The sequence below is a fragment of the Pipistrellus hanaki genome (genome assembly GCF_964339955.1).
Source record: "Pipistrellus hanaki genome assembly, chromosome: 17".
NCBI classification, from domain to species: Eukaryota; Metazoa; Chordata; class Mammalia; order Chiroptera; family Vespertilionidae; genus Pipistrellus; species Pipistrellus hanaki.
Window position 1 is genome coordinate 16,780,023 of NC_140519.1, and position 288,358 is coordinate 17,068,380.

Here is a 288,358-nt window from a genome sequence, read left to right on the forward strand (position 1 = left end):
TTTCTGTCCTGCATGCCAACACCAGATCTGCAGTGTTGGTAGTAGCTGGCAGAGGCGGAAGTGGCACTGACACTCCAAGGGCGTGGATGCTCTGGCTTAATGGCTGCTAATGTGTAGACACTTTGTCTTCCCTAGGCACATTTTGTGCAAAGAAAGCACATACCGTATTTTCCGGCGTATAAGACGACTTTTGAAACGAAAAAAAGCCTGCTCAGATTGGCCAGAGTCAGAGAGGCGGTCTATTAAAGAACTGGTGTTGCCTCGGAAGTGGGGGGTAGTCTTATACAGCGAATATAGGCCTAAACCTATGTTTTAACTGTAAAATTAGGGGGGTCGTCTTATACGCCGGAAAATATGGTATGCTCTGCATTTTCTATTTTAAAATCAAACCTCTCATTTTACAATTGAGGAAGCTGTTTTCAACAGGTTATGTGAATTTTCCAAGCTCACACAGATAGTGAAAATTAGTTTGCCATGAAGGTAGGTATGACTTCATGGTCATTGTTCTATTACTCCTAATGAAATGGGGTCTCCCTAATGGCCTTTCTTCCCTAATCTGGTATGTATGTGAGGGAAAGAGGGGGAGAGAGAATGTGCATGAGCATGTGTGTTGAGAAAGTGGGGAGGGGCTGGCCTTTGCCTCTGCTAATCTCTTCCTCTTCCATGTCTGTATGGAATGGGCAGGTGGGATCAGCTCCTCCAAGATCCAATTGAGGCCAGTTGCCAGCCAATCTCTAAGGGCCCTTTACACATAGTTGGTACACGGTAGTTATCGAATTGAACTAAAATGTAGTTTTCTCCAGGAGAGTAACCTTTGGCCTAGCCACATTTTACAGGAAAGGAACAGGAAGAGGGCACTATGATGTGCCTTTGGATGACACCATTACCTGGGACTCTTGATGAAACGGTGGGGCTGTGGACTGCATTGGGCCTCCTCTAAATGCACATACTGAAGTCCTAATCTCCAATGTGACTGTATCTAAGGTTAAATGAGGCCATCAGGGTGGGCCCTACCCTACATGACAGGTGCGAGAGAGGAGGTGCACGAGCAGAGAAAAGGCCATGCGCGGACACAGGGAGAAGGTGGCCCATCTGCAAGCCAAGGAGAGAGGCCTCTGGAGAAACCAGCCCTGCCGACAGGTCTTGCTTCCAGCCTCCAGAACGGTGAGAAAATACGTTTCTATTGTTTAAGGCAGCCAGTCTGTGGTGCTCTCTCATGGCAGCCCTAACAATACAGAGGGCTTCCTCAGTTAGCCGAGGACTGAACAGGCAGCGCCCACAGTCCTTTGCTTTTCCCCCTTTTACTACCAGAGATTTCTGATTTCTGGACATGAATCGGTGGCGGCTCTTCCTGAAGGGGAAAGGGCCTCAGGAAATCTGGAGCAGCAGGAAGAGCATGGACTCTATCATTCAGAAAACTCGGTTTTGGAGGGTTGTTAGGTCTCCACCAAAGTCCATGGTCCCCAAAGAACCTGACAGCAATGAGAAATCTACGCTGGGATCTCTGATCTGAGAATGTTCTGTAACACACGGACTTTCGGTCAGTTTTACTGCTATGGCTACTATTCAAACATGTAAATTGAGATCAGGACTCAGGGGTGTACCTCAAGAACTTGGTCAAGTTCATTTCTCTGAAACAGGTAAAGTTTAAACACCTTTTATTTCAAGAAATAATGCTTCTAGACTTTCCTGAAGCCAGAATTGTTCTATAAAAGTATTACAGAATATTACACATATTACACAAGATTTAAAAAAGAAAACACGGTATGCTTCTTAATAACTTGAAGCCTTTTTACAAAGCATATCATTCATGACCATAAATATGTTTCCTGTCATTCAGCCGGTGGCACACACATCTGATAAAGAGCTAGTGAATTTTAACATATGTACAGAGTCTACAATAAGGACTTAAAGTTATCGAAGATTCAGCTATACCATTGTAAATTATCTTTAAAAAGAGTTTACCTTAAACACTTAAGTAAAACACATAGGTAAATTATGTTTTCTTTATCTGAAAGGAAAATTACTGTTAAGCTATTACTGGGAAGTTGATTAGTAGATTACTGATAACTTTCAATGAGGTAATCCTTTTGCTGGTATTTAAAAACCTAATACACAACAAGAATGTTTTCAAGAACACATTTTGAACTTTGCCTTTAAAAATCAGAACTTGGTGAAGGTCTTAATCATACAGGTGTTTACATTATGAAACATTCATGAGTGTGTTTTATTGGAAAAATTCCTTATATAAATTCAAAACAAAATATATTTTCTCCACCCTTAAGCTTATTAGGCAGGCCAAGAAAACAAAACAAAAGTGGGGTGGGGAGAGAATCTTCAGTCCTTTTATCCTGTTGAAAATGAAAATAAAAATTTAGCTATCTTAAGTATATGATGAACACTTTGAGGCTAGGCACAGAGAGCAAGTGACCTTTGTTTTGCTTATTTATTTTTGCTGCTAACATCATTAGCCATGCTTTTTTGCTAATCAATTTTAGCAAGTCAAGGGAAACCACATGCAATATTTTCTGGCAAAAGCGTATGTTAAACAATATGGGATCCACACTGTGTGTAATCCTTGGTGGTGGTGGTGGGGGGTGTCTGTTTTAATTTGTCACACTGAGAGCAAGCAGTGAGACTGACAAGCCAGTTAAAACAACAACTAGCCAAACAGACATGGCATTTAGATCTCAAAGTGCAAAATCATTGACCTAAGTAAGAGTGATGGCCTTGAAAAATTCCAGTGGTTAAAAATGAATCTGAACCACATGATGCAGGCAGTGGGAAGTGTGCTGAAAGTTTCACCGAGGACATCCAGTTTCAGAAATGCAGGAAGGCACAATTCTAGCCATCTTGGTTGGATAGCATTTGTAGATGCATGTCTCTACAACTTTCAAAAGTTAATACTGTTTGAGAATCCACTAAACCAACAAACTTCACAAATTACCTTTCCTTCTCACCTTGGCACACAGTGCATGACAGCACCTTGTGAGTCCGCTCGCATGCGCACTGGCGTCTATGGCTGGTAGGTACCCTAGGGTAGCTTGGAAGGTTGGTTGTCTTGATTGCCTTGATTAGTTTACTGATAAAAAGTTAATACTGTGTTTAGGGTAAGGTAACAATTTTGTCTAATCAGTCTCCCTTCTGTGACTTTTCTCCACCTCGTTAGACATGCTCACCATGCCGCTGGCGTTACTAGGCTGCTCCAAGGTAGACACTTGGATCGTCTGAGGAGTGGACTCTGGGTCAGAATGCACAGGAAGATACAGCTGACCTTTGGGAACATCTCCTGGACCACCCTCCTGGGGAAGGCCTTTCTGGTGCCTGCTGATGGGCTCCAGCTCTGGCATGTCACCACCACTGAGGTCAAGTTCAAGACGACTCATCTCTTCATGCTCCATCCATTGGTCAGTTATGATTTTTCCAGTGTTCAAAATTCAAACGACTAACTTCTGGAATGTCGTTATTCCATTCAAGTCTACTCTCCGGACTGAATGTTGGTCGGTTTAAATGCAGGGTTTGAAGGTCAGCTGGCAACGTCAAAGGAGAGGCTTCCTCAACTATAGGGCCTGGGTCTTTATCTGACTCAGCAGAGGCCATCTCCGCCGGCACAGAGGGCTTGGCAGACATGGCCAGGAACCCATCACTTCGAGCAGTTGTAGTCTTACTTGTTCTGTTTGGCTCGTGGTGACTGTTCAGCAGTGCAAATACTCTATCTATGTCCTCCAAGTCATTAGTCCGGTCAGCCAGACTAAGTCTGTAGTTCTGTCTGTCCTCATAGTTGCTTTCCTTTATGCTGAATAAGTCCTCCAGGCCTTGCCCGCCAATGTCTGCAGTGGGACTGGGAAGGTTAACCTTCCCATCCATCCCATAACTGGCCTCTGTGGGGAGAGATGAAGATAGGTCATTAGTGGAGAAAAGATACCTACTTCTATTTTAATTTTTTTTAATTTTTTTTATTTTATTGATTTTTTTACAGAGAGGAGGAGAAAGGGATAGAGAGCTAGAAACATCAATGAGAGAGAAACATCGACCAGCTGCCTCCTGCACACCCCCCACCGGGGATGTGCCCGCAACCAATGTACATGCCCTTGACCGGAATTGAACCTGGGACCTTTCAGTCCGCAGACCGACGCTCTACCACTGAGCCAAACCGGTTTCGGCAAGATACCTACTTTTAGACAAGCAACTGACATTGTTTTTACAGAGCAAATCAATTTGAAGTATAACACTAAAAAGCATTTCACCCTAGTAATTTATTATCAGGGAGTTGCCTTAGGTTGCAAAATTGGGAAGAAGATCAAACAAGTGATAACTGCTCTGACCAGGCAAAGTTAGAGGCCCGTGTTTTACCCCTGGCTCTACTCAAGCCAACTGTGTAACCACGAAATCCTGTAAGTCTCTGGGTTCTGGTTCCCTCATCTGTCAAACAGGGGAAAGCTTGTGTGATAAAACCTTTACTTCTTCTGGGGTTGCTGGGTAAATGGTGGGTTTTAAAAGTATTAGGCAGAGCTTAGGAAGATACTTTTATTTTCTATACCCTGGTACTTTAAAATCCAAATTGAATAAAATCCAAATTGAATGCAACTAAACTCTCCAAATCAAATACTTAAATCTCTTCGTGTGTGTGTTTTTTGTTTTTTTTTTGCCCTGAAAATCCTATCATAAATCAGCCTCTTAGTGGTTTTCACAGTATGCAGAGAATGTGCCCATTTTGTCTCTCAGATCTTTCTGCAACACTAAAATGACCACAGTCGTGAGAAAACGCCATCTTTTCTCCAGTTGTGCCCAAGTACTGTTCTAAAGAGGTGGCCTCGATTAATGCAGCAGCTAGCAATACAGATCGGCAGGAAAAAGAAGCAAAACCCCAAATCTCAGTTTAGTGAGAAGACAGAAAATTATATAACCTTCATATCACCTGTAAGTAAAACAAACGTTAATACCAAATCTCAGCAGAGCTGGATGACACATTTTGGGCACAAACCCTAGAAAACAGTATGGATGTGAGGATGGAGCCAATAATTGATCTGAAACCATTACTGGAAAGAATGCCAACCTGAGGTATGAAATATGGTAGCGTCCTGGTACATCAGAGGTGACCCAAGGAAGGGACTTCAGTGTGCATGCATCAAGGTGGCTGGGTGAGAGGCATTGCTTTTGGGAGAAAAGGATACAGAGGAAGGGAGATACACCCTTTGGAAACCAGATCATGAAAAGGAAACAAAAGAAGGGAAATTTCAGGCCTTAAAATTGGAGGACATGCAATCATTCCCACTCCCATCCCCAGATAATAATAATAATAATAATAATAATAAAAGTATACATGAGTACACGGCCATAAAAAGATCCTTTTACATTAGGAATTGTAAATATTTCAAACCCATGAAATTAGTAAAAGCAGCCTACATTTACACAGAATTATAACAGGAGTAAGGAATCCATCCTTTTACGAAAATGCCCATAAAGTGAAGAAATCTGCAACATCACACTGCCAAGCATATGATGCAATCAAGCATCTGAGCACGTGAAAGCCACCTTCAATCAGAAATCAGTATGAGCCAAGGCTGCTATGTCCAGATGAGCTCTCCCAAAGTATCAGGCTCTAGAAAAAGTTTTTAAAAAATGTAAGCATTCACAGGATACTGTGCATGACAGCTCTTCTCGAATAGTCTTCTAGCAGATGAGTTTCATTCAACCAAAAAAGTCATTGGGGAAACCTCAGCAAGAGGATTGGTGGTGAGCATTTAATATAAGGGGCAGGCAAAAGTAGGTTTAGAGTTGTTCATATGGAAAATACAATAAATAAGAATAAACTGCAGACGGGTGCAGCCTCTGTGGAAAACAGTACGGAGTTTCCTCAAAAAATTAAAAATGGAACTCCCATTTGAACCCAGTGAATCCACTTCTAGGAATATATCCTAAGAGCTCAGAAACACCAATCAGAAAGGATATATGCTCACCTATATTCATAGCAGCACAATTTACAATTTGGGAAGAGCCTAAGTGCCCATCAGCTGGTGAGTGGATTAAACTTGTACATCTATACAACTGAACACTACCCAGCTGTAGGTTGCTGGGTGAGAGGCAAGAAAGAAATATTACCATTTGCAACAGCATGGATGGACCTGGAGAGCATTATGCTAAGCAAAATAAGCCAGTCAGAGAAAGACATATCACACGATCTTACTCATGTGGAATCTAACGAACAACATACACCGATGAACAAAAATAAATCTAGAGGCACAAGCACCAAACCGACTGTCAAACCTCAGAGGGAAGGCAGGGCAAGATGGGAAGAGATCAACCAATTAACTTGTATGCGTATATGCATAACCCACGGACACAGACAATAGGTTGGTGGGGGGCAGGGGTGGGCTAATGGGGGACAAAGGGGACATGTGGCCCTAACTGGTTTGGCTCAATGGATAGAGTTTCGGCCTGTGGAGTAAAGGGTCACAGGTCTGATTCCAGTCAAGGTCATGTACCTTGGTTTCGGGCACATCCCCAGTAGTGAATGTGCAGGAGGCAGCTGATCGATGTTTCTAACTCTCTCTCCCTTCCTCTCTGTAAAAAAATAAGAATATATTTAAAAAAATAAAATAAAACAAGGGAAGGGGCAGACAAGACAGCTGCAACTTCCATTATAAAAGAAAAAGGGGACATATGTAATACTTTTCAACAATAAAGATTTAAAATAAAATCAAAACTCTGCTTTGAGTACTTACAACTGTAAAGCTACTTTTGCCCCACCCTGTGTTTATCAGGTCGGGGGGTAAAGCAAAGGTAGGAGTGAGAAAAAATATTTTATATGACAAAGTGCAACTAGAAATGAGAAAAATAGAAAAGTGGAAACAGACTGAGCTAATTCAGGGTATAGTAACAGTTGGGGGTCAAAAGAACACTGTTAAAAACTGACCAAAGATAGAAAACTTGGATGCTAGTCAGCAAATTTGGGGTCCAGCTTCTTAATTCATTTCAAGTTTTGGGATTATAAAATAAAAGGTTTAGATTAAGCCCAGCTGGTGTGGCTCAGTGGGTTGAGCGAACCATAGAGGTCCCTGGTTCAATTCCTAATCAGGGCACATGCCCAGGTTGCCGGCTCAATCGCCAGTAGGGGGCATGCAGGAGGCAGCTAATAGATGTGTCTCATTCATGTTTCTATCCTTTTCCCTTCCTCTCTGAAATTAATAACAAAAGGTTTATATAGAAAAAAAAAACTGACCAAAGAAAAAAAGATAATAAAAGATTAAATATGAAATAGGGACTAGGGACAATGATTAGGTATAAGTTCAACCAACAGGACCAAAAGACTAACTCTATTAAGTTCCTAAGGGGGTTAAAAGGGCAACCAGCTTTATAAAGAAGCTATCTATAGAAGACAAAATGAAAAAATGCAGAGAAACATAATAGCAGATACTCAATCCAAGACAGGTCAAGTGGACTAAAAAATCAGAAAATACAAATAATCCGATAGAGGTTTTCATGATGAAGGAAATCCCTATTTACAATAGCAACCAAGAAGGTAAAGTGCTTATGAATAAACTTAAGAACCAGGCAAAAAAAAACTTCAGAAACCTCCTGAAAGCCCAGAAGTACAGGATCAAGTAGATACCCTTTGTTCTTGAATGGAGACTCCGTATCATGACGTCATGAACATTATCTTGGAGCTTGGATGGGGAGCTTAGCTGGGCCCTGCTCCTGAGGGGGTGGCCATGGGGTGTGAAGACAGACTTACCCACCAGCTGGCATGGCTTGTCCAGCAGAGCTCCTGCTACATTTCCGTGCCTACCTGTCCCTCCTGGCACACTTATGTGCAGGGTGCAAAGTGCCCATGGCCGCCAGACCCTGGCCCACATCCTAACAGCTCGGACCCCGAGTACCCCCATCACCTTGGGAGGCTGACCTCGCTTCCAGCCCCTAAACCCCAGACCCTGACCCACCTCTTGGTCAAGCACCTCACACAGAAAAGCCCAGCAGTGCCAGCAAAGCGGCTTAAAGTCAATGAAGCCCGGAGATGGGAGCGTGAGGCCCACCAGGGAAGCTTCGCCATGGCAACGTGGGGCAGGGCAGTGATCGGAGGCTTGGGGTGTGTGTGTGTGTGTGTGTGTGTGTGTGTGTGTGTGGCAGACAATGGGTTTGTGCGCGGGCATCTGGCTGTCAATGAGTGATGATGGAGACGGTGGTGGTAATGATGCATGATTTCTCTTTTTGTGCTGCTTATAAAATATGGTAGCATGCTCTGAAATGAGAAGGGCACCATTCCCTTTCATATACTCCTCTTCATTTAAGTGTTGTACATCCCATAGTACACCTTACTAATGCCCATCGCTGATAGGGTTTGGTACATGCCCGACTCTGGTCTCAGCTTCTTACCAGCAAGGCTGGGGTTTGAGCCCAGTCTGGCTCCAGCAGATAGGTACATGGAAGTTGCATCTGTCTTGTCTGCCCCTTCCTTTGTTTTATTTTTTTTACAGAGAGGAAGGGAGAGAGTTAGAAACATCGATCAGCTGCCTCTTGCACATCCCCTACCGGGGATGTGCCCGCAACCAAGGTACATGCCCTTGATTGGATCGGACCTATGACCCTTCAGTCCACAGGTCGAAACTATCCATTGAGCCAATGTGCTCTAACCACAGGGTGATACAGCCTTTAACGCACAGCTGTCATCCACATCCATCTGCCAGGCCTGGGCAGTTGCTATAGGGCAGTGGTCGGCAAACTCATTAGTCAATAGAGCCAAATATCAACAGTACAACGACTGAAATTTCTTTTGAGAGCCAAATTTCTTAAACTATATAGGTAGGTACATTGTTATTAATTTAATTAGGGTATGTGGTATTTTGTGAAAGAGTCACACTCAAGGGGTCTAAGAGCCGCATGTGGCTCGTGAGCCGCGGTTTGCCGACCACTGCTATAGAGGAAGATGAGTCAAAGAAGCAAAAGAGGACAGGAGCATGGTTGTCGAGGGGGGAGCATGCTGTGGCCTGCTGGCCTGCACAGAGGGCCAGGGAGCAGCCCTGTGGCCTTAGGCTGCCAGACCCGACCATCTGCCCCACAACCACACGCCAGGTGTGCCTGCCGGAGCCACGCCACGGCGCCAGGAGCTCATGTTGGGACACCAGAGGGCAGCAGCAGCAGCTCTCACAGGCGACGGGGGGGGGGGGGGGGGGGGGGAACATATTTTGCAACATAGAAATTGCTGTTTTCAACTCAAGTAAAAAAATATTTCCTGAAATATTTTGTTTTCAACTCAAGTAAAAAATTATTTTGGGGCCACTTGCTGAACTGTGTCCTTACTCTGAGCTTGTTCTACCAACAAAATGACCAGTGTAAGTAAAAGCCTTTCAGCTACTCCTGCCTCACACACATAGACCGCAGCAAAAAACACTAAAGATGAATAGGAAACAGACTTGCTTTTAAATAAGTCCAAGGATTTGTTTTTTAAAATCCGTACAACGGAAGGTAGTTTAAAAACTCTTATGAAGTCCATCCTGTACGAGAGAAATTTTCTAAAGTACACTTGAATTTTCAATTTTTAAATTCTTCAGGGCTGCTTGTCATATTTCTCAAAGGCTTTTGTAATGATATTTCATGCTTAACAATGCATCCTAATTAGTTTTCTTTTTTCTTTTTTAAAAATATATTTTATTGCTTTTTTACAGAGAGGAAGGGAGAGAGACTCTAGAGAGCTAGAAACGCCGATGAGAGAGAAACATCGACCAGCTGCCTCTTGCTCACCCCCTACCGGGGATGTGCCCACAACCAACGTACATGCCCTTGACGGGAATCAAACCTGGGACCTTTCGGTCTGCAGACCGACGCTCTATCCACTGAGCCAAACCGGTTTCGGCCTAATTAGTTTTCTTAAAGAACCAAGGCTTATGGAACAAATATCTATCCTCCTCAAACTATTCCAAAAATCCAAGAGGAAGGAACACTTCCAACCTCTTTTTGAGGCCAGCATTATCCTAATTCCAAAACCAGATAAAGACACTACAAAGAAAGAGAACCACAGGCAAATATCCCTGATGAACATAGATGCTAAAATCCTCAACGAAAATATTAGCAAATCGGACCCAGCAATATATTAAAGCCATCATACACTATGACCAAGTGGGATTTGAGGGGTTCAAGGCTGATACAATATTCACAAGTCAATAAATGTGACACATCTCAACAAATTGAAAGACAAAAATCACATGATCCTAGAGCTGAGGGAAGGTAATCCTGGTGTCTGAGACTTCTGGTTTTTCTCCTTTAAACCTCCACATCTCGGCCCACAGTCCTTCATGTGTGAAGCCTGAGGGCCGAGGCGACCTTAAAATCCCCACACCCGCCTCCCATCAGCATTAAACAGATGAAAAGGAGAATTGCACAAGCCCAGTTTGTAAGGCTTGTTCATTTTATAAACTATAAAACGATTATGTGGGTCAGCATACAGCTTTCATTTGCAACCCTTAGTCAGCCAGAGGGGAGAGTTGTCTCAGTCAGTCCTGGGTCTCTTCCCATATCCTGGGCTGGGTCTAGCGAGGTGAACTGGGACAAGAATGACCAAATCTATCACCACATGATGCTTTTTCAAGGAATATTACAAATGTTGGTTTTTTATTTCTTTGAAATGGATTTACTTTTTCCTTTCTACTGCTGTTACATTTATTTCACTTTTTTAAAGAAGTATATATTGAAATAAATTTTTTGTGGAATTAAAAAAAAATCACATGATCATATCAATAGACACACAAAAAAAGCATTAGACAAAATCTAACACCTTTTTTTGATAAAAACACTCAGCAAGGTGGGCGTAAAAAAATTAGACCTTAACAGGATAAAGACCACATACGACAAACCTGTAGCCAGCATCATACTCAATGGGAAAAAACTAAAATCATTTCCCCTAAGAACAGCAACAAGACAGGGAAGTCCGCTTTCACTAATCTTATTCAACATGGTACTGGGAGTCCTAGCCACATCAGACAAGAAGAAAACATAAAAGGCACCCAAATTGGAAAGGAGGAAGCAAACTCATTTGCAGATGACATGATATTGTACATAGAAAACCCTATAGACTCCACCAAATAAAACACACAAAGAAACTATTAGATTTGATAAATGAAATTGGAAATGTAACAAGATACAAAATTAAAACCCAGAAATCAATGGCATTTTTATACAACAATAATGAATTCTCAGAGAAACTAGACAATCTCATTTAACAGTACAACAACAACAAAATTAAGATACTTAGGAATAAACTTAATGAAGGAGGTAAAAGATTTGTACTCAGAAAACTATAGGACTATGAAAAAAGAGAGGAAGATATAAATAAGTGGAAGAATAAACTGTATTCGTGGATTGAAGAGTTAACAATTAAGATGCCCATACTATCCAAAGCAATGTATAGATTCAATGCAATCCCTATTAAATCACCAGGAGTATATTTCACAGATTTAGAACAAATACTCCAAAAATTATATGGAACCAAAAAAGACCCTGAATAGCCAAAGCAATCTTGAGAAAGAACAACAAAATTGGAGGGATCACAATACCAGGTATTAAGGTATACTATAATCAAAACCACCTGGTACTGGCACAAGACCAGGCATATAGACCAATGGAACAGAACAGAGAACCCAGAAATTGACCCAAGCCATTATGCTCAATTAATAGTTGACAAAGGAGGCAAGAGCATACAATGTAGTCAAGACAGTCTCTTCAATAAATTGTGGTGGGAAAATTGGACAAATACATGCAAAAAATGAAACTAGACCACCACCTTACACACACACACAAGAATAAATTAAATATAAGTTGTGAAACCATAAAAATCCTAGAAGAAACCATAGGCAGCAAAATCTATCTCTCATAGCAATATGTTTGCAGATACTTCTAGAGCAAAAAATACTAAGGAGAAAATAAACAAATGGGACTACATAAAAATGAAAGCCTTCTGCACAGCAAAAGAAACCATTTTTAAAAAATGAAAAGTAAGCCCACTGTGAGGAAGAACATATTTGGCAATGATACATCTGATAAAGGGTTACATTCAAAATATATAAGGAACTCATACAACTAAACAAAAGGAAGATAATCCAATAAAATAATTAAAAAAAGAGCAAATGACCTAAATGGAAATTTCTCCAAAGGGTACTTCTCACCAAGAGACATAAAAACATGCTCAAAGTCACTGGACATCGGAGAGATGCAATTTCAAATGACAATGAGGAATCACCTCACACTTGTCAGAATGGCTACCATCAACGAATCAACAAATGACAAGTGCTGGCGAGGATGCGCAGGAAAGGGAACCCCAGTACACTGCTGGTGGGAATGCAGACTGGTGCAGCCATTATAGAAACCAGTATGGAGTTTCCTCAAAAAATTAAATATGGAACTGCCATTTGACTCAGTGATCCCACTTCTAGGAACATATCCTAAGAAATCAGAAACACCAATCAGAAAGAATGTTTGCACCCCTATGTTCATAGCAGCACTATTTACAATAGCTAAGATCTGGAAACAGCCCAAGTGCCCATCAGTAGATGAGTGGATAAAAAAGCTGTGGTACATCTACCATGGAATATTATGCAGCAGCGATAAAGAAAGATCTCTTACCTTTTGAGACAGCATGGAAGGACCTGGAGAGTATCATGCTAAGCAAAATAAGCCAGTCAGAGAAAGACAAGGATCACATGATCTCACTCATAGGTGAAATCAAATGAACAAAACAAACTGATGGACAAAATAGATCCAGAGACACAGAAGCATGGAACAGACTGTGGAATCTTAGAGGGGAGGTGGGGGTGAGTGGGTGGTGTGAAAGATGAACCAAAGACCTTGTATGCATAAGTATAGACACAGACAATAGGGTGGTGAAGACCTGGGGTTGGGGTGGGCTGGGCTAAAAGGGATCAGTGAGGCGGGCGGAGGAGACATATGTAGTACAACAATAAAGATTTTTTTTTTTTTTTTTTTAAAGAGCCAAGGCTTCTGAGCCCCTGAGCAGTGCCTTGGCTGGAGAGCGGCGTGCTGGTATACCCATCTGGAGACTCCACACACTCACACGGTGGCTGCTTCTGCATTTGCGCCCCTTCAATCCCCACAGGATACAGTGAGCGGGGGAAGCCACCTCCAACTCAGCATTTGGGTGTCCAGCGAGTGCCCAGGTGTGACAGGCGAATGCCCTCAGTAGCCCTGTCCCATGATTTCCTGCCTGCAGCAAGGCAGCCATGGAAAGCTGGCTTGCCTCACCAGTGACGGAATGGGGGCTTATCTTATGAAAACGCAGGCACTCTGCGTTAGACAGTATCCTTAGATCTGGCCTTTGGTAAGGGATTGAGGAGAGAAACAAGCAACAGGTCTTCACCCTGCACACACGCTTTCAGTGGCACAAAACCAGAGAGGGGGATCCGTTGACTAAGGCTTTCAAAGCCGTGCCCACCAACCTCCGAAATGATGGAGTTGGCCTCGTTTAGGGATGAGGGAAGGGAGAGCCCCAGCTGGAGAGCAGGTCAGCACTTTCATCTCCAGGGAAGATGCGATGGAGAAGAACGCTGACCCAGCTCTGACCAGCCTGTGTCCTAATAACCTGTCCTATCCTTTGCCTCTCCCACACCGAAAACCCCTTGGCTGTGAAATCTGGGTGCACAGCAAAAATAACCATAAAGACAATATCCAGTATTGGGGCCATTGAACAGGTCCCACTTCGGGGGGGTCATTACGAGCCCCCGGAAGCAGTGCAGGCGTAGGGGGTATTACCTCGTCAGCCCGTATCCCGGGTGAGACCAGCTTAAGAGGGGGTTCTTCTGCTCGGTCCTACGTGGGCTACGGGTGATGCGGGGCGGGGCGGGAGCAGATGGAGGACAGAAGAGACGACAGAGAGGAGGGGAGAAAAAGAAGAGATACAGAAACGTTATCCAGCAGCCTCAGAAGCCCAGCTTTCCCTGTTTCCTCTGCTCACATCTTCCCACCACTGTTCCTCCCGGTTCTCTTCTGGTCCCACCTGAGCAGCCCTTTAAGAGGAGGGGCGGGATGTGGACAGGGAGCCCTGAAACACCGACGTTCTTTAGTTTCTGAGACGGTGTCAGTACGGATGGCAGCAATGAAGTCCACGTGCCTCTGACAGAAGTTTCCCTCCCCAGAGGATTCACTAATGAGGGTGCTGACACATGGGTGCCTCACTTGCCCCAAAACAGACCATCCTGCCCCACCCGGCATTTTCTGACAAACCCGCCTGAGGTCTGTGCTTGGAGTGGAAAACGGGCACGGGCTGACATGCCAGGTGACCAAGGAGCATGGCCACCAGGCAGCTGGGCCCCTCGTCTGGAGCATGAGGAGGCAGGAGGGCTGGTGGGGCTGGAGGGGGACAGGATCACTGGGCCGAGGCCTGTTAGGGAGTTGGCGTGTTGAGCAGCATTGCCTGCGAGCTACGTGGACACCTCCCTGCATGCCTTACTCCTGGCTCCCTGTCCCCAACCCCAGCAACTGCTCTTCAACCACCAGTGCCCTCAGAGCCTTGTGAGTCACATCCCTGCTGCTTTTCACCAGCAACCTCATCAGGAACTGCTAACAAGGAACCCCTCCCGCTGCAGCTGTAGAATGCTCTTCAAATCCATCATTCTTGCCAAAACCGGTTTGGCTCAGTGGATAGAGCGTCGGCCTGAAGAGTCCCAGGTTCGGTTCCGGTCAAGGGCATGTAACTTGGTTGTGTAACTTGGTTGCAAGCACATCCCTAGAGGGGGGTGTGCGGGAGGCAGGTGATCGGTGTTTCTCTCTCAACGATGTTTCTGGCTCTCTCCCCCTCTCCCTTCCTCTCTGTAAAAAAATCAATTAAAAAATATATATATATAAAATCCATCACTCTTTTTGTGCTCTTGACATTGTACTTCATAAAGGTCTCTAACCAGTTTCCATGAAGCCTCTCCAGGGAATCCAGGTGTCAGCACCACGGGGAACCTCATGCTCCCTCCCTCTCCCCAGGCCCCCGCTTCATGCCCTCCCACGCCGACAAGCATCACTCAACAAGCACAGGAGCACCGGAGTGTGCTCTGGGACATCGCGTGGTGACAGAGAGCTGATGTCAAAATGAAAGGACAGATCTGGAACCTATGGCCCGAGGCGGTGGCCAGCACCGTTAGGAAAAGCATGCACCCCAGAGAGGTGCTGTGCGATGAGGCGAGAAATGGAAATTAGTCGGAATGGCTGGGCCATGCAGTTATTGGGGAAGAAGCTGCCGGGGAGAATAAAAAAGGGCGGATACCTGTGCAGGTCATAGCTTCCTCCATCTTTATTCCCTGATGGGGGGAGATATAAGAGGAATGTAGGTTAGTGTGAGGCCTCATAACACCGTTCCCTACACAGATTTCCCAGCACACCTACGTCCTGGAGAGAAACAGAACGTGTTAAACGCAGACGGTGCCGAGGTCCAACAGAGCTTCTCTACTGGGTTCCAAACGAGGATCAGAAGCTATAACAGAGGTTTAAGGTAAATCACATGGGGGCTCTCACATGGAACACGGGTGGGGTGGAGAGAGGAGGAGAGGCTTCTAAAAACAGTAAGAAAGTGCTTCCAGAAGTCTGTGCGGGTCTCGGTGAACGTTACAGTGGGGTTATTTTTAGACAAAACACTTGGCGAACAGGGCCAATAATTCCCCTCCACCCCCCCACTCCCCCACCCCCCGAGGGACCGTCTAGAAGGCGGAGAGGACGATGTGAGGTTGAGGGCATAACTGGGCCCGCCGGGCCGTCACTCCGCCACGGCCCGCGTGGTCAGGTTTCACTAAGGGAGCTGTCCGTCATCACCAATCAGCGAGCGGCGCTCTTTGGGGGAGACATTTCTGGGTGTTGTGTTTCCAGTGCCTCTAAGAATCGCTTTAGTTCCCAGGCCTTTGTGGGCTTTTTTTTTTTTTTGTAAGATTTGAAGAAAAGGTTCTCAGATAAGCAGGGGATCTGGGAAGATTGGAGCGGACTGGGGTCAGGGACCAAAGACCTGGTTTACGGGTCGGGACTGGACTCTCGGGGCTGCCAGTCCTTTCCCGGAGGCGCTGGTGGAGGGGTGTGTGGATGGACAGTGGGCACAGGGCCCCTCTTGTGGGGTCTGTAATTTCTTATGGGGCCCTCCGGGCTCGAGAGCCTTCAGGACCAACGATGGTGGGGATGGCAGGTGGGGATGTTGGCCCTTTTAGGATCCCCCCTACCCTCTGCCTTTCAAGGCAATGACTCGGAGCTGCTCGGGCCCCACGGAGACACGGGCTGTGAAGAACACAGCAAACTCAGCCTCACAACAGAGGTTCCTGCACATGGCTCCCTGCAGCCCATGTCCAGCTCTTCACCCACCCTTTTGGGGCTGGTAATGCTGTGCCGTCACCATGGCCAGCTTCCGGTCCCCTCCTCCGTCCTTCTGTGGACAGCTGGTATTTACATTTCTAGGAGGATCCTGAGAAAATAAGTATTCTTCTTCATGGCGGGACGGACAGTGCAACCCCACGGGCCAGAGGAGAAATAAATTTAGCTCTGCAGACAGGGGAGGGAACATCTGCTCGATCCCACACAGGCCCCTCTTATCCTTTTAGATCCCTAGACCACATGTGTCAAACACAAGGCCCGCGGGCCAAATCCAGCCCGCCAGGCCTTGCAATGTGGCCCGCACCGCGCTGTCATCACTGCACTCCGCTGTCAGTTTATGACTGTTCAGTAAACCATTCGGCCCGCGATTTAGGCTGGATTTTAGATTTTGGCCCCTTCTCTGATTGAGTTCGACACCCCTACCCTAGACAATGAATGGCTCCAACTGCTCTCACTTCAGGTGGAAAATCCCAGTGAGAGAAATCAACGCACCACAACATGGGCGTGGGTCCAACTGGGGGGAGCTTCAAATTGTGATAAGCACAAACAGGGTACGATGTGCTTCCGTCCAATCTCTCTCTCTCTCTCTCTCTCTCTCTCTCTCTCTCTCTCTCTCTCAAAAAAAAAAAAAAAAAAAAAAAAAAAAAAAAAAAAAAAAAGGATCTCCTGGTTTACCTAGCGTATGTCTTATGACTGTGGACAGCAAAAACAAATCACTCCCCCCTGCTTTCATCCCCTCCTCCAGAGGATGCTTCTCTCCGGAACCGAGGTTTACCAGCAGAAGTCCCGTGGGAGGGACTGGGACACAAGGCTCACCCAACCTCCTGGTGCATTCGTTCGGTTTCTCACCCAGGCACCCAGCGCTACGTTTAGAGAAGAAACTGTGTTTGGAAACTGTCTTGAGTCGATTCCCCTGCAAGTGTATGTGTCTGTGCATCTACACCAAGGCAGGAGACTTGGAAACACAAAGGACTTTTCCAGTGACAGAAAAACAAACAAATGGTGCTTCCTTACCCGCGTCCAGGCCCTTCGGTCTCGGGTTGCACTGCTTGTAGCCCTGGCAGCTCCGGAGCTCCATGAGCTGGACGTGCAGCTGGTTCAAAACGCCTCGCTCCACCGTATGCACCGCGTTGGTGAGCTGCGGGCGGAGAGGCCGGCGGCCCGGTTAGGCTCCCGTTCTGCTTGTTCCGTTTGCATTCCCCTCCGCGGGAGGAAAACACACGGGCTTACCTGATAAGGATCTGTGTTCATGTCAAAATACTCCAGGAAGCCGGTGGCGAACTCGCAGAAGAGAAAATTATGCGTCTCGTTAACGGTGCGCAAACACCAGTAGGTGTTGTTGTTAGAACTCGTGCAAGCACAGAAGGAGCCCACTGTGGGGGGAAAAGAAAGCGGAATGAAGGAATGAAAAACACACAAAACAACAACAACGGAGGCAGGCTAGACATCCAATGCTGCCTCGTCATGATGCTTTAAGATTCACATTTTCTTTCTTAAAAGTCCTCGCAATAATAACTATAACCCTCTTCCCCTTTTTTGTACGGATTTGCTGTGAGATGTGAGTTGATTTGACCTTGGACCAGGTGCCTTGCTTCTTTGTTTACTTGTTTGTTTATTAAGCTAATATGTGTGGAGCATCTCCTTTGTGCTGGGGTCCAGCCTCTCACAGGCACGGCCTGGTCTCTTATCCTGAGAAACGTACAGTCTAGTCGGGGACACATATGTTAAGCCAAAAGCAGAAAATCTTAGAAAAAAAACACACACCACACCAACCAATGGGCTGAGTTCCATGGAGAAAACCAATGGGCTGACAGCATAGAAAAGGGGCTTATGTCTCCGAGGCACAGAGGCGGTCTCCGTGAGAAGTGAGGTTACAGGGGAACTGGGAGGGTGAGTCGATCTGCGATAGGCACAGGGCTTCGGGTCAGTGCTGGGTCTACGCCTTTAGGGACCAGTGTGTGCAAGGGCCCTGAGGTGGGAGGGGCTGCAGGTGCTTGAGGAGAAAAGCCAAGGGGCTGATGTAAGTGAGCGTGGAAGGAGATGGGTCCGAGCAAAGCAGAAATGTGGACACAGGGCTTTGTGATAGGGTAAGGGTTTTGCTCTTTATCCTAAGAAAAACCGAATATCACTAAGCGATGACTCTAAATCCTCTGGGCAGAGCAGATTGACAATAGCCAGAGAAGAGTCTGGGAGACACACGGGTTTTGCAGAGGCTGAGGTCAGACATGGTGGGATGGTCACAGCTCAGGTGGGAGCGGATGGAGAGGTCTGAGTCACCTCCTGTGGGAGTTACAAGCAAACTGCAGCTTCACGTTTCTCAATGCTTCCTCTCTGAAGGGGCTTGCCAGCCCTGACAACAAATGTGTCACTTCCTCCGGATCCCGCTCCTGCTGGTCCCTCTGCCTGGGGTATTGCCCCCTCCCACCCAGAATCCCCTTTCACACCGGCTGCTTCTTTGAATCTTTTAGGTCTCAGCTTAAACGTCACCTCTTCAGAAAGGCCCCTCAGGCCCACCCTCTCGAAACCCCACCCTCTCGAAACAGTCCCTTTTAATAACTTTGCTAACCCTCTCCTTATAGCATCACCACACTAGTTAATTACTTCACTTTCTTTTTATGGCACCTCCCCCCACTCCCCGCCCCCACTAAAATGTAAGTGTCATGAGGGCAGAGGATGAGGTATGTCTTGTTCATTGTTGTGTCCACAGGGCTCAGCCCAGGGCCTGGCGGAGAAGAGACCCCAGCCATCTGATTGACCCTCAGAGATCCCCGCACCTCGCTTTAGGAAAGCACATTAAAAGTTAAATGCTGCCGGGACCGGTTTGGCTCAATGGATAGAGCATCGGCCTGCGGACTGAAAGGTCCCAGGTTCGATTCCGGTCAAGGGCATGTACCTTGGTTGTGGGCACATCCCCAGTGTGGGGTGTGCAGGAGGCAGCTGGTCGATGTTTCTCTCTCATCGACGTTTCTAACTCTGTCCCTCTCAATTCCTCTCTGTGTAAAATCAATAAAATATATTAAAAAAAAAAAAAGTTAAATGCTACACCTTGAAGTGTTTGCTCAGCCTTCATGTGACTGCAGACTTCAATGCAAACATGGACACTAAGATAAGAAGCATCAAGGCATAAAAATAAAGCTGCACAGATAAACCCTAGACCTGCTCTCCTCTCCTCTCCCTCCCCTCCTTCCCGAGAATAGCCTGGGGCTCCTGCACACCTCCAAATCCCAGTTTGAGAAACACTGACCCAGGGGTGTTTCAACTGCTCCTCGGGGTGACAGGCCTTCAGCCAGATAACATGCCACAGAAGTTAGGGCCTTATTTCTCTGTGACCCAAGCCCACCATAGCAATATAAGCATTAACTGGAAATACACAAGTGTGGCCCTGGCTGGTTTGGCTCAGTGGATGGAGCATTGGCCCATGGATGGAAGGGTCATGGATTCCCAGTCAAGGGCACATATCTCAGCTGCAGTCCATCCCTGCCCCAGTCTGGGCAAGTGCGAGAGGCAATCAGTTGATATGTCTTTCACATTGATCTCTCTCTCTCTCCTCCAAGATCAATGGAAAAAATATTCTTGGGTGAGGTTTAAAATAAACAAGTGCGCAAGTGTATTCCATATCCTCAGTGATCCTGTAAAACCAGCTATTTTGTGGTGTCCCTAATATTCTGCAAGCACAGTGCCAGGTACTGAGGGGGGCTGACTCAGTAGGATATGGACCCTGCCTTTGAGGAGCTTTACTTCCTGTGTCATACATAGAGTATGAACTTGAACTAGAGCAGAAGCAACGTATGTTTGGGATAAATTTGGCTTCGTTATTTAGCAGTCTTTCTGGGAGGCTGGGTACTGTGGGAAACATCAGGAGAAAAACCCAGAGAGAGCTCAGCATTTTCAAACAAAATATGAAAACAAATTTCTAAAAAAATAAAAAGCAATTTTTGGCAAAATGATTCTAGTTGCCAGGATGGGAAATAATAGGAGGTTCCTCTCTCGGATGATTCCAGAGTCCGGCTGCATCTGCTGAAAGCCTCGTGTACGTGCCTGCAGTAGAGTCTCTGTGTCTCTGTGGTGGCCGTAGAGGCAGTGAGAAAGAGCGGGGACTCACGGTTCCAGAAGGGGGCCGTCTGCCAGTGGTTGTTGTCGTGAGTGAAGCAGGTCAGGCCGGGAAGGCTGCACTCCTCCCCCTTCCTCTGGCGCTTCTTCTCCTTCCTCTCTTTCCTCCTCCTCCGGGTCTCCTTGAAAAGCTGCAGCTTGCTGTCCACTTCCTGAGCGGCCTCCCTATTCCCATAGAAGGCATATTGTCTTTTATTTTTTTAACATTCCATTAAAAGACTACTAGATTTAATAAATGAATTCAGCAATGTAGCAGAATTATAAAATTAACACCCAGTGATCAATGAGATCAAAGAAGAAATTAAAAACTTCCTGGAGACTGCTGAAACCGGTTTGGCTCAGTGGATAGAGCATCGGTCTGTGGACTGAAAGGTCCCAGGTTCGATTCCGGTCAAGGGCATGTACCTTGGTTGCGGGCACATCCCCGGCAGGGGTTGCAGGAGGCAGCTGGTGGATGTTTCTCTCTCATTAACATTTCTAGCTCTCTATCCCTCTTCCTTCATCTCTGTGGAAAATCAATAAAATATTAAAAAAAAAACAAAAAACAAAAACATCCTGGAAGACTAATGACAATAAAAATACAACAATGCAAATGCTATGGGACACAATGAAAGCAGTACTGAGAGGGAAGTTTATAGCTCTTCAGGCCTACCTCAAAAAACAAGAAAAAAATGGTAATAAATCATCTAACTCAATAACTCAAAGAATTAGAAAGAGAGCAACAAGAAAAGTCCACAGTGAGCAGAAGGAAGGACATAATAAAGATCAGAGCAGAAATAAATTACATAGAGGCAAAAAACAAAAAACCAAAACAAAACAATACAAAAGATCAACAAAACCAAGAGCTGGTTCTTCGAAAGGATAAATAAGATTTATGAACCTCTATCCAGGCTCACCAAGAAGCAAAGAGAGAGGACCCAAATAAACAAAATGAAAGAGGTGAAATAACAACAGACTCCACAAAAATACAAAGGATTATTAAAAAATACTATGAACAACTCTATTCTAACAAACTACAAAGCTGGAGGAAATGGACATATTCCTAGAAAAATACAACCTTTCAAAACCCACTCAGGAAGATTCTAAAAATCTCAATAGGCTGTTAACTATGGAAGAAATTGATGCAGTCATCAAAAAGCTTCCAGCAAACAAAAGCAAGGGGCCAGATGACTTCACAGGGGAGTTTTACCAAACATTCAAGGAAGAACTAAAACCTATCCTCCTCAGACTATTCCAGAAAATTCAAGAGGAAGGAACACTTCCAAGCTCCTTCTATGAAACCAGCATCACCCTAATACTAAAACAAGATAAAGATAACAATGAAAGAGAATTACAGGCCAATATCCCTCATGAACACAAATGCCAAAATCCTCAACAAAATTCTAGCAAATTGAATTCAGCAGTACATCAGAAAGATCATACACCATGACCAAGTAGGATTTATCCTGGGGATGCAAGGATGGTACAATATTCGCAAATCAATAAATGTGATACATCACATAAACAAATTGAGAGATAAAAACCACATAGTCATGCAGAAAAGCATTTGGCAAAATCCAACACCCTTTCTCGATAAAAACTCTCAGCAAGGTAGGAATAGAAGGATCATACCTGAACATAATAAAAGCCATATATGACAAACCCACAGCCAACATCATACTCAATGAGCAAAAACTAAAACCATTTCCCCTAAGAACAAGAACAAGACAGGGATTACCACTCTCACCACTCCTGTTCAAAATAGGGCTGGAAGTACTAGCCATTGCGATCAGGCAAGAAAAAGAAATAAAAGGCATCCAAATTGGAAAAGAAGAAGTAAAACTGTCCTTATTTGCAGATGACATGATACTGTACATAAAAAATCCCTAAAGACTCCATAAAAAATTACTAGACTTAATAAATGAATTCAGCAATGTAGCAGGATACAAAATTAACACCAAGAAATCTATGGCCTTTCTATTCACCAATAATGAACTTACAGAATGAGAGACTAAAAAAGCAATCCCATTTACCATCGCACCAAAAAATTTAAGATACCTAGGAATAAACTTAACTAATGAAGTAAAAAACCTATACGTGGAAAACTACATGACACTGAAAAAAAGAGACAGAGGAAGACATAAACAGATGGAAGAACATACCATGTTCATGGACTGGTAGAATCATCATCATCAAAATATCCATACTATCCAAAGCAATTTATAAATTCAATACACTTCCCATTAAAATACCAATGACATATTTCACAGACCTAGAATGAACTTTCCAAAAATTTATCTGGAATAAAAAAAGACCCCGAATAGCTGCAGCAATCCTGAAAAAGAAGAACAAAGTAGGTGGGATCTCAAAACCAGATATCAAGCTGTATTACAAAGCCACTGTTCTTAAAACAATCTGGTACTGGCACAAGAACAGACATATAGATCAATGGAATAGAATAGAGAATCCAGAAATTGACCCAAATCACTATGCTCAATTAATATTTGACAAAGGAGGCACAAACATGCAATGGAACAAAGACAGTCTCTTCAACAAATGGTGATGGGAAAATTGGACAGTTACATGCAAAAAAAAAAAAAAAAAAAAAAAATGAAGCTAGATCACCAAATTACACCATAACACAAACTCAAAATGGATAAAGCACTTAAATATAAGATGGGAAACCATGAAAATACTAGAGGAATCCATAGGCAGCAAAATCTCAGACATATGCCGAAAGAACTTCTTCACTGATACTACTCCTAGGGCAATGGAAGCTAAAGAGAAAATAAACAAATGGGACTACATCAAAATAAAAAAGCTTTTGCACAGCAAAGAAAACCATCAATAAAACAACAAGAGAGCCCACTGCATGGGAGAAGATATTTGCAAATGATATCAACAATAAGGTTTAATCTCCAACATATACAGAGAACTCATACAACTTAACAAAAAGAAGATAAACAATCCAATCAAAAAATGGGTAACTGATTTAAATAGACACTTTTTGAAAGAAAACAGAAGAAGGCCAAGAGACATATGTAAATCTGCTCAAAATCACTATCATCAAAGAGATACAAATCAAAACAATAATGTGGTACCATCTCACACCTGTCAGAATGGCTATCATCAACAAATCAACAAATGACAAGTGTTGGCGAGGATGCGGAGAAAAAGGAACTCTTTTGCACTGCTGGTGGGAATGCAGACTGGTGCAGCCACTGTGGAGAACAGTAGGGAGTTTCCTAAAAAGACTGAAAATGGAACTCCCATTTGACCCAGTGATCTCACTTATAGGAATATATCCCAATAAACTAGAAACATGAATCAGAAAGGATATATGCACCCCTATGTTCATAGCAGCACAATGCACCATAGCTAAGATTTGGAAACAGCCTAAGTGCCCATCAGCAGATGACTGGATTAAAAAACTGGTACATCTACACAATAGAATACTATGCTGTGGTAAAAAAGGAGTTCCTACCATTTGCAACAACATGGATGGAGATGGAAAGCATTATGCTAAGCGAAATAAGCCAGGCAGAGAAAGATAAATATCATATGATCTCACTCATTTGTGGAATATAATAGATTGATGAGCAAGAACTGATCCAGAGACTGAGAAACAGCGATCCAAACATCATACCTCAGGGAAGGTAGGGGAGGGTGGGGGTAAGGCAGAGAGATAAACTAAGGGACTTGTATGCATGCATATGAGCCAAATCAATGGACACAGACAACAAGGGAGTGGGGCATACATGCGGAGGGGGGTTATGAGGGGATAAGAACACATATGTAAAAAATAATCATTAAAAAAATAAGATAAAAATAAAAAATTAAATCTAATCCATACTAGTGGTCACCATAATCTTAAGAGAAATGGTTTCATGTGACAAAAATTTTTCAATGAAATTCTGTAGCCTGATAATTATTTTGGAAGGAAACAAAGACGTTTCTTTCAAAAGTTGTTAAGGATTGTAATTGAAAGTCAATATATTTGGCCTCTTGAACTAAAGTAAGTAATTTGTGTTTTTGCTTCCCTGACAAAGTTTATATAAAGTTACAAAAAGAAATTGACAGCCAGTTTGAAATTGAATTGCCATGACCTAGAGCAAAGAATATCCTTACATGATATTATTCTACAATGTCATTATAATTTTAGATACAATATTTTACAACAGCAAATTGTTCAACCATCCCAAATAAACTTACAAACTAATTCTTTGAATGTTTGGTAGCAATTTAAAAAAGGATATGAAAGGATTTAATCTCTTTCAGAAGGAATGAAGGCACTGGGAAGGCAATGGAGCATTCTATCGATATATTGGCCCTTCTTGCTTTTTGTGCCAAGAGGGACCCTCTTCTCACAATCCAATTGTCCACAGCTGTTGCCTGAGCTTTCTGTTCATGTTGAGCTTGAAGCCTCATGGTGGCTGGTACCATGGATCTGTCTCTCACCCAGTCATGTGAGCTGGGTCCTCCCTGGAGAAGAAACCTGAGTTCCCTAAGTTATGTGATCAGTGCTGGGGCCCCACCAGCAGGCGAGGTGATCCCAAGGCAGGTGCTAGGTGTGGAGGCCATGGGGGCATAGGCTACCAAGGAGACAGAACTGAACCTCACATCACCCTGCTTGGCTCTGGAGGATGACTGGTTAGCCAGAGACTGGTAAGATTCCTCAGGGAAGGAACAACCTAAGACAGGCACAGTCCCAGAGGGGGCCATCAGGAGAGAACTTGGGGGTCAACAGAGGCAGGACACAAACCCTCACCCCCCCCTACCTTGCAGGGGCCTGAACCCTCCTTCAGAGGGAGGTATCCTGCCCTCATGGCTGCTTTGCTTCCCACACCCAGCTCAGATTGGGCCACAGGAGACAAGACTTGGCCCAGCTCAGATTGGGACCCAGGGAACAGAGACTTGGCTGACAGCAGCTGCCCTATATCTAAATCCAGCCTAACACCAGGGATGCTCAGGGCCTATTCAAAAATGCAAATAATCCTTTCCACTAATATTTACAGGGTAAACTAAGATTGTTGGTAGAATATTAAATTTGACAGTAAAATAGTAATCAAATTTTCAGATTAATTTAAATAGGCTAATTGAAATAAGTGAATATTCAAGAAAATTTAATTGTACTGGACAAAAAGCTGTTCTTAAAGTAGTAACTAAAATTTCTATTGGTAGTTCATCTCATGGTAAATTTCCTGAATATGCAATGAATCTAAAGCAATAATTTTTGTGCAAAAAAATAAATAAAATTTAAAGTTATCAAGACTGTATTATAAAATTTACAAAAGCCTCCATTAATCAAAAAAAGGGGGGATAGTAGGGTAATATTATGTAAGAATATCCTATAAGTAAATTACATCTAGAAAATTTTTACTTTACAAAATTAATTTTCATTTGTAACTCTAAAAGGAAGACACTCATGAAAAACACACATAGTGTCTAAATAAGACAAAAAATCATTTGGGCAAAAATAAAAAGGATCCCAAATAAATTATATAGAAAATATCCCTTTATTAACTTTTGGTCAAGAATATGTTTGCATATTTTCAGAAAACAACTTCAAGACCAGGTGGATTCCTGCAATAGAGAGGAATTGACAGGTCTGCTCCAACCACAGACAAGAGGAGAAACAGTGCAGAGATGGAAGACGCTGACAAAGCCTTGCCACGCTAGCAGTCAGCAGCTGTGCATCGCTGCTGGTTGCCTAGGACCAAACCAGAGAGGGTCAGACCTGCATTGCCACCATGTGCCCACCATCCAGATATCATGGCTGACATGTACACATAAGGAACTGTTTGACATTGAAACGGGGACTCAGAACTGTTGGACACTGAAATTGGGACTCAAACATTTTTTGTTATTATGTTTATATAGTCAGCAGAGGCAAGATTTTTTAAAGGAAAGAAATAGGGAAAAAATAGATACAGAGGCAAAGAAGCAATGAAGAGGCTGTCAAACTACAGCGGGAAAACAGGGGAGGTTGGTGGTCAGGGGTTGGGGGGTTGTAAGAGATCAACCGAAGGACTTGTACGCATGCATATAAGCATAACCAATCGATACAAGACACTGGGGGGTGGGGGGGAGGCAGGTGAGGGCATGTACTGGGGGGTAGGGGAGGCCAATGGGAAAAAAAAGGAAACATATGTACCACTATTTCTAATACTTCAAAGAATAAAAAAAAAATTAACACTCAGAAATCTATGGCATTTTTATAGAAATATGGCATTTTTATATACCAATAATGAACTCTCAGAAAGAGAAACTAAAAAAAAAAATCCATTTACCAGTGCAACAAAAACATTAAGATACTCAGGGATAAACTTAACCAAAAAGGTAAGAGACTTGCACTCAGAAAACTATAGGACATTATATATAAAGGAAGATATAAACAAGTGGTAGATTATACTGTGTTCATGGATTGGTAGAATTAACATCATTAAAATGTCCATATTACCCAAAACAATCTATAGATTCAACACAGTCCCTATTAAAATACCAACAGCATATTTCACAGACCCAGAACAAACTCTCCAAAAATTTAGATAGAATCAAAAAAGACTCTGAATAGCTGCAGCAATCTTGAGAGTTGGAGGGATCACAATACTAGATGTCATTATATTATAAAGCCACTGTACTCAAAACAGCCTGGTGCTGGCACAAGAACAGACATATAGATAAGTGGAACAGAACAGAGAACCCAGAAATTGACCCAAGCCATTATGCTCAATTAATATTTGACAAAGGAGGCAAGAGCATACAATGGAGTCAAGACAATCTCTTCAATAAATGGTGTTGGGAAAATTAGATACATGCAAAAAAATGAAATTAGAACACCAAGTTATAGCATACACAAAAAATAAACTCAAAATAGATAAAAGACGTAAATGTAAAATGTGAAAGCATAAAAATCCTAGAAGAAACCATTGGCAGCAAAATCTCAGGTATCGCTGGTAGCAACAGTTTTACCAACACATCTCCTAGGGCAAAGAAAACTAAGAGGAAAATAAACAAATGGGACTATATCAAAATAAAAAGCTTCTGCACAGCAAAAGAAACCATCAACAAAACAAGAAGACCCACTGCATGGGAGAACTTATTTGCCAATGATACATCCGATAAGGGGTTAATCTCCAAAATTTATAGAGTACTCAACAAAACTTAACAAAAGGAAGATAATCCAATTAAAAATGGGCAAAGGACCCAAATAGAAACTTTTCCAAAATGGACATATAGAAGGCCAAGAGGTATATAAACAAAATGCTCCAAGTCACCAATCACGGGAGATGCAAATGAAAACAATGAGGTATCACCTCAGACCTATCAGAGTGACTATAATCAACAAGTCAACAAAGGTCAAGTGGTGGTGAGGCTATGGAGAAAAGTGAACCCTAGTGCTGTAGTCAGCAAACTGTGGCTCTCGAGCCACAAGTGGCTCTTTGGCTCCTTGAATGTGGCTCTTCCACAAAATACCACAGCCTAGGCAAGTCTATTTTGAGGAAGTGGCATTAGAAGAAGTTTAACTTTAAAAAAATTGGCTCTCAAAAGACATTTCAATTGTTGTACTGTTGATATTTGGCTCTGTTGACTAATGAGTTTGCCGGCCACTGCCCTAGTGGGGATGCAGACTGGGGTAGTCTCTGTGGAAAACAGTACCGAGTTTCCTCAAAAAATGAAAAATGGAACTCCCATTTGAACCCAGTGAATCCACTTCTAGGAATATATCCTAAGAAATCAGAAACACCAATCAGAAAGGACATATGCACCCCTATAGTCATAGCAGCACAATTTACCATAGCTAAGATTTAGAAACAGCCTAAGTGCCCATCAGCAGATGAGTGGATTAACAAACTGTTACATCTGCACAATGGAATACTGTGCAACTATAAAAAAGAACTCTTTTACCATTTGCAACAGCATGGATGGACCTGGAGAGCATTATGCTAAGCGAAATAAGCCAGTCAGGGAAAAATAAGTATCACATGATCTCACATGTGGAATCTAATGAACAACATAAACCAATGAACAAAAACAGATCGAGAGACACCGAAGCATAGAACAGACTCTCAAACCTTAGAGGGAAGGCAGGGGAGGGAAAGTGGGTGCAAAGAGACCAACCAATGAGCTTCTATGCATTTGTGCATAACCCATGGACACAGACAATAGGGTGGTGGAGGCTTGGGGTGGAGTCTGGGGAGGGCGGGGAGAGGTCAGTGAGTGGGGGAAAGGGGACATATGTAACACTTTCAACAATAAAGATTTAAAAAAAGGAAAACTTGTTAAGGAAAAATAAATAAAGCTCATAATTAAAAAAAAAAAAAGGGGGGGGGGGAGAGACATTTTCAATGGCCAGAAAGCAACTTGTTAGTTAAAAATAGGATTGTTGCTACAAACCTTGCACAAGTATTGAGGCACACGATAATAGACATGCAATAACAGTCCACCTTTGTTTTCCACAGAGGCCCTCCAATCAGCAATAGGACCGTTCACTGTGACACTCTCTCCGAATTCTCCCTCAACAACGTCAACACTTTCTTCCTTGTGGAGCAGCAGTCTGCTAGCTCCCTCTCTGGACAAAAGGCTTCACTTCCCCTGGGCTCAGTAGCCGGCAGCCAGGCAGTCAACAGCTGCACTTAGATGGCTTGCATTAGACCAGTGGTTCTCAATCGTCCTAATGCCGCAACCCTTTAATACAGTTATTGTAATGTAAATATCTGTGTTTTCCCGTGGTCTTAGGCTCTACAGCGGCAGTTCTCAACCCACAGGTTGAGAGCCGCTAACAGGGTTGCCTTATTACATTACGATTCATAATAGCAAAATTACAGTTATGAAGTAGCAACAAAAATAATTTACTTGTGGTTGGGGGTCACCACAACATGAGGAACTGTATTAAAGGGTCGAGGCATTAGGAAGGTTGAGAACCCCCACATTAGAAGGTTTCTAAAATCCTTTGACCAATCTGACAATATAGGCTTGGGTAGAATTGTTTTTTTATTATCTTGGTTTTTCCAGAAGGGCTCAAATTTTGTTGAAACTCATATACTAAACCCCCCTCCCTGGCAAATTTTACTTATTATTGAAAAAAAAAAAATGTGTATTTCTTCCAACTTTCGGAATTCCCCAAGATAGCTGGCTGCTCGATAGCACACACTGAAATCCAGATACAGGCCAGCATCAGCAAGAACCCACACAGAATCAGACCAGAACTCCGCTCGGCTGCCCCCAGAGGGAGCCATGGCAAGGTGTGGGCCTGCTTTCACCTTCTGGAGCTACATGCCTTCCCAGCTGCATCTACTTTTATTCGGAGCAGGCTCACAGGAGTCGCTGAAGCCTTGCAAATGAGGGAAACAGAGTCACTTACTTGAATGGGTGGAGATGGCTCTTCAGTTTCTCTTGCTTTTTCACACCTTTTTCTTTATTGTAGTAGCTACAGGCAAGAAGATGAAAAAGTGAGTCTTCATCGGCATGCATTTGTTACACAGCTTATTTTATAAAAAGCAAGCAAATAGCCGGGACCTGTTTGGCTCAATGGATAGAGCGTCGGCTTGGAGACTGAAGGGTCCCGGGTTCGATTCCGGTCAAGGGCATGTACCTTGGTTGCGGGCATATCCCCAGTGGGGGGTGTGCAAGAGGCAGCTGATTGATGACTCTCTCTCATCGATGTTTCTAACTTTCTATCTCTCTCCCTTCCTCTCTGTATAAAATCAATAAAATATATTAAAAAAAAAAAAAAGCAAGCAAATAGAAGGCAGTTACTTTGTTGTAACTATCTCAGCTTAGTGGGACTTTAAAATGTGTCTCTCCCCGCCACCTCCCCACTTAACTGTCTATTTAGGTTTATAACATTTAATTCGACTGAGATATTTTAGGTCACTATAAATACGTGATAATTCATTTTATTAGGCTTTCTGTTGGTATAAGAGAGGAACAGGCCAAATGCTAAGCAGGCTGTGCAAAAAAAAAATGAGTTTGCAAAGGAGACCAGGGGGAGGGCCCAGGCTCACCTCTGTTTACTGCAGACACACTCCTCGGGCTTCCTCCTCTTCAAGTGGCCCCTCACTTCTCTCAGGTTCTTAATTTTATCTTGCAAAGCTTCGATCTGGGAAACAGGCAATTCAACAATTACATCTGCAGGATTGTCTGTGCCAGCTACCTTCCTTCTCACCTTATTGCTGTGTTCCATGATCATAGCCATTCATCCGAGATGATAGTTAATTTGGGGAAAAACTGAGCATAGAATCTACTTCCCTCTATATTCCAGTGGATGTCTCTTATCACAAACACGGACAGATGCCTCTTTTAAACCCAATTATTTTATCATAGAAATTTCAAAAGGTCATTCAATTGGTTCCCATTCTCTCCTCACATTCTTGTTTTTTTGGTCAGGAGTATCACTGTCTCACTGGAGAATGAGAAACACCTTGCTGTTCTATTTTCCACATAATTATAAACAGACTAGAGGCACGGTGCATAAAAATCATGCACGGGGACTGGGGGGAGTCCCTCAGCCTGGCCTGCACCCTCTCTAGTTCAGGACCCCTTGGACATCCCTCTCACAATCCAGGACCACTGGCTCCTAACCGCTCACTTGCCTGCCTGCCTGCCTGTCTGATTACCCCTAACCACCCTCCCCTACTGGCCTGATCACTCCTAACCACTCTCCCCTGCCAGCCTGATTGCCCTGACTGCCCTCCCCTGCTGACCTGATCACCCCTAACTGCCCTCCCCTGCTGACCTGATCTCCCCTAACTGCCCTCACCTGCTGACCTGATCACCCCTAACTGCTTTCCCCTGCTGACCTGATCACTTCAACTGCCCTCCCCTGCTGACCTGATTGCCCCTAACCACCCTCCCCTGCTGTTCTGATCACCCCTAACTGCCTCTGCCTTGGCCCCTGCCATCGTGGCTTTGTCTGGAAGAAGAACCAGAAGACTGGAAGATGTCCATCAACTCCGTCTAATTAGCATATTACCCTTTTATTAGTATAGATGATGCGTACACACACAGTATGTGCCCCCGGTAGGGCTTCCAATCTCACAGCTCACCTCTTTGTCAATGTATGCCTTGTGGTCCTTCCACGCTCTGGCTGACTGATAGAGTTCTCTCTCACAATGGATGGTATCATTTGGAAGAATAAAGCACCTGCCAAAACAAACAAGAAGCATTAGAAACAGGTTTATATTCGAATACCAAGAAAAGCATTAGAAATAGCCAAGGGAACTTAGCTGTCCTCTAATCCCTTCATTGGGAAACCAGCTATAGTTTGCAGCAGGGTAAGTGGGCGTGGCTCCGGCTACTGGTGTGGGCAGAAGATGCTGAGCAATCACCACTCAGACCACCTTCCAAGGCAGCTCTCCATGTTCCGTCCCCATGAAAAGATACACAGCCTTTGAAAGCCCCATCGAATATTGTAGGCAAAGAGAGGCTTCCACAGCTATCATGGAAATGACTCGCTTGTCCAAATGCAGTGAGCAGGAGCTTTTTCATCGCATTCACGTCCTTACGAAGAGCCTGCCTGAAGTGCCCCATTAGTCTGAAGCAAAGCAGCAGCCCCAGGGAGAGGGAACTGGTGGGATATGAGGTCGACACATAACGTAAGAGAAACAAATGCTGGTCTCAATCTCTAAGCATATATTGATAACTACAGCCACAGGCACCTGGGGACCAGTCCCAGAGATAAACATCTCGGCAGGGCTCGCTCAGCATCTTCTGCACACCTCCCACTGGGGCTGTACCCACAGCCAAGGCACATGCCCTTGACTGGAATCGAACCCGGGACCTTTCAGTCCGCAGGCCGATGCTCTTCTTAAAGGGACCAAATGGTGGTAGTCGGCGGGGATGACTTTGAATTCAACCCTTTGACCACACCAAGCCCCTCCCTACTTGTGGGTCACTCGGACGGTGGAGGGCAGGGCCACGGCATTGCCGCTGGTGGCCAGCATGGCGTCCCCGTTGCCGCCGTTGGCAGCTTGGCGGCCTCCTGGCCCCTGGTGGCCTTCGTCATGACGCTTGGCAATGCTTCTTGGCTGCAACACGTGCAGCTCCTCTTCCTCCAGGTTTATGTCGTACACTTCGCCCTCAAATTCCACCGACAAGGACCGTGTCTGCCGGGTGTGCACAAACCTGGGCTTGTACTCTGGAAATAAAGGAAGACACATTAGTACCGTGTCCAGATGTACATGAGGGGATAAGAAAAAATGACCACGTGGCTCGATGAGCATTTTGGAAAGGGGCACGCAGTACACAGAGGGGCACCATGGTGGTGTGATGGCCACCATGCTTCTCTGGCCTCGGGCCCTTCCTCCCCAGGGAGGGGGTGGGTCTGAGTGATAGCTAAGGCTCTTCCCACTTAAGGGCAGGCTGTGAACGTCTACAATGAGTTTTCAACATGAACTGCTAAGGCCGTGTGAATAAAACTACAGCCCCCATTCTGGTATTAATGATGGTAACTCATTTTTTTGAGCTTTTTGCTATGTATTACTCATCTGGTACTCATCTCTAATCTTAAAAGACAAGCATTATGATAAGTCTTTCCATTAAAAAATATCAGATGATCCAAACAGGCTGATGAATTTGGTGTCCTTATTTTATGGGTGAGAGAACAGGAGCTTTGAATGTTATGCACATTTTGGGAGGTGACACAGCCAATAGGTTCAGAGTCTAAGTAATTCAGATTCTAAAAACCAAAGAGTCTTCCTACTCCATTGAGATGTTTTTGCAGAATGGCAAATGCTCTAAACTCTGGCTAGTTGCACAAATAATAGAGGATTACTCTGCCTTTTTTTTTTTTTTTTTTTTTATATTTTATTGATTTTTCACAGAGTGGAAGAGAGAGGGATAGAGAGCCAGAAACATCGATGAGAGAGAATCATCGATCAGCTGCCTCTTGCATACCCCCTACTGGGGATGTGCCCGCAACCAAGGTACATGCCCTTGCCCGGAATCGAACCCGGGACCTTTCAGTCCCCAGGCCGACGCTCTATCCACTGAGCCAAACCGGTCCCGGCATGCCTTTTTTTTTTTTTTTTTTTTTTTTTTTTTTTTTTTTTTTTTTAAAGCAATTAAGGCAGAAAAATTAAAGTGGGCACATGCTTCCATCAGCCAACTGACTCTTCATTCCTGTCAAATGGAGGGCCAGCCCGACCTCTGGTCACGACAGAACCCTGTGGAGGCTCAGTGTGCTAGGTAAGAGCTTTAATGTTCAAACATTGGTCCCTGCTTACCAGGTGCACCTTGTCTCTGTGGAGCTTGCTCATATGACCTACCCCCAACCCCCCCGCCTTCCTAGAACAGGGAAGAGGGGAGCCTATTGGCTGCGGAATCAGGATCATCTCTCCCTCTGCAGAATCCTGCTCTCAGGGCAGTTTCCAGATGAAGAAACACCCCCTGCTTTCCAATAGTAAGATCCCACACAGCTTGAAAGAAGCCCCAGACTTCTTTAGCTTGTGCTCAGGATTGAAAAACCAATGCGCTTTATGGACAGTGCTTGGAGCCACATCCAACTTCCTGGGAGAGAAAAAGCCACCTCTACTTCTCAGCCGAACATGATAATCAGTTTCAGTGAAGGGAGCGCCTCAGGGGTCCTTACGCCTTGTGGGTTTTACATCTGATATCTTCACATACATTTTTAAGTCTAGCATTTTCTCTCAGGGAGGAAAGAAAATCTCCCAGATTAAAGGTTCTTAGACTTCCATTTTTGTTGGAAGTTATGAGCATCCCGAAAAATGTGCATGTACACATACAAATATATATATTTCTCTCTCTCTCTCTCTTTTTTAAATATGGAACGCTTCACGAATTTGCATGTCATTCTTGTGCAGGGGCCATGCTAATCTTCTCTGTATCGTTCCAATTTTAGTATATGAGCTGCTGAAGCGAGCACCACATAGAATATATTTAAAATTTTGGATGGTAGGGGGGTTCTGGTCCCCTGAAGTCCACCGGTGGAACCCAGGATATAAAATCCTGTTTTAAGGGCTTCCACTGTCCTACTGATTTGATTTCCTAATTTCGGACACAGAATTGAATTTCTACATATCTTGGTTATTTCCAAATCAGTATAGAAAGGACAGACCACAGAAACGAGTTACTGCTCATATTACGCCACTAGATGGCACTAGACTCCCATTCTTTTATGGAAGGTAGGCGACTGAGTTTTCCTATCTATTATATATATTAGTAAAGACCACCTCATAGCTGCCTGCTAAGACTTTTTATAAAGAAAATACTAGGCAATGATTTTCACACTTATTTCAACTAGTTTGACTCTGCCAGCCAAAAAGAATTTTTTAAAAATTGTACTAAAACAGATATGCCTTCAAAAATAGTATTTATGCTTTTCCTACTAAAGGCACAAACCCTGAAATTTTGGATTCATTTTTTTTCTTTGTCTTTTTCTTTTTTCCTTTTTTCTTTTTCTTTTTAAGCGATTAAGGCAGCAAACATCAGGACATTGGCATCAACCTAAAGTAAAACTTACCTGGACTCCACACACACCCTGGGCCCCTTGATAGTTTGCGTGTTGCGCCTGCTGCTTTTACTGGATACATTTGCGTTCTCTGCTTGAGTGTTTACAATGCAAAAACTCAAGTTATCTTAGCTTTCGTTATTTTAACCAGGGCGATGGGTGGCTTTGGGCCCTAACACTATGCATGGTTTATTTCGTAACTGTAGCCAGAGCGGGCCTTTCCTCTCTGGCGGGTAGCGGCTGGGAGGTGGCCCGAGGGCCGGGCCTGGGGCTTACTTGCGGCGGCGCCCTGGCTCCTCAGGAACTGCCGCTGGCTCTTCCTCTGGCTCCGGGCGCGGTAGGCCGCCTCCCCGCAGTGGCACTCCTGCTCCTTGTCCTGGAAGCCGCGCGGGTAGAGGTTGCGGGTGCTCTGCCTGGCGGCCAGCAGGTCCCCGGGGCCCTTGCACTTGTGGATGCGCAGCTTGCCCGCCGTGTCCTCGATGCACTGCCACTTCTGCAAAAACCAGCCACAGGTGCTCTGGGTTAGGCAGCCGCCTGGGGGCGCAGCAGTGGGCAACCCCCTGGGCGTGGGGGAAGGCGAGCTGCTAAGCGGCCCTGCGTTGCCCCCAGGCCTCGCTCATGGGAGCAAATGCAGCGACCACCAACCCCCTGGAAATGAGAACTGCCTCGGGGACACCAGAGCCAAGCGCGGACACACGCATCCTGCCCATCCAGACTAGACGGGGTCCTGAATGAAGCGCGGGAAGGCCCTTCCCCCAGCGAGCCCAGGGCACAGCTGCCAGGGCTGTCTTCCCCAGGCCCCCCTGTCCTCCTCCGGGAAAACCAACGTGGCTGCCTTGTTCTCTGCCCCTGAAGTCCTAGCGGGAGCCAGCCCGGGGCCAGCCAACTTGCAGGCAGCGCAGGCCTGTGGGGTTCCCCTGCGCCCGCCTTTCTCATCCTCTTATTTTGCCCACACGCCCCACACCTGGCAGCCGAGCTGCTCTTAAAGGGACACCGGCCGACTACCCAAGAGGCGGGTGCGGGCGGAGAGCAGGAGCTGGGTTTTCTAGTTTGAATTTTGGTTGGAGCAAGACTGGTGCATAGGAAATATAGTCAATAACATTGTAACAACGACCAGTATGCCCGGCGCCCGGTGGGTAGCAGCAATACTGGGGTATGTGATTGTGGAATCACTATGCTGTACACCTGAAACAAATACAACATGATGTTGGATGTAAACTTTAGAAAACTTAAGAAAATCTACCCAACAGCGAGAGAGAGAGAGAGAGAGAGAGAGAGAGAGAGAGAGAGAGAGAGAGAGAGAGAGAGAGAGGAGGAAGGAAGGAAGGAAGGAAGGAAGGAAGGAAGGAAGGAAGGAAGGAAGGAAGGAAGGAAGGAAGGAAGGAAGAAAGACAAGACTGTTGCAGATATTGCTGGCTTAGTAATTTTGGAGAAATACGACACAGCATTGGGTCTCAGTGTTCCCTCCCCTTCCAGACCCCCCCCCCCCCCCCAGCTCCCCATTTCTTGAGAATCACTCTGGCTGAAACAATAGTGCTTCCCCTGAGAGTCATTTCATAGGACCCTCCATATCCCAAAGACCTAATTTCCATCCTCTTACTTTTTACTCCCTCCCCCCCACCCCCTTCTCCCTCGCTAAAATGGTGACTGGGGAAGCAGAAAGAATACCGACTTTAATTTTAAGCTGACCATGGTTGTTACAAAACACTATCTGGTAGTGTTATCAAGCTCCTTGTCTTTTTCCTCTTCCATATATGAGTATCACATGTGCGTAATTGTACCGAGATTTTTCTTTAAATGGACAGAGTTCATGTGGCCAAAGCCAGGATGATTGTAAAATTATGTGTTTGTGTGCCAGCTAGATATTTTCACACATATATGAAAACAAACACAACTTTATTAAATAAAGGATGATCTTTCATGCACCACGTACAATAATCTCAGGTAGCCCCTTATACCTGTACCATACTTAGGGTAACTTTGCGATTTCAGAGTGTCCTAAGGCAAGGTAAAGTTTGGTTAAGGGCACCACATGGCTTGGCCAACAGACAAATGACACTCACTCGTGTCCAAAACGGTATGAACCATTCACAAACCAGTCACGGTTTGTTTTCTCTTACTGGAGTCATCTGCCTTCAATAAGCGTCGAACTACCTCAGCTGCCTTTGAGTTTCTACGGTCTTGTTCTCACATCCCAGATCCGGAGGGACTGGCTCCGTGATTTTGCCTGAGCCCCCACGCACTCCACGGTGCTATGGAGTATGTCTGCTTCAAACCACATCCTTCAGGTCACATCAGGCCACCACCTTCTCTGTGGCTTGGACAGAAAGTCTGGGACAATCAACGTCTCATTCTGAGAGGCAGGAGCTCAAGAGACAAGGAACTCACCTCCTATTTACAAAGCCATGAAAAGGCTACGTTGGCAAGAATAGTCTACAGATGAGCCAAATAGAGATGATTTAGCTGAAAACCAACAGGCAAAACCCCCAAAATGTGAAGTCAGTTTGACTAGGCCAGTGGTCGGCAAACTCATTAGTCAACAGAGCCTAATATCAACAGTACAACGATTGAAATTTCTTTTGAGAGCCGAATTTTTTAAACTTAAACTTCTTCTAACGCCACTTCTTCAAAACAGACTCGTCCGGGCCATGGTATTTTGTGGAAGAGCCACACTCAAGGGGCCAAAGAGGGACATGTGGCTCTCGAGCTGCAGTTTGCTGACCACAGGACTAGGTACCCTGAGTTATGTCAGGTCAATGGGTCTCACACTTGGCTGTACAGTGGGATGTTCAAAAGCTTCCCTGGTGATTTTAATGTATCCTCGGCCTTTGGATTCACAGCATCTGGTTACTGGACCCAGCAAGCACAGGGCACAGCTGCCAGAGCTGTTGAGAACTGCTGCTGTAAAGCCTAAGACTAATGGAAAACACAGATATTTACATTACGATTCATTAACAGTAGCAAAATTACAGTTATGAAGTAGCAACGAAAATAATTTTATGGTTGGGGTCACCACAACATGAGGAACTGTATGCAAGGGCCGCGGCATTAGGAAGGTTGAGAACCACTGCTCTGGGTGGAGGTAGCTCGGTTGCATGAGGGTTTGAGAGGGGTGCACGTATTCTTGGGTGTGGGTGTGTGAAATGTGTCTGGAAATGCAGCAGGTGAGAGAGTGGCGCCAGTTGAACAGGTGAACACTGCCAGCTCATCTTCTCTGGCAAAGCTAAGAGCAACCTGTTCTCCTACTCTCTCTCCACAGGCAGCTGATGAGTGGCAGAGCTCTCCCTCCGCTCTTAGCTGGAAACAGCGTGTGCCCTCCCACAGTCCTGCCGTCTCAGGTGGAGATCAGTGATGTACGGGCCTGGCCCTGCAGCGCTCCCAGATACGCCCAGTTAGCTCGAGGAGGCACCAGGAAACATTCTCGGGAACGCAGATACAACCCCACGAAGAAGTAACTGGGCCCTGGCTGGGGTGGCTCCGCTGGATGGATGCCGTCCCCTGCACCGAGGGAGTGCTGGTTTGATTCCTGGTCAGGGCATGTGCCTGGGTTTCAGCCTCCATCCTTGGAAGGGGGTTTGGGGAAGCAGCTGATCTCTGTTTCGCTCTCACATTGATGCTTTACTCTCTCTTTTTCTCTCTCTGTTTTTCTCCCTCTCTCTTTAAAAGTCAATGAAAAAAAAAAATCTTTAAAATAATTATATGCCATGTAGAATTCTTGCTGGTGAAAAATGTCATAAAAATAAATGCTAACTTTTTAGAGCTCCATACAGTTTGGGAATCTATGGTGCTTGGTGCCTGTCTATATCTGTCTTGAATCCAAGTGGTTTAAGATGTATCCATCCACCTGGGTAATCTCTACCTCAGTTTAAAAACTGACAGTGGACTGCTTAATGTGTATAAAAGCCAAAGAAGTGGTCGGGGACTCACAATCCAAGGCAAGCAGAAGCTTACAAAGTGCTCTACTTTCTATCAGACAGAAAAATGTGACTAGCTTGATTTTTAAATATATATATTTTTATTGATTTCAGAGAGGAAGTGAGAGGGAGAGACAAATAGAAACATCAACGATGAGAGAGAATTATTGAGTGGCTTCCTCTTGTATGCCCCACACTAGGGATTGAACCCACAACCCGGGCATGGGTCCCAACCGGGAATCAAACCGTGACCTCCTGGTTCATAGGTTGACACTCATCAACTGAGCCAAGCTGTCAGGGCGTGGCTAATGTGATTCTTGAAAAATGATGGCCTTATATTTCTTGTGGTTCCAGTTTATATCAACTTTAGCACAAATACTAATTTCAAAACATGCAACTATGGTGAAAACCTTCCTTTTAAATAACCACAATACATCAAACAAACAAACGAACAAACAAAACCTCGGCATTTTTTTTGGCTTGGAAGAGCTGAGAGCACAAGTAGATGCCTGTAGAACACAAAAGCGTAGGCAGAATCTTCATGACTTAGCCTATTTGGAATACAACCTGCATTTTCCATTAGCCAAGTTCCTGCTAACTTCCTATGGGACAGAGACGAAAGGAACAGCTGTTTCCTTCCTGAAGAGCTGAATTTAAACGCACCTGAGGTCTGGCTCTGTCCTTGGCATTGATAAGGTATATGCAAAATCAAATATACATCATATATGTATAAACATGCACACCCACATACACCCATACACTGCCTACATACATATACCTACCCACATTTTTTTTTTTTTTTTTTTTTAAATATTGGGGTTCCGGCTATGTTTTCTTTCTTACTTTCTTTAAAAAAAAACACATTTTTATATATTTTATTGATTTTTTACAGAGAGGAAGAGAGAGGGATAGAGAGTTAGAAACATCGATGAGAGAGAAACATTGACCAGCTGCCTCCTGCTCACCCCCTACTAAGGATGTGCCTACAACCAAGGTACATGCCCTTGACCGGAATCGAATCCGGAACCTTTCAGTCCGCAGGCCGATGCTCTATCCACTGAGCCAAACCGGTTTCGGCGCTACCCACATTCTTGTATAAAACAAGAGCCTTGGACAAAGATGCCCGTTATTTTCCATACCATGTACCCTTTGAACAAATCTTAGACCTCATTAGGTAATTAGCTAAAGCAAGCATGTCAAACTCGTGGCCCGAGGGCTGTATGCCTCATTTATTTGACTCATGTTAGCCTTTGAGTTTGACATGCTTGAGCTAAAGGCTTTGAAAAATCTTCTTAGTGGCAAGCTAACTAGGAATTGTAATGAAATGTAATTGCCACCCATTTGTCACAGTCATTTTAGTGTTCAATATCATGACAATTTTTATGGCTGAGCAATAAAACCTTGAAATAGCTGCAGCTAAAGCGGTCATCTTACTTAGTGCGGTTATTGAGGGCAGTGAAGAAAGATTTTTTTTAGAAAGAATTGCTCTGGAACTCATGCCGCATGCCATTCAAATGGTGAAGATAATGAGCCGATTTTGCATGGCAGAAGTTTCAGCAATCAGATGGAGGCAGAAACTCAAGTGAGGCTAATGGGACTGAGAGATGGCCCCAGAAAAGGCCCTTGCAGAAATGTAGATGTCACATGGCCTCACTTTTATCTACGCCCTAGAAGTTTATCAGTAAATCAGTTCATTACCAAATCCTCTCCTCTCCAGCTTCCCTGGCCACTCACTCCTTCTGCAAATCCTTTTCCTGCTCCTGGGACCACACTGCCCCAACTCTCCGCCTGCCTCTCCAACTTGGCCACTTAGTGTGCATTCAAATGTCTACAAACCTATTGTGGGTAAGGGGCTAGATTAAACTATTTAAATAATTTCTTAAATTATTATTACTTTATTTTAGCCTTTCAAACTACACTCAACTTTGGATTGAATAGCTCCAATTAGACCTGAGGAAGAAGAGAAGGCTGGTTATAAGGATTCCTGTGTGCAGCTGCTTGGTGGAATCAAACCTAATGAGAAATGCCTTTCAAATAATTCAATTTAGTACCACCAGCAGCATTAAGCGTCTGCCCCCTGGTGGTCTGTGCGCATCATAGAGACCGGTTGTTCCACCATTGGGCTGAAACTGGCTCTCCGACATCTCCTGAGGGGTTCTAGGTTGCAAAAGGGTGCAGGCCAAGCTGAGGGACCCCACTGGTGTAAGATCAGGGCCAGGGAGGGATATGGGAGGTTGGCCAGCCAGGGATTGACTACAAGAGGGCTCCAGGGCGTGTTCAGCTATCTCACTCAGTCCCAATCGGTGGGACTCCAGCAGCAAGCTAAACTACAGGTCAGAGCATCTGTCCCCTGGTGGTCAGTGCATGTCATAGCAAGCAGTTGAGCCTAAACATATCATTAGCATATCCTTTGATTGGTTGAATGGCTATCTGGATGACTGGACACTTAGCATATTAGGCTTTATTACATAGGATTGGCCCTTAAAAAATGGTTATCCAGGCCCTGGCTGGGTAGCTCAGTTGGTTAGAGCAGTGTTTCCCAACCTTCTCTCATGATGAGAATCACCTGGTGGAGTTGTTAAAACACAGATTCCTGAATCCCAACTAAGAAGTGCTAAACTAGGATTTTTGAGAACATATAGGTAAAATTGCATACCTAACTTAGTGCTCTGTATATAACATCTGTCTTAGAGCACTAGTTAAGTATACAATTTTACCTATATGTTCCCAAAAATCCTAGTTTAGCACTTCTTAGTTGGGATTCAGGAATCTGTGTTTTAACAACTCCACCAGGTGATTCTCATCATGAGAGAAGGTTGGGAAACACTGGGTTAGAGCATCATCCCAATATGATAAGGTTGTGGATTCAATCCCCAGTCAGGGCGCATATAGGATCAACCAATGAATGCATAAATAAGTGGGACAAAAAATGTCGCTCTATCCCTTCCTATATCTCTAAGAAATCAATGGAAATGGTTACCCAACCCCTGGATCAGCTAGTGTTTCCTGGGTGTAAACTGTGTATAACAGTGATTATCATTGAGTGGGGAGACGGAGCTTTACACCACATGGATCTCAGTTGGAACTGATTCTTGGCACCTTTCGAGCTACTTCCCCATCTGAGTTTCAGTCTCTTCATATTGAGTGGACATAATATCTATTTTATAGAATACTTTCCGCTGTGCATGTAAAATATTAGGCGATGGCTGAACTCTGGTCATTTTTCTTTCCTGAGTGACCCCTAGGTAATCATTTTGAATTGCATGTATTCCTCAGCTTGCTTAAGACTGATCCAAATTCTTATTTATACCACCTTGTGCCCTTTTTCATGAGTAAGAAATAAAAATTTGGCTACCGTATACGTTTTTCTGAGGCACACTGCAACGAGAGCTGAATATTACACACACACACACACACACACACACACACACACATTATTTCTCCATTGTTATAAGGCCTATTATGTGAATTTGGCCATAGGCAGGTAAAATCATGTTTTCTGAAATGTCACAACCACACAGCAATTTTCTGATGACCTGATTATCCTTCAGGCCAGGACAGACAGCATGGAAAGCAGCTTCCTGCACATGGACATGCGTTTTAGAATTTTTATCTCAACACTGGGGAATATAAGACCATGTAAAGCTTTTTGTTCAAACTGACACTTAGCCCAGGCCACTATCAAATTTTTTCCCCACAACATGAAATAGAGTTACTCGCGATTTTCCTCCTGTTTCCTCTGAGATGGGGTGACAGGGCTAGGGCAAGGAAAAGTGGAAAGGAAGGAGTCGCAGGAGAGAGAGAATGAGTTTCCTCCTCTAAGTCTTAATCTGGATAAACGTTTGTAAAAGCCGGTGTGGGACTGTTGGGAGAAGTATGGTCCTTGCAGTCCAGGGAAAAGTAAAATCGGTGAATTGATCTTGGCCCATAATCGATTGCCAGCATTGGCTGAGCGCTTGCTGCGTTGCCAGCTACTGTTCCAGATGCTCCGTATATTTAACAGATCTAACCTTTGTAGCAGTGCTCTGAGACAGGTGCTGTTATTATGCCCATTTTACAGATAAAGAAACCGAGGCAAAGTTAGATTACGTAGCTTGCTTGTGTCACATACCAAGAAAGTAGTAAAGCAACAGGCAGACTGTCAAATTACAGTGGGGAGGGGAGGAAGATCTGGGGGAGATAATAGATCAACCGAAGGACTTGTGTACATGCATATAAGTACAACCAATGGACATAAAACTCTGGAGAGGGAGGGTATGTATGAAAGGGAGGGAGGGGGGCAAAAAAAAATCAATAAAATATATTAAAAAAAAAAAAAGTAGTGAACCTAAAATGCAATTCTAAGGCACCTTGACCAGGACACCAATCACAAGGGAGAAAGGCTGGGGACAGAGTGTGAGGTGTCAGGTGGGCCTCAGTCAAGGGCCTGACATTTGGAATGTAGAGGCAATCATTTACATGCAGATGAGAAAGTTATAGTTAAGGGATGGTGGGGTCGGGGTTGGGGTCGCGGGGGAACCTGACCAATTGCTAGGGAGACCTGTAGATAAGATACTGCAACATAAGTCACATAGGGTGGGGCTGCAGGACAGAGTTTAGTGTGTGTCCTTACATCTGTCTCTGACTTGTTGGGGACATCAAGTTGGGGACTAAATATGGTTTGATGTTTAACCCTGAAGTTTATATTCTGAAAAATGCACAGAAGCCAAAACATCTAAGCAGATGCAGGACTGTTCGGTGCAGGGGGAGGAGGGGAGGAGGCAGGGATGGAGGCTGAGCTGTCCACACGGGACTGGGCTGGGTAGAGACAAGAGTGCAGCCAGAGGATAGCACTGGGGCTCATCCTCCGGAATCAGGAGAACCCAGGAAATGTCGGAAGCCTCGCTGTGATTTTAACCAGCACTCAGGGAGTTCCTGGCAACGGGCTGTCCATTTCTGGCAAACGAACAATGCTAGCCAGATCGTGTTGGTAAATGCCTCTTTATCTTTGCTCTGCAGCTGATCACAGAAGGTCTGAGGGCTGAGTTCTGGATGAGAACAGAAATCCTGGAACTAAACCAGTTTGCACTCAACAAGCTACCTCCTTATTTCCTTTGCTTGATGCTGGGATCCTCTTAGGATCTTACAAACCTTTGATTCTATATTGATACAAAGGTATAAAGGCGAAATACATTGCAAAGATGCTAGCACTCAACAAACCCATAAGGGGACATGACATTTGCTGTATAAAGACAAACCATTTTTCCTCTTAAGTGGCAGAGCACGTGTAAGATGTACTCCAGAATTGGGTGTGTAGGGAATTTCTTTTTCTGTAACCCCTATTTAAGAGTCAATATCTATACCTAGGGGGGGAAAAAAAAAGGAAAATTATGCTGACCCCACATGAATGATTCTCAACTTTAGCTGCTCAAACCACCACCCCAATGCCCGGTCCCACCCCCAGAGGCTCTGATTTAATTTGTCTGGAGCAGGACTTGGGAGGCAGCATCTGCAAGGTGCCTGTGACTCTAACGTGTGGTCATGGCTGAGACCACTGTCTCCGATGCTGGGCGTGGGTCCTACACCCATGCCTGCAGCCAGGCAAATGCCACTTCGAATGTCCAAGGGGACATCTCCTCTCTTACATTTCTGCATGGTGTGGGGAAGAAATGATCAGACATGCAATGAACAGGTACAAGTCCTGACTTTGGGTTTATAGCTTAAGTCTTCTGGCTCTAGATTTCTTTCTTAACTAAGTGATATCATCCAACTGGCAGATTTCCATTCCCCTGCCACCTCTGGCATTCTCTTATTCAGGGCCTGTGGTTCAGAACCCTATTGAAAAATACTGATGCTTTGACTCTCCTCTGAACAATATAATCTGATTGGTCTAGGGTGAGGCTGTGCATCAATATTTTCAAAAGCTCCCCAGGTGACTTTGATGTGCAGCCAGAATTGAGTAGCATGGGTCCATGTTCTCTGTGGAACCAAAGTCTTTTCAGACAGATGAGATTTGCACATGAGAGAGAAAGAGAGAGAGAGAGAGAGAGAGAGAGAGAGAGAGAGAGAGAGAGAGAGAGGATGTATGTAGTATCTTTGTACATAAGGTGCTAGGGGTGTAATTCCAGCTGAGAGAATGGTGGGAATTCATTATTAATTCAGGAACACAGAAGTAAAACACACACACACACACACACACACACACACACACACACACACACGCCCACGCTGTCTTATCTAATCCCTGCTGATTGTTCTGTTCACATAGTGGAGAAGGGATGCCAGAAGAGATGCCAAATGTCTGGGATTCCAGCCCATTTCCATTCCCCGCTGGCTTCCTAGGAATGAAGACAACAGGTAAGACGGCCTGGCACCATACCACACCCGGCATTCACACACTGCTTTACGGTCCTCCCAGCCTGTGCCTGTATGGTATCACTTTATCCTCATAAGACTGAGATTATGATATTGTGAGATTATGATATCACTTTATCCTCATAAAATTGAGATTGATTTTCTTCATTTTAGAGATAGAAATCCTGAGACTCAGGAGAAATTAAGTGGCTGGTCCAAGAACGCACCACTAAAAAGTAGTGGATGCCAATATTCTAATCCAAACCTGTGACTTGAATTCATCTTTTAAAAATGTACTTGACTTCCTGCATCTACATTGGTCCTACTGCCACCCAATCCTTAGGAGACCAGGCCTTGAGGGGTGGTAAAGGGCATGGGCTGGTCATGCTGATTTTTCCTCTGTACCTCATGGAGGGTCAATGTCGAGAGAAGAGAGTCCAAGCTAGTTAAGTTCTAGCCAACTGTCGCCTTGACCTGAACAATCTGATCTCATTTTTCTGAATCTTTTTCTCCTTTTTTTTTTTTTTTTTTTTAAAGTCAGTGATGTTGTAACTAAAAAGATAATCTTCAAAGTAGCCAGATAGAGTAAAAAAGGCCAAGATACCTTGATTCCATAGAACAACTGAGCTATGTCAGGTTTGCCCTGCAGGTTCAACAGAGCCTTGAGGAGGCTCAACTTTTTTGAAATTCTCAGACTCTTAAAGAAATTACCTTCAGGGGCAAAGTCGAATTCCTGAGCCCATGACTTCGGGCTCTTTACCAGAGATCACCGCTGAAGGCCTATATTTATGTGATAGAATCAAAACCCAAACTGCTTAACACAGAAATACAGCGGCAGAGGAACATTCCAGGGAGCCAGAGAGTGAAGCATTTCACGGGGACAAAACAAGTGAAGAAAACTATGCGAAAGCAAAGTGAAGTTTTTAATATAGCCGTGAGCACACGTGTGATGAGTGTGGGGCCAAAGGAACATGATACATTTTATGCTCCCTTCGCCCTTTAGAACATATGTTCAGATTTCAGCACAAACTCCAGAGAGAGGTTTACAAAATTATGTACTGAAAGGTAGGCAGTACAAAATGGTAATAATAATGCCGGTCGCTCAGAGGCCCAAAATAGTGACAAGATCACCCATCTGCCTGAGAGAGATTTCACAGCAAACATTTCCAGCTTCCGAACAGAAGTAAATTAGCCTGTGGAGGCTGGTGCGTGGACATCATGCTAGCGCTACAAAACAATTCTGAGGTTTCAGTCGCAGTAGTACTTAGAGCTTCCAGAAGAAGGATTAGAAGAGCTCAAATTAAAATATAATGAATAGGTCTAAGCTTCTCCACTAAACTCTTGAAAATTAAGACTTTACTAGGCGACCGGGAAGGGCTGGAGTTATCCCTTCCTTCAACAGCGCTCCACCTCGCCCTGCTCTGCTTCAAAGGGATCCCTCCCTGTGTACAGAAGGCACAAGGGAATGGAGAGGGGGAGGGGCAAGCTGCTTATTGTGAATGTCTCTTCAAGAAGCTGGATACCATCTAAAAAGAGTGTCTCCGACGAGGCCACTGTCATAATAACTGGGATCTTCATTTCATGCGTCCGATACCTTGAACTGGTGTTGGCTAATTGTGTGGATAGCAAGAGGTCAGGCTTTTTTTTTTTTTTAAATAAATATTTTATTGATTTTTTTACCGAGAGGAAGGGAGAGAGATAGAGAGCTAGAAACGTTGATGAGAGAGAAACATCGACCAGTTGCCTCTTGCACACCCCCATCGGCGATGTGCCCACAACCTATGTACATGCCCTTGACCGGAATCGAACCTGGGACCTTTCAGTCCGCAGACCAACGCTCTACCACTGAGCCAAACCGGTTTCGGCAAGTTAAATTTTTTTTTTTAAATAAGGGGATTAGAAGATTTGAACTTCTCTTCCCTTACTGGGTATAACTTACCCTGGAAGGCAACGACTGGCCTGAGTCTTTGAATCAGAAAACTCATTTGGATTCCACCTCTGCCACTCACCAGCTGCCCACTGGTAAGATGTCAAGGACAATGCCACCTTCCTCGGCAGGTGTGAGGATTAAACTGAGCGAATACATAGAAATCCCCGTGGACAGAGCCTCGCACAAGAAAATGCTCAATAAAAGTTCTTCTTCTCTTTCCTCTGATTTTGCTCTAAGATGCAATGACTTTGGTCTAACTAGGCAGAAATTCAGTGCCTCTCTTTGCGACACAGCATTTCTTTGAGCTAATAGAGATTTCAATCACAAGTGCTTTCAATAGTTCGCGTTCATATGTTTTCACTTTCCTTAAAAAACGGTCTGTGTTAATTCATCACCCAGTATTTCTTTAGTTCTTATTTATAACAGTTGGTGTTATAGGTAGCCCTGAAATCTATACTAATATTTTTATTAATGAAGACTCATGCTAATGAAATATTGAATATCTGAGGTTGGAAATTTTGTGAGCAAAGGCAGAAACAATCAACGAACAGAATATGGTTTCCCTCATCACTTCCCAACCTTGGTCATAGAGTCTGACCTCCTCTCTGAATTGGATGATGTCTGACTTTAGTCCAGGGTAGGAGGACTCCATCATGTCTCTTGGGGCTCAGCATCTGCCCATGAACTTGACTAAGTGGCTTTTCAACTCTCTCTTGACGACCAGTTAAGAAGAGTCCCAGGGAAGGTGCCTTATCCTCCGATGGAATGAGTCTCTGATCTTTCCAATGGGGCTACCATCTCGTGTATCTGGTAACCTGAACGGGTTTTGGCTAGGTGGGTGGATATCTAGAACCCTCTCTGAGAGCACCATCTCCTTTAACTGGAGGAAGCCCAAGCAGTGATGAGGAGGCCCAGCTTAGATGAGGTAGACAATTCTCAGTCAGGGGAGAGGAGCAAATGTGAGCAATCCAGGATTGTTATGAAAAATCGATTCATATGTAAATGCGCATTGTATGTTAAAAATATTTTAAATCAGAAATAGAGAATTATGCATGGTGGTGCATACGCATGTGGTAAAGAAAGCCGTGTACTCACCTGTCCTGGCTGTTCACAAGCTGTCTGGTACCTGGCCTGCTGGCACAGCTCTTTGACCCTCTCGTATTTGGGCAGGTGATTTGACTGCTGGATATTCTTGTTGGCTTCTTCTTTCTTACGGAGAAATTTCCTTTGACAGAAATGGAAATGCTTCTTAAGTAAGAAGTGATTGGCGTTACCTTACCTACCACCTTCCTGTTCTCCCCCCCCCCCCCCCCCCCCGTCACATGACTCCACATTCCTCAAACAGCAAGAAATAGCTGGTAAGGCTCTGACCACAGGTGTTCCACGTTTGATGAGTCCCGCTCGATGAGCTGGGTGCTATGAAAACGAGAGGTCAGGGTAGGAGGAATCACTTCTCCTCAAAGCTCTGGACCCCTATTTTAGCTTCACAGACTCAAAATTCTTTTTGTTGAAAAGCAATCATGGAAATGCCTTTTCTCAATGTGTGGATGGAGAAAAACAAAGCCATTGAGCGTCATAAATCTAAAGGGGAAATCCAGAAGCAACTATGGAAATAACCACAATCTCGGATGTTTATATATTTAGAACTAAGAATGGCACACCAGGAAAGGAAGTAGAAAGGTGCCAGATAGAACTTGGGAAGGAAGGTTAAGGAAGTTGGTCTGATTAAGGCTGAGAAAACAACAGTAAAATCCACAGCCATGTAACAGTTAATGAGAATTTATCCTTTGCGGTTCTGATGCAACCATCATGACTCTTCTGGCCAGCGGAGAAGGACTAGCAAACCATTACCAGACTTATGAAATCTGTATGCTTAAACCCAAAATAAGGGGGGGAAGTACCCAGCAGGGAGCGCTTCCCACTAGGACTGGTTCCCAGAAGCACCCAAGCCACCAATAATTACCCTCTTTCCACAAGGAATGTATCCCGCCAAATCTTGGCCTTTTTGTTTGTTCGAAACCTGAAAGCAAAATAATAATATTTACAGTTGGCAGCTGGACGCCTTTCCGAAAGGGGCTGTGCTAACAGTTTGTTTAAAGGAACACCTCTCGCTTCCCACAGACCATGACTGCGCCTCCGTTACAGGCTACATGCAAACCCCCGGGGGGACTCTCTGCGCGGCGTCCTCCACGTGGAGGGAGAGAGCTACTTGGCTTCTATCTCCCCCGGCCGCTGGCCGGCTCTGGGAGCCAGTGCTTGGGGCTGGCTGCGGGAGAGAAAATGGACACACCTGTTACCTGGCTTCTCCAGGTCCAGAAGTTTGAGGACAGACTTGCCGTCCACGTCGGGAGGTGGGTCGAGTCCCGCGATGTCCAGGATCGTAGGGGCCAGGTCAATGTTGAGGACGATCTGCGGGACTCTGCAATGGCACAGGTGGTTATGCCGCAGAGCCGGCGGCAGTGGAGGGTGGCATGTGGGGCTGCTGTCTCCACACCAGTGGTCGGCAAACTGCGGCTCGAGAGCCACATGCGGCTCTTTGGCCCCTTGAGTTTTTAGCAAGGCCAGTTTAGGAGTACCCTAAGTAAGTTAATAACAATGTACCTACCCATATAGTTTATTTTTATTTTTTTAAAAATTCGGCTTGTAAAAGAAATTTCAATCGTTGTACTGTTGATATTGGTCTCTGCTGACTAATGAGTTTGCCGACCACTGCTCCACACCATGACTCACTGGCCTCCAGTGCCTCTCCCCTCCCGCTGGTCTCCAAGGGAGGGAGCTGCATTTGGCCACGGCCAAGTGGCCAGCAGGGGTGGCATGGAGCGAGATTAATCGACTGTCTCAGGGGTCACTGGAGAGATGCCCAGATCCCTGAACTCTGGCCACACTGTCACACAAATTGAGGCCCGATAATGGTTTTTGTAAGGCTGTATACTTTCTTTTAAAACCCGATAGCCTGGCCCAGCCAGTGTGGCTCAGAGGTTGAGGGTAGACCAATGAACCAGGAGGTTACAGTTCGATTCCCGATCAGGGCATGTGTCTGGGTTGTGGGCTCCATCCCCAGCAGGAGGCAGCCAATCAATGATTTTGTCTCATCATTGATGTTTCTATCTCTCTCTCTTCCTCTCTGAAATCAATTAAATATATATATATATATATATATATATATATATATATATATATATATATTTAAAATCCAATAGCCTGTAACTTCTCTGTTAAACCAGGGCTTTAAAATCGATTTCTATATTGCAGGGAATGCCATATACAGATCATGTATTATTGAAATCTACATTTGAAATGTGTATAATCTTATTAACCAATGTCACCCCAATAAAGTAATAAAAATAAATAAAATTCTAAGGAAAGATACAAGGTTTTTACAGGTGAATCCAATCCACATCACCGAGACTTTCAAACATAAAGCCTTCTAGTTCTAGATTCAACAATTTCTAATGGCCTGGAGAGACATTATAACATTTTCCCTAGAAACCCCTCTTTCTGCCATCGCCTTCTCCCGGGAGAGCCAGATATTTGGGTCTGGGCCCCGGTGCTGCTCCTTCCAGACTCGGGACTCTGAGAGGGAGGCACACTTGTGTGAGGGTTTCTTTATTAAACCAGGGGTCTGGGCTCGATGCTCTTTAAGGGCCCTTGCAGCTTTTGAATTCTACTTGCATTCTTTTCTCCCACTTCCCATAACTGTTTCATGCACACGTTCACGTTTTATACAAAACATCCTATTGTGATTGGCAGGTCACATGAACTCCTATTATGATGAGAAAAGAGAGATGCAGTGGCTTGTCTAAGGTGACAGGAATGGGACTCCAGTCCTTTAGGCTTCTTCTTTTTTTAAAAATCATGCTTTAAAATATTTAATTTAAGAAGATGGATGGCCCACATTAAAATAGTGTATCTCTGATTCAAACAAAGTAAGGATGATGTCCCTAATGGTTATATCATATATCTGTGTACACGGGCCCACGTGACATGGATTCTGGTCCATTTCAGAGAATTAATCATGGGCCCAGTTACTTTTCCTCTTTAAATTGTATACTTTAGTTAAATTAACCTGTGGCGAGGCCAGGGCGGTGTAGGATTTCGTCTTCTCGATTACCAACCTCGATGCAATCTTTTCTTGTTTTGGATGAAAGGAAACCAGACACTGAGATTAGTAATCGAATTATCTCAGACGTCCATGAGCTACGACAGCTGAACGTCGCCAGCAGAGGAATACATACATGGATCCGGGTTCCACGCTCGGCCCACGAATGAAGAAAGGCACTCGGATATCAAAGTCGTACGGCATGGACTTCCCCTTGACCAGCCCGAACTGCCCGATGTGGTAGCCGTGGTCGGCAGTGTAGATGATGTACGTGTTCTCCAGCTCCCCCGTGTCCACCAGCATGTTATACAGCTGCAACACAGCCCGGCGGCAAGTCAGAAGCAGTTGTGATGGCCTAAGACGGCAACAGCATGGCAATGATTCCCCCCAAATTTCCCCATTATATTTAAAAGGTCCGTGTTGCTTTAATAGGACTGACAAATGCAAATGTTAGCTACATTTTCTTGCTGCTTACAATCTTGGAGGAAAACAGTCCAATATAAAAGTTGGAAAAAGTAACATTTTTAATTTATTTATTTTAAATATATTTTATTGACTTTTTACAGAGAGGAAGAGAGAGGGATAGAGAGTTAGAAACATCGATGAGAGAGAAACATTGACCAGCTGCCTCCTGCACACCCCCCACTGGCGATGTGCCTGCAACCAAGATATGTGCCCTTGACCAGAATCGAACCTGGGACTTTTCATTCCGCAGGCCAACGCTCTATCCATTGAGCCAAACTGGTTTCGGCAAAAAGTAACATTTTTTAACCTGGCTCATATTCCTTAAATGTTTTTGCTTACTGTTTGCAAGGAAAAAAAACAAAAACACACAAAACATTCACAAAGCAACCTCCAGCACCAAACTTATAGGCTTTACTTTAGAACATTCATTGTTAAAGCAAATTTTAATATCATCAGTCTGACAGCTATTTATCAAGGGTTAAAACAGGCTGTTTCTGAGCCTGATCCAGGTAGATTTAGCCTGTAGGCAGGTCTTGCTTGGCTTACATTGTTCTAAAATGAATGAAATTTCAAATAAATTTTTTTTTGAATTTCTGGATTCACACTCCACAGGGCAAAAGTTGGCTGGAGCTGAGTAGCTGCTCCTTGCTTTAGATGGAACTTAATTTCAAGATTATCACCATCCTCACCACACCCTATTGTCTTCTACTGGACCTGCTTTCGTTATTTACATTATTCGCTTAATTCCTGAAGGTATTTGTGTGTGTTGACCTGGATGTTGCCCTGAAATTAAAATGATTTGATTTTTATTTCCTCTTCGCTATTGGCTCCATAAGAACCAAGTCTAGAGAGGTAATAGAAGGGAGCAGAAGATAAGGGAAGGCTGACAGGTTTTCTTTTTCACTTCTCCTGGAAAAAAAACACACACCAAAAACACACCAAACCAAACAAAAATAACAAAACAGAAATGGAAAAAAACCAAACAAAACAAAACAGGTGGGACAAGAACGGGAAGTTAGACAAAAACCTGTAAGGGAGGCGAGCTCCTGTGCTTACCCTTTCCACAGAGTCATCCACTGACATCAAAGTCTGAAGCCGTTTGCGATGGAGGACATTTGTGAATTCCATGTGGATGGGCAACATGGGTCCCGTGTACTGCATAATCCAGTGTTTGTCCATATTTGGTGCATAGTTATAACTGGGAGTTCTGAAAATACCCAGAAAGGAGTTTTACTATTTTTTTTTAGCCTCTTAGAGAAATATCTCATGTTAAAGATTGTGAAATTACCATTTAGGAAAGATAACTGAGATTCTGCTACATGATTTCCCTCTCCCATGTGTCTGTCTTCTCTCTGTGAGTTTAGGAAGATCTGAAGGATTCACCACCCCAAATAGCACACATCCTCTGAAAGTATATGGATTCAACTTCATAAAAGCAAGACTGGCAGCTAAAAATCTAATTAGTGCAAGTTCACTTGGGTTCACTGTGGAAACACATCAAGATGCTTATGGTAACGTTACAAATCTACAGATAAAACTTGGTAATGTAGAAGGGAATGTAATGTTCCCATGGTGATGTTAACTCGTAAAATTTTATTGCTAATTAGGCTATTAAATATGGTCACAAATATGTGGAATGATGAATCATAATTTCAACACATTTTTTTACTATTGAATTTACTAGGGTGTTTTGTAGATTATTAATTATATGGGGTGGGCAAAAATAGGCTTACAGTTGTTTGGAAATAATACAATAATAAATAATAATACAAGAAATAAGCTCTGTTTCACATACACACAACTGTTAACCTACTTTTACCCACCCTTGTATATCTAGCCTCTACGAGTTTTTCTCATTCCTAACCTTGTATATATAGTTACCCTGAACATAATTGGATTTACTGGAATTATAACCAAGCCTATTCTGCAATATATGTGCTTACCAATAAAACTGTTACTTTATAGACAAATCAATAGCTATGCAAGGCATAATTTTTGTTAACTACAGGTCAGGTCAGGGCAAGCCTATATTTAATCTATTGCAGATCCCAGCGGTATCCCATACTAACACTTTTCACTGAAAAACCCACAAAAGAAGTCACCTTTTCTTTGAAGTTTTACCCAACTCCTTCAACCAGGAGACACTCCCCTCATCTTCCCAAAGGACACATCTACGATACAGCAATCCTCACACTATTATTGGTGTATATTTGACCTCTCCGTCACACTCTAACGTACTTGAACCTTCTCCTTAGATTTTATAAAGCATGTAGAAGCAGTAATATTAAAACTCGGTACTGTGTTGTTTTATGTACATTAGCTCCCTTAATTAGGTTTATCATTCCCATTTTACAGTTGAGAAAACAGAGGCTTAGCAAAATGAAATAATTTCTTCAGATTAACGAAGTTAGCAGCCGAAGAACTAGCATTCGATTCCAAAGATCCGCTTCCTCTAACAAAACGAAAGAAAAGTGAAGCGAGTCTTTTTCATATGACCCACAACTTTACACATAATCAGTCTCAAGAACAAGCAACAGCCTGTGTTGACTGAAAAATTTGGTTACCACCTCTGTCTGTTTGGGAGTATCCTATCAGTGAAAGACTGTGGGTCATAATGACCGACGGTGTCGCCGTGACATTATTTATACTATACAAGCCCAGAGAGACGACCAGCCACTGAGAGCCCATGCTTCTGCCCTGGGGCATCTCCATGCACACCGCGCTCTACCAATGCCACCTGTTATTGTACGTTTCCTTCTGCCAGGGGGTTTGCAGAACATCTGTTATGGCACCCAACAACTCCAAAGCCAGCACAACACGGAGCACAGAAGACACTGTACAGCTTATGCTCATCTCCCTCTTTTTTTAAAATATTTTTATAGATTTCAGAAAGGAAAAGAAGGAGAGATACCAACACCAATGATGAGAGAGAATTATTGATCAGCTGCCTCCTGCACGCCCCCCTACTGGGGATCAAGCCTGCAACCTGGGCATGTGCCCTTGAAAGGAATCAAACCTGGGACCCTTCAGTCTGTAGAGCGACGCTCTACCCATTGAGCCAAACCAGCTAGGTTTAAAGAGGCACATTTATAGAGCGCAAGAAGCCGGTGTGGCTCAATTTGCTCACCTGTAAATGGGGATAACAGCACCTCTCTTAAAAAGCTTTTTTGAGGAACAACTTGATCTGTCTGCCTGTGTCTACCAATCTACTCCTTATATCTGTCTATCTACTATCTATCTATCTATCTACCTACCTACCTACCTAGTCTATCATTTAAAGTGCTTAGAACAGAGGAAGCACCTGAGTTTCCTACATGAGCCAATAAACAAATACATTTTATATAAGTAAGTGGGTGGAAAAAAATCCTGTAGCATTAACAAACAACAAACAAACAAACAAACAAACAAAATAAGCACTTCAGGTGTCACCTGCTATTCTTTTTAAGAGAAACGTTCAATATAAACTTTCTTCTCTTTTACCGCATAAATGACTCACGATCCAGATGGTCCTGTTTTTTGGCCTGAAAGGCTACCTGGTGTCTGAAAGGGAGCCACTGGCCCAACCGGGCTCGTATCTCAGGAGCCTGCCCAGCAGGAAAGGACATCAGCGTGGCATCACTTATTCTTCACGCAGCGTGTCGAGTGACAAACAGGATTAGATTAAGTGGCCGGGGAGGAGCGAGGGGGCTTCTAAATCCCATTGGAAAGGGATTTTCACCCGTGGGGGGTAGGTCGAGGTCAGTGACACGTAGCACGCTGGCTGTGAGAGGCCCCTCACCATGTGCGGTTACGCACCCCGAGAAGGCACGCGGCTCTAAGAGATTACACGGGGTTTCCTCCTAATACCGAAACATCCTCCTCTGCCTGCCTTTGATGCTGGCCCGCCTTCGTTTTAAAATAAATCTAGTTGACTCTTTCGAAACCGCAAAACCTCAACACAAATAAAAATTACAATAGGGAACTGCAAACGCGGGCTCGCGGCGGGCAAATTATATCTTCCCCCGCTCACCTTGATGTGCTTGGCAAGGCGCCACCGCCCTTGGAGGAGCAGCAAATTACCAGCCTCAAATTGGACTCCCGGATTTACGGAATGACATATGCTAAACCTGGCTTACATTAAAAGGGAGAGTTCAGGTCAGTTGTCAAAGCTGTACTCCCTGCTTTCTTTTTTTTTTTTTTTTTTTGCTTCATTTCTGGATGTGGGAGATGACCGCCCGCTCTGGGGCTGAAATCCCAGGTGGGATCTCAGCAGGGGGGCAGGGAGAGGGGGGTATGCATGTGCCTTTTAAAAGAAGACAGACTGCCACTGCTTCCCACAACGCAGCAGCTGTTCAGGGACCCGCAGGTGGAAGGTCAGGGGTCACTGAAATTGACAACGTTGTTGAAAAGTGATCTTTTGCCAAAGGCCTGTGTGGTTGCCTCCTGCTGGGGTCTGCCGAATTCCTGGAAGATGCGGCCTTCGGTCCCCCCTGACCAGTAAGGACCGCTTCCCTGGCTAAGAATTGACTAACAATTACTCAAACCCACTGGAGCCGTCAGCTGGAACACAAGCCAGCGAAAGAAGCAGGGAATTGTTTTAAGGAAAAGTGGAAAACCACATATTCGATTGTTCCAGAATGTTTTGCAATCAGACCCGAATTCTCATCCCTGCTCAGTTACTTACACACACTAGTGTGTGATCGTGGGCAGCGTTTTTGTTTCTCTAAGCCTCTGTTTCCTCACCTGTGTAATGGGTAGAACAACTTCAAAGAGTTCTTGTGAGGGTTAAAGGGATTTCAGTGACGCCAAGAACGAATCCTGGGACCCCATCACAGCCTGGGAAAGAGCTCACTGTCTAGCTCATTTGATTGTTGTGGCAACCCTGAGGGAGGGCATTTTAGTTCCATTTTACAGACGGGAGAGGGAAGTGGACATAAAATGTGCAGGGGCCGGTGCTCCTCCCACGAAGCCACAATGGCCCCCGGCCCCAGGAAGCACCTCGAAATCCCCGTCATCCACAGGAGAACGGAAGCACACATTTCTTTCTATGGGAGAGCAAGTCCTGAAATCCCTCGCCTTCATCCAGATTTAAAACATTAGCAGCTCCTGCTTCCCCTTCAGACCCCTCCCACCAGACGCCGAGCATCTGCTTTTGTTGCAAATACAGAATAACGCCTGACCCCGTGCGGCACCCTGGATGCCTCAGGGAGAAGGTAGGTAACGCGGGCTACTCGCTTTAACATGGAGAGTACAAAGAACCAACTTGTCGTTTTTGAGTTTCTGTTGCTTTTCTTAAAACAAACAAACAAACAAACAAACAAACAAACAAAACCACACAAAATTCTGGTGAGTTAATAGTCCCATGTGGCTGGGTTGGCGAGACTTTCTCTTGTCTCCTCAGGTACGAGTTTTGCCCAGAACGGTGTGCTCCACACCTTAGACTCTCCGGAAAACACACCCAGAGCCCTCCATAGACTATCCCAGTAGCTGACGGTGTTAACTCTTCCCGGGGAGCTTGCCTGCACCTTGTTTTCCTCTAGTCACTACTCATTGGACTTTACTGCTCAGATCCCGCAGCCCACCGCACCGGTCCGTTCAGCCTTCCGCATCAATGCCAATACTCTTTGGCCTTTGAATCTCTTTCCAGTATTGCTTATCGACGGAACAGGAATGAGGAATTCTGGAAATCGATAATGTCCCCTTTCTTTAGGACGGGTGGGTATTTGAGGAGAATAATTCTTCCGAGCAAGGAAAATAGTTTCAAGAAATGCATGTGCTGTCGATTAAACCCACACTTGGGGAAATGCGAGGAACTTAGCAGTCCATTCCTACCGCCGGTGGCCTTTGTTGTCACCAGCGAAAATAAAGATGTTTTCTAGCGTGTTACGGTTGGACATGTGTTTTCTTCATTTGTCATTTAGTCTCAACCAACAACAAAATCCCCCAGCGGGTCTGAGTCTTAAAGGGTATTGGTCTCGGAACCATCATTCCCTGAGAAATAAAATAGGTCTCAGTTCCCAGAATAAGCCAGTTACACAAACTGAAGACACACACACACTCAAGGCATTAAATGGGAAATTCTATACTTAATCTCCCAAGCCACACGAGCTCAGCTTTCACTAAAATTGAACTTCCTTAATTGACTTTGCGGAGATATTCCCCACAAGAGTTCAAATGTCTTTACTGAGGCAAAATTGAACACATGCAGAATAATAATACCAAACGATCTTGATTACAGCGACATTACCAGACTAATGTAAAGAGTTTTCTGACAACGTTGCCAGTGCCAGTGAGAACTTTGCCGATGCACACACAGGAACCGCTTCTACTATTAATTGTGACTCTGATGGGCACTGAGCAAGCCTGGTGGGAACATCAGCTGGGCCCAAGAGAGTCGAGTTTTGGCTCCAGCTTTGACCCTTATCTACTTATGTGACCTGGGCAAAGCCATTTTGGGGTCTTTTATTTGCATCACTCCATTCACATGGTATTTGGTGTGCACTTGGATTTCAGAGAACGAGATGAGCAGAAAAGATGGAGAGAACAAGGTGGGCAACTAGTTTGGCCCAAGTCAGAAATTTTTATAGAGGATTCACAATGCTCTCACCTTCGAAAGAATTTCCTTTTACGTATTTGTGGAAGAAATAAAGTGAGAATGCGCCACTTCTTTTTAAGGCAAGACATTCCCTCCTCCCCCCCAACTTTAGATCCTAAAGGTGTTTCAGAAACTTTGGAGGCTTACACAGCAATGGTTTCCCGTCTAACACGCTGTGCTCAGCCGAAAGCTCCACTTTCAGAGCGGTTCTCGCACCTGAGGGGACACGGGCTGTTCTGCGGAGATAGGAGATTTCGCCTGAACCTGTGCGTTCACACACACGGCCACACGTGCCCAAGGAACAAAGAACGTGGGACTGAAACCCACACAACAGTGTCTTAGGCTGATAGGCACATCGGTGGCAGGAAGGGGGTAAGGGAGCTTGGAAAGTGGAGCCTCCCGGTCACAGATGCACATCCTGACACCCCTGAGGCCAGGGGCCAGAAGCTACGTCAAAGCCGGAGTGAGGTACGTTCCTCCTCGGAGGACACTGGCCAGGGAACTTACTGAAAAATACAACAGGGTCTGAGCCACAGCGAGGGGCTCTGCAATGGGGGGCTCTGTGTGCTGTGATGACATGGCGCCCTCAGATGTTCCGGAGGCGGGAGCGGCTGGGTGCTGTCTGCTTCAGCAGCGCCTCCGTCCCGAGGGGCATGATAGCCTCCAGCCTCCGTGTGCAAAGCCAACAAGCCAGTGCTGGCCTGGCGTCGTCCTTTGTTGGGACCAGCAAGCACTGTGCAAACATGATGCATTGGCTCGGGGCTGAGCGAATCGCAGAGCCATCACCCAAAGCCGGCCGAAAGGAGTCTCAATAATGCCAACCACCAAGGAGGGCGACCGGAAGAACAGCGTCCGCATTCCGTGGGCCCTGCCGTGGGGTTCAGTCTGAGCTCCTTGCTCTGTGGTCCCGGGCCTGCCAAAGCTTTCCGCAGTGACGTCCCTGCTGCCAGCCCCTCTCTCAAGGACATCGGCCACTCAGGAGCCCCGTGCACCCCAAATGGCAGCTTGTCCTCCATTTGTCTCGCTCCTTTTGTCTGCGGACGGAACTGTGAACCCGTGCGGTCACTCACAGTAACAAGACGTGCACGCAGACTCTCTCCAGCCCCTGCCCCCGCGGCAGCCCGGAGGATTTTGCAACAAAGACACCAGCAACCCAAGGCCCTAAGGCCTGTGGGGACGAGGGACCCCGATCCCCACAGGTGAGCAGCAGGTACAAGCTCAGTCACTCAACCACCTACATGGATTTTCACTTTCTGCAGCTAAGGCTGAGCTCCAAACGGGCGCCTGCCCGTAGTGCGGGTTTGGCACCTGGAAGAGGTAACACAGCCCATCTCGGAGCGTGGCCTGTGCTTCCAGGATGGCCAGGTGCGGGAGGCGCACCCCAGTGTGAGTCTTAGCGAGTCGAGAGATTTGCCACGTCACAATGGGCAAGTATCAATCAGCCATTTCTCCAGTGCTTCCCCTAAACATTAAGTTGAACCAAATAAGATTGCATTTTTTGTAGGTCAAGAAAGAGCGGTGTTTATGTGCATGCACTCAAGTCCTTTGGTTGTATGCATGCATATAAGCATAACCAATGCACACAGACACTAAGAGGGTGAGGGCATGTGCTGTGGGGTGCGAGTGACTGGGGAGAGGTCGATGGGGGAAAAAGGAGACTATGTAATACCTGAATCAATGAAGAATAAAAAGAAAGAGCAGTGTTATATGGCTCATCTTAATAGAAAGAATCGACAAGAATTAACATCAATGAAGTGACTTCTATGTCCCAGGCCCTATCTGGGGATGTTAGCTATGCGGCCTCTCTTGATTTTCATGCATGACATCAGGTCAAGGTGTTAACATTATCCCCATTTTGTAGATGAGACCATAGAACTTCTGAGAGGTTATACAAATTGCCCCTGCCCTGGCCAGTGTGGCTCAGTTGGTTGAGGGACATCCGTGCACTAAAGGGTTGTTAGTTTGATTCCTCGTCAGGGAACATGCCTGGATTTTGGGCTCGGTCCCTAGTGTTGGGGAGTGGGGGCATTAGGAGGTAGCTAATGGATGATGGATGTTACACTCTCACATTGATGTTTCTCTATCTCCATCACTCTGCCTTCCTCCCTCTCTCAAAAAATTGATTAAAAATTTTTTTTTTAAAAAAAATAAATTGCTCCCAGACTTAGTGAGGACAGCTGAGATGGGAACCCACTCCTGTGTGCCTTTAAGATCAGAACACTCTTTCCTCTGCCATGTGTAGATTTCACTTTGTGAACTCACTAATAAGGCTTACAGGTTGCTCATTTAAACTAAAGAATAACTGACACTATTCCATGTAAAAATGACCGGGTCAGATATTATGCCACCACCCTACTAAATAACCCTCAGTGACTGTCTGCTTACAGTTACCCTCAACATTCTGCTCATTCCCTTTCTAGATTTATCTCCCCATATCTTGCTTTCCTTGTAACCCATACTCCACTTCCTGAGGCACATCTGAGATCACCTCACTTACGTGGTGACCACTTGTTTGAGCCCCATCCTCTTTCTGAAATCATCAGCCCGCTCTGTAGAACTGGCTGCAGGAATGTTATCCACCCTTTGAGGCCCACTTTGGATGCCTCCTGGCCCATGCATTTTCCCGGGTCCCCCAAAAGATGTGAACACATCCTCCTCCAAATTTCCATAGCCCCCCTCTGAGGCCTTACCACTTCTGGTCCCACTGGTGATGTGGCTCATTGGACAGTTGCCTAGAGCAGGGATCTGGGGCAAACTTATTCTGTAAAGGACCAAATAGCAAGTACTATTTTAGGCACTCCAGACCACCCAGTACTTGCCACAACTACCCAGCTCTGCTGTTGTCTTGTGAAAGCAGCCATAGACAGTACCTAAATAAATGGATGTGGCTGTGCTTCAATAAAACTTTATTCATACAAACTATTGGTAAGCTGGATTCGGCCCCGCGTGGGCCAATCCCTGTTTGAGCTTATTGGTTCTCCAATGTCAACAACTGTATCTTCCTCAGGTCTATCTGCTGTGCATCGGAGTGCCCCAAGTGGCACTCATACATATCAGTGGAACGACATGGAGTTTTTAGGTGTTGGAATCAGAGATGCTTTTTTAGCTATCATCCGGGCCCTGAGAACTCTGCAGACGTCTCCCCCCATGTGATTGCTGCCTGTGCTTGACCCTGAGCTGCCAGACAGACCTGTTGACCTGTGGCCGACTTTCCTTTAGGTTCAGCCTGGAGCTTCAAAGACAGGGACTCCAGGGAGCCACAAAAACCCTTTGCCAACCCCTTCTCAAATCTGAGAAAACACCAGTAACATTTATAGGTGTACAAAGTCACCTCAGGCTGACTAATGCTCATGCCACAAAGGAAGCCATCCCATAGGATGATGTCTGACTCAGCAGGAAAGGGAAAGGGGGTCCCAGCGCTGGAAGAACCTCGCACAGTCCGTTTTCCTTCACTGGACCAGCTGGGCCCTAACTGTGTAATGGAGACGCTCGCCACGGTTACATGTAGGGAAAACCGTCAGAGGTTTGCAAGTCCATCCACAGGGTCAGTTCCAAAACACAGTGGCTCCCCAGGGGCTGGGGCACCCTTTAAAAAAAAATTTTTTTTTATTGATTTCAGAGAGGAAGGGAGAGAGACAAATCAATGATGAGAATCACTGATCGGCTGCCTCTTACATGCCTGAACTAGAGTGCCTTCCATAGTTACTCCTCTTTTTACACAGGAAGTACAGTTGGCCCTTGAACAACACGGCACTGGTTCACTTATGCGATAGATACACAGTTGGTCCTCTGTATCCCTGCGCTTTGCATCATGGATTCAAGCAAATGTGGATCGAAAACAGTATTTTCAGTCCGTGACTGGGAATCCGTGGATGTGGAGAGGCAGCTGTAAGCATTGTTCTACCCGTTTTACGGAAGGGACTCGAGCAGAGTTTGGTTTCCACAGCGGGGGAGGGTGTCCTGGGACCAACAGCAAGAGGACACTGTGGTTAGGTTTTGGGAGAGTAAAAACTTACACATGGATTTTCTATTGCTCAGTGCTCAGCACCCCTAACCCCCACAGGTCAACTGCACATCCAATCTATGTTCTTTTTGTCCGGGATCACTGCTAGAACATCAGCGTGGATATAAAAAGGTTGGTCTTTAAGCACAAGCAGAGTAAGAATCAACTTTTGAGCTTTAATGATACACATATATCGATTCCTGTTCCCACCCTCCTTGCGGGCCAAACTTGGAGCCAACCCCGAGCCAGAGGCTCTGTGGGGAAGACTGCGTGTTATTACAACAGGTAGGAAGGAAATGTGTCCACAGAGTCAACACCAAAACCAGGTTCTCTGCTGCCAAAGCACCCAGACTTTTCCACCCGTGGCTGCGGAGCACTCTCAGCATCATACAGCTTCCTGCTCTCTGCACGGTCCCTCCAGTTTCCATGCTTCCCCGGCCCCTCCTCTCAAACAGAAACAGTGGATTATTTTACAGCCGTGACCTGGGCAGACCTCTTTCTTGGGCAAGGCCCAGCCTGCTGCTTTCTGGCACAGTTCTAACCACTGTTTCAGTTTTCTCTGGAAAATGACCCATGTTTCTATACCCAGACCCGGTCGCCACTCCGCTGCTATGCAAAGCAAACAGTTGGATCATCATTATTATTAGACGCTACTCACGAATGTTAAGATAACTGAAGGGGACGCTTGATAAAAATCACCTCCTTCACCCCGTGTGCCTCTTTGCTTTCCTTTCAGCAAGTTATTGTACAAAGGTTAGAAACGGGGTCCCTAATCAGACAGCCCAGACGAGGCCCTTGGTCGCAGGCCTATCCCAAGCTGATGCTGTGGAAGGAAAGGGGGTGAGGAGAGAAGCAGGGTGAGGAGCAAAGGAGAGCCCACGCTCAGCAGGTCCCGGAGCCGGTGGTATTACTCACATGTGTTGGGAAGCATTGGGGTACAGTTTTGAAAACTGTGGGGCCGAGTCCTCGGGGCCGTGGGGCGCGGCGTGGCTGATCACCATCATAATGGGCCTATGGGGATACATTCTCTTAGACATTTTGAAGTAATTAATGCTCTCGTTAGTGATTAAGTCTGTGAAGTAGTCCTGAAACATACATTTGACACAAAACAGAAATTACAAAAAGGTGACATTCATCAGATCACATTTGAATACTGCGTTCCTCAGAAGCAACTCCCTGAATGATGGGGTAAGGCCTAAGGCGGGGAGGGACCCTGGACTTCCCAAGGCAGCAAGTCAGTTGCCAGGGACTTTCTAGGGTCACTAGCGCAGTAATATGTATTTTAAATAATGCACAACTTAGCAATTAGGCAAGAAAAAAGTCAAGTCCTGTTTGCCCAAGATAATGATCAGATCTGGCAACCCAAATGCTAGAGCACATAAAACACCGGATACATATTTCATTCTCAGATTTCGTTGATGTAATCCACTGACAAAAAATTTAATTACTTCAAGGGCAGGAAACACCAACACCCACTACACATTCACAGTTCCAGAACACACACACACACACGCACGCACGCACGCACACGCACACGAGTGCAAACCAACAAAAAATCTTTTCTTTTAAATTAAAAATTCACCTGTAGGAATGATACAATAATTGCTAATGGAAACCTTGGCCAAAACCTGGGTGCACAGGAAAAGCTATAACATTTTATTAATTAATGTACTCGAAGCACTAAATATGGGAAGCAGTTGATTTCCTGCAGATTACCCTCCGTTAATTGCACAGCTGCTGGGAGTAGAGCCTGGCGTTAATAAAATGACTTAACCCCTGGTCCCAGGGGCTGAGGCAAGGCCAGAAGGGAACGAAAAGGGAAGAAAAGATGAAAACTTAAATTAAACCACCTGCCTCGCTAAGTGTGTGTCAGGGGCCTGGAGTTCCAGCAGGAACGTCAGGGAGTGCCCGGGCGAGGTTTGCAGTGGCCGGGCTCCCAGGCATGACGAATCCCGTGTAGATTTAAGGACCGGAACAGCTGCCACAGCAGCGCCCAGGGGACGGAATCTGTGTCACATGCCATTGTGAGGACAAGCCCACAGGCTAGCACCTTTTTCTGTGGGAGTGTCTGTCTCATTCCTTTCCCCGCTTAAAAAAAAAAAAAAGATATATATTCTTTTTGGACACAGTTGTCTTTGACACTTAATCGGCTGTGGTAATGGGCAAGTTACGCTGATTTAGTCTTCGGAGGGAATCTAGATTACATCGGTCTCCTTAGGACAACGGGGAGAGAGAGGTTAATCGCCTGAACAAGGAGCACCAGAGCATCCCCACAGATAAAAAATGAGCACGGTGACAATCCGGGCAGGTTGTAGGATGCACCTTGGATCTGTCTCGGAGGTCCCTGCTGGCTAGCTCTCAGCTTGGATGAGTCTGGAAACTTATTAGGGATGTTTGTGAGTTTATTTGCATCCATTGTTTTTGAAGGGTAGGAAAGAGGAGACTGACACCTTAGCTCCTCCCAAATGTTTATTCACATCCATGTTTATTGATGGTGCTTGAATCAGGCCAAGCACCAAGGCCGCAATGTGCCCGAATTACACCGAGTTCCCTCCTCCTCATTTCTACCAGCAGCTCTTGGGTAGTGATCTGTGCTACATAGAGCAGACTCGAGGCTTCTTTTAGGGAAATGAGGAAGAGGTGAGTATGGCCGGAAGGGAAGAGGCTACTTTAAGCCAATGAGCAGGCTAAATTCAAAGGTATTTTCCCCCTTCACTCCTGTGATCTGAAAATTGTCTCATTTACACCAGCAATCACAGAACCCTTGGGAATTTTAAAGCCCAATCTAGGATCCGTTTGTTAGGGGGCTGTGGGGCACGCCAGTTCCAGTTTCTAGGAACTGATGTGGAAATCCTAGGATGGACAGCTTTAGAGATACTCCTGGACGCGAGCTGCCCTGGGGCAGGTGCCCTGGTCTCATCGCTGAGGTTGGTCAGACAGGAGTCTCAGGGAGGCGTGTGGGGCCCCAACTTCTGACTATTCCACTTGTTTGCTCTCGTTTTTACATCTAACTCTGAAGGCAAAATTGACTTTCACCCCAGGGAAAAGCAAAACAGTACCAAGATGAAGGTTTGATTATGTGGACAAGTCCTCTCTGGGTGTGGGAGGGAAACCAAAAATTATCACAAGACAGAGTGGAGGCATCTATGATTTTCCTGACGATCCTTTCATCAAAGGCTGATTGCCTTGTGCTCTAATGAGGGGAAAAAGTCACTATACAGAGTCAGTGTTCCTTGAGAGTCTTTCCTTGCCTGGAGTTTAAAATTACCTTAAAATTTCTCATTCTAACATTGTGAGAACATAGAAAGCCAATCTTGCGGATAGGTTAATTTGCTGGAAATGGCTGTTCTCCATTATGCACACAGTAAATTGATCCCGTGTAAAAGCGCCTGAAAATTACCTTTGCATAATCAAATCCGTGCTTTTCTTTGATGCCATTGCGACAAACAGTGTAATTATAGAAACGAGAATTCTTGATTAATCCAAGCCATTCTCGCCACCCAGGAGGGATGTAGCTGCCATTATATTCATTGAGGTATTTTCCAAAAAAGGCTGCAATGAGAAAAAAAGAAAAGATTATGTTCTCATGTGAAATGATTAATCATAAATAAATGTATAAATGCAAAAATATGAAACGATGGCTTGAAAAAGAGACGGGAGAAAAAAAAGTTAACGTAGGGCAGTGGATGTCAAAACAATGTTAGTGTCATACCCCAATCCTTTGGCAAAGAGACAGACATACACACATTTTCCTTTTGAGCAAATAAAAGTAGCCCCCAAGGACATGGATTGTAACTCAATAAAACCCCATAATGATCATGGTACTCTGGGTTTTAGCTCTTCTTGTGGTTTTCCTGGGGTTCCAGCAGAACATACCCCTTTGTTAAGAAGATGTAACAACCAGAGAAGCAGCCGGTGTGAGGCTTGGGACGCTACCCCTGGGCACACATGTATTTGAGAAGTGAAAGTTCAGTCCTTGTATGAAATTACTTTTTCTTAACTTACTGTTGTAGCGTTGTGAATTATAGAAACACTACATATCCAGAGAGTACAAATCTTCTAAACCAGTGGTCAGCAAACTCATTAGTCAACAGAGCCAAATATCAAGAGTACAACCATGAAATTTCTTTTGAGAGCCAAATTTTTTAAAGTTATACTTCTTCTAACACCACTCCTTCAAAATAGTCTCGCCCAGGCCGTGGTATTTTGTGGAAGAGCCACACTCAAGGGGCCAAAGAGCCGCAGGTGGCTTACGAGCCACAGTTTGCCAACCAAGGTTCTAAACCAAAGGTCTGAGGTACACTTTGTGTTTATGGGATGTGGCCACCGTTTTCATGTGTCATGTGTTTTGTGTCATCTGTGTTTATAGTATGTGCATTTTACAAAAGTGCATGTCTTTCTCTTCAAAACAAAAATAAAAAATTCTGGCAACATACAGATGCCACATAGGTGACCAACTTTCATAGAATGACAGTCCGATTAAAGTATTGGTGCCATAAATTCTCCATTGCTCATGGAGAAGGCCAGTGGAAGGGCTGTACATTTTAACTTCACATGTCACATCCAAGAAAGGCCACTGCCACAGGCTTACTGATCCTTCAGAGAAGCACGCCAGGAGCATGCTTCAGGTCCTCCGCCAGAGACGATGATTGGAGGGGGCAAGAGGAGAACAAGGTAGGTTGGAGTTTCAGGAACTAAATGGGTTCGATGTGGAAGCCAGACACCCTTTTTTAGTGATCAGAGTGTATCGTTGGCACACTTTTGAGAGAGAAAGAGAGTGCCACTTGTAACTGTTTTAATCACACCAGGAAAACAGATAAAAACAAGCACACTATTCAGGGTAAACCTAAGAGTTTGATCACCCTATTAGCCACATACATAGCCTTCCCCTCAAGAATGAAGACTAGAGAACATTTTATTTTATCTTATATAATAAAAGGCTAATATGTAAATTGACCAAACAGCAGAACAACCGGTTGCTATGACACACACTGACCACCAGGGGGCAGAAGCTCAATGCAGGAGCTGCCCTCTGGTGGTCAGTGCGCTCCCAAAGGAGGAGCGCCACTCAGCCAGAAGCTGGGTTCATGGCTGGCAAGCACAGTGGCAGTGGCAGGAGCCTCTCCCACCTCCGCAGCAGCACTAAGGATGTCTGACTGACAGCTTAGGCTTGGACATCCCCTGAGGGCTCTTGGTCTGCGAGAGGGTGCAGGCCTGGCTGAAGGACATCCCTAACTGCACGAGTTACATGCACTGGGCCTCTAGTATATGTATATATGGGAATACAAATGTGTACAGTGAAGTATATGTGTACACACCCATCTATATCATACATACATACACACGTGCATGCATGTTTTAATTTTTCTGATTTTTTAAAAGGCCTCCCTCTTTAATTCAGGGAGAGAGCGTGTCCTCTGCCTTCCCGGTCAAAGCCACTTCCCGGCTTCATCGGGCAGGTTTTGCAGGCGCCTTCTCTTACACAATGAAAACAGGGAGTTCCCGGATGACTGGCTTGGGATGAGAACAAACACTAGAATCCAGGCACTTCCCTGGTATTGTCTTAAAGCACATATTTCTCCATCATCACCTTATCCACGGTGCGTCATTTCCGTGACTTTAAGGGATGGCTCTTTACCTTGCTCTCATCTCTGATCTGCAACTACCTGTAGATGATCTCCATCTGAATGTTTTACTTGCCCTTTAACGCAGTCACCCAAATGGAACTAATCATTTTCCCTTCCAAATTTACTTCTCCGCTACCCTTAAATTCTCTGAGTGCATAATTGCCCTGCTGGGTAACACGCTCGGCAACCCAGAGCCTTCCCTGATCGCACCTGCGCCTCGCCCAGCAGTCGCCACCGCCTGTAGGTTCCCCCTGGGTGACAGCTCTCAAACCTTGCCTCCCTCTCTGATTATGTGATCCCCCACAGATGCCCAGCTCTGCTTGCCAGGCTCCTGGGTCTTTCCACTCTCAGCACCACCTTCCTGAAGACCAGCTCTGGTCACATGACCCTCTTCTCACAGTCTCTGTGTGAACCCTTGCCGCCTGCAGGATCCAGCTTAATTTGATTTGAGTGCTATCCTCAGCCTTCCTTGGGTCTGCACAAAATCACGCTCTCTCCAAGTCCACCTGCATTTCTCAGCTCACATCCCTCTCTGCAGCTCTGGTTTGCATCTCTCTTCCTCTCCTGTGCCACTACTGTCTTCATCTCCCTCTCTCTGTCAAGGTCAGAGCACATGCCACTTCACTTCTGGTCTTTGCCCCAATCTCATAGCCATTTGTGTCTGTGGCTCTAACGACATCTCTCTTTCTTCCCAGTGGTAGAGTCAAGTTCATATGTGAGCCTCACCCTTCTTAGACTGTAAGGCTTTTGAGGACAAGCATTACCTTGTCTCTGTATTCTCCCCCTCCATCCTTGCCCTGGGGTTTATGGGTCCCCATGCATTCTGGGGATTCCACAGGTTCCATACTTGTTACATTTTGTTTTCAGATGGGTTATAATTTTGACGTTGATTTGGTCTAAATATTTTCATACAATAGAGCTCCACAGTTGCTGAAGTTGATGTTTCTCAGACTGACTTTTTTTTTTTAAGAGTTGACTTCAGTCTGAGGAACAAGGCAATGTCTACTTATTTGTTGAGTGAATGTTTACTTGTTGAATCTGTGAGTGAGTGACTGGATCAAGCTGCCCCTCAGCCAAACGCCCACAGCCTGAGGATTCTGCCAGGGCCCCGGGCACCTCCAGGGGGCAGGACAAAGTGTCAGAGGCTCTCACGTCAGGTCTGACTCAGGATTTTCCTCCCAGCTGAGCGTGTAGTAGGAATTCTCCTAATGACGGCTTTTTGCCTGCAGAGACTAACCACCTTTTCACACAGAATCACAAGATGAGCTTCCTTTTCCGACGAAAGCAACATGACTTGGAGTCACAGGCAGCCAACCGACACCACAGCCCAACGACGTCACTCCAGAAGGGGGCTGTTTCCAGAATCTTCCACTTAATAACCTCAGGCCCAGCTCTTTCCTCTGGCCTGTGCCTCATCCCTGGGGGTTTGTTTCATTTTCCCCTCCTTTGGTTTTTCAAAGAAGTAAAAGAGCATTACATGGTTTGGGATATAAACCCTGGAGCCAGCCTGTCGGGGTTCCAATCCTGGCTTGCTACTTGCTTTGCTCCGTGTCCATCGGCGTTACTTAACTCTACCTCCGACTTCCTTTCCTAAAACCATGAAGATGATAATAGTACCAGAGGCAGCATTCTGGTCAGGATTAAATGAGTTAATGCAAACATCAAGTGCTCAGCCCAGGGCCGGGCACATAACAAGAGCCTTTTCCATGCTGCTGCTACTGCTGCTGTTATTATTAGCATCTGTTATTGCCATCCTTTCCAATCTGTGCTCCGATGGTAAATAATTGACCATTCCGTGGCGCAAGCAACTCTCGTCCCAGATCTCTGCACTTGTGCGTTTGAAAACATTTCCTGAGAGGTTACAATATTTTCTTTTCGGATCTGATGGATTTTGTGGCAACACGTTCTCTCCCATTTGGCTTCCTTTCCCCTGCTCCATGCGTTATAAAAGTGTTCCTGTTCCTCTTAGTTTTATTTTTTGTGTGTGTGTGTGTGTGTGTGTTTTTTTTTTTTCCTTGCAGAGCAGCCATGCCAAGCCCTTCCTTCACTGTTTCCCTCGAGAGACTACTAATATTTTGTGCTGTTTTCTACCCATTGCCATGGCTATTCCCTACCCTTTCATCCTCTTACACACTATTTCTACGAGTCTCTTTACTGTGCTTGTCAGTCACGTCAGAACTCCCTCCAGGTTTTCGGTGTCTTTGTGTTAATGGGGTGCAAGGAATGTACCCAGTTTTCCAGATGTGCCCTCGCCCGTCACACTTGTTCCAAGAAGCCAGGGCCTCACGCCTCACGGAGCGACACCCCAGTGTTGGCAGCTTCCAGAGACGCCGGCCTTTTCTGTTGCCTCCTGATGTCGAGACTCGTTTGTAACCACCCCTGGCAGCACTCTGCAATTGATTATCTGGCCTTCTAATGATTTCCCTCCAGATGTTTTAAATCTCTTCCTCCCTCCTGAAGGTGAATTTCATTTTCTTGCCCATGCTGCCATTGTGTTATGGGGAGTTTGAAGTTCTTCTCCCCTTTGGTGCTGGCATTCAACTCTCCTCACTGCTGTGCTATCTGACTACGTCACCACCACGCCACCGACCCGCCCTTCCGTATCACCGTCTCTCTGGGAGGCCACTGCACACGTTCCTTCACGGCTATTGGCTCCAGGAGAAAGATCACCAAGACTTGGTTTTAATTACCTTTGACTTTAGGCCACGCTACTCTGTCCAGGACTATTTGTGCCATAATACATAGGAAAGTTTCCTTGAGCTATTTGGAGCAAAGGTATTTTATTATTATTACAATACTATTGTTGTTATTGTTAATCCTCACCCAAGGATATTTTTTGCTATTGGTTTTTAGAGAGAGTAAAAGGAAAGGAGGCCCCAGCTGGTTTGGCTCAGTGGATAAGAGTGTTGGCCTGGGGACTGAAGGGTCCCGGGTTCGATTCCTGATCAAGGGCACATGTCTTAGTTGTGGACTCCATCCCCACAGTTGAGGGTGTGCAGGAGGCAGCTGATCCATGATTGTTTCTCATCATGGATGTTTCTATATCTATTTCCCTTCTCCCTCTCTGAAATCAATAAGAATTTATATATATATATATATATATATATATATATATATATATATATATATGTGAAGGAAGAAGGGATAGAGAGAAAAAAAATATGTGCGAGAGACATATCGATTGGCTGCTTTCCCCCCAAACCCCAACTGGGCTGGGATTGAACCTGAAACCCAAGTACATGTCCTTGACCCAGAATTGAACCTGTCACCCTTTGGTACGCAAGCCAATGCTCTAACCATTGAGTTACACTGGCCAGGGCAAAGATATTTATTTTAAGTCAGCCATAGTAACTACCCAAAAGATTTCTGATGCTGTGGAGAAGTTAAATCTTATTCAATATAAAAAATGATATACTAACTGAGCCTTTTCACTCTGTGTAACAGATAGATTTGGGTCACAGGATTTCACTAGTTGTAACTAGTAACACACATCATTTTAAACCAAGTAAAAATTATGACTTCCTTTATGTTAACCCATCTGGTTTCCCCAATTAGATTTTAAGTCTAATGAAGGCAGCAATCTTATTTTATATCTCTTCCCATCCCAGTGTCTAGTGAAGTTCTAAGAATGTGGTGCCTCAATAAATAGCATACTGTGGAATGCTGTCTTTTTTTTAAAAAATATATATATTTTATTTTTTTTTTTACAGAGAGGAAGAGAGAGGAAAAGAGAGTTAGAAATATCAATGAGAGAAAATCATCGATCAGTTGCCTCTTGCACACCCCCTACTGGGGATGTGCCTGCAACCAAGGTACATGCCCTTGACCGGAATTGAACCTGGGACCTTTCAGTCCGAAGGCCGACACTCTATCCACTGAGCCAAACCAATTTCGGCGAATGCAATTTCTTATGTTACGTACTCATAAGAAGAATATTAGTTTGCCTTACTTTAAGTGAACTCTACCTTTACAAAACCTATATTAGAGAAGTAACATAAGTAACATAAAATTTATAACATAAAAGACATGAAATTAGAAAAGTTGACTAATTTGAATGTTGTTTTGTTACAAAAGAATATTCTATAATACAAAAAGTTGTCCTGCAGATCTGTTAAATATTGCCCTTTGTATTCCAGTGATATGTAGAATTAGTAAAACTAAATTTAATTCTCATGTGATTTCATGTATCATGTGTTAAGATTATAATTTGGACACTACAATTTTTAAATGAATCAATATAATAACTGCAGTGGTCATAATAAGATGACAGCATGATTTTGAACAGGAAAGAAAACTTAAGAACCCTTCTTGTCCAATCTCTACATTTTGTGGGTTGAAAAACTTGCCTCTCTACAAGTTCTCAAAACAAAGAAAAGGCTGAATGAACTAGGAAGTGACTCCAGGCGCCCTCAGTCTTTGTTCAGGATTTTTGCTAACACTTGATGCTACCTCTGAAACATGTCTTATCACCTTTACCTTAAAACTAGGCCAGGTTTCACACACATGTCTATACCCTAGCAAGAAATGCAAGCTAAAAAAATTTTTGAGCATAGAGTCAGGCAGGATATTCATTTTTATGATCGATAATCCAATGTCATTCCCAGTTCACTTGTCAGAACATAAAATGCAATAGACATGTTACTGTATTTTCCCTTTCTCGAACATTTAAGCGGTTGTGGACTCATATTTTCCATGAGTAAGTTTAGAAAAATTTAGGCTATAGCCAGTCCAAAAATATGCCTCAGTTCTGAAAAAGAAAAATCATGTCATACAACAGTAAATATAATATTGGATCAATTCGATTCATTTAAATCCATGTATTCTGGATTCCTCCCAAAATAAACCTCTTAGTAATTTGTCTTCTCTGAGCTGTTCTTCGTAAATCTAATTGCTGCTTTGTGCTTTTCTCTCGATGGATATTTATGTCTAATACATATTTCAGTTTCCTTCATTATTTTTCTTCAGTTTTCAGCTAAATGTTCCAAATAATATATTCATTATTAAGACAACAATAAAATCTTTATATGCTGGCTCTTTTCCGACTAGTCTAGTGGCTCATGAATAATTATGCTGGTTTAATGCCTACTCACCAGTTCTCTTAACCTCCTAAGGTGCCTGTCATCTTGATATGCTTATGTGTTTATTTTCAAATGTGTCACTGTCCCTGGTTAGATCAATAATTATTGTCCACAGTTGTCTCAGACACTTCAATATGCTTCCATCAAAGATAAATTTAAACTCTGTAGATCCCATCATTGCCATTTTGGTCTTCCATTTATAATTTTTCTGATTTACTAATGGACACATCAATATTTGTTTTCCACACTGAGTATCTGGATTAAGTCCTTGTTACCCTTGAAAAAAAATTGCCTTTAATTTTGTAGGATGACTCACTATAAATTCCACTATTACCTAAGTGTCTGGACCCCCGGGGAGAAGGTTGGCTTCAGAATCTGTCTTAGTTTCCAAGAACATATCTCCTCTCCCTGAATGAAGCAGGCCTGCTGGGCTGAACAAAAGGTCAGACACTTGTCATGGGCAAAGCCTTACGATGTGCAATTTCATCCTAGACCGAACCCAAGAGTTAGAGTCGCACACCGGAAAGAGCCCCAAGGATCAAGGTCCTGACACCTGGTCTTCCCATTAGAGCATCGAATGTGTCACTTCAGCGAGTCAGTTTAATCTTGTGGGTCTAAGGCAGTGGTCGGCAAACTCATTAGTCAATAGAGCCAAATATCAACAGTACAATGATTGACATTTCTTTTGAGAGCCAGATTTTTTAAACTTAAACTTCTTCTAACACCACTTCTTCAAAATAGACTCGCCCAGGCTGTGGTATTGTATTTTGTGGAAGAGCCACACTCAAGGGGCCAAAGAGACGCATGTGGCTCATGAGCTGCAGTTTGCCAACCATGGGTTTCATTCAAGTTCTTGCAACCCATTTTGGGGTGGATACAGCAGAGCATGAGTGAAACAAGTACCTGTATAATATTGTCTACTACAGTCACATTGCTGTATACCATGCCTCTAGAACTTATCTTGTTTTCCTCTCCTGGGTTAGCCCTGAAACAAATTAGCAAACCCTCGTTGGCCGCTCTCAGTCCTGCAGGATGCTCTGACTCACCCTGCATCTCTACTTATCACGGACATTGTCCATATTGCTCTGGATACAGTGAGAGTCCCAACCTTCCAAGCTGTATGCACGCTGCTGGGAAAAAATTATAGGGAGCCTGGGAGACAAGAGGCCCTGATCTCACACAACGCTTTCCAGGAATGAAACAAAATTGGACGGTTCAAATCAGGAACCAGGCATTAGGGGACCATTGCTGATTTTGCTTCTGAGCTGGTCACACAGTTTCTGAAATCCCCACTTCAGTTATAAAACAGAGCCAAGTACATTTGCTGGCTACAAAACCCTACAGGGATGCTTGATGGATTTGCAAATTGCTTCAGAGCTCTCAGATGAAAGGTGCTATAAATTTAAATCACTTATGTGAGAAACAGGATAAGGCACTCCAAGTAACCTAGTTTCTTTCCGAAGCATAAGCAAACACCCTAGAGATTCCTGGGAGGAGCTTCCTCTGTGAGCGGCAATCTTGAAATGTCTGCGGATGGCAATGCTGTCCTACTCACAATGAATATTTTCATCCATAAATAAAAAGTATTAAGTGCCCACGGGGTGCTCTGCAGAGGAGCCAATGGTCACGTGTTTCCTGAGATCAGTGGGAAAGATTCATTTCACTTTTTGAAGAGATTTAACAGAACACATTTATCTGAAATCCTTTACTTTTAAAAATTTGGGACAGAAAATTTGTAAAATAATTTCCAATAGGCGTTAATGAAAGGTGGTTCTGAAAAATTTCTTTTGCATTGTAGCCCCTCTAGAATCATTCTTATTTCCGTTCATGAAGAAATGCTGAAAGCATCTGAATTGTGGAGGTATAAAGGCTTTGGTGAGGGTGGGGGCGGGCAGCCTTACTAGAAAGAGCCTCGCTTCTTTCTTACAAAGACTAGCATGATGCTTATGACCTCTCTTGAAAGTGGTCCCCAATTTTCAAAAGACCAACTAACCCAAACCTTCCTCTTGCCCTCTGTAGGTTAAACAATGACAGCAGGTACAGCAATTGCCTTCCTTCCTCGGAAGGTGAAGGGGAACATCTGAGACCTAAAAATGACTGCAACTGAAGCTAAAGAAACTCCAAATCTTACTAAATTATGAATGAATGAATGAATAAATGCATCAATAAAGTACACATCATTGATTTATTCATTCAATGATTTATTAATTCACTAAGTGATTGTGATCATCTACTGTGTGCCAGACCCCGAGGAACAATCAACAGAAGTTTACCAACATCTAAAACAAGCCTCAGGCTGTGCCATGATGCCCTGAGATTCGGGAGGTTGAGGTAAGCAGGCAAAGGAGAAGGGAAAAAAATCATCTATTGTAGGTTCTCCTGGAATATTCCAATTGCTGGTCACTCTGCTGAGGACAACATTTTCAGAACATGTCCCCTGAGAATCATTCTGTCTTCTCTCTAAGGGGCCTCTCCTTGGAGCATCCTTCAGAGTGAAAAGGTGAGGGGAGGGAAGGATATGATACAGAACATTTGGGAACTTACTGGATTTTCCTATATTTCATCGGGAACTGCATTTTCTTGTGTCTAAGGTGTTTTATCCGAGGGCCCCGGGCCAGAAAGTTCCCCCCTTTACCTGTTCTGTAGCCGGTGTTGTTCAGATACACGGCAAAAGTCCGAGGTTCGTGCATCGCCTGCCAGGAGGGCGAGGAGCAGTTCTCGTTGTTGGTGTAGACGTTGTGGTTGTGCACGTACTTCCCGGTGAGCATGGAGGAGCGAGAGGGGCAGCACATGGGCGTGGTCACGAAGGCGTTGGTGAACGTGGCGCCCCCATGCTCCATAATCTTTCTCGTTTTGTTCATCACCTGCAGGGACCCTGAAAGGCACAATTCCACGGTTGTTTAGCCATTTTCGCCTTGTCACTCAGTGACACTGTTCCCTTGATTTACTCATTTCCTTCCCTTGGCTTGAAGAAGTCTGTAATTTCACCAGCTCTCATTTCCAGAACCAAATTAAAACAGTTGGGATGCGACCATGTCAAGTATGTTGCAGAATAATAAACACACTTCCAGCTTCTCTCCTCCGTAATCACAAGGGGGGAAATGCAGGCTAATCTGATAATTAAGGCTAGAATGCTAGATACCGAGCGGGTTCAAAGGCCGGCCGCCCTTTGAAGAGCACAGAGAACGATAGGCGCTTACAAAGCATTAGCCTTCCCCCACCCCCGCCCACCGCACATGCAGAGCTAGTGATCTTCCAGCGGTGCCTACAGATAGTGCTTTAATCTATGAAAAAAAAAGAGGATTTTTTTCCACTAAGTAAAAGTCCCTCCAAAATGCCTGCATTTAATTAAAAGAAAAAAAAAAAAAGAAAAAGATGAATGTAACTTGGTATCCTCTTGCAAACTCTCCAAATGCCTGCCCAGTGTTCCTCTGAGGATAGCACTACCAGCTTGTATTTTCACCTGTTTGCATGTAATTTCAAAAGACAGATTGTTTGCTTGTGATTCCGGCGCTCTCAAAAGTACTTGCGTGGTAGAAAAATACTCCGTTTTCACGGTACAAGATGAAATTGTAACCTAAGATTACTGAGGAAGGAAAAAAAAAAAAAATCCATTTCGATTACTCTATCCAGCCAAACACTGCAGCTGAAACCCATCCAAACGCTGCAGAGAAAAGCACAGGCCAGAATTCAATAGTCTTTTCAGGACTTGTCAAGAAATGCACCACAGAGCGCCACGACCAAGCCCCCTGCATTTGAATCCCGGAGCCTCACTTTCCAACAGGTCCCACTTCTTCCAAAGAAAGGGAGAAAGTCTGTGCAGTCTTCCAGCAAGGAAGGAAATCGTAATGCAAACCAGGCGAGCACTCACAGCAGAAGAGAAGTGTGCCGCAGTCCAAAAAGCCACGGTTTGCCTGATTTTTTTTCCACATACCAGCTTTTACCATTCACACGAAACAGGCAAACAGCAAGAGGGTTTCTAATTGGGTCTCATTAGAGCTCCTTAAACCATGCTTCACTTAGAGGGATCCCAACTGCTTCTTCCCTTCTGGGAGTCTCTGGGGGGACCCCACAAACCTTTTTGTAATCGGTGAACAATATGTCATGAGTGCCCATTTTATGCTGGACATTTTATCAGCCTTGCACTCTGGGCTGGGCCCCGAGTGAAGCATTAACAAAGGAAATGGAAAATTCTCTGCTGCCGCTGGTCTTCAGCAGTCAACGATCCAAAAGAAAACCTACGTTACAAAAATCCTGGGGCTCGTTGCAAAGCAATGTACACATCAGAGTGGAGGGACAGCAGTAGCAGTATCTCTGAGGTTAGAGGGGACCTAGAGGGAATGTTCAGTAAGGGTTCTGAAATGAGAGTTGAGGACAAACAGAGGGAGAGAGAAAAACATTCGATGGGGTGAAGTGGATTGTCGGGAGAACGGGGATGATGCTAAGAAGTGGAGTGATGAGTATACCACACTGATTTCCTGGAATTGAAAAACAAATATGGCGAAGTCTCTTGAAATGTGGGAGGCAGCGTGAGCAAAGAGCTGGAGGCTGGGTAGAGAGAACAGACAAAATAAAGGCGGAGTAGGTTCTTTGCCAAAGGCATGAACAACACGGTGGGAAGAAAGTTGTTGAGGGGTGTTGCTGTGTCAGTGGGAGTGCCTGCAGAGGAAGGAATAGGCTGGTCCATCAAGGGGACAGCCAAGAGGTCAAGGAAGCCATCAGGCCACACGGTGATAAGAACATGAACTGGATTGTGTTGCTACAATAGGGCAACTCTATGAAGCAGATCCAAAAGACTTCATAATGCATCAGAAGGTCATGTGTTAACTATAATAATACCCCAAAGATTTCAGCATGAAGAAAAAGATGGAAAAAATAATTGTTGCACTGTTGGCCCCAAAAAATAAGTAAAAGGAGATATGCCCTAAGGATCAAAGAAGTTCATTTAAAAAATGTTGCATGTTGTACTTGTGTTGGTCAATCCTACAGGGGGAAGCATCCTGGAGATGAGTAGATGACTAGGGACAAGGCGAGGGAGAGGGTGAGAGGTACATGCTGAAGTCTATCAGTCCCCTCTCTTCTTCAGACATCCTCGGTGCTTACTCACTGTAATATCCTGGATTTTGGAAACATTTTCATTTCCTAATAATATCTTTATTTCAAAGAATGAGCTCCCCGAGTTTGCTTTATGAGACTAGCTGGATTCAAATGTAAAAGATGCAGCTGGAAACCATCTTTCAAGGTCCCAAATCACAAAGCTACAATCTGTAGTTTATAGACTCATTTGGAGTGAAAATAGGGGATGGTAGGTGGAAATTGGATCTAAGGTCAAGTAATATGAAAATAGGCTAAAACTTAGCCCAATTGAAATCTTTGGAATTGCCCTGGCCAGGTCTGAAATCATTCTAAGTATCCTTAACAGTTCCTCCAATGCTCTGTTTCCAACTAGTGCCCAGGTCAGAGGGAACCATGAGGAGATTTGGTTGCCACCATCACTGTGACCACCACAGCTCCATCATTGGGGTTCCTGGAAGTGGCACCTGGCTTGAAGCTTCTCAATAAAGAGGAAATTCTGAGACATCCTTCTCCAAATGTAAACATCATCTGGAGAGCACATTAAATCACAGAATTCTGGGCCCACCCAAAGAAACAGACATAGTAAGACCAGGGAAGAGCCTGAGAACTTGCATTTCTAACAAGCTTCCAGTCCATAGACCACACTTGGGGACACATTCTAGGTTGGACACAGAATTAGGAAAGCCTGGAGCTGGAAGTGACTTTAGTGGTTGCCTTGTTTTAAGTGATCTAAGTCGTTTGGTCCATGTTCCAGGCTAACAGATGTTGTGTAGACAGAAAAAGAAAACAATGATTTTACACTTACTCTCAGGTTCTCCTCTAAGAGCTCCACATTCATCAGCACATTTAATCCTGACAATAACCCTTTGTAGTGGTGGTGCTGTTATTTATTATTCCCAATTTATGGATGTTAAAACTGAGACATAAAGGCTTAAATAACATACATGGGGCCACACAGAGCACAGCAGCAAATACAGGCAGCCTGCTCCAGAGAACATCTCTCCAGCTCACGAGACTGAGCACGGACTGTGACACTGATGTTTTCAAGACAGAGAAACAGAAATGATGTCTGCTGGAAGTCAAGATATGCCTCCCTTTCTATAGTCTCATATTCTGCTCCATCTGGCCTTTAAGGGGAGATACTGACAGACATTAATGCCTGCCTCTTGCCATCCCAAGGGCTGAAGGGAACTCAGTAGCTTAGGCCCAGGAGAAGGGTGAGTGGGCTGAAGATGGGTCTGTCTTTAGTAGCTGACAGCCACAATGGTGTCAAGCTCAGCTTCTGATCTCAGTGGATTCCCTGGTTAGACTCAGAGGGGGGACTGCAGGAATCATACCTCTTCTCTCTGTAAAGCAAGTTAGCAAGCACCAGGGAGGTAAGCATAGAGCACCTTCTTACGGCTCTGCAATGATTAATGCTGGTCAATAACACTGCCTTGCACTGCATCTATTGCCATGTGATTGCACCATTGATTTTTCATTGGGAACCTCTATAAAAAAGTTTCCTGTAATAGAACTCATAATTATGCATTTACAGCTATTGAGAGGAGTGGGTGGGACTGTGTTGTATCCTGTGGTAGGAAGGGCAATAAAGTCCTTTTTTTTTTTTTTTTTTTACTGAGAGGAAGGGATAGGGATAGAGAGTTAGAAACATTGATGGGAGAGACACCGATTCAGCTGCTTTCTGTACACTCCCTACTAGGATGTGCCTGCAACCAAGGTACATGCCTTTGACCAGAATTGAACCTGGGACCCTTCAGTCCGAAGGCTGACTGAGCTCTATCCACTGAGCCAAACCGGTTAGGGCCAATGTCCTTTGTTTTAAGCTGAAGCTCCTTACCTCACTGAGTTTCAGGCCTTTGGCGCCTAAAATGCAAACCATGCATTATCAGAACAATTATTTCACAGAAATGATATGAAACTTAAGATGGAAAACTCATAACAATATTCTCACCGCAGGGCTTAGGAGGATAAGAATGAGAAGAGAAAGAGACTTGAGCTTCTGGGACAACATCTGATTTTGCCATAGATTGGCTTGAGCACGTCATTTACTCTCTTTTCATTTGTGCTTTTCATCTGTAAAATGGAGCTAATAATAGTTCCCCTGCCTAGTTTACAGCATTGATGGGGAGCCAGTGGCGAAGGGCCACAATTTCACTGGTGCTCACCTCAACCCCTTTCCCATCTCCCTCTCTGCAATCCACATCTCAATTCCAAAAACTGGGTTAAGAGTAGAGAGGTTACCACCGACTGAATGTATCCCTGAAAATTCGTATGTTAAAACCTAAGACCACAAGTAATGGTAACAGGAAGTAAGTAAGACCTTTGGAAGGTGATTAGGTCGTGAAGGCAGAATCCTCATGAATGGATTAGTGCTCTTATAAAAAAGACTGCAGAGAGCTCCCTTGACCCTCAGCCAAGTAAGGACACAGTGAAAAGACAGACATTGATGAACAGGAAATGGTTCATCACCAGACATGGAATGTGCTGGTGCTCTGACCTTGGACTTCCCAATGTCCAGACTATTTATAAATCACTAAACCACCCAGCCTATAAAGGGTTATAATAGCCAAATAGACTATGATTGAGGTCAACTACGTTTTCTATTCTTTAAGACTTAAAATGTTAATGTGGGCTTATAGTTAAAAATATCAGTTATTCCCTCTGTCACACAAACTGCCCGTCCCCCTTAAGCAAAAAGCCTATTATCATTTATTGTTTTCCTGTGAGGTAGGAGCTTGACAGAGATGCAATGAAGGGACTGAAATGAGGGCCAGCAGCTGGCACAGGGGCACTGCTGACTGGGCTGGCTTGAGGACAGGAAAGGTCCCAGTCACAGCTGAGCCTCAGGACTGCCAAGAAGAGCTGTCCCAGCGCCAGAGCTCCAGGTTGGGACTGGGGAAGTCTGCTGCTGCTGTCACAGGGTTGGGGAGGCTGTGACAGCATTCGGCCATGGACCAGAATGCTGCTCGGACAGCGGTGACCGGGAGGGGAACCCTTCAGGATCCACCAGGTTAGCACGATTGGTGGAGTTACAAATCCAGCCTCCAAGACAAGTCCTTTGGATGGACAAGGGATAGGATAGTGGGCCTGGATGGAACCACAGCCAGGAATTTAAATTATTCTCCACACTCTGCCCCCAAATCATCTGTGTGAAAAGATCATAGAGAAAATGTCCCTCTAATCTGAATGACTTTACCAAAATCACATTGAGAGTAATCCACAAATACAGTGGATTACTGTATTTGCATGTTAAAGTTTACAGCAAAGCTTTACCTTTCCTGATTCAACTATGGTAGCATTTGATCATTCAATATTTTATACTGTCAAACATTAAATTTTCCATCCAGCCCACTTATCATGACTAGGAAATCTCACAAAACCTGAAATTCAGTAATGATTATTGTCATCACCATCCTTTAGGGAAATCCCAGGCATGTGGGATTCATGCACACCTGGCTTCCTAGGGAGACACATCCCTGTGTGGATCGCAATGGTTCATGGTTTGATGAGTGACGACAACAAGCAAACACAGCTCTTATTAATTGTACAGGTTTGTTTCTTGATGTCATTGTTTTGTGATGAAGAAAGAATAGTGCTGAAAGCATATAAATGGCTAATACCAAATACATCATTGTTAGTTCCTCATGCCTTATGGAACCTTAGACAGTGACATCTTTCATATTAAGAATAGTTTTACTGGTCTATTGAATATTTTAATTCTGAAAGTGTAAGAAAAAAATAACACGATGAAACAGCATAGTGTCTTCTATCCAAATATGGAATGGTAGAAAAAAAACAAAACCCCACACAGATACTTCAGCTAAAACCAGAGGAGGGAAATCAAAGTTGGGGAAGAAGGGACCAAGAAGCAGATAAAGGGGTGAGATGGGAGAGGTCAATGGGGGGAAAGGGGAACATATGTAATACTTTCAACAATGAAGATTATAAAAATAAATAAATAAGATAAAATAAATAAGTAAACCTGTCCACAATGTCTCCAGTCACTAGGATTCATTATTTTTCCCCTCAAAGAGCAAAAGGCCATTTAAAAGTGGAGACTAGTTTCTTAAAAGGATGGAACTTAAATGTCTGCAGAGCTAAACAGAGAAGGTAGGCAAGTGAAGCCAGCCAGGTAGAGGACAAAAACCACAAGACTTTTGTCTTTTCATAGTTCATAGAGATACGGGTGTACAGAACTCTTCCCTGGCTATAAAGAGAACCACAGTATGGGCGTGATGATAAATGGCAGCTGCTCCTGGGTCTAAGAGTTGGGAGCAATGCAGAGCTGGGACCGTGATGATCTGGGGAAGGACATGCACACTTAATGGGATCGGCTTCACTTCCCCTTCAAGCAGCCAACAGAAGGCTGCCTCATGGGAATGCAAGCCCTTATTCTTCTGGATTTAAGAAAAGTAGAAATCTGGATTTTTTAAGAACATAAAATCATGTGATTTTTAAAATGTTGCCTTGATCTGAAAAAAGTATGCCGGTCAAGTAAAACATACCGATGGGCTAGCTCTGCACTACTGGTCTATATCCCATTTGTGATCTCTATTTTAAAGAAACAAGGTATTTCCATGTGTTCATGGTTTCTTGATTCCACTATGATCTAAGAGAAGCATTGGTGAAGTGAGCATTACTAAGATGTTAGCATCAGCCCAATTTCCCAAGAATATAAGGAATGCCACAGTGATTCAGATCAATGTCCAATCAGTTCAAGATTTTATTTCTGAGTGTCTCCCAGGAAGCATTTGGGAAAGATTTAGACCCTAATCTCTTTGACTCAAGTCCTCAAAAGTTAGGGTAGATCCACAAGCATTTCTGATTTTCTTGTTTTTGATTAAAAAAACATCTCAAGTACAGAGATAGTATAAACAACACATCTCCTAGCTTTAGCAAAGCTTAACATCACCGTCACTTCAGATATATTTTTTTAAATTTAAAAGTGAAACGTGGATCTTGTCAATGCTCTTGGTTACCACTCCTTCCCGAGAGGTGCCATCATCCCAAACTTCATGTTGATCGTGTCCATGAATGTTTCCCTAGCTTAAAAAAGTGTTAATCTGTTCTAGCTGGTTTGGCTCAGTGGATAGAGTATCAGCATGTGGACTGAAGGGTCCCGGGTTCGATTCCAGTCAAGGGCACATGCTGGGTTGTGGGCTCAATCCCCGGTAGGGGGTGTACGGGAGGCAGCCAATCAACTACTCTCTCTTATCATTGATGTTTCTATCTCTCTCTCCCTCTTCCTTCCTCTCTGAAATAAAAATATATTTAAAAATAAAATAAAAAGTGTTAATCTTCCATCCAGTTGCTTAGTCTAAAAACCTGAACTATTTATAGGTATAGGCACGACCTGAACAACCTCTTAAATTCTAAAATAAATAAATAAATAAATAAATAAATAAATAAATAAATAAATAAAATAAAATCCAGGAGTAAGGAGACCTTATTTAGTATTTCCACATAATTAAGTTTTCTCCTGGAATAATGATCTTTGTCTTTCCCACCCAACTTGGGTGGGATGACAAGAAAATGTAATAATGAGAACAAATATTATTTGGCTAAAGATAAAGCATTACCCACATGCAAGGTTCTAGCACTTTTATTAATGAATTCCTTCTATGTCTCACTCCCTTCACAAGCACTAGTTTATTTTATTTGTTCTCAGTCTGAATTGAGGGAGTGGCTCCCCATTCTTCCTGAATAGGAGCTTTCCTGGCCAGCCTGAGTTCATAAACTTTGATTAAAACCCTTCTCAGCCTTTGTCTTTCCAGACAAAGAGGTAGAATTGTTCTATTTCCCCCCAAATGAAAAGTATTCTATTGCAATTTTCCAAATTGTTTTTCTTTCTTTTTTAAAGCCTTTTCTAAGTCTCTTATATATTTCTGGAGGCACAGTAGCCAAAATTGCCTACAGTATTACAGGTGTAAAATGTTTTGCTTAGGTGAAGATGTATTCAAGCATTTAAACATAATTACACGTAAGTAAACAAAAAACAACACAAAACAAAACCCATCCATATCAAAACCACAATGAGATACCACCTCGCACTCATTAGGATGACTACTTTCAAATAACAAATGTGGGTGAAGATATAGAGAAATGGATACCCTTGTACACTGTTGGTGGGATTGCAGAATGGTGTGGTTGTTATGAAAAATATTATGGTGGTTCCTCAAAAAGTTAAAATAGAATTATCAAATTAGCCATCAATTTTACTTCTGGGCATATATCCCAAAGTATTGAAAGCAGCGTCTTAAAGAGATGTGTTGTTTAAATTATCTCTGCACGTGAGATGTTTTATGAGCTCGTATTCAATTCTGGGAATGATCTTAGCTTTTTCAGACCTTTCTGTGTCTATTTCAAGTTTATTTAGCACCTACTGTCTCTCCAGCACAGTCTCAACATCAGGATTGCCACATAAACACACCCCTGCCCTCTAGTTGCTCACAGTCAAGTGGCAGAGATGGGGATGGAAGTCGGGGAGTGGAGGTTGGGGAGAGGGGGAATTAAGGGCCATGGTGATGCACAGGTAAGTTCCATGGACCCTGCTGGAGGGGAGGATGGTTTTGGTGAGGAAAGGTCCCTCCAGGGCAAGGCATTGAACGCAGTCACAGAGAACAGAGAGGGCTTCTCCAGGTGCAGAAAGGGGGAAAAGACAGTGGGGACCAGATGTGCAGAGGCATGAAACACAGGTGAGGGAGATGAAACCACAAGATTCCTTCAGGGAAGTTGTTTCATGGAGCACAGAGCAAAGTGGGGGGAAGAAAAGGAGCCTCACAGACACAGGCAGGAGCCAGATGGCCCAGGGCTTGGCGATAGCCAAAAGGACGGAGATGAGAGATGTTAAGGAAGGCGCATTCAAACGTGTTTACATCATTCTACTTGCTCTGCAAGTGATTAAAACCTGAAACCACCGGCCACGTACACACTAAAGTCATACCTGCAAGATGTTTCACGTTGGCATGGTGCCCGAAATCTATACTCTCGTTTAAAACGTGAAGTGAGAAAGAGCAGGCGCTGTGGCTCGTTACCCCTGCTGGCTGCTGGTGCATTTGCTTCCCTCGGAACCCAAGGAGTTAACGTCGATGGAATTCCACGGTTTGGTTTCCGATTGGAAATCAAAGTTCTCCTCCCTGGAGATCAAGCTCCTCGAGAACACTGAGCCAGAGGAGCCCTGTCGTGAAGGCAGGTGCTCTGCTAGTGCCACGTCCAGAAGATGCCAGCGATGTGAAGCTGAGCGCGCTGGACAGAGAAGCCTAGCTGAGCGATGCCCAGCAGTGAGGAATCTGGGCCCAGGAATGGAAACGAGAGGTGGTGACAACTGGTGAGGTCAAGTTTTTTTTTGTTTTGTTTTGTTTTTAATCTGTCCTGGGGTCACCTGGAAGAACATGACCCTCGGTGTACAGACAAGACCACGGGGCTGGGCCAGTAGGGAAGGTGAGAAGATAAGAAACCCAATCAGCTAAGACAGAGCTAAGCTGGTACCCGGATGTTGGCAGGCCCTCTAAGTGCCCTAGTGTTAACCCAGCTGAGCTAAGTCTTCAGAAAGGCATCACACCTTAGGGGGCAATAGTGAATTACTATCAGAAAGTGTGTAAAATACTATAAATGTCAATTACCAAACAATTATTACAGGCTGTGAATAAATCATTCACGCTGATACTAACAAACCATGGAACATTCCTCAAGGATCTATCTGGGTTCATATAGATCACATAGAATTCCAATCAGAATGTCATACTCTTTGAAACAACTTTGCCCAAATATTAAAAAAAAAAAAAAATTGACCAAGAGTTCCCAAGGTCCACCATCAAATCCTTGACTTCTATAATATTTAATCCCGGCTTCCTCCCTCCTCCTGCTCTCCGAAGCCCCTCAGACTGTTTCCAAAGTTTAAGACCAGAAAAGTAATGTTGAAACACAAACCGAATGCCTTATCCTCCCTACAAGCTCATTTTTATAATCTAGGTCATTGGTTACGAAGGGAGAATGAAGTGCCAAACCCAGCGAGTCATCTGAGCAAAAAAGACTAACATCTGAGCAAAAAAGCGAGAAACATCGAGGGTCTCACCCAGCTCCACATCCTGGTCGTCGGTGAGCACCAGGATAATGTTGGGCCGGATGTTCTTTCGCTCCTGCGGGATCCGTCCCCTGAACCTTGGGGACCTGACGGTGGATCCGAGGCTCCCCAGCAGCTCGGCGCCCAGCACGGCCAGGACCAAAGCCCAGCGAGCACACTTCATCCTGTGGGGTCCGCTGTCGCCAAGCCGGCAGCGTGTCCCAGCCTCCTTGCTGCCGCAGAGCTGAGCAGTCAGAGAGAAAGCGAGAGGGAGAGACTGAAATGAGATCCAAACCCAAACACAGTTGCAGGAAAAGGGCTTCAGCGAAGGGAGACCTGGCACACTCTCTGGCAGGGAGCAGGCTGCACAGGAGTCAGACGCTGCAGGCGCTGGGTCCTTTTTTTTTTTTTTTTTTTAAAGCACTTGATTATTTTGCAAATTCACTTTCATCCTTTCGTCTCATTCCAACTTTTCCTATTTCGGTTCATTGCCAAAATATCACTTCTTCCAACACAGGGCTCGAATGCAAAAGCTTTCCGACAAGGGCTGATACCTTGAATTAGGTATCCTGGTTGAAAAATCAATCTCTCCACTCAGAGGTGTTCAGAACATCCGCGGATGGGCTCCTGCAACATGGGAGAGAGAGATACAAAGGAAACGTCCGTCAAGGATTTTGAAACAGGTTCTTGATCTGAATTAGTCTCTTAAAACAACACAATATATGTGTTATACATTCATATATGCTATCTATATATCTATATCTATATCTATATCTATATCTATATCTATATCTATATCTATATCTAATATTTTTTTCCATCTGCATGCCAGAAGGGAGAGACAGAATTAAATAAACATTCAGAACTGCTAACAAATGACTTCAACATCTTCATTCCCATAACCAGCTCCATGAACGTCTCTAAGAGTATCATCCCCTCTCACCCCCCCAATTGCACTTTAAACATTCCCTCCAAACTGAGGATGGGTCAGGAAGAGCCAGCGGTGCCTGTGAAACACAGTGCATCTGTACAGAGCACCCATGGGGGGCTGAGGCGGGGGGGGGGGGTGTTGTGTTGGAGGCGCGTTAACTCACCTGCAGTCAGACACTGCACACTTATCAAGTAGAACACAATGCAAAGCTGTCATCTGTCATCTGCATTATGTCACTCACTACCCAGGAGAGTTCTTTTTTTGCTGACAAAGACTTCACAGAAAGGAGGGCACATTTTCCCAGCCTCTGAAAACCTCCTAACTGTCCTCCATCCATCACCAGGGGGAGAGGCGCTTCCCGGAGCAGGGCTGGTCCCTCGGTCCAGCCCGCGCCCTCCGCGCTGGCGCCTGCGGGGACAGAGCCCTCCTTTGGCTGTCAGCGCCGGCCCCGCTATTATCAGGACGCGGTGCAGCGCCGCCGGCACACAGGCTGTGCTTTGCGGCCGCAGATCTAAACCTGCAAAGCAAAGTGATTGATGGGCTCCGAGGCCCGGGGTGAGAGGCTGCTCTCCCACGTGAAAAAATAAATACAATCCAGGGGGAGCACTGCGAGATCCTGGCCAGGCTGTAAAGAGGGGAGAGTCTGGAAGGGCCGGCAATGCCCCTTGGACTTGGGAACACAAACTTGCCACAAGCGTTTCCCTTGGACTTCTCAAAGATGGCAAAGGGTTCATTAAAAAAAAAAAATTATTATTTTTTTAATCTGTCTCTTGGATGCCATGAGGCTGCATCTGCACGGGGATTCAGGGTGCCCTCACATGGACGAGGTGGCAGCCCCCTTCATCTGGGCCTCTGTCCCCCCACACCTGAGGGTGTGTATTTTGATCTGCAACAGTACACTGGCATCCGATAAATCAACATAACGGGTTAAGTGTGGGATAGCGCCGCGGGAGGGAAAAGCCTCCATTGCCCACTTCCATGCCTTAAATCCTGGAGGTGGCATAGGCTGTGGAAGAAGAAGGACCGCGTGTGTGTGTGTGTGTGTGTGTGTGTCCGTCACACACAGCATTTTGTTTACATAAACACACTCCCCGCCCCATTATTTTAAACTTCATGAGCTGTTTTGTAAACAGTTCTAATGCTTTTCACTCTGCAGCCTGTAATTAGAGAGAAAGAGAGAGAGAGAAAGGAGAGAGAGAGAGAGAGAGAGAGAGAGAGAGAGAGAGCGAGAGAGAATGCAACTCAACAAGAAATAAGCTCTTAAATAAAAATCTAGTGTCTGCAGCAAGGCAGTCCTGACTCCATGATCTGCCAAGCAACCATCAAGCCACCTCTGATGGCCCCAAGAGTCGATGTGGAGGGTTTTCTTGGGAACAGCTCAGGGTTATTTCCATCACTGCTGGGCATGCTGAACGCTGGAAGCCCACAATTGTTCTGCACCGACTCTTTGGTTTCTGTGCATTTGTTTTAAATCATGAGAAAGCGGCCATGGGCACAAAGGGACCGGAAAATGAAAGGAATACGGCGCCAAACAATGTCTTTCTCCCGAAGAGCGTGCGTGAGGACCTGTTAAATAGGGAAATTTCTTAGAGGGTTGGTCCTTGAAGCAGCCAAACTTTGTCCCCTTTTCAGGCTGTGCGAGCGTGGGTGGAGAGAGCGAGCAGGGCTTTCTGGCACCTTCTATCTTAGAAGCCAACCTCCATGGACGGCAGTGACCGGGAAGGACAGACAGACTCACAGTGTGGGGCTCAGTCAGCCACACACGCAACTGAAAATTCCGACAATCAAGATGCTGATAAGATTCTCTGGAACCCAATCAACATTACTATTCTTCTCCTTATCTTATTTACTTTACTTCTTCCTTTAGGAAAAAGGAAATTAGTATTAATGGTCCCTTATATAAACTACATTGAAAATCATTTCCTAATAAAGAGAAGGAGACGGAGTAGTTGGCCTCTCTTCTTTTCCTTCCTCTTTCTCCCTCTCCTTTTGGTAACCTATAAAGTGACCTTCCTTTTTGGAAAGTTGAAGGTGCAGGAGAGACCTACCATTTCCTCCATCACAGTTTATAAGCAATGGAAGGGATTGTATGTAAAAGCCCGGAATTGAGTGGCAGAGGACTTTCTGACAGGTCTGGCCAGCAGGAGTGCTCAGTCCTTCATCCGCCCCCCTCCCGCCCCGCCTTCCCTCAAACGTACAAAACACACCACTGTGCACAAACTACCCGCAGACAATTCTTTATTCAAAAATGACCTTTTAGAACCTGTCATCCTCTCACTGCCTGGTTTCCAGCCCCAGAAGGAAAAGAAGGAAAAAAGCAGAAGAAAAACACCCTCGGACAAAATGCAGGACTGGACAAAGGAGACAAGGATGCAATGTTTGAATTGGATACTTTGTGGTGGACAGCGAGCGTCCTTAGAAACTAACAATTTGTCTTGAGAAATAGTAGAAAATGGGAGAAATGCAAAAAGCGGTTTTTCTCACACAGGGGAAGGGAGCTCGAGGACCCGTCTCTAAGCCCAAGAATGAAAACAGCGATTGTGGCTCCGGCCAATCGTGTGCAGTTCTGCAGGACTTCGTTCAGGGCAGGAAGCCAAACTCCGAATGTGACATGAAAAGTTCCAAGTCACATAAAAAAGAAAAAAAGACTGGAGGACTTTACGCCACCTAGAAAGTGGCGTTCACATTTGATCGGGTGCCATACCCCACACCCTGTGTCCTAGCCCAGTGGTCGGCAAACTCATCAGTCCACAGAACCAAATATCAACAGCACGATGATTGACATTTCTTTGGAGAGCCACATTTTTTAAAACGTAAACTTCTTCGAACACCACTTCTTCAAAACAGACTCGCCCAGGCAGTGGTATTTTGTGGAAGAGCCACACTCAAGGGGCCAAAGGGCTGCATGCGGTTCGCGAGCCGCAGTTTGCCGACCACGGTCCTAGTGGGTTTAAGGGGACCTCTGACTTCACCAAGCCCTCTTGTCCTGGCAGCTGGGGCGGAGGCGGCCTTATGCTGACAGGGTCCTGCTCTGTCCACCATAGCAGTTCTCAAAGTGTAACCTGAGAATGTGGGGGGACTCTGAGATCCTTTGGGGAGGTCCATAAGCCCACAGCTATATTGATAAGAATATTGACATGTGCCGAAACTGGTTTGGCTCAGTGGATAGAGCGTCGGCCTGCGGACTCAAGGGTCTCAGGTTCGATTCCGGTCAAGGGCATGTACCTTGGTTGCGGGCACATTCCCAATGGAGTGTGTACAAGAGGCAGCTGATCGATGATTCTCTCATTGATATTTCTAACTATCTATCCCTCTCTCTTCCTCTCTATAAAAAAGCAATAATATATATATATATATATATATATATATATATATATATATATATATAAAGAATACTGACATGCTATTTGCTTATTTTAAAAAATTGTTGATATTTACACTGATGGAGTAAGAGCAATGGTAGGTAAACTGCTTTTGTCTCAGGCCTAATGAAGGGAGTGTCACCTACAGTTTAAAAAGGCCAACTCTATGTAAGATGAAGTGGTGAAATGGTTAACTGTATTAAACCTGGACCCTTGAATGCACATCTTTTCTTTTTCATTTTCTGTGTCAGAAGATGGGAGGTACACAAAAAGAACACATCCGGGACTTTGCCACCTGGGCAGGTGTGGCCGCTGTCTCGGAGAAAAGCACCTGTGCGACCAGGTTGTAAGCTGAACTAGACGCTAATTTTTCTCATAAACACCATTTTTGCTTGAAAGAATTATTTGGACTTAGATATTTGGCAGGCTTTTTCTCAAATGATGAATGAAATGAGACTGTGTTTTCAAGGAAAACAACTGGCAGGGTTTGTTGTGTTTGTTGCCAAGGATAGAAAGCTTGCTTTCAAGTTAAAATCAGAATTTTGGAGAACTTGTATCCGCCACTGTGAGCTTGGCAGCTTCCCGGTACGTAAAAGTCTTCTGATGACATTGGCGTTGATATAGCTTATTAACAAGTGTTATTTTTTTTTCCACATGGTAAAATGAAGAATGTCAACATTTAGAATATTTATGCAATTCAGGGACCCAATATTTCCCAAATGACCAAATACATTGCTAGAAAAGTCATACGTGATTAAAAATGTCCAATCAAAGTTGCAAATGACCACTGGATTTTAAAATAACAGAATACTGGAATGTTTGCTGGTATGGTTTCAGATTTTTTTTTTTAAAATGTTTTATTGATTTTGTACAGAGAGGAAGGGAGAGAGATAGAGAGTTAGAAACATCAATGAGAGAGAGTCATCGATCAGCTGCCTCTTGCACACCCCCCACTGGGGATATGCCCGCAACCAAGGTATATGCCCTTGACCGGAACCGAACCCGGGTCCCTTCAGTCCCCAAGCCGACGCTCTATCCATTGAGCCAAACCAGTCTCGGCTGGTTTCAGATTTCTTACTATTTCTAACCTTTAATACATTTTTAAAAAATTACCACTTGTCAAGTCTGGATAGAGTATCAAAGAAGATCTACAGGTATCTGCATAAGCTATTAATTTATTTCTCCTCTGCCAACTACTTATCCATGTGAGGCTGACTTTTATTACTGTACTTCAATAAAACAACATATTTCAAAAGACTGAACGTGGAAGCTGTTATTAGAACCCAGCCCTCTTCTATTCAGATAAACATGAAAGAGATTTGCAAAAATGTAAGACAGTGCCATTTTACTCACCAATAGTTTTCTGGCTTGGAAAATATAGATATTTTTCATCAAACATATTATTTAAGTTAGCATATAATAGATTTGTTATTCCTTTAAAAAGGATTAATACATATTCTTCAAGTTTCTCAGGTTTAATTCTTTAAGTATCACTACCTATAATCCACATAAACAAAAGCTCCTGGAGTCTTCCATACATTTTTACTAATATAAAAGGATCCCAAGTCTAAAAGATTTGAGAATTGCTGGTCTAGAGTTTACCTGCTTCCACAGTTCAGCCCAGACTCTCACGTCCAAGGCTGAAGATCTGGCTTCATTCACAGACTTTTCAGTCACTTTTTTCCTTTAAAGCCTTGAAACTGCCCTAAGGTCTAAATGCCTGGTGCCATACAGGAGTTATGAATAATGAATGATGACATTCATGTTTTTCTTTTTTAATCTGAGGGTAACACCGAACTTCACAAACCAATGCCCACACAGCTAAAGCACGGGAGAGGCAGGAGCAGAACCACCCGTCAGCACAGACATACATTTCCCAGGGGTGGGGCAATCAACTGTTTCTAGAATAAAGCAATGCACTCCATAGTTGGGACAGAGGAAGAAGAGAAAAAAAAAAAAGAAAAAAAAAGAGAGAGGCACCATAACCAATCAAAACATCCAGGGAGATGAGACCAGCAGCACGCAACTGTTAGAAGCTGAATTTAGCCAGAACGCATTTAGTTTCTGGTCAGAGTGAAGCAAAATAGGATTGTACCAGCAAAGGATTGGTAATCACATCGGCCCACATGCACCGCCAATCTACATACATTTCTTTTTTTGCATTTTATTTTATTTTATTTTATATATTTTATTGATTTTTCTATAGAGAGGAAGAGAGAGGGACAGAGAGCCAGAAACATCAATCAGCTGCCTCTTGCACACCCCCCACTGGGGATGTGCCCGCAACCAAGGTACAGGTCCTTGACCGGAATCGAACCCGGGACCCTTCAGCCTGCAAGCTGACACTCTATCCACTGAGCCAAACCGGTTTTGGTGCACTTTAATTTCTTTATTAAGGTATTACATATGTGTCCTCATCCCCCCATTAACTTCCCAACACCCTCCCCCCCCACACACACTCATGCCCTCACCCCTCACCCCTGTTGTCTGTGTCCATTTACGTTTCTTAACATCAGTTTAGATGGCCCCTTTCCCTTCATTCTGGCTTTCAGATTCCCCAGACATCACTCTTTTCTTAGCGAAAGCCTTCGGGACGTGCTATTTTCTTTATGATATATGTGAAATTGTGAAGGAGCTAATTTCTTCGTTTAAAATCCCCCTCCTCGATTGCAAAGTTCATCTACGGTTAATCCCCAGAAAGCCTGTTTCCCAGCCTAATTTATTACAACTCCCAGCAAAGAAGAGAGACAAGCGTCTCCTTCTGGTGCAGCAATATTTTTCGAGCCCTCTCATCATAAATCTCTCCCAACAACTGGTGTCAGCTGGAAAGTGTGCTTTCTGACCTGGAGCACCTTTGAGAAAATACTTGGCGAAAGGATGAGCGCCCCCTTGAACAATGTTTGCTTTTCTTCCTTCTCTTCCTCCCCCCAGCGCTGTGAAGGAACCTTGAAAAGTCATTTATTCAGCAAAACTGGTAGTATCGGTTATCCGTGGGGTATAGTGAGGGCGAGAGGCGGATTTTATGTTTCACTTCCTTCATGCCTATATTGGATTTTTTTTAAAAAAATGCTCTGTTGTACTATAAAAGAGGAAATAAGTAAATTTAAGTTTTCTAGCTTTTTCCTCTGTCTTCTCATGGAGGAAGAAAATAGGAGGTGGGTGGTGATAAGAATGGAGAGGCTAGAGCAGGAAATGCAGTTTTGAGACGTGGCCCCGCAAAGGAACCCAAACCACGTAAAAACCAGCGAACCATGGGCATTTGAGAGAATGCAAAACATCTAAGACTGAGATTTGTCCCACTTCTTTCAAATCAGATTAGCAAAACAAAGGGAAGTGAAGTGACCTAAAAGTTATAAAAAGAACCAGAAGGAGCTGATATTTCTGAAGCAGATGCTACCAAGTGTCTAAAGGGTAAAGGGCCTGACAATGGCCACTAGTTTCAATGGTGGCAGTGAGAGCCAAGAGAATAAGAACAAAGAGATCATTGGAGTTTCAAAAGAGGGGGCAATGGAAACTTTAGTTAATATGGGTTTGGTGAACAGACAACAAGATGGAGGAAAAGAACTACCGATGTGATCTTAGGCATCTTAGAAAACACATTACAGAATCTCTGAGTTAGAAGAAGTGATGGACTGAATGTTTACGTCCCCCTCAAAGTTCATATGTTGAAATCCTAACCCCCAATGTGATATCAGGAGATGGGGGCATTTGGGAGGTCATTAGGTCATCAGGGTGAAGCTGTTCTGAATGGGATTAGTGCCCTCGTGAAAGGGACCCCAGAGGGCCTTAAAGTGTATGGCTTATTCCATTAAATGTCATTAAATTTGCCATAGGTTTTACATACTTATAGTTTATTGGTATTGAATGTCTTGAGGTATTGCCTCAGTCAGCAGTAGTTTGTTGTCATATCAATGGCTTAACATAATAAAAGTATATCAGTCACTCATACTACAAGGCACACGTGGGGTGGGTGGTTGCTGGCTGGTCAGGGGCAGTGTTGCCTTGTTGCTATAGTAACTGGACCAAGTAGCCGAGGAAGAAAGACACTGGAGAATCTTGCAAGAGGTTTTCTTGGCTTCAACCTGGATCTAACAGTTCACTGGCTGCAACTAGTCATGTGGCCCCATCCAGCTGCGAAGAGGCTGGGAACATGGTGGAGCAGATGGAGTTTGTGTTGAGCACTAGTGGCTATGCCACAAGCATCGAGTTTCATTAGTACCTTCTGAATTTATCTTTCTCTCTGAAACACACACACACACACACACACACACGTACACGCATGTATACATGCACACTTAAGGTATGTGTATAAATATTTTTACACATATTTCAAGTAGTAAAGAAACATGGTTTTCTTTGCAGCTTAAAGTTCAACCATTCTTAGGTACTAAAAATGTAGTTTTAACAAATTTGGGATTTTTTTTGGACATGTTTCCTTCTAGTTTGATCTCCTGATATACATAATCTGGCACAATACACGTGTATTTTAAAGTTCAACAATTCTTGTAAAACATTTAAGTTGAAGAAAGTATTTTGGAAAAAAAAAAAGACACTTAGAAGTCATATTTATATTTCAAAAGCATTTCTCCAGATATTTTCTTGTAGTTAAAACCTATGTGAGGAAAGAGTCACATCTGACTTGACTCTGTAAATTAATCCACACTCCAAGAGGATTTCCCCAGGCTGCTTTCTGTCTGGTCAAGCTCGCCATCAATAATGATCTTTACCGCCGAGACCGGTTTGGCTCAATGGATAGAGCGTCGGCTTGGGGACTGAACATCACCGGGTTCGATTCCGGTCAAGGGCATGTGCCTTGATTGCGGGCATATCCCCAGTAGGGGGTGTGCAAGAGGCAGCTGATCGATGACTCTCTCTCATCGATGTTTCTAACTCTCTATCTCTCTCCCTTCCTCTCTGTACAAAATCAATAAAATATGTTAAAAAAAAAAATAATGCTCTTTACCATTGCTAAGGGTTGAAATGCAGAAGAGCGGAGCTAGGAGTTCCTTCTGAGGATACTGCTAGCCACCCACGTGATGGCCAACAAGTCCGGGCAATGGAGAATAGAGGAGGAATACTCATTTCAAAAGACAACGAAAGAATCTACTTCCTGCCTTAAGACTCAGGGGTAAAAATTATGGAAGATAGCTGTTTCTTTTTTTCTTTTCTTTTTTTTTTTTTTTTTAAATAATGTGTTACTTATAGGAGAACCTTTAAAAATCACACACCTACAGTTTAGTCAACTCCTTTGCTCAGCGACATTTTCAAGGAAACCTTAATATTTAGATTAGTTCATGTAGTGATATTTCAAAAATACTTCATAAGTTGTAATGGAAAATAGTGTATTGCAATTTTTTGTATTATCGGTTAAATATATAATTCCAAGTCTTTTTGTTGTTGTGTTAATCCTCACTTGAGGATATTTTTCTATTGTTTTTTGTTTTTGTTTTTTTTCTTCAGAGAATGGAATGTAGGGAAAAAGGGAGGGAGGTAAAGGGGTAGAGAGGGAGAGGGAGAGAAGGAGAGAGAGGGAGAGGGAAACATTGATGTGAGATAGACACATCGACTGGTTGCCTCCCATACACACCCTGACAGGGAGCAGAGAGTGAATTCACAACCCAGGTACATGCCCTTAACAGGGAATCGAACCCAAGACCCTTTGCACTCTAACCACTGAGCACACTGGCCAGGGCTAATTCTAAGTCTATTAATGACAGAATCATCTTAAACGTGTATGTGTACCTAAATCCCTGTGCTATGCTCAGATGATCATCTCTCCTTTAGCTGTATACGCATCTCTCAATGATTAACCTGCACACATGTACATTTACCAAATAAAAAGAACTCTACTAAAATTTCAAGTGAAATTCAGGCCTGCTATCTTGGAAAATATAATTGCAGTAAAACAAAGTAACTAGAGATCTTTCTAGGAAAATTAACTTATTAATCTTAGCCATAAATCATGCATAAAAGCATACAATGAATGCTAATGGTCTATTTTTTTTTGCTATATGTTTGGCATTTTTGCCCAATTAAATTCATCATCTTACCTTCAAATCATTATTTGTCAATATCTTTAGATAGATTAGCACCTGAAGAGTTGTAGTAGGAGATTTTTAAAATCATAAATTCACTAAAATTTACTGATTCACAAGGTGCTACTTGCATCAAAGGTTTGTAATAACTAAAATTTAAAACATGATTTCTGTCTTAGTTTATTGTCCAAACAGAAGTTGGGAAATATTTTAGCTAATAAAAGCTAACATTTCCCTCTATTATTATAAAAGAGTAAGCTTTATTAAACTATAAGCTGTGGAAATTTATAGAATAAAAAATTTAAGAGTCATATTATCACCCTCAACAGTTATTAGTCAGTTATATTTGTGAAATAATCTCCCTAAAAGGCTCAGATTATGAGCTATATCTATGGACGTTCAGACAAGTTTCTGTTTATTGTCTATATTTTTATAATTAGGAGGTTATAGTTGGACGAGAACTTATGTTTCATCTAGACCTCTATTCTATAAACATCTAAGGGTGTTCCACTTCTAGAATTAATTTTCTCACTACCTACTCTACTTTGTTTTCAACTTTCATTTCTCAGTGCTTACATGAACAGTACTTGTCGCACAAAAAGCTGATATAATTAAACGAGAGAATGTGCCCCACAAGTAAAATCAGCCATTCACGAAAGCTGGTCACCCGAGGCTCTTTCAAACAATGCATATTTCAAAGTAATCTACAGTAATCCCTTCTCTCCACTGATTTGGTTTCCATGAAATCTTAAGCACATGTGTTCTGCAAAAGGAGGTTTATTAAAACCTGATGTAATATTAGAGATTATAATGCAACAGGGTTGGGCTGATTTTAATATCTGAGTCTTCAAAAAACAATTTTCAATTATATTTGTAAGCTTACTAAAACATATCATACAAAGGTAGATGGTGTTGACTATTAAGGAAAAAAAGAGAATGTTATCTTAATTTTAAATTTGTATATAAAAGTGTGTGTGGAGGTCCTTAAACAGTTTTCACTGTAAGATGGATTAGCAAAGCACATAACTATATTATAACTATAAATAGTGAGAAACTTTAGAAAATTCTTTATAAAGTTGTGAATTTCTAGTTGATAAGTCCTTCAGCTTGTTATGGTGAAACATTATAAAAATGTGTTATGTAATAGCATTTGACAACTTCAAAATATCAATTGTCACTCTTTGTAGACTGGATTCTTACAGTTACTAAGTAAGTCTGGCTGCCTAAGAAGTTTACCAAGACCTCCGAACTTGGTGAATTTCTGGAGGATTTGTTTATTTCTTTGTTTTTCTTGATTTTTAAAAATTTTTTTATTTGAACTTAGCTTCAATCAGGATTAAATTTGTATGTTTCTGGTCCTTCAATTCAAGATCTCCTGCAAAGAGCTTTATATCCTTGAAACACCCCCCCCCCCCACACACACACACACACATGCCATGTACATGATCATCAGCTGGCTTTGAAATGAGCAAAAAGCAACACTATGGCACACAGATCTTCCTCATTGAAACATCACTGCACAGGCCAGATCACATATGAGAAAGGAGATTGGCAACCTCCACCTTAGAGAGCTAATTTGAGGATGATGTTCTAGAAAACACATTATAGAATCTCTGAGTTAGAAGATGCGATGGACTGAAAGCTTATGTCCTCCCATAGTTCATGTGTTGAAATCCTAACCCTCAATGTGATGGTATTAGGAGATGGGGGCATTTGGGAGGTCATTAGGTCATGAGGGCGAAGCTGTTCTGAATGGGATTAGTGTCCTTGTGAAAGGGAGTGCTCCCATCCCCTTTCTGAGTGAAGACACTGAGAAAATGGCCATCTATGAACCAGGTAGTGCTCTCACCAGACACTGAATCTGCTGGTGCCTTGATCTTGAACTTCCAAATTTCAGAACTGTGAGAAATAAACGTTATTTAAGTCACCCTGTTCATGGTACTTTTGTTATAACAACCAGAACAGGCTAAGACAGATGGATCTTAAAGTTGACATGGATCAACTTTGAACTTGTGAAGAAAACTTCTCTAGAGCACTCCCCTTCTAGGTAACACAGGACTCACGAGACCACTTGTTTAGTTTTGGGACAGCAATAAAGGTTAGAAAATTCTTCCTTTTATTGAACAAAAATCTATCTTCCTCTCTTCTTTCTGTTTAATTATGCTCTCTTCTAAGCCATGCAAAATAAATCCATATTCTTCTATATATAACAAATGCTTTAAATATCTAAAGATTGTTTCTAACTCCTAAATCTTCCTCCCTTACAAAACATACTTATGTGGTTGTTTAGTGGGAAATTACAGGAGAGTGGTAAAGGAGTTATTTTGGATTTGGCCATTGATTAGCTAAATATTGGATCAATAGATGCTATACAGCTATAGTTACAGAAATATGAAGCCAGCATATTTAATGTCCATCTGGCTCAAAAGAATTTGGACTACCAGACTACTGACCCATGTTTTCCAAATTCACTAAGAAAATTTTTCTCATATACTACTACTTTTGTGTTTAGATCAAATTTAATTTTAAAATGTTCTAAAATTTGCACAATTATCTTGTTAATCAGTTTTATTGGAGGGTAAAGCCAGAGAAGAAAGAGGAAGACCCATCCAGGCTAAGAGTCATAATCCAAGTACTGGATTTTGGTTATTACTTGACCATTTTATCACTGACTTTTCTCTAGACTTTGAGAAAGCTTTTCTTTTAAGAAGCAATATCTTCTTTACCACACCTGGCTTCCCATTTCAGAATACTGGCTACCTCACAAGAGCTATGCAAGACAAGGACCACCCTTCCCTCATTAAACAAAGGCCAACCTCAAGTATTTAATTCATAAGGTAGACAGGGGTCTATCATAATTTTGTTAATTACTTTAGAGTCCAGTTTAAGGGTGGGGCCTAAGGAATTGCATTTCTAACAAGTTCCTAGGTGATTGCTCTACCCTGACAGTACTGGTCCAAGGTGGAGCAATCAACCCCCTAGCACTAGCAAAGGAAAGACGGCGAGAGCCAAGCCCAGGGCAGGTGCTTCAAGTCTTTCCAGGAAGGTTGATCTTTCAGGCCTTCGCATTGGCTGGACAAGACAATTGATATTGCCAGTTAGGTCACAGCTGAAAGGGCTTTGGTAAGGCCATCTTTTGCACAGTTGACAGGAAAGCAAACATTCCAAGGCACTCTGTCTTCACTAGGCACGGGCAACTGGGAGAGTTACCCATTGGAGACCATTAAACCTCCCTCAGCAAATAAACAGAAATGTCCTTTGGAGCGGCTTCCAAATGACCCTTTAATATCTCTTTCTAAACATTCTCACTCAACGTCCGAAGAAACCAGGTTCCACAAATCCTGGGCATCCACGAACCAGTGGAGTCTGGCAGGGGCGCAGTGCAATGTTAACATTCATTAAACAATGGTTATGCGCAAAGATGGTTGGCCCTCAGCACATTTCCTTTTATATCTTTAGGTAAATTATTCCTAGAGATGGAGGAGAGCGAGCGAGTCGCTTGCTTTTGTTTTAATGAAGCCCTTCCTCACGCCTCCAATTCGGTCTCAATCACCCACGCTGGGCCTTTGACCCCCATCCATCACCTCCTCTGAGACGCCGGAAGACAAATATAGTTGCCATAAAAAAACAAACTGACTAATTTCAACAATATGAACCAAAATATATATATCTCAACCCACTGTGATGTGCAGGAGACACCAGGGTCCTGGGGACTCTCCTTATGCCGTGGAAGAGGCGGGAAAGGTGTGTGGCCACACAAAAGTGAGCTGGCAGGCTGCACAGAACTCCGGGGGGCTAAGCATAGGAAGGGTGGAAACAGAGCAAAAGTCAGATTTGCAACCTTCCCGACGACTTCGTGCACCTGAATTCCTGCAACAGCCGCTTCTCAGAGCCCCAGAGGGGAACCCGCGATCAGACAGCCCATTGAGAAGGAGCAACAACTTTGTAGTTTGGCTTTCCAGTTGCCCAACTCCAGAGAGTATTTTTCAGGACCACGCGGGCTGCCGCTGGGATCTGGACTCTACTGAGAAGTGGCGCATCTTGAGTTTGTGGCCTTTTCTTCCTTTTCCTTTACCCCTTCCCCATCTTATCACCGGTGTATCCTACATTCCTCAGATACTACCACCCCCGTCTCCCAGCTTCACTGTTCTCTTCTTTCCTCTGCATTCGCACGTCTCCACATTTCCACAACTTCCAACATGTGGAGGAAACCATATGTGTTATCAAAAAAAAAAAAAAAAAATCTTTGTGAATCTCCACGGGGCATGTGGTATGTATTAAACCTCTCAGTTCATCAGCTCACTCCATCCCAGGCACATACCTACGGAGTAGGTGCTAACGTCACTCATTGGGAACTGAGAGCCAGGGAACGGGAGGAATCTGCGCAACATCGCACAGCAAGGGCAGGACTGAGACTCCCTCCCACCAGGAACTTCGTTCTGTGTCTGGTGTCTCTCCTGAAGTGCATGTTCCCTTTAAGAGATCTTGTGTGCCTGAAGAATGCCGATCCGGCAGATTTAATGGGAAGAAATTTGGGGGGTGAAAATGGGAGTCAGGTGTTGCTGGGTTTCCAGGCAGCTGCCACTGTGCCTGGCGGTATCTGGCAAGGAGAACAACACAGGGCATCAGTATGGCAGCCACACACCACGTACAGGTCCCCTTTCACCTCACAAACACAAGGGGACCCCCCGAGCCTGGTAAGACAAAGAGTCGTTGCTGGGTGAGGGAGTGGACTGGCGTGGCTGAACATGAATATGCAAGACCACGAGTCCCAGCTCGGTGAATTCCAGGGTCTCCTCTGTTTGTATTTGGCATTGTGCAGTCGAGAGACAATTTGCAGTGATTAATTAATCCCTGGTGCCGAGGCAGAAGGTGAAATAATTTGTGCACAGTCACGCGGTTGGTCCTTCTCAGGCTCCGAGTCAGTTCTGGAGGGCTGTGCTTTCCAGACACAGAAAGGAGGCTGGACCTGGCTTTCAGCTTTGTGCCTGGGATCCCAGAGATGCATCCCCCGCCACCCCTGAGATTTCCTGTACGGAGGGCAGGTGGCTGCCAGCTGTCCCTAACACACACCCTCCTGACCTCATTCCAGTATCACCAGACCACGGAAATCCCCTCCTGAGTCCCCACCCCCCGCCAGCAGGCCTGTTCCCAGCCCGGGGAGGCAGGCATGCCCACGGGAGCCCTCCCCGAGCTCGGCTTCCTGTCTTGCTGGGCAGAGGAGGCGCAGCCGGTTAATGGATTGCATGTGGCTGCTTGTGGCCATTTCCCCCACATGTCCTCCAGGGCAGGGTTAGCTCCGGCTGGCCACAGAAACACCTCAATGACCCACCACAGGAGGGGAAGGGGGATTCTTCCCAAATGTCTTGAACCATTTAAATGTGGGTGCTCCAAGCAAACAAGCAGGAACCAGAAAAGCACACCGGGCGTGCGCAGAGGCCTCCCAAAGAGCAGGGCTTATAACTTAAAAGGACGGTTGCTCCCTGCGTCACATGGAGGCTGCAGGGGTGGTGGGGGCCCTGCCTTGGGCTGTAGCTCTCAGTCTTCTCACCCCAGTTCTGAGACTTCTGATCCCAGGACAGCAGCCCCTCTGTGAGATGTGCCATTCTCAACCAGGGGTCCTCAAACTTTTTAAAGTGGGGGCCAGATCACGGTCCCTCAGAGAGCTGGAGGGCCGGACTATATGAACTACTAATTCCTACTGTAACACCTCGGCTGCGCTCACTGCCCAAAAAACCTGGCGGGCAGGATCAGACTCCTCTGCGGGCCGCATGTGGCCCGCGAGCCGTAGTTTGAAGACCCCTGCGTCAAGACTGACACCAGGACGGGAGCAGAAACTTGAGAGTGTCACTGTACACACAGCTAGCTTGGACGTGGCATCTGGCACACCTGCTTACCTGTCATTGGCCGAAGCAAGCCACGTGACGGAAGCCAGAGAGGGGCAGCTCCCTGGAAGGCTTTTGAAGTCCCACTGCAGTGGGTGAGGATGTCAAAACTATGTTCATTTCTCTAGGGGTGTGGGAGCGGGGGTGCGGCAGCACTGGGGAGTGTGATTGAATCTACCCCATGCACTTGCACAAGTTAATCAAGTATTTCCTCATCTTTAAAGACGACAAGGAATGATGTCACTGTTCCGTTTTGTTTTATGGCCCCGGGTCACCACCGTTAACATAAATATTGCACTTGGTTGTAACTCAGACGCCCTTTTAGGAATACTGTACTTGGGCGTAGAAAGCTGCTTGCTCAACACACATGAATAATACTGTTCGGAATTCTTCATGGGTGCTTTTCCTAACGTTGCTTTGACTTCCTTTGTTATCAATGCTCACTTCTGGTTAGTATAAGCGCGTTTACCTGTCAGAATTCCACCTTCCCTCTTCTGATATGCTAGAGAGATGTCAGGGAGATTATCTTGCTAGATCCATGTTTAAAACAAGAGCAAAGACATGAGGGTCTCACTCAAGTGACATCTATTGGTGGGAGGGTGCATGGACTCTATGACATTTTGGGTGCTTCGTAGGATTATTAGATTTCTTTGTAAGTTTTTTGTTTGTTTTTGCCTGAGTCTGGCTGGTCGAGGGTGTTGGATAAATGAAGTTAGGAGAGACCAGATTTGGGGTTAAGTTCCACAGGAGCACCCTGCTTTGCCATTCCCCATATTTAACAGGAATTCTTTCCTAGGTAGTTGACTAAGCATTAAAACTACCTACCATTTCTTGTTCAATTCCATTGATTTTAATTGCCACACGCGTATAATTGAACAACCTTTGGCAGAACACCTGTGTGAGGCACTTTGTTCAGCGCGATTGGAGATAATGAGACGAGAACCCTGCTTTCCATCGGATAGTTACATGCAGTGCTGGGTCTCAGAGTTCCAGACCGCGCCAGCTACTGCCCTTTTTGGGAAGGCAGGGCAGACAGCACAGTTTTAAAGGCCCCAGGGTGCCCAAGAGTGTGCACGCTCCTCACTTTGGGTTGATGTTACCCTGAACGCCACAGTGGAGTGGGATGAAAATAAACCCCAAAGAGCCACAGTAGTCAGTTGAGGTATAGGGAAGCCAAATGTTTCCAACTTGGTGAGTGGACACCTATTTCTTAACACTTTCCTCTACTATATTTTTAATTATCCTCTGAATCCCTGGTCTTACACAGATAATAACTGAACTGTGAACAAGATTTTTCATATGCTTAGGTGGCTTCTTCTATCTGAAATCCCATTAGAAGATATATTTGTTCTCTCAGGGATAAATTAACTCCTTCTATGGTCACGATGCATCTCAGCTCAGAAAAGACTTTAAATGATCAAATTTTCTCTTCCAGCAACTTATTAAAGAAGGTGGAGCAGGCACCATTATTCCTTCTCTGGTCCATTTCAATCCCTCACAGGAGGTTCAAATGCTGAAGCTGAAATGCACACTCACATCTTCTGTTCTGAGGCTGGTGTCCCCCCCCCCCCCCCCCCGCACCCCCCGCCCCAATAAACCAATTCTTTTCCATTTTTACCTTGCCATTTTGTGAATAATTGCCAACTCGACCACCCATGGACATAGATGTTAGAAACATACAGACTAATGCACAAGCAGCAAAGAAAAATGCATTGGGACTAGTTTGAAAACATTTCATTGCTGCTTTTCACTACAACTCAAGCAAACAGAATATTGGTTTTAGGTTTCTTTAGTCTTTCTGCACAAACCCACCCACCACTAAAATTAAAAAGCAGCAAAGAGGTCCATAGTCAGGAGAGTGGCATGAGTTAAAGAGTTAATGCTGTTCTCTCTAATAATTTTAGCAATATGATGATCGGGGTATCCTTAGGTTACTTAGTACTCTTGGGTTAAAAAAAAAAAAAAAAGAGAGAGAGAGAGAAACAACCTTTTAATTAAACTATGTCTATGAGATCATTTGGATTAAGTGATTTAAAGATTAAAAAGTGAAGAAAGCCTTGAAGATGCGTTGATTTTAACACGTTAATAGTCTCTTTACAAAGACAGACTGGAAAGATAGGTTGATTACACTGGTGAAAATGCATTCGTGTGTGACATGAACTGCAAACAGGAAAGGACCGGCTTGCAGGAAGTTAGCACCTTTCTCGGTGGACAGCGGCAGGAAAACTTGTGGCTTTCTAGGTGGGAATGCGGGAGAGTGCTGGTTATTCTTGGAAATTCCCCTCACCTGGAGTCAGTGCTTTGCTCAGCCATCGGGCTGAATGTAGTGGCCAGAACAGTATTCGATACAAAAATGATAAGGCACATCTTTTCTTTATTTTGTCTGATGGAAACAACCTTTTTTTCCCTCCAAATTCCAAGCTTACATAATTTCTGTTACCACTTATTGAAAGGAAAAAGGTATTTTAATTTTTGACAGATGTAAATAGTTCTAAGTTATATGGCAGGGACTGCTCACTGCCTGCTGCACCATTCACTGCCTTCTTCGTGTATAACAGGATCCTGACTTCATTTGCAGCGGCGATGTGCCCAGCTTTAGGTGACATCTCACTGCTTCTTTCCAAACTCTATGTGTTCACGAGGCTGAATTCTTTCCAATGAGAAGTGACAAAAAGACTGAGGAACTTTGGGAGGGTTCCGTAAAAGATATGAGTATGAGTACCCCTGGCCATTGTGGCTCAGTTGGTTGGTTTGATGACATTTTGTACATCAAAAGGTGTTCAATTCCTGGTTAGGGCATATACCCAGGTTGTGGATTTGATTCCTGGTCGGGGCATGTACAGGAAGCAATGGATCACAGAGGAGTTTCTCTCTCTCTCTCTCTCTCTCTCTCTCTCTCTCTCTCTCTCTTTCTCTCTCTCTCAAATCAATAAAAACATAACCTTGGGTGAGGATTAAAAAATGAGTGTGAGTGGTCATCATATATAATAAAAGGCTAATATGCAAATTGACTGGACGGCAGAACAACCAATTGCCATGACAGGCACTGACCACCAGGGGGTAGATGCTCCCTGGTGGTCAGGGCGCTCCCACAGGGGGAGCGGCACTCAGCCAGAAGTTGGGCTCAGAGCTAGAGAGCAGTGGTGATGGTGGGAGACTCTCCTGCCTCGGTGGCAGTGCTAAGGATGTCCGACTGACAGCTTAGGCCCTAAGCTGGGGAGTGGGCCTAAGCCATCAGCCAGATATCCCCTGAGGGCTCTCAGACTGTGAGAGGGTTTCAGGTGGGCTAGTGCACAAATTTCGTGCACTGGGCCTCTACTTTGTCATATAACCTGTCTGGAGCTTCCACAGCCATGTTGGAACATGAGATACTCTCACTGATGGAATGCTCCATGGGAGAGCAGGAAGAAAAGAAGTCTGGGTCCCTAGTGACTATTGTCCCCACTCTGAAAGCCTGACTATGAATTTTTGTTTTGTTCTGTTAATCCTCACCCAAGGATATTTTTTTTCCATTGAATTTTAGAGAGTGAAAGCAACATCAACATCAGAGAGAAACATCAATGTGAGAGACACACACCGATTAGTTGCTTCCTCCACATGCCTTGACTGGGGCTGGGATGGAGCCTGCAACTGAGGTATGTACCCTTGACCAGAAATGAAGCCAGGATCCTTCAGTCCTTGGGCTGATACTCTAACCACTGAGAAAACGGGTCATGGTTGAATTTTTAAAAATTATTTTTTTAATGTTTTAAACTTATCTTTATTGTTAAAGTATTACTGATGTCCCATTTTCCCCTCCATTGACCCCACCACCTGCTCTCACCCTCTTCCAAGGCCTTCATTGCACTATTGTCTATATGCATATATGTATATAGGTTCTTTGGTTAATCTCTTCCCACCTTCCATCCTACCCTCTGAAATACATCCGTCTGTTGTATGCTTCAATGTCTCAGGGTCTATTTTGTTCATCAGTTTATTTTGTTAATTAGATTCCACATGTAAGTGAGGTCATGTGATACTTGTCTTCCTGTTACTGGTTTACTTCACTTAGCATAATATTCTCCCTGACTCTGGATTTCTTCATTTGAGAGAACAAACCTTTTGTGGCAAAGGTACTATTTTGATTTCTGCTATGTGTAATCAAATTTCCAATTATATCTCCTAACTAACATTCTTGGGTTTAAAATGTTAAGAAAACATAACCTTTTAAGTCAAAACCAGAAGAATTTGATTTATATTCAGAATAGGAAAAAACAAAACCTGTGGTTAATGAGAGATTTGAAGAAATAAAGAACTACACAAATAAAAGTGTAATTACAACTTGTGATAAGTGCTGAGAAGCCCATGGGGACAGGTGGGGACATGAAATGCTCCCAGCAGGCATCAATCTCCAAACTAATATGTAACTAATATTTAAGCCGGTTTAAGGTTTTTGGGTCAGTTAAAGAATGTTAGAAATCTCTCATTAGCTATGGAAATAAAGAACAAATGGATTCTTTTATGTTTTGTAATTTCCCAGGATTCAAGGAACTTTATTATGGCATAAATTGCTCTTTAGTTTCTTAAAAAAAAAAAACCACACACATACAAAAAACCAGCCTGCAATCTTTATGTAGACAATATGCTAGTAGTTACCTGAGGCTTTCCCCCCCACCATGAATATTTTATATAACTGGGGGCGGAGGGGGGGGCGCAAAAAGCCTCGTATTTTGAAGATGAATCCATTGAGAAGATAATAGTAAATTATAAGAAAGAGATTTCTAGAATCAATTGAGCATTCCATTCACATTAAAACACTCAGAACCGAAGTTTAGAAGTGTTTTTTTATGTACAAAGAGCTGCTAACATTATTTCTGCAACCAGGTAGTTATACTGGATGATCATTCAAGGATGTTCACTTACTCCAGCTCATGAAGCCCACATCCTTTGCGTTATTTTTAGAGCAGACTGTGCCAGATTGAGCAGATGTTGCAAGAGTGAGAACCCTGTTGAATTTTCTCAAGTGGCTCCCATAGAGCTACTGGTAACCTATCTTGCTTTCATGGGCACAACAAAGCAAAAGGCTACCTGAGTTTTCTTGAAATAGGTTGAATGGTCACCATGAGGGATTTTCATATTTCATACCCAAAGGAATTTCCATATGTTCAGAAAACACTGCTTAAGATATTCTATTATTTCCTTATCTAAATGCAAAATGTTAATGTTGGGTATAAAGATAATAACAAAATAACTCTTCAGCAGAAATGAATGTAGGGACATGTTTATTCCAAATAATTTCTCTTCACCTAAAAACCTCTTCCCTTCTAGCTCCTGCAGATATGACTTTTTTTTGGTTGAAAATGGGATTAATTCTGCCTTTACCTAAAAAGCAAGAATTTCCTAAAAAAATCATACTCCTAAAACTCAAGGTCTCTGTGCTTTAAGGGGTGCAAAAATGATCTGTTTCGTGGATATCAGTTATTCTTTAAATTAAGATTTAAAAAATATACATATATATTTTATTGATTTTGTACAGAGAGGAAGGGAGAGAGATAGGGAGCTAGAAACATCGATGAGAGAGAGAAACATCAATGAGAAACATCCCCCTACTGGGGATATGCCCGCAACCAAGGTACATGCCCTTGACCGGAATCGAACCCGGGTCCCTTTAGTCCCCAAGCCGATGCTCTGTCCATTGAGCCAAACTGGTTTTGGCATTCTTTAAGTTAAGATTTTGATAAACTCAAATGAACACATACACACTCAAGTGCATTTAGGAGAGGCTAAGTGACCAAACCCAGATCACTGTTTCTAAAAGTGGAGAAGGAACCCCTCATCACATCATGCTTTCTTTCCTATGATGTCACATGATCGCCCTCTCTATATTGCACTTGATGCAAAGCTAATTGAAGGCAGTTTCCTTCTAGTTCTATGGATATTTTCACTGAAGCCAGCTCTGTTTTTGAGTGAAGGGACTTGCTCCCATGAGTAAATTGCATTTGTGCTGTGAAGAAATATCTTCTGCTCCCACCACACCCACATACCTAAAATATGTGCAACCCTCCCCAACAGTCTTCAGAGCATATGGAACTCCCTGGTTTTAAAGCAGGGACTCCCAGGAGAAGTTATGCCAATGAAGAAAGTGTGTGAGGAAGAAAAGGAAGTGACTACGTCTTCAGCTCCCTGGAAAGAAGGTGTTAGACAGCATGTGTATCATCTGCTCCTTCCAAAAAATGGATCAATGGTGAAGGAAGTGCATAATTACAGGTCTACATGCCCCAAGTTCAAGGAAGGACACCCCTTCCTCATACTCTTCCTTCTGCCCCCTCCCTGACTCCTCCCAATCAGTGGCTTGGATCCAGAAGTGCTGAGAAAGAAAGATGGAAAGTCAAATGTTTTCAGTGATCAACAGATTGGTGGATCCAGTTCTGAGCTTGAAACATTTCCATCTCATTTAAAAAAAAAAAAAATCAGTTGCTTTGGAAAACAAACCTCACTATTTAGCCACACATGTATCTATACACATTACCCACATATTTTATCAAATGGCTTATTCCCCTTAATAAATATTTAGAAGGAAAGACTCTCTTTGTAAGTTCTCCTTCCTTTGAAAGCTGGGATTCTGTGATACCTGAATGCACAAGACCATTTCTGCTTTCAAATCAGTGTTCAGGGATTTCTGTGCTTGCCTTAAAATATAACTGTTAGGTTCAGCCATTGGTTGAGCATCAACCCAGGAACCAAGAGGTCGCTGGTTCGATTCCTGATCAGGGCACATGCCCAGGATTGATCCTTAGTGGGGTTGTGCTGGAGGCAGCCGATTGATGATGATGTTTCTCTCTCATCAGTGTTTCTATTTCTCTATCCCTTTCCCTTCTTTTCTCTCTAAAAATCAATAAAACATTATACACACACACACACACACACAGGCAGGCGAGATACCCACTCATAACACACACATATATGTGTGTGTGTGTGTGTGTGTGTATATATATGTATATGAGTATATATATGTGTGTGTGTGTGTGTGTGTGTGTGTGTGTGTGTGTGTTAGAAGTGGTATCTCTCCTGCCTACTTTTCGTCCTTCTCGTTTATTACATCTGATTGAAAACAAGGTCATATATTCCCTCACCAGAGCCAGGTCTATTTCTCCTCTTTGCTATAAGAGTAAATATATACTAATAAATCTTCAATTTCCCTTGGTTCCACTGCCTCAGTTTTTCTGAGTAAAGACAGAGATAAAGTTAGATTATCCTTCAGACTGCCCTCCACACTGGGCAGGTGGCTGGCATCATCTTCTCAGAGGCAATGCCCTTAGGTAGGTTGAGACTACTTGGGGGCACTGTGTCTCACAAATGGCAGCCATTGCAAGTGAATATGCTTCACCATCACATTTCTGTACAATGTGGATGTTATTTCCATGTGATTGAACTCAGGGGGGATTACTGCATAGACCTGGAGACTTTATCCTTTCTTCCTATCGTGGTCCTAGTGCTAAAAACACCGTTTAGGCCCAAGCACCTGCGGATGCCCAATTATAATATCTGCCCACCTAACTCCACTCCCATCATTAAAAAATTTTTTTAAAAAATTGATTTCAGAGAGAAAGGGAGAGGGAGAGAGAGGTAAAAACATCAATGGCTGCCTCCTGCCCACTGCCCATTGGGGGATTAAGCCCACAACTCAGGTATATGGCCTAACTGGGAATAGAATCATGACCTTCTAGTTCATAGGTCAATGCTCAACCACTTGAGCCACATTGGCCGGGCCATTTTTTATTCCTTAAGACAGTGCACCCATCAACAAAGTCTTCCTTGACCTTCCTCTGCCACCTACCCACTTACTTCCTTTCTCCAGAAACTCCGTGTCCCTCCTCCAGAACCTAGTAATACCCATGCATCTGGGCTGTCATTGTGCCTCTAGAGCCCACCCAGAATCTAGCACAGCACAGGCGTTTAGAAAATGCTTGTGGAATGTAAGAATAATGGTCTCCATGGCAATATACTCATTTACAGGTGTTTCTTCAACCTAATGTAACATATTTTAAAAGATGAATTGGCTACCTCACCCTTTGGTATTTTCAGTCATCGATCAACTGCCTCTTGCACACCCCCTACTGGGGATATGCACACCCCCTATTTGGGGATAGGACCAGATCTTTTCATATTTGCATATCATAGTGTAATGTGAGAACAATCAGGGAATTTAAATGCCTCTTTCATGTAGTGTGTAATCTTTTATCTTTAAAACCCTTTCTTTTTTCAATGAGCTTCAATTCTAAAAGATCATTTTTATTCAGTAGACTCAAAAAGAAAGAAAGAAAAAAAGAAGGAAAGAAAGGAAGAAAACAAAGAAAATGAAAAGGAATGAAAAGCTGTGAAAGTCTGACTTTTCCCCCAATGGATTTGAAAGCCGTTTCTTGGGCCTGAGATTGACCCTCTTGAGAAGAAAGGCTCAGGTGTCTGGTTCCATCCGGGCCCCTCAGCTTGACAGCCAGCTGGCTGACGGGGTGGGTGTGGGCAGAGAGATGGATTCACTGAGATGTGCCCCTGCTCTTTCCAAAGACAGCCCTGGACATGATCATGTACCTAGCTGCAGGGTGCAATCCTGGCTTACCTCACTTTGTTTTGGAAATAAATCGAAGCTTGCGAAAGAAAAGAAGACTGGTGTGGGAAGGCTTAGACATGACAGGGTTTTCTCTCTTCTCTCATTGTCTCCTGTTCACTCAGTACTTGGTTTCTAAGCTCCTCTCCATAGAAACCATTATTAAACATCTCTCCCTCACCTTGCAGACAAGTGCTTTCAAAACTCACTAAGCTTCCCGCCTACTCAGGGAAGACTCCTACGTGCTGATGTAGTCTAGCAATGGGCTGTGGCCTTAGTGCTGTACATTCTTTTCCCCTTCCCGTCAGCAGGAGTGATTGTTTCAAAGACATACTCAACCAACACCAGGTCATTCAGAGCCAGTGCTCTGCAGTCCATTGACTTAAGTCTTGTGAATCTGGAGCTGCAGCAGCCACATTATAAACATGAGGAAATAAACGTGCCTCTATACTGAGCCCTCCTCAGCAGGCAGAGACCAAAGGTGTAGGAAAGGAAGCAGAGTAGGTGATTTAAACTCTTAAACTGAGCTCCAGGACAGCCCCGGCTGCAGAAGCCTATTCCCTGAAATTATCATTTGTGATCCAAACATGTACTTGTTGCCTATGACAATTTGGACCACTTTAAAAATATATATATATTTTTTATTGATTTTTTACAGAGAGGAAGGGAGAGAGATAGAGAGTTAGAAACATCGATCAGCTGCCTTCTGCACACCCCCTACTGGGGATGTGCCCGCAACCAAGGTACATGCCCTTGACTGCAATCGAACCTGAGACCTTTCAGTCCACAGACTGACGCTCTATCCACTGAGCCAAACTGGTTTCGGCTGGACCACATTTTTCCTATCAACTCAAAGCTTTCTAGTTAGTACACGGCCCCCCAACCCAACACACACACACACACACACACACACACACACACACACACACGCACATACTCTCCCAAACACACATCATATAAAGCAGCTTGCTTTTGTTATGGAAACAGTCCTTATGAAATCTAATACTCTTCCACTTCCAATCAGCACATTCTTATCTGAATTAAGTAAAAAGTTTCCACTTAAGTATTAATGCATTATGAATGGTGACTTTTGTGTTTAGAACAACTTAAAAATAGAGTTCGTGTTAAATGTGCATGACATCAATTAAATCGATGTCACACATTTATTTCATGGGTCTGAGGAATTTGTAATCTTGCCAACCTCTCATATTGGCTTTTGGATATCACTATCTTTTCTCATTTCTCTTAAGTCTCAAAAGAGTGTTAAAATGCATGCATTTGTCAAAGAAATGTAGTCCAAGATGTATGGAAGATCAAGCTGACTTTACCAATGTTGAAATCTGAATTGGCAATAAAACAGATATAAGTAAAAGGAACGGAATATTCCTGCTCTTTTGGCACTTATTCTTATGTATTATAAAACATCCAATGACTGGTGATGCTTCTAGAAATATATCCCTATTCTTCAGAGTTGGCATCTTCAAGTGCACTGGATTCTTATTTCTTCCGGCGTATAAATAACTCCTTTAACAACTGATAGTAGTCACCCAGAAATTAACTATGCACGATTTAGCAAAAGTGGCTACTGTGTAACTCTTAACTAACGAGTGTCTCAAAGAGCCATTTGGCTCTACAGATGCGATATTACGTTATAGACATTTAAACTATTGGTAAATGCTTCCTGAATTTTTTCCCCATTGTCATCTGAACGTGGAGATTACCTATTTAATTAGCAGCTAGTTTCTGCAAGAAATGCAAGTAAGCAAACCAAAGGTTGGATAATGTGAAATGTACATTAGCAAGTGTATTCAGCCTCAAGATGAACTTTCATTCTGTGGTTCTCACTAACATCATTTACGGGAGATTTCCCCCCATACCACTGACAGCTTCCTTGTCATTCCCCTTCCATGTCAGGTTTTGTCATTATCATAGCAGCCAAGAACAAAACTCCCTTAGGCCATAGAAACTGATCAGCATTATAAGTGACCCTTGCAAATATTTTTTCCTAGTCTGTTGCTTGCCTTTTAACTTTGTTTATGGAATTTTAGATGATTCACAACAAGCCTTTGATTTTAATATCACAAGAGAGTTAGTTCGGGGATAAAAATAACTAAATTCTTTCCAACTTGCTTGATTTTGGAACAAATGGCCCAAAGGTCTTGAGAGTAGACCTTACCACTCTGTACAACCTAATGCGACCCGGGCCTCACTGGGAATACAGATATCAGAGATCAGGTTTTCACCTTGTTCCTCGTGGAATCTCAACCAAGGGTATAGAAGACTGTATTAAAGACAGTAAGCTCCAAATGAGCATTCTCAATAACTTGGCCAATTGGGGTTCTAATTCATGATTTTTCTTTCTTAATATTTGTATATTCCGATTAAGCAATTTGCACACTTAAAGTCTTATTTGTACTCACAATTACTCTAATTAATTTATGATGTCTACAGGTCAAATGGGTAGTTGTCCACTTTCCTCTCTATTATTTTCTTCATTTGCTTCCTAGAGTATGCATTTGAAAGATCCTGCCCTGCATTTTCTCCTTTCAGACATTCGTGAGAGCACTGGGTCTTTGTTTATGACAGTTATTAATAGCAGCAAAGTATCTGTTGTTCAGGGGAAGTAGGAAGGAGCCAGTGGCCTGCTTTTCACAAAGCTAATGCATCTATTCCATTCACATCGCTGCCCAGATTGTTTATTTCCCCCTAAATAGGAAAAAATTCTCTTAAGGTTCAGTGAAGCTTAAAGCTTTCTCCCGTACCTGTTTGTTTTGAAACAATTATTTTAAGACACAGAAATGACTCGTGTTCCCTTGCAAGACCCTCGGGCAAAAGAGTTTTTAATGGAAAGATACAGAGTTGGAGGTGAGAGGGTAACCTGAAGACCAATCTTGTGATCTAAATGGATGTGCTTCTGGAAGGGCTTGCTTCTCAATGCTCTTTAATGGAGAAGCCGTAACTTCAGTAATGCTCAGCTTCCTAATCTCAACTTGTTCTTTTTGGAGTCTCAACGGAAGTAACTAAAAATGATGCTGTCACAGGTTATCCGTGGGCACTGTGCATCCCAGGTCTTCAGCGGGGAATCTGCCGCTGCCATGAAGGATGTGAATTCCTGAGCTTGGTAGCGAGACTACCCCCACTAGATGGGTGGGAATACCCCCCTAGATGGGTGGTGGTGCACTTAATCAGCTTAGAGTTCCCTTTCCTGTGGCGATGCTGAGCTACAGAGCCACCGCACAAACAGAAACAAAGAAGAAAAGGCCTTCTTGGTAATTACAGGCAAAGAGAAAAAAGAAAGCGCTGATTATAATGTGCCTGCACTTAAAAAGTGATTCCAGAATAAACAACACTCCTAGGATGACATGAAGATGGAGGGTTCCTTCCGCAGGGATCTGCCTTGGTCACAGTACAATTAAATCTTCAGCTCCCATATTAATTACTGTAATCACAATTCTGAGGCAGACAGTGAGCTCTGAAGATAGTATCTGTTCTCATGGCAAGTTTTTCACCCAAGCCACTGCCTTCTCCATCCATCTCCATCCCAACCCATGGAGTGTTCCCTTATGGTGGAGGAAAGTAATGATGAGGAAATTGGTGGATTAACAAGGAATACTGCTATAAAGGAGAGGGCAATATATTTGCAAAGTGTTCATTTAGACACATACGCAAGCATGAAGATAAAATCGTTTTTTAAAGCTCAGCACTTACAAAGCCACATGGGACAATCTGAGGAGAGTGGAGGGAGCTGGCCTGTCGGATGAGAAGTCAGTTTTGGGATGCACAAGTATCTCCCACTTTTCCAAATTTCACTTCACACCACTTCACTTTTACCAAAAACCCTACATTAGTGCCTGTCTTCCCTAACCAAAAGAGAATTGAAGAGAATTTTTACTTTTAAAAATAAAAGGCAAAGCCAGGCCAGTCTGGCTCAGTTGTTGAGCATCGAGCTACGAACCAGGAAGTCATGGTTCAAGTTCAGGTCTAGGTTAGGGACTTGACTCTCCCACCCACCCCACCCCCAGGGTGGGGTGTACAGGAGGCAGCTGATCAACGATTCTCTCTCATCATTGATGTTTCTATCTCTCCCTCTCTCTCTGAAATCAACTAAAAAAAATTAAATGAATGAATAAATGAATGAGTGAGTGAATAAATAAATAAATAGTGAAAAGTTGTAAAGTCGTGTTCAGCATTTGTTTGGCAGGAGCTATGATAGAGGCAACATGGACCCAGAGCAGGTGGCCGCGCCACACTCAGCATCTCAGCATCAAACCACGGGACCTCTAAGTGTCTATGAACATCTGTACTCATCTCCATGTATTCTGCACATCCGCTGGCAAGATGTGCTCCAGGGTCATTGCTTCTGTGCTTTATGCCATTTCAGCTTATGAAAGGGTCACGGGTTTCTACTTTTGGATAGCGGTGGACACCTGTGCTTGGACAGCTTGGTTGGGAAGAACACAGGCCCAGGCAGACCTGGATTTAAGCCCCATCTCTGCTTCTTGATCCCCTAGTGTCCTACTCAGTTTTCTTTTTTGTAAAATGGGATAATAATCACACCTATTACTTCTTAGCACTCCTGTAGGGATTAAGGAGTTGGCATGGGTATGAAGGAGCTAGCATTCTGCTTGCCATACAGGGGACCCTCAAGAAGTGCCTTCTCCTTTTCTGGCTCTACTCCCCTCCTCCCTCCCACCCTCTGCTCCCCCATCTCAGCACCCACTTCTGCAGGATAAAACAGTTTCAACCCCTTGGGAAAGTACAGCTGTCTAATTCAATATGTTGGTTAAAGAGGACAGTTATGGGTCAATGCCAGTACTGATGTTTAGTTAGATTCTCCTCTTTCTGAGATAAAGGGACCAGGTTATGTGTCCATATTTTAGCTGAATTCATGCACCCTTTAGTCAGCTAAAATATATTCCAAATTAAATTTGTGACCAAAATAGAGAAGGAAGTCCTGTGTGAGAGAACTGCTGAGGCTCATCAGCATCTCGTCTGCTCTCCCCCTGCCTCCCCAGCTGACAGTACATGCCTTTGATAGCTCAAAAGCTATCCTGCTGTCTCAGTCTGTCCCTTACCTAAAGGACACCATCACTCAGGATGCACTGACATGACTGTCTTCTAAGAGCTGTGCATCCAAAGTTGGGTTTTTGAAAGAAAATTTTATGTAACCAAATATTCCAGTTTTCTACTCAGTATTATAAGAAAAAATAAATCAAGTCACTTCAGTTCAAAAACACAATATTAATTTATCTTTGAGAATTTGGTCTGATTTTTTTCACTTTTTTTAGGGGAGAAGAAAAGAGAATCCACTTCTTTCTATAAGATCATTCACTCTTGTTCCTATGTGGGTAGTAGTGGGAGAATTATGAAATCTAACCTATCACTACAGCTGTCTTATGGGAATTGCTGAGTTGGGGATCTAGGAGGGGCCAGCATATTAGCATATTTATACACTCTGTCATTTTCTTAGAATTCACCGCTGGGTAGAGTAGAGCAGCAGGTGGTTTCATCAAAAGCTCCCTGAAACTCTGAAATCCTCATTTTTAAGGTTAGGAGGCAAGGTGCCAAAGGTCACGTGGGGGCAAAGGGCAAGAAGACTGAAAGGATTAGAGGAAGATAGAGACCTGCTGCTGGCCATCAAGGAGTTGTTGGAGAAAGCAAGAAATTGGCTGAATATATCACTGTTTTATTATTTAACTTAAAAGTGTTATCCTCTCAAGAGTAGCCTTCCTTTAGTTGGTTGCATTATACTGGTGGTGAGGAGTTTTTAACAAAACTATTTACAAATTCCCTCTTTCTCATTTCCCTCATCCGTGTTTCTCTCGGAACCCCTGCCCCCATGAAACACATGAGGATTTTGTTAGTCAAGCATCATTTTTCATCATGCATTTTTCCCCTGCAATTCTAAAGACACACACACACACACACACACACACACACACACACACAGTCAGAAACCACACAATGAGAATCTCATTCACTTTTAAGTCTCTAAATCTGTATGGATAATGGTTGTTTATTTTTTGTTTAATCTGTCTATCCTTCTGTCTATCCTCTATTTACTTAGGAATGTGCGGAGAAATGCATGCATTGGCAGCACCTGCAATTCTCTGTGTGTGTTTCCCCCCCGTAACTGGTATTTTAAGTAAAGCAAAACCCTGTGCCTGCTTAGTCACAAAGCTGCCACCAGCCATCACTGATCACCGAGCATCTGGAATGAAGTCTTTCGCTCTCTGAGCAGAGCCCTTTGTCTTTCTGACCTCCAGTTCTTTCCTCTTGCTCTACTGGTCATTCACTTTGTCTTTTCACTTGCCCTCAGTGACATAGCTATTGTAAGGTTTTGTATTATTTTGGTTTCTACTACCAGGTCTTCTAAGAACAATCTGCTAGCTAGAGTTTCTCCCCCTTATTTTCTCTTTATATGTTTTCTGTGGACAGCCAATTTACAGGTGGAGACTATGGCTGTAAACTGATAAAATAAAGCTCTGAGTACAAGCTACTTTGGTGAGTGAAGTGCCTGCCCTAAGAGTGCTCACATGCTCTGCCTGTCTGAGATGGAGTCCTGGGAAGAGCAGAGTGGTCCGAGAACCAGACTGGGATTCTCAAGAACATCAGTCACAGCTGAAGCCAAACAGAACTGGTCACACTGACATTTTATTTTTGTATTTCTAGAGCATTTCAAATACTCTTGGATTAGTCCTACCTTTCAGACACTTACAAGAAACTTTTTTTTTTTCTTGCTGTCTTTCTCATTAAGCAAACCCATATAACTTGAATGGAACTCAAGAGGCCTCTATAAGCTTTGGGAAACAAGTATTTTGAAATAGAAGAGTTTTTAAATTAAAAAATTTTTTTTTTTATTTAGAGAAAGGGGAGGAAACATTGATTTGTTGTCCTACTTATTTATGAATTCCTTGGTTTATACCTATATGTGTTCTGACTAGAGATGGAACCCGCAACCTTGGAGTATTGGGCTGATGCTCTTAACCAACTGAGCTACCAGACCAGGGCCTAAAAGCAATTTCCCTCCCCCCCACCCCCCCAAGCTTAGTCATTGTAATAGACCAGTGTTTTTCAACCTTTTTTGGGCAAAGGCACACTTGTTTCATGAAAAAAATCACGAGGCACACCACCATTAGAAAATGTTAAAAAATTTAACTCTGTGCCTATATTGACTATATATAAAGTAATTCTCTTGAATAGGAATCAAATAAACACAAAGAAAGTATTTTATAATTACTTTATTATGAAATATTAAGTAAACAAAATAGTGAAAAATTATAAAATTCTTGTCTTGTCTGCACCTACGGCACACCAGGCAACATCTCGCGGCATACTAGTGTGCCGCGGAACAGCGGTTGAAAAACGCTGTAATAGACTGACTGGTAAAATAAAAGATAGGCTGATCTTTGGAAACAAAAGCCCACAAATTTAAACTCTCCTTTGCACTAAAGCACAGCCAGGAGCCTGGGGGGAAGCCCTCTCTGTTTGCAGTGCTGAAGGAGAGCTCTCTGCACAGAATGTTGTTGGCATTTCTAACATGGCCACTTGAGGAAAGGAATGTCATTGGACTCAAAACACCTGGTTGGCGAGGTTACTGGGAAATACTCCGGCCACTTCCTAAGCGTCCCTGAGCTGGTAAGAGTGGGTAGAAGCCTGGTGCTTGGTTAGGTAGCAGTTTGTACTTACAAACTTTACAGTTTGGGGCAGGATTTGGCAAATTTTCATTATTAAATCTAATCATTTTCTGAAATATATGGAGTTGGAGTTATCATCCACTGAGGAGTTTTAAGAAATATGTACTAAGTGCTAAAGACTTGTCCCTTTAAAGATGCCTGGTCTTCAGCAGTCAATTTGACAGGAAGCTTTAGTCTTGTGGTCACCCTAGAATGTAAGTCCCTGAGAATGGAGCCTGCAGGTCACATAGGTCATTATAGCCTCAGTAATGTCACCGGTCTCAGAACAATATCCTGCATGTGTAAGGCATGCACTGATATCTGTTAAGTTCGTGAATGATTGACAATGGCCATTTTAGATGGAGCCCATCAAATCCATTCTACGTAGTATCGGCTGCCTGGATAAAAAGCGCACTGTAATTTATAATGTTATTGCTATTTATAGTAAAGTAAGATCCAAATTTATTAAAAACCCTCTACTGAATGTTCTTTTCCCATTTGAATATTTTTTCTCTCCCTACTAATTGCTTAGAAAAGTGCAAGGAAGAAGGTCTCCCCTAGTTGACTGATTTTCGAAACGAGTCAATGAAATTGTTAAAGATTTTGCTTACCTTGGTTCAGTCATCAGTTCAGATGGAGACTAGAGTGATAAATCAAGACAAGGCTGAGACTCAAGAGGCAGCAGTAGAAGAATTAGGGAAGATCTCCAAGAGCAAAGATCTGTCGTTACAGACCAAAGCCAAACCCTCGTACTATCAGTTCTTATGTATGGATGTGAAAGTTGGACAGTGAAAGTGGCTGATAGGAAAAATGGATTCATTTGAAATATGGCGTTGGAGGATACTTGAACCACCAGAGAGACAAACAAGTGGGTCCTAGAGCATATTAAGCCTGAAACCTCACTAGAGGCAAAATCAAAGCTGTCCTACTTTGGGCATCTTGAGAAGGAAGAGGTCTTTGGAAATGACAATAATGCTGGAAAAAACAGAATACAGTGGGAATAGAGGAAGACCAAATACAAGATGGATTGACTCCATAAAAGAAGCCATAGGAATGAGTCTATAGGAGCTGAGCAGGGCTGTTGAGGTCAGGACACTGTGGTTGTCATTCAAGGAGTCGAAGCCAACACAATGTCGCATAACACACATACCTGGTGTCATCCTTGTCATCACTCACCACAGGCAAAGAGATGACTTGAAAGGAAAATTACTCCAGGGGAATTCTACCTGGCCATCTTTCTTGTTTTCAGTCCAAAGAAAATAGAATTCATTTCCATTACAATATTGAATGTAATATTAACAGGCAAGTGACTTAGTGCCACTGAGCACTTTCTGAGTCTCTGTGGGGTCACATTGGGACAGAATCCGGCCACAGTGTCATTCCTGACTTCCAGGAATTTTTTTCTCTCCAAATATTCTTAGGGCATCAAGAATGAAATGTGGCTTAACTATGAAAATATAAAAATTTGATAATCTTCTCTGAACCATCATCGGGATGAATACTATGAATTACTTTTTTTGCAGGTCTAAAGTCTGTATAGGGATCATCATCAAAATAAATTCACATTGGAATGATCTTCTGTCAAAGTAAGGACAAGACCATAGCAAAGCCATAAAAGCGGTAATAAAGCCACCGCTATACATCTGAAGCACTCTTCATCGTCCTTTGGAGAGTTCAGGTCTTTTTCCCGGAGAAGATATTTGGTTTATTATTGCTATAAAGCAAGCCTGGATCATCTGTACTTCAATGGATTCCTTCTTCTACACCATTGTTTGACACTTTCCTAAGGACTTTCTTATTTATTTCACTAGAAAACAAGAAGCAGCATCTTGATAGCTTCTGGTAGGGAAGGAAAAGAATCTCATTTTGGCAAAATATTCCTTTGCACGAAATGTAATGACTTATCCAGGCTTGTGTATAATTATCTTTAAGCAATATAATTTTAGAAAATGGAATGCAATTTTGGGTAATCCATTAAATCAGTGTTATGCTAAAATCTTTCTTAAAGTCGGCCTGCCTTTCTTCCTTCCTCCCTTCCATCCTTTTCCTCTTTGTCCCTCCCTTCCTCTCTCTAGTTTCCTCATTAAATCTGTGTGTTTTCTTATTTCATATTTCTTGCCTTATAAAAAAAATTAGCTCGTGTCATCAGATTACATTGTTACCACTTCCATAGTTATCGACTGACAGAATCTAGGATATTTCTCCTCATTTATTAAGTGACTTTAGCTCCTGCCTCTTTCCAATACTGTGTTAAACCTGTCTGAATTTCGAAGTTCATGGATGTGAGCTCACCAGCCCTATAGCCTCATCCTTTCTGGACCCTGGATCACCTTTTCTCTAATCTCTAGGCTAATCTAGTCAAACCCTAGCTCTTAGTAGTACTGGTAGCTGCCACCCTTCCCATCATCTCAACTTCTGGCATCCTGCCTCCTGATGTTATTCTTGATCTTTCCCTGTGCCAACCCCAACACTTCTTTGACACAGCAGGGCGGTTCAGGCCTTTGATCCTACAACTCCTTTAGTGGCCCTCATTCCCTTAATGTCCTCACTCCCCTCCTTATCAGATGAAATCCCACAGTTAGTCATTATGATCAGTCCTTTGTGAATGCTCTCATCTCCCTTCCTCCACCATCCCTTTGCCACCCTTGCTTGGCACACCTCAACCCTAGGTAAATCTAACTCCCTGCCTATTCCAAAGCTGCACTTGTGCAAGTGAGCATGCCCAGGGACAAACACGTCGCCCAGATGGTCTTATGTCATGTTCAGTGCTGTTACCCTCAAGGAGTCTCTAGGTGCTGCCAGGCAATGACATTTGCTATCCCTAGTCCTGTTGCTCCTCCATTCTCCCTGTTTTGTGTCCATTTCACACCACCTCCTCCCTTCTTATGCCCACAGCACTCCTCCTTCACCTTCTCCTTTGGCAAGGTATAACCTCAGTTCATACTTTTCTGAGGAAATAAAAGCAATTGGAGGAGAATTTCCATGTTCCTCAGGCTACTCATCTTAATTCCTCAGGCTACTCATATGCCAGCATCTGCTCCCCTATATTCTGCCTTCTCATTTTTAAAATAATAGTACGTGAATTACTCATATCCCCTCTGCCTGAAGCTAATCCTTCCACCTTTGTACTTGGTTCTATTTCTTCTCACCCATTCGAATACTATATTCCAGTAATGCTCCCCTTTTTCGCTCAGATCATAATTTTTCTCCAAAATTACATCAGCATATACATATACTGTTATTTCTCCCACCTTTCTTTTAAAAAAAAATATTTTATTGATTTTTTACAGAGAGGAAGGGAGAAGGATAGAGAGGTAGAAACATCAATGAGAGAGAAACATTGATCAGCCGCCTCCTGCACACCCCCCACCCGGAAATGTGCCCGCAAACAAGGTACATGCCCTTGACCGGAATCGAACTGGGACCCTTAAGTCCGCAGGCTGATGCTCTATCCACTGAGCCAAACCAGTTTCAGCTCTCCCACCTTTCAAAAATATTCTTGACCTAGCTTCTCTCTCACCAGCTGCTGCCCCAATTCTTTGCTCTCCATGCAGCAAACTCCTTGGAAGAGCCATCATATTTCTGTCTTACTTTCTCTTCTCCCATTCTCTATTCCGACTGCTACTATCAGGCTCTCTCTCCCTCTGCTCTACTGAAGTTGCTCTCATATATGTCAGCACTGACTACCAAAGAGATAGATCCAACAGTTAGTTCTCTATCCTCATCAGTCTGAACATAATTGGTCATTCTCTCCCCCGTGAAACCCTATCTTCATTCAACTTCCGGGAAACCAAGAGCTCCCCCACCCCTATGTGTTCCCATTTAAATTTAACTGGGCTCCTTCTCTTTGACTTCTTAATGTTAGAGTAACCCAGAGGCTAGTCTTTACTTCTTTTCTCCATCTATATGGGCATCTTTATTAATACCATGCTAATTAATGACTTCCAAATGCAAACCTCTAATCTCAAATCTAGTCTCATCAATCCAATGACCTACTCAATGATATCTCCACTTGGAGGTCTAGATATCTCAAACTTAACCTCCAAAGATGAACTCCTGATCAAGTTCTTCCCCAGAACTCCTCCAACTGTAGCCTTTCCAATCTCAGTCAATGGTGACTCTATCCTTCCAGGTACTTGGTTCAAAATCTCCACACATCCTTGATTCTCTCCTTTTCGTTCCTCCACCCCACCTACCACATTTAATCAATTAGTTAATGCTGTTGCCTCTATCTTCAAAAATAGCTAGCATTTGGCTACTTTTTTTTTTTTTTTTTTTTTGCTACTTCCACTGCTATCACTAAACATGAACCATTCTTCTCTCAGTCCTGTAAAAAATCTTCTCTTTTTACCTTTGCTCATTGAGAGTCTACTCTCAATAACAGATAAAGAGAGCCTTTTAAAATATAAGTGAAAAGCAGGATTTCTTTACACAAAATCCCTCAATGGCTGTGTTTTCATCTAGACTAGAGAAATAGTCAAAATCCTTCTCTTGGCCTACGGGTCATGTGCTGGCCTACTGTTACTTGTTTGACCATATGTTCTACCACGCTTCTGTTTGTCCACTCCATTTCTGTCTGTCATAATGGTCTCACTGTGGTTCCTTTAAATATGTAGGAATAATTCCATGCTGAGGCTTTGCTCTAGCTATTCTCTCTGGAATGTTCTTCCTCAAGATATCTGATTGCTACTTCCTCGCTTCTTTCAAGTCTTTGTTCACATCTTAGCCTTTGAATGAGGCTTTCCTGGCGAATTATGTTCAATGCTGCAATCTTCCCTGATCTCTAATTTCACTCCACTTTCCTCCCATTTTTACTATGAACAAATACTTACTACATTCTAATATACTACATACAGTTGACATACATATTTGCTTAGTTTTATTTTCTGTCTTCCGCTATTAGAAGGTAAAACCCACAAAAGTTGGGATTTCTACCTATTTTACTCACTGATGTATTGTGAATACCTTAGAACAGGGCTTGGCATGTCACATGGTAGGGGCTCAGTGAATATTTGTTGAATTAATGCATGCCTAAGTAAAGGAAGGGGCAGAGAAAAAGTGAATTAACCTGGTCTCTCTGAGCTACTTATTTGAAAACCCTTTTGTTGAGACTTCAAAAGAAATTCTTTCCCCTAAATGTTATGCCCGACACTAGAGCCTCTATTATTGAGTCTGTCTGGTTTCCCAATTAGAATGGGTTCCAAGTAGCTGAGAAATTCTCCCCCACATTATACTGAAACAAGGTGTTACCATGCCTCAGCCTCTAGTAACGATTATACACACTCTGGGGACATTATAATAAGAGCTTTTAGAAAGACCGAGCTAGGTGAGTGGCCTCATTTTAGGGTCTGATATAAAAATCAAAACTCAGAGCAGGTTCATCTAAAGCTTGGCCAAGTTTCCTGCAAACCTGGCTCCCACTGAAAAGGAGCCTAAGCTGATATATCATTTCAAATGGAAACTATGCAAAACTCAGTGGCTTCATGTGGTTTCAACCCCAAACCAGGTGGAACCTGAGGCTTTGGCAAGGGTTCACTTTAAATTCCTAGCTGGGGAATGTAAACCAAGGGGGTAAAGGCTGGAGAAAAACAAAGTGAAATAAAACCTTTCGTTCCAAACGGCTCTGGGACCACAAACTTAAATCACTGCGCTTTAAACGTCACCTCGCTCGGGCTTTAAATAAGTACAATCAGTATTTTGGAAACGTTCCTTCGATAATGAACCAGTTTGTTTTGTTTTTGTTTTTTTGTTATCCTATATTAGAATTTCAGGGGTCCTTCACTCTCACGTGGAGATCAAATTATTATTTCCACCTGGTTGGCTGTGTAATCAAAGAACAAAGATGAAAAGGTGACTTGCCGACGGTAACTACCATGTTTCCCCAAAAATAAGACCTCGCGCATGGAAAGATAAGACATCCCCTGAAAATGAGACCTAGCGCAACTTTGGGAGAAAAAATTAACATAAGACACTGTCTTATTTTCGGGGAAACAGGGTAGAAGAATGAACCAACCGATGTCCTATCTCATTCACAGTTGAGTTCCTTAACCAAAAAAAACCGCCGCCTTTCATTGAGAGAAACCAGAAATACACTCAAAAAGAAACAAAGGGGGAATTTTAAGAATCCTTTGGATCAGATGAGATTAAGTATTAAAAGACAATTTTTGATAATAAAATACTGTGCAATACTGAACTGACTTATAGAGTAGGAATAATTTATCAGTGTGGTAAGAGTGATTTGTGTGCATGTGTGTGTATGGGATGGAACTCTTTAAATAAGTAGGCAAAAGTATTCTAATTATAGGAAATAGAGCCATATTCAAAGATTTTAAGCATCATCAATGTTTAAAGAGACTTTTACATACAAATGCTTCTTATGCACAACTTCCTGTACAGGTGTTGCGTTAAGATTTCAGAGAGAAATATCTACCTTGTAGAAGCAGGAGTTATTTCCCACTCAGTTGGTATATTATAAAGCAGTTTGATCATAATTTTAATTTGTAAATCTACTTTTCGAACATAGAGGGGGGAAAAAACACCTAGATTTAGAAAGACCAACTCAATGAGCCTTTTGCATAAATGAAAAACTATCACAGTCCTTTCAAAAGACTAAGGTAAGTAAAACTATAACCTAAAAGTTTATAATCTTGGTATATACGTAGAGGGATATACTCTGAAGGGATATAACTGCATTTATCAACTTCATGGACTAAATATTAAAATCAGGCAACACTATTAATTCTAGAATAACTTGTCAGCACTGTCCTATGGGTACCTGAAACCTTGTGATCTCTGTTTCTGAAATATTGGCATTTTACAGCTGAAAGGAATGTTAAGTAGGTTTAATAGAGAACTAGTCTACCCTAGCATAGCTCTCGAGCACCTATGAATTCAATTGTTTAACAGATCTTTCTCTGTTGCTTAAAAAAAAAACCCACATTCTTAGATATATACACCAATGTCTCAACTAAATATAGACACCCTACATACTGTGGATCAATTAAACAATAGTCACTCATTCTTTCATTCAACAATATTGATTATGTCTGCTATGTGCTAAACTCTATGTTAAGCATTAGAAACAGAGTTGAATGAGATCCTGTCACTGCCTTGAAAGGTCTTACTGACTAAAGTTTGAATAAGCATGTGGGACTCCATTCTCAGTCAAGATGGAGTAACTGGTATTGCACTAATCCTCTTGCTACAAACAGCCAGAAAACAAATTATATGAGGCAACTATCTCAGACATGGGACAGTAGGCTTGACTCTGAGAAAAGAGACAGGAGTGAGATGTATTTCACAAGAGACATTTTCTGGATTCTGACACAGAATGTGGAACCCAGGTAGGGATGAAGACGGAGTACAATTTGGGGACATGAGGTGGAATTTGTGGGGGTAGAGTATAAGAGGAGAGAGCCACACAGAGAAAAAGCTCCTCAGCTGAACACTAAACTACAGATGTGTGGGGCCGTAAGATGAACAACTCACATTGCATGTGGTTGGGAGATATTCAGGTTCTGACCAGCCAGAGTGGAAAGAACTTGCTGAACACATATGCAGCATTCACTGGAGCTATCAGAAAGGGCACGTCTTAAAGGGAGGGTCAACTAGCCCTGGATTGCTTTGTGGACATAAAATCACCCCATGTCAGACACTGACCACCAATGTGGCTTTTCTACTGCCTCCCGCGTGGTGTTTCTCAGCCATGAATGGTGGTACCATTAGGCTTGGAGTTGTCTCTGTAGTGTTCTGTGGCCAAAGGATTCTGGTCTTTCAGAATGAGCCTTTGTAACAAGCTACTTTTAAGAGACATTGATGTATGGCAAAGAGATTTGGGGGATTATCCATTCATTATTCCAGGAGGTTCTTGCCTTTCATAACAGCTCCATGTGTACCCAGTATCTTTCACTAAACTCTCAGAGACAGATGCCAGGCCACAGGCTCCTACTCGGTATTTAATTCCAGGTTTATTTGCACAGGAGCCTTGTAAGTATTCAGATACTTAAGCAAATAGAGAGGGGGCGGGGGGAATGTAAAAGTGATTTTTACAATTTGGCCCAAACCAAAGCATAGATGCCTCCTTTTGACAAAACTCAATATTTTAAAATCAGAAGTTGCAAGTTTTTTTTTTAAATTAAAAACAAGCTTTTATTGTGCACTGAACTTGCAAAGCACTGTGCTAAAAGCAGACAGAAATGGACATGTGAATGCCCGTATGGTACAGATAAGATTTAAATAAATATGAACCATAAAGTATGATGAAGTCCACAGGCGTTCAAAAGAAAAAATTCCAGCTGTGAGGGAATCAAGGAATGCGTTACAAAGGTTATGCATGGCAGGTTAGCTTTGCTAGAATGTGAAGGAAAGAGCATTCTGGTTCTATGCAAATTCCAGAGCTCCATCCATGAAGCTTGAGGAAGCATGAGCAGCCTGAGGGGGAAGCAAGGGCACCAGGATCCCAGCAGGGACAGGCTGGAAGCTCTGCAGGGTTAAGTCATGAGTGAGGAAGGAGGAAGGCCATGTGCTAAGACGAGATGAGGAGAGAAACGAATGCTTTTGGAATACATGCAACCCACGTGACCCTGGGCTGGGGGTTTGCACATATCTTCTCTTTGGGTCCCTCCCAACAACTCTAGGAGTTAAATGCCGTTACCCACATTCTACCAAAGGCAACCTGAGACTCAGAAGGCTCTGCAGCTTGCCCAGTTCCACAAGGCAGTCAGAGGGTGGCGGATCTCCCTTGTCTTTTCACAGCACCATATTCTTCTCTCCTACTGAGATGGCCTGGTACAGGTTTACTCCTGATTCCTTACACAAAGGGCCACTCCTGCCCTGAGGCTCAGTTAGTGTCACGCTAAGGATCACCTTTATTGTTCACTTGCGGGGGGGGGGGGGGGGGGGGGGGGGGGGGGGGGGGTTTAAGCTGAGGGGAGAAGGTGGGATGTACAATACTCACTAATAAAGCACTTTCTCTACTGTCTTCCAGGTAGCAGGGGCTTGCCAGCTCTTGCTACACCTACAGACTTCGAAATAAAGACAGGGAAGTGGAAAAAACCAAAGCCCAAGTTCATAAGATTGTGTCGATTAGAATTCTGAATTTTATTGTATGTATGAAATGTCTTTTTAAGAAGTATAAAATACAGGCAGAATCATTGCTCTCCACTGTGTGGGGAAAATTACCAAATACGCAGGAAACCTCTCTTTGTGAGACTTCTACCCATCATTTTCTGAGGATATATATATTTTTTCTCTCCTTTCAACAAGGAACCTAATAATAATACAGGTAGAAAAGTAGGGTGCTTTACAGTGGTCGACCTGGAGCTTTGAAATGACATCATCATTTACATAGCGATAGCTTTAAAAGTCATCAGGTGTATGTGCGACACTTTTTCATGAGGCAAAGCACATTTCACACATCTGTGGGTCACAGCACCCAGCTCCGTGAAGCGGCCATAAGGAGAGTCAGGATAGAGAATGAATACCTGGCCAGCCCGTGTGGGGCTGGGAATCTGGGCCCAATGGACCATCAGAGCCTCTCTAAGGAGACTCTTTGTACTGGATTTAGTGATTATTAGTTATTATTGGTTAATGTTAGTCATATCACGGTTGAATGGTGGGAAAAACTGAACCTAAGGCTAAATAAACCTAAAGGGAGATCAGGAAATTAGAAAATTAAGAGCTGTTTTTAAAAAAGTTTCCCATATATATGCTGATAATATACTCCAAAAGTACTTTCCTATTCATCCTGTCATCGACTCTCTCAAAAATGGGTACAAGTGTGCAAATGTACATTTTAAGTGTGTGGTACACTACAGTTTAAAATTGTTACTGCTGTTGTGTGAAGCATGTATGTCGTACTCCTGACCAGCATGTTTCCACAGGGTGGGTACTGTGGCCTGTGTTTCTCTACAGTGCCTGGTACACTGAACTTGTGTGTATGTGTGTAGTTAAGTGTATGAATTTAGGCAGAATAACGTTATAAAAACATACCTCCTTTGTACATTTCTGGATTTAAAAAATATATATATTTTATTGATTTTTTTTACAGAGAGGAAGGGAGAGGGAGAGAGTTAGACACATCGATGAGAGAGAAACATCAATCAGCTGCCTCCTGCACACCCCCTACTGGGGATGTGCCCACAACCAAGGCACATGCCCTTGACCGGAATCGAACCTGGGACCCTTGAGTCCGAAGGCCAACGCTCTATCCACTGAGCCAAACCGGCTAGGGCCATTTCTGGATTTTTAAAATGTCCACAAATAGTAATAGTCAGCATGCATAAAGCACTTTACTACGTTCTAGGCAATGTTCAGAGCCCTTCGGACATAGGAAGTCATCTATCCCCTAAGCAGGTAAGTGAAGTCGGTGTTATTACTAGCCCCTGTTTTTCTGATAAGGACACTGAGGCACAAATAAATTAAATGACACGGTTAACAAACGGCACAGCAGGGACTCAAACCCAGGCAGTCTGGCTCCCAAATCTCTGCTCCTAACCACTACGCTACACTTCTTCCGAGCATCATTATAAATTAGAAAGGAAGGAAAAAAGAGTTTTTCCATTTCAAGAAGACAAGATCGACTCTGCTGGTAAGAGCACTTGAGCTTCTCCCAAAGGCTCCCTAAGGTGGGAGAGGCTCTTTTTACCTCACGGAGAATGTTCTCAGCCACCCACAAAGATCGATGGCTCATCCTCATGCTAGCCAGGAAAATGCGTGAACTTACATGAGTCATGGGGGGGTGGGGGGGATCAGTGTTTTGATAGAATTACTGTCTGTCACATTTAGGAACTGGTGTCACTGGACTCGTCCTCCATACACATGTACACAAGTGGCACCATATAAACTCGGCGTTAATACTTCCAAACCAGAGAGAAAGTTCTTTAAACGAAGAGGAACTTCCAAGTGAGAAATGTAAATGACATTCCTCTCCTCTCACCCGGAAGGGACTTTCAGCACTTACAAACTGCCTAGCTGGTCCTGCCACTGACATTTGGAAGAGATTCCTCTATAAATCAGTGCTTGAGGGTGGAAAAGGCAGCCAGAGAATTGAAGGCTTCCCCAGGAGAAAGGCTGTCTTGTGACAGTGAGCAGCAGCGTGATGCCAACTTCTGTCCCTGGCCTCTGCCCGGGAACGCACAGAGGATGACAATGTCTGAATCCATGTTAGGGCAAGAAGGAGACAATCAACAGGACACTAAAAGCAACAGCACCCGTCTGTGGGGAGTTCATCTCACACATCTTTTTCCCAGTCGTAAAGGTTATTTGGAGTCGATCCTTCACTGAATTCCAGCATCTCCAAGCGTACGACACAACACGTGCTCATTTTCTCCACGTCTACTGTGTTTCCCCGAAAATAAGACATCCTCCGAAAATAAGACCTATGTACAGGTTTCCTTCTGAGTGAAATATAAGGCATCCCCCCGAAAATAAGCCCCCCCCCCCCAACTAAACATGAGAGATTTGGTCCACTGATTCTGAAAGAAATGGAGTCACAAGAAATTCACCAGGAAATTCAGGAATTGGATTGTTATGATGATGTTCCAGAAGATGAGGACATGATTGTCACTGATAAATGAGTACATTCTTGATACTGTAGGATTCACAGTTTGTCTGGTTTGTGTTGACAACTACTGTACTACCGTACTGTATACAGGTAATAAATTTCCTTTATTTTCATTTAACAATAAATGTGTACCATATTCTTCTTCATGGAAAAATAAGACATCCCCTGAAAATAAGACCTAGCGCATCTTTGGGAGCAAAAATGAATATAAGACACTGTCTTATTTTCGGGGAAACAGGGTATGCTTAATGCTTCAGCCAGGAAAGAAACTTAACTCGGAAGCTTTCCTTTAAAATGCACTGAACACACAGCTATCATCTAAGTGATTCCACAGCCTCCCTTCTTCGCAAAACATTTTTGAATTTTTGCCAACCACCAAAAATACACATTGGGATTAGTTTACTGGCAGAGACATAAAACTGAAAAAATAATGAGGGAGAGACGAGGTGCTGGGAATAGCACAGGGCGATGGGAACTAATGACTACCGTGAATACCTCAGCCTCGGAATATTACAGCAGGAGCGATGGGTTTGTGTGAGTGGCTCCACACATCTGCTCCCTCCAAATGGACCCCTGCGTTCTTTACCTGACATTTACCCAGTGAGGGCAGATGAACAAGTATATTTTAATTTTGTGGGAAGTCACCCAGTAAATAAAATGTCTACAATGGGAGCCAACACGCAGTGCGCTGTTCTTTGGACTGGTTTCATTGTGGCAGAGTGACCGCCAGGAGAGATGTTCCAAACGCCCATGGCCCTTCAGCCCTCTCCCAGGGCCAGGGGCCTTGCTGAGCGTCACCATGTTGGGTTAGACCCACTCCTAGGATTAGGGAGGATGGACTGAATCTGCTGGACAGTCCTACTTACTGTCATAAATAAGTCATTTTCATGCGGAAAGCACATCACATCTTTTTTGGAGGAGAGTAAAATTTTAAAAGCAAATAATTTTAAAATTAATGTGATGGTGAATCCCACTGTAGGAAGTCGTGCCTGACTTACTGGCTTTGTATATAATGGATTTGCTTAAAGGAACACCTGCATTTTAGATGCTACTATCAACGGGCTGCAAACAATGGAGTTAGATTTCTTTATTTTTTTATTTTTTATTTTTTTAAGTTTCTTTATTGAGGTATTACATATGTGTCCTTATTCCCCCATTACCCCTCACCTCCATTCATGCCTCCACCCCCCTGTTGTCTGTGTCCATTGATTAGGCTTATATGCATGCAAATAAGTCCTTTGGTTGATGGAACTGGAGAGCATTATGCTAAGTGAAATAAGCCAGGCAGAGAAAGATAAATATCACATGATCTCACTCATTTGTGAAATATAATGAACAATATAAACTGAAGAACAAAAATAGACCCAGAGACAGAGAAACATCAATCAGACCTCAGGGAAAGTAGGGGACAGTGGAGGTAAGAGGAAAAGATCAACCAAAGGACTTAGATTTCTTTAAAGCCTACTAGAAAATAAACAGAAAAGAAAATTAATCACTGTCTTAAAAAAACCTGGGATCTTCTGATGGGGTTGACCATTTGTTTGAAAATATTTTGGTTACCTTTTTATTTTTAAATAATTATTCTATTTTAAATTCCCTATAACCCAATTACCTTTAATTTAAAAGTGAGGCAGAAATCACTGAAGTTCATGTTAGAATCTGTCCCCAAAAAGGTTCCTGCAAAATATGCCTCTTTCCATTTTGATAGCTGCAATCTACCACTTCCTTCCTCTTCACCCTAGATTACCACACAAAACCCCCTAATAATTTGACAGGAAATCATAGAACACATGTGAATTTCTACTATATTCCACTTTTACATGTTTGTATCGTCTACAAGAGAGGGAAGGGCCAGGCCAGGTCCCTGAATGCACCTGAAAACCAGTGGTTCCCCAAAATTGCACATTAAGTTTTGCAAATTCTCTGAACTGCAGATGCCAATGTCAAAAGCCCACACGGTTCCAGTTCTGCCATCACAAAGGCTCACACAGCAAAAATACCCTTTAGGAAAGCCTCCATCAATGACTTACTTGTTTTGAGCACTAGGAATGCAAAAAACAACAGAATCTTAATAACAGGAACTGACCCTGTGAACTAACTAGCCCAGGGATAACTTCTTGGAAGATCGTCATTTGTAATGATGATGCCCTCGTGTGAAACCTGAGTAGATGAATGAGGTTAAGCTAGGACACCATGGAGGGAAGGAACCTAAAACTGACTATATCTTCCTCCAGTGGCTCGAAGAACTCTGATCAACACAGATCAGATGCTTCCTCTGTCAGCAGACTTAATCAGCCCTAAAAGTGCCCTCACATGGTACAAGGCACTATTTTCCCCCCCAGGAAGTGCCAACTTTGTATTGAGAAATATAGTCTGCCTTAACTTCAGATTGTCATTCACAATGATCCTGGAAAAAAAAAAGTGCACCAATTTAAAATATCTGACCTGATACCATGCTGTGCAGTTGAGTTCCGCTTCCTGAAATTCATTGTGTTATAGGAATCCAGACACCTTTTTTTTTTTTTTTTTTAAATTAAATCCTAAACTGTGGCCCGGTGACCTTAAACAAATGTGGACCTAGCGTGAACCCGCTCAGCACTGGATGGAATGATGCTGTCCTCCTCAGGGCTCTTCAAGGTGCCTTGGGGCCCTTTTCATGTGAGCTGGGTCCTTCAACCCTTCCTAAAAGGCATTACCCCGAAGCCATCTCTTGTAACACTTACGGTTCAGGGCATAGAATAAGACCATTGTGTGTGACCTGATTTCATCTCCGTGACTGTCCCAGGATAAAGATGACATCATCCCATTCTTTTTTTTTTTTTTTTTCCTGATCTCCACTTGTGACAATCCTGGCCCCCCGGCAACTCTCCCTCTCGGCAGAATTAAACTGCTGGCTCCCTCCCTCCCACTCCCCAGCCCTCCTCCCCAGGGGAATGGCTATTTTCTTCTTCACTTCCTGCCCAAATGTGTCCTGACGGCAAGAGCAAAGGGTTTTCCTCTGGTCGGTCCTCATCCCTGGTGTTTGCTCCCTCGCCCTGTTAGACAAAGCTCTATTCTAGAGGCAGCCCGAGCACACAGAGAGGGCCATCTGCCGGGGTAGGCCTCGGTCAGCGGAGACTGGAGAGGATCCCGCTAATGTGCAGCCTGGTGGGGACAATGCTTCTCATCCCATTGGAGTGTGGTGTTTTTCTCAAAGCGCAAACTGGCTGGCTTGGTGGCTGTATTGTCTAATCAGACCCATTTTTCTGTGTCTGTACATGAGCGCAGAGTTGGAGGCGTGTGCACGCCAATGATTGCTTTGTGACTTAGATCTGTATGCAGACTCACATGTGAAAGTATTTAGGTGCAGAGGGATGAAAGGATGGTACAGGAGAAGACACTGGTCTTCGCGAGTTTAAAAACTGGCATTGAGAGGCAATCAGGGAGAATGGCTGTGTGAAGGAAGGGACGGAAGGCGGAGTTTTCTGTTACCTTTTACAGGAAAAGAGCCAAAGCGCCTATTATGTTCCATAACCATTGTGAACGTGCACACGAATTTCACCCATGAATTACGTAGACAATGCAGAAACGACACAGGTTGGATATAAAGGTAAATGAAAACAATCAGAAGAAAATTGTTTTCATTTGGTGGTACCATATGAAACTACTGCTTTTATGGGTCAAAAATAGTCTGATAGCAGCAATTTTCTATGATTCCACATAACATATAATCATAGAGGAAGGAATTATGGGCATGGGTTGTGTGTGTGGTTTTCTGAACTTTTACTAAAAAGTTACGTATTAGGTGGATACTATATTGTCTTTTTCAGCAAATACATGATCTTAACTAACATTAGGATGCTGTGCAATAAATTGCCCTCTTTAATGAGAAATGTTAATGAGAAGTGATCACAAAGTTTAGAGACTGCTTCTGAGTGCATCCCAATTCAGCTCCTAATATTCTGGACCAAGATCTGAATGCTCACTGGATACCAAAAAGAAGATAATTTTAGTGGATTTTAGGGTCCACACCGGAAATCAATTCCTTGATGACATTTAGTTTATATTATAGTGTGTGAACTATTTTTAAAAAAATCACTTAAATTGAAATGAATGTATTGAGTATAACTTAAATAATTAAAGTAACATAAAAAAGAAAGAAAGAAAATGTACCAAGTAGGCACAGCTAAGGCAGGTTTAGGACAAAAATTTCCACCCCAAATGGGGATCAACAGGGCTAGGAAACACCTTAATTTCCTTATAAACAACCTTGTCTGACAGGGCCATGTTTGAGTCCAGAAGGAACAATAGCGGCCATTCAGATTTTGGCAGGTGTATCTCAAGCCAACAGCTTGGCTCCACAAAAATAGCAGACTGCTCCACAGGTGTGAACATTGTTGACAAGAACCCTCAAAATCTCCCCCAAGCTGTGTAATGTAGTTGTCCTTTTGGTGCCCCATTCTCTGTGAACACAACCTGTTTCTGCTTGGGAGAAGACAGTATCTATCTCCTGGAAGTCGAACAGTCAGGAGCAGCCTCTGAGATTTGCCTGTAACATCTCCTGGTTCTGTTTTTTGCGTTATGTATTTTGGAGATGAGGCCAAGTGCAACGAACTGCAGGTAAGCAGTTTTGAAAGCTGGAAAAATATTAAATGAAAGAACTTCATACCCAGATGACACGAGCAGACAGGCAGTCAAAAATGCGCAGGCAGCAGCATTCTGAAACCCGAAGGCCCATTAAAGTGGTTGTTATTTGACATGCCTGCCTGTCGGTGTGCACAGAGAAAGGCTGATTTCTTTCTACAGAAATGACCAACTGGGAGGACTGTAGGTCTGTGAATACAGATGCAATGGTGGGGAGGGACTCGGCTATCTATCCAATCCTTCTCAAAGGAGAGGTGAGGAGGGGCAGAGACCTCTGATGCTGGCAGCTGGTCGCACTTTGAATTTTTTAGTCCAAAGCCAGAAAACGCAGACTGGAGTCTGTTCGCATAGGAGACGCACAGATTTTTAAGAAAAAAGGAAGTGTCAGGTGTGTTAAATTAGAACAAGGGATTCTAACTTGATCCGGTATTAGAGTAACACATTTCTATTGCCTCAAAATAAGGACATGCTGAGGAAGGAAAAGCACATAACGCTTGAAGTGGTGAAATGACCCACTGAAGGGAGGGAAGTGTGAAATGAAAGATGACTGGCCAGGTAATAAACAGCATGGCATCCCAGAAAAGTGGCCTCTCCACACACAGAAGAAACAGAGGCAGACGGCACTGAGAAATCAGGGCTTCAGTGCCCTCTGCCTCTTGAGAAGACACAGGGAGCTCCACTATGAAGGGTGTTGCAGACTCTTATGTAGTTCATTTTGAATGGCACGATTTTGAAGGGCATCTTCTTTCTTTCCTTCAGAAAAAGTGATGTGTTGGGCTAGAGGTTCACAAAGAAAAGGTTTGGAAAACTGACTCTAGAAGATGAAGAACTCTTAAGAAATCACAGTTCTGTTCATTGACCTTATTCCTAAGCAAGTATCTTATGTTAGTTTCTGTTTTGGAATTGTTTCCTCTCCTGTTTCAAGTTTTGAAGTAAGGAGACCTACACTTCAACTTATCTCCTCTCACTGTTTTTTTGTGGATAACCAACGTCAAATACATTACTGGTGATCCCACAAACCACCTGCGGACAAAGCTCAGCGAGTTATGGAAAAACTGTAAATGATCATGATTTTATGTCAAGGAACTAACCACAATCTCCCATACACTTTCAGCTATTTCCTGTCATCACTTGCCATTTGTAGTCTGAAGACACAATGTTTAATTCTGAAAGTATTAGAAAGAGAAGTTGGCTAAATTCTTGAAAGACAAACCTGAAATTCAGGCCAGTCTTGTTAGAGGTTTTGTTTGTTGTGTTGTGTGAGGTTCATGAACTTTTCAGTGACTAGGGGACTTTTTCAAGCCAACCTGAGCCATACAAGGTTTGAATAAAATCAAGCAAAGGGCAAAGATTTTGAAGAGCCGCAGTTGGAAATCAAGAGAAACTCAACAGCTTCCGTTGGGTTAGTTTTGGTAGAGGGTGGAAGGGAACTACTTTCAATGTTAATATGTGAGATAAGACTTTTGGGGGTGTAAAGTCATGTGAATCAACATCCCTCAGAACGTTTCTGCAAGCAGGTTTGTGTTGCCGAGGTGGGTCTCTATAACACTCTCTGGCCCCCCAATAGTCTTGGCACTAATATCAACATGGCCAAGGCCAGAAACTGTGAAGGTAACCTGAGAACAAGACAGGCGACCACTATACAGTTCTCACGCCTGAGAATGCCAATGATTGGGAGTAGCTGGTCTGCCATTCATGGTCCCTCAAATTCCCCTAAGCTTCCTGAACAGCTCATGACATGTTAATACAGTTATGTGATTCTTTAGATACCCATTTTTCAGATGGTTCTTTTGCTATTCCTGAAGACTAATTTCACAACATCGCTCTGCCACATGTAAGGGCCTTTTTAGCTCTCACCCAAGAAGGAAGACACCACAGGAAGGTGCAGGACTCTTCAGTGTCTTAGAAACTGCCCACCCGTGAACCGTTCCCCTTGTCAAGGGACATGGAGTGCTCAGGTTTAATCAGCAGCGCCTCGGGTCAATTACTCAAGAGATAAATATTTGATTCGAGTACCTTTGAAAGTTTTCTGTAATTACTCAGTCTTGGAAAGCCTGCATATCAATTTGCCAAATCCACCTTCTTCAGATGATGGTTGGTGGCCGTTTACACCTACAATGGAGAAACGCAAAAGTGCTTTCAGTGCATTTTATCAATGATTTCTCTTATCTTTCAGATGTTGCCCTTTCACAACTTCAAGGGCGGACATCAGTAGGAATAATATTCTCTAACCTTCATCCAACCTGATTCCTTTTACAATCACTTGCCAGAAACCTTGAAGAATTGTGGGTAATTTAGTCCTTTAATATTAGTTTCCATTGGATTCTTTCTTTGAGGGGAAGACTAGCCATTAGATTAATTTCTTCCTTTTTAAAAAAATATATTTTTATTGATTTTACACAGAGAGGAAGGGAGAGGGATAGAGAGCTAGAAATGTCGATGAGAGAGGTACATTGACCAGCCGCCTCCTGCACACTCCCTACTGGGGATGTGCCCGCAACCAATGTACATGCCCTTGACTGAAATCGAATCTGGGACCTTTCAGTCCGCAGACCGACGCTCTATCCACTGAGCCAAACTGGTTTTGGCTAGATTAATTTCTTATTATTCTTTGACTGGATTTCATAAAAACAATTAAAAAAGAGTTTCTTTTTAAAAGTTTACAAAGTCTTCCAGGTTTTAAAGTTGAGAGAGGTCTTATTTTAGATGATAAGATCTATTTTAAAGAAAAATGTGTTGAATAATAAAATCTTCTAAAGTGGATGCGAGCTATTATATGATGAACAGCAATGTAAACATTTGCAGGTGGTTAAATTTATTTCTATGCTGCATTTATGGCAGCTGAAAAAATGTAAGTGAAGAAAGCCAACTTAGTTTGAATAAGAGGAAACACCTATTTTAATGCATTAAGGATTTGATGAAGCAATCTTGCTGCCACAAATAGCCCATTTTAACATGTACACATCGTATCTAAATGTGGATATGATATATGAGATAGAAAAGGAAATAGAAAAGATATATCTTATTCAAGAAAAGAAAAATGACAAATACTAACAACTCAAAATTTCCTTTAGATTTAAAAAATATTTCTCTTGCCCATGTACATATCAAAGCATTTCATTCAGAGCATTTAATTTATTTATTCATTTACCTCTTCACTGTTGGTTTACAGCGAGGGGAATCTCAGAGGCAATGAGGTAATGGGTGGAGATTGTTTCCCTCAGTACATAGACCGGGAATCTCCTCTTGTTCTGGGATTCAGGATACATGTGGGCGGTTCCAGGTCCTTCCCTCTATTCCAGAAGCTTCTTACAGCAGATGGCTGCAGCAGGGCCTCCCTGGCCCTGGCTTGTTGCTGCAGGACTTTCTCTCCCACATCACCCTTATCACATCTCTTTCCATTCCCAGCAGAAGCTCGACTCCTCCACCCGCTTACGCCATCCTCTGTCATCAGGCATGCCCAACGCAGTCGGCCCTTTGATCACTCCCCTGAGCTCCTTCTCTCTTGGGAGTGGATGAGTTCTAGTCTGTTTATATTCTCTTTTTCCATGTCTCTGATAACATTACAATTTATTATGAGCATCACATAGATGTCCACTTTTTGAGTATGCTCCAGGACGACATAGGAATGTTGGTATTCACAGTTATGCGTGGCACCTCCTGCTCTCCCGAACTGAATGCACATTTGGAAGTGACACTGTAAGCACCCGAGGCCAGTAGAAAAAAGTTGAAATCTGTGCCACACAAGGTAGCACTTACCTATGGAGTCTCCCTGGCCTACACGGTGAGGGAACACCTGTCTCTCTGGGCAGGTCTTAGGGATCCTCAGTGCGAGGGTTGTACCCCAGGCTTTGTCTTCATGTCATACGCTCATTATAACGCGGTCCTGGTAACTTCCATGAACTGACTGAGCATCGCTGGGAAGTCAGGACCTAGTCACACTGTGATCCTTGGTTTGTTTTGGAGTTTACTCCAATTTTGGCCAAAAAAAGTAATCTGGGACCCTGAACGGTTCTTGAAACAAGGATAACTTGTAGGCCCCGGCTCTGAAGCTGGGCCACACAAATGGGTCAGGGGACCACTGGCCTAGCTCTGGGTCACTTGCCCTTTCTTTATCTTAAGCCAGACCTATATTTTCTGTAAGCAGTGACTCAGCGCATGACTCAGAAGTGTGTGTGTGTTGAAAGAGAAAGAGAGAGAGAGAAAAAGAGAGAGAGAGTACTAGCTCACCAGTCTCGGTTTCTCTGTTGGTAAAATAAAAGACTGGAAGACCTCCAAATCCTTCCCTGTTCTAAAATTCTATAAAACTTTGGCACGTATGCCCACTGATTTGACATCACCATCCATAACCAAGCGTGGGTGTGCACCAGAATTTCACCTGCTGATAATAGGGTGGGGAGTTAAGCTTGATGGTTTAAGAGCCGCACTTTAAAAGTTTGGTTTGGCTTCTCTCTGTATTAGTGTTATTGCACTTAGCACTTGCGAACCCACGCCATAAAGCAAATGGATGGCTGAACTCAGCTCCCTTGGCATTCTCGGTTGTTCAGAAACTGAGCTGCATTTCCTGGCTCTCAAACTTCGTAAACTCATCAGATTTTGCTGCAAAAAAAGTCACTAAAATAACAGTCCTCAGTGTAAAACACTAGCACCATTCAGAGGGAAATGCTGAACCAGTAACTGATATTTTTAAACCGTGAACTGGAGGCATTTTTCTATGCTGTACGCACATATACATTTACACGGATGTGTAAAGTAAAAGCTTATTTTTCCTAGGCAGTCGTCCTTTAATTGTCTCCTATAAATGGCGTCAGTCTTGCTGCAGAAGTGCGCTCTGCCCTTGCTCCCTTGTCCTTGTTAAGTAATAAATATCTGGCTCCAAACTGCCTTCCCTAAGGAGTTGGTGGAGGGTCCAAAATGTCCTCATTAGAAAACCTGCACAGAACCACACGGATCTTGCCATTGTGACGACGCACGCATGTGGGACTATTACTTCATGCACAATGACATGAGACCAGAAAACATGTGGACAGGAAGCCAAACCCAGGAGAGAGTTGGGGAGCTTCCAGCTTTCCACAGAGCTCAGAAATAAAGCAAAATGCAAAAAAAACGATTCGGAACTCAGGTGTCTGGGGCCAGCACAGCGGCACCCTCTCCACTCTTCACTGTGTGGGGAGCACAGTGGCCCAGGCAGCACCCAGCCTGGAAGGAAACATTATGTCAGCAAACCCACAAGGCTTGTGAAGTTGCAGCACTTGCTTAAGAAGCTGAAACTTGTAAGTGTGGAATGGCCAGAGCCATATATGGAAGCTCAGTACATTCTTCCTACTCTCAGCCATGCTGGTGGGAATTTCCCAAGTGTCTCTCGCTCCTTCTTTAAACAGTAAGCTTGCCCATGATGCAAGCTCATCTTATTCTAAAGTATATATTTGGTGATTATTTTGTATAACAGAGCTAGTAAAAGTTCCTTTTTGGGACTCTTCATTTTTTGTTGTTTCACGGAGGAAGCATTTTAACCAACAATAGAAACCTTTTTCAGAGCCAAAGATAACTTCTGGAGTTTGGGAAATTTTGAAGTGAGCCATCAGAAACCAGATAGAATTCAGATTTTATCCAAATATTATCTCCCCCCTCCCTTTTTTTTTCTCTCTCTCTCCAAATACTATCTTTCTGATGAGGGGTGAAACTTTCTATATTTCCAGGTAAGATGTAGGCTCTTAAATTTATTTGTAAATGTGTTGGTACAGTTTACCCATCAGAAAGGAATATTATATGACTTTTCGAGACTAGCCACGAAGTCTGGGACTAAGTCCCCTTTGTAATAAATGGTATTTGCTTTGAAGTGTTTAGGTGGGGTAAGAACTCTGGAATCCAGGAAATCTGATAGAAGCTTTGCCATAGATGATTAAGTGCTGAGCGGAGATGGGTGTAAGGTTATCAGAAAACTAAGGTTATCAAGTAATCAGACCTCAGAGACTTAAAAAAGTCACAGCTTCCTGTCTGCTAACGAGATTGTTTTCTATTGTTTTAACATTTAATTCTAAATGTTAAAGTTCTATTTGTCATCTTTTAGAAATTCGCAAATGTTACCCACCCTTCACTTCCTATTTTGCACCATTCAAGCACATGGGAAAAACTTCCTACTCACACTGAAGAAGGAGAAAATGGTTGTAAGCTAAGCAATGCATTGCCTTAAAAATTACTTCCTTTACTGTAGTCTCTGACTGGGTCCCCCAATTCAAGGGAAGCGAGAAAGGCCGGCTAAGGAAAGGGCTGGATGAATATTCATTCTCTACGAATATGTGCTCTTTATAAATAAATATTCTCATGGCCCCCAGCTTTCTTTCCTACTCTCTGTTCATTTCTGAAGGCTCAGTGGAAGTAACAATTACTTTTTTTGAGAGTAGACATAGTTATTGTCAAGACTGCCCCAGACATGGCCTTCCTGTTGAAAAGTTAATGGGAAAATCATCTAGTCAACAGCAGGGACACAAGATGAAAGCTCAGGGGCCAGTGAGCCTGCATATTGACATTTATTGGGGACACTGAGCATAATGGGGAAAGCCCGGCTTTTCTCTTTAAAATTTCCAAGACATATTCCATTTTATACTTTAAAAAAAAACCTGTTTTTGATTTTTACTCAGTGTTTCAATCTCTTAGTGACACCTCAACCCAACAATAACTCAACTAACTCAATTTTCTTCTATAAACTTGTGATTCCTCTTGTTTTATGGTATTCTGTTATAGCTGCCCCGTTGCCCAAGCCCAAACGAATATCACAGATGTTTCCTTTGCCTTCATTCCCAAGTTGAGAATGTTCTGCCTTCTAAATATCTCTGGATCTGTGGCTTATTGTCGACCTACCCTGCTGAGGATCTCAGCACTTCTCACTTGTACCCTACAATCCGCAACCGGTCTCCTACCTTATAGTGTTGTCACCTTCACGCATTTGCCAAACCCACACTTCATACTGGATGGTACATGATCGATATAAAATCTTCACCTAAAACATTGATAATGTCTGCTCTGCACCTGCTCAGCCCAATGCAAAGTCCTCTCTTGTCTTCCCACTGAGAGGTGATCCTGAAAGTGCCCACTCCGGGTGAGTTTAGGAGCTTATGTTATAATGCTTCCATCACTGGGATGGGTTTGTGACAAGCAAACCATCAAATAACAACATAGTCTATTGAACCAAACAATGTCTTAGCGACATAGCTGACTTACATTTCAGCCTAAGCTTTAAAAAAAAATTATATATATATATATATATATATATATATATATATATATATATTATATATTTGATTTTTTAGAGAGGAAGGGAGAGGGATAGAGAGTTAGAAATATAGATGAGAGATAGAAACATCGATCAGCTGCCTCTTGTACACTCCCTACTGGGTATGTGCCTGCAACCAAGGTACATGCCTCTGGCTGGAATTGAACCCGGGACCCCCTGAGCCTACAGGCCAAAGCTCTATCCACTGAGCCAAACTAGTTAGGGCTCAGCCTAAGCTTTTGATATAGACGTGAACCTATAAAACAAACTTTTTGTGAATCATGAGCTGGCCCATGCATGAGCTGGAGTTTTACTAGAGTGATTGGTCCAAACATCCTAGCATTAAGCAGCCAGAACACCCTGGATTGGGTCCCTGATGAAATCTCCAGCCTCCCCTGAGGTTCAATACTGCAGCACCAACTGAAACCAGGTCCCGTTCCCAGGCTTTCTCACACCTTCTGCTCCCCGAGTTCTTCCCCTCTGGAATGTCCTTTGACACCCCTGCTGATCCTTTAAAAGGCGCACAATCAACATCATCTTTGTCACAGTTCCCTTGACTTTCACTAGGAGAGATCATCACGCTGGCCTCATCTCTGTCGCTTAATCTTAAATTCTCTTCTATTTCTGCAGGTAATAAAGAAAATTTCCTGTCTCCTCTTGCAGGGCGGGATATTAATCTTATTCAATTGCTAGTGCTTGGCATTGCATGTAGTACATTGTAGATGCTCAATAAATGAAGGAACTGAACCAAAGATGAAAAAATAGTTAATGAGAAAGCCCGAAAATTGACTGAAGTGCTGCTATTTTCAGACACTGTGCTGGATTCTTATACATATTACTTTCTTTTATTCCTTTCAACAATCCTGTCGTTGGGGTCAATAGTCTTCATCTTATTTAACAGATGTGAAACTTGAGGCTGAAAATCTTAAACATCTTACTGCTGGTCATATAACCAGATGATGGCAAAAACAAGCCTCAGATTGGATCCCATCAGAGTTTGTGCTCTTTCTACTATGACCAAGTATGCCTTTAAGGCTAACGTTGAGATTATGTGGCTGATCTTGGTTATTAAATTAGCTAGAGTATAGAATTTAGTGTTGACAGATCACTTTTAAATTTAGGGGTAAAACCAACTAGAATCCAGGCTCACTTTCAACTTTAATCATGCCTTAGGATTTCTTGGAAGTCCCCAGAGAATTCTAAGTGGAAATGTCATGTAAACAGACTCTTAAACAGAGACATAATATTATTAGGTTTCCCATGTTTATTGGGTAAATAATTAAAAAAATAACTATTGCGTTCTGAAACTTGACAGGAAATCTTCCTACTTGGTCCATTTTGGATATTATGCTATCATGTAAAATACTAAGCATTAGACAAATTCAGCAAATGGAAGAGTTCAGGATAATTTAAAAAAATACACCCCCCCTACACATATATACATTATATGTAGTTTGCACATCTGTTTAAAGAGAAAAAGCTCAGTGCATTAATCATAGCACTTGTGTTACTAAAAGTGAGAGGTCTTGCGTTTCTATATTATTACCAAATTATATTCCTTTCCTGAAATAAAGACAGTAATTTTCTATATCTCATAGTGCACAAAGTTACAACTGTAGTTTTATGAAGGCAAATTGTACAACTCCCCAAAACAGAACTTTATTCCTTGGCTTGTTCAATTAGCAAATCATACTCCCTAAGTGTGTAGAAACTACCTTGCTCAGGATGATTCAAGAGTTTTTAAATCCCCCTTTTGTTGGAAGACAGTTTCTCAAAGCAATGCGCATCATCCCCGAGAAGATTACTGTTAATTCAGCATCCTTTGCAGACGCACAGCTAAAAATGATGGGTTTTGCCAGTCCACGTTTTTTTAGTTTTCAGACCCTTCGGCTAGGGCAGTGAAAAACGCAACAATTCACAGGTCTGCTAGCGTTACAGCGTTTTATAGAGTTTATACAAGCCGGTGCAAGATTCAAGCCTACAAGAAGTGGCGTCTATTTCATAGTGTGAAAAGAAATTCCCACCAGTGATGGTATGTTTGTCTCAAATTGTGAGCATGAAAGCAGGGAAAGTGAAGACCGAAGTTGTTGCAGTTTCTCGTTGCCTATCGAGCCAGGTGAACAATCAAGGCTCCTCTCTAAGGCCAGACGTGTGTACAGCAGTCAGGCACCCCCCAGGACTCCGAGAGAGGGGCCAATTCCAGCCCCTCCCCTGGGTGCTATTTGGTTTACTGAATTATCACAGGAACCTCAGACTCCTCCTGTGATTTTTAGGAGGGATCCAATTGGGTGGAGAACGTTGGCCCCAAACACTTTCCATCATCTAAGAATATGAATGAGGGAAACGACTGCAGTGAATAAATAACATGAAATGGACCAGACAGCAAGGAAAGTCTGCTTCCTTCGGTTTTAAAGAAAAAGCAGCCCTAACCGGTTTGGCTCAGTGGCTAGAGCGTCAGCCTACGGACTGAAAGGTCCCAGGTTCCATTCTGGTAAAGGGCATGTATCTTGGTTGCGGGCACATCCCCAGTAGAGTGTGCAGGAGGCAGCTGAATCGATGTTTCTCTCTCATCGATGTTTCTATCTTTCTATCACTCTCCTTCTCCCTTCCTCTCTGTAAAAAACAACAACAACAGAATATATTTATTTTTTAAAAAAAGAAAGAAAAAGCAGAGTATCATACTTACAAGGGCTGCCTTCAAAATCTTCTCCAGAGGACACGCTCTGGCCACTGGCAGCCTGCCGAGCAGCAGAGAGAAGGTGGCAGCGGGACCGCCTTCCTCCTGAAGGCCAGAGTCATTGTTCTTATCTCCCCTGACCTCCCTGCAACAGGAGCCAGGAAGGCCTGCCTCTGACCCTTGCTGCCCTCCCTCCTGGCCCCCCTGGCCCCTGGGCCTCAGGCTGGCGTTTCCTATCTGCCGCTATAGCCACCAGGCCTGACACTGGCCCCAAACTTCACGCGGGACAGTCTGCCAAGGGCTTGCGAGATGAAGGGAGTTATATAAGCCGGAGGATTATCATCATCACACACCCCCGTAGAACCAGGGCTGCCAAACAAAGGGCAGTTCCAAGAAGAGGAGGAGCAGAGGCAGAAGTTGCACTGGGGGTGAATTTCGGGACACACACTGCTGAACTGACTGGAAAAAAAGGCAACTCAATCTGCGTATGCAAACCTCCGCAAACAAACAGGGAGCTGCAGCTGGCCGCAGCAGCAGGGGGGACCGGCGGGAGGGCTGCTGGGGGAGGGGAGGGGGGAAAAGAGCTGGGTTTCCGGCACACGGTCCTGCCCGGGCCCCCGCCCCCGCCCCCGCGCCCCACACAGTAGCTGCCTGTGGCAGGATGGAGTAGATGAGGAAGACCTGGTATTTGGAAAGGCAGGCTTTCCAGACACCAAGTGCTTAGTAAACACGGATGTTTCTTAGAGTCAGACCAGGTGCTTCTGCCGCTCCTCTGGATTCCAGGTCTCCAGTTTTCTTAATGACGGTTGGTAGGGAGTTCCTGGTGCCAGGACCAGCCCTCTATTTCAGTCCTCCATCTGTCTCTGCCCTTTTCTTGGTGGCAGCAACAATCCAGGAGAAGGGTTCTTTTCCCCAGACCGTGGGTCACCTCTGCTACCTTCCCGCCCCAACCGTGGACTTCCTGTTTTCTCTAGATTATTATTATCCTGCCCTGTTCTGGGCACTGCTCCCCAACAGCAAGGAACCTCCTCCTCCTGGCATTCAAAGCTTCCACTGGCCTCCACACTGACTTCCTGCTGCCTCACCTACCGGGGCACATTCAAATAGGAGGCAGTCTCCAAATGGCCCAGCAGTGACCTCCCACCCTTCCTCACGTCCCCCTCCTCCGCCAGGAATGCCTTCACTCCCACTTCCTTCGAAGTTCAGTTCAAATCCCATCTTTCCCACAAAAGCCTTCCCAAATGCCTTCTCTTTTTCCCTGCTGACTCTGCTTTTCTGGTGTAATTGCTCACCTGGTGTCTAGCTTCAGAGGTTTGGGAGCCTGAGTGATTCTCCAGGGGTCTGCCTAAAGCTGGTGCTTAATGTGTGTAGGCTGAGTTTAACTGACAGTCAACCTGAAATCACCCGGGCCATCGTTCTTGGAGTGAAAGGGGCTCTATGTCACCTCCTTGGACTCAGGTGAAAGCCGCCACGTGGTAGTGACGTATGGATGTTGACACTGTGCTATAGCCTTATGGGGGGGTTTGTGATATTCTTCATGTTTGTGTGTGTTTACAACTTCTCGTGAATTAAAAAAATAATAGTAAAGCTTTATAAAACGTGGCAAGGAGCATCTATACTTGGTGGTGAAGAACCAAGATGGCAGCCTAGGTAAATGCAGGTACTCACCGCCTCCCATAACCACATCAGAATTACAACTAAAGTATAGAATAACCATCATTTAAAACTGCCTGAACTATGACTGAATGGAAGTCCTACATCTAGAGAAGTAAAGAAGAAAGCATATGGAGACTGGTAGGAGAGATGGAGGCATGGAACAGTTTAGTCCAATACCCATGTATGGGTTTTTTCAATCAGGAGGGATATCTGGGCTATGGAGGCCTCCTATGAAGAGCAAGGGGTCCCATTCCCACACCAGTCCCCCAGCCCAAGGTTCCAGAGCTGGGGAAAGAACTCCCTGTAACTTCAGTCTGTAAAAACCAGTGGGGATTGTGACTGAGTTACACAGAGACTGCTTGAGACCCAGGTAGTTCCTCTTAAAGGGTGAGAACATGAACCTACCCACACACTCCCTCTGAGCTCTAGCATAGAAGCAACAGTTCAGGCAGACCCAGGCACACACAGGGAGGAACTGGATTGTCTGACATTGGAGCAAGAACTCGGGGGTGGCTTCCTCCCAGACAGTGATGCTTGGAGGTGAGACCTCCCCATGTTGGAGAGCTGACTGGCCACCAAATCAGAATTTCCATCAGCCTGGCTCACATTGTTCACCCCACCCTGGTGACTCCCTGAGATCCCGCGCCATCCAATTTACAGCCCCACCAAAGCTGTATACAGTGGCTTTTCCATATGAATGGCCTGTCCTTTCTCAGGCTTCAGATTTTGCTAAAATCTCTCAAACAAGCAGCAGCTGACATCAACATGCCCCATACCTAACAATCGAAGCCCAAGACAGCTTGGCCTTGCCTGGGCACTTCTAAGCCCAAACAAGTAGCAGTCGTCTGCAAATCACCCTGTAGCTTCTGCCTGGTGACCCCAGGCAGTGGCTGACTGTGCACCTCCAGGGAGGCTCCAGAGCTAGTGCACTCTATGTATAGCTTCAGACCATACCAGATTACAACTTTACATATCCATAAACAACACATTCAGTATACGTCAAAGCCTCACTGAAGCAAGTCCTGCCCCATAGGGGTATCTCCTGCATAGCAGCTCTTCCACTGTAGGTACAGCTGTTCCTTACAGCCAATTGGCCTGGCGGTCAATTCCTCTCAATGACACCAACAGCAATCAAGGCTCAACTACAATAATCCTGTGCACACAGTCCACACAGGGATATCTAGAGCAGCAGTTGCCAACCGGTATTCTATGGACCACTGGTGGTCTGTGAGGTCTGAAAGGTTGATGACTACTGATCTACAGTGCCCAGGTCTGGTGATTGGGGATGCTGAGGGGCCCTTCAGGACATCTACTACACAAGGCCACTCTACTAATTCAAGGAGACATAGCAGCTCTACCTAATACATAGAAACAAACACAGGGAAGCAGCCAAACTGCAGAGACAAAGAAACATGTCACAAATGAAATAACAGAAGACATCTCCAGAAAAAGAACTAAATGAAATGGAAGCAGCAAACTACTCGATACAGAGTTCAAAACAGAATTGTTCAATGATCTTAATGAGAGCTTCAAGGGACTTAATAAGACTTTCAATGATCTTAGTGAGAATTTCAAAGACATGAAAAAGGACTAGTCAGAAATTACCGTAAGCATACACTACCTGAAATAAATAATAATTGACAGGGATTCAACAGTAGAGTACAGGAAACCAAGAATCAAATCAATGATTTGAAATATGAGGAAGCAAAAAACACCCAGTCAGAGAAACAAGAAGAAAAAGGAATAAAAAATATGATGATAGTGTAAGGAGCCTCTGGGACAACTTCAAGTATACCAACATTCCCATTATGGGGGTGCCAGAAGAAATGAGCAAGCTATTTAAAACCTATTTGAAGAAATAATGACGAAAAACTTTCCCTACCTGGTAAAAGAAATAGACTTACAAGTCTAGAAAGCACAGAGAGTCCCAAACAAGAGGAACTCAAAGAGGCCCCACATCAAAACACATCATAGTTAAAATGCCAACAGTTAAAGACAAAGAATCTTAAAAGCAGCAAGAGGAAGCAGCTGGGAAGAAGAAGGAGAAGTAGAAGAAGAAGAAATTTTAAAAAAGGAACAATAAAATGGCAATAAATACATATCTATCAACAATTAAACCTAAAATTAAAAATAAACAAATAAGAAAGCTAATGAGCAAAATAAACTGATGAATAAAATAAAACCAGAGGCATGGAAACATAGAACAGACTGATGAATCTCAGAGGGAAAGAGGGGGGTGGGAAGAGATTAACCAAAGAACTTATATGCATATATGGACACAGACAATAGGATGGTGAAGGCTTGGGCAGGGGTGGGTATTGGGTGGAAGGGGGCGATCAGGGGGGAAGAAGAGAATATCTATAATACTCTCAACAATAAAGATTTAAAAATATAAATAAACTTTGGTGGCGAAGGGATTCTAAACTTTGAGTCAGTTCCCTTTAGGATGTAAGGTGGTGAGGGTAGCAGGAATGTTGGCATTTACTGTACTGCACATTAGAGAAGAATAAAGTGGTGCTTGCTGAATAGAATGCCAGGAAATTTCCCAAAGGTATGGCTTTCAGAAATCACAGACTTATGGGATGGACTGCATTTTCTGGGGGGAACTCCTCCACTGCTGGAAAAAAAAAAAATGCAGACTATCACAGCAGCGGCTCGCCAAATGAACAACGGCTGCTCTGCTGAATTGTTTTATGACATGGAGTGAAATAGCAAATGTGAGCTGTTAGGAACTGAGTGTCTTGTGGTTTAGTATTAAAAGGTTCTTACTGACGTCTCCCCTATTATTATTTGGTGGAAGCAATGTGCTTTACATTCCATCAGTGGTGGTTGGATTGACCAGCGTGTCATTTAAGAGACTTGGGGTGTGACTACACATGCTCTCCAAGGCATACAGAATGTTCAGTGAATTAGGAGCATTTCCCCACCCCCTACTAATTTGGAACAATAAAAACCAGCTCAGGTTCTTAGGAGGAGTTTTTAGCCTCAAGTTGTTGAGGTTTGGGCTTCAGGAATGACAGGGGGTTTCATTGCAATGTCGTAGTTCAAGTACAGGATCTTCCCACACTTTGTTCTGCTCAAGTCAGGTTCCTAACCTTTATCACAGCTACTATTTATGAGTCCCCACTGGGTCGCAGGCTCTGGTGAGAACTAGATGCTTTATGTACATTCTTAACCTAGGAATTGTCCTACAATAGAGATGCTTATATCTTCACTTGACAGATGGGGAAACTGGACATAGAGCTTAGGAAGTAACAGAACTAGAGTCTAAACCCAAATACGTCTCACTCCAGTCTACGATTTTTCTCCATTCTGCTGAAAGCTGGAAGGAACCTTCGATAGTATCTCACCTGCTGGTTTTCAAACTGGTTCCAAGGAGCCCTGGGCTTTTCAAGAAAGTGTCTCAGGAATCTTGAAGTGAGGGGGCAGATAGGGTTGGAGCAAATGGGAGGGGGAGGCCAGGTCATTTGGGCTTGGGCTCGATGTATTGGCTTCCAATAAGGAAGTTTCCCTTCTACCTGTTTTAATAGAATGACTTTAAATTTTGTTTGAAATAGGGTTTTCTCCTAAAAACTATTTAAGAACCCTTAATCTGGTTTAATTTTCTCATGAAAAAGGTACAGAAGTTGGGGTGCAGAGAGATTTTATAACAGTCCCAACGTTAACTTCAGATGTCCACGGTTTGCCTAAACCTACTGGCCTCTCCATGTTATTTCTCCTCACTTGTTAAATCACAGGGAAAGTGAGAGAGAGTCTGACCCAGGTGTGTTCCCTGACAGTATTCCTTTTAAAAAGTGGGAGGCAGGAACACCTTCACCCAGGCAAGCCCGACCATTTCATGGCCCTTGGCTGTGAGTCTGAAGTTGGTCAACATTCACAACCGTGACAAATTAAAATTGAATAAAGAGTTAAAGATGCAATTTGTCTGGATGATTTAGGTCTCTCGCCCTGCTTTCATTCATGTCAAATCAAGTAGCAAAAATTCTGCATGAATCAGCTAGCTAATTACATACCCTTGGCCTGTGAGTGTTTTTGCTACAAAACTGCATAAGCCCCCATATTTATCAGCCCAGTCAAAGGTGACTCCTTTCACTCTTTTCAACAGGAGTGCAAAGACATCACTCTTAGAAGTCCAGGAGAGGCAGGGAACATGAACACTTATAAGCCCATATAGCTTGTATGAACGACAAGCTTGTAAGACCTAAGATTTCATGGGTGCTTTACATCTTGGAGCCTCATAGGGTTCTAAAGGCCTGTGATTTCTCCTATTTTTACCTAACACCCTGTGGAAAAGGCTCCCCACCTGGCTAGTTCCTCTACAGCACTCCAGCTGGTCTTCAACCAAACAGGTTTCACTTCCCTGAACACCCAAAGTCATTGAAAGAAGCCAATCGCTCGCTCCCCTGAAAATGGGGACATCTCACCTTCTTTTTACTACAAAGCATGCACAAAATAGCTCCTTTTTGTTCACTGTTCTTGAATTCATCCTCTGTGTGGCCTTCCATGGTATGGAGTGTCCTCCCTCCTTGGCTGGTAGTATAGGTGACTAAGAAACTGCTGTTTGGCCCTAACAGTTTTGGCTCAGTGGATAGAGCATCAGCCTGCGGATTCAATGGTCCCAGGTTCAATTCCGGTTAAAGGCATGTACCTTGGTTGCGGGCACATCCCCAGTAGGGGGTGTGCAGGAGGCAGCTGATTGGTGTTTCTCTCTCATCAATGTTTCTAACTCTCTCTTCCTCTCTGAGAAGAAATTAATAAAATATATATTTTTAAAAGAAACTGCTGTTTACCCCTTGCGTCCAGTGTCAGATGTCCTGTGTTTGGTCATTTTAGAACCCTAGAGTAGGTCTCCCTCTCTCACCAACGAGATGGCCAGGAGGTGAACCAAACAATGACCAGACGTTAGTACTAATACCCAATGGAATTTTCAGAGAACAACTGCCAAACACCACATCCTTCGGAAGTTTGCTAAGTGTCAAGCTATTTGTAAATAAAAATGAATTTTAACTGGAAGTATATCAGCTGGAACTTTTATTAATTTTAAGGCCCCCCTGGGCTTTCCCAACTGCTCTTTTTAATTTTTATCATCCTCACCTGGAAATTTTTGGGAGCAAAGCGCTGTTCTCTTTCCTGAGATGGCTTAACTGTAGCCATGCCTAAAGGCAAAGGAATGAAAAGTTGACTCTTCCAGTCCTGTCGCTTACATCTTTACTAACTGCATTCTTTCAGTTAAAGGTGGCGGAAAGGATTTTTCTCATCTCCACAGACAAGAGATTATAATACACAGATCCTTTTCCCCCGCTTTGAAACACCCTAATACTGATATATTTTCAAATTCTCAGTCCTAGGAACACAGCTATAGATATAATTTCTTTTCCTACTCATGAGATTTACAATAAGAAGGTCATGTTTATACTAGATTCTGGTTTGAAATTAATCTTCATTTTTCCTCAGAATTTCTATGGAGTCCAGGCACTTCATTATTTAGCCATTTCCAAATATTAAGTGCTTGTCATTCCTGAACAACAATCTCATCTTCCCGTAATGGGTGGAGAAACAAAGTAGTGGAACTTGCAAATCACTGCCAGGACATACATCACTCGAAGAGTTGTGGCTATCCACTGCATTGCTTTTCTCTACACACTCTTAGATTATGAAACACTAAATTTTTTCATAAGCAGCACATATGGCATGCACTGACCCTTAGAAATTATTAATTACAAGCTCATTTGCATTCTGCCTTCTGAGAGAAGCTTTATGGAGTAAATAGCTATATTCAAACTCCACGACCAACCTCAACTCCAAGGTCATGCCATAGTCACTTCCCCTCTTTTCTGGACTGTGCCTCCTACAGATAAAAGTATATTCTTAGTTCCACTGAACAAGGGTTCATTGGAACCACATCTGCCGCTCATCAAACGTCTATTTTAGAAGTGGGGGATTCTTTTTCAGAGATAGATTCTGTTTGAAAGGTCGATGGCAGCAAACAGTTCTTATTAAATTTTACAACATTTTACCAACGTATATACATTGCTCGCTTTTATGTGATTATAGGATCCGAGCAAAACCCTGCACCCGGACTTCAAAGGATTCCTCACTTGACTAATTCTACAGAGTAAATTGATTTTCTCATCATCTGTTGTGTTCGACAATAGAAAAGCTGACGCAGCAACAGTGCTAAAATGACAGCTCGTTTCCATTCAAGGGGAAGGAATTTGTGTTAATATTCTTAATGACTGGCGTCTTTATGAGAAATGTGAAGTTGTCCATCCCGTAGCAATAACCTGCCCGGGATTAAAAAGCACTTGGCGCCGAGCACGGAAGTCATCTGTCGGGAAAAAATTCTTTAGACTGATGAAAATTAACAAAATAAATTGGCTTCCTGATCTGGTGTGGATATTCAAGTTTGTTAAGAAATCAGTTTGAACCGAAGAAGAATGTGGAAAAGATCTTTCAAGAAGTGGGCTGACATTCTGTTGGAGGAAAAGATAACACATTTACTCGCTACATTCCTTTCCCATTTCCTAAGAGTTTCTGGAAATGATTTAAGAGGCAAGGACGTGTAAATCGATGGAAAACACAGTCAGCAAGTGTGCATCCTGTCTTGCTTACTGGGAGCAGCAGTAATGATGCCTCCCGGGAAACACCAAGCAGTGATGCCCTAGATTCTGGACAACCAATGGTGTTCCCATGGGGGGTGGTTTCACCCTCTGGGGGCCAGATTGGGCCTGAGCCCAGGGGACAGGTCTAAGAGACGAGGGTGTAGGCCAGCCCTTTACGAGCACCGTATAGACCGGCCTGTGTTCTGGAGTGGTGGTTCTGGCTTAACGGGCACCGTGTTGTACCCCCGTTAACACGTTTTTATTGGAGTCTCCGTCTTCTCCCGCTCACCAGCTTCACAGCCAACCTGCATGCAGCTCTTTACCCCAAAGCCTAGTAAACGGTGAGGAAAAGCACTTTACCAGCCTTGGAAATTAATTAGTCTGGGGAAAAAAAAAAGGTGTGAATTACAGGAAAATGTAAACGGCCTCCATGTAATTAATGAGTTTCACTGTTGAGCGTTGAGATGGAACTTTCCTCTGAGACACGGCATTGGCTTTTGGAGACAAAGGGAGCTGGGTTCCAATCCTAGCCCCACTGGTGCGTGGCTGTTTTTGGTCGAATTCCTCTTCTGACTGGTATTAGATGTGGGGGATTTGCATCTTAGAACCCTAGAGCAGGTCTAAGAATACCTAGAACGGGAATAGCAGAGTCTGAAAATGAACAGCAGTGTCCAGCGTGTGGGGGGTGCTCTGCGACATTCGGCTTCTCCTTCCTTTTCGGAACGTCCTTTGGGACATTCATGTCCTAAGCGCTGGTCCAGGACTGTTTGTCCCGAGTGAGGAAAAAATGTGTTCCTTTTTTCACTGAGCATTAGCCAAAGGGTAACCCTGACAACAGTTGCCTAGGCTTCTTTCTGTGTTTAAATATAAATATTAAATGACATAACAGGAAACGAATAGGGGTCTTTTAAAGAAGACAGTGATTGGTAATTATTAACTATTCGTGCACCTGTGGGGTCGCTGCGGGGATCGGGCCAAACTGGCTCTCTGACATCCCCCAAGGAGTCCCAGAGTGCGAGAGGGTGGTTCTTGGGTGATGTATCCTAGAATCGGGCTCCCTTCTCCCTGGTTCCAGGTGCATCACCCAAGAACCACAGCGGCCAAGTCACCACAGCCTGGCAGCTCCTGCATTGAGCGTCTGCCTCCTGGTGGTCACTGTGCATTATAGCTACTGGTTGCATGGTTGGATGATCGCTTAGGCTTTTATATATATATAAAAATAACCTGGATATCAGCCCTGGGATATCATGTAAATTAGGGTTGGTGTTAGAAATGCTAATAAAGCTTTCACTAGGAAACAATGGGTTAGACTCGCAATGTTTCCCAAAGTGTGGTACGCATACCCCCAGGGGTACAGGAAGAGTTTGGTGGGGATATGCGTTGCACCAGAGTTTGGTGGGGATATGCACTGCACTGTGCTTAGCTGCGCCTAATTCTACGTTCTCATGAGTACGAGGGGTACTGAGCGTTAGGAAAATTACAGAAGGGGTACACATATGTCAAAAGTTTGGGAAACACTGGGTTAGAGAGACAGAAAAAATGAGCAGAGGAAGTATCATCTAAGAAATTATATATGTGCCAAATCCAGGTTGTCCCCTTCAGTCATTTTGTTAGCGGGTAGATAAATTGCAAATGAAAACCACCTCCTCCCACCCTAACACATACACACAAACAACAACACCTAAGAAGCCAGAGAGGGGTAGCTGTGGCAATGGATAGGAGCACAGTCTGCGCACAGACAATGAAGAGAAGGCAGGAGGTGTGGGGGCAGGACCCTGGACTGAGCCGCTGCTAGAGGATGTGCTGAGAGCAGACAGGAAAAAACCTCGTTCTGCAGAAACTGCAAGTACCTCTGTTGGAGGCTGGCAGGTGCATTAGTAAGAAGAACCAGAGGCTAAGAGCCCAGCCCGAGGCAAGGGTGATGGACAGCGTGAGGGTGATAAGGGGCAGTGCCTGAAAGGAATTGCTTTAATGCTTTAAAGTGGTGCCAAGCTGAGTAACCTGAGACTGATGTGCGACTGACTTCCACGAATGCAGGTTTTACCCTGAAATTCCCTTACTTTGCAGTAAGGTTAAGCGGTGCACATCAGGTGTCTACTGGGCTGGCATGCACGGGCCAGGATGGGGCCGTATTAGGAACTGAGGAAGGAGGTAGTGAGTGTGGTCCTCTCAGCTCACCTAAGCATTCTGGTCTGGAAAATGTAGACAAATGAATATTATCAGAAACTTTGGAGAGGGAAGAAACCACAAAAGGGGTGGCTGGAAGCCTGGGTTGTTTTGTTCTTGAAGAGAATGTAATTTTTTCTATTGCTTAATTCAGCGTGAGCCCTAGAAGTTTTAGATATGGCCATTGGGAGTATGAAAAGGCATTGGAATGTCAAGAGGATGAATTGGAAATACCGGTGCTGGAATTTTACACTTGAGTATCTGTCTGTAGAATATGTCTCTGCCATTTGGTAGCTAAAAACAATAGTTATACAAGTAATCTTCATAGCCTGATTTCATGCACCTGGCCTCTAGTAGGGTTATAAAAATGATTTACAATGGTAATATAATATATAAGTAAAAATTTTACTTAAATAGTAATTATTAGTTTCCTCTGGGCTACGGTATTGATTATGGATGACTGAATGGCAAAAGGTGTAACACTTTTAACTAGAAATTACTTTTTAGTTTGTACAGAAATGGATTACAGGCTTGGAGGAAATGTGGAGAAATAGAAGACCTGGGTTCTGGTTCTTTACTTTGCACATAATCAGCTCTATTAGCATATGCAAATTATTGAATTTCCCTGTGTCTCCGTATCTTTTAAAAAAATTTTGTATTTGAAAATAATTACAAAATACCCCTGAGATTTGTTAACCTTCCTCTACAGGAAAGTTGCAAGAACAATAGAAAAAACACACTCATATACCATTCATTATGGTCTTATACCCATAAGTATTTTTCAGTGTGTATTACCTAAGAATGTCCCTGTTTCTTATCCTTTAAAAGGGACTTAGTTGTGTGACATGCTCCACCGGGTTGTCAAAACGTTTGAAAGCACTTTGGAAAGTACAGATTGTTGTATAAACTTAAAGGATGTGGAGTTTATAAATTAGAAAAAATCAAATTACACAAAACTTCAAGTATTTATAAATTACTGTAGTAGATTGCAAACTAAGAAAGTCCATTGTTTTGTGCATGACAAGATTAGAGCTACACAGGAGTCCCTGTGATGAGTGAGAAAGACAAGAAGGATGCTCTCAGACTCTGTCATACCTTTCAGGTTATGTAGCTCTACCAGGACATGCATTTTGTGGGGGTTTTTGTGTTGTTGTTTTTTTAATTTTAACAACTTGCCATTTTATATGGTATTTTGAGTATATTTGAGAAAAGGTTATAGAAACTGATGGGCAGTTGCTACTCAATATAAAGAGTTTAGTAAGAGCTCAGCTTTGTCCTTCTGGTCCCCTCTTGGCGCAGTGAAAGAGTCCTGTTTTATTTTCATTAAAGACATCTACCAGGATACAAATAGGAACTAGAGAAGCAAGTCCTACAAAGTATTCAGTGCAGAAAATAGTATGAACAAAGTGTTCTTATGGACCAAGGATGTGATTATTTATGGAAGCCTTTTTCAGCACTCACTGTAGTAGCTTAGCTGTATGACAAACAGACAGTAATTCTGCTACACTATCTTCACAGTCTCAACAGAATTTTTCTCTTTCATCAGGAGAGGTAATACTATTAAGCCTGATTTCATCCTAATTCTAACCAGATTCATAATCACATTCTCCAGTGGCCTGAAATATGACCAATAACTTTAAACATATGAATGAAAATCCTGTTTTTCCTGTGACATATTTCTTTCATGGCCCTGACAATCATAATGGCTTCATTTAGATACTTATAATAATAACAAAGAGGGAAATATAGAGCATCTTACAAAAAATTTTTCAGAGAGTCAAAACCAAACAAGTAATCTAAGTTCATCTTTGGTTTTGAATTATTAAATTGTTATTCTTTTCAGTGCAAAATGAAAAATGAAAGTTAATGGCTATGAAACACATTTATAATCCAATAATGATTGATTTTACTTCCTTGACCAAATAAATCTGTTTTAAGCATAAATTATATAGATACGTAATGACATATACACTCATGTAATTTATGAAGCAATGAAGAATACTGCTCTTATACTTCTCTTGGGAAAATTCCAGTACTTGAGGAAGTATTTCAGGTGCTTCTCAACGAGGTGGCATTATTGAGAAACAGCTGAGCTATTCTAACGGGAGAGGTTTCCCTAGCATTGAGAAGATGTGATCCATTTTGAGTCACATGAAGCTTGGGGCAGTGAAGTAGGAGTTAGAAGACACAGTTTAATGCTGATTACTCCACTCACTAGTTCTTTAGATTCAGGCTCACCCTCACTAAGATTGAGTTTTCTGATGCACAGAAGGGACATATGAGTAACGGTCAATATTGTCATCATAATTTGGGTAGCATTATTTTTGTTTTGTTTTGTTTTTTTGCATGAATAAAAAAGTGCCTTTACAAAGAATGTTCTCTTAATAAAGCCACATACTTTCAGACCATCCTTAGCAACATAGGTGTTTGTGTAAGAATGGATTTTCTGCAAGGAATCCATATGAACAATACATGCCTTTTCTAATATTTGTTTCAATCCTAAGAATTTGCTATAGTACCTAATTATTCATCCTAGCACTCAGCGAGAGGGTCTGTGGTCACAAAGAGAGCTGGGTTCATACCTTCAAGTTCTTGTTAGGTCCTAAGTACAAGTGACACACGAATTCCCTTTAGTCCGGTAGAATTTCACTGATTTGCACTTTTTTAAAATAAAGTCTAGCTTGTAGAACTCTCTCTGGTGAGAATGAGTTCTGTGATTTTAGGCAGGTCTCTGAACACACACTTCCCTCTTCTCCCCAAAAGCCTCAGTTTTATCAGATGTAAAAAAAAAAGATTTTACTTACATGACCTCTAAAGATATACCTTTAACATTCTGTGTTTCTATGGTATCTCACATGCCTTTCCTGAAAAATCATTTCTAATTCTAAATTATTTAAGGAAACTATAAGAAATAAGATGCAGTAACTTTGGCATATTGTGTGGTAATTTCCTTTTTCTTCTAAGTCATCTAAAGCCTCTCATCTCGTTGGCTGATAGTCCTACAAATGAGAATATGAATCCTCGACAAAAGAATTTTTACAATCAAATCCCACGAAAAAATGTGACATATACAATGGAGTTTATAGGGCGTTTAATGTTTGCTATGCAGCTGACAGTGAATATATTCTTTCAGGTCTATAATCTGGCACTATCTCTGAAATTCTGGTCCAGTCATAATTTCACAGGTCCTTAACAACAGAACTGTCAAAATCTCCTCTGTTCAGCTCTCAAGATAAATTAACTGATAACATAGGATCTTGAGTGGCTATCGTTTGAGGTACACCCAGCTATACCATTTCACATCTAATCAAGGAAGATGGGAATTTAAATTAGCCGAATGTCTGTTTGAACCTGTTGGAATCCAGCTGGCTCAAACGCAGCCTGGCAAGCAATGTGGACAGAGGATAAAAAAAAAAAAAAAAGACGTAAGCCAGAGAGCCAGTGCATGAGCTAGTGCTTCCCACATTGTCCATAGAGTTGCCTGGGGTAGCTGTGGAGTCACTGCTGATTAGTTTCCTAAAATTTCTCAGTGACTAAAAGGCAACTTTCTATCCCAGTGGCCCTTAAAAGCCTATGAAGAATAGCAATAAATGAGAAACTACCTGATGAAGAGCTAAAATTATGTGATAAGATTTTAAATGGTGTGAGAGCACCCATGAGAAAGAAGTTACTGATGGTTGGAATGGTTAGGAAAACAAAGTTCGATGGAGGTAATAAGAAGAGTAGTTTTGCTTTAAGGATGGATGAAATGTCCAAACCTTTTTGCTTTAAGGTTTGGACATTCGGAACCATGGTGGGAGGGCAGCCCAGCCCTTTTAGAAAACAGTGTGAACACTTAGTAGCGTAAGTGAGTGATATCAATTCAGGAAGTGCTGCACCAGCTTAGTAAAGAGCAGACAAAAGTGTTACAGAAGAGGTGGGTGGTTATAGTGGAAGAGATTATCCAAGTTCCTAAATGCGGGTATTTTATTTAGACTGGATGCTGCAGGAAATTGGGAGACGGCTGTTTTAGCGTGATAGAATGACAAGATGCAACAATGCCAAAGGAAGGTAAGTGTAACAGTGGTATCTAAGAAAAAGATAAAGTATACAGCTCAATTTAGAAGCATGAGTGATGCAGAATTGGTTTCAAGTCCTCCCCCTTTTCCCCTCCACCATGCCTTTTAGTCTCAAAGGGATGTTGTATTTATTTAGGCCTGTCTTAAGGGGAAGAACAGAATCCCCACGTAGAGGACAATAATGTAATCTAGATAGAGGGAACTGCAAAATAAAGGCAAAGAAATTCATGGGTGACATGTTTCTAAAGTTTAACTAATTTGCTCAATATCACAATACTAGAAGCCCGATTCACAAATTTGTGCATTGGTGGGGTCCCTTGGGGTAGCCTGTGGGGATGGGGCTCCAGCTTGCACCCCCAGCTCACCGTCCTTCCTGGCACTATGCCATGGCCTGGCACCATTCTTTCACTGCTCTACCATCCTGCCTGAAGGGCCAGACCCCACCACCCCTGCCACCGCCACTGTTCACCATCTTCGGGACCATCAGGCCTGCTTGCACCTGCCTTGGCCTGGCCCCACCCACTCACCTGTTCCACTATCCCTCCAAGGTCCCACTCTCATTGGGCCCATCAGGGACAGCAGGGCCTTCACTGCTACCTGCTGCCAGCGCCAAGTCACCGATGCCTGCCATGTTCCACGCCGACCCCTGATGGTCAGTGCACATCATGGCGAGCAGTTGAACTCCCGGTCCCAGGGGACAATTTACACGTTAGGCTTTTGTTATACAGGATTAATGGTAGCCAAGTTCTGGAATCTAGGTTTCCAATGTCTGTTTTTCACTGTATCATCCTGCCTCTTTTTCCTAGCTATAATACAACTCCCATTATTTAGCACATTTTATTTCATTGCTAGCAATACTTTAATTTATAATTTACACAGCATGAAGTATGATTTACCTGAAACCACTGAGGTGTCCAGTGGGTGTCCTAAGCTTCCAAAGGAGTTATGACAGTGGCAGAACACCTCCAATTCCACTTCTGAGACACCTGTGGGTAGACCAGAATGGCACATCAGTGGACTGCTGTTTTGGGAGCAAAATGGTTAAGGAGAATAATAATTTCTATACGTGAAGCATACAGCTTATTTCTCTGTTTTTAAAAAAGTATCTTTATTGTTGAAAATATTACAAATATCCCCCTTTTTCCCCCATTGAGTCCTTCCACCCCACTCTTGCCCCTCCCAGGCCTTCACCACACTACGGTCTATGTCCATGGGCTGTGCATATATGCAGCTTGTGTGTTTTATTTGTTTATTTTGTCCTTATATCAAAAAAGTGACTTCCTGTGGTCCAGTGGTTGAGTGTCAACCTATAAACCAGGAGGTTGTGGTTCAATTCCCAGCCCGGGTTGCATTGCATGCTTGATCCCCAGTAGGGGGCTTGCAGGAGGCAGCCAATTAATGATTCTTTTTCACCATTGATGTTTCTTTTTCTCTTTCCTTCTCACTTCCTTGATATTTTATCAATAAAAATTTTTATTGATACTTTATCAATAAAAATACATTTATTTTTAAAAGTAACTCTGATAGAACATGTTTTGACTGCATTGATATTCTTTCCCCACCTTCTGATCCACACCCTAATCTCCACTCAAACACATGAGGCCATTTGACCTGAGTGGATACCAGATGAAGATCGAGCGCTAAGGTCCGCACTGAGGCCAACTTTTGTGCTTGCTGCAAATGACATTCATTGCTCTAACCTGTGTATATATTTCCCTCCTGGTTCCTTGAACTGGATAGCTCAAGAATTACCAATTTAGTCATTAGCCCTTAGTAGCTTCCAAATATAAACTGGCTCATGCCAACTAAACCCTCATGCATGGCAACCTTGGATGAGAAATAGATCACAGGTACTGATACTAGGCCGGCATCTCTCCCATAGGAACCAGGGAACGTAGTTCAGAAAACTCAGTTGAGTTAAACAAATCAGGCCAAACTTCATTGAAAAACTTGGATGGAACCCAAGTCTCTTTTGAGGAACCAAAATGCTGTCAAGTCTCCACAGGTCAATGCCATTCCCACACATTTCTAGAAACAGGACCACATCTTAATTCCAAGTCTTGCTGATTCAAGCAGCGTATTCTTTCAATCATGCTGCCTACCAATAGCTTGTGCAAGCGTCCAAAATGGCAAATATAATCTTTGACCTTTAATAAAATTGTATAATGAGGTTGAGTAAAAAAAAACAAAAACGACTCTCCCATTTTAAGAGAATCTTAAGATGAAGTGTGACTGAAAGAGAAATGAAAGAATAGCCTGGCTGGCGTGGCTTAGTGGTTGAGCGTCAACCTATGAACCAGAAGGTCATGGCTCGAATCCCAGTCAGGGCATATGCCTGAGTTGTAGGCCCAATCCATAGTAGGGAAAGTACAGGAGGCATTCATCAATGATTCTCTCTCATCATTGATATTTCTGTCTCTCTCTCTCCCTCGCCCTTCCACTCTGAAATAAAAATATATTTAAAGAAAAAAAAAGAAATAATAGAGCCAAGAGGTCATAGAAAGAAAAGCAGGGAGATAGGGAAATCTTTTATAAACTTTAAAATTAGGAATGATTTGTCTTTATGGTTAGTGAAGAAGGGAGTGCCTTCATCATTTGTAAAAATAAGTTATTCATATATTCTACAAATGGATGCCAACCTATCTCTTCCAAAGTAGAAGCTGAAGGTTTATGAGCAGAAGCAACTTAAATATTTCAACTCTTCTTGTCTCTAGACTCTCCTTAAATTATATATCCCTCTCCACCACCAACTTCTCTGTCTTCTATGGCGTGGACAAGTTGCATTTTTTTAGTTGAGGGTTGGCTCCCCTGCATTTGGCCACATGGCCCACCATCAGACGGACCCCACACACAATGGACTGATGCTGCACTGGGCCCCACTGCAACATGCAAGGGAAACTCTGGACACCGGTTTTGCTTTTAGCTCTATAGAAGCCCCAGCTGCACTTCTTCCAGGACTGGATTAAGGGAAATGAGGCTTCAGAAACACAGCGATGTAATTCTAGACAAATAAAAACCACTCATCTTCCCATGCGAGTCTCAAAAAATTCTTTCTCTCCAGATATTGTAAGAACTCCACTCCCAGCACTCATTGGGGAAAGGGATACCGCAACTTCCTGATAACAAGAGGACCATACTCTTTCTCCTCCTCTTCTTTTCTCTTGTCTTCTTGATCACTCTTTTCTCCCAATCCTCCTACCGTTCCTCCTTCTCTTTGCCCAGTGCCTCCCTTCATTGTCTTCCCAAACGGCATCTCTGCCAATTCTCTGGTTAAAAATACTGTGTCTTTATTTGAAAATGTCACACTCAGTTTAAGTCCAAGCCCTAGCTCACCCATTCTTTTTACTTGTTTAAAAAAAAAAAAAGAAAAAAGAAAAAAAAAAGATATAGCTATTTGAGTGCTTAACTATATTCTATGCTCTGAACTCAGCGTCTTATTTTTATTATCTAATTTAACCTTTATAACAGCCTTTTGTGATTAACACATATCCATCTTATAGAGAAGGAAACAGTGAGAAAAGAGGGTAAATGCATTGTCCGCACACAGCTTATAGGTGGAGCTGAATCACTGCTCTGATTCATCTGCTTAGGGACATTGAGCAAAGTCTTGCCCAGCTCAGGTTCCAGCTCCTCCAATAGGGGGCTCTGTTGACATCCCTCTTACTTAATTAGTACTAATAGTTGATATTTAACCACAAAATCCTTTTCATGATTACTAAGAATTGTTGTATGTTCATGTCTTTCCCCCACAGCTAAATTAGATATATTTTCAGGGCAAGAAGAGTGTCCTATATTATCTTGTATTCCTCTCAGCACTGGGACAGAAATACCTACACAGGAAGCACTCAAATCCACATGGAATAAATGAATTAACACATTGATGGAGCTTTCTTAAGCCTGTCCCTTTGGCCTCTGATTATATTTAGAAGGTGCATTATGGTTATTCCTTGGGGCATCAACTCAACTGCTAAAAAGTAATTTAAGCTGTTTGCTGTTGAGTAGATTCCCCCAAGTCCTTTTAACTAAATATAGATGTCATATATGAAAAAGAAGGTGATAACACGTGTGAAGCCTCCAGGTGCCTCAAATAAAACATATTACCTGCCTGTGCTTTTCTTAATCTGCTAAATTCAGAACACTTTCCTTTCTTTCAGCAGCATGACGCTCTCAAGGGGAAAAAAGGAGCATATGATTTGTAGGGGACTCTGTTTTATGGGCTGCATTTCTGTTACGTGAAAGTTAGAAGCTGAGATTTCCAGAATATCTGGACGCAACAGCAAGCACATCTGTTTACTAGGACGTTCTATTTAAGGGAAGATTAATTATTGGCAGGTGAGGGTCAAGGGGGAGGCTTTAAACTGGCAGGAAGTCTATTCGGAGGACATGTTATATTATAGAAAGGTGATTTTGGTGTTAAGCCTTATTAGCGATACAGGCTGGAAGATAAATCCACAGGTGCACACTTCTAAATTAACTTATCAATAAAAGCACACTCAGCATGCAATTCATCATTCCTCACCAGGACTCTGGGATATTTCATAAGGGTCTAACTTTCGGTTTTATTTTAAATTAATGTAGCAGGTGTTGCCGCTGACTTACACGACCATACTCTAAGAGGGGACAATACACAAACTCTCTGTATTTCAGACTTCCGTTTTGTTTATTAGGAATGCCGTGTCATTGCTCAGAAAAATGGGACGATGCTTACATTGGCATATTCTGGGCCTCTTTCATCAAGGGAATGGGTTCAGAAGGATTTTCCTGAGTTCCTAGACAAATCTGTCCCAGGCCTTCTCTGTACTCTATGGCGAGGACAAGTTGCACGTAGCTTAGTAGCCCTCTTTGCAGATGAGAAAAACCGTAACACAAAGTCATAAATGGCTAGTTCTGGGCTTCAGTTAACAGCGGCAACATAACTCATTGTAGTGACAGCAATTTGTAGCTGAACTGAAGATATGGGCAATTCCAACCAATGATGGAAGCGAGACTGAATAGAATACAACAAAAGCAAAAATACAGAGGTAAATGAAACTTGCCGTCCAGTGAACAGAAAATGCAATAATTACAGCTTTATAACACGCTCGGATAGGTGATAAAACAAGCGCCCTTGTTACGATGGCACTCTTCCCTTGCAAATGTGTCTAGGCTTGCTCCTGAGTTTATGGTCCAGATGAAACTTAACCAGAGCCATCTGGGCTCTTCTGGGTCCCAGACTCTGCTCCCTCATTAGCCATCTAACCTTGAGTGAGGATTTGATTAGTAGAATACGAATTACAAATGGGCATAGATTAATTTTGGAAGATTCTACTTTTCTCATGAAGATTTCTTGAGACCCAGGAACATGATGTGACTGTTCATGTATTCACCATTGCAATTTAATGCCAACTTCACCCACTCCCGTTAAACGGTGACATGTCCAAGTCCCTTGGATTCACATTTTAGAAAATGTAGAAATAGTTTCTTAGTGATTTAAGAACCAGAATGGAAAAGGATTTACCTTTGAAGGTAAAGTGGAAAGCCACATTTTTTTTTTTTTTTTAATTAACAAAGCTTTAATGCATGATTGAACGTGGGTCATGAATTTTGCGGGCAAATGGAACTGGTTTAGATGCTACAGCTGAAGACGAGTTCAAGCAGCAAACTGATATGCTTTGTTTTGAAAGGTTTATAGACACATTTGCTGGGAGAGGGAGAGATCTCCAGAAATACTGCCTTGGCCTTCATCCTAGCGACATTCCGTTTCTTTCCTCTCTCGGGCCTGGGACAGGTGCAGACCAGATGATCAGGATCAGAGAGAATATTCTTTGATCTCACCCTAGATCCTGAAAACTGAAATTGAATGGCCAGTGTCCGAGGACCCATTTGCTCAGTGGCATTCAGTCTTTGCTAGGTGACTTCTCAGCCAGCTGCCCTGGTGGGGAAAGGCCGTGGACTGAGGGCCTGGTGGAGGGTGGATGGTGGATGCTGAGTTTGGGGACAGACCAGCTCGAGCTGATTGCTTCCAGCTTTTTGTTACGTTTGGTTTGGACGGGAGGGACGGCAAGCGTCCAAGGCCCTTTGTTTTGTCTAAGTGGTGTCTTGCTTTACCAATTACTTCTGGAAGCTTGACCTGACTCTCTACAATGTTTGGCCAAGTTGTTATTTCTTTCTAAATAGTGGGCCAGGAGGAAGGAAGAAGAGCACATGACCCTTAGGTGAATGCCACTCCCCGCTGGGGTCCACCACTCAGTCCTTTGTTTCCCCAGCACTGCGGCCCAGCGCCTGCTCTTTACCATCCTTTCATGCAGGACCCAGGACTCTGCTCCTGCCGGGACTGTATTCAACTGTCACCATTGTCCCCACAGATCCATTAACTCGGTTGTTCGAAATCCCTAAATGCCCAAAGCAGCTCCCTCCCTCCCTCTCTTCTCTCTCTCTTTTCTTTATATCCTTTTCTCTCCCTCTCTCTTTCCTGTCCTCCCACCTTTGGTGGCAGAAGATATGGCTAAAGACACGCCATGAGTAAACAGAATGACTGACATACTAAGTTGAACACAGTCATGCAACCTAGATCTGTACCTCTACATGCATCTATCAGCCTTCTTTCTCTTCCATTTGTTGCCCGTGCAGCTCAGCCAGGTGCTTAATGTGTTTTCTGCACAACATCCCCAAGGAAAGTATTCTTGTCGCCGCTTTACACACTTCAAGAACTGAGCGGTGACGTCACTGGTCCACAGCCACACAGCCAGTGAGAGGCAGTGCCTGGGTTAGAACACCAGCCTGCTTCAACCCCAAGACTGTACCTTCCGGCTTCCAAATCATGTTTGAAATTTTATAACACAGAAGGGCAGCTAATAGGTGTAATTTCTACTATAGTCATAGAAAACTGAAGTCGATAAGGGTTTTTCATATGATACACATGCTTAATTTGGGGCAATAATATCGTATTTTGCTTAAGAGGCATCTTTCCTAAGCTAACCCAAAATATAACCATTCAGGTTTCATCATTTCTGCACACACACACACACACACACACACACACCCTTCCTCTTGTAGGTGGAACTAGAGGGGAAAGTGCCTGGGATGTTGGAGTGTCCCTGTGAGCTTGTCAACACACATTTATGAATGTTTTCTGTGGGGCTCAAGTGGACCAGGCCACTCCATGTTTTAGGAGACTTCACCCTATCTAAGGAGTCAAGAATGAAAAGGCACCCTAGCCGGTTTGGCTCAGTGGATGGAGCATCAGCCTGCAGACTAAAGGGTCCCAGGTTTGATTCTGGTCAAGGGCATGTACCTTGGTTGCTGGCACATCCCCAGTGGGAGGTGTGCAGGAGGCAGCTGATCGATGTTTCTCATTGATGTTTCTAACTCTCTATCCCTCTCCCTTCCTCTCTGTAAAAAAAAAAAAAAAAAAAAAAAAAAAATCAATAAAATATATATTTTTAAAAAGAATAAAAAGGCAAAGTAGAAAGCAGGATTAAAAACAGGGTGATTTTGCTAAGTGCAGATCATCGGTAACTGATGGTCATCTTCAAGCTAAGGAGAACATCACCAGGAGATGTAGTAGTCAGGGGAGGCTTCTTGGAGGAGGTGGAATTTAAGTTGAAACTTTGTAGGACGTAGACATGGGGAGGACGTTCTATAGTCTTGTGACACAGAACTAGGAGAAGCCACACACATGATGATAAATTCTCATTTTGCAGATAAGCAGATAGAAAACTGGAATGGTTAGGGATTAGAGAAGAGACCAGGAAGGGGGGACATTGATCTGGCCACTTCAGTGGCTGGCAAGGGTAGACTGCTGTTGCTATAGGAACTTGGTGTGAGACAGAGTCAGAAAGTTGGGGCCACATAACAGAGGGCCAGCCCCTCAGACTGAGAAGACTGGGATTCTCAGCAGGGAACGGCTTTGACGGAAGACGTGTTTGTGGAAGTGCAGCTGCCAGGGTGGACAGAAGAGGCAGTGGACCAGTGAGGAGGTTGTTGTAATGAGCCACGTGTGATCCGCTCATCACACTGGAGCAGTAGCTGGGGGCCAGATGTGCAGGCGTTTGAAAGGAAGGACTTGCAGAATCTGATGACAGATTAGCTATGGGGTGAGAAGGAAAAAAAAAAAAAATAGCTACCAGGCTAATTCTTCTTCCTAGCATACTGAGATAGAATTGAAAATATTTTAAATAGGAAACATATTTAGGGCACACTTTTTCAAAAAAAAAATCTTCTTTTAAATACCAATCCCTCCCCTCCACCCCCTCACCATGGATCTAACCTAAAGTAGGTAAATTTACCATATGATCAAAATCTTAATTTTATATATGAGCCTGTTTTTCTTCAAAGTCAATAATTATGATTTTAAAAAAGAATCTATTTAAAAACAACCTTCTTAAAAATTTTAACCCCCTTAAATTTGCTCTATGCTCTTCATCCAAAAATATTGACAGGGCCAAAAAGACCAGATGTCTTGACCCGACCCATTGGTTGGCTGCATCCATGGGGCTGTGGTTGGGGAAAGCTCAATACTCAGTATCAGAAATCCACTTCATGGATCTTTAAAAAAAATAAAACCATTTAAAATCTAAAACACAAAAGAACCAAGCTCCTACCCATCCCCATACAGACAGACAGATATAATTGAGAAAAGTCATGCAAAGTGTCACAGTTGCCGTTGTCTCCATTATTACAATGACAATGACCACAACAATGTCCCTGCAGTCACAGAAATTTCCTTGGGAAAAACAGAGTAGGGCCCTTTTAGTTCTTTGATGAAGGACCCTCCTCATAATTTACCTTGAGTTCACTGACTACCTAGGCTAATGTGCCCTAGATTTCCATCCCACCATAAACATGGATTTTGTAAATTAGTGAATCCAGTTTCACCTTATTGCGTCCCATTATTGCATGCCGGATAGCGGGACGCATCCATAGTGCAAACAGATCTGCAGCCCAGTTCCTCACTCCCTGAGCCAGAGACCCCTGGTGCTCAAGCACTTTCACAGCTGTTGCAATACTGATGGGAAATTCATGTGTGCTGCCGGCCCAAGTGCTGTCACAAAGAATCCAAATGTCAAACTGAGGTATGCAGAAGTCACCATAAATATGTCTCTGCATGCGTACCATCTGCAACAGGCGATTCAGAACGTGACAAGAGACTGGGCTTGCCCTGTGGGCCCTGTCTTTCAAGCAGACCCTTTTAAGTTTTGCTCAGTGACTTCATATTAGGGGGACTAACACACGATTTGGTCTTCTCAAGGTGTGAATTAATTATTCCTCAACACTTCCTTTCTTGTTTCCATCTTTTAAAAAGACATATTTGTATTGACTTTTTTTTTTTTTAATAGAGAGAGAGAGAGAGAGAGGAAGAGAAAGAGAGAAACATTGGTGAGAGAGAACTTTGATTGGCTGCCTCCTGCATGCCCCTTGTGGGGGATGAACCCACAACCCAGGGATGGGCCCTAAGTGAGAATCGAACCGGAGACCTCTTGGTGCCTGGGTCGATGCTCAACCACTGAGCCACCTCGGCTGAGCTCTCCTTTCCATCTTGCTTAGTCCTATGTACAATTGACGTGGTGGTGGTGGCGGTGGAGTGGGCGTGGGAAGGTTGGTGACTGTCCCATATTGTCAGATTTCCTGGCAGGTGGCCTGATGGTCAGTGTGCAACAGCAGTAGCATATGCTTGTGGGGCTCCTGTGGCCAAACAGCGACTTACTTGCCTTTGGAAGATGCCATCCCACCCACCTCCCGGAGAAGCACATCTGTGAGGAGGAACTTTGTCTCCTGAAATTTCTGCGATGGTGAAAAATGGCCTCGCTGGTCAGCACCGGACCAGCCCCAGGCAGTGTGCAGTCCTAACCCCAAGGCAGCCTGGGCCAGTGTCCTAAACCCCCGCTCCAGGGTAAAGCCAAACTGGAACGGCTGGAATTCCAAAAGACTCCAGCTTCCGAACTTAGTCCTATTTTGGTTATGCAATACTGGGAATCGGATAATGCTCAGTTCCTAGTCACCGCCTGGTTATGTGGGAGGCTGTCTTCTCACTGCACTGCTCAGACCCTATCCGGAGCACATTCTGAATCACGAGTAAACACCGCACTAAAAGAGTGTTGGAATCATAACTTTTTTTTAAGAAGGGAATTCAACACATCGACTCTCTGGTTGTAAAGAGTGTACGTGCAATACAACTTGAAACGTAACTTTACGGGCATCTTTGTCCAGATGCATATAAAAATCACAAAGCACGAGCCATAAACCCATGAAGCAGCTCCCATTTCAGCAGAGCTCGCATCCAGCATTATGTACTGAGCCTCCTCACCTGTGGCGGCGAGAATGGTGTTGGATTTCTCCACCCGACGTGCAAGTCCGCTGGGAGCCAGGAGCCCGGGCACCGCCACCGGGACATGAATATTGATGAGGGAGGCACGTCTGGGAGGGCGCGAAAGGAGCACCTCGCAGACTGCCCTAGCTTGATCAAGCATTTCAACACTGAAAAACTTAGTTTCTGATCCCTGCGAACACAGGGCATCCATTCGGAAGGCCTTCTTTATACCCCAGGCTAAGCATGGTTGTTTGCCGCTCGACTTAATGTTGGTGGGTGCTTTGGGCAGAGCGGTTACGTTATTGCACACAAGTTGAAAACTCATTAAGCTCAAGCTTGGGGAGGACCATTCATCTCCAATGATTAATGTATAATGAAGACCTTTTTTTAAAAAAACAAAGAAAACACGCTTGTTTATCACTAAGCCAGAAAAAAAAATCTATTTACATTTCATTAACACTTCAGATAGCCCGTTCAAAACCCCATAAATGCAGTGGCTCTAATGATCCATTACAGAGATGCTGCGGCGGTTTTCAGTGACTTGTAAAACTTTCACAAACAGATCTGCAAATGAGTCACCGCCCACCGCCCCCTGCAGCTGCCGAGGGCGAAGTTAAAGAGCATGTTCCCACTTCCTCCTCCTCTGCTTCTCTTCTAGCTCCGAGCAGTTTTTTGTTTTGTTTTGTTTTTTTGTTTTAAAGCTCTGCTATCAGCTGCTCTGAAGGAGTTGGCCAACTTCAGAGCCCCATCCCCCAAGATGGTTTAAAAGCACCGTGGCCCGTCGTCAATCAAGGCACAAGCAGCATGGCAAACATCAGCTCAGAATAAAGCATTTCATCTCCACCGGCCGCTCAGTCATAGACCCTGGCAAGAATCCTTAGAAACGGAGCGGGTAAAATGCAACAGTTTGGAAGTGATTTTTTTTTTTCTTTGGAGAGCTAACATGCACGCTTTCTTAGCCTCACCCACCCCGTTGGGAGCAATGCACAGCTCCCTCTCTGCGTGTGCAACGAGGATGGTCAAGGGCACACGCATGGCTCCAACAGGCACTTCCTCAGCTACACCTCCAAGAAGAGCGAGAAGGCAGGAGCCTGAGCGTTAGTCCTGCAAAGACAGCCCAGCCTGAGCGACGCTCCCTGGTTATCTGTCAGCCGCACAAAAGCAGCTTTGAGAAGGTAGCAACAACTGGCTTTGACAAGTGCGCTGCGCTAGCATTGAGAGAGAGAGAGAGAGAGAGAGAGAGAGAGAGAGAGAGAGAGAGAGAGAGAGAGAGAGAGAGAGAAGAGAGAGGAGAGAGAGAGAGGCATTCTTAGACTTTACCTGGGAGGGGGAAAAGCCCTGCTTGTCCTGGGTCTGCAGAAAGCGAATCCCTCCTCCTCCTGCTCCACCAGCAAAGTCGCTCTGCTGCTGCCTGCACCTCCTCTCCCGCGGAGGAGACCACACAGCTCCAGCCAGGCAGCCTTCCTGCTCCTAATCCCCACACTCGAACGTGATGACACACACTCACCCCGACCATCTGGGGGAACACGTCGGCGAGCACTCAGCGCGGTGGTTGGTGTCAGTTCGGGCCGCCCAATCCCCGGGCCGGGCCGGGCCGCGCTCCGCCGGGGGCCGGGGCCGGGCGCAGGAAGGGCGGGCAGGGCTGCGAGCGGAGGGCTGGGAGCTCCGGCCGGTAACCTGAGCTGGGCTCGCAGAAAGGGCGGCTATAAAGACAGAGAAGGGGGAGGTGCCAGCGGGAAGGTGGAGGAGGGAGTGGGTCCTCCCGGTGGCCAGTTGCGCGTTACTTTTCACAACTCCCTGCGCTCCCCCGGGGACGTTGTGGGGAGGAGAGGGGGAACCCTCCGCGGGACGCACAGAAATCCTAAAAAAAACACATCTTTCCCTGCCCACCTAAGGGAGGGCCACCTCCTCCTTCCTCCTCCTCGCTCCCGAAAGGACAGATTCCTCCTTGGCTAAGGTGACCAGACAGTCCCGATTTTTAACCATCTGTCCCGGGGCGTTTTGAATAGGGACTTTTTTTTAAAACGCCGCGGGACAGGTGGTTAAAAATCGGGATGGTCCCGCCCAAAGCGGGACGTCTGATCACCTTATCTTTTTTTTTTTTCTTAAATTTAAATATGTTTTATTGATCCTTCACAGAGAGGAATAGAGAGTTAGAAACATCAATGAGAGAGAATCATCTATCAGCTGCCTCTTGCACACCCCCCACTGGGGACATGCCCGCAACCAAGGTACATGCCTTTGACCGGAATCCAACTCGGGACCCTTCAGACCGCAGGCCGGCGCTCTATCCACTGAGCCAAACCGGTTTTGGCCGGTCCCCTTATCCTTGACATCACGGGAAAGCGTTCCTGCAAGGAGCGGTTTGCTCAGAAAGGGCACATCTCTACGTTTTGAAGTATAAGCTCCCACCTCCCCTTGGTGGAATCCTGGCTGCCTCCAGCCATTCCCTGGGAGGAGGAAGGGGGTGGGGGCGCAGCGTGGAGCAGAAACTTCTCGGCTCCATGGGTTGCTATGGGCTCAACTTCAGGAAGAGCCGGGGCAGTGCATTTGGGTCCCCACGCTGGGGAGGAGCGCGCGCCCGCAGGGAGCGGTCCGTGGCTTTGGCCGCATCCCTCGCCGCGCGCTCAGACGTGGCTTTGTAGGAGCCCTCGGTGCCGGCGCGCGGCTCTCTGCCATTGATTATCTTTATGGGCTCCAAGTTAATTGCACTTATAACGTCCCTATCGCTCCGGCAGCTCATTAACAATGTTGCTTTGAAATGGTTTCCACGTTGGGTCGTTCCAATACCTCCTTCGGAGGTGCGTTTCTTCCTTCCTTCCTTACTTCTTTTTTCTCTCTGAACTGTGTTTATAGAACTAATTACTTGGCTATCAGTCTGAACTGGAAGGCGGCTATCCTTGGTACGCCGCTTTTAAGGCGCTATCTGAAAATAATCCCATTGTTGCTGCAGATCTCACCGTTTTTTAAAAAGTTCATCAGACCTCTCAGGAATTTTGAAAATCTGTGGATTTGAAATAGTTATCAACTCCCTGACAGGGTGTGTGGGAAGCCAACATTTAAAATTTTGAATTTGTTTGAAATGTGAGGGGGACTACTGGAATACCCCTCAGCCCCCCAATTTTAAACATGCTTAAAGCATTAAAATCTAGACTATAAATAGCTATCAAATACTCAAAGTGCCAGTATCACAAACAAGCATTTCAATAGCTAGCAAAACTGACTTGACTAGCATGTTGTTGTTGTTTTTTTTCAGGAATTTTTGTGTGATATCATGTTACGATACTTAAAAATGACTCCTGGTACAATTTTCTGAGACACAAGATGAGAGAACCATCATTTTCAGATAGTGAATTTTTGCTATCCCTGGGCTGTAGGGAAGAAGAGAAAAACAGAACTAGAGGCTGAAGTACGGATTCATTTGCTCAGTTTCTTCCCAGAAGTGATGATGAGGTGTCCACTTCACAATATACAGCATATTCACTAAACCACTACAACTAATCAGCTAAATCCAGATACTTCATCAACACAGAGACATTCAGCAATGGCAAGGGGCACCACAGGGCTAAAACTTCCCTGGGGCACCATAAAATTTTAATTGTGCCAATTATTGTAAAGCAATTTTTTTTCATTTAAAAAATATATACACATATATATTTGTTAATCCAACCAGACTCACGTCTGGAAATCTGGACTACCTCAACTGCATAGATTTTGAAGACCCGGGAGACATTATTAACGTAGTTTGCATTCTCTTAAACTGGAAATTAACTTACAGAAGTAAAACCCAAGAAGCTGTGAAGGTGTTTTATCAACCCTGTGCTTGTAACACACCTTTTTAAAGACAATTCCCCAGTGTCCCCGGCTCTGACCCACATTGTTGTTGAAAGTGCTTTCTTAACACACTTCGCTTCTAAGTCAGCTGTCAACCTTTTCATTAAACCTCAGTCACGGCTTCTCTTTGCGACCTTGGGCTATTTGTTCGACATAAAACTTGCTTTAAGGAAAGTCCAAGTGGAGCAGTAGCCATTGCCCATTTGCTATGATCTTAATTCTTGCTCCCTGCAAGGGTCTGTAAACATCACCTTTGTAAAATAAGTCCACAAGACACTGTTTTTGCCGTGTGTGTGTGTGTGTGTGTGTGTGTGTGGTGAAATGCTTTTGTTAGGGAAAATCAACTCAGAGGAAAACCTGAAGCTGGTGCTGTAGGATAAGGTCCCAGCTTCCCTCTCTCCGCAGCCAGCTTCAGGGCTCAGCAGTGTCAGCTTAGAAGTTAGTAAGAACTTTCCACTCCCTCCCTTCCTTTCTCCTCACCATCTGCAAACAGTTTATTTTTTAAGGGGAGAAAAAAAAAGTGAAACTGATTCTGTCTTGAAAGATCTAAACCTGGAAATACAGCACATTTTAAGAGGCGGTATTCAGCATTTGAACGTCATGTTTGTTGAGGAGGGTGAGGCTGTGTGCAGAGGGAAGAGCTTCATCCCAGGAATGAAGTAAAGATAATTGTGAAAATGAAAAAAAAAAATGAATGGTAGGTAACGGTGATATTGAAAAATAGGCCCTCCTATTTTGTTCCCACAGTTAAAATGTCCCTTTACTTATTAGCGCCAATTAGTTTCCATGGTAACCGGCCAGCCCTTGTAAACCCGCACTCTGAGCTTCACTCATCTTTGTCTGGGCTGAGCTCACCACCCTTCCTTCTTCCTCCACAGATGGCAGCTTAGCTGGGTCCATATCTAGAGCCGTATCTTTTGCGCACACATCACTGGCACAGAAGTGCCCACGTCCACGTTATTACCAGGACAGTGGTGGCCGAGTGAGAATGCGAGTGGCATTTAATCCCCACACGGCACCGCCTGCATCTGCTGCCACACTAATTTCCCTCCTCTTGGTTATTGTTTCTTCCAGTCTTGTTCTATTATCCGCTGTGTGCTGCCCGTAATTTCTTTTCAGGGAAGCCAATACAGTACAATAAAAAACTCATTAAACAGACACACCTATCAGCCTTGGAGAAAGCCCTGAACTACCCCTTTTTGTTGAAAGAATCATTAAAGTGAAAGAGAAAAACCACTTGTTTGTCATGCTTCAAAAAAAGAGAACAAAGCCGACATGAAGGTTGACCAAGCCAGGGGGCTAATACGAAGATTTAATGCACTTATAAGCCGCCACGGTTCCCCTTTGGGCTGCTGGTTGGCCAAGACTCCTGACTTAGCGCAGTGAACAGATGATTGGCGAGGCTGAGAGCACTCCGTCCACTTGGTGGGAGGGAGGCAACCCGGGTCTGCAGCATCCTGATGGTCACAGGAGGCCTTGGCCATGGGGCTGTGGGCAGGTGATGCTGCCGAGTCCCCAGAAGTTATGGTGTTGGCGGGAGTTCAGTAAATAGTTGGAATTGTGAGCACTCAGCAAGCCACGGGCTCTGATAATTTGTGCTGACTTTAATTTGAACACCACTCAATTGTATTCAGTGTTATTTTGAGGCAAACCATCTCTTTCAAGAATTGAGAAGATATCTACAGCTCAGAAGCCCATCTTTGTGATGGCCGTGTTTCATCGGGGATACCCTAAGATCAAATGGTCACACAAGATTTCTCCTTTTTATGTTACTGCTGCTACCACCAGTTTTCCAACACCTGTTGGGACATACAGAAAATGCTAGAGAATAAGATTCTCCTAGTTCTGGTGAAATGCTTTATTCTGAAAAGCGTGTCCGAGCCCTAGCTGGTTTTGCTCAGTAGATAGAGAGTGGGACTTCGGACTGAAGGGCCCTGGGTTCAATTCTGTTCAAGGGCACATGCTCAGGTTATGGGTTTGATCCTCAGTAGGGGGCTTGCAGGAGGCAGCCAATCAATAATTCTCTCTCATCATTGATGTTTCTTTAAAAAAAAACCACACATATTTTATTGATTTTTACAGAGAGGAAGGGAGAGGGATAGAGAATTAGAAACATCAATGAGAGAGAAACATCAATCAGCTGCCTCCTGCACAACCCCCACTGGGGATGCGCCTGCAAGCAAGGTACATGCCCTTGACTGGAATCGAACCTGGGACCCTTAAGTCTGCAGGCCGACGCACTATCCTCTGAGCCATACCGGTTAGGTCCCATTGTTGATGTTTTTAACTCTGTTTCCATCTTCCTTTCTCTCAGAAATCAATTATATATCTATATCAATATCATCTATATCTATATCTATATCTATTTCTATATCTACATCTATGTATAAAACAAAAAACAAAACTGTCTGAGGTTGACCATAAAGTCATCTGTGATCTAAGTATTAGTCAAGGACAAGTTCTGATTACCAGTGTTTTTTCTGTTAGACCAGTGGTCGACAAACTCAAACTCATTAGTCAACAGAGCCAAAAATCAACAGCACAACGATTGAAATTTATTTTGAGAGCCAAATTTTTTAAACTTAAACTATATAGGTAGGTACATTGTTATTAACTTAATTAGGGTACTCCTAAGCTGGCCTTTGCTAAAAACTCAAGGAGCCAAAGAGCCACAGTTTGCCAACCACTGTGCTAGACTACAGGAATCTGAGACTTCTTATACAGATGAATTCTTTGATGGTAACATTCCCTTCGATATTTTTCCCCCCGTTAAAACAAATGACAAGTGTCATCTAAAAATCCTATGATGCTAAAAATATCTATAACAATCACTCCATTGCTATTCAATCACTCCATCATATATCATATATAAAATGACAACAAATCTTGTCATTTGTAATATCATGCACTTCTAAATCACTCACATTTACTTAGTGTCCTTCCACTAAATTCTACTGCCTTTATTCATACTGAACCACATACTTCTAAAAAAGAGAGGATACATTACTGCTTGTTAAATGAAATCACGGGCTATGGGACAAGCATTAGATTTGCTCATGCTTTTGATGACTGAATAAGCTACATGGGAAGTGACAAGGGAGCCAGTGGTGGCAATCATACCAGATGCATGGCTTGATCACCAAAGTGATGTTTCCTCCAGGAAGCACAAGCCTAAGAGCGCTGAAGTCATGTGTAGCTGGTAGAAGGGTGACGTGGCATGCTAAAGCACTTAGTGTAAAACAGTGACCCATAAAGAGGGTAATTTAATAAAAGATAGTAGATCCAATAGAATATGGCAACAAAGTAGGAAAATTTTTAAAAACCTATTTAAAATATATATTTGTGGAAATCAATGTTTGGGGCCTTGGGTATTAGTCCTCATTTGAGCAGATAATTAAATTTATGAGACATAACATTAGGCAGTATGGATAGCAAGTATGAGAAAAATGTGAATTTTGGCAATAAGAACTGGATGTTGTTTGGTCTTCCTGGAGGTAGGATTGCAGATGTCTGAGGTGGAGTATACACTAAACCTAATGAGTTCAATACAGATAATGATCTTTCATATCTTGCTATTCATATCATATATAAAATGACAACAAATCTTGTCATTTGTAATATCATGCACTTCTAACGTATATTTCCCAATGTAAAAAAAAAAGGTAAGTGGTGTGAAAAAAAAGGTAGGAATGCAGAAATGGACATCACTTATGTCCAGGGAGTACAGAAGAACTTTGCTTTTGGAAAGAATAACAGACAAAATTAAATGGGCCCAGAACTTGCCTTCCCAAGATGTGCCACTTGGACACTGGATTATTTTGAGTTGAAAGCAATCAAGACCCTGTGGGCTCAAGAGAACCTTTTACCTGTCCCTTAAAGAATTCAAATTAGGTGCCTTGCCCATAAGAGTTATTATCAGAAATAACTTTTTTATGACCTATCTATAGGGCAGGGCAAACTTCTAATTACTGAACCTCTGCTCTCACCATCCTGAGAATGACCTTCCTCCCCTCTGAAGCCCCAAGGGGCCTTACCTCATCCTTGGCTCCGAATGCCCTGTATACCTCATATTCCTTCTATGTATGTAGGGTCTCTAACTTTTTCATGTATGTAGGATTCCCATAGGCATGTATGCAATTAGATTTGATGCTTTTCTATTGTGAATCTGTTAAATGTAAATTTAATTATTTGACCAGCCAGAAGTACCTGGGAGGGTAAAGTAAAGCTCCCCACTGCCCCACCCCAAAAATCTAATCCCTATTTTAGATTTATGAAAAGTGAGGCTTGGGAAGGATAAGGAATGTCTAAGTCTTTGGAATAGGGAATAAATCCCATGATTCAAACTATTTGTTCACATGTTTTTCTCTCCATAGTAACATGCACTTTTATTAGAAACAAAATTAAAAAAATGCAAAGATTTGCTTAAACTGGAGTACTTATGTTTTATTGGTGTTACATTACATAATTTGAGAAGTTACACTGAAATCATATGCATAAAATACCTTAAGTTATGCAGTGTTTCTTCTTTAAGCTACCAGAGTGTTTAAAGACATGAGAATTGTTAGGTAGATATAATTATAAATGGAAAAGAACTTTACTTAATAATTAATAGAGAAAATTATTTTTCTTGTGGCCATGCTTTATTGTTAAAAGTGAGATAGATCCTGTGGAACACATTATCCTCACTTTAATATTTTTTTGGGGTGTGTGTGTGTGTGTGTGTGTGTGTGCTTTACCCTCAATATACAAGCTTAGAGAGTTGGGGATATATCAATGAGATTAATGTTATATTGATTTTGGAAGAAATGGACATCTGAATTAAAAATTTTCCTTGCTAGAGCCATAGGACTATTGGGACTTAGGACTTATTTCTAGACAATTTTAATGTCCAAAACATTAACACAGGCATGTTGGCCCTAAACTAGGATCATATTTTAAAAAGTAGAGTTCATTGCTTTTCTGATATTTATTTGAAAACTTTAAAGTGTAAAGCTGAGCCTCAAACAAATCGAAGAAGTGAAATAATTTAGTGGCAAAATAGCAATCACTGAACCAACACAATAGAAAACAATAAAATAATAGATGGATAGGGCAAAAATAATTCCATAAAATAAAAATAACTGCTGTCAGAGAAAAAAGGGGGAAGAGTTTTCTTCTCCTAGGTCCCCAAGTTATCCATTTAAAAATAACAAATTCTTTGGGAGCAAAAAATGTATCTTATTCATCCCTTCTCTGTAGGCTTTGCACAGTGCATTTACATAATAGTGTGGACTAAAGAGGGCCCACATATTGAACCTGACAAACTCAAAGATGGTCTGAGTTGTGGGCCTTACAAACTCAGAGACCAATATCACAGGGTGCGGTGAGTGTAAAAATGTCTAACTAAAAGCCAGGCATGGTAGGTAGTCACGTAGGCCTGTATCTTCTTTATCTTTGAAATTACCTCATGTCTTTGTGCATCTAAGATAACAAATCTTTGAAATGTTAAGAGTAATCCCCTTTTCCAGACCAGATCTCCCAACAGAGCAGGAAATCACAGAAACCCTCATTGTTACCTGGTTCCCCGAATTCCATCTCTATGTGTAGGAAATGCAAATGATTAACTACTCTATACCCATCAATGTAAAAGAAGTAATTGCCTCTTCATTTTGCTTTTTGTTAAATCCCAGAGATTTCCCGGTTTTGCTTTCTTCTGCCTCCCTAATCTACCATGTGACCATCTTCACATGTCCTACTTTGATACATAAAATGGGCTACAAAACTGTCCTTCTGTCGAGCATTTTATAAATCTGTTGAGATTTTGCTTCCCAGATATTGTTGTCAGTTTGGCTCAAATAAACTCTTAAATTCTTATCTTAGGCTGAATGCTCTTTCTTCGATAACAGATCTTCAATAAAAAGATTCCAATGCTAGTGGGTTGCTTGGCTTGGTAAAATTTCCAAGTACTGCTTGAACAACATAGCTCAGTTTGTCTAAGGAGATTAAGTGGTTAGCTTGAAGGCCCTTCCTGAATACACACAGACCTCCTAAGAATATAGCTGGTCAAAAGCAGAATATACACCTGTCTTTTCATTTTAAGGAAGGCAATATGGTTCTAGTACTCGCTTAACATTACTGGGAAGTAAGTACTTTGTAAGAGTTTCTGAGTAACAGCTGATAAACAGTTGCACATTCATACTTATTACTATTACAGTCTTTACTGAGAAATCAAAGCTTACAGATGTTAATAAAAACGTTTGTTTCCATAAATATATAGTTTTTTAAATGAACCGCAATCTTCAGATACTTAGTCAATAGGCCAATGTAATTTCTGCAAGCTAAATAAAAGCTTAGATTTTGTTAGATCTTTTTAGGAATATACCTAAAAAACTGACGTTATTCACCCATCCTTAATGCTGACTTTTCTTAGTTATCACACAGTAAGATATACAAAAACGACAACTGTATAAAATTGAAACTCTTGCTTCTTTTTCTTTTGATACTTGCAAAATACAGTTTGCTTGTTTTTTTGACAACCATAGTTTTTTTCATATTGGCTAAATTTCCTAGGAAGACTGTCAAAAGAGCAGTCACAATATTTTTGCAGTTGCTTTAAAAGGCAGATTTGTCAAGTATTTTCCAACAAACTTTTTTTTTTTTTTTTAAATAGGATATCCCTAAACCATTGTTAACTCTTTCTTATGCTAAGTGGCTCTTTTTGGTTTAACTTAACAAAAGCCTTGATTTCAAGTGTAAATATGTCAGAAGCTAAAGCTGAAGTAGTTTATTTCCTCTCTGATTTGCATCAATGCAGAATTCCAATGAATGCTTTAATTGTCTCTAATGTCTTCAATTATAACACCAATGCCAGAAGCTATAAAACAATATGTTCTAGAGATTTATTACTATGATTAAAAAACAACAACTATATTTTTGAAAGGATTTTATTTTTCAAAAGTATTTATTTAATTTTGTTTCCTGTTAAAGTAAACCTTGCAAGCATTGACCTATCTTTTCATTTAAACCTATTGTTCTTTATTTAGACTTGCTTCCCCCCCTGATCTATACCATTAAAAGGACTTTCTTCTTCCAATTGTCTTTTATTTTTTCTTCTTCCAATTCTTACCATAGTAATAATAGCTAATAGTCTTGGAACACTCACTATCAGTGAGGCTCTTTTAATATATTCACCAGGTTAATTTAATTAAACATCACAATATGCCAATGAGGAAGAGCCTATAGAATCTGCATTTTATAGAAAGGGGACTGAGGTTTAGGAATATAAAGTGCTCTACTCCAGGTCAAACATCCAGCAAGAAGCAGATCCTGGATCCAAACTCCTACATTCAGAGTTTCTATCACTAATGACTTTGTCCTTGTTTCAACTTTCTAATTCCTATTTATGAGAATTTTAAGATGGGAGGGTCATTCATCAAACGTCCCCATCAGTTTGCTAAAGACTAAGTCCCCTCATGTTGCTATATGTGTTTATGAAGTCTAAGAGTACCTTAATCCAAGGAGAGGTTTCTATAAATTATAGAATTAACTCCCCATGTAAATGGTACAAGTAGGCTTCAGTACTTGAGTTCTGGTTCAGAAAGAATTCAGAGACAAGCCGCAAACTCACAAGAGAAAGTTTATTCAGAAAGCAAAGACGAACACTCGAAAAAAGTTTCTAGCTGGTGTCTCAAAGAGCTCCCCCACGTTTTGGGCTAGGGCTCCTTTTAACCTCTTAGAGAGGGTTAACTGCTTTCTTTCTCCCCCCCCCTCCCCCCCACCTTTTTTTTTTTTATGGCGATAAGTCTTTATTTTTCATATAAGGTGACACTGTTGTTTTCAGATATATAGAACTGAATAGAAGCAGTTCTGCTTTCTTCTTTAAAAAAAAAAAAAAAAAAATATATATATATATATATATATATATATATATATATATATATATATATATATATATATTATTGATTTTACACAGAGAGGAATTGAGAAGGAGAGAGAGTTAGAAACGTCCATGAGAGAGAAACATCAACCAGCTGCCTCCTGCACACCACCCACTGGGGATGTGCCTGCAACCAAGATACATGCCCTTGACCAGAATGGAACCTGGAACCTTTCAGTCCGCAGGCTGACGCTCTATCCACTGAGCCAAACCGGTTTCAGCAGTTCTGCTTTCTCCTTTTAGCTGACCTTTAGGGGCCTGTCCCATCATCCCCTGTCTTTGTATGGAAGTCAGATGGGGCATTTCTACAGCCCCCTTGTTCTTCTTAAAGGGGGTTTGGGGGTCTACCACTATATGCCAGGGGAGAAAAGATCAGGGGGAGAACCTGACTATATGACCAGGGATCATCTAGGGGAGGAAAGGGACAAGGCCCCTTAACAACACTTATTTCCAAGATCCTAATTAACAATACTTGCTCTCCCAGTTCCACCTGTTGCTAGAAGTCTGTGGCCAGGTGTTCGGGACTTTCTGTCCTGGTGGCATTCTATACCAGGCCTATTGTCCTGCCCTGCTCATGCCTCTCTGACTGCCTACCATAACCATTATTGCTCTGAAAGGAAAGACAACTGAACCTTGATCAGAAAAAGACAGCAGGCCCAAAATGGAATCATTTATGCTAAGCCCCACAGCACCAATCGGAGACTTAATTACAGTTTTGGCCCTTTCAGAAATGGAATCTTAAACCAGTCTATTCAGACTCTCCTGATCAATACTAGTTAGTTAATCTGCCTGACAGAACCCTGCCATCTCTAAAGAAAAGTAACTTTGCAATAACCAACCTACATTTTTTGTTTAGTATAGCTTCCTGTTCCTGCTTCCTTTTGCCTATAAAAAAAAAATCATTTTCACTCAGACCTGACCGGTGTGGTTCAATTGTTTGGGCATCATCCCATACACCAAAAGGTTACTGGTTTGATTCTGGTCCAGTCATATACCCAGGTTTAAGGCTTGCAGGGGCATGCAGGAAGCAGCTAATTGATGTTTTGCTCTCCCAGTGATATTTCTCTCTCTCTTTCCCTCTCCTTTTCTCTTGCTATAAAAAAAAATCATTAAATAAAATCAAATCAATGTTTTCCAGCTTCTTGAAGCTCCTTTCTATATGTTAGACTGGATGCTGCCCAATTCATTAATTGTTGAATAAAACCAATAAGATCTTTAAAATGTACTCAGTTGAAATTTCTTAACAACTTTAAAAAATAATTTCTTACAATGAATGATCTATCTCTTGCATTTAATGAGAGGAATCTCATTCCCCTGCCTAGCGAATCCAAGGCACTGGAGCAATTAAGACCCAGAAGATGCTCATGATAATACATAATGTGGAGGCAAGTATATCTGCCTTTGTATACCTGCACTCCTTCTATCAGATCCTTTGTCATCTTTCATTTTTCTAAGCCTCAACCTCTTTGGCAGGATCTAATCACCACATGCATTTGACATTTCAAAATATGGTAAATATCCCCATGGCAGTCCTTAAATCCCATTCTTAATCATTCCAACTCCTCATTAATCCCAGGGGAATTTTAATTGTATGCATTACTTTCTCAGGACAACACCATGTGTGATGCTTCATTTGGACCAGGAGTGAGTTCTAATCCCTAAAAGATGTTTGCAAAAACAGTTTAAGTTCTTGTGAACTCAATTATGGGACTAGACGTTAGATTTAAAAGTAGCTAAAGGGTAAATGTAAAGGGTTCTAGCATTTTAAAACGAGAATTCTTGAATGCTTCAAGTTCCACCGTAAAGTTTTCTGGTACCCCAGTAGCACTCAAGGCATCCATATATTACCAAAGTGTGGCTCCCAAATTACCCCCAAATAATCCTGGGCACTTTCCCTTTGGATCAGATCTTGTATTTCCTTGGTACTGATGTTGCTGACCCATTTGGTGGGAGGAGCATAGATAGTGCCTGGATTGTGAAGTTCTTCAAACCACACAGAGTTGTACTTGAGTTCTCGGATGTGTGTGTGGTTCCATAGGATTTTGTGACAGTGTAGTCCCTTCGAGCAGAGACTGGACCTGCTGACAATCCGGGGTCGTGATTATCTTGAGATTCATTCCTTATTACCCTTTCCTCCCGTATCTTAATAGTCGGGGAATCGGCATGGACTTAGACAGGATACAGAGGTTTGCTCTGGCTCACACGTTCTCTCTGTTTAGCAAAAACAGAGTTGATGATCTCCCAGAACCTTTCTACACAAGCCTGCTGTGGTTTCAGGCATGCTCCTTAGGCCACACGGTACAGGGCGGATTTACAGGGACCTGCCAGGAGGCCACCACAGGCAATGAGGCTGGAGGTGTTGAAAACCTGAATCTGGGACTTGGCAGCGAGGATGGAAGGGTGCAGGTGGATATAAAGACCATTTGAAGGAAAGATCAACACCGGTGACGGACTAGTGGGAGATCCTGGATGAAGGGAAATACTGATTGAAAGACGACTGCAACCTTTCAGAGTGGAGTGCACCAGCTGTCTATGTGGCGTTAACAACTCCCATCTCCTGGGTTTTGGATTCTGTCAATTCAGATGACTAGCTAAAATGGTTCAAGAGAAAAGCAGCAGATGGAAGATGATTTTAGGAAGAAATTATGAATGTGTTAAGCATGAGATGATGGTGAGAGAGTTGGAAATATCCATCTCTGAGCCCAGGAGAAAGGTGAGGACTAAAAATGCCTGCACAATGATTGCATGTAGACAGCTGAGCTTCTGAGGGAGGTAAGGTAGAAAGAGCAGGCCTCTGCCCAAGGACTAAGATTAGAAGAAGCATTTCTTTTTTCACATGGGGGAATATAGGAAAGCCATGGTTACCAATAGCATCAAATATTAAGAGTCATCCAAAAAAAAGAGGATGGCTGGGCTTCACAGTAAATAAATATTTTTTTTTGAGCAATATATATATATATATATATATATATATATATATATATATATATATATATTGTATATTTGTCATTGTTGTTTGTATGTTTGTTTTTTGTTTTCATCTGTGTTGTTGTTGTTGATTTGTCCCCTAGCCTGTTTCTTTTCTTTCCGTTTCTCCCTGTCTTCTTTATTTTTAAATTTTTTGTATAATATACATAACAAAATATACCACTTCAACCATTCTAAAATGGTATGATTTAATGACATTAACTACATTCATAATGTTGTGCAACTACTGTCACCAGAACATTATCTCAAGAGGTAGCCTCTCACCCATGAAGCAAAATAGCACAAAGCAGTACTCCCCATTCCTCCCTCTCTACAGCCCCTGGCAATTCTGATCTGCTTTCTGTCTCTGTGGATTTGCCTGTTCTGCATATTTCATATAAATGGCTTATTTTATTTAACATAGTGTTTTCAAGATTTGTCCATTTTAAATGTATAATATCATGTTTCAGTACTTCATTCCTTTTTATGGCCAATTAATGTTACATTGTATGGATATACCACATTTTATTGGTCCAGTCATAAATTGGTGGAAATTTGGGTCAACTACCTTTTGGCTATTATGCATAATTATGTTCTGAATATTTACATAACAATTTGTGTGTGGACATATTCCTGTATTTCTTTTGGTTATTTACATGGAGTGAAATTGCTGGATTGAATGGCAATTCTTTGTTTAACTCAATGCAGGACCACCAAACTGCTTTCTACATTTTATACTCTTGCCAACAATGAATAAAAGTTCCAGCTTCTCTTCACCCTTACTAATACTTATTACTTTGGTTTTATTTTATTTTTTTAAAATTCTAGCCATCCTAGTGGATATGAAGTAGTGTATGTATCACTGTGTTTTTGATTTGCATTCCCTTGATAGCTAATGATATCGAGCATCTGTTTATATGTTTGTTGGGCAACTGATATCTCCTTTGAATGTGAATTCATGTTCTTTGCTCATTTTTAAATTGGGTTGAGTTTTTGCTGTTGAGTTGTAAGAGCTCTTTATATATTCAGGATACTAGACCTATCCTCCCCCTTTTAAACTGTGCTCTGAAGGAAAAGGGGAAGTTAGCTTGGCAGAGAGCCATGGGAAGATCTTTCTGGGCAGAGAGTACAGTGCATACTTGCTGTCTTAGCCTGCTCAGGCTGCCATAACAAAAACCCTATAGACTGAGTGGCTAAAACAGTGGACACTTATTTTATCACAGTAGGGGAGAGGGGGGCAGAAGTTTGAGATCAGGGTACCAGCAGTGTAAGAGCTTTCTTCCTGGCTCCAAATGGTTGCCTTTTCTCTGTGTCCTCACATGGGGGGAGGGTTCGGAAGGAGGGAGGAGAGAAGGAGAGAGAGAGAGAGAGAGAGAGAGAGGGAGAGAGAGAGGGAGAGGGAGAGGGAGAGGGAGAGGGAGAGGGAGAGGGAGAGGGAGAGGGAGAGGGAGAGGGAGAGGGAGAGGAGAGAGAGAGAGAGAGAGAGAGAGAGAGAGAGAGAGAGAGAGAGAGAGACGCTAGTATAGAGCATGAAGAGTAAAACCTCATGACTGCATCTAAACCTAATTGTCTCTTAAAGACCTCATCTACAAATACCATCACATTGGCAAGTAGAGCTTCAACATATGAAATTCGGGGCACACAAACATTCAATCCATAGCATCTGGAAAGGCTCTGGTGGGGAAAGAGGCATGAGAGTGAAGCTCTGAGGGTACATGTCTCCTGCAATATCCGAGGGATCCCTGAGAAGGCTGATCTCAATGAGGCTGGTGCAGTGGCAGGAGAGCCAGATCATGAAGAGTAACAGGTCTCAATCCTAATGTGTTTAAAAATCAGCCAGGCTCTTGTAAAAATGCAATGCTGTGTAAGTCTGGGAAGAGGTATAGATTCTGCATTTCCAAGTAGCAAATACGAAAGCCCCAAAGAGCCTGCTAAGGATAGTGATATTTTCTAAGAGCAATTAGTTATTAAATGGCTTTAAAAAAAAAAGGAGAGTAACAAGATCAACTTCAGGTTTTTAAAACATCTCTCTAGTTGCTCAGTGGAAAATATATTGGGATAGGACAAAGGAATGGGGGAAGAGTAGCTGAATTAATTATGGTTAAGTGAATTAAGGTCTGAATATTCATATGACAGAATAGTCTATAAACATGAACAACAATGGTTATGAAGACATTTTCATGACATGAGAAAATATTTATGATATAATACTTAAAAGGCATAAATCAAAATTATGTATACAAGTTGGTTTCAATTTTGTAAAACATGGTGTAAGGGGAGGCAAATGTACCAAATTGTTAACAGAGCCTCTTGGGAAGGATGATTTTTATTCTTTCTTTATGTTTTTCTCCGTATAATTTTTTTCTACCATTTTCATTCTGATATTTTATTTGCTTAAATTGCTTTCTGAACAACTGAATATTACCAAATTTATCACAGATCCAGACATTTCTTTCCAAGAACCTTGAATAAATCTTTGCCAGAACTGTTGCTCTAAAACAGAAAATAGAAATTCTGGTTGAATTCATTTCCTGGCCCTTCTAAAGGTGCCATGCTGTTGCTGGTTGTCAATTTCACACATGCTATTTTTGTCCATTCAGAGCTGACAGCTTGGATTTCCCCCTCCATTGTAATAGCTGCTCTCTCTTCTGGCTTCCCCAGGCTTGCATTTGGTAACCTTTGCCCTTTTATTTGGTACAAGCCAAAATGCCATCTTTGGAAAACTAATGTACCAGAGAAAATGGTAGCATGAAGCCACATAACCTACTGTTTTTTTTCTTTCTGTTTGTAAAGGTTATTATTAGAGCTCATTTTAGAGAATTTCAAATCCATTCAAAGTATCATGGATTTAATTTTTTCTAATGGAAGCAAAGCTTTTGATGTTTGCATTTAGAAAGCTGTCTAGCCTCTTTAGAGTTCAAATTTTCATACATTGGCACAATTGATCAAAGACTTTATTTTAAGATGGAGAGAAAAGGCAATTTACCTATAGTTGTTTTGTATTTTCAACATTATTATTATTATACTCTTTCTTTTCTCAACCATCTCCCCTTTTGAAGATCTACTTTTTTTACTAACATATATTGGCTTCACCTTCTTTTTGATCATGAGAAACCATCTGGAAACAATTGAGAGTGACGTCACAAATCCAGCATTATGATTTCAATGCAGGATCAAAGAATAGGAAGAAAAAAGAGTCGGAGTGGAGAAGCTTGATTTAACCTTTAAGCACAAAGGCTAGGAAGAGGCAAGAAAACATGATGACATAAAAGGATTATTGATGGGCACTCAAATTAGGATAGTTGGTTTACCTTAAGGTTCAACTTAGTTAATTTTTATATCTATTGTGAGGAAAAAGGAGAGAAAAAAACACACAAAAACAGTTATCCAGGGTCAGTCTGACAAGGGATGACTAAGTTAGAAAGACTTTGTAGCCTTTGGGTTTGGCAGAGTGTCCTGAAGCGAAATGCGGGTGACTACCGAAAAAAAAAAAAAAAAAAAAAAAAAAAAAAGACTTAAACTGGGGTTAAAGGTCATAAGCAAAGACAATAGACTTGGAATCTGGAGGAATTCATACTCTACTGAAGAATCCCAAGACCACTCCTGACAATAACTAATTGCCTAGTCACCAGAGAAAAGGAAAATTAAAGCTGAGGCTAAAACTGAGCCACCTTGGAGAATAAGCAAATGATTAAAAAGGGGAATTAAGGAGTAGGAAAGGGTGAGGACCTGGAATATTGATGTGAGTGATCCTGAAATTACAGTTCGCATAGGAAGTGGTGTCCTGATACCATTTTGAAGAGAAATGTGTGTTTATAGCGAACCAGAACATTGATCTTCTAAGTATGGATTTCAGCCAGAAGCTAAAGGAGACGAGTGAATTTCAGGGAGGTGATGGGTCTGGCAAGGGGTAAGGACTTTTCTCTGGGGAAATCAGAGACCGGGGGTTCAAAAATTCTTTTTCTGCTATTTAAATCAACAGTCCTGCATTTTCCAGTACCTTTCCCAAAAGAATATATCTTTTTAATATTATCTTTAATATAAAAGTGATTTACTTAGATCAACTGAAGGACTTGTATGAATGCATATAAGCATAACAATGAACGCAAAACTCTGGGGAGGGAGGGCATGTATGGGGGTGGGGGGCGATTGGTAAGATATCTACACATATAATATCTTAATTTTAAAAAAAGTGATTTACTTAAAATATCATTGAATGCTTTAATTTTAATATCTTTGCAAAATATCTTTATAGCAATACATTTGTCATTCGCCTAAAAAATCATTATGGGGTTGTATGTTCCAATTTAGGTTAGGAAAATAGGGTCACTGTACTAGTTCACAAACTTCCTTTGACAACCAAGCCATGCCCAGACAGATTTTTCACTAAATTGGTTGTTGTTACTCTTATCACCATAGAAGTTGTTAAAATATTCCACTGAAGGCATTGTTACCTAATATACTATTTATTTCCAACCTTTGATTTTTTTCATTTTTCTTTATTTAACTACAACATGCCCCTATTGAAATGCCAATAGAATCTTATTTGTAAAGTAAAAATACAAGTGGTTCTACCTATGGAAATATTAACATTTAGAAGAAAATGTTACATACAAAACCACATCCTACCACCCTTAATTTGATGTGAGAATTTTTTTTAAACACTCGGGAGAGGCAACACATGTCTCGGGTGCTCATTCCTACACCAATAGCACTCCATAAACAGATTGCTGCAATCTTCTGAACTTGGTCAAGGCTTCAGAATCCTTTTAAACACAATATTCCAGGAGACACTAACATTTGCTTATAGTTTGCCCTTGTGTTTAAAAGAACATTTGCTTATCTGGCTGTAGATGGAGAACATTCCATTTCTGTTGATAATTTTGAAGAAGGATATGTGCGATTTTATTTAGAAATGGAATGATTTCGCTTCAACATAACCGTTAGACATTCCCAATCTACAAATGTCCCATTTGCAGGTTGCTTAAATCTCATGACCTATGGAAACGGCAGCTAGGAGTGGAGGACAGGAAGGCAGGCAGAGAATGTTTCACCTACTTCTGGCAGCACAGCCGCACACTTAAGAACCAACTTGTGCAGTGTGAGATGCTTCTGGCTTCAATTTTCTTCTTCATCATGTATTGAACTGTGTAAGTTCTTATCTTTTATCCTTGGTTTCCTCATTTGCAAAATGGGGTTGTCTGAGGATTAGAACTCAATAAATAACTCAGAATTAAAAATGGTAGCTCAAGCAAAGCATTTTGCTGGGTACATGGTATATAGCAAAACTTCCATAAGTGTTATCTTTGACAGAGAAATTGTTATTTGTCTTCCTGATGAAGTGAAGACAATCCTACCCAATTTCACACTTTTTCCTCAATTTGATCCTTGGCAAATTTGTCTGATTGGACACCAACTGAATCACAGAGAGTGCTGATTGATACAAGGAGATGGGACAAAAGGCAGTGTTCTAGGCACTAAAAACCATGGGCCCTGGGTCCTGCTGGGCCTTCAACAAATTGTTGAGCAACTTACTTAACGTTACTTGGTCCTCAGTTTCCCACATGTAAATTTGTGATTCTAAGATATGGTTTTAGATGCTATCATTTTAGAGGGATTTGGAAACTGGTGAATTAAGTGTCATCCACTTGCTCCTTAGTACTCTCCTTCGAATCCTTCTTCTCACTCTTCTCAGGCACTAACTCACTCCCACACTCAGAATATCTGCCCAGGTCATTCAGAATGAAGTGTAGTCTCTATTAACTTAAAATTTATATGCGAACCCAAGAGAAATGAAAACATATGTCCACGTAAAAGCTTGAATACAAGTGTTCAGAGCAGCATTGTATAATAGCCGAAGGTGGAAGCAATCCAATTGTCCACCAATTTATGCCTGGATAAATAAAATATTCATACAATGCACTGTTAATTGTCTATAAAAAGAAATGAAGCACTGCTATATGCTACAATATGGTGAAACCTTGAAAACATTATGCTAAGTGAAATAAGCTGGCCACAGAGGAAGGCACCTACTGCATTATTCCATTTATATGAAGTGTTTAGAATAGGCAAATCCAAGGAGACAGGAAGTAAATTAGTGGTTGCCAGGAACTGGGGGAGGGGAGAGTAAGGAATGACTACTAATGGGTATGGGGTTTCTTTTGGAGGTGATTAAAATTTTCTAAAGTTATTGTGATGATGCTTGTACAACTCTGTGACTATTCCAAATAGCTTTAAAGTGTACATTTTCAATGGCTGAATTATACAGTATATGGATTATAACTCAATAAAGCTGTTATTTAAAAAAATATATATATATATATATATATATATATATATATATATATATTATTGATTTTTCGCAGAGAGGAAAAGAGAGGAATAGAGAGTTAGAAACATTGATGAGAGAGAATCATCAATCAGCTGCCTCTTGCACACCCCTCACTGGGGATGTGCCCTTGACTGGAATCAAACCTGGGACCTTTCAGTCCCCAGGCCAATGCTCTATCCACTGAGCCAAACCGGTTTCAGCTAAAAGCTATTATTTTTTAAAAAGCTTGTTGAAAGAGATGCTGAGAACAAAATGGTGACTCAGTTTCTAGGTAAGTTTCTAAGGAGTTTCCTGTGATACAAAACAAGCTTGTCTCAAAATGTCTGTAAGTCCACACTGAGCCAGGGCTATATCTTTAGTGTCTTTTATTAAGGACAAAATGGAGATAAAAGAAAAAGTATATCAGCAACTGAATTGTGTCACAGTGTAGGAGGCAATCTGAACCTTTTACTTTAAAAATTGAGGTGACTAGCCAAACAAATCTATATCAAGGTTCTTAGATTTTTCCCCCCTGAAAATAGATAAAAATAAATCTGGTCTGAGGATTCTGACCATTTACAATTGCTCTTCACTGAATTAAAAATTTCAAAATACTTCATTGTAATTCCTAAAGACAAAAATCTCTATAAAAAAAAGACCAATGCAAGTAATCTATGAGCATATAAGGCAATGATTAGTCTCCTTTCTCCTTCTACCAAATTCTGGGACCTCTGACTTCTGCTTTAGAATACATTTTTGTCTTGCAAACCTACACTGGAGACTAATTTTAAACTGGTTTTATCAATATGTGTAAAGCAGGTAACTGCAGATGACTTATTAATTAACATTAAGTGTCTAAACATTCTTCTGTAGTTCTTAGCACTAGTATTGTTTTAATTATTAGGCACAGTGAAAAACCTTATCCATTGTGGTTAAAGAAAACCAACGAAACACCCTTAGGAACAAAATCAGTTGCACCCAATCAACAGATAAAAGCAAACACTGAGAAATAGTGAGCTAGCACAGTAGTTTTACTGTCACTTTTCTAAAAAAGAAAAAACAAACAAAACACACACACACACACACACACAAAAACAAACAAAACAAAAACAAAAACAAAACAAAAAACCACCCAAGGTGGAGGAAGGTGGGGAGGAGTTCCACGCTGGTGTACTATGAATTCCCAATAACCGAGGAAACGAAATCTCTCTCTTCCACTTCAGCTGGTCACACATAAGCCGTCACTCATCCTTAGCAATCTTGCCACTGGCCAGGCTGCCTCGCTGCTCACCCTGAGGAAGATGGGTAGCTATGGCAACACACAGAGCATGTGGATAACCCCCTCTCCCCAAAGCAAGGGGCAGGGAGAGCACATGGGGCTCCGAGTGCAGGATGTGCAGCCCCCCGCGCTGCCCAGAGCCAGGGCTTTCCTTCACCAAAGGCGGGGAAGAGGGAGTCGCTGGGGCAAGGGAGAGGTAGGTGGTGGCAGCAAGTAGGGAACTGGGACTTCTGACAGAGACATGGCAAGGTGAGCTACTCCTTCATGGTCAGTGTGAACTACCCTTAATTTAACACTGGCCATTTTAACCATTTTCAGTGCACAATTCAGGACATTACGTAGACCCATAAGGTTGTGCAATCCCACTGTGAGTCTCAGAAATTTTTCATCATCGCTGCAAAAGGAGCCCCTGCCTGCATGAAGCAGTCACGCCCCACCCTCCCTTCCCCCAGCCACTGGCAACCACTAATCTGATTTCTGTTTGTGTAAAAACCTGTACATGAATGCTCATTGCACTATTCACAGTAGCCAAATGGTAAAAGGAACCCAAATGTCCATCAGCCGGTGAATGGAGGGACAGATGCGGTATATCCACGCAGTGGAATAGTGTTCAGCTATCAAAAGGAGCAGAGGTCTGGTATACATGCTACAGCACAGATGACCCTTGAAACACTGAACTTCCCGTTTCTGTCCTTAGAGCGAATAAAGGCATCGGCAAGGAGGTGGCAGGATAGTTCACAGGGGTCCACAGGCCTGGGCTGGGGGAAGGGATTCTTCCCCGCTCCGGGGCGCCAATGAGGCCTTTCATTTAGCGCCATTCAGAGAGGCTCAAGCTGAAACACCAAGAGAGGCAATCCTGCTTCTGTACAAGCTCATTTTTAGAACTCGAATTGTTTTTTTTAAAGTTCATTCAAAATGCCCGAAAGCTGGCGGTGAGTAATTTAGGAGTTAGAGGGCATTGGGAAAAGTGAATCAAGACGTGAAGAAGTACCAGAGCCTCCCTTTCTTTCCTGAATTTTGATGACTCACCTCCTGAGCTGCCTGTCCTCACCCCAGTCCCTACCTAATCCTCATCCCACTCCTTCCCATACACCAATCTGCGGCTCTCCTGCTTTTTCTGTGTGATCTATTCTTTTGTCTGTGCTTAGGGAGACCAGCAACCTGCCTATTCTCCCCCCTGAAAAATATCAAAGACCGGTTTGGGCCGAAACCGGTTTGGCTCAGTGGATAGAGCGTTGGCCTGTGGACTGAAAGGTCCCAGGTTCGATTCCGGTCAAGGGCATGTACCTTGGTGCGGGCACATCCCCAGTGGGGGTGTGCAAGAGGCAGCTGATAGATGATTCTCTCTCATCGATGTTTCTAACTCTCTATTTCTCTCTCTTCCTCTTTGTATAAAATCAATAAAATATATTTTAAAAAAGAGAACTTTTTGAGAACAAAAAGAATAAATTTATAAAAGGGTATAGCATATTTTTTCTCTTTTAAAAATTAAAATAACATATTATTGAATTATTCATTGCTTTTTTAATTATAATCCCCCAAATTACCTTGGAATGTGATTTGCCGTAATAGTAAAACATCAACAATCTGAATTTAGAGAGGTAAAAAAAAAAGTGCAGCTGTGTGTGTATATGTTTAGGTACATCTATATTCTGAAGCTATGCCACAGAAGGAGAAAACAGAACAAACTGCATAAAACAAACAGTTCCAGTAAAAATCAACAATGGATTTAGCAGCAGGTGCTCAGGGTCACTGGTTTTGAAATATCTTCTTTTGAAAAGCCACTTTAATCAGTAAAAAAAAAAAAAAAAAAAAAAAAAAAAAAGGATCATTTTCATTTTCTTTAGTTTATCCACTCAATTGTTGGGACTCCGATGAGGCCATTTTCCCTTTTTCTTCACTCTCTTTATCACCGAAGGCCCTGAGAAAGATGAGAGAGCAGCGTGTCCTGGGACACGGGCACTCCCTTCGCCCTGAAGTGATTTCTATTTTATTTGTGTGTTTTTAAAAACTCCTTACCCAAGAACAATAGAAGGACCACATTTCTGTCTTAGCGTCAAATGCCCCTCCGTGCTGCAGAAAGACTTGGTTTTCTGGCGATTTCAGGGTCTGCCTGTTCCCTGCTGTTCTCGTCTTCATCACAATAAAAAGAAAGGAAGAAGAGAAGAGAAGAAAGAAAGGAAGAACATGGAACCCCAAGGGTGGTTCATTTCAATTCTGAAGTCTTTCTTCCCTCCTGCAGGGACACGTGTGTCAACGTCTTAATAAGGAAGGGAAAGCAGGTTACACGCCTCAGAGCACGTGCACTCAAACCAGAAAATTGGCGTGAAGGAGAGAAGGTCATGGCCGCCACATTCTCGAGGGCCTCTTCTGGCCAGGGCCAGACGGCACAATCGACGGAGGGCAGGTTTAACATTGTCACTCTTAGGTCAGGAAGAAAAACATCTTTGGAGAAACATTCATTTTTACCCTCCTCTCCCTCAAAATCTTGAAGTCATCTCATACAAATGTTAGAAATAACTCAACAAACTGTATCTTTATACTGTTGCAGTAGCTGTGCACCACAAATTGAAAAGACATTTCTGTAACTTGGAGGAACTCTGCTGTCATGAGAACGGCCATATCTGGCCTTATATTTCAACTGTGAATACCATGAGTTATTCTCTATGTAAATTAATAAAGTATACAATATAACCTATCAACAATTTCGTCCCATTTGCATTTTGAAAACATAAAAGCAAATGGAAACTGGAGAGCCAATAGTTTGTTTGAATTTTTAAATATTCCAGGAGTAATATTTTATGATATCCAATTTTCAGGATCACATTTCTAGCTTTATGTTATTTAGGCTCTGATGCCCTAAGGCCATGGTGGGCAAACTGCAGCTCGCAAGCCACATGCGGCTCTTTGGCCCCTTGAGTGTGGCTCTTCCACAAAATACCATGGCCTGGGTGAGTCTATTTTGAAGAAGTGGCATTAAAAGAAGTTTAAAAATTTGGCTCTCGAAAGAAATTTCAATCGTTGTACTGTTGATATTTGGCTCTGTTGACTAATGAATTTGCCAAGCACTGTCCTAAGGCATGACAAAAGTGAAAATAAAACAAACAGACTTATCCATATATTTTGTAGTGTATCTTTTCTGAAATGATACTTTTTTCTCCATTTTCTTTTTTTTTTTAAATTATGAAATCTGCTTGAATGAAAGGACCTGAAGTTTCAGGATAGCTCACTTAGTTCAGACCTTTATGTGGATTTTGCCTTGTGGGTCATAATTAAAAAGCTCAAGAATTATTAATAATATCTTTAAAAAATTAGCAACTTAGCCCAGTTGGCATGGCTCAGTGGTTGAGCATAGACCTATGAACCAGGAGGTCACGGTTTGATGCCAGGTCAGAACACATGACCACATGGTTGTGGACTCAAACCCTAGTGTGGGGAGTGCAGGAGGCAGCAAATCAATGATTCTCTCTCATTGATACTTCTATCTCTCTAGACCTCTCCTTCCTCTCTGAAATCAATAAAAATATATTTTACAAAAGAGCAACTTATATAAGCTTGGATTGATTGACAAAAGATCTTCAATGGTTAAATTCAAATACAATTTTGAAAACAATTTTATATATTAATGCAAGTCACCATACATATAGTAGCCTGCCTTCTTTCAATTGCAAGTGACAGAAAGAACATCAAACTGACAATGGCAAGAAAGGCCATTCTTTTTTTTTTTTCATAACTATGAAGTCAAAAGGTTCAGTTGGCTTCACTAATGCAGGTAGAAACTTTCTTCCCTCCTCTTTCTTCTTCCCCTTCACCTTCCCCTTCTCTTTTTCCTTTCCCTTTTTCCTTCCCCTTGCCCTTCCCCTTCTCCTCATCCTCTTCCTCCTCTTCCTCCTTCTCTTCCTCTTCCTTCTTTTTTTAATGTGTATTTAGTTTTTAATCTTGGATTTCCCCCCAGTAGTGACAGAAAAGTCCTTCAGCAACTTTGAGCTCATGTCTTTAAATCCTAGCATCTCAGGAGAAAGCCTCTTTGACAACATTTCCAGCCATTTATTCTGGTTGTGATCAATTATCTACACATATTCAGAGGAATGGAATATTCTAATAGGCTAAGTCTGGGACAAGATCTCACCCCTGAAGCTAGGATATAGGTTCATCTTCATGTGATCCATAAAGAATGGGATAGAGGAGAAAATAATATTCTAATGCATAATAAAAAAATTTGCACTAATTAGCTTGACAATCAAGTTTTGTTATCATTGTTCAAGATCATTAGGAGAGAGAGAGAGAGAGAGAGAAAGAGATAGAGAGAGAGAAAGACCAGGATCTTGAAGATCAGTCTTTATTACCTAATAGCCTTTAGCCAAATAACTATGAATTGCATTTATAATTATCCAATATAATAAAAGGCTAATATGCAAATCGACCGAACAGCAGAACAACTGATCACTATGATGCACACTGACCACCAGGGGGCAGACTCAACATAGGAGCTATTCCCTGGTGGTCAGACAGTGGGCTCATAGCTGGCAAACGCAGTGGCAGTGGCAGGAGCCTCTCCTGCCTATTCGGCAATGCTAAGGATGTCTGACTGCCAGCTTAGGTCCACTCCCTTTAAGTCAAACATCCCCTGAATGAGTGCAGACCAGGCTGAGGGACTTCCCCCCACCCCAAGTGCACAATTTTTGTGCACTGAGCCTCTAGTATATTATAATTATTATATCATATTTTATTAAAAAATATAACTTTAAAAATTTAAGACTTATTTATTAAGTTTTCTAATTTGTGAAATGGGTTTTATCTCTATTTCATTATTTCTTTTAAAAATATATCTTATTGATTTTTTATAGAGAGGAAGAGAGAGGGATAGAGAGTTAGAAACATTGATAAGAGAGAATCATCGATAAGCTGCCTCTTGCATCCCCCCCCCCCCCCCTGCCCCCGGAGATATGCCCACAACCACGGTACATGCCCTTTACTGGAATCGAACCTGGGACCTTTCAGTCCACAGGCTGACGCTCTATCCACTGAGCCAAACCATTTTCGGCTATTTTATTATTTCAATTGCAACCTACATGGTGATAAATCCCCAAACCTAATTTCTATATCTCCCTCTGACCTAGAGTATTCTAGAATATTCTCTGTGGAGGATATTCTCCAGATCTTTGAATCTCCAGATCTACCTGTTCCCTTCTTTACCCTGCTAAGGACCCCAAGAGGCCCACCTTTGTAGACACATGAACAGACTCTTTTGCTCTCTCCTTCCATTTGTGTTTGGTCAGTGAAAACCACTGACAAGAACTTGTGGGCGAGCAAAGAGGAGAACATATTCACTCCTTGGTGCCCTTTCTCTCGGCCAGTGTGTTGTTAGTGGTTGTGCTCCTGTTCCGATGGCCACAGTTTGTGTCTACAGCTACAACTAAAGACCTCTTTGGATTGGTAACTGCTCCCTTCATTCATCCCTCGAAGCCTGGGAGTGGTGGATCTTACTTCTGACTACTATACTTGGGTGCTTCATCATTTCTTATTGGTTTCTTCTATTGCTACTCAAACTCTGTAAGTGATTTCTTAAGTCTATTGAAACACTGTTTTTTTGAGTCCATCATATATTTTGGGTTGTAACCGGCAGAAACAGCTCTAGACAAATTTTCAAAGACATCACAAATTCAATATTTTGAAAACAGAGACTATCATCTCAATTTAACTCACTAGTATTTATTTTCTTCATTAGGTGCAACACTATCCATCAATCATTTCAAATTAAAATCCTGATGATGCTTTCAAATATTTATTCTCCTTCACTTTCAGCTGATTATTAAATATTGCTTTATTTTAACTCACACTTAATAAAAAAAATTAATTAGGCCACCCCTAATACCTAAGTGGCCTCTCTGTTACTTTTGTTTCGACAGTCCTATCTTTCACATGATCACATATTTGATCATATCCCTCCTCCTCTGTAACAAGTGCATGTTTCTAAGACTCTTGGCCAACTACAAGATCACTCTGAGATCCCTGTCAACACTATCAAAAACTTTCATGATATGGGTTATCCTTACCTCCTAGGATTGTAAAACTATGTGCAATATCTCAAACATTCCCACTTTCTTTTACGTTTCCATGTCTTAGCACGTATTCTTTGTTAAAATGCTCATTTCCTTTTTCCTCATAAGATATGCTGACTCATTCTTTAAATCTTACTTTATCTTTTTACCTTCTCTGTGAAGAATTATTGATGACCTTGTTGTTCTTTATGCCAAAAATTCATTGTATAGATATTTTTAAAGCACTATGTCATTGTAATATAGATATTTGCTATTAATGTATGTTCCCCAACTTGATTATGGGCCCTCTGAAGAAAGGAGATATATCTTATCTATTTTTGTAACGTTGGTCTCTAGTTACAGAGCCTGGTACATAATGAATTCTTAAAATATAAAGACATATAAGAAGAATGAAAGGCCAAATCATAGACTGAAAGAAAATATTTGCAAAACACATATCTGATAAAGCACTGTTATTCAAAACATCTTAAAAACACAATAAGAAGAAAACAAATATCTCAATTAAAACATGGGCATATGATCAATGATTCTCTCACCTTTGGTGTTTCTATCTCTCCCTTTCTCTTTGAAATCAATAAAAATATGTCTTAAATAAATAAATAAATAACCCTCACTGATTTGGCTCAGTGGATCCAGTGTCAGCCTGTGGACCAAAGGGTTCTGGCCAAGGGCACATACCTTGTTTGCAGGCTCCTCTCTGGCCTGGGCCACTGTCAGGGCTCGTGCAAAAGGCAACCAATCGATGTGTTTCTCTCACATTGATGCTTCTGTCTTTCCCTCTCTCTTCCACTCTCCCTAAAAATCAATGGGCAAATATCCTCAGGTGAGCATTAGCAACAACAACCAACCAACCAACCAATCAAACCAATAAATAAATAAAATATGGGCATAACATTTGAATAGACACCTCATCAAGGAAGATATACAAACGGCAAGTAAGTATATGAAAAGGTGCTAAACATTATATGTCATTAGGGAATTGTAAATTAAAACAACGAAATACTACTGCACAACTATTAGAATGGCTAAAATACAAAAACTTTAAAATGCAAATGCTGGCGAGGATGTGTAACAATAGGAACTCTATCAGAATGCAAAAATGGTACAGCCATTTTGGATGATAATTTGGCTGTTTCCTACAAAGCTTAACATAGTCATACCATTTGATCCAGCAATTACGCTTTTAGGCATTTATTCAAATGAGCTGACAACTTATGTCCACACAAAAACTGGGAACACATATTTATAGCAGCTTAATCATGGTTGTCAAAAATGGGAAGTAGCCAGATGCCCTTCAGTAGGTGAATGTATGAACAAACTGTGGTACATCCAAACAATGCACTGCCATTCCATGCTAAAGAAAAGAGCTACCCAGCCATGAAAAGACACAAAGGAACCTTCAATGCATTTGGATAACTGAAAGAAGCAAATCTGAAAAGGCTACATACTGTATGATTCTAATCATAAGATGAAACTATTCTATTTCTATTCTATACTATAATGGCATGCACATGATGTTATAAATTGAATATTTGTGCTCCCCCCACCCCCAAGTCCATATATTGAAATTCTCACCCTGAATGTTGACTGTATTTGGAGATAGGGTTTATAAGGAAATAAATAAGGTCACAGGACATCATAATGGTGGGGCTCTGACTTTATAAGAAGGGCACTAATCCTATCACACCATAGAACTCTGAGTGCTCTCTCTCTTTCTCTTCACCAGGGAGGACTCAGCAGGAAAATCAGAAGAGAAGTTCACCAGAAAGCAACTACATTGGCACCCTGATCTTGGACTTTCCGCCTCCAGACTGAGAGAAAAAAATTGCTGCTATTTAAGCTTCACAACTCATTCATTCTTTTCAGCATTTAGCAAGTAATGAACATCTAATATAAACAAAGCAAACGTTACAAAATTATACATATAATAAAAACCTAGTGGTAGTAACACTGTAACGACCAAAGACAGGTCACCAGGAGGTGCATTGAGCACCTCTCGGTCCCTCCCAACACCCGCCCCCTCCCCCCCCACACACTCCATGCCCATGAGCAGTGGCTCTTGCGAAGGGCAGGGCAGGGTGTGAGCTACTATCGGTGGAGAGCTATGAGTGGTGGAAGGTGGGGCAGCGAGCTACGTGAGGTGATAGGTGGCAGTGCGGCCAGCTATGACAAGCAGAAGCAAGCTACTCACACATGATTTCCTGCACGCTTGGCCTCTAGTTTTATTTTTTATTTTTTTATTTTTTATTTATTTATTTATTTATTTTTTAAATCAATCTTTATTGTTCATATTATTACAAAGGTTCCTCATTTCTTCCCCCCTCCACCAGGTTCCCATCCCACCCTCTGCCCCCTCCCCATCCCCCATTGTCCTCATCCATAGGTGCACAGTTTATGTTCAGTCTCTTCCTCCCTCCCTTTCCCCGATAGTAAATCCCTTTTCAGATAGTAAATCTGTTACTTAGCATTTTCTCATATCAATAATACCTCCACATGCCCAATGATACACTTCACACAAAAGACATTTCCAAATAGGTCAACCAGCCTCATCCAGGCCCCACCCAAGGCACTCACAGATCAACACCCCAGCGCTATACTAACTCAACACATCCAGATCTAAGCCTTCATCACTTGATTCAGCAGACCCTCAAGTTCCCGCAAAAGTTTCCAGCCATGTCTGAGAGGCAGCCGTGGGCAGGGACAGGCGAGGAGCGAGCTGTTTTGGGCCTGGCTGCTCCGGGCCTGGCCTCTGTTGCTCTGGTTCGTTCCACAACCAGCTGCTCCGGGTCTGGTCACTGCCGCTCCCGACCTAGTTGCTCTGGACTTGGCTGTTGCTGCTACAGGCCTGGCCGCACCCGACCCGGCTGCTCTGGGCCCGGTTGCTCCGGTCCCGGCCACTCCGGGCCTGGCCGCTCCCAGCCCGTCAGCCGCTGCTCCGGGCCTGGCCGCACCAGACCCAGCTGCTCCGGGCCTGGCCGCTCCCAGCCCGGCAGCTACTGCTCCAGACCTGGCCGCTCCCAGCCTGGCAGCTGCTGCTCCTGGCCTGGCCGCACCAGACCCGGCTGCTCCGGGCCTGGCCGCTCCCAGCCTGGCAGCTGCTGCTCCGAACCTGGCTGCTCCCAGCCTGGCAGCCGCTGCTCCGGGCCTGGCCGCACAAGACCCGGCTGCTCCGGGCCTGGCCGCTCCCAGCCTGGCAGCCACTGCTCCGGGCCTGGCCGCACCAGACCCGGCTGCTCCGGGCCTGGCCACTCCCAGCCTGGCAGCCACTGCTCCTGGCCTGGCCGCACCAGACCCGGCTGCTCCGGACCTGGCTGCTCCCAGCCTGGCAGCTGCTGCTCCGGGCCTGGCCTCTCCCAGCCTGGCAGCCGCTGCTCCGGGCCTGGCCGCACCAGACCTGGCTGCTCCGGGCCTGGCCGCTCCCAGCCTGGCAGCTGCTGCTCCGGGCCTGGCCGCTCCTAGCCTGGCAGCCGCTGCTCCGGGCCTGGCCGCACCAGACCCAGCTGCTCCGGGCCTGGCCGCTCCCAGCCTGGCAGCCGCTGCTCCGAGCCTGGCCGCTCCCAGCCTGGATGCTCCGTGCTTGGCTACTGCTGTTCTGGGCCTGGCTGCTCCCAACCCGGCTACTCTGGGCCCGGCTTTTCCGGGCCCGGCCACTCCGTGTCTGGGTGTTCCTGGACTGGCCACCCTGGGCTTGGCTGCCTCTGCCTCAGGCCTGGCTGCCACTGCCCCAGGTCTGGCTGCTCCAGTGATGGCCGTTGATGCTCTTGTTCTGGCTGCTGCTGCTCTGGGGCCTGGCCACTGCTGCTCCAGGCCCAGCTGCCACTGCCTTGTGCCTGGCCACTCTAGGCCTGGTCGCCGCTGTTCCAACATTCTGTCCCTTTTTTCTCTTTTTTTTTAAAAAACATAAACAACGCATTTATGTTGCAATGTTGGCTGGTGCGTTGAGTTCTGACTTAGTCTTTGATTTTTCAAGATCTTCTTTGTATTCTTTCTTAAGTAATTTTACTATCATTTGCTCTCACTTGATTTCTTCACATTGAGAACTTCTTTGGTTTCTTCCTCCTTGTCCTGGGAGCTCAGCAGGTTGGCCTGTGGCACCCCTTTGTTCTCCGCAGGCTCCTGTGCTGCTTCAGCCTGTTACCGGGGTCGGCGCCGCCCAGGAAGCAGCCCCAGGCCTTGGCTCTGTTGCCCGTGCTCAGCAGTCGAAGGCTAAGGGGCACCCCCCCCCTGGGGGCCCCGTCGCCCGGCTCCTTGTTGGCGCCCGGCTGGCCGGTGTCCGGCAGGGGCTCCTGCTCCTCGTCGCATTCCTCCAGTCTGGAGCTTTCTTTCTCCCTCCCACTAGGGGAGTTCAGGATCAGAGTCAACAGACTGTCCTCTGCGCGCGGTGTGCGCGACTCCGGGGGCTCGGCCTTTCGCCGCGCTCCCAGGACTCCACCTCACAGCCCCGTCTCCCCCTGCCCGAGCCTGGGTCCCCAGGGACTGGCCCAGACCTGGAATTCGGGGCGGTCTGGGCTGAGGCTCAGCGCCGCCGCCGGAGGCTTTGTTTCTTCCGGCTAGGGTAATCCAGCATCAGAGTCAACATTCAGTCCTCTGTGAGCCATGTGCGCGCAACTCCGGGGGCCCCGCCTTTCGCCTCTCCCCCGGGATTCCGCCTCACAGCCCCGTCTCCCCCTGCCGGAGCCTGGGTCCCCAGGGTCTGGCCCATAACTTGGGGCTCAGCGCTGCAAGTTCGGGGGTTCAGCCCAGGCTGGGGGTTCTATTTCCTTCCTGCTAGGGAACGCCAGGCAGCACCCAGCCCTCTCCTCCTCTCCGGCTGTGACCTCTCTGCGCGCGGGTGTGTGCGAGCGCGCAGCATGTCTCCGTACCTTAGGCTTTTTTTTCAGCTCCTCTGATTTTCCTTCTGGTTTTCTCCCTCCTTCCTAATGTAGAGTTTTCAGTCAGTCGACTACCTGTAGCTCTGGGCAATGTCCACTCTACATTTTAGTTGTATTCCATTGAAATTGTTGTGAGCTGCTGCGGCTAGGTGTCTACCCGAGCAGCCATCTTGGATCCTCCGCCCTTGGCCTCTAGTTTTAAATGATACCAGTAGAATACACGTGTAGTTTCCTAATAATGTTACATTGATGTAACTGACTTCATTTTTTTCCGTGCAGAATGTACTCAGTATATTGTCATTTCTCATAAATAAGTGTATCTGGCTAAAACAATTTTAATCATGGTTAGTTTAAAATGTTCAGAGTAAATGTAATGTATGAATAAAAGGTAGAATTATTTCAAATAGGTTAATAGTTGGAATGAATTCTTATTTGTGTAACAAACTCATTTAATGAAATTAATTAAAAAAAAATTTTTTAAAGTCCTACGAAAGAGAGGTCTGGCAAAATGGTCTACATTTCAATGGTAATAGAGAAGTGTTTCTTGGTTCCAGTTTGGAACATGAAATGCAAACTGACAAAGAAACGAGAAGAGAAACGCATCTTATTTTATTAAGGTACTTCTTCTCATGGATGTCAACGAGCAGTCTTCCTACTTTCCTTTTTAGTGGGATCTCAGGAAATCATATCAATCTGGCAATATTTGACTTCGTCATGGACACATATTTTAAATACCAACCCTGCTTAATGACATAGGGCAGGCTATAAAACTCCACTCTTTCTTCCTTCCTCCCTTCCTTCCTTCCTTCCTTCCTTCCTTCCTTCCTTCCTTCCTTCCTTCCTTCCTTCCTTCCTTCCTTCCTCTCTCTCTCTCTCTCTCTCTCTCTCTCTCTCTCTCTCTCTCTCTCTCTCCCCTCCTCCCCCTCCTCCTCCTCCTCCTTCTTCTTCTTCCTTTTTTGTCAAGTTATACCTGGGAAATCAGTGTTGGTGCCCAATGCAGAGTGTGCACAGTAAAAGCACTCCTGACCTGCATTAATGAAATAATTCTGGTGGCTGAGGTAAGTTAAAAGAATGGGAAAGTATCCAATAATAATAGTTCATAGAAATTCACCAAAGAGTAAGTGGATGTTTTGTGTGTAAACACAGGCAGCCCCCAATGCGGCAGGGTGGGGCACACACACAGTGACTGCTCTGAGGCGGGCGCCCGTCCACAGAGAGCCTGGGTGAGAAGCAATGAGACACAATGAACACAATAGTGCTGCTCTCCAACCAGCACATCCGCATTACCCAACTTCAAAGCTCCTTATAGACGGGAGAGTGTTTGCTCACCCCTCTCCATAGGGTGGGGACGAAATTCCCAACCGGAAACTGAGGAGAAGGGATTAAGTGATTTGTACAGACCTCAGGGAGCCAAGCTAAATCCCTGTGATTCTGCAGTAGGAAAGTAATTTTCTTTGCATACTTTCATCTAAAGTGACTCAGAACTTAATTAAAATTTTACACATTTTAAAATAACATAAAATTCTACATGCCAATCAAGGCTGACCTTGGCCTTGTCTGCTTAAGTACTGGGAGGGTAAATCAATTCTATGGTTGCTGTTTTAAGTTTTTAAAAAATGTCTTGGATGATTTTGCCCTTAAAAAAATTTCAGAGGTTATTTTATTTTATTTTAATCCTCACCTGAGGATACTTTCCCATTGGTTTTTTAGAGAGAATGGAAGAGAGAGGGAAAGGCAGAGAAAAACATCGATGTGAGAGAAGCCACTGGGCCAAACCAGCCAGGGCCAGAGGTTATTTTTATTTACTGAGGGGCATATGCCATTGATTGGCCAGACATTTTACTGTCATTTTCACCAACAGTCTGAGTGTGGGGGCATATGCTTACGTGTATTAATACTTTAATTTTCTAAATATATTAAAAAAGATAAAACAAATCATGGTAGTTTGTGGATAGTGCTATGTACTCAGTAGGTGTGCTTGTTCCTTCAATAATGTATCTACTGTGTGTAGTTGGAACTCTTTGGAAAATAAGTAGATTAGAACAGTTTTCCAACATTTTTGATTAGTGAATTCCTTTCACTGTAATATATAATAATCTCACAGACCTCCTTCGTGAATTTTTGTAATCATTACACCATTTTTATGAAGCGATTTATAAAGAAACTATTTTAGGTAAAAAATATTATACATCACATTATTAAATTGTATTTATTAAGCTTTTTTAATATAACATTTAATATTCATAAATTGAGGTAAATTTCAAAATTTTTACATTTCTTAAGTGACCTGCTATTTAATTTAATTTAAATATGAAAGAAAAAGAATGATTTATAAACATATTACTTAAAATTTAGTGATTTAACACATATTAAAAAGGAGACTGTAATATAATTGACATATTCCAGCATCCAAAATAGTTTTTATAACATCTTTGAAATGTAAACTTTAATTGATTTATTTTTATACACTAAAAATTATAGAAAGTTTTAAGAAATTTTAAAACTTTTGTATGAATTTAAAAACATTTTCAAAATGTTTAAAAAAATTTACATACATCTATCTTCAAATTACATATTGTACGTTTAAATCATTTTTACTTACAAGAAATGTAAAGTCAATTTAGATATAGTAATCACCATATTTACTCTTTTTAATCCTAGTTCTGAATTACCAGACATAACTTGGTGTAAACAATGTGATTAGCTAAATTCATTGTACAGGTCCAATAGGGTGATTGTACAGAATTTTTATTCTTCAGACATTTATACTAAAGTATTGAGGGGTGAAGTATCCTACCTGCAACTTACTTTCAAGTAGTTTAGCACCAATTAATCTATCGATTTACCTATCTACCTACATATCTTCATGAGAATGAGTAAATGTATCTCAACTGGAGAATCTAGGTGAAGGTACATGGACTTTTCATTGTCCTATTCTTTCAACTTTTCTTTAAGTTGGAAATTTGTCAAAATCAAAGGAATTGAAGTGGAATGGCAAAATATTCTTAGTTGGAAAGAGATAATATGTGGTTGGTAGTTTTAAAAAATCTAGACTCTGAAAAATAATTCCTGCATTTAAATCTTGGCTTAAATTTAAATTTGCTACCTGTGTCTTTAGCCAAATTATTAAGGCAGTGAGTAATATAGGCAAATGTAATCAAATGGGGCATATTTTACTTTTCTCTTATATCCTTGCCAGTATTGAGAAAAGAAAAAAAATACCAAATAATTGCTGATATATTGATTCTCATTGTATGTGATACAGGATTTTAGAGGTGAGGTGAGGGAAAGGTGGGCTGGACTCTTCTGACATTCTGGGATTTTTTTCATAAAAAATATTTTTTTCTAATATTGTGCTGAAGAGTAAATTAAGATAAATGCCAATGTCAAGGAGTGTTTTTCCATTATAACTATAGTTTTCTTATTTAAAAAAATATATATTTTATTGATTTTTTACAGAGAGGAAGAGAGAGGGATAGAGAGTTAGAAACATCAATGAGAGAGAATCATCGAACAGCTGCCTCTTGCACACCCCCTACTGGGGATGTGCCTGCAACCAAGGCACATGCCCTTGACCGGAATCGAACCCGGGACCTTTCATTCCACAGACTGACACTCTATCCACTGAGCCAAACTGGTTTAGTACCAGTGTGTTAATTCTGAATTAATTTTAAGTGACAGAACCATCTTGAAGTAACATAGATAGGTAGAGGGTTCAAGAGCTAAACCTCAAGGGTAAAGATATGACTGGGTCCTAGGAAAACCAGGAACTAGGGACATGGTTGTGGACAGGTTTATTCAGTTGCTGACCTTTTTATTTCTCTATTAGAGGCCTGGTGCACAAATCGTGCACAGGTGGGGTCCCTTGGTCTGGATGGCTATCAGGGCCAAATCAGAATCGGCCTCTCTCCTCCCTCCTATCTGGGTCTGGGGTGCAGGGAGCTGTCAGGGTCCCAGCAGCAAGCTAACCAATGGCTGATTCTGCAAAGAATCAAGTTCCTTCCTCCCTCCTGTCTGCGTCCAGGGTGTGGATGAACCAGATTTGGGGCTGTCAGGGCTCCAGCAGCAAGGTCTGGGTAACTGCGCATCATAGCTACCAGCTGGTCATCTGGCCGTTTGGTCAAAATGATTGCTTATGTTTTTATATATAGACTAGAGGCCCAGTGCAAGAAATTTGTGCACTGGAGGGGGGGGGGGGGTCCTTCAGCCTGTGCCCTCTCACGATCCAGGAGACCCACAATTGATTGCCAAGCAGAGGGAGGCCCCGCCCATCTGCTGCAGCCCACCCGTCAGTAGCCTGGAGAAGGAATCTGATTGGTTTTTACAGGTCAGATGCCCACTCCTGGACCAATCAACTGTGGCCCTGTGTTTGAGGGGATTCTTTATTGGATCCACGTGGTTGGTTTTGGGAAAGGAGCAGTTCCTGAAGAAGTGGTTTGCTTGCCAGACAGTGGTATAGATGTCTACCAGAATCTTAGGTTCATTCTAATTTTGATCATCTAAATATACAAGATAAAATTTATTTTTTTATGAAACAAATACCACATTAATGTATACTTTTTCAGAAATATATTTTTTTTATGAATTTGAAGAACTCACTGAATTTCCAGAGAAAATGTAGAAACCAAGGACATTAAGTTAACATAAAAATTAAGCAAAATAATTATTCTAGTTTTCATAAATGAGACATTGTATAAATGTTTCTAGAGTGAGAGGGAGGCAGTGTAATTTAAGTATGCATTTGAGTCTGAAATTTAGAGTGAAAATACACTGTGACATCATTATGACTAAAAAAATTGCAAGTCACACATAGTGTAGAGGTTAAGAGAGGTTAGACTGAAGAGTTACCACTTAACTGTCCCTTTAAATACCAGCTAACTCAAACTCGCAGCCACAGTATTTGCTTTTGACCTGTACTTGACTCTTACCACTGACTATCTTTAACTCCTATATAACTGGAATTTTACCAAAAGCTTCTGGGAATTATTTCTATATTATTAGCATTCTTAACTGGTGAACACATCCCCAACAAACAAGTGAAAATAGACTTTGCCTCTCAAGTCTTTCCATACTTCAATTTGTTTAGCATCCCCCAACTCTGGCATCCCCCCGATGAGAGCAAAAGTGAAAATCACAGTGTGACAGATGGTGCGTACTACTTTCAAAAAGTAGTTAAGGGTAATTGTCCAATTATGAGGCAGTGGAGTTGTGGGTAGCAAAAGGAGCCCAATTTGCTCAGTCTAAGTAGATGATGTCGAGTGTAAGGTTCCCTTGGTGTGGTGAGCTGCAGTTTGTCTGCTTTCAGAATTGCATGCCAGGCATTTGCGTGTAATCGGGTAACTGTGCTAAACAACTTTTGACTCGAGTAGATTCAATGTTATTATCTCCAGTTTGGTTCCCAATGAGAGAGAAAGGAAAGAGTGAGAGAAAAGAACAAAGATGTCCAAAAGGTGTGCACTAAGAAGCCATTTTCATAAATAATTTACGGCTTCAGGTGATTAAGTATGATATGCAATGAGTGTCAGCACCATTGCAGAGATGTAGGTGGTCAGAGCCAAAGCATTTCTGCCCAGAGTTGACGGTCACATGGTTCCAAGAGAGGAAACAGCAAGAATTCAGTGCACTTACAGGTTTTGTCATCTCGGACCTGGAGTTGGAGATATGATAAGCATATATTCTTGAAGAAATTAGGATATTAAAAGCATATTGCTTTGTTTTCTGGAAATGACTGGGGCAGAAAAATAAGAGCAAATATTAAAATAAATTGGAACTTGCTATCATCCCTGGCCTGGTGACCTACATGGTATTTGTAAACTGTACAACGTTTTTAATTTTAGAAAAGAATTTTTTAAAATAAGGAAAAGTAAGTGCCTTTGGCAAATTTTTAATCATTATCAACTTTAGATTAATAAGTATGTGGAAACACCTAGATATCTGAATTATAGTAGATACTAGAGGCCTGATGCATGAAATTCCTGCAAGGGGCTTGGGTCTCACACCAGAGGCAACTGCCTTGGCTCTCACAGCCCGAGCTTCATTCAGAAGGTCGTCCAGAAGGACGTCTGGAAGGTCGTTTGGCTGTCAGGTCTAATTAGCATATTACATTTTTATTTTTATAGACTAGAGGCCCAATGCATGAAATTCCTGCAAACGGCTTGGCCCTCACACCCGAGGTGGCTGCCTTGGCCCTTGCAGCCCGAGCTTCATCCAGAAGGTCGTCTGGAAGGATGTCTGGAAAGTTGTTTGGCTATCAAGTCTAATTAGCATATTACACTTTTATTATTATAGATAGCACATGAATTAGACCATTACACTATATGAATTAAATTCAATAATAAGTATTTTTACAGGTTAATTGGAAGTGCCAGTGGAATCTCTCCAATTCTGGTGTTGTACAGAGAATTCACAAACTTGTCTTAGCTGAGACAGAGCCTGGCGAAGTGCAGGGCTGGGGACAGTTAACTCCGAAGGGTCATGAGTTCTGGATTTGTCTCCAGTGTTTGCTGCTTGGTGTTCATGTTCAAGTGGGCCACAAAATGCTGTTTGTTTTATTTGCTTTCTTAGCAAAATGGTGAGACCAACTTACAACATACGAAAACATTTCCGCACTGCTAGAGAAAAATAATGAGATTTTGACATAATGTCATATGAAATATACATTTCCAATGGAGAGCCCTAGACAATATTTCATATAGCAAAAGTAATAGTGAGTGAAGTTTGTATCTCTCCCCTTTTTCTCCCATTTATTTATTTATTTATTTATTTATTTATTTATTTATTTAAATTGAATTTATTGGGGTGACATTGGTTAATCAAATGATACAGGTTTCAGGTATACAATTCTATAATACATCTTCCATATATTGTACATTTACCACCCCAACTGAGGTCTCCTTCACTTTATCCCCACTTTACCTTGTCCTACCTTCCCCACCCCCTCTTCCCTCTGGTGATAGCCTTCCTGTTGTCTTACCATGAGTCTTTCTTTTTTAAATTTGCTTAATCCCTTCACCCTTCTCACCCAGCTCCCAACCCCCTCCCTCTGACAGCTGTCACTCTATCTTCTGCATCCATGAGTCTGTCTCCACTCTGCTAGCTTATTTTGTTCATTAGATTCCACCTATACGTGAAATCCTATGGTACCTGTTTTTCTCTGACTGGCTTATTTCATATAGCAGAATACTCTTTCGCTGTCACCAAAGATAAGATTTCCATATTTTTTAAAGCCATGTAGTATTTCATAGTGCAAATGTACCACTGCTTTCTTATCCACTCCTTTGCTGACAGGCACTTGGGGCTGCTTTCAGATTGTGGCTATTGTATTTAATGCTGAAATGAATATAGGGGTGCATGTGGATTGGTGTTGCCATTATTTCTGTGGAAATATTCTGTGGAAATATTCCCAGCAGTGAAACTACTGGGTAATAAGGCAGTTCCATTTTCAGTTTTTTGAGGAAGCTCCATACTGCTGTCCACAGTGGCTGCACCAATCTGCATTCCCAACAAGTCCCTTTCTTTCCCATCTTTGCCAAGACTTGTGATTTGTTGATTTTGTTGTTGTTGTTGTTGTTGATTTATTGATGCTAGCCATTCTGACAGGTGTGGTCTTAATTTGCATTTCTTTGATGACGAGTGATGATGGGCATCCTTTCATATGTCTATTGGCCATCTGTATGTCCTCTTTGGAGAAGTGTCTATTCTGGTCCTTCACCCATTTCTTAATTGGGTTGCTTGCTTCTTTTGGTGTTGAATTTTATTAGTTCCTTATAAATTTTGGATATTAAGACCTTATCAGATGTATCAGCAAATATGCTCTCCCATTCTGTGGGTTGTTTTTCATTTTGTTAATTTTTTTTTTTCCTGTGCAAAACCTTTTTATTTTGATGTACTTACATTTGTTTATTTTATCTTTTGTTTCCCTTGCCCAAACGATATATCAGGAAAAAAAAAAAATTGCTATGAGAAATGTCTGAGATCAAATCCATTTATTTATCTTAAAAAGTGCTTCCTGAATTCATTTGATACAGTAGGGTTCATTAAAAAATACTGATTCTTCTCTATTACAGTCTTGGTTTGCTTCTAATATTCTAGAAAAAGTTAAGTAAAAAAGAAGTGTTGGATTCTATAAATGAGCTTCTATTTATTAAAAAAAAAAAAAGAGAGAAAGAAAATAAATTTAATTAGCAATTTTTTGCTGCCTAATAAGACTGATTTTAAAATTTAATGTGATAAATATAATTTTGTAAGCTAACCAATTTCCACATCATATAGGTAATATTTATGAAGTATCAAAGTTATCTTAGATCTAGAAAAATGCTTTATTTTAGTATTCCAACTAGTTTGTTCCCTCCTTCCCTCCCTCCCTCCTTCCTTCCCTCCCTCTCTCTCTCCTTCCCTTCCCTCCCCAGTGAGAGGTAGAACAAAAAGATGGAAACAGCGCTTTCCCCTCATAGCTTCAAAATGTCCAGAAATGTTCAGTCTCTGTTTATGATGTCACCAGCGTTGTTGCAGCTCTCTGGAGATTTGGAGTTTTCTGATGAAAACGTGGCCAGTTGGTGAGGTCTGTGAGGCTGGATGAGAAGATTTATATTCACTTGCATGAGAGCATTGTGCCCACTTTACAACTGTTTCAGTTATTTGGTTTTCAAACATCTCATTCCAAATGGCTTTCTCTTTCAGCACTCAGTGTGGCAGTGACGTAGTTTAACACCATGGAGCAGGATATTCATTTGAAACGCTCATGTTCAGCCTTTACAAACCACGAGGCAGAGCAATGAAAACCATTGTTCCTACTAAAGACACGTTGGCCCCCATATCTCTAATGGGGGAAATAAAAGCTCCATCCTGTTTTTAATTAGTGTTTGGCCATAGAGCACACGACTATAAAGACGCTTATTTTATTGTATTGGATAACATGTGTGCCACGTTGGTGAAAGCAGGCACAGTGTCCTGCTTTATAGCTGGTAGGCGGAAATACAACTACAGCTTCTTAAGTCTGCGTCTGCACACGAGGAAAGCTCGACAAGGATACATTGAGCACTTGCTCAACCAACAGAAACAGACTAAGGAAAAAAAAAAAAATCAAGTGGGCCACATAGGGAGTTATAGTTTAAAAAAATGGGGAGTATAATATTTTGCATTAACCCTCACACTTTCCACTGTGACACAGTCAATAGGGCGATTTCTCCAGGCTTGCGGCTAATGGTACAATCTGACAAATGACATGCTACCTAATTTTGAAATAAAAGCCTTACCAGAAAGAAAGAGGGCAATCAGCCTCCAGCCCATAGGATACCACTTTCGGCGGTAAAGAGAAAATAATTAGTGAAGCCACCAGTGGGTAGAGATGTGGAACTAGGCAGGCAATAATTATCAGTTCGTAATCGCCGTGACCATTACCGGGTCTATAGTCTCCTCTTGAGCAAGGCGCCTGCACCTGGCTCTCGTGTGGGCTTGCAGCTGGGAGGACGCAGAGGCCAGGCCATAATGGTCCGCTCCCCGGCCCTCGGAGCCGGCCGCCACCTCAATGGCTGCAGATGTTCGCGGAGAATGATCGCTCTTAGGTAGCCTGCTTCAGTCCTAATCCCGGGGCCCTTGATGCAAATGGTAGCTCGAGCTCTTTAACTTAAAGAGCCTGGCCCGAATGAAGGGTCTTGGGAAACCTTTGATAGGCCGGGCTTTAGATGTTCTAAGCAGATTGTGCAAATAATTTGCAACAAAGGGCCAGGTTAATTAAAAAAAACTTTTTTTTTGAGAAAACATTAAATCCATGTTATGCTGCCTCTGATGAGTTTCTAGAAACTGATAAGCTTGTCTGATGTGGCCCTCTGAATTTTAAACACACAGGCACTAGCTAGCGAGGCTATATAACTGATTCTTATTAAGCTATTAAAAGGGAATACGAAAAAAGAGGCTTTTTGCTCAGGTGCATTCAATAAAACTCTATTTGAGTTGGCACTAAGGCCTAGCATATGTTTTCTAGCTGGGCTGGTGCTCAGAGTTTATCACCTGTATTACCTATGCTTAAATGGTATTCTGCCTCCATAAAAGTACCATTTATAATATCTATCAACTATTATTAGGGCATATTCATCGTTGAATTAACTTAATGTTAATACACCCATTAGCTTTACTGTTTTTGAATAGTGACTTATACCTGTTGATGACTTTCAGTAGAAAGAGAAGGAGCTCAAAGAGGAATCTTCAGGGTAGAGGAAGTGCTCCGTTTACATTAATAGATTAAAGATGTTTATTGCTATTATCAATGTCATCCAACTGAGACAAGAAACGGTCTCCAATAAAGAAGGCAGTTAAGATTATATTTTAAGGGCCAAATTACTGTTCTTCCTTTCTGATTCGAACGGAAAGGAAATCTTTTCTTCACTGTTCATGGGATGAGGTTGAGATCTGGCTTATGCTGGTCTCGCTGACCCGCTTTTGAGTGCCCTTCACTGCAATGTCTTCTGGGAAAACACTTGTCCTCCTGAGAGTTTGTGAACACTCTGAATTGCTGAAGGAGTTGCAAGAGGCAAACGGCTGCGTGAGATGTCAAGATCCAAGAATGAAATCGTGGTTTCATCAACACACACTCTGTCCCTGGGACCAAGAAAACACCATATACCCTGAGCTGGGTTTCAGGTGTAGCTCTGATAATTTTTATTCAACACAAGATGAATTCTGTCTAGAGTGTACACATTCACTTCCTGGAGAGACTAGTTATCTAAATTAGGTAGCTTTCTAACCGAATAGAAAACCTAAGCCCGACTAGATGTTCATTCTGTACAGTAAGTGCTATTTTTTTTTTTTTTTTTTTTTTTTTTTTTTTAAGCCAAGAGCCTTTCTCCTCCCACATTTTTGGAGAGATAGTAGCTATGGCTTTCTCCCTTGTATCCCAGTCACAGTGCGGTAGCAACACATTCCCAGACACACATTTCTCACGACCATTTCTGAAATAATGAAATTAAACTAGATCTCAAAATTGTGTTCATTACTTGGAAAAGATTGTTATAAGGTTTTAATTAGAAGTTATGTGCACTGAGAGATTTATGGCTGTAAATTTCCCCGGACACATGGTTTTCATTATAATGGCGGCGAACCAATAACTTTTAAGCGATTCCCATCACCCACCCCTCCCCGTGCCTCCCACCCCCATGAAGAGTGGACATTTATAGATTTTTCTTGAAACAGAAATCCTTCTGTTTAAGAACTACGCCAGAAATATCATAGAAAAGAGATTAGCTACATTATTCTTTGTCATGTAAGTGTGGGAAGATAAAGACAATCTGAAACTCAGGCTTGTTCTAATAGTACTACTTTTTTTTTTTTGCGGGGAAATGAATATTTTCCTGTGAAGAATATCTTACTCAATTCGGGGTTGTGGTGGTACTCACAGACTGATTAATGTGCCCCAGTCATTTCACCATCACATTACATTGTTAAATTAGAGATCGGTACGAAAACACAGCCATGGCCCTTTTAGAAATACCTACCCCCATCGGTGCACAAGTTGGATTGTTGCAATGTAATGTGGCCTGTTATGAAATAACTCTTGCTTTCCCTTGGTGAAAATTGTGAGTATTATGTAGGGTTAAGCAATCGTTCTATTAAAAGCTATAATTCTGAAATCTCCCTGGTTCCCTAAAGTGACCGACTGAATCCATCATCTTTAACACCAGGAGGAGGAGAAGGGTAGAAATGACCCTTGAACTTTTGGGAGCAGAAGCACCCTTTTTATATAGAAAATACTTACTGTGTTCCTATACTATAGTTATTGCACTTTCCATAGCCATTGGTTGAAAAAAAATACATTTTGCTAAATCTATATCAATGAATTCAGTAGCACTTTAAAAGAAATTGATAACTATAAGGCTATCTACATATACTTGAGGGATAAAAGAAAAGCTGTTTGCAATATTACTTAGTCTAAAAATCTGATGGACCTATATACTTTCCAGAACTTCCCTGACATGGCTCCTCTCAAGGTTAGAGACCACAGATTTGAAACCATTGCTTTAAAATTATATTTAAAGAGTCAAGTCCACTTTATAAGAACAATAATAAACACCACCACCAACAACAATAAATAATAACAACAATTCCTTCAGGACCCTGAGAATATGTCTATGGACTTCTGGTCCCCTATAGGAGAAGTGGCATCTGAAAAAAATGAAAATCAACTGTATAAAAATTTCTCAGAATTCTCTATTAACACTGCAAAATAATTTGATTTACAAAAGCATCATAGTGCTGAGAATACAATATTTAATAATGTGGGTAAACTTGTGTGATCCTCAAAAATATGTCTGAAGATCCCTCCCCCCACACCAGGTTAAACAATTATCTAGATCCAACACAGAGCATGATAATCATTTTGGCTTTGAAAATGGACTTTGAACTTAGAATATTACTCTGATTAGAAATAAGGATATTCTGGAACATCCTTTGGGAACTTAAGACCTTTTGAACTAGAGATGAGGGGGTCAAAAAATTATTATATGTTGAGTACCTACAGTGTGCTGGGCAATGTTATAGGGATATATGTGTCCTATTGACCCCTCAAAATCATCCTATAATGTATTTGTAACTATCCCACAATGTAGCAAAAAAAAGCAGTGAGCAGGTGGAAGCAGCACGCTGGACAAATAAACTCCTGGGAAGAGAGTTTCCCCATCTGGACCAGTGGCAACCAGGAAGCTCTGGCTTAGACATTAACCTAGAATAATAGGTGAAGAATGCCAGTGTCACTGGAGGGTGGGTCAGCCTTAGCAACCACATAGCTATTGTGCTTCAGACAGACAACACATGCTAAGACAGAACTGGGCCCAGGGAAAGACTTTCTAAGGCCTAAAACCCAAATCCTATCTAATAAAGAGGGAATAAATTAATTGACTCTCATGCCATTGCAAAGATGGCAGTGCCCATAGCCAATAAGGAGGGAATATGCTAATTGACTGCCCTGCCCTCAAAGATGGCAGTGCCCACAGCCACAAGATGGTGGCACCCAGTCCTCTCAGTCCTGCCAAAGCTGCAGGCACTCAGCAAGTCCTGGCCACTCTGAGCACCTGCCTCCGGAGTTCCCCAGTCCCCTCAGACCTCCAGCCACCCAGGGCCAGTCCAAGGTGTAGGCAAGCCTGGGATTGTGGCTGCCCAGCTGCCCAGAGCCATCTGAGGCTCAGGTAACTACGGCTGGCCGAGGTTTGCGCTGCCAGCAGTGGCAGCAGCAGAGGTGTGATGGTCTTCCCTTCTGATCGCCAGGTTGCCTTCCACCCCTGAGGGCTTCCAGACTGTGAGAAGGGGCAGGCCAGGCAGAGGGATTCCCCTCAAGTGCATGAATTTTCATGCACTGGGCCTCTTGTAGACTTATAACAATGTAAGAGGCAGTTGCAAGTCCTCTGAGGACCAGGAAGACAGCCTTTCAGATCAGTGATCATGGTAGGGATTAAAAGTGCCCATCTAAAACATATACGATTTTTGTTTTAATGAGTGAACAGCTTATCTAATAACTATTACTACATTATAGAATCTCCTAAAACTTAGGGGGATAAAACAATCATTATGTTCAAGAATTGTGAGGATTAGGAATTTGCATAGGCCACAGTGGGAATGGCATATCAAAGTCTGGATGACTTAAGGGGTGGTAGAGCCTGGAATAATCTGAAGGGGTCTTCACTCCCATGTCCAGAGATGGCTGTTGGCTGGGGCCTCATTGGAACACTCTGCCTGGCCTCTCCATGCAGTCTCTCCAAGAAAGGCACTTTGGCCTGCCTCAAGGCATGGTTTCCAAGAGCAAGCAACCCAAGAAGAAGTAGACCCAAGTAGAAGCTCTATCACCTTCAATGACCTAGCTGTGGGAATCACATGACATCACTTCCACCACAATTACAAATTCAAGGGGAGGGAGCATACACCCCACCTAGGAGAAGAGTCAGAATCATATTGTAAGAAGAGCATATAGGGAGGGAAGTTATTTTTGCAGCCATTGTGGGGAAATTACAATTTGCCACAAACATAGTAGCGTCAGGTGCTAGGGAGGAGTGAGAGAGGCATCTGTAAAGTTGTTTGGAAAGGTCTAAAGAACAGGGGAAGAATCTGTAGTGTGAGGCAAGTACTTTCTCCAGGTGATCATGGCTGGTCTTAGCATTAATGCTCTGCTTTGGGTTGGAGATGAACGTAAGCATTTTAGCTCCAAATCTGAGATCAGCTGAGAGAAGGTTCTAGCAGAGAGGTGCTACTGAATACTAAGTAACAAATAAGTTTCAGGAACTGGAGAATAAGGGACAGTGATGAAGCAAACTTGTTGAGAACCTAGAACTTTGTTATTTTCTCTTATTTGTTATAATGATAAGAGGCACAAATCTTTTAAAGGGGGCAGCAAAAAAATGTGAGGCCAGGGAGACTGCTCTTCTCAGCCATTCTTTAATTCATTAATCAATTCAACAAACACTTGAGTGCAACTATGTGCCAGTCGAGGGCAAAGGAAAACCTCAAGAAAAAACCTAGTTGGTGGCTAAACTGAGCAGTAAAGAAAAGTAGCTGAATCTGGGAGGTCAATAGGGGTAAGAAGAGAGGTTTCATTTGCTGTGGAGAAGCTTTTTATTTTGATGTAGTCCCATTTGTTCCATTTTTCTACTCTTGTCCTATCAGTGAAAATTGATATATGCAATGTCTTATATTTTGCTGCCAATGGTTTCTTCTAGGATTTTTATGGTTTTCCATCTTACATTTAAGTCCTTTATCCATTTTGAGTTTATTTTTGTGTATGGTCTAAGTTGGTGGTCTAGTTTCTTTTTTTGCATTTATCTGTCCAATTATCCCAAACCATTTATTGAAGAGACTATCTTTACTCCATTATATATTCTTGCCTCCTTTGTCAAATGTGAATTGAGCATAATGGCTTGGGTTGATTTCTGGGTTCTCTGTTCTGTTCCATTGATCTATATGCCTGTTCTTATGCCAGTACCAGGCAGTTTTGATTACAGTGAAAACGTCTCATATTTTTAATGTCTGTCTTTTTCTATAATCTTAACTATTTCATTGTTGGTGTAAATCTCACAGTATGGAAACATCCAGCCAATGCTCAGACTTTCCTTGGCTGATTATTCAGTAAATGAGGGATCTTGATTCTCCTCTGGACCACTGCCTTTCTTTCAGCTCTTTTACTACTTGTGCCTTGTGGGAAGAGGGGTGCAGAAACAAACATAAAACTCAAAACACGTACTTTACCACTTAATTAGTATTTCCACTAAAATGATCAGAGAAGGAGATTTTAAATGCTAGTTAAAATGGTTTTCCTCCAATTACCAATCGACTTCAGTTATTCATGATACTTTGGTCTAGGTATACCGCCTCCGAGTTAAAAATGCTTGTATGTCTTAATAGCTAGCATTCTTAGATCTGCAGTTGGACTCAGTGCATTCAAGCCTCAGCACAATTCTCTTTGTAATTTTAGCCTTTCTGAGGAGAATTGGCTTAATCTGCCCACCATAGTCCCTCTGCTTCCTGTCATAACACCGCCTTCCCTGCCCATGCAGAGAACCCTGGCTCTTCTTGTCCTGTTACTTCGTGGGGTTGATGCTTGCCTGCCACACTCCTTACAGAAAGTCCAGCGTGTCTGAGGAATGTTTACCATGTTCCCAGAGTGCTGTCAGCATGAAAAGGAAGCAAGATACTGATTTTAAGCTCTTTGTTAAGAAATAAGACTCAGGGGGAACCTGTGATCCTCAACCCCCAGCTTTCCTGCCCAAGAGATTCAGACAGAGAAATCTGTTTCAGCAAAGAGAGTTTAGGAAAAACATGTCAAACTCAAAGGCCAAAACGGGCCAAATAAACGAGGCCCGTGGCCTGTGGGCCCCGAGTTTAACATGTTTGGTTTTGGATGTCACCTTAGCCTAATTTAAATTAAGTATGATAAATAAGAGGGCTTCAGGCAGGGGCCTGTTAGCTACATGTATCCTGAATCTCATTGTTTCTGAGTTGCCGACCAAGGATGTTCCTGTCTGTGTTTTCCCTTCTTCCTCAACTCCCTATAAATCATCCACTTCACTTCTGAAATCTAATATTCTATCCCTCCCACCCTTCCAACCCTTCTCTTTTGTCCAAAAATGTCTTATGTACCCAATGTTGCCTCACACTTACATGAATTTTCATACTTATATGAATTCCCTATGCACAAGCATGAAAACTTTGGTTTCCTCCCATTAATCTGTCTCTGTTAATTTGATGATTAGCCCAACAACAAGAGCTTAAAAGGCGGGAGGAGAAGTACTCATGTTTTCCAGCCCCTGCATTGAACATTTCCAATTTGCTAATAGTGGGCCATTGACATGTTTCAGCCAACTAACCCAACTGTGAGAGTCTTTTCTAATTCCCAAAGCTGCACATTAAAGGCGGGATCTCTGCTTCGTGAGTTCATATCAAATTCGGCCTGATCCAACTTTATGTTCCTCCCACTATTATCTAATACCTCTAGTATCCATTCCCACACATGTTCCCCAGATTTCTGCTTCTATAAATATAAAAATCTCAAAGAGTTGATTTGGAGTGGAGTGTACCTCCTCACGGGTCACACTTTGTACCTCACTTTTAGGAGCTTACTAGGACTTGAATCTAATTATAGCTCTGGAAGCAAAGAGGGGTGATGGGGGAGAGGAGGTCTTGAGGAGAATCAGCATTGTCTTGCTTGGCAGCAGCCTCAGGGGAAGCTATAATGGTTTCCTTAGGCAATGCAGGATGAATCCCCTCAAACTGAGGTGGCTAGGCCCCTGTCACTGGACCCCTGGAGGTGAGGAGGGCGTCTTCCATTGGCAAAGAGGACTCAGAATTTAGGGGCTCAATGTCCTCAGCTTCATTGGGGTCATACCACTTGCCCCAATCTCACCTTACAGGATCCCATTCCTTCCTAATCAATGCCTTTTCTTTAACAGTAGATACCCTATAAGGCTGGGAACTCACATTCCCAGGATAAGGTTCTGCATTTGATCTTCAGCAATTTTAGCCCTGCAGCTGCAGCAGATAGGCTGTTCATCAGGGCACTTGGAATGCCCATAAGCTGGGGATTCAATCTCTAACCTCATTCTTTTCTTTTACTTCCTTGTTGAACACATTAGGAGAAACTAGTAAATGTTATTATAGCCCTCATCTTCAATTAATGTTTGAAGGTATCATATATAGAATCACATAACTTCTCTCTTTCTCTCTCTCTTTCTCCCCCCACCCCCACTTGCTTTTTATAAGGGTTGATTATAAGGATCCAATGCAGATAGTTTGCATATCTCTATAAACACTTCATCACACCATAGATTAATGCTCTCTTTACTACTTGAAATAGGTTTAAACTACTGCAAATCTAATCAGATCAGATGACCAATTCCAGAAACCCCAGAACAAATTCAGAAAACTTGTCCTTAAAATTCTGTTCAGGATTACTTAGATATTCTAAAGAAGACCGAAGCTTTCTTTACAGCACCTTGCTTTTCTTTCTGAGACCTCACCGAGTAACTTCTCAAGGTCTGTTCATGGTGAGGCAGGACAGTAAGAAGCTAGGAAAATTCCTTGGCAAATGGAATGGGGAAAATGAGACAGATAGCTGAACAAACTGGCTCAGCAATTTACAGCCAGATACAGAAGGTCACCAGGACAGAAAGCCCAAGTGCCTAGCAATGGGCAAACCTGGCAATGGACATTACCCCAGGTGGCCTGTTGCTGGCCTTTGGCATATTGCTGATCATGCCATTTTGACCCACCTAACCTCTCCTTCCTAGAGATAATATCTAGGCCTCAGTTGTATTTCAACTCTGGGCCAGAAAAGCAGTAAAACCAGACAGGCGATGCCTGGACCAGCTACAATGATTAATGACCCTCTGCCCTGGTGCCGACTCATCAGTGGAGACCATGACTGTGAAAGGGCACAGCTGGAAAAGCTGATGGTTATTCTATTGAAATATCCCCTAAGACCTCCCCTAAAATTCCCACCTTGGAAAGTAGGTAAAAGCCATTAAGACAAAGAAGCCAGTGGCATGAACTCCTTAGGGCACCCCCACTTGAATCTCTTTTTTGAGTAAATTTTCTAACTCAAACTCTAAGAGACCTCAGGAGACTTGCAACCAGGGAAGCAATGGACAGCAGCAGTTCATCCTGGGCTAACCCCCTGAACCTATCTCCAAGGCCCCCCTTTTTTTTGACTTTCCAGTGAGCTGATAGCTGCTCTTTGGAAATGTTCTTTTCCAAAAAAAATTTCTAGAGAGCCAGCCTGCTTAGACTCTCTCTCCTGTTGCTTCTTCTATCCTAGGCCTATCCTTGTTTCACTCTCCTCAGCTTTAATAAATGTATTCTCAAAATCACCCGGACAGTATTGTGAAATCTTTCTTGCATGGAGCCATACACTGCAGGCCAGCCCAAGGCAGACCCACTCTGGGCCTGCTCCCCTTTCCCATAACAATGGCAATATAATTTTCTTAGCATGCACCTTAAAACTCTTCCAATCTTCACCCATTACCCAGTTCCAAAACTGTTCTTATATTTTTAGGCATTTGTTATAGCAATAAGCCCCTTCTTAGGTTTAGTCCATTAGTTTCTGTCTCAGTTTGTTCAAGCTGCTATAACAGAACACAACAGACATTTATCTCTGTTTATAGACAACAGATATTGATTTTTCTTGGCTGGGAAGGCCAAGATTAAGGTGCTGGTGTCTGGTGAGTGTCAATTTCTGGTTCAAAGATGGCCATATTTTTTGTTGTATTTTCACATGGGAGCTCTCTGAGATTTCATTTTGTAAGGACACTAATCTCATTCCTGAGGGCTTTGTCCTCACAACCTTATCACCTCTCAGAGGATCCACCTTTTGATATGCTCGCACTTAGGATTAGCTTTCAACATATGAATTTTTTTTGGGACAGATATTCAGTCCCTTGAAAGAGTAGAACTAAATCTCTTTGGAAGTTTCAGGGCTGACAAAACAGAGACTCATGAGGCTGTGGGCCACACCCAAGGAAAGATAATATGTAGAGGCAAAATGAGTCTTATTAAGACTGGAATTCCTTCTTGACCCAGTTAATTTTTTGATTGAATTGAGGAAATCAGCTATTTGAAATCTCCACTGTTCTTTTATATACAACTAGAAGCCTTGTGCATGGATTTGTGCATTGGTGGGGTTCCTCGGCCTGAGAATCATCAGTTTGTTTCATGTTTCTATGCCTGTGCATTGAGCATCTGCCCCCTGGTGGTCAGTGCACGTCATAGCGACTGGTCGAATGGTCGCTTTGGCTTTTATATATATATATATATATATATATATATATATATATATATATATATATATATTCTGTTCTAGAATTCCTTGACATACTAAGAAGTAGTAATACGTGACTGCCAATTATGAGAAAAAAAATAATAGAAGGCCAACAGATGAGATAGATCTGAAGTCAACAGATAAGAACTTAAAATAACTGGGAAAGTTTTACATTATCTCTCATAAGTGATTGACAGAGCAAGCAGGAAAATCTGTAAAAAAAAAAAAAAAAGTAATGAAAAAAATAATGAATCAGCTTGAATTGATATATGAAATATTGGACCTACAACTTCAGAATGCACACTCTTTCAAGTGCATATGAGACATTTACCAAAAGAGATCTTATGCAACACCATAAAATAAGTTTCAATAACTTAAATCATGCAGAGTGTGGAACTAAATTAGAAATCACCTACAAAATCCTCAAGTGTTTGGAAATTAAAACACTTCTAAATAATTCACTAAACATGGGGGGGGGGTACTCACAATGGAAAAAAGAAAATATTTTGAACTAAATAATAATGACAACATCACCTATCAAAACTCATGTAGCTAATGCAGTGCTCAGAACAAAATTTATAGCTCTAAAATACATGTGTTAGAAAAAAAGAAAGGTTTAAAACCATTGACTATGCTTTCACTGTATTAAGTTAAAAGGGAGCAAAGCAAACTCAAAGAAGGTGGAAGGCAGAACATATGAAGTGTAGTAATCAATAAATAGAGTAGAAATATAATACTAAAACAACAACAAAGCCAAGGATTGATTCTTTGAAAATATTATGAAAATTGGTATACCTCTAGCAAGACATTAAACAAGAGAGGAAATACTAAATGACCTGCATTAGGAACAAAACAGGGACATATCTATCTGATACTACAGATATCGTAAAATAATAAAAGGATATTATGAACAGCTCTATTCTAAGGTGGGAAAGAAAGCTGAGAGTAGGTAAAGTTTTACTTAACCCCCCTCACCTTAGGATATTTTTACCATTGATTTTTTAGAGAGAGTGGATAGGTGGGAGAGGAGGAGGAGGAGAAGAGAGAGAAACATCAATGTGAGAGAGACACATCGATTAGTTGCCTTCTTCTTTAGCCCCCACTATGATCAAACCTGCAATGGAGTTCCATGCCCTTGGTTGGGAACTGAACCTGCCAGCCTTTGGTCCTTGGGTAGATGCTCTAACCATTGAGCACCAGCCAGGGAACCCCCCTTTTTTTTCTGATGATATCCCTGCACTCTGCTGTTCCTGGTCTCTTCAGGTCTTCTTTCTAGAACTATACCTCTGGTTTTCTGCTGCAGTGGAGAAAAGACTAATGCCCCCTAAAATGGGGAGGAGATACAGGACTTGGTTTTATAGAAAACCTTCAACTAATCTTGCTGTTTTCAGTCCTACTTCATCACTAGTTCCAGAAATACATGATGTTTCCATTTCTTTAGATTTTCTGGGATTGGTCTGTGGTAAAAATTGGCATAATTCCTGATTTTTAACCTGATGGCTAAGGATTTAATTTTCTTAGGGCTGTTAATTTAATTCAATTTCACTCATTCTTCTGCTTTCTCGCTTCTGGCATTGGGTAGCTCTCAAGTTCTCTTCCATTCTCTTTGTTCCTGTTTCTCCTCATCTTCAGAGCTCACTCCAGTCATCTATGAAGTCTTTATTAACACCTCATTCCTTTCTCCTCCCACCACGCAAACTGGACCACCCCCATTGCATTCCCACCATATACTGCATATACACTAACTACAATGCTGGATTGTATTTTTAACACTTGTCCTTCAAATGGAACCGGTTTGGCTCAGTGGATAGAGCATCGGCCTGCGGACTGAAGGGTCCCAGGTTTGATTCCGGTCAAGGGCATGTATCTTGGTTGCGGGCACATCCCCAGTGGTGGGTGTGCAGGAAGGCAGCTGATCGATGCTTCTCTCTCATCGATATTTCCAACTCTCTATCCCTTTCCCTTCCTCTCTGTAAAAAAATCAATATATTAAAAAAAACAACAAACAAACAAAAACAACTTGTCCTTCAGTCACTTATTGCCTCTGTGATATTGGGCTTGTAAGTATACCTTTCTGAGCCTGAATAGAAGCTGTAAAATAGAGATTCCTATGTCAGAGGGTTGTTTGGAGGGTTCAGTGGGGTGGTGTGTAGAAGTAACTTGTGTGGTATAAGGTAAACACAGTGTCCTTTGATATGAGCAAAAGCTTGGAGAGGAGCAGGCAAGGATGTGTTAGGGGAAAGGGAGAGGAGCGGACAGTCACCCCAGGGGGCTCTGCGGAGGACAACGAGGAGCTTCATCCCATGGCGACCGGAAGCCATTGCCCGTCCAGCACATTTCTAGTTCCTAAAATCCGTGCCTTCCTTTTCTTCCTCGTCAGTTTCGTTAATATCAATACCAGAAAAACATGACTCCAAATGTCCGAGGCTTAAATCAGCCTTACAAAATTCCTTAGAGGTTTCAACCAAACAAGGAAAAAGAAAAAGGATTTTATTACTTTTTTTTTTTCTATGTGGATACTTTCTATTGAAAAACATGCAACTGACTTTTAAACGTTTACATCAGACCCTCATTTTCTGACCATAAGTTTTACCACTTGTGTATGGAATTATGAAAACAGAAAATGAAATGTAGTAGCTTCAGAATCTGAAAACATTGAGGAAGAAAATTATTATGTTTAGAAGAGTGTCCAGGAGTGACATAGTTTTAAACTAGTTGATGGCTGATTTTGGTCATGTAGTTTTAAATCATTTAAATTTAATGTTTAGCTTCATCAGACTCTATATGAAAATTTTGTTTCTAGCCAGAGATGTTCATGAATGAAAAATAGTTAATAGATACATTTATGGGTATGAAAAACCATAAACCAGCAGAAGGAATTCTCTGTTTGAGTCTGGTAAATGTAGACATTGTAAGGTAGGGAATAGGCACCGAGGAACTGAAATTGAAATTGCTGGGAGCCCACAGACATCCTGTAGTCAGAAAAAAGCCAGTTGATACCTATTTAGCAAGCGTTGTAAACTTGAAACTTCACTGGTGATTTTCACACTTTAAATGTATAAAGAAAAGACAAGGGAAAATCACAAGAAAAAACACACACCCTTTTCCCCCTGCTTAAAGCTCAGACACAGCTCATGTGCTCAGCCTGTGAAGATGGTGAGGTGTGATCTCTTGAGAAGGGGGAGTGGATTGAAAACCTGAAAGCTTTCAAAACCTAAAAGTGAGCAGAAGGATGCAGTGAGCTGCCTCTCTGTCTCTTCACCGTCCTCTTTAGACTGAAATCCGGCCCCTTCCTCACAGACCAAACTATTGTGATATATTTTGACCCACAATTATTAAATCAACTTGCTCCTACACCAGCCCAACAAGGAATGTTTTTCCTCGTCCTTCAAGAAACCTTTCTGCATTTAAGTAAAAAGTAGTCATTAAAAAAAAGAACCTCATTAAGACCTGTTGTTCCTCCTCATACAGTGCAAGCCAAGAGGCCCCCAGCCTTCTTATTTCCATAAGGAGGATCGTGGTAAAGATCCTAACTGCCATCTTTACTGCTACTGAACTCATCTGTCCATTTCGCGGGACTCCTGGAGAAAGGCAGACATTTGATTTGGGCAGTCATTGTCGCAGCGTATCCACAATTGTGCAGGTTAATCAGCATATCTATTGGGTTTTAAATATCCATGTAAAATCCACTCGAGAGAACTCCCAAGTCTTGCCTTAAAATATATGTCAAAAATACTTCTTAAAAAATCAGTCTCTTCTGGGACTGATGAGCAGCTAGCTTGGGGGGCTATAGCATTCTCCATGATGCTGCTTTTTCTTAAGGAGGGAAGAGAACATGGGGAAGTTTTTTATGCTTTTCTGAGTTTATAACCTCCAATTCAGGGCTGTCCTGGCCAATTTATGGCCCTGATAACCAATTGGTGTAGCAGCAGAGGAAAGTTCTGGAGAAGAGGGAACCAACTTAGCATTTGAGAACAGCAGCCTCTAGAGCCCCAAAATTGCTGTAATGTTTTCAGCAAGAAAACCAGGAAAACGGAGATAGGAAATTATTGTGATGCCTCTTTTACTATATCACCAATCCTTTGTGCGTGTTAATCCTCGCTTGAGGATATTTTTCCATTGATTTTTAGAAAGGGAGGAGGACACACACACACACACACACACACACACACACAGAGAGAGAAAGAGAGAGAGAGAGAGAGAGAGAGAGAGAGAGAGAGAGAGAGAGGGAGACTGACTGATTGCCTCCTATATGCACCCCAACCAGGGATGCACCCAAGGTGCATGCTTTTGACCTGAATACCTGAATTGAACCGGGGACCTTTCAGTCCATGGGCCAGCACCACTGAGATAAACTGGCCAGGGCTATATGACCAATCGTTTAATCAGACAGACAGATGTAGGTAGGCATGCCAGGCAAGGAAAGCAATACCTGAGTTTTTCCATTTATTGAATCTAGGGTTGCAATTCATAGTGAGGTTTTTTTCCCTTCTTTTTTATTTTTTATTTATTTTTGTCTCAAAGCTCCCAAAAAGGAATAGAGGAAAGTGAGGGGAAATAGGGAAATAAACAAGCAGGGAGAATAGCATATGTGGATCTATCTCCTCATTTTAAACCAAGAATGGCTTGTAGAGAAATGCTTGTTCATCGGAGCCTGCACACTTCCTCACGGGGTGACTGAAACTTAGCTGGGAAAACATAGAAATATCTTAAATATTAGTTCCTAAGCAATAATCTAACTCAAAGCAGCTAGATGCAGGAGAATCATGGATATCATATACTGACCAAGACTCTAGCTCCAAGTACTGATGACAATGTAGAGGAAAAAGCAGATCAAGTTTTACTTTTAAACACCACTCAAACCTCCGTGGATCACAGTTTCTAGAAGAGTAAAAATTCAGACTGGCATCTGAAAAATGAATTCCATTCTTATCTCCTTACAGATTTAACAAGCCGCTAAATGTTAAACACGGTTATCACAGAATATACTTTTCAAAAAACATACTCTGTGTTAATTCAAGAGTGTAGCCCCTGAGCATTTTAAAGAGATTCATCTGAATTTTTTCTAGTTTCTTTTCTTTCTTTTCTTTTTTTTTTTAAAGGCCGTTCTTATCAGTTCTGCACCTGTAATGAGAAAGGTCTTTGTTCTTCAAAGACCCACGGCCGCTGTGCCTCTGGCCACCTTTGCTTGCTGGGAGCCATCACACCACATGGCAGCACACAAGAGATTTTTCCCTGCATGGGAATTCCAGGAAACGGGAAACCCGCCTGAGTATTCCAGGATCATTTTTTTTTCTTTCCCAAATCGTGACAAGATTAATACAGAAAACGCACACAAGCACAAACACAAGGTCTGGCTTAGTCCCCTGAGGTAGCAGAGGGGAAATTTCTAGGGCGATCAGGTTTCGTTTGTGTATAATTACACACTCCATTGAATTTAATTATTTCATAGTTAAAATCCTAGAAGACAAATGGTCTCTTCAGTACCCTAGTAGATACCTTCATTTTCTTTCTGGTATAAGCACATATTTCCAGATTATTTTTGAAGAGAAACTGTGTTTTAGATAACGTTCAAAGTTCGGTATGAAATAAAAGGGCCCTCTCTGCAAAGAGCTTTCATTGTTATTTTGCTGAGTGCATTTTCCGTGAGAAATGGGTTCAGGCTCTTTATTTTCAGGTATCTCTTCCCATCTCATCTGGCTTCCAGAGGCTACTGCTGGACTTTTCAAGGTCCTATTATGAGGCCATCTAACGGGTCGGCTCCTGCCCAAGCCACCCCCCTGAGCTGGCAGCGCACCGGAAAGGAGATGAGGTTTTGAAAGATTTATCTCAGGGACCGGAGATTTGCACCCAACACCAGACATTCTGTGACTTTTCCCCGTGTGAGTCTGACAACTCCGTCTGGCTAAATTGGGTCCCAAGTAGATTGCTGCCAAGTGTGGTCATGGGAAGAATGCTGGTGGTGAGACCTGGTTTCTCTCTGGGTCTGGCGTTGCCACTAATTTGCTCTGTGATTCCAGCTTTCAATCAACGTTTGTCCAACCTTTGCGAATGCCTCTCATGTGGCCGACGGATGGTATGTTGCTGGTTTTCTTCTTAAATGTGCGGAAGGACATTTAAGCACAGTAGCAGGGAGCTGATTTTGAGTCCCAGCTTTGTGACCAACTAATGTGCCCTTGTTCACACTCTCCAGGCCTCAGTTTCCTTGTTTATAAATTGGGGATAATAATTTACACCTCTCATAGGGAGATATGGGGGAGATAAGAGATCAACCGAAGGACTTGTAAGCATGCATATAAGCAAAACCAATGGACAAAAAACTCTGAAGGGGGGGAGGGCATGTTTGAGAGGGGGGGGGGGCGGTAATGGAAAGATATGTACACATATAATACCTTAATAAAAAAAAATTTACACCTCTCATATTATTGTGATTTAGAATAATGAAGGTGATGTGCCCAGTACAGTGCCTGGCCAACTGGAAGTGTCCTGGGCGTAATAGCTATTGCTATCCCACTGAGGTGTAGAAGCCAGCAGAGACCAGTGGGTTCTCAATGGAATGAGAAGCAGATGATCCTGTTTGAGTGCTGTCTACCACTTAGCCGGGGGCAAGTAACTTGACCTTTTTTACCCTGAACTGTATCTGTACAGAGAAGACAAGGAAACCTTCCTCAGAGTTCTTTATTGGATAAGAAGAGTGAAAACACTGCCTTTAGTCTGTCTCTGCCTCCTACCCCCAATCTAGAAGGAATGTTGGAAAGAACGATTTTGGTCTTACTTAACATTTGTCAACGACTCCCAATTTTCTCCTGAATTAAGTCCAAGTCCATTAGCATGGCATGCTTAGCTGTGCACTCCTATCTCCTTAGGCTGCGCTTGCTATTTCAACTCACCTTCCCATGGTCTCCCACTAAATTCCAGTCACGTGGGGCCAGTTCACATTTTCTAGATCACACTTTGCCTGACACAGCCTGCTCTTCCTGGTTACCGTACGTGCCCTTTCTCTTTTCCCTTAGCAGACCCCTCTCATCACTTAACATGGCTTTCATGTGTGCTCTGCAGACTGTCCTGACTATTTCAGTGGGGACTGAGTTCATTCCTTTCTCTTCTCTTCTCATCATCATTTGTTGATGCCTGCACTCTGGAACGAACAAGTAACCTGATGATTTTTATCAACATGTCTATTTTCTTAAGAACAAAGGAGAGTGTTTTATTTGTCTTTGCATCCCAAGGAGCTAGAACAATGCCTGGCATGTCTTTGGCATCCAATACATTATGTTCAAACAAAAGAAGGAAAGCAAGCAAGCATGGAAGTTATTATTATTATTATTATTATTATTATTATTATTAGAGTTCGTTTTTACTATGACAGATGAACCCATAGTTTGTTTTTTAAGTTAACAAAAAAGAAATGGCTCCAGACACTTGGAACACATGGCTCCAAAGTCAGTCTGAGCTGAACTGACACCCAGGCAAGAAGCTCCCAAGTCAGCTACTTTTTAAAATTGTAATTTCAGCACTGATATTAAAACAACACAGTGGTGAGCCTTTTCTTCCTTCTAGTACAGACCAATAATACAAAGGAATATCTAAGAGGGGGGAAAAATCATTCACTAATTTAAAAACGAATTAAATGTAATCAATATAAGGCTATTTATTGGTTTCGGTCTTAATAGAAAATTCGTAACTGGGCTTTATAGGAATTGAAAGCAATTCCTGGTAAGCTTTACAAAAATTCAGCATAAATGACTGAAAGAGAATCACCAACTCAAGATGGTAAAACAAAATGGCGGAAGGGAAGGAAAAGAGGTATGTATGAGGAGAAATGAACAAGATTTTAGGGCTTTGAAGTTTCCTCATTATGGCAGCCACAGTGTCTAGGCCTGACTTTCTGAGATATCCTCAAGTGAAGTTTTGGGACAAGATTAAGTTTGGTTTGGGTCTATTTCTAGTTCCTTTTCTTGCTTCCTTCCCATCTAAGCATCTGGAAAATCTTGCTATTTGGTCTCCCCATTGCTCCCAGGTCTCAGCTGGTCTGTGACCTTCTGAAGTGATGCAGGTCCTTAAGTTACTCCCTCTGCATTATGACCATGGGGCTTCAGCAGTTCTGAACTAAGGCAAATTGCTAAGCAATTCACCCTAGGTGCAGTCTTCCCAAGGGATTTCCCATTTGAAAAGAGGTCAGCAAGTTTACCAAAATGCATATGTGAGGCACAGGATTTCAAGGGGGTGTGAGAGAGGGAAGTATGGAATTTTTTGCCTCTCAAGGTAGAAAATTTTAGTCTTGGGAGTCTTCTTAGTACCTTGTTATTCTGCAGTAAACTGTTGCTGTGGGGTTTCCAGTCACACAAGGAAGTGAAAGGGATGGAAATGGTACTGCTGAGTCTGGTGGGGCAGGAGTTGGTAACAAATGGTTATACACAAGTGCTAGGAAATGCCCACATCCCAGAGAGGACTGCAGTGTTTAACCTGCTCAGTGCTTGCTTTTCACCGACACTGCTCATGAATAATATTCCCTCCCTCCCATTTTTATTAATATAAACTATTGGAACTTCACTGTTTTCTAGGATAGGTTCAATGAAAACAAAAGGCACTGAGCAGTCAGCTTCTGTCTGAGAGCAGAGGACACAATTAGGGAAGGGTCCTACACTTTCATGAAGACATTAACTTTGACTTTGACCAGTATGTAAACTATGCTTCTGTAATGCCAAGCTAGTCCCTTATAGCAAATCATTATAAAAAAAAGACCTCTAGCCGAAACTGGTTTGACTCAGTGGCTAGACCGGCAGGGGTCCTCAAACTTTTTAAAGTGGGGGCCAGATCACGGTCCCTCAGAGAGCTGGAGGGCCGGACTATATGAACTACTAATTCCTACTGTAACACCTCAGCTGCGCTCACTGCCCAAAAAACCTGGCAGGCCGGATCAGACTCCTCTGCGGGCCGCATGTGGCCCGAGGGCCGTAGTTTGAAGACCCCTGGGAGCATCGGCCTGTGAACTAAAAGGTCCCAGGCTCGATTCCGGTCAAGGACATGTACCTTGGTTGCAGGCACATCCCCAATAGGCAGAAGGCAGCTGATCGATGTTTCTCTGTCACCGATGTTTCTAACTCTTTATCCCTCTCCCTTCCTCTCTGTAAAAAGTCAATAAAATATGTTAAAAAAAAAAAAAAAGATCTCTAGGTGTTAATGAGGATAAAAATCATAAGATCTAGAGTTGGGAGGAAATGGAAAGATCATCCTTCCTCTGATGTTTACAAGTTGCTATAATATGAAGAAATGGGAGCACAGGGTAGAAGAAATAAAACACCTCAATTATCATCTCAAGGTTGCACTCCTGTTGGCAAACTCCCATTGACATGATGTTAGACGAATCACTTTTTGCTATGAGGGAGTTAAAGGCCAAGATTCAGTCCAAACATAGATTTCCTTTCCCTGACAGCATTTAGAAAACTGAAGATTCCACTTAAAAATCTGAATTTCCAGTTCATCTTAGGAAAAAAAATAAAAAGGACAAACTTGATCTTGGGCCTATATTTCCCATGATGCTTGATTGAAGCTGAGTAGTACCATAGCCTTGAGCTGGGACATGTGCTGTTTCAGTGACCACTGTCCTCACCACTCTCTACTGTCTTATCCTACCCCCAGCCCCCACACCCATCCATTCATCATCTGTGTCTGCAATACCCTGAGTCCTGAGTTTGCAATCTCTGAGCTAGTATTCATGTATCAATATTATTATCCATAAAATGGGCATTGGGGAGGGAGGGTGACAGGTGATACTAGAAAAGTAGTTCCCAAATTTGGTTGATTATAAAAAGAATTTGGTATATCAATAAAAATACACATTCTTGGGCCCCACGCCTGTGGATTCTGACTTAGTGGATATGGGATGGGGTCTCCGATTCTGTGTTTCAGTTTGGTTTTTTTCAAGTTCTTACTCTTAGAATTCTGACTTAAATTATCTCTGAAATTCTATCAACCCAACTAACCCCAGAATTCTAGTTTGATAATTCTTTTCCAGGTCAATGGACTTCAATACACTGAAGGCTCTGGTGCAATTATCAAATCCAATTAGCCACTGAGTTACATTATTTTCCATCAGCCTTAGGTTATTTACCGCAGCATCCCCCAACCTGTGATCTTGAATGGGAACAAAGGGACATGCGGAGTAAATACTGCTCATCTATCACTTCCACATTAAAGGGACTTATTCTTGTAGGTAAAAAGTAGGTAAACATTCCCACAGCCTGGTCTCCCTCTTCTGAAAATAGCCATATTAAAAAAAAAAAGTGAAGGAAGGGAGGACGTTGTTATCAATGCACACTTTGAGTGTAAGAACCAGAAAGGGGGATTAGAGATAAGGGACTGTGGTAACAGGCACACTTCCTATAGGCTACGTAAACTGACGTTCGGGCCAGTTCATAAGACACCTGAAAAAATACATACAGGAAGGGTTTAAATTTGTGTAGTGGAGTCTTTAAAAATGTGGCATATGTCTTTTTGTTCTTTCAACTCACTCTTGAAGGTATCACAGTGTGAGGGAATGCAGGCTTTGGGCTCAGGCTGCCTAACATCAGAAAACTGTGGACTGATGTCTGTAGACAAGAGGCTTGGGGAGCTGAGCGGTTTCTATGGAGATGAGAATTAGTGAGGAAGTGCTTTCCTTTGATTATTCTCCACCCTAATAGGGACAATTGCAGCCATTTATCTTTTTCTGAAAGAATAAGGGCATCTTTGGGAACAATAGGAAGGACTTGAGTGAGACTGTTCCACGTTAAATATCCTAGAATATCAGCCCCCTGCCTTTTCATTACAAATTATAAGGTCTTTGAAGGTGTCATTTGCCAAAGAGGTATGGCTTTGGTTTTGTCAGAGGACAAAATCAGGAAACCCAAATGAGCTTACTATGTTTTATAAATTATTACATTATTTTAAAACTAAGATGCATATTAAGTTTTTGCAAAAGTAATACTAGCTTAGATTCATATTTAGTCTCTGAACAGAGCATAATACTTTACTATATATGATGCTTTTGGAATCCCTTAATGACTTGTATATTTATTCCCACAATATTTTTTCTTATTCTTTGCTAATAGACAAGTGAATTAAATAGAAATGTATAGAGTAAAAAGTGAAAGTTACTCAAACTTCACTACCCATAGCTAACAATTATCTCTCTAATTGATATCCTTCTGGATATTTTCCTTAGCCTATTTATACATACAGATATATAGATGATTGATTATATTTCATAAAAATGAGCTCCTATAAATAATATAGTTTTGAAATGTGCTTTCCTTGAAAATATATCATGGAACCTTTTTCTAGGTCAGCACACACACACACACACACACACACACACACACATGGTTGCATGATAATTTATTATATGTATGTGCCATAATTTATATAATAATTTTCTTATTTTGGACATTTAAGTTTTTTTCTTTCTTTTTTGTTGTTGTGCACATTACATCTATGACTAACTGGGGAAGATGACAGGCCAGGGAAGCTACTGTTTCCTTTCAAACCAAAAGTTATTTCAAACACAGAATGAGGGCACTGATATTTTAAGAGCTACAAATGACCAAAGAACCCTATCATATCCTTTCTGACTTTTTTTACTTCCCTATATTAGCCACTTCATTTACATGGAGACTTTCTCTTACAGGAAAAAAAAAGAGGCATTCCTTATTTATTAGCAAGCCAAAGAGTGCCAACTGCATAGTAGCTGCTCTGTAAGTACTGCGGAATAAATTAATCACAAAGTTTGCGAAGATCTACTGTTTTTACATCCACGTTTATTCCTCTCTCACACACATATATGATAGATCAGCCACTGTCTGATAAGCACTTCACTTGACGAGTGTTTTGCTGGGCATGTTTAGTTCTTGCTCTGCATCTTGGGAAAGCTTTATTATCTTTATGGCTGACACTATAAAGTTTGATGGCTCACTTAATTGTCCTTTGTTGCTTAGGGAAAAGCAGTCTTCAAGGAGCATTTTAAAATGGCCTTCTTGGTAAAACTGAGTTGTTTATTTGGAGATTTGCAATGAGCTTGGAAATCCCCAGCACATGAGAGTCAGAGGGGTACTCTGAACTTTAGGAATTTTGTCCAGAGAGAAGTCATGGGCCTGCCCCGCAAGTGGCCTTGTCTGAAAGACCCGGAGTACAAGCCACCAGGTGGAGATCCCTACTGCTCCTCTGGGCCTGGGCCTGCTGGAGATGCTTCCTTGGAGAAAGGTGATAAGGATCCGAAGTGATGGAAATGGGTGGCAAGTGTAGAAAACAAATGATAAACTTAAAAACCAATGAAGTTATTTCCAAAATTAGGAAGCAAAAAAATCAAAATGTTTCCACAGAATATTCTGTGGACTGCCTACTTCTGAGAATATTTCCAGAACCTCCTTAAAGGGGCCGAAGTTTAATTATTGTCCAAGACTCTGTGAGCATCAGGACCCAGAGGCGCTCTGCGACTGGTCAGTAAACTTGAGTTTCTGACTTTACATAATCAGATCAAGTGGTGCTGGCCTCATGGAAACTAAAGAGAAGGGGATTATATTTAGCTTATTTTCAAACTCTTCTTAATGAGCATCACAAGCAGAGATATTAATTTTTAAATGAAAAAGTGGACTGTTTACCGTGTACAAAGGATCATTTGTGCTACCCAAATCTATGCTAATCTCCATTCCAAATCCCTTAGCAACTGGTACTTGGTTAAAAAGCTTCAATTTTCATGAAAGAAAGAAAAAAAACTTTCTGAACGTGCTGCAGCAAAATTTGGTTCTGGAGTATTAAGTTATTAAAAATATTAAAAAATCACATAAAGTAATAAAATGGTTGTTTAAAATAAGTGTGAATTATTCTTTAAATTCAGTAAAATCTTTCTCAATCTGCTGGTCAAATTAGATGTTTTTCATTCCTGCATGGTAATAAAATATAGTAAATAATAGAAATAAAAAAGTATGTCAAAACTGGATGAACTGGAGATAAAAAGAACAGGTCCAGTGCCTGGCCTGAAGAACTTTATAAATTAGTGGGAATATGAATTGATAAACTTATAAATGTATGAAACATTGTCATTGATGTGTTGCAGTTATAGAGAACCTTATTCACACATTTAAAAACACATGAAATAGAAAATTTCTAGGAAAAATAGAACTTACTAATATTGAATCAAGAAGAAACAAACCAGTAAATATATTGTATGTGTCAGTAATTAAAAACATAACAACAAAACCAAATAAAGAAAAACACCCAACCCTGCTGGTGTGGCTCAGTGGTTGAGCACTGACCTATGAACCAGGAGGTTATGGTTCTATTCCCAGTCAGGGCACATGTCCTGGTTTTGGGCTTGATCCCCAGTGTGGGGCGTGCAGGAGGCAGCCAATCAATGATTCTCTCTCATATTGATGTTTCTGTCTCTCTCTTTCCCTCTTCCGCTCTGAAATCAATAAAAAAAAAAAAAAAAAAGAAAAACACCCAACACAGGATTTAGTTCATTTTTAGGCACATTTGCCAGACATTTAAGAAATAATTTCTGTATTTTATGGCACATTAGAAATAAGTACTGCTAAACAAGTGCATTCCGAATAAAGAGGATAAGCAAAAAAATTTTCTTTTATGAGGCTAATACAATCTTTATTTTTAAAAAATATGTTTTTATTGATTTCAGAGAGGAAGGGAGAGGAAGAGAGAGATAGAAACATCAATGATGACAGAGAATCATTGATTGGATGCCTCCTGTACCTCCTCTACTGGGCATGTGCCCTGCGAGCCAAACCAGCTAGGGCATAGCTAATATAATCTTGATAACAAAACCAGAAAAGAAAGGATCTAATAACATTTATGAAATAGATGTTCATATTAGATTCATATGCATATTTGTGTATGGGTGCAAATGAATGTATGTGGTTATAATATTACAATGCAGTGTGATCAAGTGGGGTTAGCTCAGACATATAAAGAAGGCTTCAAATTAAAGATTTGATGTGATTCTCCACATTAGATATGAAGTGACACAAAATATTTTATTATCTCAATAGATGTAGAAAAGTCATCTGATAAAACTCTACTTCCTTTCATTAGCAAAATAGAAACAACAGTGAAGTTCTTTTAGTTGGTAACAAAAATTCATCAAAATTCTATAGCAACTAGCATACTTAGTGATGAACAGAGAATCCCCTTTGAAGCCAGGAATGAGAGCAGGGACCTTGCTCATCATTGTACTGGACATGCATGCTAGTTAAGGTCAGACCAGAAAAAGGGCATAAGGATTGAAAAGATATAGCAACACTTTTAACAGTTATCCATTATGTTTATGTATTTGTGATTAAAACCCAAAAGAATCTAAGAGATTCAGAGAAAATCTTATTAGACCTAATAAGGGGGATGTGGCAAAAATTCTGATGACAAAAATCAATTATATTTACATACTATAGCCTCAAATAATTAGAAAATACAATTTCAAAGGCCATATTTTCTAATAGCAATAAAAGCTCTAATGCGCCTAGGAATAAATCTCACAGAAGTCACGAGGTGGTTTTAGCTGTTAGGAAAGAAAATAAGGCTTAAATCATGAGGACATTTATTGTTTAGTTAAGAAAATGTCTGAAGGTGGTTTGTTTTGGCAGCTCAACAACGAGGCAATGACCTCGGCTCTTTGCACTGTTTTTGCTCTGCCATCTGGGCTGGCTTCATGGGCGTGTGACCCGTCAAGTCACACAGGCCTCCGCTCTCAGGAGGGCTCCGTGCGTGGCTTAGTGCTCTGCTATGGCTGTTCTGAAAATCTTGACAAATTTATCTCTGAACTTGTGTTTGGTAAATGGAGTCCAGTGGGACCAAGGGCCATGCGTGTGGGCAGAGGAGACTCATGCCCTGTGTGTGTCTGTCATTCCCTGCTGCTCCACTTACATGCCATCTCTGTGACAGCCGGGGAGCACAGAATTGAGGGGACCCATGACGTCTGGGGGAGTTCAGTGAGACTCACAGTAAGTGCTCCTCAGGGCTGCTGTTACATCAATGACGAAATCGGAGAGATGACAGCCCAGATAGATGACAATTTTCCATTCGAACCAGAACTTGCTTAAAATGAGAAAAGAATGCGCAAATGCTAAGAAACATACCCTATCATATCCTTTATTATTTAGGTCACTTCTCAATATTAGGCATTTTATTTATGCTGAAAATGATGACATAGAAGGAAATGAAAAGATAGGGCAACCACTGTATCTTTTCCTTTCAGTCCTTCCTTACTTATCGCTACGTGCATGGCACAGAGGGCTGGTTGAATGTGTGCAAATCAAGACACTAAATAAAGACAATGGAGTTAGCATTGCTACAGTTCTGCCAGGGATGAAATACATATGCATGTATGAAATACAAGTGCAATTTTGAGATTCTACATATGAGTCAAAGGCTCTTATTTTGCATTTAAAACTGGCATCACACAATATAGAGGAAAAATGGTAAAATTCATGCTAACAGGTTGAGTTTTATTTTTTCTTTACCAAGAACACCATTAAATAGTAAATAAAAAAAATGGCAGGTCAAGAGAGATACCATGGAAATAAGGGGAGTGGTTTATATTTTAGTTCCTTCAATGTTACCTTTTCTCGAGCATTTTTGAACAAGGGGCCCTGCATTTTCATTTTGTATTGGACCTTGCAAACTCTTTAGCTGGCTCTGTCTGCCATTCTCACTCAGCTTACTGCTTGCCCATTATTTCAAGATCACCCTCAAAGTTCCAGACACCAAGTCTCTCGGCGGCAGGAAAAAGATGTAAGAGTTGGTGACAGCAAGCTTTTCTTTCATAGCCATTGCCTTTATCAGAAATTTGAAAGTCTTTCCAGAAGTGTTCAGCTAACTCTGGGCCCCATGTACGCTTTCAGTTGAAAAACAGAATGGAATAGTAAGCATCTGGAAAAGAGGACAGAATGGTCCAAGCCAATATCTGGCTAAGAATCCAATTGAAACAGGAGTTGGCTAACTTTTCCTGTAAAAAGGCCAGGTAGGATTCAGTGGCCTTTTGCAACTGGTCAAGTTTTCGGCTGTGGTGTGAAAGTAGACATAGACAACATATAAGTGGAAGGGCATGGCTAGGTTTCAATAAATGTTTCTTTTACTTATTTAATGATTTTATTTTAGGGAGAGAGAGGGAGGGGGGAGAGAGAAAATGAGACACAGAGAGTGAGAGAGTGAGAGAGAGAGAAGCATTGATCAATCTTTTGTACCACTTATTTATGCATTCATTGGTTGATTCTTTTGTGTGTCCTAACTGGCTAAGAATTGAACCTGCAACCTTGGCCTCTCAGGACAACACTCTAACCAACTGACCTACCGGGCCAGGGCCCCAATAAACATTTCTTTACAAAAACAGGGAGTGAGAAAGATCTGGCCTGTGGGCCATAATTTGTCAACCCCTAAGTAGAGCTTTGTTTTACTTTGGTTCTGAAATGGAGGACCATAGAGTGATGACAGTAAGTAGCTGCCACTCACTGAATACCGGTTCGTCACAGGAGGTGTGCTGCCATCTCTAAAACAAATATTTGTATTTTATTATTGAGGAAGAAAAGGAAGGAGTTTGTTGGGAAGGTAGAGAGCCGACCCTACTGTACCAGAAATGAAGACTTGATTAAAAGGAAGGAGATACAGCCGAAACCAGTTTGGCTCAGTGGATAGAGCGTTGGCTTGCAAACTGAAAAGTCCCAGGTTCGATTCCGGTCAAGGGCATGTACCCTGGTTGTGGGCACATCCCTAGTAGGGGGTGTGCAAGAGGCAGCTGATCGATGATTCTCTCTCATCGATGTTTCTAACTCTCTATCCCTCTCCCTTCCTTTCTGTAAAAAAATCAATATTTTAAAAAAATAAAAATAAAAGGAAGGAGTTACAAATGCATCGATGGAAAGACTTGTTATTGTAAAGCTGCCCCTTTCCTCTAAATTATCCAGCAGTTTCATGCAATTCCAATGAAAATTTGTAGATTTTTTTTGTGTGTGTGTGGAATGTGACTAGCTGACTTAAAATTGATGTGGAAAAACTAAGAATTAAAATTCATGCTAAGAAGTTGAGCTTTTGTTAGCCTGACCAGTTTTGAAGATGGGTAGTAGAAAGAACAGGGGAATTTGTCCAATGATACTTGTTACAAAGCTGAGCTAATTAAGATAGTGATATTTAGTGATAGTGATAGTGACATTGGTTCTGGATTGGAAAGAGAAACTAATCAACAGAAGGGAGGGTTTTGTGCAGAATTGATGGAAGAGGCATTACAAATAGGTAAAGGATGAATAATTCAATACACAATGCTGGGTAACATTAGTTAATCCATTGGAAGAAAATTGAATTCCTGTCTCATCAGAATCACACAAATCAACTCCAGGTAAATTAAAGACATACATGTAAAAAGCAAAATGTTAATACCCTTGATAGAAGTTTAAACTTGAAAAAGGCAAAAAATTTAAAATGCAAAAAGCATAAAGCAAAAGAGACATAGTGTGATGAATCGGTTTTCATTAAAATGGAAAACTTTTAGAGAATAAAAGACATCAAAATCAAAGTGAAAAGAAATTCCAGGGTGTGGTGAGCATTAGTAAAACATATTGAAAAAGTGGCTAGGGCTGGAATACATAAAAGCATTTGGAGAAAAGTGGGTGAATGATATGAACCAGAAATCCTCCGAAAAACCCAGAGAGGCCCACAAATATGTAAATTTGTTTCTCAGTCTCTCTAGTATCAGAGAAATGGGAATCAAATAACAATCAAGTTTTATAGGCTATCCTTCAGATAGGCAGTAATTAAAAAAAAATTTTAAGCTGGTTAATTGTCCTAGAAGGAAAATTAATGAAACACAGTGAACTGAGGATGCAGGTGGTCCTCACTTGGTAGAATATTCTGTATGGGAACCATTCCTTGCCTATCAGAGCCACCAGGTCCTTCTTATCACCAATATTTTGTAAAATTCCCAATAGAACCCCTTTTTTGATTCTGAACAGAAATCAGTATCATGCCATCCCATAGGTATAAAGGAGAAATAAAGTAAAACAATGAAAGATGTACATATTTCTATATGTACACGTGCGGGCGCGACTCAATGAGAAGAACTAGCGAGGAAGGGCATGCCTGCATATACCACGTGAATGAGGCTTCCAAAAACGCAGACCATTGTTTTGGTCACTCAGACAGTTTGTTGCTGTTGGCGCTGTGACTTTTCAGAATGGCAAAACACTGCTCATGAGGTTGAATAAGTGATTTGCCTTTCCTGCCACTTCACCGAATTCTCTTGGAGGCAGAAAAAATGGATGCAGAGCTCCATCAACACTGGAAACCGGGACTACCGAGTAATGGATTGCCAGACACTGGGAAGAATGTCAGTAACCACCACACAGATGGGGCTGGACTGACCCATTAGCGGTTAACACATACTTAGAAATGGCTGAAATCGAACAGCAGGGTCAGACAGGAAAAGCTTAGGGCATCCAGGTGTCCCGCTTGGAAGCTGACAGACTGTATGAGGTTTCTGCTGATGAAATAAAGATGAGATATAAAAGTGCCCATTAAAAAAAAAAAATCAAGAGCATTTTATTATAATAGGACCTACATTCGATGCCATGGAGAGCATGTTGTTTTATTTTGTCTAATATTTACAAGCATGTAAGATGTATTTACAATATGTAATAAGTAGTATTTTCTATAGAGGTTGTCATCTGGACTGCTATTAACATAGTTTGCAGGTTGTGTATTTTTGATCTACACATTTTTACGGTTGTATTTCAGTCTACACATTTTATCAGGTGTGTCTGGTATTTTGGCTGAAACCACATGGCAACCCTAGGAATGATGAGAAAAGATTGCCAACCATACCATGTCCTGGGCCAATTCAGAGATGAGGCTAAGCAGAGAAGCCTTCCCGGTACCACATGGCCAATACTTTCCATGGGTGGCCACATCTGTTCTCAAGGCCAGCTTCTTGGGCATGCAATCTGTGCAACTGCACAGGGCCTCATGCTTATAGCACCAGGTTCGGTGCTCTGCTGTTGCCATCTTGAAATTCTTAACAATGGAGCATTTGTATGACTAGAGGAAATACATGCAATGTGTCTATTTCTTTAAAAAATATATACAATAATTGATTTTAGAGAAAAGTGGGGAGGGGAGAGAGAGAGAGAGAGAGAGAGAGAGAGAGAGAGAGAGAGAGAGAGAGAGAGAGAGAGAGAGAAACATTAAAGATGATAGAGAATCGTTGATTGGCTGCCCCCCTGCACACCCACACTGGGGATTGAGCCTGCAACCCAGGCATGTGCCTTGACCGGGAAACAAATTGTGATCTCCTGGTTCATAGGTCAATGCTCAACCAATGAGTCATGCTGGCCAGGCTGCTATTTCTTACTGTATCATTCTCATAGAGTCTTTTAATATTCCCCAGTAGGGAATGTGCAGGAGGCAGCTGATTGATGTTTCTCTCTCATCGATGTTTCTAACTCTCTCTCCCTCTCCCTTCCTCCCTGTAAAAAATCAATAAGATATATTTTCTGAAAAAAGAGAGATACATGCAAAACTAAGTGGCATGCCTGATCACTTCCTTTTGTTCATATTATAAGGCTTTTCAACTGATAGATATTTTGGAAAGGTTTGCAGGGCAATTTCCTTTTGGAGTCATGACTTCCAAGTATATATTTTATTACAAAATTTTCTTCATATCCTATTAAAACTGTTTCCTAATAGATTCAAAGCCAGTCGGCCATAACAAAGATTGGTTACAGTAAGTATAAATTCAGACATGAATATATTTTTGACATGCAAAGGTGTAACTGATTTTCAGGTGTGTAATTTCCAAGGTTTAGTAGCGACTTGGGAACGGGCAGCCCATCCCTCTTTCTGGGCCACTCTCCAGTAGCTCAGAGGAACCTGCCATAAACATCAAGCCGAGGCTCCGGAGACAAGCCTGCGCTCACAGATTGGCCCTCCAGCCCGGGCAGTGGTGTGAGTCTGGCTTGTGCTCACAGGGAATGTTTCTTCAATCCCTGAACAACAAGTTGGCCCAGAATCTCTTGGGGCTTAGGCTGCCTCCCTCAATCACCTCTTCCTAAAGCCATGGGACCTGGAACTCTCTACTGTCCCCTGGATTCTAATCTTCTTGTGCCTGGCCTGCGGTTCATAAGGGGCATTGATCTTGCCTTTCTTTTATTACCAACTGCTTCTCTGTGCAGGGACCACTTAAGTAGAGGAAATATGGTGTTTTTAGTTGCTATTTTTTCATGTCACGACCCACAGGTTGATAACCGCTTGCAGGGTCACCTAAGACCATCGGAAAACACAGATGTTTACATTACGATTCATAACAGCAGCAAAGTTACAGTTGTGAAGTAGCAGCGAAAATAATTTTATGGTTGGGGGTCCCCACAACATGAGGAAAAGTGTATTAAAGGGTCGCAGCACTAGGAAGGTTGAGAACCGCTGCTCTAGAAGCTGAAAAGGGCAAGGAAATAGATTGAAGAATCTTCTATTACATATGAGAGTCTTCTAATAGATATGAGATTCTTCAGAAGGAGTGCGGCCCCGCTGGTGCACAGTGTTAGCCCTGTGAAAGCTTTGTCAGACTTCTCACGCACAGAACTGTTAAATAAGAACTTTGTGCTGTTTCAAGCCTCTAAGTTTGTAGTCATTTGTTATCACAGCGACAGGAAATGAATACAACCTAGAATAAAGCAATACAACCTAGAATAAGCCAATTTTCATTAGGGGACATTCCCAGGCTCAATGCTTACACTTTGCCAAATGCTTATTTACCTGTCTAAGGAATGCATGTGAAAACTAAGTGATCGCTTTTATGGTAAAGACTGATGCTACCTTCCCATAAGAAAACATGGCATTGTGTGAGGCTTTCTTTCACACTTTCTGATTTCTCATGCCCTGACAATACGTGGAAGAGGAAGTGTTAAACTGAGGTTATGATCTGTAAGTTTCAGTTTTCACCTGGAGTGTCTTGAAAATTGAGATAAAGATGGCTTCCTGGGGCTTAAATGGTCAGCATAGACACTATCATTTGAACTCTTTATCTTTCTAAATAGAAAGTCTTCCGGAGGATAGGAAAAAGAAAGGGAGCAGATATTATGCAGATTGTTTTCAATGGACATATTATATCCGTATTCCATACCCTATTATTCCCAAAGGACCACACCTGGGCCGTGGAGCGGCTCTAACTGTATTTGAAGAGTTCCCACCAAGGTTGCATAGTTCTGGTAACGGAGGGGATTCTATCCTAATGTACCTCTTCTGCCCCAAGGTGAGCGAACAAACATGTATCAAATTGCTCCTGGCATCCTGTGGGGGCTTCTAGCAATAAAAGGTCATGCCTAATGAAAGTAGCAAAGAAGTGGTATTAGTTATGGTCCATTGGGGGGAAAAAGGATAATTCACAGACTTTTTTTTTTTTTTTACAAACAAACAAAATGTTGTGTATGTAATGGCACATTGCCTCTACTTTCAAAGCCGAAAATTAGCTATTAGAACCTATCTACCCACAGTCTCCTCTCTTTTCTCCCCCTGAGGTGGCAGTTTATGAGCAGACACTGTTCTCAAATTCTTATAAGTTCACGTATTCCCAGCTTGACTCTGAATCCAGATTCCCTTTTCCTCCCATACTTACTTACTCCTGCCTGGGCAGCAAACATAGAGGACAATGCCATAATTTAAAACATATCAATTATTCATTTATAAAATTCTCCATTTAATATCTTTAGTCTGTAGTTGACTGTGGGTAAATTGAAACCATGAAAAGTGAAAGCATCCTATCTAATAAAAGGGTAATATGCAAATTAACTGTCACCCCATCCCAAAGATGGTGGTGCCCATAGCCATAATATGGCAGCCCCCAGTCCTCTCAGCCCTGCTGGAGTCCCCCAGTCATGGGGGCGGGGGTGACCACTGAGGGTGGGAAGTGTGAGCGGTTTGGTGAAATGCTTGCTTTATCAACAAGGCAACGGGGCAAGTGTTCCTCGCAGGGCCGAGGCTGGGCCTCTGGACCATGGAGAGCCTTTGGGCAGTGGGTGCAGAGTGGCCAGGCCCCACAGAGAGCTACTGGTGCATGGATTCATGCGCAGGGCTACTAGTGGTTAAATAAGAGGGGATAACTGTGTATCTGTCCCCCAGGTCTGTCTGGCTGTAAACCCTATACTCTTTCTGGTGGGACACATTGTCCTCATTCTGCAAATAATTTCATCTTTCTCTGCTCACTCCCACCTGCAACTCTTTCTTTTCTAATGTTTTCCACCTGAAGGGGTCATGTGGGAGATAAATGAGAAACTAGCAGATATGCATGGGAGAAACAATTGTTAGACCTCAGCCTTGACAATCAGGTTTGATTGATGGGCAAGATGTAGTCAGGGGAAGTTCTTGAATGAAGGAGAGATGAAATGAAAGAGATTTTAAAGATAATCATCTCATGTCATAAGCGAGGCATGAAAACCTAAAAAGGCAGGAGAAAGGACTGTGAGAACGGAAAAAAGATCAACCTTTTGGTTGAATCCAAGAGACATTATGGAAAACATTTGGAAAGACTGAATTACAGAATTATTTTTGAGGTATATGGGAAACCATTTCCATTTTATGGAGACAGTCATCTGTAACGTAACATTTTAAAGACTAAACTCTTACTACCCTTTGAAAACTAAACTAAGGCTATGATTCCCCAAATAGCATCACTTTTTAAGATCTCCAGGTTATGAATTTAAGAGACTCGGGAAACGGTGATAAAAATTAGCAGTAAAAAGTGGCGGGAAGGAATGCTAATGTGGGGAGAAACTTTCCACATGCTGGGCTCCATATTTTGGTATGTTCCATTCATATGAAGTATGATGCAGACTTGAAAAGGCATGAGAAGTAGAGAGGTGGGGTGACTGCAAACACCCAGACTCATCTGAGCATCTTTGAAGAAAGGACTTGGGAAGCTCGTTTTCAGGCCAGCCTCAGTGAGGCAATCATACAAAGATGAAGAGAAGCCAGTAATGGAAAAAGAGGCAGAGTAATCAGAGAAAGACAGCAGAGTGGAAAGAAGATTGGATTTGGAATTAAACCTGATTCTGTCACTTCCTGTCTGACTTGGGCACTTCCCTTAGGCCATCAGTGGGATAGAAGGGGTTGGACATGGGAAACTCTAAGTTCTCTGAGAACACGTAGAGTTGATGTTCCCAATTAGAAAGTATGGGAGAGTTTCAAGAGTGAAATATTGGCTGAAAAGCGTCAAGTATCGTGACATTCCACCTTCCCCCTGCTCCACTCCCGCCTTTTCCACCCATGCCAAAGTTCCCACATCACCAAAGAAACCTTGATGAGCATGTCAGTAAAAGTAACTGCATAATAAGTAATGTGGGAGACTCCATCAGAATTTGGTGAAAGAATTGATATATTATTGTTGGACAAATTTTGCTTCTGTCGTGTCCTTCCTAAGTTTAAATGTCTAGGTCACAGATTGGCAAGCATAGCATCCCAAATGCAAAAGGAAGCAGGGAACCATGTTTCTGACACACAGGGTGCTGTCCACTTTGGGACAGAGCAGAGGGTTATAGGTGTAAAGCACTCTGACACAACAGTATTTCTGAGGACTTAAAATAGTACCTTTTGATTATAGAAGATTTTGGGTTTACTAGTATATGAATGGATTTGATTTTTTTGGCCTATCTCTATTTGAAGCAGTTTTCCAGATCTTAGTGTTTTGTCCCCTGCCCCCGCCCGCCCACCTCCCTAACCCCCTATGCAAAATAAAATTCAAGGGCCTAATGTGTGAACATGATGCTGACTCTACCTACTGCCAAACACTAGAGATCTAACACATTCATCCAATTCCCTCACCAAAGGAAATAAATTCAAACTTAGCCAGCATTCGTATTCCATGGAAAAATAAAATTGTTCTCAGCTGAATGAAAAGTAAATCTCGTTAGCAACTGATTTAACAATGTATTAATAAAGTTCTTATGAGCCATTTTATTCTTAATCTTTTATGGAAGAATATTTTTTCAATTTACTTTTTTATTGGGGAAGAGAAATTTGATTTTGGTTTCTCTGTTTAGTAAAAGGGTTTTGATAATTAAAAGAATTGTTTCCCTCAAATTTATAGATAGTAACTGTGGTGTGTTTTTTTTTTCTATAGAAGAAAAAATCCTATTTTTTAAAGAGTAAAAATTAAACTTAATAAATTCTTTAAAAAAATATTATTAAATGTATAACCATTGGGATTTACATCATTATGAAAATATGACTTATTAGGATTGTGATTATATGCTTCTCAGTCAGAGATTCAAATTCTGGCTCCATAACTTTCAAGTCGGGTGACACGGAGAAAGCTACTTAAATTCTCACAGTTTCATTTTCCTTATATATCAAAGAAAGATAATAATAACATATATCTTATTGGCTTGTTTTGAGAATTAAGTATAATAGAATAGAACATGTATGTAATTAGCACATAAGAAGTACTACAACTCTAATGCCACTCTCCTGACTATTATTCTTATTATCTTAAGCAGAAAATTATTAGGCAAGTTATAAAACCCAGGCAATAAAAGCTCAAAATAATCTCTTCAAGCTAAACTAAATATACACTGGACACAATAGTTTTATTTTCTGATAAACTATCTAGGATGGTCACAAATGCATAAATGTTTCACACTTAGATTTACTATTATATTTGTCACTAAGTTTTGTGAATTTCTGGAGAAAGTTTTTAAAATCATATATATCTGGGATAGAGAAAGGATAGTTATGTAATTGGTTGGAAAATGTTTTAATAAGAAAAATATTTAAGTATATTTACCTGTTCTGTTTATTTATATATCTATTTATGACTAGCCTCATTCTAAAAATAATGTGAGGCAGTAAATAAAGATTAAAGTTTGGACAGTTAAATTTAATAACCAATGAAACAGAAATAATATGCTGCACATAAAAAGGATAAAATAAGGGAAATATATTAAGAATATAACTAATGAAAAATTCTAATTCACTTAGGATAACATAGGTTGGATTATAAATTATAAAATTATAAAAATTAAACTTAACAAAAACTGAAGAAGTATCTCTCTTAATAATGTCTTCTTTGCTTTATCACTGTAAAACTTAACTTGGAATAAGACACAATTTTCTTGGGAGCCAAGAAAAGTCAGTATTGTACCAAAATGCTTCACTATTAATCCTCAGGTAAGTGAGATATCAATGTGATACATATTCGTGGAAGACAAGTTTTCTTTACCAAATGAAAAGCAAAAAACAAAAACAAAACAGATCTGACAAGAAGAACTTTATTACTATTTTAAAAAAACAAGGATTAGTGATCTTATTTGCCCTAAAAATGCTGTGAGATTCTTGGCATATCCATATCATGTATGTGCTTTTGTGGAAGACACTGTTGTAGATGCTAGAAAATGCCAAGATAAAAAAAAAAAATACATACTCTTTTCCAGACTTATTAAAAACAATAGCAAAATAGCAACAAATAGTTACAAAAGTGTGGTAAATGCCATAACACTGAGGCAGGTACATAGGTCGTCACAGACACACATATTCTCTCTCTCTCTCTCTCTCTCTCTCTCTCTCTCTCTCTCACACACACACACACACACACACACAAGCACATATATGTACAAATAAATTATATTGGTTCTGAATCTAACCTTATTTGAAAATTTGAAGGTAAAACAGTAGGATTTTTTTTTCTCACAATACTTTCAGCCAATTACTATTCTATATATAGCAGATAACATCAGGAGAATAATTTTTTAAAAATACAAAACTAAACAACTAATTCTTCATGTGGTGACTTTAGATGATTTCTCTTCCTGGTAAGATTTCCTAACATTTTCTAGGAGGAGTACAAAGGGCAAACTTTCTACTTTAGTTGAAAACACTGTTACTCAGACTAATTTGCAATTTCTCATCACTAAGCTAGTGTGTGGGTGGGAAATGAAAGTCAATTAAAATGTTAATTAATCATTATCGCATACAAAGCACCATTAAAAACATTTTAATATTGTCCCAGACCTAAACCTCAGTTACTGTTTTCCCAAATTGTTTTCTGTGGTCAAATCAACTTGGTAAACATTCCTTAGAACCCATCTCTCCACCTCTAAAGATGCACAAAGCACATTAGAATATTAAAAGCTTGTCTAGGTATTTATTTAAAAAACCTGTTTAACTTGGGTTTTCCCAAGCTTAATGAAGAAACAGCTCTTCAAGAACAGCTATGAACATGTTATTGGATCCTGGAATAGAGTCTAGGATATTTTTTGCCAAAGAGAAACGCTATGAAAATAGCTGTGCAGCTCTCCAGTCAAATATAAATGACCTTAGGAAAACATGCCATTCTATATGATGGACACCCCCACCCCTCCTGGTTGCAGTCAATCGAATGGGAACAAGCATATTGCAATATACCCAGATTGCAGCTTCAGACTAACGAACAGGCATCCTGGCTACTGGGAGGCTGGTAGAACCTTTGAAGGCAAGTTCTTTGAGCAATTTTGCAAAGAAGAAATATCTTCTCTTACCTTCCACCTGTGAAGAAGGTGATTTGCTTTGCTTGGTCCTGAGGGATCATTTACTCTTCAAGTCAGGACAGTTGTAAGAGTGAGAGGGACACACTACTCATAATTGCTCAGGCCCATGACTGCCCTATGGGAAGCATGACCACACTTTCTCTCTACACCTGTGGCCCATGTACTTGTCATAGTTACCGTTACAACCAGTCGACTGATGGACTGGTCATTATGACATGCACTGACCATCAGGGGGCAGATGCTTAACGCAGGAGCTTCCCCCGGGTGGCCAGTGCACTTCCACAGCCAACCTCCTGTGGCCAGCCAATCTCCTGAGATCCCTCCACCGGCTGGCCAAACTCCTGTGGTTCCCCTCCTTACCTGCCGCCCCCACCCTCGGCCCCGTGCACGAATTCGTGCACCAGGCCTCTAGTATAGTCAATAACTTTGTAATAACCATGTGTAGTGTCAGATGGGTACTAGGTTTCTTGGGGGATCACTTTGTAAGGTATATAAATGTCTAATCACTATGTTGCACACCTGAAACTAAGGTAATATTTATGTCAATTTGTAATTAGAAAAGAAATCAATTTAGAAAGCACACGTGTTATTTAGTTCCAAAAACTTATTAATGAAAGAAAAATCAGAGAAAACTATGAGAAAAACCTTTACAATGCTTGCCTGTTCTTTGTTCACCAGCTCACAGTTCCCACAGAAAATCTCTGATACAGTGTCAACTGTGTTAGATGGAGCATATGAAGGAGGCAAGCAAACAGGGAAATGAAAAGATGAGATACTAATGGGGTCATAACATAGCGGTTTTAGAGTTGATTTCAAAATGCAAAAGAAAGCCCAGAAACAAAGTTCCCAAGAGCTCCCACGTTGAAGGACGACTCGGGTTCTTCTCTGTGTGGTTTGGTGACATAGTGGAGAGAGTACAGACTGAGAGACCCAGAAGCTAGGCTGAGACCTTAATAGCTGTGCACTTCGGCCAAACCTTATCTGCAAAATAAAGCACTTCACGATGGCTCACAGGGTTGCTAGGACTGCATGAGGCAATGTGTCCACACACATTGAGAATCACAAAGGTGCACCTAACTATCATTTTACCCAGTATTTTATTTATTTATTTATTTATTTTTTAAAATATATTTTTTATTGATTTTGTACAGAGTGGAAGGGAGAGAGAGAGAGAGTTAGAAACATCGATGAAAGAGAGTCATCGATCAGCTGCCTCTTGCACACCCCCTACTGGGGATATGCCCGCAACCAAGGTACATGCCCTTGACCGGAATCGAACCCGGGACCTTTCAGTCCCCAAGCCGACACTCTATCCATTGAGCTAAACCGGTTTCGGCATCATTTTACCCAGTATTTTAAACCAAGCATTTGCATCGCCACATCTGGGGATTCTCAGGAGCATCTGCTTTCATGAAGAAAGCAAGGAAATTGAGAGATGGTATAGAACCAAGTTCCACATTTCTGTTCCTGGTTACCCTCCCCCCGACCCCAGAGTGGCCTTAAGAAAGTTTTCTGTGTCTAGGGGCTTGAAACAAACTCTTAAAACTAGGCCACAGCAAGGGGGCCTAGCAAACAGAAGGGCAGACTCTACCCTGGCCAACTGGAAATGGGTACAGAAGAGCCACAGTCTCGATGGCGGATACCCCATGTTTCCACACTTGAGGATGGCTCCACTCGGAGGACTCAGCAGGGCCCTGCGGTAAGACTTTCATTACCCATCGCCTGCCAAAACTCTGCTCCTTGTGGTGCAGAGCAAACCAAGGATCATCTTTAATGACTCTGCTCTGAACAGCTTGATAAACATCAACAACAACTTAAAAACCAAAGGAGCAAGCACACTGGAATAGACGAGTTTAAATGAGCCGGTTCCAATCATGTTTGGCTCTTTCTGTAACATGTGTGTCTCATACTCTGCCCCTCTCCACCGCTCGCTCCCCAGCTCCCCAGGTCACCTGCCTCTTCCTCACCAAGACAAAGAAGCTTTGCATTAACTCCATCTCTTCTATCATTTTCTACTTAACCTCTGCCATCTTCCAGATCCTGGCAGATATCCCTCTCTATCTTCCTGTTTGATTTGCATTTCTAAACAGGATGAGAGTGTGCGTGATGAGTGAGGATGAAGAATTATTTCCTTTCAACCTCTTTTTTTTATGACTCTGGAAAGGGAGGGGCAGCCATATAGGGGCTGCAGCGTGGAAATAAAAATAAAGAATACTAACGGGCTGTTTTGGTTTGAGATGCTGGAAAGTACTATGACTTCCAAAGTGTAATATCTGTTTATTTTTAAATTTCAGTGTTACCAACTGCGAAAGTTCTGTGTTTGGCTATTCAGAATCATCGTTAAGTACCTAAAGCTAGTTCTGGTAAAATGCTAGCAACATCTGCTCTTTGCCTGAGTTTTCCATCAGCCTCTGGTGCTATTGCCCTGAGAAGGAACGCTTTTTAAGTTCTTAAGATTACTTGTATATTAAAAGGAGACCAATGCAAGGGAGCCCCAAAGTAATTAAGTTCTAATGATAGAATGTGAGACATTGCAGAAGTGGGATTTGTAAAAACTGGACTACTAAAAGTCACACCACCCTTAGGTAAACTCTAATTCTGCCCCGTAGGTTGATGGTTCAGGTTCCACAACAGAACAGATAGCATAACAGATTTAGGTCCAGGGTATTGATATTGTTCAACACTGGGAAATGACCCGGCCCCAAGCTGAGGGACAAAGATTTAAAAGTGAATGAGACACAGTCTCTGTCTTCCCTGGATTAGAATTGAATTAAATAGTAACATGGGGCTATAAATATACTAGAGGATTGTTGTAAAAACTATATTCTAGAGAGCAAGGGCAACAAACATTTAGTGAAGATCCAGTTTGTGCTAGATACTCCACTATATTGTCTCACAAAACTCCAAAAACACATTGGAGGTGTGCTTGTTATATACTACTATAAATTTCATGTTCAAATATGATATTTAGGCCTCAGGGAGTTTTTTAATTTTATAGCTCAGTCATGAATGACTTAGGTTCAATTAACAAAATCCATAGGCTCTGAGTAAAAATATTTTCAAGAGTAAAGAGTTGGGCTTTCAGAATTTTTTTGAAAAAAAGAAAAGAAAAAGAAAATACTACTTACTGTCTGCATGTCTTTAATCTGGTTGTAGACATCAAAGTGTTCTCCATGGAAATGCTACAATGCCTGCATTTATAGTCAATAACCATGCTTAACTATTGGGGGGTAATAATTTCTTCTTTAAAAATTCAAATTTCTATATTTCTATTCTATATTTCCACAAAATTTGACTAATTAAAAAATTCAAAATGATTTTTTCTAGTTCCTTTGTATAGAAAATATAATTTTGGATGTAATAATATTGAAAAGCAATTTTATAAACAACATAGCTGTTTAATTAGTAATGTCCAAATATTTAAAGTTATAAATAAAGCTAATAATCTGTCCAGTAAAACCTATTCTAGCATTCTACTTTGGTAAATAAGACAATTTAATAAATTAAACTATATGTGTCAAGTTACTTTATTAATATGATTGAAATTAGGCAAAATATCAAAGATGCCAATTTTTTTTTCTTGTGTTTGCCTAAATGTTCTGTTGATGGGGTAATGATATTTGGAAGAGTGATCAAATAAAAAATACACATTTTATGAGTTATTATAAACTTGATCCATGTGATTTATTTTTTCTTTCCTTTGAGCAAAATTACTAACTTATGCTATTTTTGCTCAAATTATGAAATGCCTTTATGTAAGAATCTATTGCATTTAGGCTATCAGAGAGGATTTTTTAATTGAATAAATTTGACATGTAATATTGTGTAAGTTTAAGGTGGATAGCATGTTACTTTGATACATTTATATGTTGTGATATAATTCCCAGTGTAGTGATATTTACCACATTACATGATTATAGTACAACATTATTGTCTATATTCATTATATGTGTATTAAATCTCTATGGCTTATTTGCTACTCATTACAAGTTGGTGACCTTAAACACCATCGATCTTATCTGCTCCCCCCCCCCCCCCCATAACCACCATTTTACTCAGTTTCTTTGTAAGTTTAACTTTTTTTAGATTCCAGATATGATATCACATACTGTGTTTATCACATACCATGTTTCCCCAAAAATAAGACATCCTCCGAAAATAAGACCTAGCACATGGAAAGATAAGACATCCCCTGAAAATAAGACCTAGCGCAACTTTGGGAGAAAAAATTAATACAACACACTGTCTTATTTTCGGGGATCAGGGTAGTACTCGGCCTTCTCTGACTAATCTCCCTTAGCATAATGTGCTCAAGGTCCACCCATGTTGTCACAATGGAAGAAGATTCTCCTTTCTCATGGCTGAATAATATTCCATCAGGTATATGTACCATATCGTTTTTATTCATTCATTTGTTAATAGGCATTTGTGTTGTTTCCATAGCTGGGCTATCTGTGAATAATGCTGTGATAAACATGAGAGTATAGATATATTGTCAACATCCTATCTTCATTTCTTTTGGATATATACCCAGAAGTGAAATTATGGGATCTTACGGTAGACCTGTTAAAAAAATTTTTTTTCCATAGTGTTTGAACCAATTTACATTATCACTAACAATGATAAGAGTTCCCTTTCACCGCCTCCAGAGAGGAAAGATTTAACACGCTAATTAATTTGTCCTTTTTGTTATCTAAAACTTTCCACCTCTCAATCTTCCCCACATTACAAAGCAGGGATTACCTTGGTTAGCATCAGAAACTAATCGCAGAAAACTTCCTCTCATTTGGACACAGAAAACTTTCTCTCATTTGGACACAGCCACCTTATGTTTAGCAGCCACAGGGCAAGAGATATGGGAACATCCTGGCTGTGTTAGGCACTAGAAGGGAAGGCCAAGGTCACAGGGAGTGCTCGGGCTCAAGTGAATCTACTTATGGCAATTTTCTCAATTCTGAGCTTAGTGACATCATATCGGTAGCCTGAAACCCACCAGGGGTGGGAGAATGTACACCCTGGAAACCAGTACATACTACAAAATCAGGTTTCCCACCCCCTTGAGCAGGTTGTTAAGCATCAACCAGCACTGGTTATGACAGAGGTGTGCACGTGTCATTTAATGAGTTGATTTTATGCCTGGCTTATGCTCTGTAGAGCTCTGTAAAGCACTCTTGCCTCTCTTTCCTGAGTCTAAGTGCAGCACTGCTTTCATTAGATTGCTCTTTCTCTTTGAAGCTTTCATCTTCTGTGATTCTCTAAACCAAAATATAATTTTAGAAAGATCATGATTCTACCCTTCAAAGAAGACTGTACATTTTACCAATTTGATACTCATCCATAACAAAATAAAGTTACAGAGTTATATATTGGGCACCACATTGTGAAATAAATACCTGTTTAATTAGTCTAAATTGACATAATGTTCTTTATATGTTTCTTCTTTTTCATGGTTAACAAAGAAGGTTTTATGTTACTGAACGCTGATTGATCCAAATAGGAAAATGAAATGTTTCTGGATAAAAACCTAAAGAAGTTATGTGTGTGTGTGTTACTAGAATAGCAAATGGCATAATTATAGAAAGATGGGTGTTTAGAAACCAACTTTAGAAAAATGGGTGTTTTTTTTTTTTAAATTTCTTTAGAAAGATGGGTTTTAAATTTGAAATAATCTCAATTAGAAAAAAGAAAAATATTTATAAAGAGTTGGAACACTGTAGGAAAAATATAACTGGACAGATTAATTGTGTTAAATTACACTAACACAGTACATAAAAATGCAAAAGTTCACCATATAATTTTTGTTCTAGATAATATAAAAAAGGCAAAGTAACTTGGGTTGCCAAGAATTCAGCATGGTAATTAAGGAACTGATATATGAAGCAGAGAAGGAATTCATGTAAGTGCACAATACAAAGTAACTCTTCCCATGTAGAATTATTTCCATCTTGTTCTTTATATGATAAGTATGCTTAGACCAGAGCCCTGTCAACTCTTATAACATACTCAACTATTCATCCATTTCCCTCCAAGGCAAATAGATTAGTAACTCATTCTTGGGCTTTATGAAAATACTATTGCAAAATTATGCTCGACATATGTTGACTATCAAAGCCAGGTACTGTCTTCTTTTCCTCTTACAACGAATTCAACTCAGTTGATTAAATATGTTTGATATACAGTGGGGTTTAAATTAATTTCATTCAAATTGCTCTTTTGTGCATATTTTTGTTTATAAAAATAAGCTTGGATAAGATTCTGCTTTATGTTTAAAGAGCTGGGCATGAAATGAATGTTTTTCTCAGTTGAATCAGGGATTTGTTTTCATAGTTGAGCAGGAAGCTAGTGCTTGCCCATGAGAAGCAGAGTGACTTATGAGGAGTGTAGATGCTAAGAAATATAACAGAATAGGCAGCTGGGCCTTGGTTTCCAGGATAGAAGAAAGCAAGAGATATTTAGCTATACATTTAATAATGTATATGTACCCGAGCTAACTCTCTGATGTCTAATTACTCAAGTGTCTGTCTATGATCTCAGCCATTTTTTTTGCTGTGAATTATGGGCTATGACTGGGGACTTTGGGAAGGACTTTGCTATGGGCTGCATAGCATTGAGTTCCAATCGGAGCTCCCCACATGGCATCTCTCCCACTCATGGGAACCATTTTCACTTCTCTACCTGCTTTGTCTGCTGTACCTCATTGCCCTGTGGCTTAGTGTGACTCTCTACCTGAGACCTGCCAGGACTGTGTCATGCAGGGCCTACCTGTTTGCTCTCCCACAAGGGAGGATGGAGCACGGGAAAGGGCTAGGAGTGCCGTATGAAATGGATGATGATTTGCAAAACTGCATTGCAAGCCTTTTCTGGCCCCGGTTTATGATAGGGCTGGGACAGAAGAGGGGCAGGTCCAGCTGCCTTCATTGGAATAAATCAGGAGGTAGTGAAGACACAGGGTGAGTAGATGGTGCATGAAACAACATGATGAGCATGGCATGTTGCCCTAGAACAACAAAAATTCAGGGAAACTGTTACTTTTTGTAAAAAATAATCAAACACGCAAACACACACACACACACACACACACACACACACACACACACACACACACATCTATGCCATGAGCCAAGGTATGCAGACAGACTGTTGAGGTTGGAAAAGACAAGGAGACAAATTCTCCCCTAAGCCCTCCAGAGGGAACACAGTCCAGCTGACACCTTGATTTTGACCTTGTGGCCATGAGTTTTGTGGCAATTTGTTACTGTAGCAACAGAAAACCAGCACATCCTTCTTCGCCATTTCCCTCATCTCCTCTATTTCCAAATCTCCTCATAAGCATCATCACTATCATCATCACCACCATTGCCCCCTTTTAGGGAGTATCTATTAAATGAGAGCATTGGGCTTCGTGTTTTGTATCAATTGTCCCTGACTTTTACAACATCTCTACCAGCTAGATATTATTAACTCCCCTTGACAAATGAAGAGACAGAATCCTGGAAAGTTAAGCAATTTCTCATTGGTTAGACAGGTAAGAAGCACAGGATGTTAGAGAGCTGTCCCCGGATGAAAAATTATTCCAACTTTGAAGGTAGCCAAAAGCTATAATGCTGTATTGTTTATTTCCAATATAATTTACTGATGAGGGACCTAGAAAGACTAAAAAACCTTTTGAATTTATAAACTCTAGTACATGGGTAAGTAACTATGAGTGGGGTTTAGCAGTAGAGAAAGATGAAATATGTATTGATAAGCAAGAAATTTTAGCCATAGATATCCAAATGAATGTGGAATTTTGAGTGATCATATTCCATTAGAGAGTGCAATGTAGTTAACATTCCTTCTACAAGCCTAGAGATTATTAAAATTATGTGATTTTGCAAGAAGCTTTTGCTTCTTAGAGAAGGGGATTTTCTAATCTCTTCATTAGCTGATCTAGAATTAAATTCACCTTGGCGAAGCACTGCTATGTGTTGACATTTCTGAATTAATTGGATGAAAATATGTATTCTAATCTCATGATGTTGAGATGATTTAAAATATGCAGGTAACAGAGCAAGTAGCAAGTCCTGCCTGCTATGGGCTCTGCCTCTGTAGATGGCAGGAGGGCCTGGAGACTGCGGGAGTCTGTGCCACCACCCATGGCTCCTGGTGTGAGGTGTCAGCACGGCAGTTAGAAAGGCGACCGGGGGGACATCTTAGAAGGTCAGGGAACATAGAAAAGGAAAAAAGTAAAAGGCAGAAAAAAGCCTCCTAGAAACAAAAGCATACACACAGAGAGCGTATAGGACACCTAGAAAAAAGATAGAAAAAAGACAGGAGATATTTAAAACAGAGGTGTCAGGAAAGGTACCTGTAACTTAAAAAAAAAAAATTTACTTTGATGTTTTAGGCTAGAGAGTTTAGGATGAGCTGTTAAAAACCAAAGAGCTTTTTAAAAAAAATTTAATAAATCTTTATTGTTCAGATTATTACAATTACAATTGTTTCTCCTTTCTTCCCCCCCACCCCCAATAGCTCCCCTCCACCTGGTTCCCCCCGCCTGCCCTTACACCCCCCCCCCCCCACCGCTGTCCTCATCCATAGGTGTATGATTTTTGTCCAGTCACTTCCCATACCCCCCAGCTTTTAAGGTAGGTTTTTATTTTATTTATTTATTTATTTTTTTTATGCCTCACCCTACTTTAAGGATCCTTATCTTGTGTAAAAATATCAAACCGATAGCTAACTAACATTGACTGAGCACTTATACTTATTGGTGGCAGAAAGGCTTAATTGCTTGGCCATTAGTTGACACTGTTAGTGAACAAAAGAGCTGGAACTGGTTTCTCATTCTTTTGATTTTAACCACAATACTGTCATTGTGAAGTCGTATAGACTATGTATTTGCCTCTAGTCAGGAAGATGTAAAGCTTTCACTTATGTCCCTGGTGGCATCTTGTATCAGCCGCCCTCAGTGGTTGGGGGATCTGTCACAGGCTGAACCCATTGGAGATCCACTGGAGAGTCAGAAAGCACACTTCCGTGGTTCCTCCCAGTTTGGGAAGCAAATGGGAAGGAAGTGAGGACTCGAGCCATGGCTTGCCCACCCGAGGCTGGCGATTGAGGAGCCACCCCTGCTGCATTGACCTCTGCCCCGCGCCACAGCTCAGAACCAACTCGAAGAGCAACCTGCTGCCAGACACGTCAGGCCATGAGTTCCCTACAAAGGCTATAAATGGAAAATGTGCTTTTCCTATTGACTTGCTTGTATAAATAGCTCAGAGATGTTTTCCAAGTGCAAATCCCCAACACTTAAAATTTTTTACTTTACTCAGTGGAAGAAAATACTCATTAAAGAACCCACAAACCTCAGCTTCTTGGCAGGAATTTTCAGCTCATTACATGGTAATTAATACTAATCTATATGCAAAAAGGTTAAAAAAAAAACACACCTTTTTTCTTTGTTCCAATTCTTATATGGCTGCTCTGCCAGATAGTCAATAAAGCTAAAACAGAATCCTTTTGTTTGTTTTAAGAGGCTACAGTGCAAATGAAAATTTGCATGCCTCCACTGAAGACATCTATACATTTCTTGGCTCTCGGTGATAAAGGTTGATTATTTTTTTAATTGCTAATGTTGCTACAATACATGGCAACAACTCTAGACCCACAACCAATAAAACATAATACAAACAGTAGCAGGAATCCACAAGCTCTTTTAGATATGGCTTTATCTGGATTAGAATGCTTAGTCATGTGATCTCATGTCTCATATTCTATCTGATATCAGGTATGCTGGGCTCATTATGGAATCTAAGAGCATGATCTCTGAAGATTATTTCAAGCTAAACTATAAAGAATAAATGAGAGACACATAGTCTGTATTTTAAAAATGTGAAATATAGGATGTTTTTGCTTGTCCTTCTGCACTCCTATTTTTGAGAAAAAAATTATAATAACAGAAGAGAGCAGAGAAAGGAGCACGCACACACACACACACACACACACACACATGATATCCTGGGAGGTAATTCTTTGTGTGTGTTGTCGCACAGCATCACTAAGAGAAGTTAGCGCTCCTGTAAATTTCTCTGGCAGAGGACCAGTGGAAACTTGTGCCTGGCCTCTTCTGGTCTCTGCTCTGTGTGTTTTTTACCTTTTGCTGATTTTAATCTGTATCCTTTCACTAATAAACTGTAACGGTGAGTATGGCAGCTTTTTTGGGTTCCACGAGGCCTTCTCACAAATTTTGAGCCCAAGGGTGGTCCTGGAGACCTCTGAACACAGCTAATCACTTGGATAAACAGTGGTGTTATTCATGGGTATAAGAAATACATGAGATGAAACAGATTTGGAGGGAAACCAGTTTAATTTGAGTGTGTTGAGGTACTTGGGAACATCCAGAGGAAATGTCTCGTAGGAAGTATACATAAACTTGGAATGGAGGAGAGAGGACTAAGTCAGAGCTAGGAATCTGGGAACCATATTTAAATCCATGGGTAAGGATGAGATTACTGGGAACGATAAAAGCGTTAAAGACAATATTTCGGGGAGCCCTGATCTTTAAGGGAAAGAGAAGACACCATCTTAGAGACAAGAAAAAAAAATCAAGCATAGCAGTATCTGGAAAGCTAAGGTAAAAGAAAGAATATTCCAAACAGGAATGACTGTCTACAAAATCAAAAGCCACAGGCAGACCGGGATTACAAACACAAGGAGTGAAGAACATTACTGGATTTTAAATGATGACATCGATATATCATCTCTACTTAATAGATGGAGAGACAGAGGCTCACGGTTTTATGGTAACCAGCAGAAGTCGCACAGCCCACTTATCCTTCAACCCTTTCCCCCCTTCTGTCCAGTCTCCTGAATAGACAGAGACCATCTCTTAGTCTCACTTACTCCTCCAGATAGACTCGGCTCTGTTTTCTGCAGGAAGTCCTCCCCAGCCATGCGGTCCCCCAGCCTTCTCTCCTACCTCTACTCTCAGAAGCACACCCCTCTGCACCTCTCTCTGGTTTGGAGGTGAGCTCTCTCTCACAGCGAGATTTTGGGGTTCTCAAAGGCAGAGAACTACAGACCCAAGTGTAGCCATACCGAGCAGTGAGTCATGGCGTAATTCCTAACTCCCTATTCTCGAGATGGTGCTTTGGATACAAAGAGGTATATCTGCCCCCAGGGGATGTATATTCTATAAAGTTAAAAAAGAAATCAGTCTGCAGAGGTGTCCCTATGGATCCAATCCATGGGTTATGATAGCATGTTTGTTCTTTGTTTTCTCCCCCCAGGCCCAGGCAGGAATGCTCTATCTGGACAGCAAAACTAGCAAGAGAGTCAACAGAATTAAACTCCATCTCTTTCCTCCGGAGGAGGAGGAAGCTGAGGGTGCGGGTGGGGATGGGGATGGGTTTCCAGGAGGTTGACATGAGGGAAGTTCTCAGGATGACCATGGGCACAAAGATAGATTAAAATAAAAAAAGATGCTGGTGAAGCTATAAATGTGGCCTGTGAGATAAGTAGAGAAATTAGTTCCTGGTAAATAGGAAGTTATTTTTTTCTTGGTTAATTTTGGTCTTTGCTGGGAACCCTGAGTGTTTGCAGACAGAGCTGGTGAAACCCTAATTATGAGTAATGCAGGCATTTGCTCAGAAGTGATTCCTAGGATTAAAAATATTCCCTGTCCTTGCTGACCTGTTCCTTCTCATTCCTCCCAAGCTGAGCTCAAAGGTTCTGAATGCGTCCAGAGAAAATGGAAGGAGGAGTTTTAGCCTCAATATGTTACCTGCAGAGTAAAGGGGCCTTGCATTTTCTGTTTAATGACCGACCGCTTTTCCTGAACGCCTGTGTTATCAGTGCCTACGATGGTGGTGGCTGTAAAGTAAGACATGACTGTTTCATTAAGCATTTCTTCCCAGTGGAGCTGGGAAGGGACAGGAATCTTTGCCTAAAGCTGGTGGCTTGCCTCCCATGAAAGCACCCTTTATAGTTTTAAATATGAGAAGGTGATACTCAGACATATTGAATCATGCAAGGTAGTTCTCTCCTTAAAAGATAGGCCCTAAGTAGTTTGGCTCAATGGATAGATTGTCGGACTGTGGACTCAAGGGTCCCAGGTTCGATTCCGGTCAAGGGCACGTACCTTGGTTGTGGGCACATCCCCAGTAGGGAGAGTGCCCCAGGCAGCTGATTGATGTTTCTCTCTCATCAATGTTTCTAACTCTCTCTCCTGTTCCCTGCCTCTCTGCAAAAAATCAATAAAATATATTTTAAAAAAAGATATTCATAAGTAACTTTGGCAAAAATGAAGAGACTTGGATGTATTAAAATAATTCCAGAATCCTCTGCAATTTCTTAGGCAAACAGTTGAGCAACTTACAACTGAATCACCAGTGACTTCCCAGAAGTGGGAGTTCGTATCCCCGAAAACCAGTTAATTAGTATGAATGCTACCATTACAATTATTCTGTGATTTTAGGTGCTAAATTAAGGTTAAAGTTTCTCAGAAGATATTAACACGATTAAATTACAAGGGAACTTTTTGGCGAACTTTCAAAGCAGAGTGCAAGTCATGTCACCAACATCAGCTTCAAGCTTGCAGAGAAGATTTCTTTTTAATGTTTGTTCCTAAAAGGGAAGTGGAATATAATATAACTCAATGGACCAATGGATATTCAAATATAATGGTTTTTCTTCCAGATCTTTTTGCTTAGGGAAATTAGAAAAACACAGAAACCTTTCTGAGTAAAAAAAAATTAAGCAAATTGCAAACTCTTAAGAGTTATTCTAACCATCTTACCTTGCAGATAAGGAAACTGAGGCCCTAGGGCGAATAAATTATTCAAGGCAAAGAAATTTATTCAGGCCTCACTCCAAAGCTAGAGGTCTGGCCATTAAATAATTTTCAGCTTCCATGATCCATGGGAGGCTGACCACTCGTCCCAATTCGAAAGGCTCTGTTTTTCCATCATCTTAGAGAAGCCCTTTTATTGAGGTTGGCAAGATCATTTAGCTGCTTGGACTGCCTGGGAAACACGGTGTGAATTTTGATCTTAAAACATTTACGGGGTTTCCTTTGGAAAGGGGTAAAAATGGCCCAGCTTTATGCGTTAGACCTCTGTAACTGTGGGCATGAATTTTATTGTATTGTATTGTATTTAATTAATTTATTTTTTATATATTTTTATTGATTTCAGAGAGGAAGGGAGAGGGAGAGAGAGATAGAAACATTTGAAAATCAATGAGAATCATTGATCGGCTGCCTCCTGCACACCCCCTATTGAGGAATGAGCCCACAACCTGAGCATGTGCCCTTAACTGGAATTGAACCTGGGACCCTTCAGTCCGCAGGTCAATGCTTTATCCACTAAGCCAAAATGGCTAGGGTATGTGGGCATGAATTTTACTCCACGAAACTGGGTAAGAGATACATCATCTTTATATACAATGAAATTTAATTTGTTATAACTTCCCCTTCTCTCGGGCTGTCACGTAATTACATAGTCATTGCTGGGATCTTCCCCACAGGCCAGAGTCAAGTGAAGGCTTGAAGGGTCTTATCGCAGAACATTCATCAAAGTTCTCTTGACTCCAACCCTCCCGCCTCACTCTTGGTCTCTGAGAAGCCGTATATTGGGGTGGTTCGGGGAGCAAACAGCCAGACTGCTAGGCCTTGAATTTTAGCTCTACCTCTTGATAGATGTTAGTGGGTTGAATGCCTGTGTCCTAATACCTCAACCCTGTGATTGTGGCCTTATTTGGAAAGAAAAGGTCTTTGCAGATATTATTTAGTTATGGATCTTGAGATGAAACCATCCTGGCCCTAAATCGAAAGACAAGTCTCCTTAGAAGAAGAGCAGACACATAGGAAAAACATGGGAATGAAGGTGGAGGCAGAGACGTGCTTGTGCCGCCATAGGCCATGGACCCCGTGGGGCCACCAGGAGCTGGAAGAGGCAAGCAGGCTTCTGCAGTAATGACTGTGAAGGGAGCACAGCCCTGCCCACACCTTCTGTTCATATGGTACTTCTGGCCCCTGGAACTGTGAGAGAGGACGTTGCTGCTGTTTTGAGCCTCTCCGCTCGTGGTAATGATGTGTTACAACAGCCACAAAAACTAACCCAGTGGGGAAGCCGTGGGCAAGTCCATTACCTTCTCTGCGTCCATTTCCTCGCGTTGGTTATGAGGATATCATATTAGTGCTGACCCCACAGGGTTGTTATGAGGATAAGTAGTCAAGAGCCCAGCGAACTTTCCGTCTTGTGTTAGTTCATGCTGATCACGTCCGATGAGCTCATGTTCCGAGGCCACAGGAGCTTTTGGGGGGGGGGGGGGCTGCTTCTCTGCTTTTTCTGTGCAGAGCACGAGAAAACCCACCTCTGACCCTGCACCCCCCCCTCCCCACGTGCTCCATCAGACGGCAGGCTGGAGCTACAAAACTGGCCTCCTGTGCCCTTCCTTGCTGTAAAAGCACAATGCTTCTCTCTCGTTCCTAGGGCAAAGATGTTAGTGTCCATCAGTCCTTTCTTACTAACTCACCACGCTATACATCTCTAATTCACAAATTAATCGGTTCCCTCTAAACCTGGTAATATTTTACGTCCGGGAGAAAAGGGCAACTTCTTTCTTATTTGTCTTGCTGCTCTGGGCGGCTTATTTCAATCAGGACTTGATGGAGGGCAGAGGCTGCATCATGCATCTTCGTACCCCCGTGCTCTGCGCCTCGGACATGGCAGGTACAATCAATATGCAATATGCGATTGGCTGGGGGCGTCAAGGGCAATGCTTCTGAGCTGGAGACGGGAAAAGATTTAGAGCACCAAAGGAGACTGCCCAAATCTTCTCCTGGGGCTGAGTGCAAGAATAGAGGCAGAAGCTCCAAGGAGACAGAGAGAGAGAATGGGGCTGTAAGACAGAGCAGTGGCCGTGGGAAGGAAGGGAATGGAACTGTTTGGTGTATAGAGGAAGGGCCAACAGGCCTTGCTGAAGGATTCCACATGGGCCACAAAGAGAATAAATAGTTCATGGAAACACCTAGTCTTTAGTCTGGGCAACTGTGAGGAAGGTGATACTCTTTAATGAGCTGGGTAAAGCCAAGACAGAAACAGTGTTGTTTTGGTGTGTGTGTGTGTGTGTGTGTGTGTGTGTGTGTGTGTGTGATGAAGTTAAAAATCAAAAGTTCTGCTTTGGACACATTCACTTTGAGCCACAAGAGAAATCACACACATCAGAGATGTCAGGTTGGCAACTAAATACACTAGCTTGGAGCTCAGAGGTGGGATATTGAGTTGAGGATTTACCACAAATGTGACTTACAAAGGCCCAGGAGTGTTTTCGATCATCTGGGGGGGCGGGGTGAGGGGAGAGGGGGAGAGAGAGAGAGAGAGAGAGAGAGAGAGAGAGAGAGAGAGAGAGAGAGAGAGAGGAGGCCTGGACCCTGCCCTGGAGAAATAACAATGCAGGCAACATTTATTATCTGTTATTTCCAATGCATGTCTTCAAGTATCAGCAACCCCTTTCCAAAAACCCGAAACTTCTATTTTATAGGATTCCCAGTCTCAGAGAGTTCAAAAGAATTACACATTCCATATAATTTAGCACCGCTTATTTTGCCAAAGGAGGAAAAAAAAAAATTTCCGTTAAGATATGCAGCTATTCCTTGCCATTGCTTTATGAGAAGCCCAACTTCTTAAAAGACCTGTAATTTTCCTTTGCATTTCTGATGTGAAGAGTTTTGTCGATAGATCTTAATCTGTTAATTACTGAAGCGTCCTGCTGGTTTCAACTTGCTGGAAAACATTTAAATTTGATACCATGAGGGGAAATGCTTTCTCTGTCTTTTCAGACTTCCCTGGTTCGCGAAGCATTCATAAACAGAGCAACTGGAGTCTCTTATCCAGGGAATAGCACAGGTTTTATTCAATAGGGTACTTTTTTTTTTATTTTTTATTTCCAACCCACTATCAACATCCCCCCGAGCGCCGGCATGATTTAGCTTACCCCACACTGACTTCTTGTTGACACATGAAAACGCAGTTTATAAAATATTGGCAGAATCGTACAATGCCTTTACACACACTGGTTTGATAGGGCCCCTCGGGGGAAAACACACACATACACCAAACAGAAAACAAGGCGTGCACACATGGCTACGTGCTCTGTTTCCCAGGCCTGCTTCCCCGCCGTCCTGCCGTGGGTCCATTACGGAACATCTCTACAAAAGAACATAAACGCAACTGGGTCGATATCCCTGACAGCTAAGCCAGCTTCGGAATCTCACCACACCCTCCCTGACACCGGCAATGTGCAGGGGAGAAAAAAAGAACTGAATCTGACCCCCCCGTTTTACTCCCAACCAACAGGGAAGATGCTGAAAGCATAGCCATGCCTTCTCTCTACCAGGACCAAGGGCCTCGCTGGGGTTTTGCCAGTGCCATGCCCTCCCACTGTTAAGTCCCCTAATGCCACGCTAATGCTTTATTTTTCAGATTTCCTCCCGATCTTCTTCTCACTGGGATGTATTGTAGCAGAAAAAACCCACACGCTGCCAAGGGATCCTATACAATTACGGGATTTATGGGGTGCTGAAACCGCCCCTGGGCAAGGCCATCAAAGGAAAGGAGCTGGTCATGTGTGCTGCAGTTTGTGGCTCTGCAGAAGGAAATGGTCAAAATGGCAGCTGTTTATTACCAAATCTGAAGAATTTAAACAGTTCCCCAGGACAATCTGCTGAGCGGGAAGAAATGCAGGACTACACACAAGCGGGAGGTGTGGTTCATGGATTTTTCTCTCGTGGATGGACGTTCTGAGGCAGTTGGCCCATTCAAGCCGGGGCACCCTTGTTCCACAGACAAAGAGCGACTCCTTTATCTTTTCTCAAACTCTCTACTTGGGAGGAGATGGGAACAAAATGCAGGTGCTTAGACTGTACAAATCTTATTGGTGTGAGTGCTAAGACTGGAAAGAAAGCCAGTGAAATCACTAATTCTGTTTATTTTATTTTATTTATTTTTATTGATTTTTTACAGAGAGGAAGGGAGAGGGACAGAGCCCACAACCAATGTACATGCCCTTGACCGGAATCGGACCTGGGACCCTTCAGTTCGCAGGCCGACGCTCTATCCACTGAGCCAAACTGGTTTTGGCTAATTCTGGTGTGTGCTTTTTTAATTTAATTTTATTTGTTATGTTTACTGAGAGGTTTTTAGAAGAATATAAAATATCATTAAACAAAACTTTGGATAAAGGCTAATTTTTTGAGTCAAAGTTTTTTTTTTGTTTTCTTTTTTACAGTAGAATGGAACATTGTACTCTCCTTAACCAAATCTAGTTTTCTAATTATGCAGATCAGAATCCATGCTGATTAGAAATTGTCTCTCATTAAAAATATTTTCCCACTGAAATATGAATGCTCTGAATAATTTGGTCCGACTTTCTCGGGCTGTCATTTTTTCATCCCCTCTGGTTCATCACAATAATGAATGAAGCCAAATATTGCAGCAATTACACCCAAGAGCATGCTCTCGTCTCGTGGAAACACGGGCATGGTTCACCGCCCTTTCAGTGCATGAGCTGAATCTGCTGATGAAGTTTTTGCTCACCGTTATAACCCTATCACTAACAAGGCCTTGGATATATGCACTTTTTTTTTTTTTTTTAATGGGGGTGGGACGCAGGTAAGTGGAAATTTAAAGGCAACTGCACTTTCTGCAGGATTGGTAAGAACATGTCATGAGTCACTATTTATAATGGTCCCCAAGGTGGGTAGCATTGTTCTAGCCTTACTCTGCTGGTCTCAGTCCCACTGTACTTTTCAGTCAGAAGGTACTACGGAGGAGTGGACGGTCACCTATACCCAACTGTCCCTGGTACAGGCTTGGGAAGAGAACATTTGGGAAGGGCCTAAGGCTGCACCATAAGCCCACAGAAGACCTGAAGGATATTTATGAAGTGATGCATGGGAAGATGGAATAAGCAGTAACCCAGTCCTTACTGTATGTTCCTCCAGGAATTTTATTCAAACCAATTCAAAACGAGCTTTCTCATTAAGAATCTGTATGGAAGGTTATTTAAAATCTTCGCCTGTGAGCCGAAACCGGTTTGGCTCAATGGATAGAGCGTCGGCCTGCTGACTGAAGGGTCCCGGGTTCGATTCCGGTCAAGGGCATGTACCTTGGTTGCGGGCATATCCCCAGTAGGGGGTGTGCAAGAGGCAGCTGATCGATGACTCTCTCTCATTGATGTTTCTAACTATCTCTCTCTCTTCCTCTCTGTACAAAATCAATAAAATATATTTAAAAAAATAAAATAAAATAAAATAAAATAAAAAATAAAATCTTCGCCTGTGGAAGCCTTCTAATATCTTCCAAGCAGAAGGCTAGATTCTGACTTTTAATGTCCCATCCAAAGGAAACGGCGTGTCTGAGAGGCCCTCGTGTATATATCCGACTGCGGCCTTCCGAAGCTCCTCCCAGCCTCTGTGGCTCGCAGTGGAGGGTGGCTGGCTCGCATCGCAGAAAGCCCAGGTGCTAGCTTGTGTTCATTCCCAGGATCATTAGCGTCTGCAAAAGCCTGTGAGACTGTGAGAGAGGATTGCTTTTCATGTAATTTCTATTATTTTTTTTTTTTTAAAAAAGGTCTTTCTTCATGCCAGTTTCTCAAGCCTAACATTGAGAGACCTCTCCAAGGCTTTTAGGGGTGGTTAGAAAAGTAGCTGAGACATGTTCTTTTGTTTCCCACTGAAGTCAGTTCAGACAAAAAAAAAAAAAAAAAAAAAAAGACATTAATTCCAACTCAAAGTGCGCAGTGCTTAAGTTAAGATGGTGAAAAGCTCCTTGAGCATGCAGGGATAATCAAGACTCTCCTGTATTAAGCACTGCCATGTGTGTTACCCCTCATCAGCACCCCGAGGATCAGGTGGTGTTTACTCCATTTCATAGACAAGAAGATGGAGGCTCAGAGAGACCCAGTGCACCAGCCGGGTCCCCGGGTCTGGAAGGAACAGCCTGCGTTTGACACCAGGGCCCGCGCTCTCCTGTTCTCACCAGCAGGCCTCACCATCTCTAGGCTGGTCCTCTGACATATGCACCTAGAACCGTGGTGAGGGTCTTCCATCGGACCCTCACCCAAAATGGGATGGAAAGCTGAGCGACAATCACCGGTATTGTATCTGGATAAATCTAGGGAGACAAAAATGGGATTTGCAGATTAGAAGGCTCTTTAGCTGGGTTTTGTGTGTTTAATTATCCACATAATTGTCTTAATTCATGACTCAGTCCTGCCTTGGGAGAAAGTAGGCACTGTGAATGCACCAATGGTGTGCTTTCCCCGAGGGCGTTGTGGTTAGCTGTGCATTCGTAATTTAAGCAACCGATGAGACTGGTTAGCAGCTCCCTGTGGTTTCCTTATCCTTCACGTTGAGCATTTTTAGATGGCTAATGTCCTCGAAAGTCTTTTTATCAATATACTGATATATCTGGATGTATCTATTGATACACTTTCTCGTCCTCTCCCGCTCCCCTTTTGGTAATGGTTCTTGCAGCCTCCTGCTGAACATTAATATTTTCTGGATGGTTCCAGCTTCCTTTCGGGGCCCTTGGAGAGAATGCACGGCCGGCCATGAGTTCAGCTGCTCTTCCTCCAAAGATGGTAAAGAGTTTCAGATGAAAGAAGTTCAGACTGCACCTCTTTGCCAAGGAAAACAAATCCAATCTCTCTCTTATGGGTTTGCTCTGCCAAACTCTAAAAGGAAGACCGTATTAAAATGGTGGCTTTCACATTAAGTTTTCAAACACCGCTAGGATGAAAATAATGATGAACTTTCCCTATTTTTTTGGATCTCATAACTGCTGCAGGTGGTACGTGAAGACATGTCAGGAGACTCTTCAGGGGCCTCCTGTTTCACAGGCTCATGCCGGCACCAGTTCCTCTCCTTTATCCCCCTGTCCCGCCATCCTTTACTCTGAGGAGCTCTGTCATTTAAGAAACAGATTTTTGTTTTAGGCTCTGAAGCCAAATGCTCTCCATAGAATTCTGACAAATGTTTTACATTTACCCTGGACAAATTTTCATCTACTTTGGATTATCAACGATTCCATTTTTTTTTATTTTTATTGCAGTTCTGGCAAGCCAGTGAAATTATTATGAAAACATAAAAGTTAAAAGAAAAATTTATGTTTTCAAAATCTATATCCTCCAAGAGTTCCATCAAATGCTACATCCACTAAAGCCTTCATTGATTGCCCCAAGAGGAACTGAAGGCTCATATATTTGTTCCAATTATATAGTTTATTCTTTGTGTTATTAGTTTCCAATGTTTCTCCATTTTCTTTTTTTTCCCCCCAACAGTGATCTGTACAAAATAATTCAATAAATGTTTTATGAATAAATGTATGTTAAATACATTTTAGGGGCAAGAAACAGTGGTTACATGTGAGTACAGCTACGTACTAGTAGTTGATACGATGTGTAACATGAAATTACTTTCTGAAAAAAGGCAATTAATTTTTAAGAGATTATAGAACTCTTAATAAATATTAATGTATGGTCAAAATTAGGTCAACATCTGTGAAAATGAAGAATTTCGTCAATTTTTAAATGTTTGCAAAGAAGGATCAGGAAACTCAGAAGTTCAAAAAACAGACTTCCAAGGTTCTAAAGATTTAAACTCTGAAATGAATGCAATTTGGAGATGGTGGAGGGAGGGGGCTGGAGAGTAATCTATATAATTACTGGTAAGCTTTCTTTGTCTGGTAGCCAGGTTTCAATTCCATGATCCTGCACTGAAGAAGTGGTAGTGAAGTGTGGGTTTGAAGGCAGTCTTCATAGATAAGCTCAGGATGCAAAGTTTTCAACAACAATAATAACAAAACATATATCAAAAGACTTATGTGAGACAAAAGATTTATCTGAGACAGTAAAAAATTACCTATTATTTTTTAAATGCTACCATGTCTTCACATTAATAACGATTAGTAAATTATAGCTGTAGCAAGGAAACACCTGTTTACTGAATGCCACCTGTGGCTCAGATGCTAGTGTAGGCCTTTGACATATTCATAATGAATGAGACACATGTTTCTATGATCCTGGCTGAGTACCTAACGTTTTTCTAACTGCTTTACTTATATGCACTCCTTCAACCTTCACCACAATCCTATACTTCATTGTACTGTGATCCCCATTTCACATGAGAAGAGATAGAGGCATAGAGAAGTAAAGGAAAAGATCCCAGATCACAGACCTAGTTAAGTGACAGAACTAGGTTGTATCTGTTTCCCAGAGCTGCTGTAACAAAAAGACACAAACTGGGTGCCTTAAAACAAATTGCTCACAGTTCTGGAGTATAGAAGTAGAATATCAAGGAGTGGGTAGGGCCATTCATTCTCTCTCTCTCTCTCTCTCTCTCTCACTCACTCTCTCTCTTCTGCATGGCAGTATCCTTCCTTGTTTCTTCTAGCTTTTAGTGTTGCCTGCAATTCTTGTTATTCTTTGGCTTAAAGATGCAATGCTCCAATCTCGCCTCCATTTTCAGTGGCTGTCTTCTCCTCATGTGTCTCTTTCCTTTTCTTATAAGAACACCAGTCATATTGAATTAAGGGCTCACCTTGCAGTTATACATAGTTAAAATAAGACCACACAGGGTCTTATTTTAACTATGTATAACTGCAAGGACCCTATTTTGTGTGGGGTCCTGTGTGGTCTTATTTTAACTATGTATAACTGCAAGGACCCTATTTTCAAATAAGTTCCTGTTCAGAGGTACCCAGAGGTTAGGACTTCAACACATCTTTTTGGGGACATCATTCAACCTAACTCCTCCCCACATCCACGTTTGTTTGCTTTTTGTTGTTGTTGTTTAAACACTGCACTATGCTCTATCTTTTCCCACAACAAAGTTTTCCTTTTCAGTTATTCTTTACTGAGCTTTGTTGTGCGTTTTGTATTATGAAAACGGTTTAGGTGAGTAAGAGTTTGAAAAATATTGGAGAACATCATGCTGAGTGAAATAAGCCAATCAATGAAAGAGAAACACCACATGACCTCACTCATTTGTGGATAATAAAGATCATTATAAACTGATGAACCAAAAGATAGATACAGAGACAGTAAAGCAACAAGCAGATGGTCAAATTTCAGCGGGGAGGGGAGGAGGATCTGGGGGAGATAATAGATCAACTGAAGGACTTGTATACATGCATATAAGTACAACCAATGGACATGGAACTCTGGGGAGGGAGGGGATATGTGGGAAGGAGGGAGGGGGAAAAATCAATAAAATATGTAAAAAAATAAAATAAAATAAATACAAAAAAAAAGATTCTCTCATCTTAAAAAAAGAGTTTGAAAAATATATTTTATCTTTACATGAAATACAAATTAAGAACAGAAGGACTCTATTAGTACTTTGGTCTGCTTATTAAAAATTAAAATCCATTCCCCCCCCCCCCCCCCGCCCCCCAAGTCCTTCTCTGGATATTTACAACTAGAAGCCTGATGCACAAAATTCGTGCACGGGGCTGGGACCTCGCAGGCCCGGCTCTGTCTGGAAGGTCGTCCAGAAGGATGACTGGTCTCATTAACATATTACACTTTTACTATTATAGATAGGCACCAGAGTGGGCTTTGTAATGCCAAAGGCAGCGGTTATCAACTAGCTGCTCTCTTCCTTAACCCACTTGGTGGATATGGCACACTCCAATGAGAACAGTGGCTCACAGCAACAGCGATTCCCAGGGGACCCGGGAATGAGAAGTCTCTGCCAGGGAAGCACATCTAGAAGAAGTTCGCTCCCCGAGTTGCCAGCCTCAGCAGTAGCCCTGCCTGTCCCACTCATCTCTTACCCTGAGCAGAACCGCTGCCTTATACGCTTGGCTCAGGAGTATGCAAATGAAGTCTCATCTCATCTGAAACCATGGATGAAAATATCCACCTTTTGTTCTTAGAACCGGTTTCACTTTTCTTATATTGAAGCACATGAGTTATTTCTCCAGCTACAAGGGTATTGGAATGAAATTTTTTTTTTCTTCTACAAAATTTAGAGTATCAGCTATGTATAAATGAAAGAGGGACAGAATATCAGCTATGTATAAATGAAAGAGGGACAGAATAGCAATGTTATGTGATGAACACATAAGAAATACTTTTAGTCGAGGGAAATGCTCCTTCTCTAGTATTTTATTATTAATGAAACTGCACTCTCCTTATTATCTTCATCCTATCATCACAGCAGGCACCTTACTGGGAACTTTGTGTACTTACTTGCTGGATGAACTGTCACCCACCCCGTGGTATAAAAAACTCTATTTGTGCCAATTTCTCCCAGATTTTTTTCATTAGTCTTTAGCTCTTCCCTAGTCATCTGACTGGTATAAGAAACCCCCTCCTTGGTTATTTCTGCTTGTTAGTTTACTAGACAGTTCAAACTTAGTCAAAGCAGGTTTCTTGATTTTTTTTCCTTCTCTCACATATTTTATTTTTACCATTTTCACATCTCAAAAAATGACATCCTCCTCATCTAGACAGCAGCACTGGCCTCTTAGCTGGTCTCCTGCTTCCAATAAAGGTCCCTCTCCTATCTATTTTTCCCTCAACAGCTGTAACCAAGGGACACAACCATGAGTTCAAGGTTGAATAGTTACCAAGTACTCTGTACCAGGTACTCTGTTGAGAGCTAGAAATCAATGGTAAAAAAGATCTAGCTTCTACCATCTCAGAGGGCTAGAGTGAGAGAGACAAATAAACCTGCAACTATTAAATAGTGTAAATGCTCTGATAGATACAAATACAGGGTGTACATAGCCTTTTCCAAAGTCAAAATGGATAGTCTAGAACCTGTCATCTTATAGATGTGATTAGGAATAAATTTCCCTAAATGCATTACTTTCCACAATAAAACTTCCTTGGGCCATTTATACCTCTTCTTAAGAACCTTTCCTCCTTTCCTTTCTGGGGAATGTAATTTTCAACTTTGATTATACAATAGATTGGAATCACCTAGAAAATTAAAAAATAATATGCCAGAGTTCTACTAGGTAGAGTGTAAAAATTTATAATGTCATATGCTCTTTTGTTTTAAAATTTCTATATTTCATAAATTATAAGATATATTTTTATTTCTATAGGACTAAACTTTTAAAATTCAATTGGTGTTTTAATATTCTGAAGCAAAATCAACATATTTTGAGACACAATTTTGTGTCTCTGTGTTCCTGGTATTGTACATTGAGTCTATCAATGACTTCCCAATTCTGAACTTATAGAAGTGTTTTTTCTATCCTTATTTATTTAATTTCATTTTATAATAAAAATTGTATATATGATTTTCTATACATATGGGGCTATGAAATGATTGCTGTAGTCAAGCTAATTAACATATCTTCTCTTCACATAGTTACTATTTTTGAGTGTGATGAGAGAGCACTCTTAGCAAATTTCCAGAATTCAATACAGTTTCTGGCCATTTTTAATATCCAACAAAGGAGATTTCAGAGATGGTTGGCTTCAAAGAAATTAAGGTGTTCTTTAATACGTCATCCTCAAAAAGGATAATTATCAAGCACAACTTTCCCTTTTTTTCAAAGTCACATCACACGTGGAAGGTCTATAAATTTATATATGAACAATTACAAAAAATGTTACCAACAAAAAGACATTTCTCGTTTTGTCCACATATTCTCATTAGATTTGCTTCTCCAATTATAGATGAGACCCAGGGAAAGAGCAATTAGGAGGGGATGGCCATCATTTCTGAGACAGGCAGAATTTCAGACTCTATATAAACTTTAATTCTGTGTCTGAAGGCAGAGGGGTTTCTCTATTTTAAGAAAAGAAAGCCCCAGAAAGAATGGTTCAAACCTAGAGACATTAGAAAAGGATATTAAATATTCCAGGGAAAATGATCAATAATGAGGCCATTAAATACAGTGAAAGAAGCCCTGCCTCTGAAGCCTTAGGGAAGAAATTGAAACCACATCTGAAACCCACAGAAAGAAAGAGAAAAAAAGTGAGCCGAGAAAAGCACCTGGCCCCAACAATGCTATGACTGAGCTCATAAAAGCGGCGGGCAATTATGTAGCTAGTACCTTGTAAAATTTGTCAGTGCACATGGAAAAACAGAGAAATAGCCAGAAGCCTGGTACGAATCAAACGCGAAAGACTGCTAAATAAGGGAGAACAAGGAAGGATCGCAGATCAGACCTGGGAAAGCTTCCTGATTTCCCATCAATCCGGCCAAATGCCTCAAATGCTTCAATAAACCATTTTAAGCACAAGATGTACAAGATCGTCCCAGGAGGAAGGAGGAAGAAGGAGCAGGGGGGACATTTTTGGAAAGAAAGCCAAACTAACCGCAGCGATGGAGGTGGAGTCTTCTGAACATCTTGGCGACCTTTACCTGACTGGGGTTCAAGTCCCCCATCAAGAGAACAATGTCACAATTGAGAAATGGGTCTGAAACGACACCATTTAGCCCGCTCCCTGTCTCATAGTGGAGTCAGCACAGGAGCTGTGGGTTAGGACACATGTGGGAATTAAGACTGACTTCACACAGATTATAGCTGTCATCTGGAAACCAAACCCTGTGTGTTACGAGAATCAACACAGGAGGGGGTGGCACAGAAAGTGACCCAGAAAAACAGTGCCTGGCACAATTTATTGATTGACTGATTGGATGAAATTAATCAATTTCCTCTTAGTGGGCACTTAACTCACTTCCAATTTACATCATTATAATTAGTGCTGTCATAACTGTACCCTAAAGTCAGTTTCCCCACATTTAAGATCCTGTCTTATAGGATAAATTCCTAGGAAAATTGATAGACTGAAAGACATTCTATTTCTTGAAATATTTTACTAAAATCTCCTAAGTAGGTCTCTGTGTGTCCACTGATAACCCCCCAAAATGTCAAAAATGTTTCTTTCCCTTAAATTCTTATAAACACTGCATGTAATTATTATAATAGAAAAAAATACATCCTTGTTATGCAAAAAATATTACATTTTTAACTGAATTTGCTTTCTTTTCATTGATTGTGGAGCTGAACATTTATTTTCTTTGTCAAATGGCCCATTTAAAAAATATATTTTTTTATTGATTTTTTACCGTGAGGAAGGGAGAGGGATAGAGAGTTAGAAACAGCGATGAGAGAAAAACATTGATCAGCTGCCTCCTGTACACCCCTACTGGAGATGTGCCCGCAACCAAGGTACATGCCCTTAACCAGAATCAAACCTGGGAACTTTCAGTCCTCAGGCCGACGCTCTATCCACTGAGCCAAACCAGTTTTGGCAATTGGCCCATATATATATATATATATATATATATATATATATATATATATATATATATTTTTTTTTAATATAGGGGATATTCTTCTTTTACTTATTGATTTAAAAGTGTTCTTTACATGTACTTGAAATGCCTGGATATGTAATAGAATTTATGAGGACTTAGGTAGGTTTATTTAAAAAAAAAAAAAACCAACAACAAAAACATAACATTTGTGTTTAGGGGTGCACTTCTCAGGGGATCATTTATGGGGTTATCAGTACTCATCCTTAGGTAGACAGTCCAAAAGTGGTAGGATGGCTTTGTTTCAGAAGCTGTCAGGATGCAGCCTTCTCTGTCTTTTTTAGGGCTATCTGATGATTTTGTCTTAGGACTTTTGCTTTTATGGGCCCCTTTTTTTCATTAAAAAATCAAAGATCACCTTTTACGATTGCATTGGCACAGAGATAAAATAAACCACGTTGGTTGTGTTATTATGCACTCACAGGTTTAACAATTTAGTTACATTGATCTCTTCTCTTTTGGAGACTCTCCCTGGCTGAGTTTTGTGAGAGTGGGATGGGAGGTTGTGTGCAGTGGTCACTTTTTGAGTCTTTAGGAAAAATGTGCTCCCTTTCAATTTCATATGGGGTATGAATTGTATGATACAGAGGAAGCCAAAAATGATTGCTTTCCAGGCACTTAACTAATGCTGATGTAATTGGTCATTCTCATTCTGACTCCTTAATTGGATTATACCAAGGGAACAATCTATCAAGATATCTACGGTTTAAGAATGCCTTTTATTTTTATTATGTTTTATAATGAACCTAATTATGTTCATAGCAAAACCTTGTAAATTGTAGGAAAGTATAAGAAGGTAAATTAAAATCTCCAATTCTACCTCTTGGGAAACTCTACCTCCCAAGTAAAGCTCCTTTCTAGGATAGTTCATGAGATCTGCACACTGTGGGACCCAACACACTTTAACAATCTATGGCTCTGATTCATGTACGTGGCTCTTACGGTACCCTGCTTCTTTCACTTTACAGTATGTCCTGGTATATTTGTAAATCAATGTTATCTCAAAAACATGATTTTTATTAATTGCTATCATAGTCAGTTTGGGTTGCTACAGCAAAACACAATAAAGCAGGTGGTTTATCAAAACAGAAATGTGTTTCTCACAGTTCTGGAAGTCGAACATCTGAGACCATGGTGCAGACATGGCTGAGTTCTGGTGACTCCTCTTTCAGGTGGTAGATGGCTGGATTCTCTTTGTATCCTCATATGGTAGAAAAAGAGCCTGGCTCTCTAGCCTTTTTTTTTTTTTTTTTTTTTTAATTTATCTTTATTGTTTATATGTCCCTTTTTTCTTCCCTATTGATTGCCTACACCCTGCACTGGTCCCCTTCCCCAAGCTTTTCTACAAGGCCACTAATCCCATTCATGAACACTACTCCCTCTTGACATAACCACTTCCCAAAAACCCATCTCCCTATTACCATCACTTTGGAAATTAGATTTCAACATATTAACTTGAGAGGAAAACAAACATTCAGTCTGTAAGAACTGCATTACTTCATTTTTTTGGTTTCATATTTTTAATCCATTCTTTAACTTACTGAATATTTTCAGGGCCTGATTTTTTATCATTACAGGTAATAATGAAGAGACAGAAGGAAGCTCGGTAGATAGGGGTGGGACCATGGGAAAGGAAGGCAGAGTTCCTAAGGCACCCCCACTGGGCAGGGAAGGAAGGGCACTCAGGAGAGAGGCATGGGTATTGTTAAAAGACAGGCAGCCTGCAGGTAACCAATCACAAGGCAGTAAGGCATACAAACCAATCCAAAGAATATTGGTAAGGCAGAATTCTTGGAAAAGACCAATTAGGGGCTAGCAAGATTACCCGCCCTCTAAATTAGAAGCATATCCCTGCGCCCATGTGGCTTATGGCATGTGGACCTCCACACATGGACGATTAGACTTTATTGATTAGCTTGGAAGCTAAACTACTCCCGACTGTAACATGGAAAGGAAGCTCTGGACACTGGCCTGCTCCTGGAACTCCAGCTACCCATTTTCCAGGACTGGCTTCTAATAAGCTTTTATCTTCGACTTAATTCTTTGATTTTTGTAAGACAAGAATTCAGATTCAAACCCCCCCCACATTTTTTGGTATGGAAATGTGATGAATATCATGGTACACAAGCATTGGTCTAACTATTTCGTTGTCTTTGGATTGCTAAATTAATTTCCAGAAAAGTTCTATTTAATTTAGCAGTCTGGGATGTAGCAATCTCAGAGTACTCTGACTACCACCAGATATTATGATTTATAAAAATATTGATTTGATGGTGAAACTAAAGCATCATCTTGTTCCCTTAATTTGTGCTTTTTCGACTATTATGAGGTTGTGTTTCTTGTCCTTGCTTATTATGTGCTTGTATTTCCTCTTCTTTTGTGAATTATTGTCCTTATCTCCAGCTACTTTTCTGCTATGTCAGTAATGTTTTCCTTATGGGTGAAATGGATTTCTTTGTACTTTAACTCTTTGCTGTATTTTTAGCAAGTGTTTCCTCCAATTTTCTCTTTGGATTTAGTTTTGAGTTTCTTTATAGGTAGAAGGTTAAAATGTGTAGGCAATCAAATTTATCATACTTTATTTCCTGAAAACTCTTACTATTTTTATGCTACAAGAGTCTTTTCTCACATAGAAATAAGATTAACATTAACCGATGCTTCTTTTAGATATTTCTAACTCAATTTATTTATTTTTCATTTACACGATACAAGGTGGGTGTCTAAACTGATATAAACATTAGTTAATTAAATACTTCAATTAATCATTAAAGAATCTTATTATTTTCCCCTTGATTTTTGTGTGCTTTAATTATAAATACTATTAAATACCAACTCAAGTCTGTTCCTGGGCTTTTGTTTTAATTACTAATTGTGTGTTTTTTCTTATGTCAGTAAAATACTGTCTTAATGAATGAAGATTTTAATTTCTCATAATTAATCCTCTTTTATTAGTCTTCTTTGAAGTTCTGAAAAATATGCTCACCTGTTTCTTTTTTAGAAAATAATTACTCTTGTTCTAAAAATATCAAAATGGAATTTTGTTCAGAATTATATTGTAAAACAAAAAATTATTTTGGAAACATTTATAGCTCCTCAATATTTATTCTTTCCATTCATGTATTGTTTTTCACTTACATCTTTATCTGTTATCAAAATTTTATAATTTTCTTTGTACAGATCCTACACAATAAAAAAGTTCATTTGCCTAATTATTTTGCATTCTTCTTCAGCTAATTTTATGCTATCAGCCAGTAAAATTATTAATATTGAGAATTTTCTGTTAAATCCAGCCATAATAATCTTTAGAGTAAATATTTCAAAACAAAACTATTTTCTAGAAATGGTATAGCTTGTTTCTTCTTAAAGAAAATGAAGTTAATTAGATTTCTTGTTTTCATCCATTAATAATTTGAATGCATGAGTTTGAATTTCCATCATATGGAAAGCTTTATGCTAGTTACATAAATGCACTACAGCTTTTCCATTCTTAGCATTGTCCCATGGTAGCTATCTGCCACTCCTGAATAATAAGCTTTTAAGTTAGGAACACTTAGCCACCACACAGAATCCCTCTGGCAATATCTATATAATGATAAACAAATGTTTTTGAAGAAAAGAATTAAGTGCATGAGATGGTAGAATCTTAAGTGTACAAAGCATTTTCTGATGACCTCATTTATTAGGAAACTGCTATCAGAAATATGGTGAATACTGCCTTATATGGACCCAGACATTGCTTTACTGTGACATGGATGATGAAACCGATGAGGGTACAAGTCATTCTATTTTTCTCCAGGGCCGGTAGCTGACTGATGTGTAATGGTTCTGTACATGTCCCAGGGATGTGGGCCCAAGTCCCAAAGGCACCCAAGAAAGTTTTATGGGTAGACCTTAGGGCAAAGCTAGGGCTTTGCTGTGATATAAACCTTTATTTTATTTCTGTCTTAATTGATGGCTTGATGATGTAGTTTAACCAGTATGTGTCAATCTATACTGCAAATTGGAATCATTTTGAGAGCTCTTAAAAAATAACATTGCTTGCCCTGGCTGTTTTGGCGCAGTGGATAAAGCATTGGCCTGGGGACTGAAGGGTCCCAGGTTTGATTCTGGTCAAGGGCACATGCCTAGGTTGCAGGCTCTATGCCTGGTAGGGAATGTACAGGAGGCAGCTGGTCAATGATTCTCTCTCCTCACTGATGTTTATATCTCTTTCTCCCTATCTCTTTCTCTCTGAAGTCAATAAAAATATATTCTAAAAAATACCATTGCTTAACCTACACAAGAGTCTGCGCACTGTGGTTGGGGTAGAGTATTCTCCAAGTCAGCCAGCCTGTGGATTGATCCCACACATGAATGGGCCAATAGCAATCAAGACTCAGTTACAAGTGGAGGGCCCACATAACCCAAACAAAGGATATACCTGGAGCATCCAGTGCAGCTGATCAAGAATACTGCACCATTGGATCCCACAGGATACCTATTACATAAAGCCACCTCACAATACCAGAAGTCATAGTAGATCAAAGATAGACACAAACACAAAGAGGCAGCCAAGATGGGGAGTCAAAGAAATGTGCCTCCTATGAAAGAACAGGAGAAATCTCCAGAAAAATGAGCTAAATGAGATGGAGGCAAGTCAACCAGGAGATATCTAAGAGATGTAGCAGATTTCCTAAACTCATCAACTTCAAGTATCAGGTGAAGGCAGCCTGCTTAAATATCAACTGCCAGCATGAGATCAGTGACCATTCTTTTATCTGTAATAGTCTGCATGGCCTCCCAATATTTTCACCCTCCCAATGGTGCTTATTTAAAAAAAAAAATCTGAAAATATTCAATTGCAATGATTGTCTACACATATGTATTAAAATGATAAGAGATACTGCAGGATTTTTTTCCATATGGTACTAACAATTTGGAGTTCAGTAGAACTTTTTATAACTTGCAGCTCACCAGGAAAATGTCAGAACCCATGAGAACAAAACAACTTCTATTTTAGGTTTTCAATTCATTTGCTCTGATCTCTCAACCAGAAAAATGGACTCTACAGACCTCTTTATTCTGAATGACTTTAACGTTCAGTCCCCTATTACCTTCCCAGTCTATTAAGGTGAAGAGTGTTCCAGTATCTCTTGTCTTTGCTTACTTACTGACATTTATTGAACATGTGCCACGAAGGGCAGGCTGTCACCAGAGTTAACAAACTGACCTTTATGGCAATGGAAACCAGGGTAAGAGAAACCATATTTAAAAAAAAAAAAAAAAATCACATTGCTAGAAGCCCACGTGCTGAGGGCCAAGCAAAGACTCCTCACTTTTAAACTCAATTCAAGAGATTTGAGAGAAAGCGATGTAGACTAACTTGTTCTGAGAAAAAGAATAGAAGGGTGAGTGTGGCTCTCAAATGACCATTAAAGCATCACATTGACATAAGATGGTACTCACTATGAGATATTACACTCCTCACCGCCAGAGCCAGACGTTGCCATCTCTGAAATTAATATTGTCATGTGAAAATGCTTGTAAGTTATGTATCGCTATTGAGATTTTCAGGTATTTCTAAACCACCCAATGATTATAAAATGTATATTCATACAACTAATATTTATCAAGTGCTTACTATGTGACAAGCATATTGGGTATATATAGTAGTGAGCAAAACCCAACTTCTGTCTTCAAGGAGTTTTCTGTTGACTGTAGTGTTGTAAATGCTTCTAAAAAGGGTAACTGCAAGGTGATGGAGGAGATAATCATAATAATATTAAGCCCAGAGTGGCAGTGGAAATGATTTGGGTAGGCAGTCAGCAGAGGCTCTGCTGGAAATCACACCATTAGAGGAGGCAGGTTTTCTCACTTGTGCCTGTTTTAAATTAATCCAGTATTTTACATAAAAACATATGGGGCTAGAATATCCTCACTCAGCAATTCCTGAAAGTTTACAAATGATAGAATAAGTGGAGTTTATTTACCCTCTGACAAGTCCCGTAGTTTGAAACATGGCAGGCTGGTTCACAAGAATAAAAGCAGCTGGATAAATATTCCCTCTGAAATTAATTTTTTTCTGGCTTAATTAATAATTAAAACACTACCAAATACAGAACTTATGCGGCACTACTTCTTGACAGGCTGGTTGGGAATGGCCCATTAATCATTGACTGTTATTGAGAGGGTGGTATGTTGGAAGGAGTGTGGGCTTTGAAATCAGACAGGAGTTTCAGTTTTCTGAGATTTTGAGTAAGTAAGTGAACCCTGAGTCTTAGTTTCCTCATTTATAAAACTAGGAAATGATAGTACCCAAATTCACGTATGAAGACAAAGTGATTATGTAAGTAATAAATAAATTATTAAAAATATCACTTGGAAAAATAATAGAATTATTTAAAAGAAATGTTAAGTGCATGAAATAAGAATCCTATATAATAAAAGACTCATATGCAAATTGTCCCCTCCACTGGAAGTTCAACCAGGAGTTTGACCAGGGGGCGGAGCCGGCCAGCCAACTGCCCATGGCCCCTTCCTCAGCTGGCCTGATCGGCCAATCAGGGCAAGCAGAGGGGGGCCATCCATCCACAAATTCATGCACCTGGACTCTAGTATCATATATAAAAGTATAAGTTTGGTTATGGAAGGGAGAAAAAGTGAAAAAAAGAATGTATAGATATATAATTCTTGAAATGAAAGTCTACGAGTGAGAAGAAAGAGGATAATTTAATTAGGTTTTCTGAAGAGTAGTGTTTGTGAAATTCCTTTTTATTCTCTGAAGGTTTGGTATTATTTTCACCATCTGGACCTAGGGTTTGCTATGTAGGAATTTTTTTAAAAAAAATATATTTTATTGATTTTTTACAGAGAGGAAAGGAGAGAGATAGAGAGCCAGAAACGTCGATGAGAGAGAAACCTCGACCAGCTGCCTCTTGCACACCCCCCACCGGGGATATGCCCGCAACCAATGTACATGCCCTTGACCGGAATTGAACCCGGGACCTTTCAGTCCGCAGACCGATGCTCTACCACTGACCCAAACTGGTTTCGGCAAGCTATGTAGGAATTTTTAAGTAATAAACTCAATTGCTTTAATAGGCATAGAAGCAGTCATACTTTTTATTTATTTATTTATTTTAAAATATATTTTATTGATTTTTTATAGAGAGGAAGGGAAAATGATAGAGAGTTAGAAACATTGATGAGAGAGAAACATTGATCAGCTGCCTCCTGCACACCCCCTACTGGGTATATGCCCTTAACCAAGGTATATGCCCTTGACCGGAATCGAACCTGGGACCTTACAGTCTGCAGGCCGATGCTCCATCCACTGAATCAAACAGGTTCGGGCAATAGTCATCTTTTAAAAAATATATATTTTTATTGACTTCAGAGAGAAAGGGAAAGGGAGAGATAGAAACATCAATGATGAGAGAGAATTATTGATTGCTTGACTCCTGCTTGCAACCTATTGGATATCAAGCCTGAAACCTAGGCATGTGCCCTGACTGGGAATGGAGCTGTGACTTCCTGGTTCAAAGGTGGAGGCTCAACCACTGAGCAACATCAGCCAGGTAGATGATAGTCATCTTGTTTCAATAAAATTTTCACTTTAAAATTTATTTCAAAGGACTTAATTGCTTCTATAGTCACAACTAAATGTATTCAGTATTTTAAAATTATTGGTTTGACTAATTCAATACTGTATTCCATAAAGTAATGAAGAGCATTGCGTTTTTGTGATAGTGTGTGCTGAGAGGTTATTAGATATATATCCTCCAAAGAATATGGACAATAGGTAAAGTCTGCCCCATAGTTGCTTCCTGGATAATTGCCACATACTGATTTGAAAATATGTCCAGAACACAAAGATTTGGAATTTTAGATCTTTAAAAAATATCATTAGAGAAAATTTAAAAAAATGAACCTCAGGTGGAGCTTCTAGTCTGTCCCAAACGTCTCATCTCACTAACTAAGGACAGCAATGCTATCAAACAAACAAGGCACCAGCACCACAGACTACCTACCGTCAGCCAGCCACAGTGTGCACACCATCTCATTTGTGCCTCACTACATATGATGAGATTGAGCCTCACTAACATGCTTTTTGCATATTATAGATTAAAAGAAGCAACAAGCTTTTAGAAGGATCAATACTTGTCCCGAGACTGCCAAGCAAGTTATCAGTAGAAATAGAATTTGGGACCCAATACTTCAATCCTAGTTTATGTAAACAGAAAGAAATTAAAAAATACAGGATCTGAAGTGTAATCACTATTCTCTGAATTATGAAGCTCACGGCTTCAAATATATAAATTAGAGGATGATAACATTTTCTCTATGAATTCACTTCTTGTCAAATTATAGTGTTTTGTGCCATGTAGGAACCTAGTAAATTCTACTTTGAGCACATAAGTGGGTAATTATTGGGTCGGCAACTAAGTAATTGCGTGTTTCACACATATATGGCTTCAGTTGAATTTTTAGGTTTGCAGACGTAGTACAAATGTAAAACACATTTTGTATTTGATAGTTGGCTATTCAGCTGTTAATCAGTAAAAAAAGTTTTTTGATCTGTTTTGTAGTTTTTGTTTGGCATTCGTTGAAAAATGGAAAATCAAAAGGAACATTTTCGTCATATTTTCCTTTTTATTTCCGCAAAGGGAAAAACGCATCGCAAGCTCATAAAAAGTTATGTGCTGTTTATGGTGACGAAGCCTTAAAAGAACGGCAGTGTCAAAATTGGTTTGCCAAATTTCGTTCTAGTGATTTTTCACTCAAAGATGAAAGACGCTCTGGTCGTCCAGTTGAAGTTGATGACGCCCTAATCAAAGCAATAATCAATTCGGACTGTCACAGTACAACACGTGAGATTGCAGAGAAGCTTCATGTATCACATACATGCATTGAAAATCACTTAAAACAACTTGGCTATGTTCAAAAACTCGATACATGGGTTCCTCACGAACTGAAAGAATCACAGTTAACGCAACGCATTAGCAGCTGCGATTTGCTAAAGAAACGTAATGAAAATGATCCATTTTTAAAACGACTGATAACTGGCAATGAAAAATGGGTTGTTTACAACAATATCAAGCGGAAAAGATCGTGGAGCAGGCCAGGTGAACCAACTCAAACAACATCAAAAGCTGATATTCATCAAAAGAAGGTTTTGTTATCAGTTTGGTGGGATTACAAAGGAATTGTCTACTTTGAACTCTTACCACCCAACCGAACGATCAATTCTGATGTCTACATTGAACAACTAACGAAATTAAACAATGCAGTTGAAGAAAAGCGGCCCGAATTGACAAATCGAAAAGGTGTTGTATTCCATCATGACAATGCAAAGCCACACACATCTTTGGTCACTCGGCAAAAATTAATGGAGCTTGGTTGGGATGTTTTGCCACATCCACCATATAGTCCTGACCTTGCACCATCTGATTACTTTTTGTTTCGATCTTTACAAAACTCCTTGAATGGTAAAAATTTCAATAATGATGATGATGTCAAATCGTACCTGATTCAGTTTTTTGCTAATAAAAACCAGAAGTTTTTTGAACGTGGGATTATGATGCTGCCTGAAAGATGGCAAAAGGTCATTGATCAAAATGGGCAATACATTACAGAATAAAGTTATTTAGTTCCATGAAAAAATTGTCTTTGATTTTCTTTAAAAAATCCGCAATTACTTAGCTGCCGACCCAATATAACGAAATGTTTACACATTTAGACATTTACACAGAAAACAATTTCTGTATTTTCAGATATCAAATTACATTATTAAGGTTTTTCAAAGCCCAATCCAGAATTGGAGCACACTTTCAAAAGCTTTCTTTGCTTTTGAGGAAAGAATTTGTAAACTCTAGTATATACAACCTGTGCAGGAAAACTTCTGGAGCCACTGAGTGTGTGTCACAGCAAATACTTAATAACAATAGTGGAATGGTGCAATCTGACCAATGCACTCCCAAGCTGATAAACAACTTACAACAGGGGATGGGTTTCTGCCGCTCTATCTTTAGAACCCAAAGCTATGCTGAGTATTTTTAATAGGATTCCATTTAAAATTATATTTGTCAATAAGTGTTCACTGACTCCTTAACTTTAAGGAAATGATGTTGTAAAATCAAAGGATGAGTTTTAAAATATGAAGAATGTGAATTGAATTTCGTTGAATACATCTTTTGTGTCCAGCTTTGGGCTCAGTTCTCTGCATATCTATTTTGTGAAAACAACCACCCTACAAAGTAGAGGTCCACCCATTAGGTGGACAAAGAAAATTGACTTGCTCAGAGCCAGCTGAACAGTAACTGGCATATCTGAGACTTGAACCTTTGCCAATCTGATTACAAAACCCATGCTTTTAACTTATAATGCTCAGAAGGCTTAATTGTCTGGTTCTCAATTCTGCTTTGTCTATCACTGACTATCAGTCTTGGAGAAAATCATTTAAATTCTGTGGATATCAGTTATATCTCTCATGGCTGTAGTGAGGGTCATAATTAAGTCTCCCTGTAGCCGGGTGTTTCAGTGGGGTCATTTAGATGGGCTTGTGGAGGTGGGGAATACTCTCCCTTAGAGGTCCCCCACATACTCTGCAGGTATTTCCCTTTTTTAATATTTAGGGAACGTAAATTGTTCATGAAAGTCCAGTGCATTTAAAAAAGACTGTCAAGGAGTCTGGAAACTCTGTGACAAAGACTTTGAGCTTTGTCCATAACTAGGCTTCAAACCCATGCAGATCTGTTGGATAGCCTGGAAAGGTGATCTGGAAGGACTTACAGGTCCCTGAGAAAACCATCAGGATGAGAGAGGGATGTAGTTGAAGGGTTGGTCTGCACAGGTGAGAAGTGAGATGAAAGATATTTCTGCTTAGTCATGACACCAATATCCTTTACTATTCTCACTTTACCCTGTCCCTAGAAAGCACATGTGGTTGGGGAAACATACCTATGCCATAAGGAAAAAGATAATGTCACTCATGTTCCAAATAGCTCTATTGTGGAAACTCTATCTGAAACAGCTCACAAAGGGGAAATCTTTTCTTGGATGAGTGAGGAGGTGAACACCAGGGCTTGGAGTCTTGAGCCTCCTGCAGTGAACAGGATGCTGACCCACTTGTGACACAGAGCAATGTGGTCTACTGAGAAGAAGGATCTGGAAACCACGGGCAGGGACTCTGCTCACATGTGAGACAGTGTGCTTTCTCTGCTCCTGTGAGGAGCTCAGCTAGAGAAACAGTCCTCTCCTGGAACACATACCGGTTCTGGTCCAGGGACATTTGCACCAATGGAAGATTCTCAGACCGAGTGAACAAGTCAAATGTCAAGCAAAAAAAAATGTAACTTGGGAGTAATTTTGAAATGCTAAAATTTATTATGATAACTATGATTTGTTCTCATTAAGTAGTAGAAAGACCTTGGGCCGTATCAGTTTTATATATGAAAACATCTTACAAACAATAATATACTATGAAATGGGTAAATCCATACACATTTCAAGGAAAAAGTTTTTCCTTATTTGTCAGGCATGAAGCTAGACAAAGAGGCACAGTCTAATATGGGAGGTATGTGTATGCAGATGTCTGAAAGTATTGAGACAGGCACTGGAAGAGCCATATGGACTTGTTGGTACAGTGAGGCAAGAGGAGTGGAGAGAAGGGAGGGAAATCTTAGAATAGGAGCAAAAGCTTCTTGAAGGAGACAGGTTCCAGGGAAGAGTGACACCATAGGGTCATGATACTCCTCTTAGGGTTTCCTAGAAATATATTCTTATAAACCAGTGGTAGCTAGCACATTCATTCACAGGCCAGCTCAACTATAAAACATCTTGGAGGGAAAAAAAATACCCAAGAAAACAATGAAACCAAGGAATCAAAAGAAAATCTGAACAGAGAAGAATCCTTTTTTCTTAGATAGGAAGACACAATATTTAAATATTTCAGTACTTATCAACCACAATCAGCCCAAATAAAAACCTTCCAGGATTTCTTACAGAAACATGATAAGGACACTTAAAATTTTAATGATATAATGAGCAAAATTATCTGGGAAAATTTTGAAATGTGTGATTACCAAAACTGCAATAAGGGTATGATAATCAAAACGTTATGGAAGTTGGGTAAAAATATAACAATAAATAAATGGAACAGCATAGAGAATACAAATAGAATATATAATATGATATACTCACTGTGGGATGGGTGGATTCTTCAATAAAGGTGACAACTTGGTGAAAAAAGTGAAGTCAAATATCTTCCACATATCATTAATTAAATGAATTCCAAGTAGGGTAAAGATTATCCTAATATGTTTATGCAAATGTGTGCATAGGTGTGTGTGTATGAATATATAAAGAATTAGAAGAAAATATATAGTTTTATGCTTCTTACCTTAATCTAGAAAGCTTCCTTTTAACAGGAAACAGAATCCTAGAGGGAAAAAAATTATGTATCTGTCATATCAAAGTTAAAAATTGCACACAACCATCAACATAATACATGAAGTTAAAGATTTGCTACTAAACAGAAAACTGACAAACTGGAAGGACGATTTTATAATATTGAAAATAATCAAAGGATATGTATATTGTTATATATTTACAACAAATGAAAAAAGAACATTCCATAAGAAAAATGCACAAAGTATACAAACTGTCTTTTCATAGGACAGGAAATTAACACAAAATTAGTCCATTAGTAATAAAAAAAAAAGTCAATTAAAATAATAAAATACAATTTTCACCTATCAGATTAGCAAAAACTACAAAATACCAAGATGTGAAATAACTGTTACTCTTATTTATTGACTAGAGGCCCAATGCACAAAATTTGTGTAGGGCCTTCCTTCCACTGGCTGCTGGCACCCACGACCCAGGATTCCCTCTCGGCTCTGGCTTCATCCAGAAGATCATCTGGTCTAATTAACATATTACACTTTTATTATTATAGATGATAGGAGTGAAAATTATACAGCAAATGGCAATATAAAATAAAAGTATTAAAAATTCACATAACCTGTACCTACCATTTTCATTTCTAGATATTTACCAGAGAGAAACAATTTCATATGTGTACAGGGAGGTATATAAAAGGATATTATAAGGTTGTTTGCAACCTACATGTCCACAGATAGAATAGGGGCTAATTAGTTGTGATGTATATTTATACAGTGAAATTTAAGGCAGGAGCTACAAAACACTGAAATGAAAAAATCTTCATGCCTTTTTGGTGAGAAAAAAAAAAGAGAAAAAAGCAGAATGAAAGTTGCAGAATACCTCTATGGTTCCAATGTTGGTGTCTCTCAAAATTCATATGTTGAAACCTATCTCCTAAGGTGATGGTATTGGGAAGTAAGGGCTTTGGGAGATGATTAGGTCATGAGAGCTCCAGAGAGATCCCTCAGCACCTTCTGCCACATGAAGAGACAAGAAGTCTGTAACCCGGAAGGGGGCGCCCCCTACAGCCTGACCATGCTGGCACCCAGATCTTGGTCTTCCAGCCTTCAGACGGTGAGAAATAAATTTCTGTTGCTTCCACG

The 288,358-nt window shown here is 42.0% G+C and overlaps 1 protein-coding gene and 1 long non-coding RNA gene across 9 annotated transcripts; one reads left to right on the forward strand and one right to left on the reverse strand.

Annotated features, from left to right (window-relative positions):
- Window positions 1–1,641: 1,641 nt before the first annotated feature.
- On the reverse strand, window positions 1,642–171,234 carry SULF1 (sulfatase 1; the record flags this gene model as incomplete). 7 transcript variants are annotated; one of them, XM_084864349.1, is made up of 24 exons in its annotated part: window positions 170,951–171,234; window positions 160,052–160,141; window positions 136,740–136,835; window positions 86,619–86,691; window positions 86,077–86,308; window positions 75,559–75,798; window positions 65,619–65,770; window positions 63,134–63,303; window positions 52,698–52,848; window positions 51,313–51,488; window positions 49,368–49,496; window positions 49,041–49,097; window positions 48,173–48,302; window positions 35,177–35,393; window positions 32,317–32,569; window positions 31,479–31,575; window positions 30,438–30,532; window positions 29,795–29,860; window positions 20,444–20,616; window positions 17,572–17,714; window positions 17,356–17,479; window positions 15,257–15,290; window positions 13,756–13,821; window positions 1,642–3,881 (listed from the first exon to the last, which is right to left on the reverse strand). In XM_084864349.1, the coding sequence occupies exons 5-24, from the start codon at window positions 86,246–86,248 to the stop codon at window positions 3,851–3,853; spliced, it is 2,676 nt and encodes an 891-aa protein (XP_084720475.1). In that variant the 5' UTR covers window positions 86,249–86,308; window positions 86,619–86,691; window positions 136,740–136,835; window positions 160,052–160,141; window positions 170,951–171,234. The 7 variants fall into 7 exon arrangements, with proteins under 7 accessions (XP_084720475.1, XP_084720476.1, XP_084720480.1 ...); XM_084864350.1 differs by lacking the exon at window positions 170,951–171,234 and adding an exon at window positions 170,759–170,944; XM_084864354.1 differs by lacking the exon at window positions 13,756–13,821.
- Window positions 171,235–187,844: 16,610 nt separating this feature from the next.
- LOC311611854 lies at window positions 187,845–199,635 on the forward strand. Of its 2 annotated transcripts, none has more exons than XR_014793157.1 (3): window positions 187,845–187,901; window positions 189,139–189,309; window positions 199,537–199,635. It is a non-coding gene; the product is annotated as an uncharacterized lncRNA (long non-coding RNA). The 2 variants fall into 2 exon arrangements; XR_014793158.1 differs by having other exon boundaries at window positions 187,864–188,069.
- The last annotated feature ends 88,723 nt before the right edge of the window (window positions 199,636–288,358 follow it).